Below are 250,952 nucleotides of genomic sequence, written 5' to 3'. Positions count from 1 at the left end.
ACATCTCTCAAATTTCGTGAATTCTTTTCTCACTCAGACACTGCCAACTGCCAAAACTCTTTGTACGTACAGGCCAATTTGCACACGCTTACATAATGTTTTCAAAACTGTTAAACTTGTGTTCAAAACAATAACATAATACAAAACTGAATAAGACAGCAATTTGCTACATTCCTACAGTAATATTTGAATGAAATATATTTTAAATCTTAAAATTAAATGCTATAAAAACAATTGGACAATTGGACCAGCCACAGCTGATTCTCATTGTAGATGGTGGATGGTGTGTATACAAATTCTTGTATTTTGGAATTACAAAAAAAATCAGTGCAAAAAAAATAAAAATAAATAAATGACAAAATATTGACGAATTCTGCATCATGTCTGATTCGTTCCAGTAACATATATTGCAGTGAATTATAAACAGAGATTTTTTTACACAAGAAAACGTTGTATAATGCTACATGTTGTTAGTGTTTTAGGTCATTGTTTTGTGGGTGACAAAGTGTGTTTGTCAGCTGTCAACCTTTGCTAGTGTTCTGGAAGAATGAGTTGATTTGAGACCTGAATTTGAACACCTAAAGTGTTTTGGTAGTTGTAGTGCATTATACACTATCGTTCAAAAGTTTGGGGTGACGATTTTTTAAAAGAAATTGTATTCAGCAAGGATGCATAAAATTGAACAAAAGTGACAGTAAAGACTTTTACATTGTTATAAAAGATTTCTATTTCAATTAAATACAGTTCTTTTGAATTTCGAAAAATTCTAATTTCTACAAAAGATACTTTCAGCACAACTGTTTTCATTGATAATAATAAGAAATGTTTATTGAGCAGCAAATCAGCATATTAGAATGATTTCTGAAGGATCATGTGACACTGAAGCCTGGAGTAATGATGATGAAATTTTATTTTTACGTCACAGTAATAAATTACATTTTAAAATATATTTAAAAAAGAAAACAGTTCTTTTAAATTGCAATACTATTTCGCAATATTGCTGCTTTTAATGTGTTTTTGTACGTATGGAAGCTTGTTTCCGCCACAGAATAAAAAAATGATTGCAACTTTTTATCTCACAAAACAAATTCAGAATTGTGAGATATAGCCTACACTCGCAACTGCGTTTTTATATCGATCTTTAACCAGTAGCCACCTACCACTTCCTTATGCACGCGGAAGCAGTTACCATGATAACACAATGAACAGACTTTCAAAAACAATATAAAACGGAACCATTTTTTTGATATGGATAGTTACAGCCTTTAATTGCTCCATGCACACCCTTATGTATTGTGCAATGAAATCCTATCCATTTATGTGAGGTTGTATTCTTTATTTACCATACAAACCTTGAACTTTTGTTGCTATCATAAAAAACTGTTTACTCTCAGAAAAAAGGTACAAAAGAGAGCAGTGCCTTTTAAAAGGTACATTTTTGTACCTTGTTTACCCCTAAATGGTGCATATTAGTACCTTAAAGAAATATATAAGTAATACATATTCGTACCTTTTGAAAAGGTACAGCCCTGTGATGGCTTTTGTACCTTTTTCTGAGAGTGTTGCAATGGAGGTTAAGCACGGTATGTGGTGTACAGTTTTATCTTTCTCTACAAAAAAAGGAAAAAAATTTTCAGGGTTCTTGACGCAATTTTAAAGGACCCATTTTGCCAAAAAAAGTTCTATACAAGGAGATAAATGCCTTAAACGATTGCATATTTTTCAGGCTTAACTGGTTGTTATTTTTTTCTAGTGATAAAGTAGTTTACAAGCTGTCTTCATAATATTATGTTAAAATTAATTAAAACAAAATCCACAAAATGATCCCATGATGGGAACCCTAAAATGAAATATTAAGGACACATTATTTTCATTAAACCATTATTTTATAAAGCTAATTCATTAAGTGTCGTCCTGCTAAAAACAAAATGCAGTCCATTTTGTATTAAAAAATAATAAATGCAATGCACAAGTATGACTTTATATATAAATAATGATTATTTTGATGATATATATACCGGATTTAATAATCACTCTGTATCTTTATTAAATTATCTTAGTTATTAATCATCTTTAATAATCCTCTATAATAACCTGCTCCTCAACACCACCAAAACGAAGGAGCTCATCGTGGACTTCAGGAAGGAGTCAAGAGGCACACACGACACCATCCGCATCAATGGAATGGCTGTTGAACGTGTCTCCAGTTTCAAGTTCCTGGGGATCCACATCTCGGCGGACATGTCGTGGACGACCAACACCTCCAGCCTGGTCAAGAAGACTCACCAGCGCCTCTTCTTCCTGAGGACACTGAGGAAGAATCAGCTCTCCTCGGCTATCCTGGTGAACTTCTATCGCTGCGCAATAGAAAGCATCCTGACCAACTGTGTGGCAGTGTGGTATGGGAGCTGCTCTGTTGCGGAGCGCAAGGCACTGCAGCGGGTGGTGAAAACTGCCCAGCGCATCACAGGGACTCCACTGCCTGCCATCGAACACATCCAGAGGAAACGCTGCCTGCATCGAGCTCGCAGCATCCTCAAGGACTCCTCTCACCCAGCCCACAGACTGTTTTCTCTCCTGCCCTCCGGCAGGCGTTTCAGGATCCACCGGACCAGGACCAGCAGACTAAAGAACAGTTTTTTCCCCAGAGCTGTCTCTTTATTGAACTCAAACCCCCGTTGATCCACTTCCCTCGTAAACTGATAACTCTCCTACCTCACATCTTCCTTCACTTTGTTATTTGCACTACCGACTGTTTATCACAGTAATAACTGTTTACATATGCATCTTGCACTGCCATATCTTAACTGGATTATGCTCATTTGCACTGCCGACTGTATTTATAGTACCAATGTTTACATTTGCATTTTGCACTGTACTTCTAACTGTAATATGCAACCACTTTCCACTGCACTTTACACTTTTTTTTTCCGGATAGCTCTGTCCATAATTTATTGCACTACCCTAATCCACTGCTATTCCTCATATTAGCCTAGCATATTATTGTATACCTCTATCTGTAAAATTCTGTTTATAGTAATAGCCATCTGTATATTGTATTCATAGTACATATTCACCTGTAAATTCTGTTTATAGTAATAGCCATCTGTATATTTATTCACTGTACATATTCACCTGTAAATTCAGTTCTGTTTATAGTAATAACGTCTCTCTATTTATACATATTTATACATATATTCAGTACATATCCATGTCCTGCACTTACGCATCCATTGTATATCCTGCACTTGCTGCTATTGCACTTCTGGTTAGACCTAAACTGCATTTCGTTGCCTTGTACTTGTACTTGTGTAATGACAATAAAGTTGAATCTAATCTAATCTAATCTAATCTAATCTTTGCGCAATAGAATTTTGAGATGTTAGTTGCATGTTTAGTTATTGCAAGAACGTAATCATGACCAAACATCAAAACATGAAGCTACACCAAATGTATCCTTTCAAAGTTACTTTTGTAAATACTCATCATAACTACACATACGTGTCTTAGTTTACACAAGTCTTATAATGATTAGATTTATTGACTATGATAGCCAGAAGGAATTTTATTGTCATGCCTTTGCAGACACACCTTTTACAGTCAACACTCTTAGATAATGTTTTAGCAGCTGGATTAGGTTTTGTGATGCATATGATGTTATCAACTTCTGTCAGCTGGGAGGGGAAAATTATAATGACACATCAATAACTCCACCCAGGGCTTATCTGTGCGCTTCACTCCTTGCCTCAGAATTTATTTGAGGCCATATTGTTTACAGTAAGTGTTCACTTTATCTGGTCACTTACAGTACACAATAAGAAGGTTAAAGGATTAGTTCACTTCAAAATGAATTTCCTGATAATATACTCACCCCCATCTCATCCAAGATGTTCATGTCTTTCTTTCTTCAGTCGAAAAGAAATTACGTTTTTTGAGGAAAACATTCCAGGATTTTTCTCCATATAATGGACTTCAATGGCAACCAAAATGCTGAAGGTCCAAATCAATGCAGTTTCAAAAGCAAGGAACACCAAACCGACGCCGACCAACTAGTGGCGACGAAAGCAGACTGCGAAGTTGGCTCACGTCGGCAGCGTCTGGATCCAAAGTTGCCCTGACACACCAAGCCGACGCTCGACATCCGACGGCCAAGTAGCACGTCCGTTCTGCGCCTGCATAAGAGTAAATATCTTTCCGTACCAGCTGGTGAGTCTGTTTTCATTATTCAAAGCGGGAAACCGGAAGAGCTACAGGGATATAAACAAAACAGCTCAGAATCTCGCTCACCACAGACGGTCACTTCTGTTTTTTTTCTCTCGTGCACTGGTTCGCTAGCTGAACAGCCAATCAGAATGATCAGATGGCCCGACTGACCGACAAGCGCCGACGCCAATAGCCGACGAGGATCAACGTCAGCCGACGGTGCGGAACACACCGAGAAAACTTAGTTGGCCGACGCACGAAAACTGCCTGATGGCTGACCGTCGGCTTGGTGTGTTCCGGGCTAAAGGGCTTCAAAGGGCTCTGCACGATCCCAGCTGAAGGATAGGGTATTATCTAGCGAAACCATCTGTCATTTTCAACAAAAACAAAAAAATATATATACTTTCTAACCACAAATTGCTCGATTTCGGTGTTGTGCTTCTTCACGATGTATGGTTAAAGGATTAGTTCACTTCAAAATGAGAATTTCCTGATAATTTACTCACCCCCATCTCATCCAAGATGTTCATGACTTTCTTTCTTCAGTCAAAAAAAATTACGTTTTTTGAGGAAAACATTCCAGGATTCCATTCCAGGATTCCAGGAAAACGTCGGAAAGGTCATGTCCGTGACGTAGGTGGAAGTATAGACCCTTTTCACAGACTGATCATCAATATCGTAAATCCTTTTTTATTTTCATTTTTTTTTAAATATATGTAGGCTACATTTATTATACTAATACTTTGTATTTTATTACTTTTGCATCAAATTACAAAAAACAAATTACTGCTGCTGTGAGGGTGTTTCTAATACAGCATCTATGGGAGTGATGGTTAAAATATACATATTTCTCTCTTTTGACTGCCGTTATCAATCTCACTCTACTTTTCCCCTCTTTTTGAAAGTTGTGAAATCACTATTGTAGAGTTTTTCTTGTGCTATTTGAGCAAATGGGCACACACACAAAAAAAAATGTAATGTATACTCTCATTCACCGCTAAAATATTTAAGCCAACTATGACAACTTCCGCTCTCAGAAACCCGGAAATGTGAAAAGGGTCTATTTTGTCAATAGACACTTTTCACAGACTGCTGACGCGTTTTAATGGTCATCGATATCGTAAATCCTGTAAAGTTTTTTGTATTTTCATTTTATATATATATATATATATATATATATATATATATATATATATATATATATATATATATATATATATATATATATATATATATATATATATATATATATATATATATATATTTAGAACACTTTTTTCTTTTTAAAAAATGTACATATTTCTCTCTTTTCACTGCCGTTATCAATCTCACTCTATTTTTTCCCTCTTTTTTAAAGTTGTGAAATCACTACTGTTGCGTTTTTCTTTTGCTATGTGAGCAAATGTGCACACAAACAAATATTTAATGTATTCATATTTAACCCAACTATGACGACTTCCGCTCTGAGAAACCCGGAAATGTGAAAAGGGTCTATTAAGCTTAATTGTGTTTTTTGAGTAAACAAAGCACTCGCGTCGCTTCATAAAATCGAGGTTAAACCACTTGGGTGGTAATATTCTTTAATAGTTTTAACAATAACAATAACAACACTGCTCACGCATGCCTTTGTTTGTCTAATGATAGCACCTAACCGGGATGAGCATACAGTAGAAGCATGGAACTCTTGCAAGTAAGTTATAAACACAGGCAACAGCACCTCCCTATCAGTTCCCGAGTCAGTTAGTGTGAATGAAGCTGGCTGACAGGCCCCCCGTCCCCTTTTACATTTCATATAACACAATATGCATTCTATATTCTACAGAATTATAAAAGTAGTAAGTTAGTATGCTATACTAACAGCCAAAGACGTTCTGGATGTTTCGTCTACCGGTTCTACCGCTAGAGGTCAGTGTTTAACCAATCTTGGGCAGAGGACCTTTTATGTAGCGTGGTGTTTTTTGGTGATTTTTATTGGCTGTATAATGTCAGTTCCTCAAGTGCCCGAGTAACCACATTTATCACATTAACTACTGAATGAACATGATGTTCCGATAACGTTTGACTCCTAGAAAGTGTCCAAATAATTCATTTTGAACAGTATATCTATTGTTTTATGATTTCAACCCTAACACACTTTAAATGTTTGGCATTAAACATGTTCTTGTACTTTTTTCTTTATAATAAATGACAGTTAGTTTGATATATTGTTATCTAATGCAATGGCTTATATATTTGGATAATGACAAAGCCAAGGTCATAGCTTGAACTGAAAATATGTGTGCAATGTAGGATAAAATTGTCTGCCAACGCATAAATGTAAATGTATGCTTAAGTACCAGAGTAAAATACCCGAGGGAGATATTGTCTACACACTCACTAACTTTGCAGTGCCTTTGTGGGAGTTTGTCTAGTTTTCCCCCCTTTCTCAAGCCTCCTGTTCTTGTGCAAATCCCTTAAGGAATGCCAGACATTCATGCAGCAGTCTTATCCTCCGGGCAGTTAAAACACTCTCCATGGGCAGACCAACTGAGAGACTGGAATATAAATATATAAAACTGCAAACCAAGGAGAATACAAGTGCATACCTGGGGGATTTTTATTGAAAGCATGTAGGCCATACTAAATAGACTAGATGAGTGCATGCTGTCTTTCTAATGCTAGGAGGCGCTGGTGCTTGTTTCATTCAGGCATTTGCCACCAGGTTTCCATCCATGACCCACACACACAACCTCATTTGTTTTCTTTGTGATTCAGCAGGCCAGACGGGTTTTTCCTGCTGATAGCTACCGATGACAGGCGTGAGTCATGCGCAGAGTGCCCATTGTTTGCTGTTTGCTGATGTGGATGTAGATCTGGAGGGCATTTTCTGTTGCTGGTCCCAGCACAATGCACAATGGCACAGAGATGCTGACACCCTACAAAAAATGTCTTTATTTAGCAAAATTGAAACGGCTCACTATGACATGCGTGTGCTTCACCACCAATCCTCCCTGTTTTCCCCTAACCTCATCTTCCCTAAAGAGAGAAAGACAGGAAGGGAGAGGATGAGGGTTTTCCATTTGTTGGGCTAAATCAGACTTCAAGCCTCGAAATGATTTTGTCTTGTTTTGACAGGTCTTAATTTGTTTTGTGTCCACAAATCAAGGTAAAAAAAATACTACTGGTTATATTTAATTCCTGTTTCTTAGACGACGCAATGTTTGTCATCAGTACAGACCAATGATGTCCGTGTGCGCTCCGATTTGTACAGCTGCGGCTGTGTCTGAAATCGCCCCATATACCTTTAAATAGGGCACTATTTGAGGGGACAGCCATTTGTAGTGGTGTCCGAAACCATAGTGGACATTATCGAGTGCACTCATTCAATCCCACAATGCACCATAATAACGAGTGTGTAGGTACAACCGTTGTACGCTCAACGGCTAGAAAATACCCATAATGCACTGAGAGAGTCGTGCTGTGCGATGAATGAAGTCCCGCGTCTGACCAGTTTACAAACCGTTGGTCCAATGTGGCTACAGCATAATATCATACAGGTATAAATTCCTTTTTAATTGATTCAATTCTTTAATTGGCATTGTTCAAGGTAAATCTTTTCACTACCAGAGCATTTGCTTCGATTTCAATGATTATTAAACAGCAACTATGCAAAAGCGGCAGCCCTTCCAGCGTGTCCAGTGTCCAAATTCGCTCAATTCATTCACTCCTTCAAGTGTACACTCACCTAAAGGATTATTAGGATCACCATACTAATACTGTGTTTGACCCCCTTTCACCTTCAGAACTGCCTTAATTCCACGTGGCATTGATTCAACAAGGTGCTGAAAGCATTCTTTAGAAATGTTGGCCCATATTGATAGGATAGCATCTTGCAGTTGATGGAGATTTGTGGGATGCACATCCAGGGAAGGAAGCTCCCGTTCCACCACATCCCAAAGATGCTCTATTGGGTTGAGATCTGGTGACTGTGGGGGCCATTTTAGTACAGTGAACTCATTGTCATGTTCAAGAAACCAATTTGAAATGATTCGAGCTTTGTGACATAGTGCATTATCCTGCTGGAAGTAGCCATCAGAGGATGGGTACATGGTGGTCATAAAGGGATGGACATGGTCAGAAACAAATTCTTTTCCAGTCTTCAACTGTCCAATTTTGGTGTGCTAGTGCAAATTGTAGCCTCTTTTTCCTATTTGTAGTGGAGATGAGTAGCACCCGGTGGGGTCTTCTGCTGTTGTAGCCCATCCGCCTCAAGTTTGTGTGTGTTGTGGCTTCACAAATGCTTTGCTGCATTCCTTGGTTGTAACGAGTGGTTATTTCAATCAAAGTTGCTCTTCTATCAGCTTGAATCAGTCGGCCCATTCTCCTCTGACCTCTAGCATCAACAAGGCATTTCCGCCCACAGGACTGCCGCATACTGGATGTTTTTCCCTTCACACCATTCTTTGTAAACCCTAGAAATGGTTGTGCGTGACAATCCCAGTAACGGAGCAGATTGTGAAATACTCCGGCCCGTCTGGCACCAGCAACCATGCCACGCTCAAAATTGCTTAAATCACCTTTCTTTCCCATTCTGACATTCAGTTTGGAGTTCAGGAGATTGTCTTGACCAGGGCCACACCCCTAAATGCATTGAAGCAACTGCCATGTGATTGGTTGATTAGATAATTGCATTAATGAGAAATTGAACAGGTGTTCCTAATCCTTTAGGTGAGTGTATATTAGTGGTGTAATGTAGGGAATAGTGAATAAAGGTATAAGGGCGATTTCGAACATAGCAATGGTCACATTTGCGAAGCGTCAACAAAATTCCGTGGGCATGCAAAGTAGGGACATTGTCCATAGGAATGCATGAAGCACCACTTACTCATAGTCACTTCCAAACTAAACCTAGCTTTATATTGGTATGCCTTGCGAGTTCGCGTGTTGAAAGTTCAGCAAGCTTGAATTGATGTTGAATTTGCGCGAGGAATGTTCCTCAGCGAAATTTGCAATCACTTGGATTACTATCGACAGTTACTATGGCTGCATTTCGCCGGGTAAATGTGACCGCCACATTTTTGGACACTTTTAGGATAAGTTACTTTTAAAAGTAATGCGTTACAGTATGGTGTTACTCCTTTAAAAAAAAGTAACTAACTACATTACTTTCTATAGAAAGTAATGCTTTGTTACTTTTACATTACTTTTTCACATCTGGGCTATATTGCTCGTTAACAAAAAAAAAAGTTCTGTTTTTGGCAAATGTAAAGGCCCTTTTATTACACCAAAAGTGATAGTAATAAGTCTCAGCCTGGCCTCATCAGTAAAATGTATCTGGGTAATGTTTGCCTTCTCTGTGAATCCTTCTTTTGTCACATACTGTTTTTGCCTCTATAGTAGGGAAGTATATGCAATTTTGGATGCAGCCTCTTACTTCGGCAAAAAAAAAGAAAAAGATCATTAGTAAGTTTTGCTTATTGGTATGGTTGAATTGGGTCATTGAAGGTCAGCATCAAAGACATTGGTTAATAATGTGAGATTAAATACATAAAGTATATTTGTGTAATTTAACATATTTAATTATTGCAGGTTTGCGTATTATTCTGAGTTTGTGTTTCACAGTTTTAATTCATTTTGAGGAATTCTGAATCAGTTTTTGTTGAAGTGAGACTAGAACTACAATAAGCATCGGGTTTACACAACACACACACACACCTTACTCATGATTTCTTCCAAAATGGGGACAGGAGAGGTGTCAGTCAATACATGGGAAAGCAAAGTAACTTGCATTACTTTTCTGAAAAAGTAACTCATATTTTGTTGTAAATTTAAAAGTGTTACTTTACTAGTTACGTGAAAACAACAATCTGATTGCGTAGCTTGCATTACTTGTAATGCGTTACGACAAACACTGGTGACCGCACCTCGATAGCCCATATGTAAGTAATGATTGAACGTTAAAACAAAATCGTACATGCATCGAACGTGTCCTACTTTACTGTGCAGTGCGTTGGATGGAACTGCAACTGACTGTGGAAATGAATTAACATGGGCTACAAAAGCTGGAAAATAATGCATCACTTCTAAAATTTCTTCATAATTTGGAACATATAAACAGGCCTCAACCATGAATAAAGTAATATCTTACTGGATAAATTGAAATTATAATTAAATAATAATTTACCATTTGGTTTCAATTTATGAATAAAATTCCATGATTTTTTTAAAGGGTGAATACCTCTCATCTGCTTAGATAGCATACCTGTGATAGTGATGATGAGACAAATATACAATGGCTGTTTCTGTTCGTGTGTGATTCAGAATTGAGTCAGATTGGGGGCCTGCATGAACGGCACAGACAGAAGACATATTAGCAATCATGTGCGAGGCGTTAAATACCGGATTTTCTGCTGAATGAGTGGTGTCAAGGTCAGGGAAGAAAGAAATAAGACAGAAAAGGAGTTTAACTGTGACAAAAAAACTAGCATGAATTATTCATTTCCCCCTTTTTCGTACGCTCCTCTTCACAGCACACAGTCCCGACAGCTTTATTTCAGCTCGGTCTAGAGAAAAGAGTGTGGCTTTCTGCACCTTCTTACTTCCCAAAATGGCCTTTTAATTGGGCTGACAAATTACAGTCGACGCTCGCAGCAGCTATTGGGAAAAGGAACTGTGGGAAATTTGTGTTCCTCAAGCTTTCTTTTGTCTGCTGACTGTAAAGAGAAGTAACAGCCGGTGGGAACCTATTATTGAGGCAAAAATTCAAAGCTCTACCATTAGCATCTTCTAAAAGTATCTCTCTTTTACCCTGAATATTTTATCACACACAGATTTTATATTCACAGCATTTGTAATGTGTTATTTTTCTTTTATAATGTTATTAATTTATTGGTTAACAGGCCTAATCCCACACATAAAAATAATAAAAATTTTGTCTATAACATAACTACTTTCTTTTGCTCTGTGTATCTTTGTCCATGTATGAATATATTAAAAAAAAAAAAAAAAAAATTAAATTTTTTAGCAGCTCTAGGACAGCATTTGTGGACCATGAGACCATGAAGACAAAACACTACATTCCAGGTCAGCAACAGAGGACGTTCGGGGTTTGTAAGAGATTTAGGTAATCTGCCAACCTTCGACCTCTGATGGAGTTGTGAATAATTGCATAGACTTATTTTCTCTTAAAGTGATAGTTCACCCCAAAATTCTGTCAAAATTTACTTAAAGGGATAGTTCACCCAAAAATGAAAATTCTGTCATTATTTACTCACCTTCAAGTTGTTCTAAAACAGCATGAAGTTTTTTTTTCTGCTTTTGAACATAAAGGAAGATATTTGATGAATGTGGGTAATCAAACAGTTTTGAATAGAAAAAATTACTATGGAGGTCAATGGGGTCCATCAACTGTCTTACCCGCATTCTTCAAAATATCTTTTTTTTTATCTTTTGTTCAGCAGAAGAAACAAATTCATACAGGTTTGGAACAACTTGAGGGTGAGTATATGATGACAGAATTTTCATTTTTCTGTGAACTATCCCTTTAACCTGTATGACTTTCTTGTGGAACAGGAACAGGAATGAATATACCGGATTTTGACAAATGCCTCAATGTTTGTTTTTCTTATACAATGAAAGTTGTATATAGTGTTCTTTGGACTCCAATGTTTTTCAATATATACACTCACCTAAAGGATTATTAGGAACACCTGTTCAATTTCTCATTAATGCAATTATCTAATCAACCAATCACATGGCAGTTGCTTCAATGCATTTAGGGGTGTGGTCCTGATCAAGACAATCTCCTGAACTCCAAACTGAATGTCAGAATGGGAAAGAAAGGTGATTTAAGCAATTTTGAGCGTGACATGGTTGTTGGTGGCGCCAGACGGGTCGGTCTGAGTATTTCACAATCTGCTCAGTTACTGGGATTTTCACGCACAACCATTTCTAGGGTTTACAAAGAATGGTGTGAAAAGGGAAAAACATCCAGTATGCGACAGTCCTGTGGGCGAAAATGCCTTGTTGATGCTAGAGGTCAGAGGAGAATGGGCCGACTGATTCAAGCTGATAGAAGAGCAACTTTGATTGAAATAACCACTCGTTACAACCAAGGAATGCAGCAAAGCATTTGTGAAGCCACAACATGCACAACCTTGAGGCGGATGGGCTACAACAGCAGAAGACCCCACCGGGTACCACTCATCTCCACTGCAAATAGGAAAAAGAGGCTACAATTTGCACGAGCTCACCAAAATTGGACAGTTGAAGACTGGAAAAATGTTGCCTGGTCTGATGAGTCTCGATTTCTGTTGAGACATTCAGATGGCAGAGTCAGAATTTGGCGTAAACAGAATGAGAACATGGATCCATCATGCCTTGTTACCACTGTGCAGGCTGGTGGTGGTGGTGTAATGGTGTGGGGGATGTTTTCTTGGCACACTTTAGGCCCCTTAGTGCCAATTGGTCATCGTTTAAATGCCACGGCCTACCTGAGCATTGTTTCTGACCATGTCCATCCCTTTATGACCACCATGTACCCATTCTCTGATGGCTACTTCCAGCAGGATAATGCACCATGTCACAAAGCTCGAATAATTTCAAATTGGTTTCTTGAACATGACAATGAGTTCACTGTACTAAAATGGCCCCCACAGTCACCAGATCTCAACCCAATAGAGCATCTTTGGGATGTGGTGGAACTGGAGCTTCGTGCCCTGGATGTGCATCCCACAAACTCCATCAACTGCAAGATGCTATCCTATCAATATGGGCCAACATTTCTAAAGAATGCTTTCAGCAACTTGTTGAATCAATGCCACGTAGAATTAAGGCAGTTCTGAAGGTGAAAGGGGGTCAAACACAGTATTAGTATGGTGTTCCTAATAATCCTTTAGGTGAGTGTATATATTTATGTTCCAAAGTAGAAGTAAAGTCAAAAAGGTTTGGAATGACATGAAGGTGAGTAAATGATGACAGAATTCTAATTTTCTAGTGACCTGTTCCTTAAGTTTGTTTTATTATTATTGAAAATATTGACATACGCTGTAGCTCTTTTTTAGCCACATTTACACTGCAGGTCTTGATGCCCAATTCCGATTTGTTGACTATCTGATTTTTTTGACCAGCTTACATATTCTTTTAAAATTTAACTATGCACTGTAAAAAAAAATATATATGATCAATATATTATGACAATATATGTTTTTGCATTAACTCATCAAAATAAGCAAAGCAATTTTCAAAAATTTTACTAAAGCTATACAAGATACAACTAATATTTTAAATCAGTTAAATGTAATTTAAGTTGAAATGACTTAAACATCCAAGTTGATTGTACTTAAAAATTTCAGGCTGCAACTTTTATGATAATACAAGCTTTTGCTCTGTCTGTAGGCATGTTCACATTAGCAGTAATGAGAACGACTGACACCTCTCTCTTTTCATACAGATTACTTAAACAGAGAATATTTGTTTAGGTTTTGAATATAGATAATTTAAAAGTAGACGCCTAATGTTTCTATAGATATATTGCTCATGTCTGTGTGACAAGTATTCGCTGAGTTCTGTTTAATTATTGTGACGTGCTCCAGAAAAACGTTCACAGAGAAAGCAGAAAGCACACCCTGTTAGTTTTTAATTTTATTTTAAAAAAGCACAATGTTTTGTGCTTTTTGGTGGACACATTTAAAAGCAGACCGTTTTGAATTATGTATTGCTTTTATCTGTATGAGTGATGGAGAATTTTAAGTCGATTGTGCTACTATGTCAAAAAAAATCCACCAAAACGCGCCAACGCATTTGTCGAGCCCAGGGGTTTACAGGTCAGCAACTTTGCGTTGAGCCTTCATCCTCATTGCGCCATTGTAAAGAGTTGATGTCATTCGCCACCGTCACTTTTTCAATGACTTAAGCTCTGGGACCATTTTTGGGATTTCCGTCTGGATTTGGCCTGACCAAATCGAAAAGCTTCCCTATCCACATACAGTGGTCTAAATACATACCCTGTACAGGGTCCGCAGAGTTTAAGAGGTTAAATGTCCACTTAAATGGCAAATGAAAATGCATGTATCCAATTTATCAGATTTATTTCCACATATGAATGAGGCCTCATACTGATCAGAGAATATATGAATCCATGTGCTTTTTTCCTGCATAAATGGTTGTGGGTCATATCCGATCATGCCACATCATGGGAGGAAAACATCGGAATTGAGTCACTTGAACCATTTAATGTAAGTTGTGGCCTTTGAGAGCTCATGAAAGAAGCAGCAATCTCTGATTTGTGAATGAATTATTTATTTGAATCATATGCATCTGTTTATCCAGCTCAGAAAATCAGTCTGAATGATTGATTTATGAATTGGACTCATTTGATGCTTGAACTGATTCAATAATTCAGTTCTAGTTAATAATAAAATCTGGTGTGTTCACACAAATCAATCACATGACTTAGAATATAGTGCATTAGTCAAGCTGACCACTTTTATGATATGGTGCTTTTGCATCATTTTTGAAGCTTGAAAGCATCAATCCCTGGTTTGGCTGAATAAATGATGACAGAATTTACATTTTAAGCTGAGATCTTTCTTCAATATTAAATCATGCAAGATTCCCCCGTATCTGAACACTGTCTAGACATTATCAGAAACAAATTATTTTGCTATTGACTATTTCCACTTCCACTCCAGACAAATTAGCTCAAAATTTGCTTGTCTCAGATGGAAAAGCCTTAAATAGGAATTAAATTTGCCAAATGAGTGAAACCCTAATGTGTGTGGCTGTTTCATTAAACTAATCAGATGTTAAAATGTAAACCCTTTGCAAGTTAGTGGTTTGTTAGACGAATTTCTTTCAGCTGTGCTTGAGAGTGTGTGTGTGTGTGTGGGTGGTAACTCTCTCTTATACACCACAGATGCAGAAGTTGCGCTGGTTGCTATGGTAAATGCAATTAACAGGTGCAACTTCAAGGCATCTCTTATTCACTTAATGCTCATGAATCGCCCCCATCATGTTTTATGGTTCTGTTTAAACTGGTGGTCCTCTTCAGACCGATTCCACAGACATCAGTTGAATGCAAGAGGGAGAAACCTATTGTTTGTCCCATGTAAACTGAATTATATCAGCGTGGAGCAGCCTCTCCTAGCGCACTAGCAGAGTTCTCTGTTTTTGTGTAGACGGCTAAGCAGATGCGGAGACGTCTGCCACTTGACAAGCACCGAGGCTCAATGAGGTGAAGCTTTCCCCATTGCCAAGCCATCACCACGGAAACGGCATTCCGTGCCATAGCGCATCCTCAGGGACTAGAGGCGACTGCCCACCCCTTCTATCTGCACTAAATAAGTGGGTTGAAAAGGAGCTGTAGAGAGCAGACTCTTCCCCTGAAGATTTCCTCTGGCTCTGTGGGCGCCCAGGCCTCTGCTGTCTCACTGTAAAGCCACACTGATATCAAACACAGCTGTGCCGGCAGAAAGCTATATCACAGGCCAAGAGCTGGCAATTTGTGTCAGTTATTGGACCGTGCTCCAATTTGGCGACCATTTGGTTGTTAGCTTAGGAAGACTTCACAACCTTACCTCAACACTGAAGGTTTTTCCATTCAATCAGCCTAGAAAATTTGATCGGGTACGGAACTGACAAATGAATCCATGGCTTTTAAATCAGCAGCATTTACAGCAAATGGGAAATACTGGGAGTTTTTTTTGACTAAAGGGTTTGAAATGACATGTACATGAGCTTCATTATTCCAACATCAAGATTTCAGGTAAAAACAATTCATGTATGAATAAATATTTATTTCTTGTGGTGGTCACCAAAGTTTTTCATCATTTTTAATCACATTTTAGCTCCTTTGCTTTGCTTTGCTTCTAGATCCATGCAATAAAATAATACTTGTTGATTACAATTTTATTTTTTTAAATCCAGTGAACACAAACAAATGGCTAAGTCTTGGAAAGTCATTGGTTCAAAAGTGTTGGAAAAATGTTATTTAAACATATAAGCTACTAAAAAACAAACATATAAAGTTGTGACCTTACTGTATATGGAAATTTAAAAACCTAGTGTAATAAGAATAATAGTGTAATTGCTTCTTGAGCAATTTGAGCTACAGTAGCTCGTCTGTTTGATCAGACCACACGGGCCAGCCTTCGCTCCATACGTGCATCAATGAGCCTTGGCCGCCCATGACCCTGTCGCCGGTTCACCACTGTTCCTTCCTTGGAGCACTTTTGATAGATCCTGACCACTGCAGACCGGTAACACCCCACAAGAGCTGCGGTTTTGGAGATACTCTGACCCAGTCGTCTAGCCATCACAATTTGGCCCTTGTCAAACTCACTAAAATCCTTACGCTTGCCCATTTTTCCTGCTTCTAACACATCAACTTTAAGGACAAAATGTTCACTCGCTGCCTAATATATCTCACCCACAGTGCTATTCACTTCACCTGTCAGTAGTCATAATGTTATGCTATTTATATATATATATATATATATATATATATATATATATATATATATATATATATATATATATATATATATATATATATATATATATATATATATATATATATAAAACATTAACTGGTTTAATCATAAATATACTGGTTTAAAACATAAATTGGTTTGTAATTTTTATTTTATTAAATTAAATAATTTATTATTTATATATATTATATATATACTGTATTTTTTATGTATTTTAAGGACTTTTGTTTTATCCAGTAGCCTATTACACTATAGGCTTTTTAATTTCCATATACATTATACAGTATGTAGCCTATATATAATAAATTATAAAATAGCTTTACAGTTAATTTTAGTTCTTATCATTGTCTTTGTTTTCATATAGGCTAGTAAAATTAAGAAAATAGAAACAGAGAAAATGATCAGTGAACTGCCACATTCTAGCTGTAATTTTTCCCTAAAGGATGTATTTTGTTTGTGAGTGTGACTCTTATCCATCACTTGTTAAAAACAAACAGTTAAACAGTACAGGAATCGATTCAGACATTAGATATTGCTAAAGCTGGATTTGCCCCTAAACAGCACTAAAGGAACAACTGAACACAGTTTCCAGTGTGATGGAAATATTCATCATCATTAGGATGTGTGGGACAGCTGTGTAAACTGCATGTTTTCCCAACAGGCCTTGTGGGCCACTCCTAAAAATGAATGTGAATTCTGTGTTAGAAACGAAACAGTATTGTGGCGCTGCATGTTACCCAGCGAATTTGCGAGTTTAATTTAATTCCTCGCAATAAGTGTGAAACTGGTTCGGGTATTCAAAGTTGATTAGTTTTATATTTTGCTGTATATTTGCATGTTGTGTATGTATTCAGCTCACAAATATAACAACATTTTGATAACACTCCCATTAGGTTATGAAAAAATTTCTGAAAGTTCTCTGAATGGAACGTTACTTTTGAATGTTCTCTGAACATTCTGTAACATTTCAAAAACATTTCACGACTAAAACATGTCAGAATAAAACATTTCATGAAAGATTTATTTGTCCTAACATTTTGAGAACATTATTAAAGACCAAATAATTATTTTGTTTTGTTTATGTTCTTGTTTTTTTCTCCCCTTATATTCACTCAAAAAATTAACTTTCACTGTTGTTAGTTTCACTCAAACCATCCTTGTTCACATTACTTAAAAACTCATGTAACTACAAAATTTAAGTTGTTTCTATACTCTAAAAAAGTATATCGCCACTCTTCTGCATGGTAACCACAAAATTCAAAAACATTTCGGAAACTCCTCTAAATGTCCAACGTAACTGAACATTAAACATTAACAAACTAACAAGATCTTTCCCTTTACTGAAAAACATAAAATAACACTTAATCTCTAAATTTACTCTAATTACTAATGCAGCCCCTTGCAAAGCATGCTGGGAACTACGGATCCACTGCCCATAGTTATGTCAAGATTAATTTGTGCGTTTCACTCAACAATGTTAAGTTGACTGAACAAACACCTATTAAGTAAAGCTGACAATACTCATTTTTATACTAAAGAAGTATACAAAAGAATTTTTGTCAGCTTTACTTGAATTAATTTTGTTCATACAACTTAATTATTTGTACAATTACTCAATATAGTTGCGTGAAACCCATTTGACACTGCTTTTTTAAGTAAATCCAACTTTCTTTCTTTTTTTGTGCTGTTTGTCTATTGTGTTTTATTTTATATTTGTCGGAATGTGTATTTTGTACAGTTTTTGTATGTATAGTGTATACCATTCGTTCCTGTAATTAAACAAAAAATTAAAGACCAAATAACTCATAATCCATAACTTGAACATTCAATTAACAGGAAGAATTTCCTCATAACTTTGAAAGAACCTTTCCAGAACATTAGCCAAAAGTTCTGAGAACATTCCCTGTTAGCTGGGTTACTAGAGTCATATAGTCCAAAGTGTATTATTATTTTCTTTTGACTTATTGTGTGCTGTTGTTTGCTATCGGCTGTATTTTTTTGGTGCATTTTTGTAACATGATGGCAATCAAATTATCTTGTAAAAATCTGTGGTTGGATATTGTTATGTTAAGGCATATCACATTAAACAGTGTGTTAAATGACAAAATCTAGACAAGTACAAAGCTTAAGTTTCACAATAGCCAAATAATTTGACATAAAACTAGCAGGATGAACCTGTAATACTGTAGAATATGCTGACTGTGTCCAATGCTTCAAGACATTCCTCCACACTGTTAAATACCACGTAAGCTTTGACTCCACTGCAGACACAAAGTATGAATTAAGTTTTATTTCTGATCTGTCATTATTAGGCCTCAAAATAGATGTCTGTCACCTTATGTGAGATTCAGACAGGTTTCTCTCAGTGAAAATGTACGTGCAAGATGGTGAGTAATAAGTCTCACTGGGTTTGAGTTCAGTGACTTACAGATGGGCTGGGTGGATCTGTGAGACAAAGCAAAGATGTTTCTTATTGTGTTGTCCATTTTTGGTTCATGGTAAGTTGTGTAACTTGAAGCACCTGGAGGCAAAATAGAATTATAAAACGATTAGTTCCCGTCCTTGATTCTGATAGGCCAATAGCTGTTTTATTCATGATAAAACATGGCTATACCACTTCACCCAACGGTTCTCTGTATCACTGCACAACACCCTTAGCAACCACTCTTAGCAACGTAAACATATGTTTGTTCTCTATGATATTGTTTGTTCATAGAAGCTTGTATTATTGTGAGAGAGATTGAGTGACCGAGTGCAATTACCTGCATATTCAGATTTAGCATATTCCTTCAGGTCTATATGTTCATAATAAAACATCTGTTGAACGTCCACTGCAATATCCTTTTAACAGTAAAGGGGTTTTCCCGTGTCCTGACAGTGACAGCGCTCATTTGTCTTGTTCCCGTGTTCACAAATCAAGATTTTAGTCCTTTCAATATTAAAATATTCGCTACTGAGTGACTCACTCATTAAGACGGTCTTTGCCGCCATCTAATGGCGTAATAATGTAACTTATGTTGCTGTCACTGATCTATATAGAGAACATTTACTGTAGTCAGTGGTTAGCTATACTGTTCACAGTCAGGGACTATTTTTCTCGGGCAGAAGGAAGGCTTTTAGAGATTTTACTTCATGAAAGTTGCATTTATACATATATTTTGTCTTTTATATTCGTATTGTGTGGTAACCATTTTATAAAAGCAATAAGCCCAGTGAAGCCATGGTTTACAGTGAATTTATAACAGCTAAGGGGGTTTTGGTTACTCCGCGTCCGTGCCTAACAACGCCCCTTAGCTGTTATAAATTGACTGTAAACCACGGCTTAATGCTTAAATCTATGGAGTTATTAAATGAGTCATTATGATTTAAAAATAAAAAATGTTCTCACTGAATATACTGTTTCCCTCATAAATATATGGATGTAATGTAAAAGGGATGGACAACATTTCACAGTGACTACATTAATGGCTATTAGTCCCCAGACTGTTTTGTTCATGTCCTGTGTTCTTTAGGGCTGTTCTGTGCAAATGTCAGGACTTAAATGCAGTTAATCTCCATTGGTAGAAAAAAGTGTCACTCTGACCATAGGCCTACAGTATGACATGTCAGTGGAAACAGACAGTTATATTTCAAGTAGATTTTTGCTGAGCAACACAAGTTGAGGTGGTTCAATGTTTAACTTTTGAATGTTCAGATGCCTAATAAACTTAATAATGACCTGGAAGACTTCTGCAAATTCTCTGTGAACTACTTCTGCTTAACAGTTTTATCCTTAAAAAAAGCAGTTATTGCACAATAAAAGCATAAGGTTTTTTTTTTAGCAGTGACCGCTGATGAATGCATTTATGCTTTAACTCTTTTTACTTTAAATGCACAAAATGTTTTTCCGGACCCATTAAATATTTAATGTGGAAATGTGATGCATTACCATTGTGCGCAAGCTGATATAAAAAGAGATGGTTTATTAAATCATGGATGATTTTCCAGAAAAGCTCAGGGTGTGTCATATTTAGTTACAGCTGTTTTCGTTTCTTTTGTCCCTAAAGAATTACTTTTCTCAAGATGCTGAGTTCCTAACTTCATATTCACCATTTTGTATTTTGCCTGGTTTTACAAGTAAGAAAAGCACTACATATTTAGAGTAATATAAACATGTAACAGCATTCACAACCACTTCCAGTGAAATATTCAGTGTGGGAAAAAATGTAGAGAAATTGTCCATTGAGCAAAACTCTATTACTATGTTTATATATAGCATTTATATTTATAGTTTTTGAATCGTTTTGCTCCATATATACAATTAAATATACACAGCAGTAGCTGAAAGTGATGTTCAGAGGGGATGTATTTTTTATGGCCCTACATGTTCCATTAAACGATCAAAATATTAGGAAAATATTTTATATTTTTTAAATATGAAAACTTTAAACTTGATAAATGTATTTATTTGACAAAATTATTTTGCAAGCTACAGCTACAGGTTGTATTTTACTACGCAAAACAAAATGCATTTCACAAAAGCATACATTATAATCAGTTTTTTTTATTTTAGTTTGTTCTTGTTCATAATTTCTTTGTATGACAGCCTGGCCAAAGATTATGTCCGTACAATTCAGCATGTTTCATTGCATTATCACAAATAAAATAATTGACACAATTGCATGATATGATTAACACATTTTTAATAATATTTAAATAAAGGGTTAAGATATACATTTTCTACAGGGTATTATTGGACACTAGGCCTTACTGTATATTAATATAATAATATATAATATTATATAAATTAATATAATAATATATATTTAAAAATGTTATCCCTTGTGCAATATATCCTTATGAATATGCAAAAAAAAGTCACTGTTTGGATTTAAATAGGCAAATAGCATCACAACATTTATTTCCATCAAGAGTTGCATACATTTTTGGTCAAGATCTTGTATTGACAATGCAAGAGTCAAGCACTCTGTAAAGTCTCCTCCGGCACATCCCAAATACTGTCAATGAATTTAAGATCTGGACTCAGAGGTGCCAATTCATGTGTGAAAATGATTCTTTGTGCTCCCTCCCAACCGTTCTTTAATAATTTGAGCCTGATGAATCTTGACATTGTCCTCCTGGAATATGACCATGATGTGTCTTCCTACATGGTGGTTTAAGAAATGAAAACCTATACACTCCATCAATTAGGGTTAGAAGAACTGTTGTCAAACACATAACATGCTAGAAACATAATAATCACTGCAATAATGATCCAACCATAGACCCTTAGGCATTTTCCAATTTGTGGCCGGGCAGTGTATAACTTCCCATTAGAGACCTGGTATGACAACATACAGTATCGTCTGATGTCAGTGATGCTTAATTGTCTACATGAATGTAATGAGATAATATATGCGATTGCGAGGTAGCAGGAGGGCTCAGGATGCAGGATGTTGCCATGTTGCCCTTGTTGCACCTTCCTTCCCCCTCCACCCTCCAGCATGAACATTCCTCTGCTTTTACTGCAAGAGCACAGATCATGAGCTCTCTCAGAACATGCTTTTCTGAACAGTATAATGCCTATTCTTATCACAGAAGAAGGTTGCAGATATAACGATCCTCTAAGTGCTTTCAGATGTCTGTAGAAGAACATTTCTGAGTTCAAAGTTCAGTGTTAAACTTCAGCTTGAAAAGTAAGTGTGTGGACTGTATGCAGGGAGATGAAATAAAACCGGTGTTAAAAAGAGGCTCCGCAGACCGCAGCAGGAAACCATATTGCTTTGGCTCGCACAAGCTTCCTGTTTCTACCACAGATATTGCAGCTTGAGACACTGTGATTTTGCTTATTGTTACCCTTGACCTTACTACTATTACCGCATATCACTGAAATAGAGGCTGGGAAATTATTTACTGGATGTAAGATCATAAGCAACAGAGGAAATAAAAAAACATACAATTTATTATAAATGCAACTGTTGCTTGGGAGACAATAAATGCACTAACAAATGTTTATTTTTTGTGTCAGGTGCAGGTTTGTTCAATGCAATAAATGGCAATTAACTTATTTTAATTATTTAATTTCCCCTTTCTCGACATATAAATTGCAAATATAACATTATAATTAGTGCTGTCAAATCGATTAATCGCGATTAATTGCATCCAAAATAAAAGTTTGTTTTTACACACACACACACACACACACACACACACACACACACACACACACACACACACACACACACACACACACACACACACACGTGTGTGTGTGTGGGTGTATGTGTGTAAAAAAAAAAAAAAAAAAAAAAAAAAAACTATATATATATATATATATATATATATATATATATATATATATATATGTGTGTGTGTGTGTGTGTGTGTGTGTGTGTGTGTGTGTGTGTGTGTGTGTGTGTGTGTGTGTGTGTGTGTGTGTGTGTAAAAACAAACTTTTATTTTGGATGTGATTAATCGCAATTAATCGATTATATATATATATATATATATATATATATATATATATATATATATATATATATATATATATATATATATATATATATTAGGGTTGTCAAAAGATTAATCGTGATTAATCGCATCCAAAATAAAAGTTTGTGTTTACATAATATATGTGTGTGTACTCTGTTAATTATTATTTATATATAAATACACACACATTCATGTATATATTTAAGAAATATTTGCATGTATATACTGTATATACATTTATATAATCTATAATATATATAAATATAAATGTTTTATATATAAAAATTACATTTTTTTCTTAAATATATACATGCTTGTGTGTGTATTTATATATAAATAATAATTAACAGAGTACACACACATATATTATGTAAACACAAACTTTTCTTTTGGATGCGATAAATCACAACTAATCTTTTGACAGCCCTAATATATATATATATATATATATATATATATATATATATATATATATATATATATATATATATATATATATATATATATATATATAATTTATTTTTTTAGTTTTTATTTTTTACAAATTCTATTGCAATATTAACAAACAGAACAAGTCGATACATACAAGAAATATAAACAATCTTTCAAAACAAAAAGGAAATTATGGTTTAATACTTTTACAGAGGAAATGTAAAAGAAACTTAATTAAATCTATTTAATTTTTGTGTTTACATATGTTTACGTGTACTCACTGTCAAATCCAACAGTGATTCCACCTAACACTTTTTAGTTAACTTTACTTAATGTCTTAACTTAATTGTAAAAATCTAGTAATATGTGCTATTCACTACTATTCCTTGTTTACTCAGAAAACCCAAGTTAAGATTAATTGATTGGTTTGAGTGCCATTTTGTCAAGCAAATGAAAAAAAAAAAACCTCTGTTATTTGATTTCAAATGAAGATAATTAATAAATAGGTTGCTTTTAAAAGTTGACCTATAGCTTCTGACTGAATTTGATTTAGACAGAAATTAAGGTCACCAATCAATCAATCAATGAAATATTTCCCTTTATGTCGTATAACACTTATGTCATAAACACATGTTAATCTTTTAATGTGTGACTCAAGCGGTCAACTGCAAGATATTGTCACAGAGAGGTTATATCAATAAAAACACACACACATGCATGTATATATTTAAGAAAAAATATTCATATTTATATATAATATAGATTATAAATATATATACAGTATATACATGCAAATATTTCTTAAATATATACGTGTGTGTATTCAAATATGCATAATAATACACACACGTATATGATGTAAACACAAACCTTTAGTTTGGATGACTGTGATTAATCGTGATTCATGACAGCTCTAATTATAATGGATAAAAAAAACTAAAATTAAAATAAATAAATAAAAAATCTATAGGGAGAGAGGCTAGTTTTCTGTTTAATTTCTGATTATTTACAGTCTAGCACTGTCACAGAGACAGTTGTGATTTCCCAGGACACATTTTTCAGTGATATTTGTCATAAGGATGACATTCAAAAGAATCACTTACAGCACTTTTAATGAGATCTTTCCATTTGTGCTTTGTCAGTTTCTGCCCCAGGATCTGTGTCAGTATGAAATAAGATTGAGGTGAAACAAAGAACGCTGACTCACAAAGCACATATCAGTTAGATAGCAAATGATGATTTATTTGCCACTCTATCTTCTCTTTAATTTGCCCTTCAAATGGACAATTGATGTCTGGCTCTCCAGACCACCAAAGTGCAGCGCTAGACAGAATCGTCCAGCATTGTAAAACTGAGACCAGGCTAAATGTAAATGAGAGATGCGATTTGTCTGGCCTTTTCCTTTGGGTCATTGTGCTGTGTTAACATACTCACGTTAATGAACCAAAGTATTTCACATTTTCTGAAGAATGTGAGTCTGATCACTCAGATGAGCCACATCATTTTAGGTATCATATAGATCGGGACGAGTTTTAATGCTTAGGGCCAAGGGTTTGGAAAAACTGAAAGCACCACTAATTAAAAAAAGTATTTTCAAACATCAGAATTGTATGAGTACTTTTTGGGTGCACAAAGGAACAGAGCTCTATGATGATGTAACAGGCTCATATTGAATTAGTTTATAGTGGATCATCCTGCTTCATTGAGCTGATTGCTTTGCAGATGTGCACAGCTGGCCATGTCAGGTCTATAATGATGCTGTTTGACTGAGCAGCCTTGTGGCCTCCAAATGCACTATCCACTCTAAAAAATACTGGGTTAGAAACAACCCAAGTTGGGTGAAATATGGAAAAACCAGCGATTGGATTGTTTTGACCCAAAACTGGTTGTAAATTAAAAATCACATGGCAACAGCAGGTTGGGTCGAACATTTATTTGGATATTTCCCCCAAAAATGAAAATTCTGTCATCATTTTGTCACCCTCACACTCAATGCTGATGCAAAATGCTGGGTTAAAAATAACCCAAGTTGGGTTGAAAATGGACTAAGCCAGCAATTGGGTTGTTTTAACCCAGCATTTGGGTTGTTTTAACCCATCGGTTGGGTTAAATGTTTGCTTAAAACAACCCAATTGCTGGGTTAGTCCAATTTCAACCCAACTTGGGTTATTTTTAACCGAGCATTTTTTTAGAGTGCACATTTATTCACATTTTTGTTCAATCGATTAATCGCATCCAAAATAAAAGTTTGTGTTTACATCATATCTTTGTGTGTACGTAATCACTGTAAAACCCAACAGTGATTCTAACTAACACTTTTTTAGTTAACTTTACTTAATGTCTTAATAGTAAAAATCTAGTAATCTGTAGCCTACTATTCGCATAGGCTGCTATGCTTTGTTTACTCAGAAAACCTTGGGTCAAACATTTATATAGTTGGATCTTTCACCCAAGCTATCTATCTATCTATCTATCTATCTATCTATCTATCTATCTATCTATCTATCTATCTATCTATCTATCTATCTATCTATCTATCTATCTATCTATCTATCTATCTATCTATCTATCTATCTATCTATCTATCTATCTATCTATCTATCTATCTATCTATCTATCTATCTATCTATCTATCTATCTATCTAGTTTTATTTTACCACGTCGGAAAACCTTAAATAGGCTATCTATACAATTTAATCAAACGACATCCACCTACACCATAAAGTATTTTGAATGGAGAGAGCAGTGAGTGCCTGGCACGAGATGTTTCTTGTATTATTTGTTTCTATGCGCGTAACCGTCAGCGTCTTTTGTGACTGTTGTGTGGAATATAGGGGGCGCGCGCACATCTCCAGTCAGTCCCATTGCTTTGCCATAGGGAGCGCGCACGGAGCGCGATAAGACAAACGAGAGCTGGGAACGCGGAAACAGTAGAAGCGGTTGACGATAGAGCTGAGGTGCATTAACCGGCGACTGCGGGAAAGAGTGACACTCACCACAGAAACCGCTTTTGAAAGCCCAGACCTGGGTGTAACAGATTTACTTTTATTTCGGGTCGTCGGATTAGAAGCCCGTTTGAGTGGATAAAACCGAAGCAACGAGGAAAAAGGCAGATTGTTTCTCTCTCCGGCTTGACTAGAATTAGTCGGGATTTGAGAATGTCGGGGAGCCGAGAGGAGGAGCGGCGGAAACTCGCCGACATCATCAACCACTGGAACGCCAACCGGCTCGACCTGTTCGAGATCAGCCAACCGACTGAGGTGAGTCCGCGGAGCCGCGAGCGAGCGCAGGCCGCACGACCTCCTGGCTGTCCGTGCCGCGAGATTGTTATAGTGAAGAAACGTGCTCTTGATCTGTCATAGATTATCATTTTTCAATGGCTAAGTGGCTCTGGAACGACTAAATCGCGACAGGAGGTTTATTTTGTCCTATTTAATGTATTTTTGAGTCAGTTAATGACAGGTTATTCATATTATAAATGTGAAGTAAAGCACAAACACTCTGGTATGAATTACAGGCACTTTTAGCTGGGTCCCTGTTGCTGTTTAACATTGCATTGGCCTTTTTGGTGTGCACGAGCCGGTCATTTACGTTACCGGGATAAAATCGGTGCTTGCAGTTTGTAGCAGAGCCTCATGCAAAACTGTCAGATTAGATCAGACCAGCTGCATAATAGTGCTGGATGAGGTTGTAGTAGATGGTACATGAATATAATAAACATGTTTTTTAAGGGTGTTTGTAGATGTGTCGTGGGTCAACATAGCGGTCAGAAACTAGCCATAATGCACCGATGGTTGTGCATTTATTTGTGTTGTTTTCAGATATTTAAAACGCAAGTGAATGTCATGCATGGTGTCACTCTGGTGCATGAGAATGCATGACTGTTTATGCTTAAACATGAGATCGGCTTGTTTTAGATGCAAACAATCGCGCGATCGATGGGGTGTTTAGCACGTATTGGTTTTCTTGCGTGCATGCATGTACTTTGGCACCTGCAGATGCATTGGATTGCAAGCCACTTTTGGTAGGGAATTAGTGTTTTTAGGCGGGCAGTGCATGAATGCAATGAATGTGAATGAAGGGGGTTGGGGGAAAAGCATCAGGTCGGGGGTCTCTCCTGCTGATTTACTGGAAACCCCCATAGGCTTTGAGAATATTCTTTGGCCCTTAATAATTCATGCATAAGTGATATTAAGCCTCCGGAGCACCTGCTGATGTGACATAATAAAAGCCTAGATTAGGTTTGTTTTGGTCAGTAGAGGGTGATTAGGAAGAAGTGGACAATGCATAACAGGACCCATCCGAGCTCAAACTCCTCGAAGATCAGCAGGAGTGTTGAAGAGCAAATGATGACGTAATCGTCTAGTCCTCCAACCAATTGTGACAGCCGATTTGCAAGCTTGCTTCTATTGTCACATTTTATACACTGCCACACTGTATAATAACTACATCGCTTAAAATTATTATTGTATAATTACTGATGTATGGCCAAATGTGCATATTGAGAATTTCTATTGTAGTCATTAGATTGCATATCATAAATATAATGAAAATATTGTTTATAATACACATTTTCTGATAATTATTAGTTCTGCCATGACATGCAATGCAATCTAAATGGTTGCATAGGCTATTTATTTGTTTCTTTTGTGGTTAGGGTTGTTGAGTTTAAAATGCTTTGCATTTCTCACTTGAGAATGAGTTGCGTAAGGAGTAATTTATGTAAACAACCTAGTGCTGGGCGGTATGACCAAAAATGTATATCACGGTATTTTGCTAAATTATATCGGCTTCACGGTATATGACAGTATTTTTTCCCCCTATGCATGACCGGGTGTTAATCACATTTTCTACTGATTGAGAGAGGAAATACTGCAGTAGATTGACTAGAATGCCCTATTTTACTGTCATGACGAGAGAATTGTAGAAGAATTCCACACTAGAGTTAATACAGGTTTGCAAAGCCCCTCAAAATGATGCTGTGGAGAGACAACCAATAAAACACAGACCTGCAACACACTCATTACAGACACATGAATATTAAAATATGACCACGGAGAGAAAATAAACAGAGTTGAGGGCACCTTATGCATTTAAAAAACCTTATCTTGTTGTTATAAAAATCCTATAACAACGAACTGCCAAAACGAGGGAGAAACGCGGATATTTGCAACACATTTAAGCTATCTGAACAAATGACACTTCAGTTTAGCACAGAAAGAATAAAGCAGTTACTTTTTTGCCCATTCTTCTTTGAATTGTCAGTTTATTTATTAACTTACATCATTCATTGTCTTTTGTATAGCAGAATAATCCATCGCGGTCGTGATCAGATGTATATGGTTCAGTGTAGCCAAATCAGTGCACATTTCATTTGAAGAAGACCTGATGAAATATGTGCGCATACACGCTTCAAGTTCACGTTTAGAGCACTATAGTATATGAAATATGTCCATAAAAAACTTAAACGCGCTCGCTCTGGTCTATATCTAATATATGATCCATGTGGTGAGTGTTGTTAAACCCATCGCGGCGCTCCGCGCAGAAACCGCTCTCTCTCGCGCGCGCGCCGCGTGTAGTTTGAATTCTGCACTGTGATCAAGGGCTGAATCCGAAATCGCCCCTTATAACCTCAAATATAGCATTATTTGGAGGGGACAGCGCTTAGTGGTGTCCGAAACCATAGTGGACGTTATTGAGTGCACTCATTCTATCCCATTGCACCGCAATAACGAGTGTACAGCTGATGTACACACAACGGTTGTCCGACTTCACGCTCTCGTTTTCATTCACTCCTTCAAATAAAGTGATAACGTAGGGAATAGTGAATGAGGGTATAGGGGGCGATCTCGGATTCTGTAATGTAGTCTCAGCGGTGCTCTGACTGCTCTCACTAGTACAGTGCAACAGTGAAATGCGTCCCCTCTCAAACAATGACGCGCTGCGCCGCGTTCCGAACGTTGTTTAAGCGACACACCGGTATTGCGGTATCATAAAAATTCATATCATAACAAAAATAAATACCGGTATTCGGTATGAACCGGTATACCGCCCAGCACTACACCAACCCATTAAATAAGTAGGTTACTTTACCTGTGAAATGCTGTTGTTTACTGTAGAATGTGCAGCTGAAGGGTGCTGGTGCTACTGTATATTTTCTGAGACACAAATGAGGTCGTAAATCAGTAGACCAGACATTAAAACAGACCGTAACATCACCTCACTTTAAAGCATATTAGCTCAGCCTCAGAACAATAGTTTTCGTCGTGCTATGTATGCTTGTCCACATTCTAGGGTTTTAAAGAGAAGGAGCTTAATCATGTAAGGATTTGTTTTGTGCCTGTATCCTGTGTAGTAGTGCAAGGATGGACTCTGTTGTTCTTTCATTGTCAGTTTTAATATCAGTCATTTTGGATTCCGCTGTGTTTACAGATCATATTTGGAGATTCTGGACATTAAATAAATAAGCAAGTGTGTTTAACTACCTTAGTCATTTATTGCTTGCATAATTGATCAGCTTGGTTTTCTGGGATTGTAGTAGGGATGGTTTTGCATGGCATCTTCCTGTTATGCACAACTTTTCGTGTGTGGATGGTCTTTTATGAAGTCTGCTCACTTCCTTTAGCTTCCCCCGTTAATTAAAAATAGCTCGTTTGTAATTTGCTTTGGATGAAGCTGCTACTAAGTGATTAAATGGAAATGTAACATCGCTTTTTATATGATAATTAAAAAGTTACAAGATAAGATGTTTAAAAGATGACACTTTTTATAATCTTTCATAAGATTATTTGGCTTTAAGAGAAGATTCATAAGACAATTGAATGTTTTAATGAAACTAATTTGATTCCAAAATACAAAAGTCAAGCCTTTCATATAGCCTGATGGCAGTGCCTTGTTTTTAAGAGAATGGAGGAACAAAATGATGATGCGTGCCATCATTTCCTGTATTTGTATCTTTGTCATGTCCACCAGAAACCGTTGCACGGCCCTCACTGTCCCCACCCTACTGAAGCCTTGTGATTCCATTCCCATGTGTCTCACACTCGCTAAGATTGGCTCTGTGACATCCGCTTTGGCAAGTGTTGGATGCCCATTCCATGGCTGAAAAGGCAAAAGACGATTATGGAAATGATTAGCTAGCAAAGCAAACAAAGTTTGTTGCTAGAAATAATTGGCTTGACTGATTAATATTTTGTAGAATTTTTTTTAGAATTAAAATGTTTTGGGTGAACTATCCCTTTAAGCAGCATTCATTAAATCAAGGGTCTTGTGTAATGGAAGTAGTCCAGTAAGAGCTGTTTGTGTAAACCTCACTGATGCGGTCTTTAGTGTTCTTATTAGCACACCCGTCTTCCACACTGGAGATCCTGGTTCAAATCCCGCTCGGAGCTTGTTAGCACTTCTGCCTTCTATTGGTTAAATTAATTATTTATTGCATATGCACAGTAGGGTCAAATGTACCGGTACTACCGGTACGTAAAAAAAAGTTGCAGGTACTATCGTGTCTGTAGTACCGGGTATATTGGGTACCCAGAGGCATCCTGCCCATTCAAACAGAGGCACGTGCCCCCTCAGATTTTTGAGCCATTTGATAATTAAGCATTTAAATCGTACGATCACACCGGTGTGATTAAAACATTCAGTGAGTCACGTTATCAACTGGTAAATTCCAATCTGCTTTCGTGGTTTGGCTGGCGCTGAGCCAGAGATGGAGCGTGTGTCATATATCACTGCTGTTCAGAGTTTTCAACCATAATGTTTATTTTATGATTCTGCCATTTAAATACAGGTTAGTACAAGCAAAAACGATGTAGTCGGTAAAATATTGGCTACATTGACATCTATTGTCTATGGAAGCCGCAATAATCCTTTCAAATATATTGACGACGTGTTTTTATCCGATAGCCTAGTCTACACATTGTGTAGTTAACTATAAAGTTTACTCTAATCTTATAATATTGTAGGTACAAAATGGTGACTTGGTGAATTTCTTGGTTTTTAAGCTAAAGTTTGTCACACAGTCTACGCGATTTGTGCAGAACCATCAAGTTTTCCTTTGTGGGTGGTTGGGGGAATCCGTCCAAAATTTTACAAAATATAAATTTTTAGCTTTGTGTTAAATTGACTTTTCCGATCGACTGAACTCTGAACTTCAAAGAACATCTTCTGATTCACAAAAAACGCAGAGATAAGGTAAACCGTATTTAAATGCCATATTGAATCGAAAACTGATATGATTAACAGTGATGACCAACAGATGAGACGAAACGGGACTTAAAGTTCTTAATTCAACAGTTTTTGCTCTGGTACTGAAATTGGTACAGAGCACCGTGAAAATCTCTAGTTTTTGTGCATCATAATTGAAAAAGTGTCCTAGAGGCTAAAGAGTGTGATTGTGATGCAGTCAGCATATTTTACTAAGAATGTGTGGCTCAGGGTAAAGGTGACGTGAAACGGTAATCAAATCAGGTTTTCCCATGGTAGTATCTGCGCTTAACCCGATTGGCTGTTCCCAGCAGGTGATAGTTCAGTGTCACTTGTGGACATGGGAAAATATTTGCGTATGCATACTCGCTCCCTCTTACTTCCTCATGGTTGAAGCATTTTAACTGAATGTATTTAATATATAATACCAGTGTTAACGTGGTCACCATTCACACTTGCCTTAGCTCTTATATTATGTTTTTAAGTCTCTCTGCATGTTTGCATAATGTATTTTTATGCACAATTGCTGATAAATAACTCTTAATGGAGGCAGTGACTATGTAGCATTTATAAGCAAAGTCTTGTTCTTGTGAACCTTCATCTTGTGTATTTTTACACTCCGTGATGTTAGAGAACATTAGATGTGACCTTTGCAGAACAAGCTCTGCTGCTTACTGGTGGATTTGCATTATATGATATATTGTACTTTAATTCTGATTTCTCAGGGCATCGAAGACTCAAGTCTCTGTTTAATTGAGGTGCGCAAGCTAAAAGATGCAACTTTTTGATGGTATGAAAATTAGGGTTGGGAACCGAGAACCGGTTCTTATGCAGAACCGAAACTGATTTGTGAAGAATACCAGAACCGCGCGAAATTGCTAAGTTTCGGTTCCGAAAACGGTTCTGGTGCAATGTGTGTGCGAAGCGCTGGAAGCGTATCCTTTCATAGCGAGTGACAGCCAGTGTTGCCAACTCCGTGATTTTCCCGCTTTCCCGTTTTCCACTGTTGCCGCGGGCTGTGTTTCATGTCCGCGGGTTGAAGCGATTGTGCAATTGCGCGGGTTTTGTTGTGAAAACCTGGCAACCCTGGCTCACCTCATCATGAATATTAATTACGTTGCCTGCCGCTTCCAGGAGTGAAACGCAGTTCAGCACTGAAAGCCCTCGCGCTACACATTTACGGTTTTGCGTCACATATTTTCTCGTTGACCACCAGCATGGCGAAGAGAAAGTCACAAGTATGGATTCATTTCCAAAGAATGAATGATAATGAAGCAAAATGTAACACGTGAAAAGTTAATAACATGCAAAGGCTGCACTAGCAATTTGACAAAACATTTGCTACAGCACAGAGTGCCACAGGGCTTATACCAGATTTATAGTGAAAGGACATATATATATATATATATATATATTTGTCAACCGTTGAGTCACCATGGTTTAGGTGAGCGTTTAGGCACAATTAGCTTTGTAATGCTGAATTGCAATTTATTATTTACAAGTTCACTGAATAACTGAATTACTATTAAATTAATATATAACTAATTAATAAATATAACTAATAAATATAATTTATAACTTGGTTTTATTCAGAGACAGAGAGATAAAATGTAATAAGACAATTTCAGAGGTGTTCATTTGAAAAAAAATGTGTTGCAAGAATGGCTTAATTAATACTGTAATATATGTACAGTACAGGACTTTTTTGACATTGCCAACCTGTAAATAAATTTTAGAGCAAGTAATAAACACAAAATGGATTGTTTGGGTTGCGTATTGTGCCTTTTTCCTTTACCACTATTTGTTTAATAATTTTAATGGAACCGGAATCGGAACCGGAATCGTTAGGCGGAACCGGAACCGGAACCGGAACCGGAAAATTTCTCACGATTCCCAACCCTAATGAAAATGCTGTGTTAGGAATTGAGGCATGTCAATCAAGACCGGAAGTTACTTTTCAGATTTTGATTAAAGATTACCGTGGCAAACAATTTTTTTCTGTGTATTAACTTGCACGGATTAGTTGTTCACCCTAAGACCTGTAATGTGGGCTAACAAATTAAATAAGATCGATTTTGATTTCATGAGGACTTTAAAGAGCACCTATCATGGCATTTAAAATGTTCCAAATATTGTTTTAGAAGTCCCCAACAACAGTTTTGCATGCATGCAATGACAAAAAAGACTTTAGTTTTCTTATAAAATGCATTTATTTTTACCTGTTTTGACAGCGATTCTCAAATGATTCCTTTAGTGATTCACTTTTCAAAACCCCGCCTTTACGTGACGCTAATCTGCGGTGATTGGTCCGATGACCCAGTCAGTTGTGATTGGTATAGTCTGTGCAGATATTTTCGGAAACGGAACGCCCATCAAAGTCTTATAGTGACAGTAATTTGTTAATATGTGTCAGGAGTTATGAATATGAAAACCGCGTCTGTACCGTTTGATTGTAATATGAGCCTCAGCTGATCTCATTCATAAAAAAACTCCTCTATTCTCCTCACGAAGACTCGCGACAAATCAACATCCCTCAGGGCTTTTAGTTCAAAAGTGTGCAGATGAGGAGACATATTGATAGATTCTCATATGTCTGTGTCAAATTTCTAAACAGAGGAGTATTTTTTTATTCAATACTTCCTCAAAATGCGCAGATATAGCCTAATCATGAGCGATTGAGTCTCTTATGTGTTGTTTTCAATTCATACTGGCAGCCGGAGGGCGCTCTGTGCACATGTAGTCCATATGGTACAGACAGACGAAGAAGAACCATGTGCCATAATAGAAGTCCATAATAAAAGCTTCCTGAGATCGCGAAACATGCATTTGACGACTAATAAACACTCAATCGCGACGATGTATGGTTTGTCTTCAAGCCTCTTAGTCTTCAAATGCTCATCCTTGGGCAGATGAAAAAAGTTTGCTTTTGAGTCGCACTTCAGAACACAGGGTCTCGTCGCCATGATGTTTTCTAGTTTTCACTGGCGTCTTGGAGCGCAATAAGTGGCCGTATCGTATTCAAATAACTTGACAAGTTGACGTCATCTAGTCAGAGAAAAAGCTTCGGTCTTCTAACGATTCTTAAAAATGACTCCGAGTCGACTCTTACTTTTGAAAGAAAATAACTATATATACGGTGCACTGTCATATTTCAAAACTATGCAGGATGTTTTTGTTCACTTAGATCTGTGTTACACACTACATGAAAGGTAAATTTCAAAATTCCATGATAGGTGCTCTTTAAATGTGCACAATCTGAGCCTGCATTTCCTTTTTTAGAGAGAAATGTACTGCGGTCTGCACTGTAATTGTGTAGGTATAAAACTCACAAGGTTTCCCTCAGCAGTAATTTAAAAATCCTAATCCATGGTTCCCTAATCTGAAAGGGTTATAATGCACTTTTGGGTACATCATCAAGAATATCTGGGCTTTTTCCGTCTTTTATTTTTGTGTCTGAACGGTCTCATCTCAACACAAAAACTCCCATATAATGGTTAGAGACGTTTTTTCCCCCCCCCTGTGTTGGCGTATTTCCTTTAAAACAGGAAAGTAAGGGCGAGAGGTTTTGTTTAAAATTGCCAAAAGCATTCTGTTTAAATCACAACCTGACAAAAATCATATTTGGCAACTGAAGACGCTTTCAAAATGTGTACATTCAATCAACTTCCTTTGCAAGCAAATGATTAATGGGACAGGAAGTAAAGCTTTAAAATGTGTTTTAATATTTTTGGTCCATTTCTATAGAAGAGGATTAATATAGATTTGTCAACTTTTAGGAATTCACTAGTATATCGGCTCAAAGCTAACAGGCATGGGCTAAAAGCTACAAGATTTCATGCGGTTGTTAAAATCTCCATGTTTAGCAGTTTCCTAGATTTACAGGGAGTTCTGATCCGTTCTAAAGTCATTTGGTGCTCATTTATTTTTCAGAATCGTTGTATGAAGAAATAAAGGTTTATAAATCTTATAAACCTTAAAGTTCTGTGACCGGTTCAGGTTTTGTCGGACTTTGCCTGGTGTTTTTCTCTGAACCTGCAGCCGTTGACTGAGCTCCTGTGCAAAGGCTGCGTGTTGAATCATAACAAGTGGCCTCACGTGGTGCAGAGGGTGGGGTTCCTATCGCAATCATTGTATTCCACTCTCATGCTTTTCCTCCTCGTAGAGCGACTGCATTCCTCTCGCACACACATGTGCTTCACCCGCCCTCCTGCAGGAGAGCTTTGAAAACAGCTAATCGGCTCTGTTGTGCAAGAAATTCAGCATGAGAGGTTGTCAACAGAGAATCAGAATTGGTGTCAAATTTACTAGTTTGATAATTGATTAATACATGATTACTCTTTAATTTTTCACTGCCTTTAGGATGTTTCAGCTATGGGTAATTTAATATTTTAATGTGGTGTTCAACAGCAAATTTAGCTTGTAGATCAAAATGATGAATACTGTACATGCGTCCTATGTAGGGCTGGGTATTGTTAAACATTTTTCGATATCGATACCTTGACTTCGTTACCGGTTCCTGGACGATACGTTTTTTTGATACCAAATTTATTTTTCTGTTTTAACAAGATTACATAACATTACCTCAAAAATAACCTCTGGTTATATTTTTTCAGTTTGTTGACTTTTTTTTAATTTTACAGACTCAAAGACTCATATATAGGGTAGTACTGGGGGGCGGAATATATGCCTTGCGCTCAATCGCACACAAAAAGGTTGCCGCACAGCACTGGCAAAAGTAGCCTAATGTTTATAAATTAATTTCTGTCATATAATAAATGTGTCGTATTGTGTTGTGTGTGTGCAGTTATCTTGTTGTGAATATTGCATTGCGTGCTGTTGGCATCGAGCCTGGTGGAATGTAGCCACACTTTTGATCTTTTCCATCTATGTGGGTTGGGATGCTTACCCCCTATTTACACTGCACACGTCTGCAGCGCATCACGGCTCACACAAGGTTTAGTTCCGTCCTTGTGCTGCGGCAGGGTTACACACTACAGCTTCACGTGCGAGCCACGTCCCTGGGCGTAACCGCCATAAACTAATTATTTTTTCCACCATAGCCAATCGTGCTGCATGCTTATTGGCTCACTGACGTTGACGAGATTAACCCCTCAGGTATCGAAAATTGGTATCGAACGACGAGACCTTTTATGATACTCGATAGTACCGAGGCAATTTGGTCGAAATTTAACAGGTTTTTTTCCCTAATGGAAATGTTTACATTATAAGAATATAATGGCAAAAAGGTAATTAGTTTTTAACTATGAAATGCTTTTTAACTACTTTTTTAAGAATGCGTTTTCCACTTACTATTCGATTATATTAGCTGTTTCCATCCATATTTGGAAATTTGGGATACTGCATAAATAAAAGCACTGGTTCCATCCCATGTGTTCAAGAGAACAAAATATCATCTGTGTGTGTATCACTGTGGCTCTTTATTTGCACATCATAAATTACTTGCGCCTCTTGAGCGCGCAGATGAAACGCCATAAATGCTGTCAAGTTATCTTGAGTTCAGAAGCAGATACCTGGTGTTTGGGAACGCAGTGGTGTGAGATGCTTCTGGGAGGCAAATATACCCAACCATTTTGATGACAGACTTTGGCTCAGGCATTTCAGAATGATCAAACCAGCATTTGAGATGCTGTGCAATGAAACGGTCCCTTTTCACAGACTGCGGTGACGCGTTTTAATGGTCATATGCATCATAAATCCTGCAAGTTTTTTTTTTTGTATTTTCATCAAATTACAAAAAGTAGTTGACACTGCTGTGAGGATGTTTCTAATGCAGCAGTTGTGGAGTGATGGTAAAATTGACATCTTTCTCTCTTCTGAGTGACTGCCGTTATCAGTCTCTTTCTATTTTTTTCCCTCCTTTTTGACAGTTGTGAAAACGCAATTGTAGAGTTTTTCTTTTGCTATTTGAGTATATTGGAATTTGGAACACAAAAAAATATATTTAATGTATTCTCCCATTCCCGGCTCTAGAAGTTTACCCAACTATGGCGACTTCTGCTTCTGAGAAACCCGGAGATGTGAAAAGAGTCAATTGGTCCACTGGTTAGCCCAGTAATCCAATCACATCCTTGTGACTTCTCTGTTGAAGTCACGTGAGTCTTCGGTGATCCGCCTCAATTTAGAATTTATCCGCACTCAATTTAAAAGTGCCGGCGAGAGCATCAAAGTAACTGGAAGTCATTCATTCGGAAGTCACTCTGGCGAGCAGCGGCGTGGTGTGTCTTGGACGATTTGGGCGTTGAGGAGAGTGGAAATCAGGAAAACTTTATGGTAATGAGCTATGACGCGGTTCTGCGGCAACTAATCCGATTGTACAAGTTAGGGATGTGAGAGTGAGGAAATTTTCCCACTGTGTGTTACAACACCGATACAACCGGTATCACCGGCAGGAGCTTTTTTAAATCGCTAATTTTAAACCGAAAGTAAAATGCGCACGGCCGCTCTGGCATTCATAACGGAGCGCTGCGGAGCAAAGCGAGTGTTTTCAATGAATTCCTATGAGAGTTAAGCTTCCATAGACATGCACCGTGAATGACTGACGGTGCGGCCGTGCTCATTTTACTTTCGGTTAAGAATTGGCGCCAATTCGGGGACGGGTTGCTTGAATTGTGGGTTCATTAGCCTATTATTCTTATTGAAAAACACAACAACAAAACAGTACAATGACAAACTCGCTTAAATAGGAGCTTTTACATTTCGCTTTGAAACCAAATCTTCCGTGATCATCTTGTCTGTCAGCTCTTCACACTGGTGATGACTCCTGCTGCTAGTTTGTGTTGCGACTCTCGTTCGGTTCTCACTGTATTGAGCAGACACGTTCAGTTTTTAATTGCAGTGTCTGTTCTCTAACTGAACAAAATTATTTTATTACTATAAAATAGTGGCGGTGCCGCGATGGGCAAGTGATGTAACCAGTGTTTCGCCTGAACACCGGTAACACTGGCCACACCGACTATCGCAGCAAGCCTAGTACAAGTCCTCCGATTGAGAGGATTCCAGAGAACGCAGCCCTGTAAACTTTGGTTCCGAGCACATTAGTTCCCAAGCAAAATTGAGGAGAGGTTGATCATTGCTGTGGCGGGTTTGATAAGAAGCCGCGCAACACTAGTTATAGGCAACATTTTCACTCTAGAACGCTTGTTTTTCTACGGGAATGCAATTCATTTGCTCAAAATAACATCGATTTGACCAATTGCATTAATGCTGCACTTCAACCAAGACAGTTGTTGTAATGTAGGCTGCACTCCAAGGCTAGTAAACGTCTCCTATAAACTGCATGTTGAAGTTAGACCAGCACTTAACCTTGAACACAAAAGCCACACCACACAAATGGCTTTTAATTGGTTTATGTCGATAGCAAACGTGTAACTATAAGTCCTTTTTATCGATACATTTTTTTTTTTTACTTTCACATTTAAAAGATTTCATGAGGTTAACTTATACTCTACTTGTGGTCAGCCTGCACAAATCCCGATCAACATGCTTGTTTGCTTTGCGGCTTTTTTAAAATAAAGTTTAAAAGAAGACCAAGCATTCGATCTACGTCAGAGCGTCCACGAATCGCTCTACAGCGTTGTTGGCAGGGAAGCCAGAGCGAATTTTGACGCTCTCGCCGGCGAATTTTGACATCTAACACGAATTAGAGCCGTGCAGATCCTTTTGGATATAAAATGGACTACAAGTAGCAATTCTGAGACAGTATGTTGTTTTTATAGTGTTTGATGCATATAATGCAACACCTATCCACATAGTCCAAGATCAAGGCACCTAGATTTCCTTCATCCACCCAGTGACTTTGATCCTGTTATTTTTGCGAGGTGGTTCTGTGGTTTGTGCACACAAACAGCTTATTGTCACAGTGCTGAATGGCTGTCGTTAGACGCGATGGATGTCCTGTGAATGGGAGGTCTGATCCCAGCCCTGGCCTTGGCCTGTCAGTCTCTATTAATCTCCCGGGAGGCCCCGATGGTCAGTCAGTGGCCGCTCCAGGGCTGACCTGATTGGCCATCGTTCCCTCCAACAAACACCCATTGTGCGCAGTCCCGCTTGCCTGTGTGTGTGTGTGTGTGTGTGTGTGCTTAGTCACACACAGGTGACCTCACAGGATCAGACAGCTTTTCAGAGTTGTTGACTTGTCTGTTTGTACTGTTCTTTCCAACATGCTTTCTCATCAATTTACAACCACAGACAGACTTGTTTATTTCCGTTAATTCTCTTTTTTTATATTCCCCAGACTCACTGAATATCCTAATTTTAGGCTTGAATATACAACTTTTCCTCCCTGAAATGATGAGAGGAAAGTATTGTTTTGAGTGCTTAGAGTTGAGAAATTTGACCCATCACACCCTCCTGAAGTCTGTTTCTTGAGTGCAAAAGTTCCTCAAAGCTTAGCCAAATATTTTGTGGCGTATTGCACATTTTGGAATGCATCTTTTGTTGTTACACTACGCATATGTCCTCCCATGAGCGTGAAACTCTCTTTCAGTTGGCGAGCAGGCTGGAACGCCTTGTCCAAGTTTTCTTGACCGCTCATGAGGCCTGTTCTTGTTTACTGCATTTTTTAGTACCAACAGTTACTGAAAGTAGTTTATATAGATATATATAGATATATAGATATATAGATATATAGATATATAGATATATAGATAGATATATATTTTTTTTAAATAACCATAGAAAAATGACAATAAACAGGTACTGTTACCAATGTAAGCCATATCTCAATATATGATTTCATAATATTGTGTGCTCACTGTGCTGCCATGTCCTTGATGGAGATATTTTTATACAGATTAAAATTTAATCCAAATATAATTAAAGTAAAATTGAATGTTGGTGGGATTAGCTGTAATGTCAAATAAGTAGGTTGATGGGAATAAGCCTTTTTCTCTCATAATTAAGGGGAAATTAAGCAAAATGGAAATGTTTGAGGCACACACTGGCCCATTTTCATTGTTCTGGAACGTTCAACACTTTCAACTCGTTCAGTGACAAACAGGGCCAGTTTTATTTTCTGTGTGGTCAAACTAGGGCTGGAACGACTCTATTACGTTGATTAGTCGATTTCCGTCGAATGCGTCGATTCGCTGCACGTTCAGTAAAACTGAAATGGAATAGCACCGCAGCACAACTTCTATGCAGGAGCATCTGAAAAGAAAACATCCCAGCCTGGGGCTCTCCTATCTCAACATGAGACGGCCAACGTTATCTCACGACCAATTCGGACGTATTTTACGAGGTGGCTAATTCGTACAAATTTGTACGACCTCAATCGTATGAATTTGTACGTTTTGTCTAAACCCCAGGTTTAGGGGTGGGGTCTGTGATTGAGGTTTGAGGTACGAATTCATACGAATTTGGCAACTCGTCAAATACGTAAGATTTAGCAGAGATCGTACAAATTAGTATGAATTAGCCACCTCGTAAAATATGCACAAATTGCTGTGAGATCGGGTTGGAGACCGCAGAGTATTTGGACTTTTACACCGCGCTAATACGGTTGTCAGTCCTATATTAAGGGAATAATATGGCTGTGTTAACACAGCATTCAGTTTAATGTCTCTGCAACCGGTTACAAAGCATATTCATTAAATATTTTAAATAACCAACAACAGCATTATGAACTCACACTTCAATTGGACTCATTTATTTAATAACGCGCTGTCAATCGTTGTAAAACTTCATGGTTATATGTTTGACAGTGTCGTTAAGGTTTGTCAGAATGCAGTTGTGTTTGATCATACAGCTGAATGAACATATTCAAGCAGCTACTTTAATCTTCTGAATGAATATGTGTAAGCAATTGCTGCCCCCAAAAGTGACTGCACACAGCCATAGTTAGGCCTGTCGCGATAAATCAATTAAATCTGTCAATAAATCAGTTAATTGCACGATAATAAAAATGAGCTCGTTTTAATATTTTTGCAGAGCGTTACATTATATGATCACGCTTTTATACATGTAAATGCTTCTTGGAGCACTGATGATGCCTGTCATTAATGTTCATCTAAGAACAACGGGAACAGAGAAAATTGTAGCTTTAATGATGATTAATCTATATTTAATTTATTATTTATATTATTTATGGGAAAGCACAGGTAAAAATAACATTTATTATAATGGGGCTATGTAAAGATTGTTTTAAGTTCACTTAAATTAAAAGTTGTTTTTTTAAAGCCTAATAAATGTTGAAATTGGGAGCTTTCAGTTATACTGTAATGTAACGTCATTAATGTTTCATAGAGACTTTAGTATCAGTGATACTGGCCTTCATTCATAAAAACATGACAATACAACAAATTTAAAATATGCTGTCAATAAATTGTTTCTACATTAATTTGGAGAGTAATTTAAATTATTACAATATCAAAACATTAAAAATGTATTAATCGTGATTAATTACAGAAAAAAATGCGATTTAATTAGTTATTTTTTTTTAATCGATTCCCAGCACTACCTAAAACACAATCATCCGTTGCAGTTTTCCCAGCTGTTTATTCAAGTTAATTTTTTTGTTAACAGACTGAGAGTCCATTGCTTTTTTTGTTTTGGTTGTTTTGTTAATTTATTGTGGATATTTAATCTGCTTTCCGTTTTCAGTGTTAAATAGTCTTTAGAAATAAAAGTTTATTGATCTTTGAAAAGGTGAACCTGCATTATTATGCCATAATTATTTTATATGAAAATGGTCTCAGAACGACAATATTATCGTTTATCGCAATAATTTCTTGGCCCATTTATCGTCCAGCAAAATGTGTTATTGTAACAGGCCTAGCCATAGTAAACACTAGGGCAGGGTATTATTGACACAAATTTCACGATTCAATTCGATTTCGATTCAGAATAAATAATATGGTGCATATTTATCAAAATGCTGATCTCTAGAGTTCATTTTTCTAGCTCGCTAACGAGTTTATGGACTCTGGATATGGTTTTTCTGAGGAAAATGTGACGTTACATGACATTGTTTACAAGCTGTTTTATTGATGTCTTTCCGCGGTTAAAAGGCTGAGCGATTCCAATTTGACATGATACGGATTTCAGTAAGTTGTACTCTATCTTTTAACACTTTTAGATGCTCATTCATGTTTATTTCGCACTGTAACCGGTATTAAGGCAGAAGAGGCATATCAAAAGTAACAAAGCACAAAGATTATTGCGTGCGCTACAATGTTCCGTTCATTAATCAACTGAAAATGGCATAGACTAATCGATTCTTGGGATTTAAAGAATCGATATTGGCTCGTAAAAAAGAGAATCTATCGACAAATCTATATATATATATTTTACCCATGCCTAGTCAACACCTTTTCTAATTAGGCTTGCACTGCATAAACCTTATTTTTGTCATAAATAGTATCATTAAGTAGAAGTTTATAAAATAGATTAGTTACAGGTATTTTTTCATTGCTAAATTAACCAAAGGATTAATATACCATTCAGGAAATGGACAATAGATTAACCAGAAATTGTTTTGATTATTCGATTATACGGAAAAATAATCGTTAGTTTCAGTCCTAGACTAATTCAAACTTAAGTTTAAACATCCAGGCTTGCTCGAAATAGGGTCTGCATTCACTACCCATTGTGTTGGTTCATTTGCGCTCCCCGTACTGTGAGGTATAGTGTTCCTGTCCATAGTTCAGCACAATAGAGCTTTACATTTGGTTGGACTGAGGAATGTTGCATCATGGAATGTGTGGCTGTGACATCATTACAGCTCGTTGAAAGGTTCATGGTACGACGCAGTGGCTGCCTTAGTACTTCAGCGCTTTGGAGTGATTTTCTCAGAACACAATCAGGCCGTATCATACCGGCTGATATCACTGTTGTTGTAATGCGTGTTGCACTGAAAATGGCCATTGTTGTGCAATTTGGATAGCTGATAATATATGACCTCGTTCAGCATCAGATGTGTGTGTTTACTAACACTAAAGCAAAACACTTTTTTTTTTTTTTTTACATCAATATTCTAGTATTTTGTCTAGTTTGCAGATTTTTATTCAATATTCAGTACTAAAATGTATTGCATAATTTAAGGATGCTTTTTCTTTGTAGTATTGCTCTGTTTAATGCATTTATTGTATTTAAATCCATTTAACTGTTTTCTACAGGATTCAGTCTGACAATGCAATGCATATGGGTAAAAAAACCCGTGCTTAGAAATCGTAATCTCTGTTGAATTATGGGGGCCGAACTCGCCTGCTGAGAGGGGTTGAGGGAAAATGACCACAGCATCAGCTCTCTGTTTGTTTTGGACAGAGGAGATAAGCACAGCCATCATGTGAGTGTGTGTGTGTGTGTGTGTGTGTGTGCTGGCCTTAAGATAACACTGGAATGAGAGTTCAACCACAGCAGAAAGGCCTCCTGCTCTCATGGGATGGAGAACGGGGACGGCCCTGTCAGCTACTCGCTGTCTGAAAGTGCTCCGCTAAATCACAGCCCAGGAAATGCCTAATGACTGATGGTCCAGACTAGCGCGGAGGAACCACAGGGCTCTGAGAGGATGTTCTGTTTCCCGAATCTACTCGTTTTGGCTCTTAAATGAATGTAGGATCTCACTGAGGAAAAATGTACAAACTTTTAGTTTTTTGTCTAAGTTTCCAGTGACAACTATACGTATGGCTGCCTGATTAATCAAAATGATGTTTCTTTTACACTCATGAGCTCATGATCCAGTCATGATTTCACTGTCTCAGAGCTGCTCGGTTTGCAGTTAATGCTGCTCCACATGAGCACAATTATTATTATTATTATTTTATTGTCATGTTGATATTTTAGGGTGTGTTCACACTTGTTTGGTTCGATTAAAACTTAAAAAATTTGAATTGAATTGAAAACAAGCTCTGGTGCGATTTCTCTGTTAGTGCAGTTAAGTGTGAACGCTGCCATCCGAACCCTGGTGCGCACCAAAAGATGGCTCTCAGTCAGCTTCCAAACAAACTTGGCTGCGGTTCGAATGAATTATGAATGCAAAAGGAACCTGCAGACTAAAAGACTTGTAAACGAACCAAACACAGGACATGATGTCGCAAGACGTCATAGTCTCGACGTTGCCCATCAGAGTTCGGTCCAGGCATCAGAACCGCGTCTCCTCGCAGCAGATCTGCATTTGTGTGTGTGATGGAAGTTACACATTTGATAAGCTCTTCACAAGTTCTCAGATGGTCAAAATACCGTCATATGTAGGCTACTACGCACACACAACAAGCGCATTTAGCCCAGCACTAGTGTTGTCAAAAGTACCGACTGCGATAAGTCTGTACTGAAATGTAAAAAATGGGATGCTTTGAGCGCTGTTGAGCGGAATCATAAACACCTCTGACTGGCCATTGTGCTCACACGCTCATCAAAAATGTCTGTGATTGGCTACAATGACCAGTGCTTCAAAAACATGTTGTAAATATACATCAATGACGCTTTTCACAGAGCGCTTACACAGATACACACGGGAGCGTTTGAATGCAGGCGCCTATCAGCCTACCGGTCCGCTGGTCGACGCCTGCTTGTGCTTTGATGCTCCCGCTTTCAAAACACTTTCAAACACTTTTGTGTGCTTTCAAACGCTTCTTTGCGTTGATCATTGTAGCCAATCACAGACACATCCAGTGAGTACGCGTGAGCACAATGGCCAGTCAGAGGTGTTTATGATTCCGCTCAACAGCGCTCAAAGCATCAAATTTTTACATTTTCAGTACCGACTTGGTATCGCGGTTGGTACTTTTGACAACACTACCCAGCACACAGCATTGTTTTGGATGTTCAGTAAGTTCCGTTGTGAAATATACGAAATAAAAGCCGGAAAATCAGGTTAACATATCTCTATGCCTTAAGGTTCGGTGTTGAAATGCCAAAATGCCAGCGGACCAGGACTAAATCGTTTTTTTTTTTTTTTGGGTCCGAACCAAGCGAACCAAACTACGAGTGTGAACACACCCATAATCACAAAATTTTAACCTAAATTATGCGCTAAGCTTGGTTTATACTCGCTGCGTGCGTATCAAGTATAAACGCCTCATCAGTTTGGGGAGGCGCGCACGCAGTCAGCGGAGGCTCCCACTGTGGAGCCAGGCGAAAGTATGAACACGGCTTAAGTGTAGTTATTTTAGGGTGTTAGTTAAAGTATAGACTTTTAAAGTACTTCTCCCCAAAAGTACTTACAATACCATCTACAACCGACTTGCAATAGCAAGTAGCACACCGTGCTTTTGGCAGGCTGTGATTGATTATTGGACTGAGGACAATCCTTTTAATCAATTATGCCTTAATTTCCTGCATTTAGTCCATGCAGGCCACCATAAGGCCAATAAACAATCTTAGCTTGTGTTTTTCAAGTGTTAACATCTTTCAAGTGTTAAATCCAGCCCAAATTTGCAGATCTTTTCCTCTGCAGTGTAACAGCCATACCTGAGCGGAGCAAGTGCTTGTTTTGGCAGTCGTCCGGGCCTTTCCGTTGTAGCTCTCCACCCCGCCAGAGCCCCGAGCCGGGGGGGACGTTACCTACCGAGAGCAATAATATTGTAACAAGTAGACAATGCATGTATGGGAGATGACCTCTGCAGGGGAGAGTTTCCAAGTACAACACCGCCCCTCAGATGGTTATTGAACTAGACGGCGATTTTGACCCCAGAGAGTGTCTTTCGACATGAAAAGCAGCTCCTCCCTGCACAGATGTCTTCACTTCATCTGTTTCTGTTTATGAAACCTGCTCTTCCCAATCTGAAATCACACGTATGGATGTTACAAGCATGACGTGAGCAGATGCAGAGACGGATGAGGTTTGCGTTCCGTCTGGGTGGTTTTGCGGTTGTAGGTGTGGGGATGCGGTTGGCTCTCAGATGGCTCTGTATCTGATGGTCCGCTGTCTGGTTCTGGTGGGTGGCGTAGTGCTTGGCGTGAACCTTGGGGGAAATCCTGTTTGAAAAAATCACTTCCATATGGAACGAGCAGTCTGGCTTCCATGGACAAGCAGGGAAGGTGGTGTTGGATTGGTTTTGGTTTTTGAGATGCATTTATGAACAGTGGTGTTTGTTTATAAACCATTTAAAGTGAACGGCAGGCACACCCTTGTTGTGTGGCTTGAATTCCCCTCTTTAGTGATTGCGTTCATTCACTGCAGAAGTAGCTCATCGCCCCAGTGTGTGGCCGTAATGAAAGTTTAAACGAGGCTAGAGTTTCACCTCTTTGCAAAATTTCATTGTTTTGTCACATACCGATTATTAGCGTTGCTAAAGCAAGCCTTCGAAATGAAAATATGGATGCGATCCGAGCAATAATCATTGTTTCCTGATGAATTGTGAATTAATCAGGCATAATTGGATGCGTCAGCAAAAAATGTTTCCCTACCGTACAAGTCCGCTCTAGGCAGATGTAATTGGACTGTGTGCTGTTGCATAATTTAGAGGTCTTGGGGTGTGTGTGTGTGTGTCACTATTTGAACCCGATACTGTTGTGTACACACACACACACACACACACACACACACACACACACACACACACACACACACACACACACACACACACACACACACACAGTTTGCACATGTCCCATAGGTTTTTCAGAATCCCTAATCATAAATGTTAACAGAATAGTCAAGTGGAACGGTTTCTTTTGTGAAACACACAATATTTTTTTTTAAATGTTTTTGAAAGAAGTCTCTTATGCACACCAAGCATCCATTTATTTGATGAAAAATACAGTAAAAAGAGTAATATTATGGAATATTATTACAGTTTAAAATAACTTTTTTTGCTATTTGAATATATTATAAAATGAAATTTATTCCTGTGATGGCAAAGGTGAATTTTCAGCATCATTACTCCAGTCTTCAGTGTCACATGATCCTTAAAGGGTTAGTTCACCCAAAAATTGAAAATAATGTCATTTATTACTCACCCTCATGCCGTTCCTCGTCCGTAAGACCTCTGTTCATCTTCGGAACACAAACCAAGATATTTTTATTGAAATCCGATGGCTCAGTGAGGCCTTCAAAACACTGCTTCTTGAAGCTTCGGAGCGTATCGAATCAACGAGTCAAATCATGATTTGGATCGCGTGTCAAGCCGCCAAACTGATGAAATCACGTGACTTTGGGCGCTCCGAACCAGAGTATCACATGATCCTTAAGGGTTTGTTCAAATCCCAATCTAGTATTAAACCTTTCATCTTTTAAAGTCCCCCTGTAGTCAATAATTGTATCCCTTAACTCCTCTTTGATCACCAAAATGTCATATTTAAACCGATTTTTCTGTGATTTTTTTTTAATTTTTATTCATGCCTTAAAATAGCTTGATTGTAACCCTGCTTAATTTATTATATGCAGAACCATGAATATGCAAATGAGCCCCACCTCCACTCACTCACACCAGCTCAGAGACCCACTCGTTCAATTTTTACTCAAGTTACTGTAGTAAACACTGCACAATGGTATCGCTCTAAATAACGTCAGACACATAACAGTAATTATTATGATTAGCCTTTTGCTTGCGTTTTCAAACAGATAATGTGTTGCTGTTACACAAACCATGTTCCTGTTCGCCATCTCAGTCTGCCTTCTAAAAATCATAGAACATCAGTGGAGAAAGATGAATCCGTCCCTGAAGAAACTCACTGAATCCTTCAGAGTGGTCACTGAATCAGACTCACTAAGTGATGTCCATCTCAAAACAAAGCAAATTTTGATTTTGACTTTAATTAGTGTGATTAATGAGTAGTTGTTCATATGATGACATGTTGTTTTTTTGCAGTAGATAATATTTTTCATAAAAGACATTAAGATAAATAGGATGTGTATGTGACCTTTAAAGGTTAGAACCATCGAGACAGCTACACCTTGTTTTATGACTGCGTTTACATGACGTAACGTCCATGATTTCACGATGGCTGTATTCTGGAGTGTGTCATTTTCTTGTCTGATAATCCCGTCGCACCACAGGTTTGTGTTTTTTCAGCTGTAATGACACGGTGTGTCCACGACTGAAGGGTTTTATGGGAGAGATCCTTGTAACTTCCCATGACTCATGGCTGAATTGCAAGTGTCAAGGGAAAAAAGAATCCCTCCCACTCTGTGATCGGTAGAGCATTTTAAATCTTCTGCCACTTAACCACTGGATTTTATTTAACTGCCCAGAACTATTTCCTCCCCTCAATTTACTGCCAGTCTGAGCTGAAGGGGCAGTTCTCATCAGGCCCAGTGGCCTTGTGGGAAGATTTCAGGACCGAGGTAAATTACTCCAGCTCAGGAGACAGTAAATGGAGCGGCACCCTCGTGATCGCCCCGGTTACAATGCTTCTACTGTAATGCCGTGGCCTAACCTTGGTCCTCCCATTTATTAACGCACCTGTCATCGCAGTTAAGTATTTGCCGTGCTTGATTTGCGACATTGCAGTTGTTGGGGTAATAAATAACGCCTCCCTGCTCTGCTTCGTATCTGGTAACTTCTTCACCAAAGCATACTGAAAATGAAAGAGTAAACAGCATAGACTGTAAAAAAATATGGACGTAGTGTCCGTGACGTCACCCATAGGGTTCTGAAGAGCAGTTTTGAAGCCTCAAAGTCGTCCGTTGCCATCTTGTCAGAGCGTGTCACTCCCGGATAACAGAAATTGGGCAAAGAGGCGTGACGTGGGTGGAGCTGAGGTGACGCGATGACTTACAGACTGCAGACAAACCGCAATCCACCTGTCACTCAAAGTGACTACGCCCTTAATTATGCAGAACTTTAAGGCTTTATATAATGTAAACGAACGAGTTATAAAAAAAATCCACCCCCTCACAGTTGTCATGAAGGGCAAAATTAGCCATATAGACCAAAACCACAATTTGTACCAGGCTGTAAACATGTTTTTTTCTGCTGTAAAGTTGGGCATTTTAACATGGGGCTCAATGAGATTCTGCTCCCTTCTGGAGCCTTTCCCTAGTGGCCAGTCGATGAATTGCAGTTTAAGTCACTTCCATATTGGCTTCAAGAGAAACTGGGGGACGTTGCCGCTTGGTAAACACTCATTTTAACTGTTATAGACCCATTTTGTGTTTGCAAACAGCGGTGATGCTTTTTTGTGTAGGCGGAGCCTACCATTTTGCAGAAAATGGCAGTTCTGCCCACAGAATAAAAGACTAAAAAAAGTGAATTGGAGTTTAAATCGCACAATTCTAACTTTTTAATTTTTAATTTTTCAACAAATCTTAGAAGGATAAACAGAATTGTGAGATATACTCGTTATTCAGTCTTTTTTTCCTCAGAATTGCGAGTTTACATAGATGTCTCATTTTGAAAGTGCATACACATAGGAAAATGTACAATTAAACAAAAGTAACCAGTGCAAATATGAGAGATATGTGCAGTAAAGTGCAGACATTTGATTGCATACATATGTATACATTTAGACCTTGTACTGCTATTGGTTTATAAACTGTTTTTGAGTCGGTTTGTCCTGGTTCTAATGGATCTGTACCGTCTGCCTGATGGTAGCAGATTGAAAAGAGTGACCTGGATGAGATGTGTCCTTTATTATGCTGTAAGCTCTCTTGAGGTAGCAGGAACTGTGTAGGTCCTCCCGCAATTCTGACTCTTTTCCCCTCAGAATTGTGATATAAACTCACAATTGTGAGTTATAAAGGAGATATACTGGGAGATATAAACACGCAAATGCAAGAGAGTCAAGAATTCTGAGATGAAAAATGTTATAGGCTATGTTTCAGGGTGCTTTCACACTAGCAGTTTTGGTGCGCACCCGGGTTCGATTGACGTCAGAGTTCGGTTCGTCTGGATGATGAGAGCGCTGTCTTCCGAACTCTGGTGTGCACCTGCGATCCGTACCAGAGTCCGCTTAAAAAGGGTGGTCTGGGGTACGGTTCATGTGAACTCCGGTACGGTTCGCTGCTGATGTGAACGCAATCGTACTAAATAACGGAAGTGAACCGCTATTAATGACGTGTGATTTGATAAAAATGTGTGTTTGTGTGTGTTTCACTCATTTTCCTGGCGACTGATGTACTGCAAGCAGAGAGCTGTAGATTTCATTTCTGCTCGTCTTCAGTCTTCTTTAGAGCATTTACAGCGTGGCAGATAGACGCAAGTGCCATTACATACTGAAGCTTTGGAACAAATCCAACGGTTCAAAAATAAAAATATAAAAGTGAGGTGAGCAACGCTATGCATTTTGCCGCCTTCACAGCACGCTCGCTGTCGTTACTAAGCAACCGGGTAAACAGCTGCTGCTTTGATGATGCAAACGCACCCCGGTTCGGACCCAAATAATGTAATATGAACACAGTCCAGCGGGGGCAGGGGGAGGGGGGAGCAACCGAACTCTGGTTTGGTCCAGGCAATCGAACCAAGTGTGAAAGCGGCCTAAAAATTATCTATGTAAAATGTTATAGGTGTAAATATTATTTCATGCTTTAAAGGGATAGTTCACCCAAAAATTTCACCCTCACGTTGTTCCAAACCTGTTTGAATTTCTTTCTTCTGCTGAACACAGAAGATATTTTGAAGAATGTTTGTAACTAAGCAGATAGAGCAACCATTTACTACCATAGTAGGGAAAAAATACTATGGTAGTCAATGGTTGCTCTCTCTGCTTGGTTACAAACATTCTTCAAAATATCATCTTTTGTGTTCAGCAGAACAAAGAAACTCATACAGGTTTGGAACAACGTGAGGGTGAGCAAATGATGACAGAATTTTCATTTTTGGGTGAACTATCCCTTTAACTGCTATGTATGTATGCCCTATGAACTGCATATGTGAATATTATGTAGACTTACTGTTTACATCAAATTTATGCTTTAATAGTAGACTAATCATCGCAGGTTTCATCAGTCCAGTCTGTGACTTGCAACATAAACCTCTGCGTTTAGCTTCAAAGGGCATCTTCAATGACAGAGTTCTATAAAAAAAATTAAGACCGTATTTTTTGCATTCCAATTCTGACATGCAAAGGCACAACTACATTTTTTGGACCCACTTTATATTAGGTGGCCTTAACTACTATGTACTAACATTTTAATTAATCATTTGATACAATGCACTTTACATTGTACTTACATTTTTAAAAATACCTGCATGTAATTGCGTCTGTAATTAATTTCTGTAGTTACATTTGTAATTACACAGTTGACACTTTAAACTTCCCCATACCACCACACCTGTCCCTAACTCTACCCTTATCCCACCTCAATATCAGCAAAGGTGTTTTGCTATACAATTTGAACACAGTAAGTACATTGTACTTATTTTTTTATGTAAGTACATAGTACTTAAGGCCACCTAATATAAAGAGGGGCCAATTTTTTTCTCTTGTTCTGTGGGTTTTGCCCATTTTCTTCCACTTTTTCCACTATTTTTCTGCAGCCACTATGCACGCGCAGCTGCAAATGACGTAACTGTGACGTCTGCTCCAAATGGGTCTATTGAACATTGATTCATTCATGAGTAAAATATTGAAATTGTGTTCCTATACTGTTATCTTTTGATTCATGGGTTATTAATAGGTTTGTTTTTTTTGGTTTCTCTTAAGTGTACTTGCAGGAAGTTTCTGACATGGTTTTACACAGTTCTCTGTATGTAGTCATGCATTGATCATCCTCAGCAAATATTTACTCAGAAAGGAGACTCTTTCGCTCAGCTGTTCTTCTCCTACTGAGTGCTCTGCAATGGGAGGGGTGGGTGTGTGACGAAGGACATGAATCCACAAGAGATGACAACTTGCATCTGGCATTCATTACCGATACTGATGTGGAACAGGCCCTTTATCGGGAAAAACTGTCATCGGCTTCACAATTGTTGTTGTTTTTTACTCTAGAGACACCATGCCAGGTCAAGTAGTGTTGGGCCTTCTGCATAACTAGTAGGGGTGTGCGAGACCATTTGACTAGTTGATTAATCGATACTGTTGCTTTTATTCAACTTGGAAATACTAGTCGTTTACATTTTTTTCACATTTCAAGGCTCGAAATTGTGACCATTTTGGGTATAAAGCACTGAATGAAACATTTCCAAAACTCACCTCTATGATTTGGTGATGTTTTTTTTCCCTCTCCCTCTTTGACTTTGTAGTGACTGAGATCAAAGTCTCCTTTGTGCCTTTTGAAATTCTCACTTTGCAACCTTGATTTTAAAAACACTGTGCAAAAAGAGCGAGGTGGAGGTCCGTGTCTGCCTGCTAATGCCGTGACGGGACATAAACACTGAAAATTGTCCACTTTTTTCCTCTGTATTTTGATCACCTCAGTGAACACAAATGGCCGCTGGGGAGCTTAGGCAGGTGTACAGGTCCCCGCCATAGACCGTAAAAAAATATGGACGACGCGACTTCATTGACTTCTGCTGACCAAAGTTGAAGCTTTCATAGGCCCGCTCACGGCGCTGACATCTTGGGACCGAGTCTGCGCAGTAGCGATCTCGGGACCGGAGTTGCGCAGTAGAGAACAGGAAGTAGAGGCGCGATTATCAAAAGCCCGCCCACACTCTCGCAGATGCAGAACAATTCATTATGTTGGTGTGAAATAAACAGTTATGGAAATGTAGAAATTAAAGCTAAAGCTCCAATCTCCTCCCAAAAATCCAGAAAAAAGTCTGTTAGTGCCTCAGTGACAAGTTCATTCAGAGAAGCCGTCAATCTCAGCTGTCAATCATGACGTCACACCCCTCGTTTTTATAGCATCAAATAACTCACTAAAACTAAACTTATTTAAAAAACGAACACTTGAAATGAAATTATTGTAATAAAAACTGCCTAAAATGACAGAAACCATCTTTAGGAAACAATTATTTGAAGTGTAATTAAATTGTTTAGTGTGTCTCGCGCCCATTCAAATACATGGAGAGGCGGGGTTTAGGAGCTATACTGGGACCGGCCACCGGGGGGCGATCGAGGCGCGAAAGCTTCAATTTCTGACTGAAGCACTACAGGCTTGGTCCCCGCAAGCTCTGCTTCGGCTTGAACACGCTTGGCCTTTTTCCATAAGATCTGAGCCACTTTTTACAATGCATAATAAAGAGCAGACCATAATTTCCCCAAAATTACAAGGCAGAACATATATTTGAAACAAGTCGAGATGAGGAAGAATAAAAAGATAAGGAAGAACACATTGCAACTTGATTCTTTTTAAAGGGGTGGTAAAAAACGATTTCACTTTTCTAACTTTAGCTAGTGTGTAATGTTGCTGTTTGAGCATAAACAACATCTGCAAAGTTACAACATTCAAAGTTTAAAGCAAAGGGAGATATTTGCTTTTAAAGAAATCAAACTCTAAGGACCACAGCAAACGGCCAATAGGCGACTACAGACATTCCTCCAGGGTTGCTGACATCACCAGCCCCAATATTTACATAAACCCCTCCTCCGAGAATATTAAATAAGGGTGGGCGAGGCCATTTTGTTTCGCCTTGGGGAAGCTTTGTTGCGGTATAGTTAGTTGGCTGGAGTGTTGTTGCCGCAATGCCGACGAAACGCTGTTATTTTCATCCGGATTGCAGGTCCACTTTGTTCAGCCTTCCAAGGGACGGGGGTGCGTTGCAGTGCGCTTAACATACAACATGTTATATGCATGTGTGTATGAGACAGAGGGGAACACGGTCGCATTTGCAGCAGATATATGCTGCCCATCATAAATCAAAGCATGAGACAGACAGGGGTCGGAGGAGAAGACCGGAAAATGTGACATAATGGACAATATTCGTCTGTATTTGCAATACACGAGCCGCGGTTCAGCTGTGCGAGACAAACACTGCCAGTGTGAATCCACAACGGGCGCACGCGGCTCCCGCTGCACATTTCACGGAGGAAAGCTTCCACAATCTTCGAGTTCAATGCAGGATCCGCACAACGGCTTGTCCTGAAAGATGGATTTAAAAACAGAAGCTGTTTACAGGCCACAACCTGTAAGTATGATTTATATTTCGTCTATGTGTTTTCCTGTAAAAGTTCGTATTGTTAATTGTACGTTGTAGCAAGTAAACAAATGACAACGCTGTTTGGCTCTGCAAACCAGTTTGTTAAATGCTCATTCATACTTAACGTTATCCGACAAACACCTAACGTTACAAACTTTTTTTTAAAATCTCAACAGCAAACTTGGCATTAGTGTAAATTATTCTTTGATTAGAGCTTTTATGTATTGTTTATCTACAGGCATGATAAACATGGTTCTGTGTTTTATTTGGCTACTAGTAAAGCCATGTTCATTTTGGGTTAATAGTTCTTGCGACAGATATTTGGCTATAATCGTTCTAAAAATACAAAAGTAACAGTGCCATTCAGTAGCGATCACTATAGATCCGCAGTCTTTACTCTTGAGGACTGAACAGGTTCTGCTCGATCATCTTCACTAAAATTGTCTGGGTCTGATTCGGGCTCAAATTGGTATGGTTTTATTGACGCCATTGTTTCTAATACTACCAAAGCACAGTCTACTGGTAAAGGTAAGGGGCGTGACGTTTCCGACAAACAAAGGCGGTTAGCGAATCACAACACACTGGGCCAGCTAACCAATCTGAGCCCATTGCGTATTTTTGAGGGACTGGCTTCATACAACCCGGAAACCATCAGACCGTTTTTACAAGGAGGGACAGAGCAGTGTAGAATAAAGGTAAAATATATGAAAAATAATGCAATTTTTTAAAAACGAAGCATGAACACATGTTACAGTGCACCCCACAAACACAATCAAGCCTTCGAAAGAATGTGTTTTACCACCCCTTTAATGTAGATGGACACTACTCCTCTAAAGTCTAGGGGCAGTAAGATTTCTTTTTTGTTGAAAAAAATATTTTATTTGTCATGGATGCATTAAAATTGAGAAAATTCAGCTTCGCCATCACAGGAATAAATTGCTTTTTAATATGTATTTAAAAAATAGAAGTTTATTTTTAACTGTATTAGTTATTTTAAATTGTAACAGTATTTTACAATATTACTGTTTTTACTGTATTTTTAAATGCAGCCTTGGTGTGACTTTTATTTATTTACTTAATTTTTTTGTTTTACTTTTGAACAGATAGTTCTTATTAAACTACAATAGGGCTGTCATTTTTGTGAAAAATCTAATTCGAACGGAAATCAAATATCAAGCAATGTATTCGAATATATTCGAATATCTACGAGCGCCAAAAAAAACCCAACAAAAAAACAACAACACCCGCAATAAAATCCGTTTAGCATATCACATTACTGACACACTTACAAAAATGTTCATTGCCAGCATACAGAAGTTATTACACACCCATTAAAACAAGGACAACTTCAGCCGGGACCTTCTAAAACACTTAACGTGACTTAATATACTAAGACACTGTTGTTAAGAGACCAAACTCAGTAAACATAATACTAATAACGTATACTATGTACAAAAAATCAGATGAGCCCAGAATATGAACGCAACGCGTTTAATTCCACGTTATGCGTTTTTCTCCCATAGAAAACCAATAGGCTATAAGAAAACGCTTAACGTGGCTTAATGTACTAAGACACTGTTGTTAAGAGACCAAACTCAGGAAACATAACAAAAATACTGTTCGATAGAACTGCGTGTGCTTGGTTTGTTACCACAGTTATTTGCGTGCTTCCTCAGCGATAAACTTCCACATTGGCGGCTATCTTTTCTTCAACTCCTCAGGATCCATCTCGACGAGTGCAGGCAGATCGTGCCCGCGCAGCATGCGCACCCTCCCAGGAGAATCACAAATAAACTAATATGGACTAATATGGAAATAATTTGAAATAATTTTATCATCTTGAAATACAGGCAAGGCATATGTATTGTAGATGATTTTGTACATGTACAATATACATGCATATATTTTTATATATATTCGTTTGCACGTGACTGTTTAAAACCCGTGTTTGGACCGTGTTCTCCCTTGTCCGACCCGACCCGCACCCGTATCCGACAAAGTTAGGATGTTTTTCACCCGTTTCAGCAATATTCGTGGGTACCCGCACCCGTGCAGGACTCTGCATGGCACTTTAAAAACCGGATCGTTTATTTATAGTTCGATTACGGATATGTCATGTTCGAATGCATATTCGAATTTCGAATAAAAAGTGACAGCCCTAAACTACAATCTACACTACTGTTTTATAATACTTAATATGTTGTTTTATTAAAATTATTAGTCAAATTTTGTGTTTTTGTTTACAAATATACCCATGTTGGTTTATAGAATAACTCACACCGTGATATTTTGGTTACTCTCTTTAAATTGTAGGACTTGCATTCGTCCAGCAGTGTTGGATGTCTAATGTTATCTGACAATTAGGGGTGCAACAGTGGACCATGCCCCACGGTACGGCATGCATGTGATTCGTGGATTAATTGCTAAGTTTAACCATCAAGCAGTGAAAGTTTATAATTTGAACCAGTTTTTTTTCCTTGACAGTTCACAATTTCAAACCATTTTAAACCATTCAGGTGCAAGAAAAGGGATAAGAACTCTATTGCGTGCTGTTATCTGAGCGTACAGCCGCACACACCCGCACATGCACACAGTGTTTCAGATAGTGTGCAAACAACGAATTGATTCATCGCCTTGCGCTTCAATGGACTTGTACACACACAAAATTATGTTAAAATGCTCATCTCTGCAAGTATTCTCGTAAACACTGTCGGTTATGTCTTAAATGATCGTAAACGGTTCAGAAAGAAATTGCCTGTGTATCATTATATTGGATCTGTTCATTAGGTCTTAAAGTGACAGCACCCTATAAATATCTGCTGCTGTCTGTTAACCAAACAAAACACATCTTTAACAAAGATTAATCTATATTTAATTCATACTGGGAGTGAGCACTAGTGTTATACTGTAATACTGTTAGACCTTACTTTATTTGTGATTTTTTTAAAACTATGCTTGTTATATTACTGACTGTTCACTTGTCTTTTAATAATGTTTAATAATTAAAAGCTAGATTTTTTTTTTCTCTGTGGTATCGAAGTACTTAAAGTTGGCTTTAAGTAATAAGAAATGTTAAATTAACTGTGATTTTTATTTTTTCACAGAACTTTTTTGCTGATTCAAAAAAAGATCAGATCCGTGACTCAAAAACCGTATGTTTACACTACTGTTAATGGTTATGTTGACATCTCAAGTGATAGCCTAAGCTGAAACCTGTTGTCTTTTGCTTTTTTTGCCAAATCATCTCAGGGGCAGCGGTCCAGCACAGCTGTGAATCTGTCTTCTATGACCTGGGCGAGGATGTCTCTTTGTTTAACAAAGCACACCGAGCTAATGGCATTACAAGCTGCTGTGGTTAATGGTCTCTCAGCAAATGGGCTGGCTTTTCCTCTAGTGAATATCTGGCAGAGCTGTGCTTCATTTGTCAGGATGTTGAAGGATGACGGGCAAAGCTCTCCCTTGTAGCAGAACCATGTGTATAGACTTCATATATGTGTTTTTGTTCTTTTAAAAGTCCACTGCGGCCCATCAAATGGACCACACCAGCTGTCTAGGTTTGTTAACCACATCTGCCTCAGATGAACCTCATGAAGTAGGACTAGACATTGTTGTCATGTCCAAGGAGGCGTTTTTTGGTTATGAGGAGTTTGATGTTTTGATTCTGGAGACCTGTAAATCCAGCTCTGTTGAGAGGCGTGGTTGGAAAAGTCTTGTACTCCGACAGATTTATCTCTGCTTTATTAGGCCACAAAAATCTGTTACAGAGAGAACTTCTGGTTAGTGTAGTTCGCAAAATGTCTCAGTTCAGTGATAGTGAGTCATTATAGCGGAGCTCTCTGCGAGAGGTGGCAGATGTTATGCTAATCTCTAAATGACAAGCGAAGATCTTTTGGTTGTGCTGGAATTTCTTCAGAGCTATATGCCCAGTTGGATATCAGCACCACTTGAAGATAAGACCCTTAAATAGATTGAGTGTCTTATCGTGTCTAAATTGGTTTAACCGTCTCATTTAAGATTTCACCTTAAAGGGGGTGGTTGATTGCCCCCTTTTACAAGATGTAAAATAAGTCTCTGATTAGGGCTGCTCGATTATGGAAAAAATCATAATCACGATTATTTTGGTCAATATTGAAATCACGATTATGTAACACGATTATTTCACATGACTTTGGGAATGTGTTGTATTTATTAAAAATACACCTTTCAACAATTCAATTGAAATTGTAACATTTGTTGTACTTTTTGAACTATTAAAATAAATAATATAACATATATTCAAATCAAAGTATAAAAGTATTCACGTAAAAATGATAACCACAAATAAATAAGATCAACAATATGGTTCGGCTATGCTTTTCATGTACGTCTAACATTAGTTTTCAGGTACAGAAATGTATCAAATGTAAAATAACATTGCATATTTGAGTGCATAAATTAAAGATTAATCCTATTAAACTTACAAAAGCTATTCAATCAAGAGCGGTGAGTGATGTCCTTGTCTTTTGTTGTTTGACATTAAACAGACAGCAGTAAAGGCTACTGCCCCTTTAAGACCTCGCGTCTTCTTTATCGACTGTATAAAGTTCACTTAAGGCATATACAGACTATGTCTGCTAAGATACTCATCAAGATGGACATGTTGACATACGTTTTGTGTGAGTTTGTCCGTTTAAGAGCAAGACTTGAAAGAGAACTCAATATTTGCGCGCTGAGAGACGTGTGCGCGCTCTCGGATGACACAGAGACACATTTTCTCACAGCGCGCGCTGCTTCTCATTCTAAACCTAAACCCTAAAGCACTAAACCCGGGTGATGACGGTGAAAACGACTGGTCATATTCGAAAATATGGCAGCACTCGCAATCTCGCATGCATTGAACAAAGTTTACAAAGAGAGAATTATTTGAAAAATATGAAGGAAAAAAAGGACGTTTACACGGCAACCCTGCTCTCGTCAGTTTTTGTTTCTTTATTAGATTGTCATAGGTCACTCTGTTTAATTTTCAAGTGGTTAAACAAATTCGTGGTGTTCCCTTGCGTTGCAGACACTACCATGTAGAAAATCTTAGCATGTTTCTGCTCGTCGTCTGATTCCTCGAAGCCAAACTGTTCCCAGACAACGGAGTTGGTTTTGCCTTTTTTGCTCACCAAACGCTGCTGTAACTGCCCTCCTTCTGCCATCTTTACTCGCGCCGAGTTTTTAAATTCCAGCGGATGATATGCACACGAGACTCACGACCTGAGATAGATTTGTGGGTTCGAGAGGGGCGGATGTGCGCATGCGCGTTTCATTCAGAACGCAAGGCAAAATAATCGTTTTTTCTCGATTGTACTATTTTGGTGATCGTTGGGAGGCAAAATCGAAATCGAAATCGAAATTCGATTAATTGCACAGCCCTATCTCTGATATGTCCCCATAGTTTGTATGTGAAGTTTTAGCTCAAAACACCCCACAGATAATTTTTTATTAGCATGTTAAAATTGTCACTTTTTGAGGGTAAGTAAAAAAACGTGCCATTTTTGTGTCCCTTAAAATGCAAATGAGCTGCTGCTCATGGGGCGGAGAAGTACCAACATGTAGAATGCCACAAGATGTTCCTGAATGGTTAGTTGATGAATTTAATGTCGCTGACGTGGAGTTAACTATCTTCAAGTTGTTGCGTGTTCCCGGGGGCGGGGTTTATGTAAATTTCAGGGTTGGTGTTCCCAGGAGGAAGCTTGTGTAGTCCATACCAGCCGTTTGTTGTAGTCCTTAAAAAGCAATTTCTTTAAACGAAAATATCTCCCTTTGAACTTTGAGCGTCGTAACTTTGCAGATATTGTTTATGCTCAAACGGCAACATTACACACAAACTAAAGTTTAAAAAGTGAAAATATAATCAACCACCCCTTTAACAGTGTCCTAACCAGCCATGACCTTAACAAAACAATTTGTTGGTCATTTTTGTAGGGCCCTATAATTTCCGTGATCACTGAATTGCGGAATTGGCATATTAACGCAGAATTTCCATGAAATTTACATATTTGGATGAAATTTTGTTTTGTGTGGGAGAAGAATGTATGTCTGGGGAAAATGCAGACCGGGGGAAGCAATTCTGGGCGACGCAACCCCTCCCGTCATTTCAACTCCCCCTTCAAAACAATGAAAGTATGGTGAAGCGGCTCTCCCCGGCTCTGCTTTCGTCAGCGAAAAAAAAACAACTGAATTCCCAAAAATTAACTGGAAAAAAGGAATTAGCAAAAATTTAAACGGAAAAAAATTCATTTTGGGAAAAAATAAAACTGATTTTATAGGGCCCTATTTTTGGCCTCTGTTTTGACTGTTGCACTTAGTTGTAATAAAATTTTCGATTCTGATTCACAGATTGTCAATTTGATTCAATGATTCCTAATCAGTTTGATTTTTTTTCCATTTTGTTTCCAATTCATTGGGTCATGTTTGCTGTTACATGAAAGCAATTCCCTTTAAGATAATGCTGTAAATTATACAAAGAACCTTCTAGCATGCTATATTGAAGGAAAAAAAATGTAATGTATGAATAAATGATTCAAACAGTCAGTTTTGAGTTCAAGAGTCTTTATGAATAATATATTAAAAGGATCGACTGGTTTGTTTGTGAATGTGACTACACTGGTTGCACTAAAAAGGGAACCGACTGCACTTGTTATTTGTTTATTGTCAGGAAACAATTGATCTTGGGATTTTATGAATTAATATAGTTCAAATGATTATTAATTCCAATCGGACAATGATATTATGTGAATATTTGCATGGTACCCCCCTTATCCAGTCTTATTCCTATCATTCAAAAGATCTGTCAGTTTTCACAATTATGTAAATGCCCTAATGCTGCGTTCACACCAAACACGAATAGAGCGTCTGGTGCGAGGGATTTTCATGTTAAGTCAATGCAAAGGCGCGTTGACGCGCATCTGGAGATCCTGCGGAGCGATTGGACACGATGCGTTTGGCGTGTCGCGATGGACACTATTCCGCCTCATTTGAATTGAGCGTCTTGCACGATATGCGCGTTCTGCACGAGTGGTGCTTTTTGTGCAGTCACGCGTTTGAAGCAATTTCGCGTCTGCATACAATCTACAAATCAGCCAGAATGCAGAAAAAAAGGACTCAACAGTGAAAGGGGTGAATCTCTAAAACATCAAGAGTGCAAAACAGACAAAAAAACTCTCTCACACTCTCACACACACACACACACACACACACACACACACACACACACACACACACACACACACACACACACACACACACACACACACACACACACACACACACACACACACACACACACACACACACACACACACACACACACAATTAGCTTTTGGAATGGCACGCGTTAATTTGTGTGTGCGCGTGTTTTTGTGTGTATAAGTGTGTGTGCGCGTGTTTTTGTCTGTTTTGCACTCTTGATGTGTTAGAGATTCACTCCTTCACTGTTGAGTCCTTTTTTTTCTGCATCCCGGCTGATTTTTAGATTGTATGCACAAAAAAACTAATTTCCCATTCATTTCCTATGGGGGTCATTTTTGACCCGAAGGTCCTGAGTGTGACTTTTTTTTACGACCACTTAGACTTTTCAAATCCTGTCCCCAATTTTTTTGGGTATAAAACGTAAGATCCACTATATTGGTAAAAATGCGCTATTGTGTGATAAAAATGCTCAATGAGTCCACCGGATAGCACCGATCTCATTTAAAAAATTGCTTTCATGAGGCCTAGGCTTGACTAAAATGAAATACAGCTTTAATAAAAAAATAAAAAAATAAATATATATATATATATATTTTTTAAATTATATTCAATGGGAAAAAATGGGTATTTATTGCATAAATATTAATTATAAATCATAAAATTATCTCAAAACACCAAAAAAAGAAAAGAAAAAATATTATTGAACAAAAATATATTTTCATTGATTTTACTCAAATCTTTTTTATCTTAATCCCGGCCCCCAGGTCATTTTTGACCCGAAGGTCCTGAGTGTGACCCATAAATGAAGAGCCCCAGAGGCTTAAAGCTCAAATCTGTGGTTTATTTATAAAGAGAGCGCCTATTATAAAAAAAAAAATCTTGTTTTTGTGGAGTTGTGAGATCCAGGCGATCACCGGGCGCTCTGCTCATTAACCCCGGCGAGAGCAGCCTTTCCTCGGCCAGTCCTTCTGCCGTCTGCCGCTGGCTCTGATGACCTGTAGTGGTTCGTCTTGTGTGGATCTAATGGGCGATCTTTGCTCTCATGAATCTATAATTTGTTGTCTGCCAAATCGTTTTGACTGAGGGCAAAGACGTTTCATAACTTTATTTTTTAAGGATATTTAAATATACATGCAGTGAAGATAATGTAGGCGTTGCCTGGACCAAATTTGTGTGACTGTTAATGTTTAATATATATTTTTAATGAAAATGAAAAGAGGCAGAGGTGTTTTATGACATATTTCTCCTGGAGCGATTTGAACGCGCGTCTATTTAGCTTCAAACGCTCAATTTATACGTGCGTCCAATTCATTGTGGACGTGCGAATGGATTCAAAATGTTCACACGTCAAACTAGACGCGGTACACGCGATTTTGACGCTCTATTTGCGTTTGGTGCGAACGCAGCATAAGACATCCCCAACCTTATGGGGGTTCATGGTTGTTTGTTGTCAGCAGAAGCGTGCTCATGTCATCCCCAGAGCTGACCCACTACGGTCTGCAGACGCGTCCTTTCCTTTGCATGCTCAGCCCCTTGTGGCCTCCATCTTGCCCTTGACCGACCCAGCCTCAGTCTGACTCAGTTCTGCAGAGCATCTGCCTCAGCTAAACCTCTGATGACGTAGATGTTATTTCAGCAAGTAAGCTGCAATATATCAGCAGAAAAACCTTGTGAAAGTCCATTAATGTCATTTTCATAGTTGAGTCTCGCCGGTGAAGAACAGCCTCTCGTTCCTTCAGTATGTCCTTTCATTATTTTTCCCCCTCTCTTGTCCTGCTGAGCACTTTGGCTTGTCTTGCAGGAAGTGCTTAATTAAGGAGTCATTATTTGACCTGGGTTACAGGCACGACAGAAAGAACACGTCCCTGCGGTCTCATGCGGCCCACCCATGATTGATTCAGGACTTGTGGCCTGGCAGCAGGCGGTCTGCATGGGAAAAGCTCTTTTTCAGAGATATTACAATAAACAGTGTTCAGTGTAGTTAAATATTACTTGTTGTTCGTTTTTTACTTTATTATTCATTTGGCTATTTCCAGGTAACCGAAACCGTGTCATCTAAATAGAGGTGGTGAAAAAAATCAGTGTGTCGTCATATAATAATGACAGATCAATTCATAATAACGAATGAAGATTGGCAACAATCAATATTTTTAGTGTAAATTAGCTTTGATAGCCTTGTACATTAATCAGTGTTGTGTCTGTATGGTTTTGGCACTTTTTGTTTTGTATTTGAAATTTGTAATGTGTTTATATATATATTTTTTTATTTAAATGCATTTTTAGATTTATGCTATTGTAGCCTCAGAGATATTTGCTACTTTTGGTTTTGCATAAGTCATGTACATTGACTTGATACTTTTGTTCTTGTGCAGATATGAAAATGAATGCTGTGCTTCAATGTAATAACCTTCAGGGAAGAGTCCTGGCATCACAATCACAGTGCTTCACACAGACTAATGCAGCTTCAGGCAAAGACCTCACAGAACTGCTCTAGGGAAAGCAAATACTACATGGAGAGCGAGAGAGAGAGACCTTGATGATGTTCCTGTACGCCACACATATCCTGACCCGACCGAGCCGTCTCATTGCTCTGCGCATTTGTGCAGATGATTAACAAATGAACTCAGCCTCACCCCTGTTATGAACCAGGGAGGTGGAGAGCGAGCATAATTCCATGATTCTTCATCTTCTCTGGATTTTGCATATCAGTTTGGATATCAGGGTTTTTCCCCCCCGATCATCTTTTCTATTTAAAGCACTAAAACATATGACTGTTGAGGTAACCGTTCGTCTTTGCTCTGCTTTTTTTTAAACAACCCAATTTCTTTGCTGATATGAATTGCAGGTGACACTTTTTATAAGCTTCTTGGAATGTGCATTACGCTCACTTTTAAGAACCGTAAAAATCAGGACACTAATTTCACGAACAGCAGTTACTGTAGATGTATCGCCATTTTTCTGCTTAGACGTGTAATAGTTGTGTATAGTTATCGAATAATAACTATTGACAGGGTTCGTAAAGTAATAGAAAAACCTAGAGAATTCATGGAATTTTAAAATGGCAATTTCCAGGCCTGGAAAAGTTTTGGATTTTCCCCCCACAAATAACTGTATGAATAGAATATACTGTATATGTTCAATGAGAAAATTGAGTTGGTTCATTAAATTTGTATGACTTTCATGTTCATTATTTTAGTTAATGTCAATCTCTATTACATTTTATTTCTCTATTAATCTATTACACAATCTTCAAAATGATGTATGATTTATTTGAATCAGACAAAAATGACTGAGCTTCACCTGTTTGAAGTCAATAGAGTCAGCAAAGTCAATTTTGAGTAACAGTTTTCGGACAGTTAACTTTTCGGAAGGTTCCAAAACAAAATCACCTGGCAACCATACCTTAAAATCCCTGGTAAGAACACCAAATATCACATATGTTTAATTTATCATTTTGGTTAAATTACTGTACTTAATGTCGGACGATCCATCGCATGACATGTTCTATGCGTGGGGTAATGTCTGTTGCAACTTGTATATAATTATTTTGCATTAAACCACATAATTCCAGTTAAGATATGCTGAAGTAAATTTGAACATGGATTTTTATTCTTATTTTATATGTGTACATACAATTTACATAGATGTTTCATAGAATTTTGGCCTCAAATATCATGGAAATGTATTGGTAAACATTTTTTTTATGAGCTCTGTATTGAGAACCAGCTTGTTCTATAACTTTCCAACAACAAAAACACATTTTGAAAAACCTGAAAGGATGTTTGCTAAAGGTGTCTATATGCAGACTTGCAGAGCAAAATCAGGTTAATGGCCAAAAATCTAGGTTTGCCCTTTGTTGCATAAACTCTGTTCTTGTCCTGTTAATGGCTTAAGCATGCATGAAATTATGAATATTATTGCATACCAGTGACTAAAGAGTTTTAACAGAATTCCGTGGTGGTTTAGGAATGTAGTGATAGTGGTGGTTTGTATAAAACACAGAAATGTGTTGCTTGTGTAAATAACCAATACTTTTTATGCAATGATTTTGTAGTAATATGATAGATTTCATGTTTCAAAGTGGGTTTTAAGGCTGTAGATCACGTAGGTACAATTTTATTAAAGTTACTTTAAAGAAACTTTAGTTTGAAATGTTCCTCTGTGGCTCTAAAGATCATTAACCGAACACTAAAGCTCAGAGAGTCTTTCATAGCTGGTAGTTAAACTACAACTTTATGGGTTGTTGTGATCACCTTGATGCTTTTATTTTTTCTGCTTCATGTAGGTGGATTAATCTTTTAACTGACTTTTAACTGACTATTGCATGGTTTTCCTCCCAGCAGGGTCAAAGTAGCACATTATCTGATTGTTCCTGAATTTCTGGAGCGGCAATTTGCTTTTAGAGAGCCAGTGTGAGATGATTGCCATCATACTCATCTGATGTCATCTGTAAATATATTTCCTCCATCAAGCTGGGAGAACCACATGCAGTGAAACGCTGAGCTTGCAGTAGTTTAGTTTGTAGTTAAATCTGACCAGCAGGTGCTAATGGATTGCCTTTTCAGATATGTTATTCTAAATGCTGTTTAGTTTTATTCCCATTTCTGATGAAACCGGCTTTTGCTGTGACTACGTGCAGATCTTCATCTTATTATCTCCTCCTCCACTCTCATTTTCTCCATATTTCTCCATTTCTGTCTGTGCTGAGTGCCTTTTCCTCACACGTTGGCAGCATTACTTCATCTAATGAGCTGGGTGATACCAAAAAGCTGGAAAAGACAAAGTTAAATTTTAGCAAACCAATAAACGGTCAACTAGATTAGATTCAGGAGTGAAGAAACAAGTGCTGTTTGAAAGGCAAGCGGCCATTTTAGGGTGTTTTCACACTTTCTGTTTGACGTCAGAGTTTGGTTTATTTGAAAGCTGTTTGGAAAACAGGCATCTGTCGTATGGTTCATGTGGTCTGCAAATGACACAACAATCCGGCCTAATTTGCGAAGAGAGAACTGCAATTAATCTGTTAATCTCATTGACGCCCATGTTTGAACTGGACTGTTTTCCCCCCAGATGGGCTTGTCGGCACTGATAAAAGGTGCCAGGTTGGACTCGTGGTGGTCTCAGGTGTCTTGTCTCATGGGCGTCTTCGTCTGCCAGTGTTTCTCCACTAATTAAAGCCACCAGGGCTCAGAGGATGTTCTCACTGACAAGGAAAATTACAGTCACTACAAACTCCTGCTGCGTCCGCATAGCGACTCTGGCATTAATGTCAGCCTGTGAACACGAGCTGCTAGTGAGGAGGAGGATTATTATTTATCATTTATTTATTTAGCCGAGACTTTTAAAAAAAGACCAGCTAGCACTTTACATTTAGAAGGCTGTCAGGGCGCAGCTTCAGAAAATCCTAATTGGTCCCTCTCAACTCAAAGTGAGAATAGACTTTCTTTGTTGTTGAGCTGAAGACGGAGAGGCTGGTTTATTCATTTTATCTGCTTTTTTCAGAGTTGGAATGAGTCATGATGGTCGAGTATTCATCCAACAGCTAAGTTGATCGATAATGTTTTCAAAAGAAATCTCTTATGTTCACCAAGACTGCATTCATTTGATCAAAAATACTGTAAAACAGTAAAAAATGATTACATATTAAAATGTTTTACAAATGTAGTTTATTCCTGTGATGGCAAAGCTGAATTTTCAGCATTACTCCAGTCTTCAGTTAGCCTAGAAATATAGACGCACCCTAGCGACTCTGCAAGACAAAGCTTTTCTTTTGAGAAAAAAAACAAAGAACAGCACTGAAGTCATTTTAAAAAAAGGAAGATGTGTTCTGAGTTTTTCCGACCGGATAAGGCTAAAGTTTAATCTATCAACTAGCTCCGCTTCACCTTCTTCGTTGGTCTGGTTGGTTGTAGCGCTATCCTATTGCATGCAGAGGGAATTTGAAAGACAACTTTTTTTCCTGCTCCTCGGATTGAGCCCTGCCAATGGTGAGGGTCTGGCTTGTCAGGCTAGTCTTCAGTGACACATAATCCTTCTGAAATTGTTCTAATATGCTGATTTGCTGCTCAGTTTTCAATGTTGAAAACAGTTGTGCTGCTTAATATTTTTTGGAAACTGATCCCTCTGATCCATATAATGCATTTTTTTTTTGTGGTGATTTTTATTTGATTCTGTAAGACCCACTTGTAAAAGGTTATTCATCCCCTTAAAGCACAGCTGATAGCCCCGTACACCGTTGGCCGTTGCATCATTTCTCGTGCTGTTTTAGCACAGATCGAACGCAAGTAGTTTGAAGGCTTATTTTAGATGCTTTTTGTAACAGTAGGCGCTCAGCATGGGACTGGATTTAAAGAGTTTGGCTTTGACTTCATGGGTTTGCTTAATGGTTATTCCAGCTGGAGATTTGAAAATACTGAGTTTAACAGTTTCTGCTAGCTTTTAAGTCACCCATCTATGCAAAGCGATCCCTCAATCCCAGGACTTTAAATTGCCCACCTGCCATTGCCAATAACCTCAGTGAGGGGGCTTTTGCTGTAAATTAACTCAGACTTGACACTTCCTTAGTCATGCTTGTTCCTCTTGTTCCCTCTGGCCCACTTTCAGCCCTTTTCTATCAAATTGAGCTGGTGCTGTTGGATCTGTTGAGCTCTTTTTAAAGCGGCCTGTGGTTCTACTGACGTGAGAGTAGAACAACAAACCTGTACCATGATCTTTGTAAAAAATTTCACATTCAACTTTGTACGGTCAGAAATTATATTCATATCAGACAAACACGCACAATAAATGAACAGAAATAGCTTTGCATTTGCAGCACCTTCCCTTTGCAGACAGATTTGTTGATGTGTTCATTTTTTATTTCAGATTTAAAGGTATAATTTGGAAGAGATGGAAACCAGTGACGTTATACTCAGTGGTTCGTGGCTCAAATTTATAAGTTTCAATGGCAACACTATCAATGGTGAAATTAATCTGCAGCAGTCAGGGGGTATACGTCAGTGCTCTTAAGTTGTTGATGGTTATTATCATTGTAATTTTGTGCTTTTAGACATGAGGTAGTTTAACACCGTCTCTCGTGACGCTTTGCAAACTCTGCTGTGTGTGTTCATGTGTTTTGAAGATGGAAGATCTCATGCTTTCAAAGCTTTTCTGAAAAAATTGCCTACTCTACCTTTTAAACTGCCGTATGATATCCTCAACTATACCTTGCTACCGTAGACAAGAAATGTCCTATTATGGTGTTTGGTCTCTGATGTTCTACCTGAATCAGGCATGAGTGGTTTGCTTTTTCTGCCCATATGTGGTCACAAGTCAATTTGGGTCTTTTTTGGGGGGAGTATTATGTTTTTGCAAGTGCTTTGATCTCTTTAGCTTGGAGATTTAGGGTATTTTGAACCGTGAACAAACGCTTTTTTTGAAAGAGTTTTTGTTATATTGCATTTCTCAGCGAAGCCTCACCAGGAAAGGTTAGGAATAAGCCATTTGCTTTAAATGACATGTAATTTTCCACAGTGACACAAGGAAGTGGCCAGTAAGAGAGTGCTCTGAATTCTCAGAAAAAGGCGTAGCTGTTGTTTGTTTCCATTGCTTAAGTGGTGTCAAATTGCATGGATTTGTCCAAAACTAGAGAGTTTGCCAACACAATCTCAGTGTCACACTCCCAGACGTCAACAGAAAGAGCCAAAAAGTGATGCAGTGATGCATTATTTCTGCATGATCAAAGTATTTTCCTTTGTGCAAATTAACCCTCCCAAATTCCAGAGGGTTTGTCTCAGACGATTTCTCTTGGGGATGAAGATTTTGGCTGTGTCTTCTGTGCTCTCTATGCATGTGGTAGTTTTTTGTGAAAAGCAAAAGTTTGGGTTTCGTCATGTCCCAGTCAGCGCATACCTCAGCAGTCCCGTCTCAGCCTGGTACTAGGAAGTGATAAGCTCCTCTACTCATCCTTTGAGGAGATGCAGAAATGACTTGAGAGGTGCAGAAAGAAATCTCTGCTTTTTCTCCTCCATTGTATTACAGCCAGGGATAACAATCACGGCACAAATTATACACTCACGAATCTCATGACAAATCATCAAGGGTTAATATTGATAAGTGCCAGTGCTGGTGTGAAAGAATGCACGCCACTTGTTCCTGAAACCAGTTTTTTTGCTATCAAAAAGTGTTTGAAACTTTAGATGGTTTCTGGAATGACAAATGTGTCAGGTTTTTGAAGTTGTAATCAGATGATCTGTGACACAGTGATTGGGAATTTACTCTGGCTTAAATTTCACAGCAGTCACACTGCAATGGCATGACCAAGAGATGCAATCTGTCCATGCAGAATTCAGAAGAAAGCCCAGCAGATTTCTGTGGAATTGAAAAACGCAACCTGCTAAAAAATTCTGCACATTTCCCACTTCTTCCCACTTGCAGTTTTTTTTCTTCTTAATAGATAGACTGATGTATCAGCGAGGCTATTTGAGGATTTTTTTGATCATTCTGAGATTATTAAATTGGAAAAAGTCATTTTATACACTTTTATGCAATGCGCTCTCAGTTCGGTTTAACACATTTTTACCAAATGTAAGCATCTTTAGATTTTCCCTGTAGTGCATAAAATTTGAAACTGTTGCAGATACAGTGTGTCTGGAAATGAGGTCAAAATAAACTAAAATGGCAGAAGTTTAATACCAACAACTGCAGCAGCAGCAGTGCTCCTATTTGACTCTTCAGATGCTTTGGCACAATGACCACTAATGTTTGATCAGTGGTGAACAGAAGGTCATCCAAACTTGTCAAGTCATGTTGATTCTCCTCAAATACAGTATGACCACAGCTGGTGTCGGGTGCCATTTGTCACAGCCCTGCTTTAACTTGTCCTGAGGTTCTTGTCCTTCTGCACAGCTGAGACTTGCTCCTATTACCCCCCCCCCCCCCCCCCAAAACACCAAATCTAGCATGTTGTTGTTGTTAGTAGGGATGCTCCGATCAGGATTTTTGCTGCCGATACCGAGTACCGATTTCTTGTCATGGTGATCGGCCGATACTGATTTGTAAGCTCTCTGGTCACTGTTAACCTTTTTTTCAGATAAAAAAAAAAAAAAAAAAAACTATAGATGTTGCCTTTATTATATTTTTGTTACATTTTTATGGTAATTATGTAATGTAATGTAACTATTGTTTTAACAGGGTACTAAATAATCACAAAAATTATTCATTATACAGTGAACATTTTAATATGCCTTTTAAATGGGGTTTCTGCATAACACTATGCATATCAGGATACTTAATAGGGCTGTATTTTCTAAATTTTTCTATTTGGATAAAAAAAAAAAATCTGTATTTATTTTAATAATAATTTTATTTCACATCCTGCCCAATGATGTCCTAAAAACAATGTTGATATAGAAGGCTATAAAATCATATTAGCCTATATTTGATTACCCAATTATAATGGTGACTTTCATAAAAATATACATACTTGTAGGTTTAATATTCTACATATGGCACATTTATTGTCCAACAACAAATATTTTAGAAATATGTATATTTTAGTCAGAATTATTGCGTTCCCATCCTATAGCGCTCCGCCTGTTTGGCGCAGCGGCGCTAACGGAAGACTGAATTTTAGCGTAGATTCACATGCAGAGGCTTGTCGTCTCCTGGCAGCAAAATGGACACGTTTGCATGACTTTCTAACATTTACAGATGGAGAATATCCCTGTGAAATGTAAGTTATGCACTGAGGAAAGCACCACATTTCAAACGCATTAAACACCACAGGTATTTATCTGTCTGTCAGCACAAGTATCTCTCAGAGCATCTGACAGGACAAGCTGCTTTAAGCTATACGTGTTAACTATATCTTACCAGTTATTTTAAAGCCCTTAATATAAAGCATGTGTCATGTTTAGGACAAATTGTATCATGCACTTTCCCTGCATCAGCTCATTCTGTGTACCCTGCTATTTTTCAGATGCGTTCGTATCAAACTACAGTATATCGATACTTCTGAACGGCGTTCGCCCATCCCTTAGAACTGACTGACCCGTGTTCAACTGCTGTTCACATGGAACTCTTCTCCACTTCTGCCTTCAAAGCTCTAGTTTGAATATTTGCCACTACCCCACGCGTCATGTACGCCATCACGCGATGACGTCATCAAATTGCGATCGGTTCGTGAGATCGGCCAAGTTAGTGAGTACCGATCAAGTCATAAAATATGATTATCGGCCGATGCCGATCGATCGGAGCATCCCTACTTTGTGGGCATGTTGCTTTTTTGAGGCAACTGAAATAGACTGCGCCATTGACCAACTGAAACCTGGTCTTAAGTCAATAGCACAGTATTTTCCGTTATTTAAAGAGCTTATCCATTTCCTCGCTAGCTAGAGAAGCGTTCAGTTTTTCCACTTGCAAATTCTGCCATCTAAATAGCAAATCCACCATGCCGCAAGCACAACTGACTTTTAAAGGGAATGGGAGATGAGGTTCTGATTGGTTTATTGCATGTTATGCCCAAAACACAACCATGACTCATTAAGAGACTAGGTACAACCCTTTTAGACCATGTGTGCCGACCGTTTTTTCTGTCGTTAAACTAACAAAAGTGGATTCGGATACGCTTTAGACCATGCGCTTGGATCGTTAAAATAGGGCCCAAGGACTCAAAGAAAATAGTGTACTGGGGAGCAGAATATATGCCTATTCCCAAGTCTGGGCTGTGAGCTTGCATGCGGAAGCTTTGATATTTTATCATGGCTGTCTGATTTATCTCCTGATTACTTTGATTGAGGTTAGTGAAGTGATTTTTCTGCTGCTATCACATGACACCGCAAAACATTTGAGAGCTTAGTCTCTCTCACTCAACGTGATTTCCCATTTAATTCCCTTCCTCATCTTTAATCTGGCGGAGAAATAATGGATGCCAATTATCAAGTTAATTATGCAGTTATCCAGATGACTTGATGCTAGTCTTGGGAGCATTTTAGGAAAGGGTCAGGTGTTCGGAGGAAGCAGATAGCAGAATAACTTCGCTAGCTGTTTGAGGCTAAGTGTTTCCAGGTGTTCAAGGTGAAAGAGCCGATCTCTTGACGGGATAAAGGCCAACGTGATGCTCCTTGAATTCTGAAGTGTCTGCAGACAAGACAACGTAAGAGTCAATGCTTCCTCTCTTATTTAAACCGTCCAATATAGTCAGTCAAATCAGAATCAGATTAATTGGGTAGGAAGATGTATTGTGACTCATTACTCAGGATACTCATGTGAGTCAGGAAAACCCAGAGAGAGGTTTTTATATGCAGAGCATAGAAGTGTAGGAGACGTACACGGGGAAGCTTTCTCTTTCATGTCAACACAAAGAAGGAGAGTCCTTTTTTCTTTTTGCTACCTCAGTGAATCATTACTGGCAACGGAGGACACGGTGTTCCCACTGAGTCACTGCTATCTGAAAGTCCTTGTCTTTTTTTTGCAACAACTGCCTGGAAGATGGTTTTGACACACTTTTAATAATGCACAAAGTGATGGGCGAATATTAACTCTCAATTCATGTCTCTGGCTTAGTTCGACCTAGCAGAGAGGAAGCTGCAGGGCCTGTTTGTTGGCGAGATGTAGAACGCTGGAGCTCGATGCATTATTCAGTGACTTGGCTGCTTGTCTCTGCTTATCAGGTGACAGCTGCCAGACGAACAGGTAAATATATCCGATAACAGGGCATGATATAGTGCTGCAGCCTGGAGGAAATGAAAAGCAAAGGAATTCTGTTAAAAAGAATATATTCTCGTTTCTGGACTCTGACTGGATGGGATGCTATTATAGACACTTAACGTTTGATTTAAATATTTATTCGATTAATAGCGTAGCCCAAGACAAGCATTTCAGTTTGGGCTGGTTCCTAAACATTCCCAGTTTCTTTCCTCCCTATTGCAGGACAGCCACTGAGGGCGTATGGATTGGCCTTTTCGACCTTGAGCGTCCTGTCGATACTTTGCACAAATGATCTCGGTTCAGTCGTGCCCTTTTTTGTAAGATGGATGAACCTTTTCAGGATGCTTGACCATCTTTGTTGTTTTTCCAGTAACAGGAAGAGGAAGGCCACACAGTGTTAACTTGTGGCCATTTGTAATGTGAAATCACTGCAGCAGCATTTTTAAGTGAAGATGTCAGTCCAGTTGTACAGTGCACAATTGCTTAAGTTGCTTGGAGTTGGTCCACCAGACAAATCGTTCTTCCCTCTCCAGTAAATCTGCAATTGAAAATGTCTGTCTGTTCTGCAACCTGTGGTACCATCCATTGCAGGTGCAGGGTTCCCACAATCATGGAAAACCAGGGGATTTTTAAAATGCCTGGAAAATCTTAAAACATCAAAAGAAGTGCAAATTCCTATAATAATATAACAATGCTTTTTTTTCCCAGCAAGATATTGCTTTTGGGTAGAGTAAAACCCCAACCTTGGTGATGTCTGATTTGTAGGTGATTCATTCTTTTGAATTGGTTTCAGTGAATCTGTCAGCGAATCATTTGAAATGTGAATGATATTTTTTAATCCTCATCCAGTAATCACAAACTGCTGGAAAGGTCATGGAAAATAATAGAAATTCATTGGACAAAAGTTGTGGGAATGCTGAAGTGTCTTCCCTCCAAGTTAAATAGTCATTTCCCCCGCATTTTTTGTAAACAAGCAAAGGAAACCAATCGTGTGTCCATTTCAGGTTGTAGGGGGCAACAGCTGTATGACATTTGTCTTCATGACACCACTGGCTATTATTCTTCCTGTCTCAAACAGGAAAACGACAACAAGAGGCTGGTAAACCAGCTGAACCACAATCCCGTGTCAGTCTGCCTGTAGGAAACCGCCCCGATCCTCTGGTGGATTCAGAACAAAGCAGTCCACATTTACACTGCATGAAAAAAGGTGTATCCGGACCAGGATACTCCTGTATACACTGCTGAAATTCGGAAGAATCCAGGAGTATACTGGCCGGATAGGTCAAATTCCATGGATCTGTATATGTCCGTATACATCCGAAATGGTACCAAATCGGATGTATGTTGTGGCCGTATACTCCCATGCTACAGCCATTTGTTGCCATGGCAAATAATCCCATCAAGTTTTTCCCAGGAGACATTTTCACACCTCTAAACAGCTTTGCCTTCCACCCCCTATTGGTCCTTCATCTCAAACTGGATTGGTTGTTTTTTTTAAAACCACTCCCAAAACCCAGACTGCTATTGGATGACAGGACGCATTGAAAACCCAGTCAAGTGACTTTATTGGTTACTTCTAAGGCTAAGGGTGGGCTAGGTTTTGTAGCATAGGGACTTGATTGGTTATAGGCCAGCTATGCAGATTTTGCTCATTAATATATATATATATATATATATATATATATATATATATATATATATATATATATATATATATATATATATATATATATATATATATATATATATATATATATATATAAAAATAATCCCCTCTCCCTCCCAAAAGAAAAACACACACAAAACAATTTGAGAAAGTCTGAAATATTTATTAAAAAGGTATAAAAAAAAACACACATTCTTAACAGCATTATAAAAGAACATTAAAACAATGGTGAAACAAAAACAAGTTAACTAAATGTATTTAAAAGGGATGCAAATGTAAAGGAACAAATGTAAAAATATAAACAGTCCAAAGAACATAAATATACGTTAAAATGAATTGGTAAAGAAACAAAAAGGGGAAAAAAATGAACAAAATGCATTTAAAAGACAGAGATGTAAAGGAATAAAATACACAGTGAACATAAAAAGGAAAAGAATAAATATACAAATTAAACAATATAAAATGAGAACAATACATTTATAAGACAAAAAAAGTGTATATAAAATATATTAAAATACATATAAATATTCCAAGTAAACAATATAACCAAATAAAAAGAACAAAGAGCATTATAAACATACATTAAAATGAATGGGGGAAAAGATAAGTGAACAAAATGTTTCTAAATGTTTCTAAAGGAAGGCGACGTAAAAGGAACAACAATACAAAACGTGGAGATCAAAAGCAACATGGACATCTAAAAAGGAACAAACATACAAAGTATACAATATAAAACGAGACAAAGAAATCTATAAATTAAAAAGTGTATATAAAATATATGTAAATGTTCTATATATGGGAACCAATAAAAGTATAAGTATATAAACATAGGAATAAAGAAAATATAAAATGGAACAATTGAATATTAAAATTATAATTATAAAATAATTGTGACCAACTCTAACACAATGTTGTTTGAGTTTTGAACATTTTTTCAAACTGGCATGATGGGCTGGTGATGTGACATGTAGTGTGGGTCAGTCTAGTCTGGTTTGTAGTAGCTAGCCTAACCAAGCCTTCCATCAACAACAGCAGCATCTTCATCTTCATCAGGTCTATAGTTGCGGTCTTCCACAGGTTCTGTGTTGGTTTGTGCAACCCTGGACCTGGTCTCCAGCAACTGCAAAACATGACAGTAAATTAACCACTAAAACTCAGAGAGGAGTATAGTAACATTCTGGAGGGAAAAAGCTTAACCGGTTTCTTAACTTACCCGTCTCTTTCTCTGACGGTTCTGTGTGATGTTCTTCATAGTGTTTCTTTTCTGGGCCTTTTCAGACTGAGCCAAAGAATACTTCCTCAGCAAAGTCTCACAAAATAAAATACATCTTGAGACCTGCCAAATAATACATTAATAATATATAGTTAATGCCAATAAAAGTAAGTAAAACAATTCAATTAAAATGTATTTGTATAGCGCTTTTCACAATACATATTCAGGGTTTTTCCTGGGTCAAAAATGGTCTTCGGTGGTGGCTGACAGACATGGTCATCCATACACACACATACGCACGGTAAAAAAAAAATACCCTACCCACATGATCTGCAAGCGCAATACTGACAATAAATTTGAAATAAATTCAAAGAAAGTTTGTAACTTTTGCTTATCTTATTTTGATACCTTGATGTTTGTTTTTGTTCCTCATTTTTACACTATTTACTGATAATTGTTTTGGTAATCATATCAATATTAAAAAAATAGTATTAAAAAAAAATGAACAAATAGCCTAATTTTCTGCCATATACAATCAGCTAGCTAACAACAAATTTGTTCTGGGTTCACCTCACTCCAGTCTAAACTAAATGATTTTAGGCTATTTATTTTACTACACATTGTCCACATAAATAAGCTGAAAGACTGTTGATAATTAAAAATAATTCTTACCATCCACTCTTGCTAAAGTGGGTAAGCACACTTGTGTTCTCATTTCAGGTGTTGTTCTGAGTAAATGATTAAACTAATTCGTGAGTTCAGTGTTGGACAGATCAGTTCTAACCAGTCGTTAAAATGATTCGGTTCAAAGGAGTCATTAGGTGGCGAATCGGACATTAGCAGACGCGTTGTGTGTGAATCCCGTCTTTAGAAAATCGCGAAAGATTTGTCAAGACACAGAAAACACTTCATAACCGGATAGGATTTGTTTCACGTTTATTGAAAGTATGCTTTATGTCAGCTGGTCAGAGAATCAGTCAATGTTTTTTGAGCGCATTTCACACCCAGCGGTAATTAAAGGAAGACGTCTGATAGCGCCACATGCAACATGGATTCGGTCTTCCGACCTTTTGATTTTGATTAACGTAATATGTGAAACATTAGAAAGTTAAGAATGCTTATTTTGAAGACAGAGAGAGTGCGAGCGAGGGATGAGCTCACTGGTCGTTCTCTCTGTCACTCAGTTAACTCAAGTGCAGCAGTCCTCTACTACATCAATCATAAATCACAATAACTCAACAAATAAGGCTTTGGCGGGACAAAAATTTGTTTTGGCGGCCGGCAAAAAATGTTCAATGTAGGAAAAACCCTGATATTGTTTCAAAGCAACTTCACAGAAAATGCATGCGTCTACATTACAGAAAAAAACAGAGAACATTAAAATAATGACAACATTTTTAAGATTACCTTTTACACATTCAGGGTCAACATCTGTAAAAGTTCTTCAGGATCATGGATCCAAAACTTCTGGATCATGAGGGGGGAAGAAACATGCACACACACAAATGAATATTAATTTGTTTGATAAAACATTAATATTAATTATCAACTTACGGACATGGACTTGCAAAACATACTCACCAGGCCCATACAAAAACTTTACAGTAGATCCAAAATCCTGGTTTGCCTATAATTCTTCAGTCCAAGTATGGTGGTTTCCTGTCCTCTCTGCTGAATGAGTACATGATCTCAGATTATTCATTCCAAAGCTCTGTTACATTTTATGACAAGCTTGATCTTAAAACTAGCTGACAGTAGGGATGGGCATTATGACCATATAATTATACATACATGAGAAATTATATTTTACAATAACGATATCACAATATATTTATTTTGATGGATATTTTATTAAAATGCTACAGAATAATACTGCTTTAAAAGTCTTCACTGTATGATATTCAATTAATTAATATCACATGATTCTTAAAGAAGCAGAAGGTCTTCTCTATTCTTTTGTTTTATTAAAATGATGACAAAGCTGCAGCCCCTTTAAGAACTGATGCACAGAATGACACGCATCCGGGTTTCCCCACGTTAACTTGAACTGTTTAACGTACTTAAGACATAACTGACTGTTTAAATCAAGTGAATACCTCACATGACAAGGTTTCTGAGATAATTGTGTGCATTTTACAGAAAGATAATTGATTTCGGGATCGCCTGCTGTCTGAGAGAGGCTTATTTTAACACATGCATGTCCCGTTCATTATTCTACATTCATGCATGTTTCCTTGTCAAAATGTCAAAAAGTTTTAGTACAGTCAGTGCTGCGTTATATACGCTATATTCGCATTCCGCAATATAAAACGGTAAAGTTAACGTTTACAGCAAAATCACTAACAATAGTCAGTATCATCAGATCGCCATAACACCCAGCCCTATCTTAACAATATTACAACAAAACACAGAAACAGAATATGTAAGTTAATCACGATTAGCATATGACTTTAATGCACTAACGTTATATATCTTGATAAGCAGTAGAAAAAATATAAAGGGGTTTACGTTACCTTCTGCCGTCTGCTGTCCGCCATTGGAAACTTAGTCTGTTCGTATTCATGTTTTTTCGTTCTCAGTCGACATCCCACAATCAAAATTCGTCCAAAATAAGATTTTAACAGGTTTAAAATGATCCATGCAATGCCATTAATGGACAGAAGAAGCCGTCCTGTTGAAGATTAGAAGCCGCGCGATCGCGTCGCGTCCCCGCGAGCCACGAGCAACGAGCAACTCCAACGGCAACGGGTGTATAATTCAAACTGAAGGCGCGCACTGTCATTGGTCAGATTTCTGGATGACGTTCAGATTGACCAATCACGCTCAAAAGAACACGGAAAGACAGCAAGTAGCCTTGCAAATATAGAAAAAAACTTGTTTAAAACAACAGTTAGAAAATGTGTATATTTATTTTTATTTGCTGTTATATTTAATGAATTGGTCAAATGTTGTTTTGTGGTGTGGGCAGAGGCCTGGAAGTTTCAACCTGTGCAGATTTGCAGTGCAGATTTGTACTCTTTAAAAACAATTATTGTTTGATATTTAGTTTGCTATATATTTTGTTATATTTGTATCCAGAATTGAATGTAAAACCAGTTTGAATGTAAAAATACACCTTCACTGTAAAACAGAAAATTAAAGTAAAATATCTTAATTTAAATAAGGAAAAATCTGTAAACTAATATTGTTTTCTCTAAAATGTTTAATGTAAATTTCTGTGAAGTTTTTTAACTTTATTTGACTTAAGATATTTGACTTATTTTACGGTTTTTGTTTTGCAGCTGTAGCTGCGTTTTTTTTTAGGTTTTTATTCTTACAGTGTAAATATAAAACTAATAAGATTTACTTTAAAATGACAAAGAATAATGTTAAATTGTTAGTATGGACATAAACATAAACCTTTAATATAATGAGCTAAATATTGTATTACAGTTGTTAATTTACAGATATTGTTTGTAATTTTGCATGAATTTGTTATTTATGAAAACAGAAAAATAATACAGTGATGTTCCTGTATAAAAAAATGAGAATTACTGTAATTTGTCATTAATGATATAATCCTTAAAATAACAGTCAAGTTGTTTATTTAGATATTGTTTGTAATTTTACATTGTTTTAAACATAATTCAAAATTACAAGAAAATACTGTAAAAAACTGACGTTTTTTTCTGTAAAATTAGGATTATTTTTATTGGTTGCCTTATTTTTATTGGTAACCTTATTGGTTGCACCTACATCTATTGTGAGTGGTGGATTTCAAACCTCAAAACGCCCCTCTTTTGCAGCGTGTTAAAGTTAAGAATCTTGGAGTGACACTTTTTGTTAATAGTTGCAGAGCTGAAAGATCTGCTTGTGTTTCTGTGTTTCTTGAGCAAGTGAATCCCTGCTCTTTTTTATTCCATATTTTTATTTTGAGCATATCAGTTTTTGGTGTTTTTAAAACAAACTTTTTCATTTTCCACATTTCATCTCCTTTTTATTTAATTCTATTATTGCCTACAATTTGTAAAACTTTGCAAAAATTGTTTGGGGATAGTCTAAAATGTTTGGTTAATTATCCTTTGTTAATTCCATTACATTTCTTTGTTTATTTCATTACATATTCAGATTTTTTTGTGAACGTATATGTTCAGACAGGGTTTTTATTTTGTACTGTTTTTATAAAAAATATTTGATTTAGAGACTCTTTTCATGCAGTGGTTTTAAGGCCCTGACACACCATTCTGATGGTTTGGCCCAGACCCAGGCAACGTGAACCAACCCCACAGTCGGCTTTAGTCATTGCTAGTTCAGTTTAGTGTTTCAGGGCCTTAAGAATTATTTTTTCTGTGTAAAAAGCTTGTTTGCTGTAGCCTACAGTAGACCAGAGATAATTCTCAATCCTGAAGTGCTCCCCTGCCCCCCTCCTTCTGAGAACAGCCAGCACAAGTGTCAGTCATTAACATATGAAAGGTCTTCTTCACACCTAACAGTCTTCAGTCCAAGCACACCCAGCAGTGTTTCAGCTGTATATGTCCGTGAAATTTCACGGATTCCTGTATACGTCCGCATACGTAAGGTTTCCGGGTTTTTCTGGAAATATACTGTTCCGTGTTACTCTGATCCGCTTTTTCCCACATACATCCGGTAAACATCAAATTACACAGGAGTATACCATGCCCGGATAGTGCCGGATTTCAGTGTTTTCATGCAGTGTTATATATGAATGAAATGCTCTGGGCTTATGAAGTATTATGCAGCAAGCATGAGTACTAAAAAATAGCATAAGCGTTAGGGAAGAAGTTCTGTTGAAGACAGATTTTTGTGGGTTTGGTTTTAGGTGGATACACGTTCCTGTTATTGATCAGAACAGGGTGGACTTTGTTTTAACCCAAAGTACTTTTGAACTTTGTTGTTTTTAGGGATGCATGATATATTCAGCTTTTTCTCAAGCTGAATAATAGTAAAACAGAAATTCTTCTCATTGGATCAAAACATACAATAGCCAAGTCAAACATTTCATCCGTTACAATGAATAACTGCGCTGTTCCTCTGTCTAATCAGGTTAAAAGTTTGGGTGTCATCCATGACAGTACCCTGTCTTTTGAAGCCCATATTAACAGTGTTACTCGTTCTGCATTCCATCATATTAGTAATATCAATCGGTTGTGTCCTGTTCTTTCACTCAAGAGTACTGCTGCTCTTGTGCATGCTCTTGTAACATCATGAACATTTTATGGGCTTCCTTCCGAATCTCTTCATAAATTACAGTTGGTACAAAATGCAGCTGCTCTAGTTATTACCAAGACTTCTATTTCTGAACATATTACTCCTGTTTTACAAAATTTGCATTGGCTTCCAGTTAAATTTCGCGTAAATTTTCAAAATGTTACTTTTAACTTACAAAGCACTTAATAATTTGACTCCTTTGTATCTTCTTGATCTTCTTCATATGTACACCCCTTCCCACACTCTAAGATCGGTTTCTGCACGTACACTTGTTCTTCCACGCACTAGGACAACTTGCGTTTACAATTTACAATAGCATTTAAACAATTGATTTTAGGCAATTGTTGTTGTTAGAAAGCCATTATTTCCTGAGTAGGGCTGTGAATCGGGTCAAAAAATTTCCGATACCGATACCTTGACATCGATACCGGTTCCTGAACAATACTTTTTCGATACCAATTCCGTCGTAAGATATACTGCCTTTTTTGTTGTTTTGTATCTTTAAGTATGGTACGAACCCGGACTAAATATATGTTTTTTTTGTGTGTTTTTTTTATATATATACATTTAAGCATAGTAGTACCAGTATTCATTGCGAAAGGTGGTTTTCACACAAATCAAACAGCCCAAAATGTATCGTCATTTGAACTGGGTCGTAACCAGAAAGTGAAATGTGTAACCTGAGAAGTTTAGGAAAAAATGCGGCCATATTAAAGATTATTTTGCTAATAATCAGAACCGTTGAAGCACTTGCCAGCAATGAGCATTCATCTCCCCTAAGCAGAGTCTGTATTTTATCTTGATTAACACATGTTTGCGGTCTGCTGCTTCCCATGTGTCTGTTGTGCCTGTTTAAGAAAAGTTTGACTCAATGTGAGTGGAAAAAAAAACCCTGTAGGATCTTCCCTCTCATATCATTAATCCAGTCTCGTTTGTAAGTGCTGGATCGTAATGGCCTGATTTCATATGTCCTTCTTGATTACGGCCCTGTTGTTTGTCTGCGAGCAGACATTGACAGAGGGATTAATGTGCCCGCTGATGTGGCGGTATTTAAACAAGAGGTCAACTGGCCTGGCTTCAAATTGATAGCAATGCTAATGCAAGACTACTGGATTCTTGGCCATAGTGTGTCCTTGAGGAAGAAATGTCTCTGGTTTGGTTTTCTGACAGCTGTGGGACCAAATCGACCCCAAAGCACAATGTCCACCAGAGTGCCTCAAGTAACCAGAAACGGTCTCTCTGTCTACCACCACTTGTGGTCCAATGTGTCACCAATGATGAATGAGCTGCACAAAAACTGACTGTCATGCTGTTTGTTGTTGTTGGAATTTTTAGCAGGAATGCAATGAAGGTTTTCCATCATGGGACGATCATCTGAGCTGTAATGCTTGAGTCGGGGGCTGCTGTGAAGGCCTCAATGCGACCAAGCAGATATTAGCTTTGGCTGCTTCGTCGTGGTATTTGAGCCTCAGTTTTGGGTGTTTCCCGCTTGCCTCAGGACTGCTGAAAACTCTCCACGCAGAGGAAATTGTGGTTTGCTCTTGGTGATTAAAAGGTCAAGAGTGGGCTTCCTCCTAAGTTGTTTTCCTTCTGCACACCTGTCTGTTTGCAATAGTTCTAAGACTTTCTGCGCTGTAACTTTATCCTGGAGGGGTTGGAAACCACAACAGTGAAGGTTTTTTTTACCCCGAGGCTACATTTACATTAATCCGGATAAGTTTAAAAACAGCATTTTTGTTTCAAGACGTTCTCCGTCCAACACTAGCATTTACCAAAAGTTGCTCGTCCACACTGAAATGTCGGAAAACCCTTACATCATCTTACTGTGCATTCATAAAACATAATAAAAGTTCACTGAGATGACAGAGAGAACAGACATCATAAAGTTCTCATGCTATTCTTCTGCCACAATCATTTTATTAGTGAAATATCCCACTACTTACTGATGTGCCCGGGTCACACTGCAAATTGCTATTCCATATATTGTCTAAAATGCAATTGCCCACGTTTTGCTGCAGGACTGCTATAGTCATCTTTGCAGGATGTAATATATGAGTGAATTTTATGTTTGCTGGAATGTAATATGAAGATTTGTACATATTAGCATTTATTTTTAACAACACTTTGAAAAATGAATGACAGGCACAACAATGCTGGTATAACCATATCTATGGGTACAGTATGCGTCACTTGACTAACATACTTACCGTTTTCAAGGTCCATGCCACAATACGCCATTTTGAAATTTAGAGTATTCAAAAAGCTCAGTCTTCGCAGGGCAAATTTGATGTCTCAGTGAGGACGGAAGGCCAAAACGTTGAGAAAGTTCTCCATATTAATCTAAACGTAGCCTGAGACTCATTACTGGATATTTTAATTTAGCTAGATGTCATTCTCTGCAACATCCTTATTACATGTGAGCACTCGCTCTCGGCAGGCCAAGGACGGCCGGAGCCCAATCCCTCTTCGCCGTTGAAGGACGTGTAGACATGAGGGATAGTGGCCAGACCCTTGTGTTCCCCTGGGAGAGTGGAGAGCTGACGATAGCGGACCCTTCTTCCCTTGCCTATTCCTGCCTGTGTGGTGATGGAGAGATCCCGAGAGACCTGCCCTGCCCCCTTCACCCTCCGCCCTGATGGATGGGCCCTGGAGAGTGATGCTCAGCTTTTACACTTATCCTGTCTGAGACCACTTGCCTAGAGCCACACAGATGCAGCTTTATAACTTCAAGAAACCGTGGCAATATTTTGTAAGAGCAGGTTGAGAGATTTCAGTTTGCATACAGAGACTGAGAGCACCAACAGGTCTACCTGAACATGTATCTATCTAGATACCATTTCTAAGCATCTTAAGGTGTGTTCACATTTGGCAGGTTTGGTTTGTTTAAAACAAACTCTGGTGCGATTGTGCGGTTACTGTGAACGCTGGCATCTGAATCCTGGTGCGTACCAAATAAGCGGACCGAGACAAGGCGGGTCTCGATCCGCTTCCAAATTAACTCTGGTGTGGTTCGCCTGAAATATGAACCCTAAAAAGGACAGAATGCTCAAGCATACCTGGCTTTTCTTGTCATAAGAGCTAGGTTGGCCATTACAGTTTGGTACAGGTGTCGGAAACACGGTCTCCTCGCAGGAGGAGTGTGCAACGGAGGAAGTCCGACTGCTGTTTTACTCATTTTATAAGGTCTTTGTGTGTTCTCAGCTGATAAAAATACCATCATATGTACACCTAGTGTTCATTTCGTCAGCTATTTTTTAAATTTAGTCTCGGTCTTAGTCCTGTGTCAAATGTGCTTTTTTAGTTTTTATCATATTTAGTCAACCTTGTCCTGTTTTTGTTTAGTCAAGAGCATTTTAGTCTAGTTTTCGTCAATGAAAACGTAGCCGCATTTTCTTCATGCTGCATTGAAAATCCCTATTGCTCAGAATTATAATCACAACTATACTGTAGGGCTGTGCAATTAATCGAATTTCGATTTCGATTTCGATTTTGCCTCCCAACGATCACCAAAATAGTACAATCGAGAAAAAACGATTATTTTGCCTTGCGTTCTGAATGAAACGCGCACGCGCACATCCGCCCCTCCCGAACCCACAAATCTCTCTCAGGTCGCGAGACTCGTGTGCATATCATCCGCTGGAATGTAAAAACTCGGCGCGAGTAAAGATGGCAGAAGGAGGGCAGTTACAGCAGCGTTTGGTGAGCAAAAAAGGCAAAACCAACTCCGTTGTCTGGGAACAGTTTGGCTTCGAGGAATCAGACGACGAGCAGAAACATGCTACGTGCAAGATTTGCTACATGGTAGTGGCTGCAACGCAAGGGAACATCACGAATTTGTTTAACCACTTGAAAATTAAACAGAGTGACCTATGACAATCTAATAAAGAAACAAAAACTGACGAGAGCAGGGGAGCCGTGTAAACGTCCTTTTTTTCCTTCATATTTTTCAAATAATTCTCTCTTTGTAAACTTTGTTCAATGCATGCGAGATTGCGAGTGCTGCCATATTTTCGAATATGACCAGTCGTTTTCACCGTCATCACCCGGGTTTAGTGCTTTAGGGTTTAGAATGAGAAGCCGCGCGCGCTGTGAGAAAATGTGTCTCTGTGCGCTCATCCGAGAGCGCGCACACGTCTCTCAGCGCGCAAATATTGAGTTCTCTTTCAAGTCTTGCTCTTAAACGGACAAACTCACACAAAACGTATGTCAACATGTCCATCTTGATGAGTATCTTAGCAGACATAGTCTGTATATGCCTTAAGTGAACTTTATACAGTCGATAAAGAAGACGCGAGGTCTTAAAGGGGCAGTAGCCTTTACTGCTGTCTGTTTAATGTCAAACAACAAAAGACAAGGACATCACTCACCGCTCTTGATTGAATAGCTTTTGTAAGTTTAATAGGATTAATCTTTAATTTATGCACTCAAATATGCAATGTTATTTTACATTTGATACATTTCTGTACCTGAAAACTAATGTTAGACGTACCTGAAAAGCATATCTAGCCAAACCATATTGTTGATCTTATTTATTTGTGGTTATCATTTTTACGTGAATACTTTTATACTTTGATTCGAATATATGTTATATTATTTATTTTAATAGTTCAAAAAGTACAACAAATGTTACAATTTCAATTGAATTGTTGAAAGGTGTATTTTTAATAAATACAACACATTCCCAAAGTCATGTGAAATTATCGTGTTACATAATCGTGATTTCAATATTGACCAAAATAATCGTGATTATGATTTTTTCCATAATCGAGCAGCCCTACTATACTGTCATTTGAGAAATGTAGTTTTACATTTCATCAGTATTGTTGCACTTTCACCTATTGCGCAAATCAGTGTGAGAATGTCGACCCATACAATGGTTTATTTTACCTCATCTAGTTTAATGATTTATTATGGGCTATTCATCATATAGGCCTAGTCGAAAAACTTCTCTAAAAATTTCAATTAGTGAAATTCCACATTACTTTAATGTTTTTCTATTAAAACAACAGCACAAAAGACTTTGTATTGTTAGACAGAGGTTGTGAGTAAGTGCAGTTATTCAGCAAACACAATCGCAAATAGTCGAGAGATCCATGCTTGTATTTCTTAAAGTTCATCACAGAGAAGGTTTGATGGCAGATTCAGTCACACAAACAGCACACAGACTGACTGAATGACACTTTAATGCAGAAAATGCTCAAATGGAGATTGCTGAAATCCAGCTTACTTGTTTATTGGTGTTTTCAGATCATCCGCGTGAGAAAGAGAGCTCGTGTGCACATTTTTGCCAGATTGCAGTAAAACACTGGATAGAATACATATTCTTTTAACAGAAAAGCTCTGATTGGGGGATTAAAATGATCGAAATCTGTGATTTTGGTCAAGTTTTTATTTTTTAAAATACATTTTAGTCTTGTGGTTTTTTTCACCTATATTGCATGTTGATATAGTTACAGTTATCGTTTAAGGACGTTTGTGTCATCTCGTCTTTGTCTTGTCTTAGTCATGGAAAAAAGGTCATCAACAAAAAATTGTCATATTTTCGTTCACAAAATTAACACTAATGTACACACATGCAATGAACACATTTAGTCCCACACACGCCATTGTTTAGGAAGTTCCGTCGTAAAATATACTCCTTTTTTGTTGTTTTGTATCTTTAGGTTTGGTACGAACCAGGATTTAAATGTATCCATTTTCTTTTTTGGTTCGGCTCAAAAGAACCAGGAGAACCGAACTACAAGTGTATTTTATTATATTAATAATGATAATATAATACAATTATATCAAATAGTCATAATAATATACAATAATTAAGTAGTGTCTATATTATTAAAAATGTAAAGTTTAAAATCCACTAGACCACTAATCAACTAGTTGTTTAGTCACCCATTGTGATCTGCTTAGCCATCCTTTGCTGTGAGGTAGATGCTTTTGAGAGGTCTGGATTTCTGAAATCATTTTAAGCAACTTTTGTATTTCCAAAATGGGGGCGAATGAGAGGCAAGTTGTAGGAATGTACCATCAATCTGTATGCATCACTGTTGTGCTTGTCTCATGCTTGCAGAATTTCTCCTTGCAAAGCCACTGCCAAATACATGGATTCACGCATCAGACCCATAGGGTGGCGCCTGGCCCGTCAGGATGTGGCCATTCTGTGAACTTTCATCCATGTTTCCTGTGCGCTTTGTGTAGTCACACATGAGAAATGAGCTTGGCTTCGTTCTCATCTCTCAGTCATGACTCTATGCCCCTCATTGAATTCAAGCATTGAGCTTGGGCACAGGATCAGTGCCACTCTCTAGTATCCCAGCATGCACCAGGTCTTTTGTTTTTCTCCCCATGCCATTTATCCTGCATGACTGTGCTAACCAGCACATAGCTGAATGCTGTCTCCAAGGAGGAATAGCTCTGCGGATAGGCTTGACTGACTCACTCGGAGATGTGCAGCCCACATTCCTGTTGGTAAATCAATGTCCCTTAAGTTTCTCATTACCCTGCACTCTTAAAAATAAAGCTTCTTTTTTTGGCATCGATGGTTCCATGAAGAGCCTTCAACCTCCATGGAATATTTCCATTGTACAAAATCTTTTATAGTGGAAAAAGGATCTTTTAGATAATTAAAATGTTCACACTAAGAATTTTTTTTTTCTTTTATGGAAAACCCCATTTTTAGAACCTTTATTTTTAAGAGTGTCTGTCTCGCTTTATTTCCAGTGGTTAAGAGTGACCCTTGACAAACCACTCCCAAACTATTGGGAAAGGAATGCGTAAGAGTTGGATTTACAACTATTCCTCCCTCTCTCTCGATCTCAGCATCGTGTACCCGCCCCCTCTCTTTCTTACCCTCTCTTTTGAGAGAGAGTGGTTTCGGTCTCTATCTCGTTGAGGATTCGGGGAGGGGTTGACTCATGCAGGGGGGGATTTGGCAAGAAAGCAACAAGTGTACAGCTTTGAAAGAACATCATTGTTCCTCTCCGTGGAGAGACTGTTCCTAGGTCAGCAGCCGTCAGCACTCAGCCCATCACACTGGAACGACTGTAAGCCTACCAGACAGGCTCCAAATCACCCCACTGATAACAGCTGCCGGGTCCCTGCTGTAAACGAGAGCCCCGGCTCAACGACTAATGGTGGTCGTGCTCCTCGTGGGTGTATGTTTTTAATGTCATCCGCTATCATTGGTATGTGAGATGTTCAACGTATGACCTGACAAGGCCTGTTTTTATGGTCAAACTTAAGCAAGTTTTGTGCTTGGATTCTTGCTCAGCAGAAAATGCGGTGGAGGTTTCCGGTCATTTGCTCTGAAAGGAGTTGATGGCGATAACAGTGACATAAATGAAATGGTGGATTTTTTTTAACTCTTTCCCCACCATTGACAGAATTTTCCATCATTTATGAGACCACGCTTCCCTACCATGTAACACCACATGGTATTGTGGAAGAAATAGTCAAATGTTGTTGTTTTTTTTGCATTATTCATCTCTGGGTTTGTACAACCTTTTGAGAGTGAAATTCAAGCACTTTTCATAGGCTTTCAAGGGCTTCACACCTTTTCCAGCACTTCAAAGCTCTAAATATTATCCAATTTTAATTTTATTTATTTTTAATGTGATTATTTGTAAAAAAATTAAAGGTGTAGGAAAATTAACACTTTTTGGCAAACAAACACTTTTATTTTGAAAAAATATATGAAATTACCACTATAACCAGTAGGCTTGCTACTTTAGTCGGTGTTGCCGGTGTTACCGGTGTCCAGACTCAACACTGGTTACATCACTTGCTTAATAAAGCAGGATCCGACCGTGAGTCTCGGCAGCGGCAGGAGTCATTCATCAGATTTAAGAGTGAGGAGCTGACTGAGATGATCGCGGAAGATTTGGTTTCAAAGCGAAACGTAAAAGCGCCTATTTAAGGGAGCTTGTCATTTGTTTTGTTGTTGTGTTTTTCATTAAAAATAATAGGCTAATGAACCCACAATTCAAGCAACCCACAGCCGAATTGGCGCTAATTCAAAACCGAAAGTAAAATGTGCACGACCGCACAGAGCGTGCATTGTTTACTTTCGCCTGGCTCCGCAGTGCGAGCCTCCGCGCTACGCTGACTGCGCGCATTTATTTTTGCCGCGCGCACCCTCGCGCTCGTGCGGGCGCGTTGAGTACAAACAAGGGGACGAACTGTTATTCATTCATGGCGTGCATCTCAATCATAGACTGATCAATGCTTGATCAGTGCCCTGACTACTGAACTAGGGAACTGATTGAGACGCACCCATGGCCTCACAGAGCGCGCATTTACAGACGAGCTGTCATTCACGGTGTGTGCGCACTGGCGCGTTTTCAGTTCAGAGCGGTCGTGTGCATGTTACTTTCGGTTAGATAGAATTAGTGATTTAAAAGCCTCCGCCGGTGATACCCTTATTACTGGTGTTGTCACACATCAATTAACCGGAGGGAAAATTTCCTCACCGTCACATCCCTAATAACCAGTAGTTGGCGGCAGATGAGCACTTATTTGTGGAGCACTTATATGACTTGGCACTTTCCACTTCCCTTTCCTAATACATGGTAAAAAAGTTAGGAGTCACAGCTCATTTTATTAACACTGAAGCTGTCGGTCAGTTCAGGGTGATTAATATAGAAGAACAATGGTACATTTATTGAGAGTAGAATATTAAAATTTTGCCTATAAAAATAGGTTTTTGCCCATTTACTGTTGTTAATAAGTTAATTTTATCTGCATATCAATTCAAGCTCAGGGCTTTTCTGTTAAATTTCCAATTAACAAACGTAGTAGTAGTAGTAGTAGTAGTAGTAGTAGTAGTAGTAGTAGTAGTAGTAGTAGTAGTAGTAGTAGTAGTAGTAGTAGTAGTAGTAGTAGTAGTAGTAGTAGTAGTAGTAGTAGTAGTAGTAGTAGTAGTAGTAGTAGTAGCACTAGCACTTAAAGCTGCAGTCCGTAACTTTTTGCGCTCTAGCGGTTAATAAACAGAACTGCATGCGTCTTGCGGAAGAACATTGCAGCTGGAGCTACTTCTCTCTGTTTATGCCTATGGCGAGTCACGCAGGGACTGTGCTCCTCCGCAGCGGTTCCTACCAGACCGGTCTGAAATAGTTCCAATATAAACACTTATTATAAGTGTACCATAATGATTCAGGGTGAGACGACAACACAGTTTGGAAAATGGATTCATGTTGTACATTATCATTATATAATTTTTGTAAATCTTGAACACAAAAAAAGTTATGGACAGCAGCTTTAACAAAACGATAGTAATTTTATAACAAAAAAAAAATTGTTTTAGATTGAAGCTGTTTTTTTTTTTTTTTTAGCTTTTTGTTCCAAATTTGGCTTTTTTTCCCCTTCAGAGTTGCCCACATCCAGGTGTTGATAAAAAGAATGCATGAAGCTAGAATAAAATATTTGTTGTTGTTGTTTAAAAGCAAAGACTCGGTTCTTCCTGTCAATATATTGCATGTTTAGATATTCATACAACAAAATGTTCTGGGGGCCATGAAAGTTTAGTGAAAATGATCAAAAACGCTGGCTGCTGGCAAACCTTTTTTTTTTTAAACGTTGGTGGGGAAAGTTATATTTTAAAATGCTTTTATTCTTGTGATCATTCTAATATGCTGAGTTGGTGCTCAAGAAACATTTCTTATTATTATCAGTTTTGAAAACTGTTCTGCTGCTTAATATTTTGGTGGAAAGCGTAACAATCTTTTTCAGGTTTCATTGAATAGAAAGTTCAGAAGTACAGTGTTTATTTTAAATATAAATCTTTTGTAACACTTGTCTTTCTTTACTGTCACTTTTGATCAAATTTTTCGCATTGTTACTCACTAAATAAATGCAATGCTATTTTGCTACTATTATTTGCATGCACAAATTCAATGCATAGTAATATTTAGTTGCATTCTAAAACATTTCTAAGCACATCAAATTTATTTTGAACTGATTTTCTGAAACTGTTCACAGCTATTCACCTCAATATTGCCGTTTTTCCCTAACAGTAAAACATTTTCAACAGTAGAAAGTAAAAAACCGAGGTATGTATTGAACCGTGGACTAACTCTATTGCATCCCTAGTAGAAATGATTTAAATTGGCACATTGGCATAACAATAGTTGTGATCAACTAACTGTATTAAGATTATACTTAATGTACAATTAAATCACAATCTGGTGGTTATGTAATCATGACAGGCCAATTGTCAACAAAATAATATTAATTAATTTGTTACATTTATATAGCGCTTTTCTAGGCACTCAAAGCGCTTTACATGGAAGGGGGAATCTCCTCAACCACCACCAATTTAATTGACTATATCATTAATATTTTACATGTTGTTCAGCTCTGTTGTGTATATTCATGTTTGTGTGGTAATAACCATATGGGTTGCATTCAGATCCTGCTGAACGGAGTTAATGCTGTGCAAGCACTGTTTTTTTATTGAACACGAGGGCACGAGGCCATTATTGGATTCTTGTCATTGTGAGGAAGGGATGCCCTGTTTCCAAAATTTATATCTGGTAGTGAATGTCCACTGATTAAAGATGCATCTCTCATCAAGCACTTTATCTTAAACATAGCACCTTCCTTCCTTAGTATAGACAGCAAATTTAAGTGGACACAAAGGAAAGCAAGGCTGCGAGGGATAGACGTACAGTTGGATGTCACAAATATGTAATCTTAACATCCTTGATCACAACTCCACAACCCATTGACCTTACTTCTATCCCTCATTTGCATCAAATGTAATATTCCGTCTGAGGTCCGTTCCCAAACTTTTTGCCAGTTTGCCCTTGTATGGGTGGATAAGCATCATCTCTGATTTTAACTAGACTACCATGTGGAAATCATGGAGGAAGGGTGTGGTCATCCGTGCATTATTAATGTGGTTAACTCTTTATTCTCGCACGCGTCCTCAAGCTTTTAAACCGAACCGCGAGGAACGCTTGGGCCGCAAGGGCCAGACCACGAGGAATGCCTAATCCTGCTACACAAACAAGCTGCTAATCAGATTTAACAGGGCTGTGTTTGGCTCAAAGCCACTCCCTTCTCAAACAGCTAGACCTGGATGAGGTGAAGGGAAAAAGTCCTGTTTTTCCAATTGGCTGAGCAGGCCTGCAGCTCTGAGCCGATTGGCCAAGCAGGCCTGGCCTCATCTGCATGTTGTGTTATCGTACAAGTCATGTGGTTGTTCTAAATCCTTTGTTAATAGAAAACCGCACACACATGCACGTTATATTCTACGCAAAAGTCTAGGCAGTGTGTATGTGCTTGTCCATGTGTTTTTGGAGATTGGAGTGACAGATGGAGTCCCAGATGTGTTATTCTGTTGCAAGAAAGTGTGACATTGGTCTTTTTTAGCAGCTGAGTTTTTAGCCCAGGCTAACACTGATGCACACACACACACACACACACGCGCGCGCGCATACAGTGTTTTAATATACGGAGGAACAGGTGGTCTGTGGTGTGCTGTCAGGACATGGGCTGCTATTGAGTCAGGCTGATTTGATAGATTAAGAGATTTGCTTTTTACAGAGATTATCCAAATTAATTGGTTAGTTAGCCTGACGTTTTCATGTCCTGAGAAAACAAAACTAATTACCACTTAGTTGGATTGACCAGTACACAAAACATGCTTTATCTTGCACAAAATTAGATTTTGTCACATGATGCTCTGGGATATCAAGAGTGAGAATCACTTCCTTTAGTAGGATTTTGTTTTCTTTCTCATTATTTTCTTTTATTTCTCATAATAATAATAATAATCATAATAATGTTATTATAGTATATTATATTAATTATATTTATAATAATTAACATTTTTATTGATTATTAATATTAATTAATAACCTGCAAAACCTCCAAGACCACACACAACAGTGGAAAGACCGCCTGGACCAGAATGGCCTACGGCTCATCATCGACAAGACGGAGTACATGGAAAGCCCCTCCCCAGACCCGGGATACCATCAGTATCGACGGCATAGATCTGAAGAAGGCCACCTTATTCAAATACCTTGGCTCCACCCTCTCGGCCCATGGCGACAGCCTCCCAGATGTCAGGTGCCGAGTCAACGCTGCCTGATTGAAATGGCGCCAAGTCACCGGCGTCCTCTGCGATAAACGCAAGCCCAAAACACCTCAAGGCAAAGATCTATAAGACAGTCGTCCGTCCAGTCGCCCTATATGGAGCAGAGTGTTGGCCTGCGACCAACAGGCACGAAGAGGCTCTTCATGTAATGCTCAGGTGGACGCTAGGGCTAACCCGATGGGACCGAGTAATGAATGAGGATGTCAAAAAGTCCATGGGAATAGCACCGATCATGGAGAAGATGAGGGAAGCGCGACTTCGATTGGTATGAACTAGGGCTGAACGATATGGACAAATTTCATATCTCGATTTTCATGCCAGATATCTCGATATCGATACAATACGAAATGACTACGTGTTCGGTGAAAACCAGAATCTGAATTAAAATGTGTTTTGATTTAAGCCTATATTTCAAAAATTTGTGTCAGAAAATGTATTGTTTTTAAGCCTTTCGCACGTACGATCACACGGGTGTAATCTGTCTAGGCTGGTCCCTGGAGCATATGATCAAGAGCATCACATGATCAACAGAGACAGGCGCGCTCAGAGCTGTCATATATCACAACTTTTCAGTGTTTTCAACCACATACTGTTTATTTCAAACATATAAATTCACATAAGTACTAAAAAAACAATACATTTAGAGTTTCTTAAAAATACACACTGATGTCTATGGAAGAGGTAATAATAATCCTTTCCATTATAATTCGACACGTTTTATTCATATCAGATACACATTGTGTAAGTAACTTCAATGTTTACTCTATTCTATTCCCAGTTCACCAGCCACTTACTTTTAAGTATTTCGGGAGAAGTGGATGAATTCACGTGTTGTAAACATAGAGGTTGTAAATCCAACAGATCCGATTCTCTGAACTGCGTCTGCGGCACAAACTAACACGACAGCTCAACTAACGCCATCGTTATAAAGGTGTTTAAACAACAATATACTTCCACTTGCATGCATTTGACAATCGGAATATCAGATATTTCATGCCATAGCTAACACATTTGTGAATATTCTGAATAAAAAAGGAAAAAATGACATAAAAGCAGATCATCATTCATTCAGCGCTGTTGCTGCTGCGGTGTGTCACGTGACAAGCAATGACGCGTCACCATGGAAACGCCGCCCCCCCCCCCTCTCACAATATAGTTCCCACGTCCGTGGTAGTGTGTGCGCGCTAGCTTTAGCGGTGCATTCAAGGGCACTCGTAAAACTGATGTTTATTGTGACTGCCAGAGTTGTATGCAGGGCGAGCGCGGAGAGGGGTAATCTATATCGCCTATATCGTTGCTTTTTTCGATAGTAATATCTTGAAAGTTCATATCTAGATATAGATACGATAACGATGTATCGTTCAGCCCTAGTATGAACACATAGTCAGGAGCAAGGAAGAGTCAATAGCGAAGAGGGCCCTGAGTCTCAACCCTGAAGTAAAGCAACCCCGAGGAAGACCGAAGAAGCGATGGATGGATGGGATAAAGGAAGACATGAAACATGACAATGTTGGCCCCGATTATGCCCTCGATCAGAAGAAATGGAGAGCAAACTGCCAAAAAGCGGACCCCGCATTACGACGGGACAAACTCTGGGAGAGATAAATATTATTATTAATTTATATTTTTATGGATTATTCATTATCAAAATTAATTATCAATATTTATTCTTTTTAATAATAATACTAATTTTAAATGCTCGCTATTTGCTGATTTGGCCAATATTAGATAATCTTGTATATAGTCTTTTTCGATGCCATACTACAGAAGTATTAAACCTAACGAAATATCCCACAAATATGTCCACTTGTCCAACACTACAACAGGTCTTTGTTTTGAATGCACCTGTGTGTTTGTTTGCATGGATAAACGCAAAAGAACATGAGACCCCATGGAAGACTGGTCATGTGACTGGTGTGCGCTGCAGCGTGTCAGGAGGCACATACACAGTGCTAACAGCAGCTCAGACAGCATCAGGATTAGTCTTCCCGCCTGAACGCTGGTCCAATCGGCAGGAGTCTGCTCAGCCGGCCTGTGTGTGAATTCTTTTCCCACTACTGCTGTGAATGAAATTAGGTGCAAAACACTTCTGAAGTATTCTTAAAAACTAGTAATGACATTGATTTGATTCCATATTTCTGTCTTTATACATACACAGGCTGAGATTGCGTGTGGTCCTAAAGTGATAATTCACTAAAGTTTTCTAGAGCTGTTCTGTCCGCTTTCTCTCTCAGGACGGTGATCTATAAGAGGTGTTGTTATCAGCAGCTCACTGTTCTGCGAGCGCCCTGTCCACCGCATGGGGTTAACGGCATCTTCACCACAAACTCACGGCCAGATCTGCCAGCTGCCAGCAGGGCAAACCATGAGGATGCTTAAATATGTTTCTATTCTGGGGTGCAAGTAGGCTGTTTATAGCTGGACATGGTCTATTTCCATCAGAAATTCACAGTCCTCTCTGGACCGAGTGGAGAGTCCCCAGTAGTTCAGCGTTTTACTTTAAGATGCTTGGACGCATAAATAATTGATGGAGCTTGTAAAGTGTGAGGTTTAAAAATCTCAAGAAAGGTTAACTTGATGCTTTTTACTGCGTCTGTAATTTGAGGGTCTGGAGCATTGAACGCAGATTTTTAAACGAGCTGCTTTTAGCATCATGCCTCATTTACACTGCATCTAACATTGCTTTTTTTATTGAATAATCTTGCTTAAGTGTCAATTTGTTGTGTATAGGGGTATTAGTATGGGTTTATGTCTTAATGAATATTCATGTAAGGTAAAATAAGATCTTTATGGTTCAACAACTGCTGTGTCTGCAATAAAGCTTTATTTCTGGCAGATGCTGTCTGGAGAAATGCTTGGTACTATCAAAACTGGGGATGTGCCAATATTAAACTGTTTACCTATTCTGATGTGTTATAATTAGGTTTATTAGGACTGATAACCAATATCATAGCCAATATTTTAAATATGTACAAGGACTGTTTCCTTTTTTTTATGCTTTGAGACATGAGACATGAGACAATATGTTGTTTGAATTATCAGTCAATTCAGACTGATATGATAAGGATAAAGTAATAATATTGGCGGATGCCAATATCACCTTCTGTACACATTACCAGCCAGCAGCCATATCACCCTGTAGCCCAAGACTGGTTTCCCACTGAAGCTAAGCAGGGCCGAGCCTGGTTAGTACCTGGATGGGAGATCAACTGGGAAAACTAGGATGCTGCTGGTAGAGGTGTTAGTGAGGCCAGCTGGGGGTGCTCACCCTGTGTTTTGTGTGGGTCCTAACGCCCCAGTATAGTGATGGGGACACTATACTTTAACAAGCACCATCCTTCAGATGAGACGTTAAACCGAGGTAGACTCTCTGTGGTCATTAAAATATCCCAGGATGTCCTTCGATAAAGAGTAGGGGTGTAACCCCGGCATCTTGGCCAAATTTGCTCATTGGCCCCTGTTCATCATAGCCTCCTAATCATTCCTATACATATATATGATTGGCTTAGCACCCTGTCTCCTCTCCATCAATCAGCTGGTGTGTGGTGGGCGTTCTGGCGCAATATGGCTGCCGTCGCATCATCCAGGTGGATGCTGCACATTGGTGGTGGTTGAGGAGATTCCCCCTTCTATATGTAAAGCGCTTTAAGTGCCTAGAAAAGCACTTTATAAATGTAACTTATTATTATTATTATTATTATTATTATTATTACAAATTCCCATTGCTAACTAGAGTTCACACCCAAAAGCCTTTAGCCCAAAGTATACTTCGGCGTTTTCGGACATCGGTGCACACCGTCCTAGGTTTTTTTGTTGTTTTGTTGGTTGTGGTCCAGTTGAGTATACTTTGAAAGTTGTGCAGACTGTGTGAAGAACATTGAAAATGAAGTATTTCCTTTAGTTTTAAAGGTGAAGTTATCAGTAAAAAGGTAACCCCACTCCATGTGGCAGTTTTTTTTTTTTAAACTAAACTAGACACTCATTATCACTTTGTCTTTGAGTCTTTTGGTGTTTTAGATAGAGCTGTGCGTAAAGAGGGAAGTTCACGCCGAGTTTAGTGTTAATCAGGACAGTCCCACAGGCTCAGGGCTTTGGAGAATGATAACACAAAAGTAGTGTCGGTTAAAAGATGAAAGTAACAGAAGTCCTTCCACTCTCCATGACCCGACTTCACATGCTAACTGTCCCAACCTCTCCACTCTGTTCCCATTCTATGTCCATTTTTAATTTATGGCTGTTCTCAAAACAGCATCTTTCTGTTTCCTGCTCTCAACTCTGTCACATTGGTTTAGGGCTCCTCAGAGAACGGAACAGTGCTGGTTTGATGTCAAATATAACAGATGCTTTCATCGCCTCGCCGGCAGATGTGTCCACCTCGTCGTCCTCATTTTGTGGTGTTAGCCTATGCATTTGCCTTTTGGTTCATGTTTGCCATGATTATTAGTTCACACATTTTACTAACTGACTATACATTTTTCTTGCTGACTGTGTGTGTATTATAAATCTATTATTATTATTTTGGAAGTTGGAAGCAGCTAATATCAGGACTTTTGTTCCAAATCAATCTGTATATTAATTTTTCTATGCCGGGTTACAGGCTGAGCAGTAACCAGTTTTTATTCCCAAAAAAATTCTGTATCTCTAAATCTGTGCTTCCCTAATAGTTTCTTTCATATCAAGATAAATAGTAGCTTTGCTGGGTTATTTTCCTTTAGAAATGTCAAATTTGATTTAAAAAACACTTTTTCAGCCCTCTTGTGCACAGAAGCTAGGTTTTAAAAAAGACACTGGCGATTTACCTACTTTTAAACCTGTGATTATAGATCTGTCGCTTCGGCTGTGGTCCTGTGGCGTTTATCTTCCTATGATGTCACATGTTTTGCATTTCCACATGCTTACCTCATCCATGGCTCATTGTTTATCTAACAATTCTGTCACAGACTTGTGAGTAAACCCTCACCCAGCCTCTGTGAAGCAAACCGGTTACTACATCCACCACACTGAATGAAGCATTATTGGGTGTGTGTGTGTGTGTGAGTCATTTAACACTATACCAGAAACAGTGTTGTAATAGTTTCATAGATAGAAATGACTAATCGGGAGATGAATGTGGGTGGAGATGATGTTACTGATAAACTATATTGAGGATTCTTTGTCAGAATCGCACATTCTGCCTTTGTTTGCCTGGAATAAGAAGTAACTTCTTAAAGGGGCTATATGTAGAATTCAGAAACCCTTGTTATTTGGGACACCTGTGGCCGTTAAGTGAACTGCAACTTATTGCTTGTGCTCACACTCGTGCACATGTAACGTACAAGAGACCGAACATGACTCAAGGCCCCTGGTATACTCACTGCAAAGTTTTTTTTCGTTCTTCACTTAGAAGTAAAAAGAAGTTGGAAATACCTTTGCAGCGATATACTTTTAACAAACATCCCGTTTAATTTTATTTAAACGGTTAGTTCACCCAAAAAAGAAAATTCTGTCATTAATTACTCTCCCTCATGTCGTTCCAAACCCGAAAGACCTTCGCTCCTCCTCGGAACTCACATTACATTTTTTTGGATGAAATCTGCGAGCTTTCTGACCCCTACATAGACGGCAATTTTATGAACACTTTCAAGGCCCAGAAAGGCAGGAAAGACATCGTTAAAATCGTCCATGTGACTCCAGAGGTTCAAACTTAATTTAATGAAGTGACGAGTACTTTTTATGCACAAAAAAACAAACAAAATAACAAATTTCTACTAGCCTGTGTCAGACTCTTATGCTGTTGACACAGTGTAAACAGTGCAGTGCTTTCAGAACGCCGGCTTACCATTGGGCAATCGCTGTTCACGTGAGCACCACGACGCATGCGCACGCGTCATTCCGCCGTAGAACTAGGAAGCGCTGCACTGTTTACACTGCCTCAACAGCTTCATTAAATTAAGGTTGAACCACTGGCATCACATGGATGATTTTAACAATGTTTTTACTACCTTTCTGGGTCAGAAAGCTCTCGGATTTCTTCAAAAATATCTTCTTTGTGTTCCGAAGATGAACGAAGGTCTTGCGGGTTTGGAATGACATGAGGGCGTGTAATTAATGACATCATTGTCATTTTTGGGGTGAACTAACTAGGGATGCACCGAATGTTTGGCAGCCGAAAATAATAAGTGACAACTGAATAAATTTTACAGAACAATGAGGTTTTTGATGACGTGATCAAATATAGCAACCAGCGCGTGTGAGAGAGGCGCCACGTCCGGTTGGCACTCTGCGATGACGTCATTTTTGCCACGCACACCCTCGCGCCCACGCATCAAGTATAAACAAGGCTTAAAGGAGGCTTTAAAATGTCAGAAAAAGACGCAGAAATTGCCGATTGCAGACATTTGTTCTGCTGAATTGTCTAAGCACCCTCAAATGTAAGCAAGAGCACCCTCAGTTGATACTGTAGTAATATATTGGCAAATGCTCCAGTGCATATTTGTGTCAAATGTATCCATTTACAATGTGTTTCTGCAGTGGTGATATAGTTGTGATCTCTTGTACGCAATGGCCAATATGTTTTAAGTTAGTCAGACTCCACTCACTGCTCAAGAGTTATACAGGCTTACAAAACCTCTCATGAACAAACAAACACAATTTGATTGATTTGATTATGATACCTGTAGGCATAATAGGCCAAAGATAAGATGGCCAAATAAAAATATTCTTATTTTATTTTATTTTTATTTTTTTAAAGTTATATTTAGCTTTGTTTGTATAATGTCTGCTGGAATGCTAAAAATGTTCAATGTTAAATAAATAATTTAAAATTGTTGTTTTGTAAAAAATTTAATATATTTTAAAAGCAAGACAAAATAGTAAAAAATCTAATTTATGCAATGGTGAGAAAATTTGCAAAATAAATGGAAAAAAATTGAAAAACCGCGTTCGGTATTCGGCTTCGGCCAAGTGTTTTATTATTATTCGGCTTCAGCCAAGAATTTTTATTTCGGTGCATCCCTAGAACTAACCCTTTAAAATATTAAATTTTTATTGTGTTTTTTTTTTTTTACACTGCTTTGTTGATTGATTCATTGTCCATCCTTGCTCCACCCTTCCTGTGACTTGTGTTGCATAGAACAATTGGCAACACTATAAATGACGTGCAATGCATTGAAACAGCCTTTGCCTGAAATGTCACCTCTCAGTTTTTGAAATGAGATGGGGTGAGATATGACATTTGGTCGGCTCTCTTTCCATTAGAGACAGAACTAAAGGAGTCAGAGAAGGAAGAGGACAAACCTGCTTTCTCTCTGCGGTCCAGTTTTTCCTCTTCCTGTTCACTCGTATTGGGTTGACATTCTTTAGCTTATCTCACTCTCCATCTCTCGCTGTCATTCCCCTCTCTCTAGTTGTACAGTATGTGTATTTATAAGGCCTTAGAGTGTTGTTTACATAGTGTTTTGCTGCTTGTCTTATGTAAACTCCGATGAAATTAGATGTTCAACTTCTGCTTTGGTCTTTCCTCATCTGATTTAGGACAGCAAAAGCAGCTGCTTCCTTTTTATCTCTAATTTATTTTGTTAAAGAGCTCAAGTTTCTTTGGCACTCTGTTACTACATTATTTCACTTGTTTCTTCCTCAGACCCAGACATTTTCAAATGATGGGTCAAATCAGCGAAAGGCTTGTCTGGGTTAATCGTGTGGTGGGAATGTTCACTCTGTCTCTGCGAGCGAGGTGTCCTGCTGACGTGGGGTTAACGCCGCCCCTCTGAACACACCACTGCATTAATCCAGGTCAGAGACCTGTTGAACGCATTGATTTCCCCCGGGATCAGCCTCTGTCAGAGGTGAAAGGTGCATGCGCAGGAATGTGCTTTCGCTTAACTGCATTTTTAAACCAACTTAATATGGCCCCGCTGACCTCTCTAGTACTTTACTAGGTTTTAATTGTCTGAACATTAAAGTGGGCATATTGTATCCGGTTTGTAGCATTTTATATTTTTCTTTGAAGTCTACTTGTAATGTTAGTCGAGGTGTTTTGCAACAAAAACATTGCAAGATTTGGATGACTATTTTTGAGCCTAGTACAGACCATTAGAATTTTTTTTTTTTCTACTGTATTTAATACATCTATATGCCAGCGACCTCTGGTTTGTGTGTTTGCTAAAAATGGGTGGCCATTAGGTAATTCGTTAGTGGTTAAGACTATTTCTAAATTATCTATTTCGTTCTTTGGTTAATTTTTTAAATAATAATGATTTGGTTATTTTTATATTTCTCATTTATTTTCCTATTTCACTTACATTTTTTAATAAAAATGTTAAATGTATTTTTTAAAATTATGACATGACGTGAAGTGACCATTTAAGTGACAATTTTTTATTTTGTTTTAAAATATCAATAAAGTCAATAGTTTTTTTAATCAATAGTCAATTTTGCGATGCTAAATGTATTTATGTATCACATCATTATAATGTACTGTATGAAATATTGATATTGAGAATACTAGGTATTTAAGATGATGTAATGAGAAAGGTTGAATAGTTAAGATGAAGTACTTATAATCGAGGAGGGACTGCTTTTCCAGAAATATTCAATTCAATTCAAATGTATTTGTGTAGCGCTTTTCACAATACACATTGTTTCAAAGCAGAAATAGTGCTCTTAAAGCGGTAAAGGGATAGTGCAAGATTATGGTATAGTTTTAAGTTAGTGCTACATGACTGCTAAAGTAGTCTAAAATCTGAAAATAGGTTGCTTTTAAGCATCAATCAACTTTTAATATAACAACATTGAACATAAAAAGTCAGTAATATGGTCCTGATATATTGTACATCACAATTTTTATTTCAAAAAAGCAAAACAAATAAAATGTCTTTTTAACTCATTGAGATAGTTCTGGCGAAGCAGAAGTTAAAGGGATAGTTCACCCATAAAGGAACATTCTGTCATCATTTACTCACCCTCATATTGTTCCAAACATGCATGAATTTCTTTGTTGTGCTGAACACAAAATATATTTTGAAGAATATGGTTAACCAAACAGTTGATGCACCCCAATGACTTCCATAGTATGGAATACATATACTATAGGGCCCTAGCCTAGAAATCTAGACGCACCCTAGCGGCAGCAAATGTAATTTGCAGCCAGGGTCGTCTAGCAACTCTCCGTTGGCTTGCGAGCTTGAAAAACCAAACTCTAGTCAGGCCAATCGCATTGTGTATAGAGTCGGTGGGCAGTTGTGACAGTTCCGCGTGAATTCCTTGCTAACAAAGAACGTCACTGAAGTGTGTAGATGAAGATGTGCTCGGAGATTTGCCAACCTTATACGGCAAAGGTTTAATCTACCAACTAGCTCCGCTGGTGGGAAAAATGCATGGGACTCAACCACAACCCGCTTGTGATTGTTGTCACCACTGATAGCGCTCTGGTTGGTTGTAGCGCTATCCTGTTGCGTGCAGAGGGAATTTGAAAGACAACCGTTTATCCCGCCCCTCAGATTGAGCCCTGCCAATGGTGTGTTCCCAGACCCAACATCTTGATGTGGGTCTGGCTTGTCAGGCTAACAGGACCTATTAGTTGTTTGGTTTCCGACATTTTTCAAAATATCTTCTTTGGTGTTCAGCAGAAGAAAGAAATTCATACAGGTTTGGCCTGAGGGTGAGTATATTATGACAGATTTTTCATTTGTGGGTGCACTATGGGCTGGAATATCCGGGATATTCGCAAGAAACATGGGACTAAGAAGTCATCCTCCATCACAGGCAAGTCGTCTTTGTATGATTTCCTGTGGTGGTAGGATTGATTTATTGATCCCAAAGAAGGTAGAGATAGCCCTGGTGGTCCAGTCCAAGAATATTTGTCTGGAAGGGTAATGTTTAAATGCACAGTTACCTGACAAATATTTTTTGAGTACTCCCTCAAGTGCGAGGAAGACCCGATCTGCTCTGACGGGTAAAACATTTTGAGATAGCCTTCCAGTTAGGCCAAGAAGATTTGTCTGCAAGGGTACTGTTTTTAAAGTAAACCTGACTCTCCATTTTTTTCCACTCCAGATAGGGGTTATACTATATATATTTTTTATTTTATTCACTTACGAATATTTTACTTCTATTTCTGTGTAAAGCACTTTGAATTGCCACTGTGTATGAAATGTGCTATACAAATAAACTTGCCTTGCCACTATCCCTTTAAACTGATCATTGCAGCAGCCAACCGAGGCCTGCTGGTGTTTTTGTTTCTCTCTCTATGGAGATTAATAGGCAGGAGGCTGTTTGCACATCGGTGAGCTTGACGGTCAAGAACAGAACAGAGCTGGGCTATTAGTATGCTAATTGCGCTCGAGCAGAGATGGACACTGACCCTGGGGTCTTTAGGGCCATTCTTGTATGTAGACGTTGAAGATGGATGCAGGCTGAAGTTGTTGACTCAGTCCCGTCTCAACTGTCAGAACTGTCAGGTTGGTACATGGAAATGTTTAGTCATACGTGGTGTGTGGTGAGCAGATTAGCCTGTTTGCATTCTCCACTATTGATGACAGCCTTTTTTGTAGCCTACTGAAAAAAGGCAAGCATCACTATCACTTTTGCTTATACAGGCTGATTTGAACAAGACATTTTAGGGCAGATAGCAGTATAGAATTGTACTAACAATGCCAAAATCGTGTTTTTGATTCCCAGGGAATGCATCTTTCCATCTTTATTATGGAATATCTTTCCATAATAGCATATGCCACATGTAAATGAGAGTTAGAAACCACCCAGAACAACATAGCAAGCAACCACATTTCAATGCATATCACTCACATTTTTTAATCTTGTCCCAGAGTCACTAAACTCCACTTTCAGTGACGATAAATGCTTTCTGGTGTGTGAATTGGGAGGTGGCTGCAGTCCCATGTGTTTCGAGTTATCCTGGGAGTGATCGTCAGGTCGGGTCGCCGCAAGCTTGACCGAAATTCTCCGCTGACATGTTTTATTATGCTTTTTCTCCACGTTGAGATAGACCTATGAGCTCATAAGCTTGTAGTTGTCAAACTGTCTGGTGATTTGCATGAAGCCTGTAATAACCTGTCGTCGCCCCCTGCTGGTATGATTTCACCATTTCTTACATGCATAGCCTCTTCCCTGCTTTTTTATCTTTGTGCCTGAAAGGATCTTTCCATGCATAGAGCGTACTGTTTATCAAATGTGCACTTTCCACCTCTGGAAAACCATAATGCATGAAAACTGTAGTTTAACCACCACCAAGGGACCCCAGCTTCCCTGAATGGATCAGGTATCATCAAGGTTTTGGGGAATTTTACAAATTCCACATCTGATATTTCTCCAGTTGCTCCACACGTGTTTTTCCATATGCCGAATGCGGTGACAGTTGACATATTTATGGTCCTCAGCAGACGAGCGTGATGATCGTACGCTGGATGGAAGGTTTGACTCGAATTCCTGAAATTCAAATGGATAAGAGATGAAAGGCCGCCACCCGCCCCATAACTGATTTATGAGCTCCACTGCACAGTGCAGGGCTTCAGACTGTGCGTCCCTCTGTATGCATGATGATAAAGCTGGGATGAGTTTTCTCCAGCAGGGTTTAGAGTTCCAAGGTCAAAGGTGGGACGGCGGGGGGCAAACAGTCAGCCGTAGCACTCATATGTCTCCTTTTCATCAGCAAACCCTCTCACCGCGCTTCAAAGACATTCTTGTGTGAAGCTGAAGAGTGTTCTGCTGTCTTTCCGTGTCTGTGCGTGCTAGATAATTGAACTATATGAAGTCTAGTACAATCCAGCATGTTAAACTGAACTGTTCTGGTTCTCAAATCTGATGTTTTTTTGTGATTTTTAAGACATTTAACTGATGCATTATTTTCAGTGTTGTTTTATAAATTGTATTATTATTTTTTGTATTATTGTTTCTAGCAACGGCCCATAACGGTGGTAAATTCACTGTAATGCTAGTTGATTTATTTATTTTTTTTATTAGGCCTTTTGTTACCGATCGAATCAAACCGACTGAAATTGGCGTACACACTAGAGCTGACAGGAAATGGCCCTTTGTGTTTTGAGGAAACACATGGTGACTCTCCTGACACTCATTGTTCTGGTTGCCATGGCGTTTGTTCTCTTGATGTTTGAAGTCACACCTATCGCACACACATTCACGTTTTAGGAATTAGAAAGAATCCCAAAATGTTTTCCCGTATCTGTGTTTCGTGTATTTATTATGCTCCGAAATGAGCCTTTGTTTCCTTTGTTTCCCTCCACTACGTTTTTCCCCTTGCTCATTGGGGGCTTTAAGACATCAAGGCACTTTTTCTAAAGCGGCTATTGAAGCAAGACGGATTGTGAAAAAAAAGTATAGATATTTGTATATATCTTTATCTGTACACAATTGGAAAGATCCGGAAAAAGTCATGGCAGTTCATTGGTCAAAAGGTGCAGTATCCCCAAATCAAATCCTTATGAATACTATAAAGTTCTTGTGAATACTATAAAGAAATAGCAACAGCTATTTCATGTCATTTGTATCTACTTTTCCATTATGGTATAGATGCTTTTGGTTGTATGGCATCATTATAGTTTAATGATTATTATTATTATTTTTAAATATTCTGAAGAAAATTTGACTGGGGCACATCTCATTCATGTCTGTGCTGGACAATTGTAATACACATTTTTTTGCTAAATATAATTTTGAAAGCAGAATGCATTGTTTGATGCTTGCTGCATCATGACCCTGAGGGTCCAGAAATCTCATCTGTAAGACAATGTGGCACACAAGCAGGCGTGTGGTCGGGTGTGTCCGGGAACGACAGCGTGTAGTGTGATTGAGTTGTGTATCCGTGGTGTGGTGTTACAGCTCATCGAGATGAGTGTAAAACACTCTTGATGCTCATATTCCTGTGGTATAATCAGACAATATCAGTGAATGCTAATAGCCTGCTCCTCTATTATAAAGACACAAAGGCTTCTTCAAGCACGTCTTCACTGTTGTCCTAAGGCTGCTGTCCTCTCGTCCCAGATACATCCTGCTTGGCCAGCTCAAATATCAGCCTCCGCTAGAGGTTACGAGTTTAATGTTGCCACACCGAGCTGCTTGTTTGTTCACACAACAGAGATGGTACAGATGTAGCCTACTGCTAGATTCAACCGCAGATTGGCAAGAGATGAACTTTTTCTGCAGGCTGAATGTGAATCTGAATGTTGCAGATGCTCTTTAAAAGTGCATGTACTGTAGAGGGATGAGTGTTGAAACGCCATGAACTGATTGTTGTTGTTTTTTTCTTCTTCCACCAGGACTTGGAGTTCCATGGCGTGATGCGCTTTTACTTCCAGGACCGCGTGGCGGGGAACTTTGCCACAAAGTGTATCCGAGTGTCCAGCACAGCCACCACGCAGGATGTGATCGAGACGCTGGCAGAGAAGTTCAGACCCGACATGAGGATGCTGTCTTCTCCTAAATACTCCCTCTATGAGGTCCACGTCAGTGGCGGTGAGTCATGGGAACACAGAAAATGCCCCATAAAAATGCCATTTTGTGACTTTTTACAATGAATACTTTCAGAAGTTGTAATGAATTTGTCATGAAATATACACTATCATTCAAAAGTTTGGGGTCGGCAAGATTTTCGCTTAAGCCGGGGGCACGCCGTGCAATTTTATAATAGTCTGACAAGGAACAAACGTAAAAGACTGTGCAAACATGATCCCCGCTGTAACCCATGTCACACTGTAAGATCTAAGTTGTCATTAATGTCAGACTGTACAATAGTCAAGGCGTGCTAAAAACGGTTATATATCATCAGTCAATGACGCGTTCGGTGACAGTGAGCTGCATTACACACGGGTAGGGCTGTCAAAATTGCTCAAAAATGACGTTCGAATATTCCCTCTAAATAAAGCACGAATATTCGAACTATTCGAACATCTGGTTGCGCATTTTATCAATGACGCGCATTACGTCAATAACAGGACAAATGAATACAAAAGACACATAACTACTTATATAGGTAGTCTATTTAAGTTTAAACATATTTGACAACGTATTACCTACACAAAAACAAGTAAATCACTAATGGCTAAAGACCGCAGACCTCACTCTCTCTCGCCCTCACCCTCTCTGCGCATAACGGTTTAAATGAACACGCACAAAACTCTTGATCAGTCTCAAAATGTGTGTAAGCAATTTAAGGTCACGACTCTTGTCCCAAATATAGCAGGCTTCATTCAGTGATTGAAACAAATATTAATATAAGTTTTACAGCATATTATTGAACGCTCCGAGCGAGCTGTGCTAAACATGGAACTTTTCCTTGACATGAAACGGTAAATAATCAAACCAGTGGAAGCAGTGCATTTATCCTTCATTCATGCAATATCTATTCAGTCAGTACCTCGGTTCCATTGCTTGACAGAACTCCCTGAAGCCTGCCCTATCCACGACACTGATCGCTCTCATGTCCTTACAAATGAACTAAACTAATTTCTCCGTTATGGCCTCGCGTGTTGCAGACAGAGAGCTTGTGGCGGGCGATGCAAAGTAAGGGTGGTCCAGTTTGCACATACAAATTAGTTGCTTATATTTACAAAACGAGCCTACAAAAGCATAAAAAAGCCCGTTTAATAAAGAAAAGTTCACGAAACTAAGTGAAAACTCCCTAAAGTGTTTAGTGAAATTAGGAAACATTTAGATATCATAAATTGAGTTGTATAAGTTAACGTTACATTTCTACATACATTTTGTTCTCATGTCACAAGTAATATCAAGGTTTATTTTGATCTGTTTTACATGATTCTTTTGTAGTGTGGTTTTCGGTGAAGTGTACTAAAATAAATATCGTCACCTGTGTACATTAGCCCACTTCTTCTCGACGCTTTTCCTGATAGTTTATAGAACAATTACTCCGAGTCGCCATCTGTCGTTTCAAAGAAAAGCACAACGCCGAGCGCGTCAAATATAAACGCCTCGTCCGTTTGGGGAGGAGCGCGCGCAGTCAGCGGAGGCTCGCGCTCTGGAGACGGGCCAAAGTACACAAGGCTTCAGGCCAGGCTAGCGCGCCCACTCGCAAAGCAGACAGCCACGCCTCTACTACCGCGGGCGTTTTTCCCCCCACATTTTTTTGTTTATTCGAATATTAATTTTCACCTTCGAAATTCGTTTTTTAAAAACTATTCGAATATATATTCGAATTTAGAATATTCGTTGACAGCCCTACACGCGGGACTGAAAAGGTCGCTACAAAGAAATCTCTACCGCTCATTTTGGTCATAGTTTGTTTTGAAAAACGATAATTTGACGGTCGTCGTAGGAGAAGTCACACTGCGGGATTGTGCGCCAAATCTTCTGACACTGCCAGAATTTCGTCTGAGGTAAAAATTGATCGCAGCGCTCATTAATCGGCTGCCGGTGAACATGTCAAACTAACGATCAAAGACCTCAGATTTTAGTCTAGGGTCTAAGGAATCTTTTAGGATTTGCAAAATTTGTCTCAGACGGCCAAATCGTGGCCAAAATCGCACAGTGTGCACCCGGCTTTATGCTCGTCACCCGGCTTTATGCTTTATGCTTTATGCTTGTTTATCTTCTGACACTTAGCAATACAAGATGTAGTTCATAATGAAACCAGAGTATGAATTCCAGAGTATGTTTCCGGACTTAATATTTAAATTTGAGTTTATCTGGTTGCATTTGATGGCACATTTCATATTTGCTCTTCCTTTTATCTTTAGAATGTATTTTTAATGTAGTTTTTGTATATATGATATGTCTGTCAGGAAGGTTTATTTTTCTGGAGTTATAGTCCATATAGTCCAAGTTTCCAGAGGACAAAATTATCCGTAATTCACAAAATATCTGCGAATAGCACAACTTTGGGTCTTATTCACAAAACATGAGCAGAGTTTCATGAGCAAGTTTCTGTCAAATCTTTTAAACTCTTCTTATGAGTAATATCATATCATTTAGAAAAGAATGAGACCCATTTGGACTGTAGCCTCATTTTCGTTTCAGTCTACTCTGATTAATGTCTATAGAGAGGTGAATTTCTGACTGGCATAATCTGTCTCTGTGACAGAAGAGAGGAAACTTGACTTGGACGAGAAACCACTGGTCGTGCAGCTGAACTGGAACAAAGACGACAGAGAGGGCCGCTTCGTTCTCAAGAACGAGAATGACATCATGCCCAAGGTGAGGAAACGCGGATGAGAGAGGGACCAGATCAAAAGTTAGTAAACAAACCCACCCCGCCGACTCGCGTTCACAGAGCCTGATTCTGTGGTTTGTCCTGCTTGAATGCAGGAGCTGTAGTTTTGCAATGATTCACTGAGGGTGTCTGTGTTTGTTCTGGTTGAGTTTTCTGCTCTTGATTATGTTGGAACAGCTTTTTTAGTCCCCTGCTGTTCAGACGGGCCCTAAAACCATCTCCTCCGCAAGCCGGCCCATTGCACGTCGGTTAAAAACCCTCTCAGGACATACAAACACACAGGCATCAGCAGACACTTCATTTCCTCGCTTAACTGGAGCAGATCAATTCTCTTTTTTTTCCGTTTTACTCCGTCTGTCTCTCTCTCTCTCTCTCTCTCTCTCTCTCTCTCTTTCTCTTCACTTCAGTGGCTCTTAGCGTTGTGTGCAGCAATACTCCCCAAAGAGACATAAACTCAGAGCTAGGACTGTCTGAGTCTGCAAGAATGTGTGTATTTAGGTGTGTGGGTGGTAGATCCCAACAATTTTCTGCGTTTTAGGCTGTTTTCACACTTGGTTCGATTGCTCAGTCCGATCTAAAGTTGGATTCCACCCTCCGTCATCAACATACAGTGGCAAGAAAAAGTACGTGAACCACTTGCAGAATCTGTGAAAATGTGAATAATTTTAACTATATAAAAGAGACCATAAAAAATGCATGTTATTTTTTATTTAGTACAGTCCTGGATAAGATTTTTTACATACATTTTTTTTTACATATAGTCTGAATTGATTAAAATAACCCTGTTCAAAAGTTTTTGAACCATTAATTCTCAATACTGTGTGTCGTACCCTGGATGATCCACAGCTGTTTTTGTGTGTGTTTGTTTTGTGATGGTTGTTCTTGAGTCCCTTGTTTGTCCTGAGCAGTTAAACTGACCAATGTTCTTCAGAAAAATCCTCCAGGTCCTGCACATTCTTCAGTTTTCCAGCATATTTTGCATATTTGATCCCTCTCCAGCAGTGACTGTATGAGAAGCAACAGAAGATACTTGCATGTTTTCCAGAAGACAAATTGAGTACAATTTACCTTGATCTTCCAATTCAATACGTGTTCACCCCCCGGCTCTTAATGCGTCGTGTTTCCTTCTGGAGCATTAGTGAATGTTTGGACCTTTTTTAATAGTTGTGTTTATGTCCCTCAGTCGTCCTCAGTGTGAAAAGATGGATCTCAAAATCATACAGTCACTGCTGGAGAGGGTTCAAATATGTAAAAAATGCTGGAAAACTGAAGAATGTGCAGGACCTGGAGGATTTTTCTGTAGAACATTGGACAGTTTAACTGATCAATACAAACAAGGGACTCATGAATATATGTATATGACTATATGTATAAAAAAATTAATTAAAAAAAAGTATGTAAAATATCTTATTCAGGACAGTACTACATTAAAAATAACATGCAAAATAACAACTTTATTCTCTCTTAAAATTATGGTGGTTCACATACTTTTTCTTGCCACTGTAAGTACTTGTGGCAACTGTTTGCACTAAAATTTGGGAGCATCTCAGGATGAGAAGATGCCAGTTTAAATGTTTTATTCATGTTTTTATCACCTTAGATTTGCTACAAACCTTTACACACACAGAATAGAACATTGGCATTTGTCTACTAAGATCATTTGCAAGAGATGGATAAAAGCTGACTTTAAATATACAAACAAGCAACTATCAGAATGCATTTTGCTCTCTACCTTATTTTTAACGTAAGAACGGATATGGTTAATTATAACTTGAATGTGCGAGTCTTCTGGTGTCATTTACTTAGTTATTTTAGCTGTACAAAAACGGTCTGTTAAGCTGCTTAATATTGCAGACTGGTATTTGTTATATTATTTTAATGTATCATCTTAATCATAAACACACTGGTTTGTAACACAAATAGCTTTACTGTTTACAGCACTTTGTTATTCTTGTAGTTAATCTATAACAGCTAATGAATCAGAAATCTCACGCATTCACAGAAAATGACTAACTTCCACATTGCGAAATAAGGAGGAGAAGTGTTACCAGGAGCTTGCAAATATTGGATCATGTCAGTAATGTAGGACGGATTGCTTATATCAATCTGCGAACTGAATACTTTCTTAAAATGAGCTATTCAGTTGCTCTCAGCTCAACCATTTGATGATGTGGCGCTGAAGTGGTGTTGTGACATCTGTGTCTGGCCGCTCTTTTGTAGAGTAACTTGTTCAGGATGCTTGAACATGAACTCTGCAATCCTTGCTTTGGCCTTTATTATTCATTCATATTGCAACATTTTGAAATCCCTCTGAAACAAATTCTGGATTGTTTCCTATGATGCATTGCAAAATCACATTCACAGCTGTGTTATGAACTGAAATCAATATATTGTTCCACATAATTCAGCATTAGTCTTTCTCCCATTTAACTAATAAAAGTTAAAAATGAAAAATATTACTTAAAACAATTTAATATTAAATCAAATGTTTAATAATTTTACGTACCATGGGTGCAGCAGGAGCAATGATATTACACAGCGCCTGAAAATAGTCCCCAGCATGCTCTCTGTGCAAGCAGGTTGTCACGTTGGTTATGTTGACGGCAGTTAGCCTATTATCATTGCGCCGCTGCACCCATTGAGTTCCTTGATTGTTACGCAGGAATGAGAGTATAGTTCCTAGCCATACTGGCCTAGAAAATCATAACTTTTCATTTTCTGTCGGTCTTAGTACACGATGTAACTATAGAAGAGTCTGTAGGAAAAATATCAAAACTCTTTTGTCATTTTTGAGCGAGATGCTAACGGTCTAATCAGATTCAATGATCTATGCCAAGCTATGCTAAAAGTGCTACCGCCAGACCCGGAGATCGGCTGAATGGATTCGAAAACGGTAAAACTCAACTGTTTAACTCTAGGGGAGTTGGAAAAGGAGCCTATTTTCAAAATAAAGTGGAGTGTTCCTTTAATATTGAATTTTTACAGGTAAATTTTAGACATTTATTCAGAATATAGTTCCAATAATGGAAAAACAAATAAACATGAAAGAGGTTGCTAAGAATTTTCTGTATTAATTCTACTATTCCGAATAAAATCCATGTGGGTCTAGCCATAACCAGTTTTTCTCAACATCTCTCTTTTTTATTTTTCCTCTCGATCACTCCACCAGAGAGCACTGACAAATGGCCCTGAGAAGGAGAAGGAGGGGGTGATCCAGAACTTCAAAAGAACACTGTCCAAGAAGGAGAAGAAGAAAGAGAAGAAGAGGGAGAAGGAGGCCTTTTCCAGAATTCCAGATGGAGACGATCTTACGCTGAACCGAGAGGATGGGTGAGGACTATGATATGCCTTGTATGATAGATGGGCACATAAAAGGCAATAGTCTTTTAGTAAGAATTAGGTTGTGCGTAAAAGAAAGTATAAGACCATCTTCAAAACTAAATCCACTCACAAAAAAAGAACATTTTTGGTTTCGCTTTCTGTGGTGATTTCTGATTTCTGTGACCGTCTTTAACCTTTTTTGTCTATGGCTCTCTTCCTGATAGAGAGAACTCCAGGTTGGCTGCTGAGGTATATAAAGACATGCCAGAGACCAGTTTCACACGGACCATTTCTAACCCAGAGGTGGTGATGAAGAGGAGACGACAGCAGAAGCTAGAGAAGAGGATGCAGGAATTCCGCAGCGGAGACGGCCGGCCAGACTCAGGTTTGTACGGCACTACTACATAAACATTATCTACATTGACATGCCACCACCTGTATTTACATGGCAGATTATTCAGTAGAATGCATTGTTGCTTATTTTGCATGCGAAGAGGCTAGTCAATCATGACGGAGCTTATTTGCATATGGAAGTCTTAAGACCAATTATTGAAACTCTAAGCTGCACAAGCAGAACGTGTTTGTTTTTCTGAGAACACAAACATGAGCATAATAACATAACCATGCAGGTCTTGACATTAACACCCGCCATCCCACCAAATGCAGGTGGATTTCAGCAGTGGCGTGTAACGCAGTCACTCCTACTAGTCACTTTTGTGTTTTTTTTATTGTACGCTTTTTAAAAGCGCGTCTGAAATAATAAAATAAGTGCAATATAGTGTTGTCAAAAATATAGATTTTTCGATTCATATCGATACTGAAATATCTGAAATGCTAATTTTCCACAGAACAGATACACGATACCGCTTTCTCGCACTCTCATCTCTCCGACAGTGACACACAAACCCGCCTCCCCTCACTCACTCGTTTCATTTGCCCCGGATAAATACTGCTGGTGTTACAGAGTTTGAATTTCGCTGTGGGATTGCGCGTATTGCGAATAATTGTAATCATTCCCGTAGATGTTGTGCTCACACCCAAAGTGCACGCACATAAAGCCACCTCTCTGTACTAAATTGAGTTTGTTTTCGCTGCTTATTGCGCTTAAACAGTCAAATACACACAAAATAATGTCAAAATGCTGGTCTTGGCAAGTATTCATATCAGTTATGTTTTAAGTGAACGTAAACAGTTAAACGCATGTGTAACAGTATAATGGATCTGTGCATCATGTCTAAAAGTGAAAGCCAAATTATGAGATAATATTAAAAATATCTATATGGCAGTTTTTCCCCCATGGTATCAATGTCAAAATTGTGGCCAGTGAAAATGCTGAGTGGTTAGTAACTTTGAAAAACCTCTAGGCACAGTGGCTAGTGAGCAAAAAGTTCATGTTAAGTCCTTTAACCATGCATATTTCGTTTTTGTTGCATTTATAAGTTAAATGTGTTCTTTGCACAGCATTTCTAGACTATAAATATATTATTTTAATGCTATATAGACCGTATGTAGCCCCGCCCCTTTTCAGCACTGCACTCGTTGTGTTCTGTCCTCCGGTGTGTATTTCCACAGCATGAAGGTAGGATCTTACGGATTTATGAATGAACCGCTGGCTTTAAAATCTTCTCGGTCTACTGACATTTATGACATCCGCTTCAAACATTAATGATCATAATAACTTTCGATTAACTCAATAAGTAAATCCTCTTCATCCGCTAATTAGTCTTTGACAGCGATGCCACAGAAATATGCAGAGCTGCCGCAAAGAGCAGACGTTCTAAAGATGGCTGCGCACTCATTTCTCTGGTGCATAAGGTCTGGATCTAGAAATAATTTGGTCCAAAAAAAAAAAGGTCCATCCGTTTGTTTTCCATGCAAAATGGGCTATGATGTCAGCAATATGTCTCCATGGGATACCGTAAACTGTAATTTTAAAATAAAAGCACTAAACCAGAACCCTGGCAGGTCCATTGCACTTGTTGGGACCTTTTGCCAAAGAACCACCTACTTTCAAGTGGGAAACGTTCCAAGCCTCAACATAAAACTTTATATTCTAGCTCTGTTTACACCGACACCAAAATAGCCTTTCTGTTCTGGACAGACACGGATGTTTAGATTTTCCGAGCTTATGTAATCAGGATAATAACGTATGTCTGCTGCTGAGGGTTTAAACCGGAGGCAAATCCTCAATGTGACACACATAGGTTACTCATAATATTCACCCCGTCCGGCGAGAGTTCAGCAGTGTGTGAAATGGTTAAAGAGGCTTAGTCAAGCACGCGGCGGGGTTTAGATGCCAGTGTTGGGGACGTTTGAGTTCTCACGCTGTGTGTGCTGCGATGATAATACAATTCTACAACCTACTTTGGGCACAACCAACATGATTATTACGAATATAGGAGGGTGTTTTAGGAGCAAAATTTCTCTTTGTGTATCTCAGCATTATACAGTGGTTTAAAAGCATTAAAAAGTGTTTGCCCCCTTGTTAAATTTGTTCAAAGATGGTTGTAAAAAATAAATCTGCATTGTTAATCCTTTTGACATTTTAAAAATAAAAATAAAGAAGTAAAAGAATTGGGACGCGTTGGGAACAGTTATTTGCCCCCTTTTATTAAATACTTTTTGCAACCTCCTTTTGCCAAGATAGCAGCTCTGAGTCTTCTCCTATAATTCCTGATGAATGAGTTTCCTTCAGATTCCCAGATCCATGTTGGTGCTTCTTCTCTTCATATAGAGTTCATGTCAGGGACTGGGATGGCAATTGCAGATGCTTGGTTTTGTGCTCAGTGACCCATTTTTTGTTTTGATTTTGATGTTTGTTTTTGGATCGCTGTCCTGTTGGAAGATCCAAACATGGCAGATTATAAGATTTGTAGCACAGGCTCTCAGGTTTTTTATTATTATTTTTTATCTGTTGGTATTTGATCAAATCCATGATGCCATGAATCTGAACAAGATGTCCAGGACCTCTTGCAGAAAATTAGGCCCACAGACAGCATTAAAGATACAGCAGAGTATTTCATTTTACACATGGGTTACTTTATAGCGATGCACCGGTTGACCGGCCAAAAATCGGAACCGGCCTGCTCTGTAGCATCTTAGTTTTTCTCGTTGCACTAAACATTATTTGATTTAACACTTTGGAACAATTATATACTTTGGTTTTATTTAATTTCACTGGTAAAGACTTTTTTTCCTTTACACTGAATTTAAAAACAAATGCTGATTTAAGTAAAATCTTTGTTTGGATTGCAGAATATGCAGTTGTTGCCTTTAATTTCACCTTTCAGCCTTTTAATTTCCAATTCAATTTCCCGTTAATTTCAGATTGCTGACTTATTTTCATTAGCCAAAAGCCAATTTAGCCTGTTACATACCAAATAAACATCTTGTTCATGTATACTTTCATTATTTTATTGTGTAAAAAACAAAAAAAACAAAACAGAAATCGGATAGTTTTCTTGAAAAAAATCGGAATCGGCCATGTAAAATCATGATTGGTGCATCACTAGTATTTTATCCCTGTGTGCACCAAACCTATCTTAAGTGTTTGCTGCCAAAAAAGCTTTTTTGTTTTTGTTTCATCTGTCCATAAAACGTTTGAAAAGTAACTGACAGTACTGGAACTTAAAACGAGACTGGTTCTATGGTCAGATGAAACAAAAAAATGCGCTTTTTTTGGCAGCTTAAAGGTGCACTATGTGACTTTTCCATCCACTAGAGGTCGCCTATTCATAACAAAAACAGGACTTTTTTTATAATGCACAGTGGCAAGCGCCACTTCCGATGCTCCGGTCATGAGTATGAGGTAATGCAGCTCTGTTTATCATATTAGATACATCTGAGTGTGTTAATGATGTTATAATGTTACTCTGTGCGTTCGCTCAGCGGCTGCTATGACACATTTGTTCACACTGCAGTGAGAGTAAAGCGGTTCTGCATAATAAACCGAAACCGAGGGTAACGCAGATATGACGCCATTGACAGGCGACTCACTCATACGTCCCGGTTCCTTGGTTAAAATAGCAGTTTTCTCACTATTTACAAGTAGTTGGACTCAACTGAACAAAATATAAAACACTGGCCTAGTGGTTTTGGAATATTTTACTGAACATTTTTTACATAGTGCACCTTTAAGATGGATTAACAAAGCAGATTAATTTTTTTACAGCCATCTTTGATTCACATTTAACAAGGGGTAAACACTTTTTCACACCACACTTACATTGTCATCAGTTTTTTTTTTTTTTTAGCTGACGCAAGTTATCAAAATGCCAAGTATTGGTCAACAAATTGACCATTCCAATATATCGGTCTGCTTTTGGAGCTGACACAAGATGCAAGTTAATATGCATGATTATCAGCCAATTCTGATAATCTGGAAAAGCCAAGTATCATCTAATTAATTGGCCTCACCGATATATCAGTCTACCGCTAATCTACACTATTAGTTCTTAATTCTCTTTGATACTATCTCTCTCATTTAGGAGGGACTCTGAGGATCTACGCTGATAGTCTGAAGCCCAACATTCCCTACAAGACCATCCTGCTCTCAACTACTGATATGGCTGACTTTGCTGTAGCCGAGGCTCTGGAGAAATACGGTCTGGAGAAGGAAAACCCTAGAGATTACTGCATCGCCCAGGTGAGGTTTAACACAGTTTTAGCTTTCCGAGGAGATGCTTTCAGAGAGTTGTTCTTCCTTATGAAAAATTTGATGGTGTAGCATCGTCTGACAGTGTTTTAAATATCTGCAGGATGGATTTAAAAATAGTATAATCGAGGTATGTTGGTATTATGTTGGTATTTTGTTGCTATTCTGCTGATATTAGAAATGTAATGTTTTAATCATCATCGTTTAGGTTGGATATTAAATTGTGCGTGCTCATTTTTTCCCTATTTGTAAATTTAGATTACCTTTGTTATCATCAAGTGCTAACTTGGTTCATCTTTAAAAACATAATAAAAAAAAAAAAAACCCACTAATAATAATAACTAAAAAACTCTGCTTTGTATATGAAACAATATTGTTGATTTTTTTTGTTCTTTTATAAATCAATTTGGATAAAAGTATCTGTTAAATGTATGCATTGCATGTAAATGTTAATAACACTGCTAAATGTAATCTTTAACAAATCTCAAAATGTATATCCATTTTTCATACTGCACTATTATAATGTGATGCGTAAATTTGCTTGTATTTATGCATTTATTTGTTTATATGGTTTTAGTTGTATCAAATTTAAGGTTATGGGTCTTAAATATCTTAAATGATACAACAAAAGTCTTAATTATCGTTATAAGAGAGCTTAAACTTGATGAGAAAACAAAAATCACAATATGGCCTAATGTGATTATTAAACTTCAAAAGGCTATCAGTCAATTAAATAAATGTGAGCGCTGCATATTTCAAAGTAAAAATATGTTTAGAATGAATAAACATTGGGATATGTTTAAAATTAAAAGTAAAACATTGTGTATAAAAAGCATTCTTCATTTAAGAAAAATGAAGAATGTTTCTAAAATAATCATAGATGCATGATTTATTTTGACTGTATGGGTTTGTTCTGTCTGGACATATGGTATTTATTTTATCTGTGCAGGTCTTAGTCTTTAATTTGATTTAAAAAATTGCGGATACCTTGCATTAATGATGATAATTTTCCTTATTAATAATGTATTATTTTGTGTAGTTTAAATTACATATGTTTAATTTCACACTCAGTATTTTCCACATTTGTAATATCAGTGCGTCCTTAATAAAATGTGTCAAACATAGCTGAGAGTTAAGCCAAAAAAATATGCAGTTAATGAACCTCATATGTGAGGCATATGTAGAATTTTATTAATGATGGACCTAAAATCTTTGGAACTTTCTTCTGTGTTTGCACATACCATGTGTGCCTGCTGTAGAGTTATTAATTAATCTGATTGAACGTCCCTTCTGTGTCCGGCTCTATTGATGTACCCCTTCTCTTCCAGTGATCAAATCCAGCATATTTCATCAGGCCACTGCATGATTTGTCTTCCAGATTAAAGCCAGGAGCTGACATCTGCTTCAACTCTCCAGCTGAGAGTAATTGAATTGTGCAGTTCTAAGATGCCCCGCCTGCACACGTTTAGCGTTGTATGGTGCGAGAGATGGAGATATACGTGGGGATGAGGAGGAAGTGTAGAGGAGGGGAGCAGGAAGGGCTTGAAGTGTCGGTCTAATCTCTGCTGTCAGCGCGTGACAAACATCGCTGATACAAAAGCATCAACCTTGGGCTGTCGGCGCTGTTGCTCACCAGCTCTTTTCAGCCAATCGCATTGAGAAGTGTGCTGTCGTAATATCTTCTCCCATCACTCTGGCCAATTTTAATTACATACACGGCTTGTCCATAAAGCTGCTGTTAAATCGTGGCAGGGAGTGTGTATCTGTCACTAAAACAGGTGTTGACTGCCTGCCTGGAGTGCAAACTGTGAAATATTACTGTGCTTTGCCAAATAAGTCAAACTTTATTAGTTCTCTGGGCAACAAAATTGTATTTTTCAACTCTTAGGGCCAGATTTAATAACAGCTTGAGCCAGTGCAAACCCTCTTTTGCCGTTTAAAACTACTGATAGGTACTGTTTACTAAAGACACGCGGTGAAAAATTAGCGCTGAAAAGGTGTGGACAGGGTTCTTTTTTTTTTTTACATATGCATTTGTAGTAGTTTCCCTTTCAGACACAATTTATGGGAGGAGAGTTTTTAAATGAATCACGCAAGGTGATTTACTAAGGTTTGTGCTCGCCAGACGCTAATTTTTGCTGCTCTTGGTAGATTGCGTTGGTCATTATGGAAATTATCCGTTCTTCATATTGTTCTTAAATTTGCGTTTCGTCAGTAGATCACGTGCAGAAATTTCCACTCCCATCTGTGCATTTATGGGATTGCGCTCTCATGCTAACTTGCCCTGTTTAGTAAATCTGGCACTTAAAATGTATGCATGTTCACTTTGTGCAGGTGTTTCATGCAAATGATAAACCAGTGAAGGAGACCATCCTAGATGACACAGATTGCCCTCTGCAGATCCTCAGAGACTGGACAAGTGATAAAGGTCAGACACATACACACACCATTTCTTTTTCTGCTGTAAATTGCAAAATGACACATTTTGGAGCATTTTTGATCTTGCACTCATTCAAAAGATTGGGGTCGGTAAGATATTTTAAAATGTTTTAAAGGGATAGTTCACCCAAAAATGAAAAATGTGATGTTTATCTGCTTACCTCCAGGGCATCCAAGATATAGGTGACTTTGTTTGTTCAGTAACTCCAACCGTTGCAGTCGTATAATGCATGTGAATGGTAACAAAATCTATGATAGTAAAAAAAAACATGCACAGACAAAACCAAATTAAACCCTGCGGCCCCGTGATGACACATTGATGTCTTAAGACAAAAAACTGATTGGAAACCGAAAAGTATTTATATCATTTTTTCCTCTAATACACCATGTCCAGCAGCCTTGAGCGCTGGATCACTTCCGGTGCATGAGGTCTGTACACGATATGTTGCGTAAACTAGGCCAGATCGTGCACAGACCTCACGCACCAGAAGTGATTACTCTAATAGAATAATTTAATAATCTAATAATTTTGTTACCATTCACATGCATTATACGACTGACAGACTGCAACGGTTGGAGTTAAAAATCTTAATTTGTGTTCTACTGAACAAACAAAGTCACCTATATCTTGAATGCCCTGGGGGTAAGCAGATAAACATCACATTTTCATTTTTAGGCGAACTATCCCTTTAATGCTCACCAAGGCTGCATTTATTTGATAAAAAATGCAGCAAAAACAGTAATATTGTGTAAGAGTATTATAACATAAAAAAAATATAATATTTTAAAATGTAATTTTCAGCATAATTAAGCCAGTCTTTAGTGTCACATGATCCTTCAGAAATCATTCTAATATGCTGGTTTGGTGCTCAAGAAACATTTATTATTATTATTGTCATCAATGATGAAAAAATCTCATTGACCCCAAATTTTGGAATGGTAGTGTAGATGCACTTTATGTTAGTTATGCACTCTTGCTTTTACATGTTTAAATTGCCAAAAAAATTGGTTATGAAAAACCTCTAATTTACACCAGCTTATACCACCCCCTGTAGACTTTAATGTGGTATTACATTAAAATGTATTTTTCAGAGGCTTTAGTATTCCAGCTGAAAAAGCGTCCTCCAGACCACGTGCCAAGGAAAGGACGTAAACCTGACGCCAGGATGGGGCAGCATGGATCCATTCCTCCTGAGAAACTGCCCTACCTGGTTGAACTGAGCCCAGGTGACACACAGAAGCATACACAATGACATCACATCCACTTATGAGGAAAATTAGAGCAGAAACAGAGGCTTTTAGGTGTCATTGAATGGTAGCAGAGCTGTTCGTAGATCAGTCATGCTGATCGAAGCCTGCGCTAGAGTTTCAGTTGCACTGATGTGACAGCTATGAAGAGTGGCCCACCAATTGCCCACTGACATTCACGCATGAGTAAAGCTGTGGCCAACCGTTGAGTTCAGTCTCTGGACCGCTGTAGAGTCCGCTAGTGAGACCCCTTAAAATACACCTTAGTTTCAGTAGAGTTGATGTTTTTTAAGAGTTGGAAATTCACATCATCTAGATCCGACCCTCACTAACGCTGTCTCTCAGTCTAACTGCTGCTTGCATACTGTTCCTCCCCCTGCTGCGGCCCACAACTAACCCACTCACCGAGTTTATAACCAATGCTTTTTAACTGCAAAGAGTTGTGCAAAAACTCTCCTGATGTGTAATGACACCGTGTCTACACTGGATGCGACCGACTTTGCATCGCGACTGCATTACAACATTAAAACAGAAATCCATTGAGATAAAAATGATGTGAAAGATGGCTGGGCGTTCATCGGCCAAATTCTGGTGTAGATACGGTGTAGAAGTGGTCATGAGGGTTCTGGAAACAAATTTTGGGGCTTGGAAATCAATTGACATATTTACTCATCTCTTGAGTTTGTGCCAGCAGACAGACTGACCACTTGCTTATGGCGCTTTTTCTCTTTCTTGCTGCATTTGGTACTCCTTGGCTTCTCCTCCCTCCCTCTGTCTGTCTCTCTCTCTCTCTCTCTCTCTCTCTCTCTCGCTCTCTCTCTCTCTCTCTCTGGCGTGTTGTTGGTGTGTGTCCCGCCGTTCTGTCGCTCCTGGCTCCTGTGCATGCGTCCCGTCCTAGGGCGAGGGAGTCACTATGCCTACTACTACCGCCATCATGAAGGTAACACAAACTTGCCTGCACCTCCACCCCTCCCCAAGCTCTACCTCTCTCTTTCTCACACACTCTGAAAGGGAACTACAAACACTTCCACAAAACGAAAACTGACCTGCTTGTTGGGGTTTTTTTTGTTCCCTGAAAGTAATGTGTGTAGTAATGTATAGGGCTGTGATATACCTCAATTAAATAGCCTACATTTTGAAAAGGAAAAAGTATAAACGAGGGTCAAACATCCATTTAAGCATGCGTGTTTATTTTAGTACTTCCGTCAGTGAAACAACACATTACAGCCTATTAAACATTTACATAAATATCAGTAAATAATGGGTATATAAATAATATAAGAAAGTTAAATATTAGTTTTAAAAAAAAAATTTGTTTTAAATTTTCCCACTGAGGTGTCATTTCCCGCTTTTGCGCTGAAAGGGATGTGGGACACGAGCAGGAAAGAGAGCATCGCTTTTCTAATATCTTCCCGTTTTCTCCTGATGTTCCCAAACTGACACTTGTAGTAAAAGGTGTGAAGAGCGAATTTATCTTCCGCAGGATCAAGATTGTTAGGCTTTGTTTGATTATGCGCTGCGAGAGAAAGCAGAGCTAAAATCGGGTTACCATATCGCAAAACACAGGCAAAGCTTAAATTTGGCTCACCTCGTTCGTTTCCATGGCTGTGATGTAACATTTAATTGCGAACGTATTATTTATTTTGTAAAAAAAGCTTTGTGCTTCACTTGTGTCATAATATTCACAGAAAAAAACGTTTACCGGCACAGCCCTAGTTATGTAGTCTGATTGTTGGCACTAGAGAAGATGGATGTGGTATTTTCTGGTAAAGCATTTAGTTTTATAGCACATTATTCCTTGTATTAGTAGAAAGTTCCCAGTATTGCTCACTCTGACACTTACGTAATTGCTAAATATCTTAGGGTATTATTTACCATGTAGGCTACTCATACTTAAAAGTCAACATGACATTAAAATTGCCCCTGTTTACTTTTTTTAATGCATATTTCTGTTTTATTTTTATTTTTATAAATACTACCTTTTTATTGTGATTATTTTATAAGTGTCAAAATCCAACCCAGTATCACGCCAAAGCGTGAACTATGGATCAGTGCATATTATTAAGAAGAAATAAAAAAAAAACTCTTTAAAATTTTCCAACAAAAATATCTCTCTAAAATTACTCTAAAGACTTTTCACACGCCACCTGTGTCGGGCTATTAAAAAATTCCAAAACATACAAAACACATGATGTATTTAAATCTTATTTCCTTCTTTTACTGTTTGTGCTTTGCATTTTGCTTATAGCTCCTAAATGCCAATCATCTCACTCATCTCAGATTTAAAATATGAACCTAACCATCCCATCATCATTTATAACACTGGATTTCCTGTAAAAGCACATTGTTTCTTAGCGAAAATCCAAAAATTGTGATCAAGTTCCAATTTAATAGTGCCGTCAAATCGATTAATCATGATTCATTGCATCCAAAGGTTGGTGTTTACATAATAAATGTGTGTGCCGTGTATAATTATTATGTGTATATATAAATACACACTCATTCATTCATGTATATATTTAAGAAAAGATTGCATGTATAATCAGTTTGACAGCACTAAAGTAATTGTTTTTGCATGGTATTGGTGGAATGTACTTGACAATTATTAGTTGATTAGTGAGGTCAGCATTTATATACAGTAAAATTCAGATGTTTTGTGTCGGTAAGTTTAGTCTTTAGAAGTCTCTTATGAATTTTCAGCATCATTACTCCAGTCTTCAGTGTCAAATGATCCATTAGAATCATTCTAATATGCTGATTTGCAGCTCTTTGATGAATAGAAAGTTCAAAAGAACATTTATTTTAGGGATTTTTTCGTAACGGTAAATGCATTTATAATTTATAGGCACTTTTTACCCATTTAATGTGTTCTTGCTTAATAAAAGTATAATGTATATATATTTTAATCTTAGTGTCCTCAAACTTTTGAGCAGTAGTGTATTTTTAGAGGCAGTGCTTTATTATTAGCATACTTTACAGCCCTGGAACACCCTCTCTGAGGAGTTGCGTCTTTACATTCAGGGGTGAAAACAGCTTAATTATACAGTAGTTTAGTTAGCTCATTGACTGGACGAATTTGGAAACATGTAGTTTTGCATATCTTTAATTACACGGCCTTAAGCATAGAAGTGACACTATGGATTGTGCCAGCGTGCACATGCTTGTGTTTTGAATCGGTTGAGCAAAATGCAGAAATGCAAATGTGGGTGTCTCACTGCTCTGTGGCTGCTCTGCAGATGGGTCAGACTCCAGGGATAAACCCAAACTCTACCGACTACAGCACAGCCTCACTGAGGTCGGATCTGAGCGGAGTGAAGAGGGAAACATCCAGGTAAGGAAAAACGCTTAAATTCCAACTTTGGAGGTGCAGTGTAGTACAATGAAAAGGGGTGTAAAACGTTTAAAGACGTATCCATAGACCTAAAACGTCCCTGATTTTTCCACACCGCAGCTGTCTGGGCCTGGGATTCTGCCTCACCACTGTGACCTGATGCATGCGGACGGGTTGGTTACCGTGACACCAGTCAGTTTGGACGCGGAGACGTTTGTAGATGGACAGCGAATCTCTGACACTACAGTTCTGCGCAGCGGCGTGACCGTCCAGTTCGGGGCCACTCACGTCTTCAAATTTGTAGACCCCAGCTACGACCACAGCATGTCCAAGAGAGACCCAGGGCCCATGATGAAGGGAAGACACAAATCAGGGTGAGGCCATTTTCATTTTAAGTGCACCACGTAGAGCTTATTACATATTTATTTATATAGTGTTTTTCAGAAAGCAGCTTTGAAACTTGATGTTTATTTCTTAATATCTTCATGACTTATAGTTGCATTTAGCAGATTAGAGCTGGGTGTTAATAGGAGATAATATTCATTTAATAGTAATATAGGACATGCGTGTGTGCGTGCATACATATTATATACTGTATATATATATATATTATATATATATAATATAGCTTTACATGAGTATACTGTATGCATGCAGTATGTATGTACTATATTTCCCACCTTTTAATATATTGCTAGGCGTTAATATATTTTACATTTTTTGACAATAGACGACAGTAGACAACTATGGATCTTTTATTGACCAGCTGTGGCAGTGTTGCACAATGAACCATCTGTTGTTCTGTGTAACTTTAGACACAACACTGGGGAAGCTTCTTTTGTAGCTTGCCAAACTACTTATTTAAAGTAGTTAAACTACAGACAAGCTACTCTTAAAAAAAAAGAGAAGCTAACTACAATCAAGATTTAATTAATATAATGTCTTAAGGTCTTAACTGTCAGATTTTTTTTGTAGGATCTCATTTTGGATGGCATGAGAATTAACAGATAAATTGATACTAATATGCAACTAATAAAACAAGAAAAACACTTTAGTTTGTATATCTGAGCTAAAAACATGTCAAACCGCAGCATTTAACTACAAAATGGTGTTAAACACCTCTTGGACTTCTGCAGAGGGAATCAAATGAGTTGATTCTGTTGAACTGCTCGATTCACATGAACCATTTGTATGATCGATTCTAGAGGATTATAATTTATTGGGCCGCTGCCACATTCCGCCTATAGCGCACCATCCTTTCCTTCACAGCAGTGCGCTTTTGTTCCTCCCTAAGCCAAACTTAATATCCAAATCAGCCAAATAAGTGAGTGTTGTAAAATGCCATCTACTGTTGCTAAACTGTAGTATGTGCTAGATATCGAACTGTGTTATTAAAAGCGAATTAAGCTGTGAAAGAGATGATGTTCCCCAGGCGGCGCTCAAGCAAAGTATACCGAGGGCTTTAGATGCGTGTATAAACGCTCAAATAGCCTACACACAAAAATTGCCCTTTTGACTTTTACGCAAAACGCAAAACTTTTGCGCAATTTTTTAAAATGTCGATAAAAAACTATTGCAAAATGACAGCGTTTCCATTAACTGATGTTATGCGACTAAAACTTTTTTTTTTTCCCTCTCGCAAAATGTTGGTAGGTTATGCCACGTATGTTGTTAGGTTTATGTATATCCCATCCACTGCACTAGCCATTATTTTTAACGGAAGGAGACGTGCGTGTGAGCATTAATGGCAAGGAAAGCCCCTTATAGGCCTACTTGAGGTATGAGGTGTTTCTGGGTGTTTCTCCCTTATATCTGCTTATAAGATCTTCATGATCATTTGTGGCATTTCTTTGTTGTTTAGAATCCAGTATTCCTGTAATTCTTTTGTCTTTTATGAGTTTAATAAAGAACTCGGTCTCGTCTTCTGTCCAAACACACAGCACCATCTGTACTTCTACATACGCCAGGTGACCTGTAAATGTGAAAAAACTGTTTCTATTGCAGTTTTGCGAAAATGCCCTTTTTCGAATGGCCTGAAAAACCACCTCATGCGAGCGTAAAAGCTTTTTTTCGATTATGTGTGAGTTTTTGTGAAATTGACGCGTTTCCATTGGACGTATTTTCAATTTGCGCAATTTGAAGGGTAATGGAAACGCGGCTACAGTCAGTTATGTCTTAATTGAAATGTAAACCCTTGAGAAAGAAAGCGTGTGTGTGTGTGACATTATATTGGATCTGTGCAGCTCTTAAAGTGACAGCAACCTAACAAACCTGCTGCAGCTGTCATTAATGTCAATCAAACAATAGAAGATAAAAGCACTCACTGTCGTTTTAATAAGGATTTGTCTATATTTAATGTACACAGTGAAGAACACTGCAGTTATTTTACATTTGACTACTTTATTCAATTTCTGTTGTTGGGTGTTGCGTATCTGAATACCACTGTTAGTAAATCTTACTGAAAAACCAAAGCACTGTTTGTTTAATTTGTATTTTTGTTCTGTATTTATTTGTTGGTTTTTGTATTGCTGACCGTTTACGTGCCTTCTGTTATTTCGAGGACGAAACGGACGATAACTTTGTTATTTTACTTAGCTACGTTAGTTAACCTAGTATTACTTTTTGGTGAAGTTTCGATAATTGTGAAATTTTATCATATCACCCACCAATAATCGGGATTTCAATATTGACCAAAATAATCATGATTATGATTTTGTGCCATAATCGTGCAGCCCTAATCGATTCACCTAAATGAATCCGACTTCTCTATTCTACATATGACTACAGTTTATGAGAGCCCGTTTATTGGGTCAGCTGGCTTTTGGAAAACATCTAAAATTTGTATTTATCTGTTCCATTTTACATCCTACTTGTTTGCAAAAGTGGCCAAACGAGCCACAAAATGAGAGTGCAGTCAGGAAAAACTGTTTTTTTTTCTTAATATAATGTGCTAGAAAGGTTGATCAACATTTCAAAGTTGACTTTGACATACTAGTAGACTTCTATAGCATTTTACTGTTCTTCGTGAGAAGGTTTGCACTTGTGGAGCCATTAGATGGCGGTATTTAGCTAAGTGTCTTACATGCACATTCTCGTTTTGTTTGTTCTCTGTTTATGACGTTTATATCTGTGACTCTGCCGTCACTCTGAACGACCAGTGCACGTTGTGTTATGGGATGCTCTGCTGCCATGCCAACAGGAGTTTTACGGGTTTTTCACATGGGTGTCCTCTGCAGTGACTGTCCTCTGGGATTTCTAGTCTTAAATGCAGCCTTTACTGTGAGAAATGTTGGAAAAGAGGTTGGAGGAGTGACAGGGAGAGGGTGAGCGGAAGGTTATGTCGGCCACAGGCGGAGAGAGACTCTATAATCTGATCAGCGTGGGTTTGAGAGGGGTGTGTCCCAGTGTCATTTCAGAGAGAAACGCTTGCGGAGTGTGTTTGAGACAGGGCGGAGAGTAGTGACGCTCACACACACAAACACACTTCACTGTTCTTCACTGTAAAACATATCAGACAGGGAAGAGCGGAGTGGAGAGTTGTCCTGGTGAGTACATCCACGTTTTACATGAGTTGTACTGATCAGGAGACCATGAAGATTTGTTGTATTGTTTATTACCCACAAACTTTCATTTAATTCTAAGCATGCTTTGTTTTGATTATTATTATTATAATTTTTTTTGTAATATTTTTTAAACAGTTTTGGTATTTATCTAATAATAAATGCTTGTTTAAATTTTAGGGTTCTTTTAACTCTTAAATTCAAAAGTTTATTTTGAAACTCTCTGTATTTATAGGTCATTTTTAGTGGTTAGTTGATTTTTTTGCGGACTTGTATCTAAAGATTCGCTATATGAAAAAATGCATAGAAAAACTACTGTCAAATTGATTAATTGCATAAAAATATTTGTTTAAATAATATATGTGTATTGTATATATGTATATTTGTGTGTGTGTGTGTGTGTGTGTGTGTGTGTGTGTGTGTGTGTGTGTGTGTGTGTGTGTGTGTGTGTGTGTGTGTGTGTGTGTGTGTGTGTGTGTGTGTGTGTGTGTGTGTGTGTGTGTGTGTGTGTGTGTGTGTGTGTGTGTGTGTGTGTATATATATATATATATATATACACACAGTTTTTTATGTTAGATGCGATTAATCGATTTCACAGCAATAACATGTATATAAATATGTTGCAATGTTGTATCAATTTCATTTTATAAATACATTATTTATTTATATAATACATTTATTACCATAAATTACTTGTGAATTCAAATGTAGCCTCAAGAAACGGGGAAAAGGATGATACATTAATTGCTTAAAACACACATTTTCCCACCCCACCTAATTAGTAATAGTTTATTCTTAGATTGTGACTGTCTGTTCGAACATGTGAGCTATGCCCCGTCCCCCGTGTAGCTGCTGAGTTGTAATTCCTGTTTCTTATGTTGACTTTCTGAGGTTTTTTTCTGCACTTCTACAAAGTAATGTTTTGTTTTGAGCTGTTGGTGTGAGCATGTATTCCATGCAGATCCTGTTGGCATGCAAGCATGCGAACGCGCTGTAATTAAATCTGTGTTCATTTCAGGCCATTGATTCGCAACGTCTAGGTTCAATTAGGTTCATTTCCTACGTTAATTTGATGTGAAAACATGTTGTCTCTTAGCGGACGTGTTTGTGACGGTCAGCAGAAATCTCTAATCTGATGTCCTGATGTTCCGCTGGATTACAGCAGTGCTCATTCCAGGACAGGGAAGCTTGCTGATGGGAAGGGTCAGACAAGGGCTCAGTCCTTGTAATATCGGATTTTAATGATTTTGTGTTGTACATATATGTACAAAACTGTACTCATACTGCAGGTTAATGCAAAGAAATGTTCTAAATACACTATTGTACAAAAGCTCTCAACTATCAGAGATCTGCATGATCTATCTATGAGATCTATGAGCTATCCATTTTAAAATATTACTGGTACTTTTTGGAGTTATATAATGTAAAGCTGTTTTGCAATGGCTTAATATTTTATCAGCATAATCGTATCTTTTGGTTTGCATCCATCAAAGTCCCAAAAAAAAGTACTGTAACTTTAATTCGTAATGTAATGAATTCTTTGGATTATCAAAAACAGACATCGCCACATGGTTATTTAATATGTAAAGCATCTTTTTGAACGCTGCCCACACCCAAGCTGCAGTATAGATGATACCTGGATATACTATGTCTCTATCTGAAAGCAGAGAGCAGGATACAGCTGTTTGACAGCTGTTGAACACGGTAGCAGTTTGCTGCCTTGTAATCTTGTCATTTACGGTACTTTTCGTTTGTATAATTTCGTTCAAACGCTGTGTGGGTGTATCGTTAGTCTGTGGGATTCCTGCTCATTCATTTAGCCTGGTAAAAATGTCGCCATGTTATTCATTGTCTTTAGAGCTCTATCTTTCTCTCTCTCACACACACACACTCACACACACACACACACTCTCATGTATCCGTTTGTTCGTGAGGCTGTGGGCCGCTGCTGTTGTTTGACTTTCCATTCAGCTCAGGTTTAATGTAATTGTGTGTTTTAGAGCGTGTGCTGGTCTGTTTGGTTGGCCACGGACAGTGTTTACTTTCATGACATCTGCTGAAATGATTGCTTTTTCCTTTTAACTCATCTCCCCCTTTTTGTGTCTCTCTCTCTGTCCCAGAAGTGTCCCAGAGACGACCTTTGACCTTCACGGGGACATTCACAGTGGCTCTGCTCTCCCTACAAGCAAGGTGTCACATCTGCCTGCTTCATTTGAATCTCTAGGCATGTATTTGTGTGTGGTGTGATGTATCTCTTATGGGATGTTTGGTGGTTTCAGAGCTCAGGGAAGCTGGAGATGGAACGCTCGGGAAGCAACAGTGAAAGAGGCCTGGTCAAGCCCATGATCAGAGGAGAACAGCAGGACTTTAACAAACTTGACGGAAGGTAAGAACTTGGCCCACTCATAGTCAAGCCCAGTCGAGTTTTTGAGCGAGATGCTAACGGTCTAATTGGATTCAATGATCTATGCTAAGCTATGCTAAAAGTGCTACCGCCAGAACTGAAGATCGGCTGAATGGATTCGGAAACGGTAAAGCTCAACTGTCTAACTCTAGGGCAGTTGCAAAATGAGCCTATTTTCAAAAATAGTGGAGTGTTAGGGTGAAGCGATTAAGAAACATGGATGAATCACCAAATAAAAAGTAGTGAAAAAGTAATAAGTGCTTGATAGTACTAAAAAGGGTATTTGTTTTGTTGTGGGTTTTGGTCCTATTGCCCTCCCTAAGTGATCATGTTATTAAAGCTAGATAGTACACCCCTAGCCTAGCTTAGCTGGTTATCTAATTTTGAAAAATATTATATTATAATTATTATTATTTCAGATTTGTGAAGACTGGGCAAGGCTGTGCACCACACTCAATATCCCCCTTTCTAATGGTGCGTTCACACCGGACGCGATTCGCGCGATTCGCGCGAGTGATTTACATGTTAAGTCAATGCAGAGACGCGAAATGGCATTCTGCGGCGCGATTCGCGCGAATGAGGCGGCGAGATTCGCGCGATTGAGGCGGCGAGAAGGACGCGACTTGAGCGTTTTGAACGCGCGATTCGCGCGAATCGCGTGAATCGCGCGAAACGCTCAAGTTGAAAAATCTGAACTTTGGCGGATATTTCGCGCCGCGTTAACCAATCAGGAGCTTGCTCTAGTAGTGACAACAATGAAGAGAAAATCTGTATATTGATATCTGGTTCAGACAATATGATTATCACTGTGATAACATTAAATTACATGAAACACAACCCAGTCTCTTTTTGTTAAATGCAAGTTTATGTATGATCAATAATACAAAAGTATCAGTAATGTATAACAAGCTATACATGAAACAAAGCAACAATGCAGTCAAACATTCAAAGTCAGTGCTAGTAGGCTAACGTTACAACTGCAACGTACAGTTATAGCCTAAAAATATAAAGTAATGAAACTTATCTTTGCCCTCAGCCTAAACGATTTGCCAGGGAACAAATTATAGATCCATGAGACCAAAGATCGGCCGTTACAAGACGAATTATAGCTCGAGACACACCACAGAGACATCAGAGCCAGCGGGAGACGGCAGAAGGACTGGCCGAGGAAAGGTTGCCCTCGCCGGCTTTCACGTGCGCTGAGCGCGCTGTCCACTGGAGCTCACAGCTCCGACAACGGCAGATAAAATGTTCAAATAGGCACTGTTTATGTAAATAAACCACAGATTTGAGCTTTAAACAACTACATTATCGACTGAAAAAGTCTTAAAACTACGTTTTGTCACACATTAACAGTAGATATGAACAAAAAAAAAGACATGTAAACACAGCCCATGTCAGCCATTTCTCAACGAGACGAGCTGCTGGCGGAAGCCCCGCCCATGACGCGAATTCGCATCTGTTGTGCAGTGAATGTCACACGCGATTCGCGCGAATTTCACGCGCGATTCGCGCGAGTAAACTCAAAATGTACACGCGTCCACCTTCGCGCGATTAGCGCGAATTATTCGCGCGAATCGCGTCCGGTGTGAACGCCACATAAGGCTGAAAAAAAATATATATATCTAGGTTGTTTTAAAAGTTAAAATATATCAGAATTTGGTAGACAAAAATAAACAAGATTTATGCTTTTTTTTTTGTCCTTTGTGTCATGTATATGGCAAATCTGGTATACTAATTATAAAAAAAAAAAAACATTGCAAATTTTTCGTACATTTCTAGAAATTACCACCTCAACCTTTTGATCACACACACATTTTTTTTTTTGCGAAATCCTGGTGGGGACTGATTTTAGTTACAAATAAGAATAGTGCTGTCAGATTAACAAAGAGTTGGGCATTAGCAATATGTTTATTAAGAATTTTTTTCTGAGAATATTTAGATGAAAAAATAGCATCTTGATGTGGAAGTCCATAATGTTTCAAAAGAGAGAGGAAATAATTCCAATAATTTTGCAAATAACTATACATTATGCAAAATAAGGCCAGGGACATTTATTCAGAAAGTAATAATAATAATAATAATAACATTAATTAAATTAATTTATTTATACACATTATTTTGCTATTATAATGACTTTAATAAATGTCACTAGACTTCTTTGCCTAATTCATAATTATTATTCTAATGGTGAATTATGCAAAATAAGGCCATTACCATTTATTTGGTTGATGTGTTGTTGACTTTAAATACATTCAGAATTCGGTGCAATTTCCTCTGCAGAAATGTGATCAAATCAGATTTAGTATATGACACAGAAAACAGTGCCATGTGTGTTGCATTCTCCGTTCAGTAACAGCAGGTTTTGTGCACGTCAGCTATCAGTCAGTGAGGGTCTCTATGGAGTCGTGCCGGGTACAGGGCTCTATATGTAACCTAACCGTGTTCCTCTGTCTGAACCTGAGACACCCGAGCCCGCCGCTCACCTGGCTTCAGTCTCGTCATTAATAATCCAGTGGCGATGAGAACACGCATTCACACACGCACAGCACAGTTTGACATCTGTGACAGGATGTTGTACAGGGCAGGAGCGGGGTCTCTGGAGCGGTGGGCGTCTGTAGACAGTGGGGTCAATCTGTCCTATCTTAACTGGTTCATCGAACAACAGTTCTTTCCCTGCAGGTCCCAGGACGGCCCGGAGCTCACTCTGCCGGCCAGCATTGAGTTCAGGGAAAACTGTGAGTACCACATCTATTGACAAAGCAAAACCGATTGATTTTTGGCTGTTTTCCTTTCTGTTTGTGCCTTCTGACCTTAACTGGGTCATGGATCATGTGTTTTGTCTGGTGTTTGTCCGGCTTTTTGTTCCTGTCCATGTTTTGCCATTAGCTTTTCCCGGGTGTTGCAGACACAATATAGCTGTGCTTTCATTGGCTGTGCTGATTACAAAGCAAATCACTAATGGTCAGCTGCATCATAGATCAATGGATGGAAAGTATTGACTGCTAGAAAATCTGTTCTATCAGTGTTCAGTCAGTTCAAGATAATATATATTTTTATGTATACATTTTTTGTTGTGGAAAAATTATTCTGTCCATAAAAAAATAATAATTTATAACTAGGTGCCACTAGGTGGCAGTGAGTCTTATTCCAGGAGATAAAGATGTTCTTCTATGTGCAAAAAAAACCAGGGTATATGTTGGCACATCACAACCCGGAGTGAATAATCACCAACTATATGTTTTGCTTGCATTTATACATTCCAAATTTACATATTTATTTAGTTGAAAGCATGCTATCGAATGTTTTGGTATGTGTTGCGTTATTTTAAGTTATGTTATGGGCAATGTGTTTTGTTAGATTCAGGAGGGCAAATAAAAGCAAGATCCACATAACATACTTTAAAAAATGAAATATATTCTAAAATATTATATTACAGTTGATGTTTCCACATGCGTTCAACTGCAAGTTATAATATAGAGTGATCAGTAACATGGCATTTACGGCTCAGGTGACTGGCTCAACAAACAAAATGCACCATGCAACTGCCATTAAAATGAATGGGCATGCTGAAATCTAGCTCTCTCCAGGTTAGAGTTAGAGCTTCTTGGTCTATCCCAATTAATACTCTTTTTGTTTCCTTTACCCCGTGATTACATAGCCGAAGATGCCTTCTTGTCCGCCATCATTAACTACACCAACAGCTCAACGGTGCACTTTAAGCTGTCTCCCACTTACGTGCTGTACATGACCTGCCGTTATGTCATGTCCAGCCAATACCGGCCCGACATTAGCCCCTCCGAGCGCACACACAAGGTCATCGCCATTGTCAACAAGATGGTGAGCATGATGGAAGGAGTTATCCAGGTGGGTGTCTGCAATTTTTACTAGAATTATCTTCTGAGACCTTTTTTTTTTTTTTTTTTTTTTTTTACAAGTGTGTAAATGTATTATATTATAACTGTATTGTTTATAATTTGACGTCACTGTAGCTCTGATGTAGAGATTTGTCTGTGGAGTTACATTAAACATGCTTTTGTAGTTGTAGCGTTAAAGCTTGTTTCACTCTGCTTTCATCGATTCAGGTCATTGCCTCAGCAAACAGTGCTTAAACTACTGCACTCAGTGTTTCCCCTGTGTTTGTATGTGAAATGTCTGTGCGTGTGTGTTTGTATCTCTGTGCCTTGTTTTACCCGATTCATGCGCCATATTTTCCCAGCGCTTGGTTCAACGGCTTCCGACAGTCGCCAAACCGAGATATATCGCCAGGAAAAAACTAAATTGTTCAAAATTTTCTTGCTGGTTCTACAGGGGAAAGCGTTTGTATACACTACCGTTTAAAAAAAAAAATTCTCATATCCTCACAAAGGCTGTATTTATTTGATGAAAAATACAGTAAAGTTTGCGAAATATTATTACAAATTTGTTTTGGTATATTTAAAAATTTAATTTTTTATTTCTGTGATGCAAAGCTGATTTTACAGCATCAGTACTCCGGTCTGCAGTGTCACATGATCCTTCAGAAATCATTCTAATATGATTTGCTGATCAAGAAACATTTCTGATTATCAATTTTTCAGGATGTAGTCTTAAAAAGTCTAAAAAAGTCTAGAATTTCAAAATCAAAATTGTAGGCCTTAAAAAGTCTTAAATTCGCAGATGTATTGAGTTCTAGGTCTTATATCATTTTAAACAGGTCTTAATTTTCCTACGTCCATGTAACGCTACCTCTAATGCTCATTGAAATGATCCCACAGCGCTTTAGAATGTTTTTTTTGTTTTGTTTCTTAATTCTGGGAGTTGTAGTTCTTTCTTTCGCTAGTCCAAATATAATTTGCTGTATTACGACTACAAATGAGACCAACATGCGTCTTATTTTGCAGCCAATCAGCTTTCGTGTTATTGGCGGGAGTCTCTTTCGGATTGTACCACTGACACATAAAACTAATTTTATTCTTCAGATAATAGTCCTCCAGTTTTTCGCATTTCCGCGATTACTAAATACAACGAAAAATCAACAATGCATTTTTTGAGATCCTGCATAATTCGTAATTTCACCGCAAAATAATGTCAAGATTCCAAAATAAACAAGATTTATGCATTTTGTTTATTCTATTGTCATGTGTGACTATTGTGAATCTAACATACAGTAAATGTGCTACCCTAATTATGAAAAAAACCTTGCAAATTTCTGGAAATTACCCCCACAAATTCAGTCATTTTGATCTCAAAAATCACCAAAAAAATATCCTGGTGGGATTGAGCTATGGGGAAGTGCAAGTTTATCGATACAAGTTTATCGAATTGTTCAATTTGAATAAATAAATTTACTTTGCAAGTAATTTTGTGACTGCATTTCCTTTATAGGTCTTAAATTTAATTCATAATGGTCTTAAAAATGTCTTAAAAAGTCTTAAATTTGACTTGGTGAAACCTGCAGAAACCCTGAAATAGAAAGTTCAAAAGAACACCATCTATTAGATTTTTTTGCCATTTTTACTGTCACGTTTGATCAATTTAATGCATCCTTGCTAAACTAAAATATTAAATTCATAAAAATAAAAAAAATCTCACAGACTCCAAAATTTTGAACTGTACTGTATCTATCACCAGTGCATATCGTGAGCAAGACTGAATGAGACAAATCCTACATAACCGTGAAATCGTTCACAGTAATATCAATGAGTCGTCGTTGCTCATTTGCATAAAGTTAAACTTTTTCTCAGCAATTTTTTTCTTTCATCATTTTGTCACCACAAATGACTGTGAACGCCTCTTTACAGTTCAGAAATGAGGTCCACATGCTCTCTGTTTATGTGCTTTTTTGGTCAGCGCCTGCTGTCTTTTTTTGAGTGGGCCACCCAGGTGTTCAAATTATATATCTCGCAGGCTAACTGCAATATTAAAATGCATATAGTTGTTTAATAAATATCCCATTTCCCTACTCCTTATACCCAGAGTTTATTTGGGATACAGTGTCTAAAATGAGAGACTGTTATTTATATGAACGGATGTAGTCTGTCTCTTTAAAAACCAGCATAAGTTTAACACAGAAAGAATAAAGCCGTACTTTTTTGCCCATTCTTCTTTGAACTGTCAGTCTATTAACTTACATCATTGTCTTCGGTGTGGGAGTATTATCCATCGTGTCATCGCGGTCGTGATCAGACGTACGGCTGTAGTATTAGTGCCCCTTGTTTGCACATATATTTCATTTAAAGAAGACGTGATGAAATATGTGCGCATACAAAGAGCTGGTTCATGTTTAGGGCACTAGAGTATATGAAATATGTCTATAAAAAGCATAAACATGGTCACTCCGGTCTGTATCTGATCTATATGATCCATGTGGTGTGTGTTGTTAATCTCATCGCGGCGCTCCACGCAGAAACCGCTCTCTTGTGCGCGCCGCGTGTTGTTTGGATTCTCACTTGGATTCACCCCTCTCAAACAGTGTCGCCCTGCGCCGCATTCCGAATGTTGTTTAAGAGACATATACCGGTATTGCGGTATAATCAAAATTCATATCATAACACAAATAAACACTTGTATGAACCGGTATACCGCCCAGCACAACATTATGCATGTATTTAAAGGGTTAGTTCACCCAAAAATGAAAATTCTGTCATTAATTACTTACCCTCATGTCGTTCGACACCCGTCAGACCTCCGTTCATCTTCGGAACAGAAATGAAGATATTTTAGTTGAAATCTGATGGCTCTGAAAGGCCTCCATTGGCACAATGGCACAGTTCACTCTCAAGACCCTTAAAAGGTACTAAAGACGTCGTTACAAAGTCCATCTCACTACAGTGGTTCTAAAGTAACTTTATGAATCGACGAGAATAGTTTTTGTGCGCAAAAAAACCCTAAATAACGACTTACATAGTGATGACGATTTCAAAAAAAGGCATCATGAAGCTTCGAAGTGTTATGAATCAGCGAGTCGATTCAGCAGTTTGAATCGCCAAATTTCAGCAGTTTGCCGGTTTGACACGCGATCCGAATCATGATTCGGCTCACTAATTCATAACACTTCGAAGCTTCATGAGGCCGTGTTTTGAAATCGTCATCACTATATAAGTCGTTATTTAGGGGTTTTTTTGCGCACAAAAACTATTCTCGCCGATTCATAAAGTTATTTTAGAACCACTGTAGTGAGATGGACTTTGTAACGACGTCTTTAGTACCTTTTAAGGGTCTTGAGAGTGTAACGTGCCATTGTGCCAATGGAGGCATTTTCAGAGCCATCAGATTTCAACTAAAATATCTTCATTTCTGTTCCGAAGATGAACGGAGGTCTTACGGGTGTCGAACGACATGAGGGTAAGTAGTTAATGACAGAATTTTCATTTTTGGGTGAACTAACCCTTTAATATAATTTTTGATCAGTTTAATGCATCCTTGCTTGAATAAAAGTATTAATTTCTTTAAAAAATCATTGTACAGTAGTGGGAATGACCTCATGCAACCTTTTTAAAAACACTTTCCCCTTTATCTACATAAACATTTCTGCAACGTCCCTGAAATCATTTATCTAGTGTCGTCCAGCAAGTGTTATCCTTGGCATCAGAGAAAACCAGTCCCGTACGGCAGAGGCAAGATGATGTGACCTGTTCTGTGTGAGCGTGAATGTCTGTGTTTACATGCCTGTGAATTCTGTCCATGCCATGGCTGTTGTTGACAGTCTCTCTTTCTGTCCTGTCGAATGTCTGTCTCCCCCCTCCCCCCCCCAACACCTACTATCTCTACAGGAGATTGCTGAAGGTGATCAGGTAGGAGTTTGCACTGCTAGGGAGGCGTCTCATTCTTCCTCTCTCTCTCTCTCTCTCTCTCTCTCTCTCTCTCTCTCTCTCTCGCTCTCTCTCCGTTCTATCTGTCAGCTTCGCTCCGTCTTCCATGCCTCTTTTATCCCCCCATAACAGAAAGCAAACCCAAGCCAACTAAGTAATCCCTCCTCCTACAGCTGGACGCAATCGTTTATAACCCCTCATATGACTCAACCTGAACCATGTGATACTAAAAAAAAAAACCTCTGATTGCGGCAACATTTTAATTGCGGCATCTTCCATTTTTGACCTCTGCTTACTGCACTTCAGTGTGGATGAGAGACTACCCCATCTTCTTTTGCTTTGTTTGGAAACTTTTAATTTCCTTTTCGTTTGACTTCATGTCTGTGGTTAACGTCATTGTTCTTATGGATGTTTCCTGTGGCCAGTATGACGTATTCGGGAGGGTCGTGGCGGGGTGGGGGGGGGGGGGGTTTCTGTCGTCGTCATTATGTGGGATAGACGTGTGCGGGTATACGCAGGGGTCCGTTGGGATCCGGACCGTGTGTATCCCCTCTCTGTGTTGCAGGGATGTGGGATCCAGAGCAACCAGTCATCGCAGCTTCCCAGTCAGTCCTGCCTAGCTTGAGCTAACTCTAACATATGAATGATTTCTACTCTGTCTGGACGCGGTGACTGGTTGTTGGAGGCCGGGAGGGTTGGACAGAGGCACATGTCTATCCTGGGAGCTCTACTCAGTGCTTCTCATGGCTGTAACTCTTTTCTTTTTTGTTTGTATGTTGGGATTGTTTCATTTTAGCTGTGTGTAACACCCCATCTCTGTGTTCGTGTGTCGTTGCACAGAAGCAGAAGAACATCGCCGGGGCTCTGGCCTTCTGGATGGCTAATGCCTCAGAGCTGCTGAACTTCATCAAGCAGGACAAGGATCTGAGTCGCATCACGCTAGACGCACAGGATGTCCTCGCTCACCTGGTTCAGATGGCTTTCAAGTTAGTGCTTGCACACACATGCACCTCCTCCTATTGAGCTGCTAACATATACAGCATTTTTATATACACACAGGGTATCCGCGGGGCATTAAAAAGCATTAAAAGTCATTAAATGGATTTTGCGAAAATGAAGGCCTTAAATGGCATTAAAAAGCATTAAATTGTATTCTTACAGGCATTATTTTTTTTAGATAGCCAGTTTATATTGAATATAGCCTTCATAAGAAAGCGCAATGTGATGAATATACTTATTAACCTGATCTAGCTTCCGAAACCCCCGCTACTGCCGCACGAGCGCGAGATCTTGCTTTCCTGCCACTGCGCAGGCGCACCTCTCTCTGCGTCTGCTGAGTGGCTGAGAGGAGCAGCGCATTCAGTTGAGGCTGTGCGCTCTGCCAGAGAACAAAAAAACTAGAGCTGCGTCCGAAATCGAATAGTTCTCTACTATATAGTGTGCGAAAAACAGTACGCCAACAGAGTAGTACGTCCGAATTCATAGTAAGATTCTTACGAGATTCGGCGAGATTCTGAAGTGCGCATGCGATGGACACTTTACTCTCCTCCCATGAGGCCATGGAAGACGATTTATGAATGGAGGTGATGGGACGCAACTGACGCTGGTAGGTCACATGATGACAACATGGCGGATGTAGTACGTCCGGATTACATTCATACTACATTAATTCATACTATATAGAACATATTTTTTTAACGGTCGCGAAGTTCGTTCAAATTCAAATGTAGTACCTACTCACCCAGTACGTGATTTCTGACGCAGCCTAGTGGTGTGGGTTGTGCCAGAATCAAGTTCTCTTTCGCTCTTTAACAAACAATAACACACAGAATTATGCCTAAATGTACGTTTTATGAAGTATCCTCATAAGAACAATGAGTTTTAAATGAGTTAAATAACGTCTAAAATTAACTTTGAACAAATATTTAATATATACTGTCTTTATTTTTTCTACATTGGTGATTTACTGTGGAATTATTACATCATACAATATATTAAAAACATGTTTTAGACAGAAAAATGTGTGAATAATCTAGAAAAAAATTTCAATTGACAGAAAGTTTACATTAAAATATATTATGCATACCCACTATCTATCTACCTTTTGTATTTATTGCTTTGCATATTGTATGTTGAGGGATGACTGATAAGCAGACATGCTATTTATGACTGGATGGAACTTTTGATAACTTTGCAGTAAAAGTGGCTATTGATTTTGCCCTATCAGTGTGGCTCTCCTAAAAAAATAGCTGTTTAGGCTTGTGCACCATCTCGAGGGGAAATGGACACATGAGTGACGCACACACATAAGGAAACTCAGTTAAACATACTGCGGTAAAAATTCAAAATGTGGAGTTTTTTTAACTTTTTAGAAAATCACACAACCTAGAATGCTGTTTTCCTAAGCAGGCTAGCATCACGATTAAAAACGTGACACTGATTTCATACAACAGTCCAGTTAACAAATAGTTAATATTAAGTCAATTACATTTTAGAAGGAACATTGTTTGAAATTATTTTCACTGCTAAAATAGAACAAAAACAGTCAAAGATCACAGCAGAACCATAGTGTAGCAACCCTGAATCCCAATGTGCATACTATCCGCCCTATATAGTATTGAATATTACTAATGTCTTTAGGATGGATAGAATGCACATTGAGACGCAGGCTCAGTCTTGATTTCGTTACTGAATGATTCAGCGTTTTGACCAATCGGTTGAGTCAAAGATTCAATGACCCATTTATAAACACCTGCCTCATTCTTGAATGAATCAGCCATTGGAATGAATCGTTTGAATGAATGACTCACTTAAGACAGTTACTTGACGCCATCTACTGGTGGTTTACTTTTAATTTCTTAACATTTCTTACAATCCCATAAAATTATTTAATGCAGTTGTAATTTTTTTATTGTAAATTTGTAAATGATTTAGTTTGATTGGTAACAGACACAAATCTATCACACATGTAGATTCAAGTATGTTAAAGCTCCAATATTCTAAAAGGATATTGCTTCAGAAATTTTACACTACAAAAAATCTCTTTTTTTCGGACAAGCAACTGTTTTACTCGTACAAGTGAATGACAAGGCTTAATGTCGAGCCCTGTATGTAGTCTTAATGGGCCGCGTTTCAGTCACCATTTTATATTGTCTGACAACAAAAACTGAAAAATATATAGATGAAACAATTTTATTGGGGATTTGGCTGTATTAAAATATAAAATGGGAGCATAAAGGGTAGCAGCAGAGAAGCAAACAAATATAAAGGGCTGACACTTGGCAGAATGTGAATGCAAATATTCGAATTGCCGTATGACGTCATCTATCGACATTTAGCGACATATATATGGCATTAAAAATAAAACAAATTGGCATTAAAAAGCATTAAATTAGATTTGATGAAACCTGCAGAAACCCTGACACAGTCAAACCAAAAAAGATTCAGACACCTAATATCATTTTTAACTAGTGGGTGCAGGACACTATAGTTCATTTATGTAAGTGACGATAGCAAAATAAAGTAAACGGACACATTATACCCAAAAATTCTTCGTACAGTGGACGACGAGTAACATTGAGAAAAATTTGGGACCAAAGTTATTCAGACACTTTGACATGACCATGTTTTTTCTTTAATTGCTAATGTGACCTTTTACACCACAGACTGAACAAAATTCAGCTTTGCTTGGTAATTGGTTGACCTAAATTGGTATTATCTGATTGTGTACTTAAATTGAACAGCTGATTGGTTGATTGTAATCCATTACAACTTTTTATCAAAGTTATCTGACATTAGCAAAATGAATTTGTTCTGACACAGTTTAACTCTGAGTTCTTGTCATATTTTATTACCATTTTCTAAACTAAAGCGAATAAACTGTGATAATGTGAGAAAATGTTGAAGGTATCTGAATACATTTTGGTTTAACTGTATATAAAAATGCTGGATAAAATGCTAAATAAAATCTATACATATAATTTATTTATAAATAAATCCGGATGCTATATTAATTTAATGTTCAAAGGTATGATTTGTCAAATTAAAATTGTATTTATATTTAAAAAAATATAATGTTTAATATAAAATTTCCAAAATGTATACATTATAATTAAACAAGAAAAATATATACATATAAAATGTAAAAATATTTATTTAATTGAATATATATATATATATATATATATATATATATATATATATATATATATATATATATATATATATATATATATATATATATATATATATATATATATATATATATATATATATATATATATATATATATATATATTTATATATTTATATATTTATATATATATATATATATATATTTATATTTATATATATATATATTTATATATATATATTCAATGAAATGTAAACTTGAACTTTTTATTTATTTATACATAAATTTCAGCACTATTTCTATGTCAAATGAAAACAATAATTCATAATTTAATTGTTTGTTCAGTAGTCCATTGCAAAGGTGATTTGTAAAACACATTTTACCTTGTTCATACTGTGTTCCTGTAACCATTATCAGGTGGCAGGAAGTGCTGAATGTAAGGAATTTTCTGGGTCTGGCTTGTATTGGCTGAGCTGTAGTTTGGGTGTACGAGAGAGAGAGTTGCGGTCCTGGGGCCGGTTTTCAGCACAAACAATGTGGTCGGAGGGCCTCCGTTTCATTTAAGCACTGGAATGACCAGCTGAAACAACTGTGCTTTTGTGCGGGCCGTGCGGTTTGTGAAGCGGCCAGGTCTCAGATTTACTGTGGGATTCTACAGCATGTTCCTTCAGGCCCTTGCTGGTGGATATATATGGACAATAAATAATGTGTGTTCCTGCAGGTACTTGGTGCACTGCCTGCAGTCAGATCTGAATAACTACATGCCAGCTTTCCTGGAAGATCCCGATGAACAAAACCCACAGAGGCCCAAGATAGGTGAGCAGAGACCTAATCTCACCTTTTCAGATGCACAACAGTTGCTTTTTTTTGACCTGGCATATATGACTATGAGTAGATAAGTAGGTCTTAACCTGTGTTTAAAGGACACAAAATATTTTGTCTTAGTTTGAAGTGAAAATTGATATGGTTGTGGGACCCCCTAGTGGTGATTTTGAAACTCAACAGCAGAAGTGCTCTGCCCAAATCAGTGATATTTCAGTTCCTTTACAGCAGTTTACAGCGTGTTAATATCTTATCTTATCTTATATAAATATACAGTGAGGAAAATAAGTATTTGAACACCCTGCTATTTTGCAAGTTCTCCCACTTAGAAATCATGGAGGGGTCTGAAATTGTCATCGTAGGTGCATATCCACTGTGAGAGACATAATCTAAAAAAAAAAAATCCAGAAATCACAATGTATGATTTTTTAACTATTTATTTGTATGATAAAGCTGCAAATAAGTATTTGAACACCTGAGAAAATCAATGTTAAAATTTGGTACAGTAGCCTTTGTTTGCAATTACAGAGGTCAAACGTTTCCTGTAGTTTTTCACCAGGTTTGCACACACTGCAGGAGGGATTTTGGCCCACTCCTCCACACAGATCTTCTCTAGATCAGTCAGGTTTCTGGCCTGTCGCTGAGAAACACAGAGTTTGAGCTCCCTCCAAAGATTCTCTATTGGGTTTAGGTCTGGAGACTGGCTAGGCCACGCCAGAACCTTGATATGCTTTCTACAGAGCCACTCCTTGGTTATCCTGGCTGTGTGCTTCGGGTCATTGTCATGTTGGAAGACCCAGCCTCGACCCATCTTCAATGCTCTAACTGAGGGAAGGAGGTTGTTCCCCAAAATCTCGCAATACATGGCCCGGTCATCCTCTCCTTAATACAGTGCAGACGCCCTGTCCCATGTGCAGAAAAACACCTCCAAAGCATGATGCATCCATGCTTCACAGTAGGGATGGTGTTCTTGGGATGGTACTCATCATTCTTCTTCCTCCAAACACGTTTAGTGGAATTATGACCAAAAAGTTCTATTTTGGTCTCATCTGACCACCTGACTTCTTCCCATGACTCCTCTGAATCATCCAAATGGTCATTGGCAAACTTAAGACGGGCCTGGACATGTGCTGGTTTAAGCAGGGGAACCTTCCGTGCCATGCATGATTTCAAACCATGACGTCTTAGTGTATTACCAACAGTAACCTTGGAAACGGTGGTCCCAGCTCTTTTCAGGTCATTGACCAGCTCCTCCCGTGTAGTTCTGGGCTGATTTCTCACCTTTCTTAGGATCATTGAGACCCCACGAGGTGAGATCTTGCATGGAGCCCCAGTCCGAGGGAGATTGACCATCATGTTTAGCTTCTTCCATTTTCTAATGATTGCTCCAACAGTGGACCTTTTTTCACCAAGCTGCTTGGCAATTTCCCCGTAGCCCTTTCCAGCCTTGTGGGGGTGTACAATTTTGTCTCTAGTGTCTTTGGACAGTTCTTTGGTCTTGGCCATGTTATTAGTTGGATTCTTACTGATTGTATGCGGTAGACAGGTGTCTTTATGCAGCTAACGACCTCAAACAGGTGCATTTAATTTAGGATAAAGAATGGAGTGGAGGTGGACATTTTAAAGGTAGACTAACAGGTCTTTGAGGGTCAGAATTCTAGATGATAGACAGGTGTTCAAATACTTATTTGCAGCTGTATCATACAAATAAATAGTTAAAAAATCATACATTGTGATTTCTGGATTTTTTTTTTAGATTATGTCTCACAGTGGATGACAATTTCAGACCCCTCCATGATTTCTAAGTGGGAGAACTTGCAAAATAGCAGGGTGTTCAAATACTTATTTTCCTCACTGTGTATATATATACATATACATATATATATATATATTAAAAAACGTATTTAATAAATATTTGTTCCAGCTAATAGCAATAGTTAACATTGCACCATTTTAATTGCAATTAAAATAAATACAAGAATAATAGTACCTTTTTCTGATAATACCACATTAAAAGCCTTGACTTTCCTGTTTTGCCACAGACGATGTTCTGCACACGCTGACAGGCGCCATGTCCCTTCTGCGGCGGTGCCGAGTCAACGCGGCCCTCACCATCCAGCTGTTCTCGCAGCTCTTCCACTTCATCAATATGTGGCTCTTTAACAAGCTGGTGACGGAGGCCGACTCGGGCCTGTGCTCGCACTACTGGGGCGCCATCCTACGACAGCAGCTCAGCCATATCGAGGCATGGGCTGAGAAACAAGGATTGGAGCTGGCTGCAGACTGTCACCTTAGCCGCATAGTCCAGGTACCACACACAAATATACATACTGTTATACTTACACTTATCAAGACCTTCTGTAAAGTTGCCTTTTTATTTATGCATTTTTATTTTTATTTTGAATTTAACTAATATAAGTTAGAGGTTAAACTAGTTATGTTTACTACACCCGATCCCAAACCATTACAGACACGTTTTGTCATTTTTAGACTTATCTGGTCCAACAATTTACTCTTTTTCTGTAGATCAGTTGTTCCCAAACTTATAACATCCTTCTGAGTATCCCCTCTTTTCCACTTAGATTGCAGTCAAACCTTTTCCTTTAAGGGACTATATGCACCCTTAAATAGATTTTCAGGTGCATTTTTACCTTTATAAAGGCAATTTGGGAACACTTTATTTCACAGTGTCATTGTTAAATGTTACATGTAGTTACTATAGTAATTACTATAAATTATGCATAATTATATGCAACTGACCCTAAACCAAACCCTAATCCTAACCCTATAGTAAGTACATGTAGTTGCTTAATATTACTCAGTACTTAAATGTATAATTACAGTGTAATAAAGAGCCCTCAAAATAAAGTGTAACCAGTCATTTTTTTTCTAACATGTATTTGTCATGAGTTGTCAAATTCTGAAAATTCCATTAATTGAATTATTAATATAGTTAATAAATAAAAAATGTATTAATGAATTAAACAAAATTAATAATTTAAATCAAATGAAATCAGTATCATCAGAAGCATATTTGCACTGCAGTGGCACAAGCTATATCAGATGTATTCACACAGTTTAATGCTGCTCAGAGGTGGCATAAATGCAATTACAATGCCATAAATAATGTTATGAGATAATGTTTTAAATAAATAAAAAATTCAGTAGAGATATGAAATGATGGTAAAAATGAAGTGATACTTCTAAAAGTTAAACTAAAACTCCAAAATAAAAGTTTGTGTTTACATAATATATGTGTGTACTCTGTTAATTATTATTTATATATAAATACACACACAAGCATGTATATATTTAAGAAAAAAATATTATTTTTATATATAAAACATTTATATTTATATATATTATAGATTATATAAATGTATATACAGTATATACATGCAAATATTTCTTAAATATATACATGAATGTGTGTGTATTTATCTACAAATAATAATTAACAGAGTACACACACATATATTATGCAAACACAAACTTTTATTTTGGATGCGATTAATCGAGATTAATCTTTTGACAGCCCTACTAAAAATATGTATCAGTCTTAATGAGTGAGTCCTCAAGTCAGTCATTCATTCAGTAACGAAGCAAGTGGCTGACTGTATGTATGAACTGTATTCTGTATTAATTCTGTAGCTGACTGTATTCATCGATCCCAATTCTTTCAAAGCCTCCGATTTGTTCTCTAACGCAACACTGCAGTGTGTTGGAGACGCATAACAGTTCTGCTGTGGCTTGCATTGGAACTATTATTTAGTTGCAAAATAGAGCAAACAATATTGACAATACTGTGTTCGAAATGTACATCACTTAATATTACCGTTTTGTTTGTTGAACTGTTGTTTTAATGCGAATATGGTTACCACGATTGAGCTTAATCGCATTAGTTTGATCAAAGTTTACATGAGGTAAAAAATCCCATTAAATAGGATTACATTATCCCACCGCATTATGAGAGTGCATGTAAATGCTACTCAACCTCGAGAATGGCAGTAATGTAGTGCGATTGACTAAGGCAGCATACTTCGCTGCACGCAACCTATCATATGCACGCTGCTTGTGTGGAGGCACTCAGTTTTGACAGAAAGATGAGGGTAACTGATTGGATGTTATGTATTTGACCTTTTATGGCACTACTATTTGCCCATTTTTACACTAGATGCTGAATTTTGCCTGTTAGAAATACGTGCTAGGTTTTAATATTATTTTAAGGTGAGGTAGAACGAAATAAACAGCAAAACTCAGCATTTTGTTTGTGTACCCGCTTTGTCACCTCTCACACCCCACTGCTGTGTGCTAAATCTATAATCCTAAAACACAATCAAGATATGGTTTGCCCCATTTATGAACCTTTTTTCTTGTGGGTGCATCCACATAAAGAGCTTGTTCTATTCTTTTGCAAACATTTACCCCCACAACATCAGCTAAACATGCATGTACACGCACAACCGGATTATAATCCCTTGAGCTGTTTTGAGTTTCTTTCTTATGGCTTAGTCTGTTTTGTGTATATAATGATTGTTTTATAAGATGGAGGAACATCATGTGTCATTTTTAAAAACGTGACCTTAGGTTATGTTGCCCGTTCATGCTTTCACTAATCGTTTGTGTTCCAGTTTAGGGGTAGTTGATAGTGAACATGGCTAACTTCCCAACATCAAGATTTTACCTTAAGAAGTATATGAATGTATAAGAAAAAGTGTATCTTGTGTTTTATTTTTTTGACCGTTTTTCACCAGATTTTGAAAGTTTCACTTGAATTCTCTTGCAGTGTGACAGTGGTTTTTAAAGTGCAAATATTTATTTAAATCATGATATCATTAAAATGCTGTTTTAAATGTGACATTGCTGTCAAGTCATAGTGATGTAAAAAATATATATATTTTACAGCAATTTAGTGCAGACATATAAATATGGTTGTATTGTCCTCAATGTATTTTAAACTGTAGTGCACGTACCACCAGTGCTTTGCAGAGACCGTTTACAATACTAAAAATACAGATTATTATTATTTTTATTTAAATATCTTTAAATGTATTTATGATTAAATGTATATTTATGTTATTTCTTATTTTCTGATATAAACTATTTTAATTTCGATTTGTCCATCTAACACCCTAATTCATAGACTATGGGTGCTTCTCAATTCTTATTTGTGCATCCTTGTTTCCTTTCCCCGCCTCCTTTCCTTGCGTCTTAGCTCCACCCCTTTAGGATGCGGGGGAAGGATGCAAGGAAAAGACGTGAGGACGGAGGAATTGAATGAAGTGAAATTAAATTGTATATCCCCGCTCCCTTTAGCGTCACTTCAAAGCGTCGTCAATTAATGATGACTCTACACCGCTGGATTTAGTTTGCACATCGGGATTCTTGAACATTAGAGATAACTATTTATATTGTAATAGTTTCAACCCCTACACAATACCATATTTTTCCATGTTTTATTTAATATTACCAGTTATTAATAACTAATTATTCCCAGTTATTAACAGCTTTTTATTTGTTGGATAGTATTACAGTTTGTTTCTTTCATTTTCTTGTTCTTTGATATAATTCTGCAACTGTCAGTTGTTGTTATTTGACATACATTTGTGTCTTGTACATGTAAACATAATAATAATAATGATGAATAAACTGATGTGAAGGGGGAGGAGAATTTATACGTGCGTCACATTTAGTTGATAAAACACTTCCGCAAAGGATACACCCGTGTATCCTCGCTCATGATTCCGAAGGAAGCCTCCTCGATCCTCGCCTCCTCGCGGTGCAATTAGAGAATTGAGATGTCCTACCAGATGGCTGAGCTCGGTCGTTTTCAGGGTCATAGGATGGAGGACGGAGGAGCGAGGAAACGAGAAGGGATATTGAGAAGCACCCTATGTTCTGTCTTTGAGGGTACATTGGTAGTGTCTAGATGATGTTCTGGTTTGATTGAAGGTTGTGCTTGTCCTGAAAGGTTTAGGGAGTGTTCACACTTGGCAGGTTTGGTTAGAATAAACCGAACCCTGGTGCGATTGCTCTGTTAGTGCGTTTCATTTGAATAAGTGTGAATGCTGCCACCCGAACCTAAACAAACGGACCGAGACCGCTGAAAAGATGGGTCTCGTCCGCTTCCAAACAAACTCTGGTGCGGTTCAAATGAAAAATAAACGCTACATGGGCCAAAGACACTTAAACGAACCAAAAACGGGACAAGATGTTAAAAGATGCGACCCTAAAAAGGACATATCCCAATGCCTTTAGGCTCGGTGTTAAAATGCCAGTGTGAACGCTAAGCGGACCAGGACTTTTTTTGGGGGGTCCGGGCCAAATGAACCAAGCGAAATAATCTACAAGTGTGAACACACCCTTAAAAACCACTGTCCTAATTAGATGATGAACTATGAATTGAAACTTTATCATAACTGACCCTCTGTCTCTCAAGGCAACGACCCTCCTCACCATGGACAAGTACTCCATGGAAGACGTGCAGAACATCAACAACACCTGCTTCAAGCTCAACTCTTTGCAGCTCAACGCTCTGCTGAGCAACTACCACTGTGCTCCTGATGAACCCTACATTCCTCCTGTAAGTGAACTGTCTCATTTGGGCAGTTTAGTCCTGCCCTGATGACATGTGTCCTTTTTGAGATAAACCGAACCAGGTGTGCTGCACTTTCACAGTAGCTCTGCTCATTTCCTCCAACCTCATAAAATGACCTTTTTGTTTGTTTGAAATATCACACTCATTACTGTAAAAGGTGCTGTAATTGATGTTAGCCATTCTGGAACCTCTCCCAGACTGAATTAAATGCATTGCATTTTTTCCAAAGCTCACTCTACAAAGATATACAACATTGGATGGAGGAGAGTTTCGCTGCATGTCAAGTTTCGCTAGAGTTCTTATGTAACGTCATGATCATTGTCCCTGTCGTGCCCACAGGAGCTGATCGATCACGTGGTGGCTGTGGCCGAGAACACGGCAGACGAACTGGCCCGAAGCGATGGGCGGGAAGTACAGCTGGAAGAGGACCCTGATCTCCAGCTGCCTTTCCTACTGCCCGAGGACGGCTACTCGTGCGATGTGGTGCGGAACATTCCCAACGGATTCCAAGAGTTCTTAGAGCCACTTTGCCAGAGAGGTACGGAAGATAAACAGACTGCCGCAACTCTAAATGAGTTTCAGAGTGTTTGATGTCAATTGTGGTGTGCACAATGAGTATCAGGTGGATGGTGAATCATCAAAGGTTGTTGCGTTTATTTATTTAAGGCTGACGCAATGTCAATGGAATGTGGTTTGTTAAGGTCCTGTAGAAAAGTCTGTTTGCCTCCATTCCTATCAGTATTTGTGTTTTGCAAGAGAGGGAGAGTGTGAGTGTGTTTTTTACAGGTGTGTGACAAAGACAGTGACATTTCGAGTTTTACGTTTGGTGGATGTGTTCTGATCAGCTTGTTCTTCTCCAGGTTTCTGTAGATTGACTCCTCATCCACGCTCTCCGGGAACTTGGACCATCTATTTTGAAGGGGCCGATTGCGACAGTCATTTCTCAGCTGACACGTCAGAACTGGTAAGTTATAATGCCATTTGGGTAGATAGATGGGTAGGTGAGCAGATAGATAGATAGATAGATAGATAGATAGATAGATAGATAGATAGATAGATAGATAGATAGATAGATAGATAGATAGATAGATAGATAGATAGATAGATAGATAGATAGATAGATAGATAGATAGATAGATAGATAGATAGATAGATAGATAGATAGATAGATAGATAGATAGATAGATAGATAATTTAATTATCTATCTATCTTTTTACAAACAGTGTAACAGTGACACTAAAGAAATACTTTAAAACGGTTGCAAACGGATCCAGGGAATGTCTGATGTCAGTTGCTAGTGTGTGTTCTGTCAGACTAACATTTGTCTTAGATTCCAGCCAACACCAGTTACACCACAGAGGGCAATATCTGACCATAATGCCCAAGGACTGGCTGTAAATAATATCATTCTCCTTACCCTGAACACGCAAAGCCCTTAATTGCTCCTCCTCCCCTGTAATTAGTCGGTTTTTACTGTCTCTCTTATTTTTACGTAAGTGGATGTTTTTTTTTTTACATAATGTCATAATCTCATAATTTTTTTAATTTTAATTTTTTTACATAATGCTGGCCTGCTTAACAGCAGACCGAGCTGGAGCTCGGAGCGCATTTAAATACCACACAGAAATCTTATGAACGCAACTTGGTCGTGTGCCAGACCAACCCACCCACTCCCACATCCCTTTCTTACAGCCGTCCCAGGACCAATGCTTACCGCAAAACTCACACATTGTACATATGAGATTTCCTCAGTCACTATGAAATCAAAATTGACCTTGTTTGCTATTCCTGGTCTTATTGTTCATGATTCAGGACACAATGTTTTAAAGAGAAAAGATGATGTTTATAATCAAGACATTATCTTGGCCCAGAAAAAATGTTCTCTAATAGCAAAATAGGTATTCAGACAATGTTTTAGGCGACTATTGTAGCTGATGGCTTGTAGCTGTCTTTCTAAACTCTTGCCAATAGTTTATTTATGTATTTATCCCTTTCTTGACAAGTCCACATTAATATTAATATTATTAAAAATTAGATGTTGGTTGGATGGATGGATGGATGGATGGATGGATGGATGGATGGATGGATAGATGGATAGATGGATAGATAGATAGATAGATAGATAGATAGATAGATAGATAGATAGATAGATAGATAGATAGATAGATAGATAGATAGATAGATAGATAGATAGATAGATAGATAGATAGATAGATAGATTTATTTTCATTTTTCCACATTGAATATTGTTTGACTCACTTTATACAAGCAAAATTACTTACAAATGCACTTTTTTCGAGACATTTTGAAAACATGCTGTCCCAGAAAATCTTTTTGAAGAGAGCATGCTTGACACTTGCCCTCTTGCTATTTGCATGCAGGTAGTTTATTTCTTTCTTTCTTTTTTAGCCAACCAATTAAACCAATTCTGCCTCCAAGCCACAAGCTCTTCTCAACAATGTGGATGGGTAGCATAGCTGAAGTTCCATATACAATGAATGCTTGCCATGTGCAGCATTTACGCAGTGGGGCTCTTAAGGAGAGGCTGTGGCACTCTTCCTCTGTGGGAATCTGGTCTCTTTCTCCCAGGCCCGGCCTGTGCATAAGCGAGCCCACTGAGGCCTGATGCACTCTGGAGCCGACGCATGTGGCTTTCATTCTTGACTCGTCTCCAGAGCCCGCCGTTTCGCTCTGCGGTCGGCTGTGCTCTGAGAACCAGCAGTGGCAGAACCTCCCTAATTCTCCCTCCTCCTCCTCTTCTTAGCTCAGTTTGCTCTAGTAACAGCCACCAGACACAGCTCCCAGAAGCAGTGTGGACCTAAAGCTGAAGATTCAGTTCTTTTCACAAGTAAACTCACCTGTCTTCTCTCTCCACAGCCAATGCGGAAGGAACCGGAAGTTGTGACCGTGACTTTGAAGAAACACAATGGGATGGGCCTCAGTATTGTGGCGGCCAAGGTAAGAGACTTCTTTTTTGGGGAATATAATATTGCCCCACTTTAAATTTTTATGCGTTTCTTGCAGGGGTCTGAGTGCTGTTGCAGGGATAAAATGATCTAAATTCTTGAGGATGGCATTTGGTTTGGGCATAGATCTAGATCCAATAGCACTTTGATGCAGATAAAGAGAACAGTAAGAGTTTTTGAAGAACCATTTTGGTTCCTGATGTTGGAAGCTGCTAAAATCTGAGTGGGCAGTAAAGTTGTGGCATAATTTGCCAGGCTCAGGTCATAACAGACTGTCCAAACAGGCATGTGCTTTTGAGAGGACACACTTGGTTGGTTTAGTCACAAGCTGGTCTGTGTGATTGTCAAACATTCAAATTCAAAACGAAGTCATAAGCAAATCGATTCTGTTTCCGTGTCAGACAGACTGCTCCTTTCAGCAGAAGGAAATGTCTTTTGGGTCGTCACACGTTTCACAAAAACATTTTTTATGTTCGAGTTTATGACTCAAAGGACTAAAATATTCAATGTTTTTGGCAAGGTTCCACCAGTTACTCTCATCAGCAGAGAAAGATTAGTTTCGATGTCAACATTGCATGTTAGGGTTTTGTTTATACTCTAAACTCTTACTTGTAGTGACTGATATATGCAGTTAGAACACAAGTTACTGCGCAACGTTCTGTTTCAGATTTAGATTTTTCATTGTGGGTTTTATGGAACAGTTTCAGTTCAGTAGCCTGTGTTTCACCACTTTGGTGGACAGAAGAACCTTTTTTTTCCACCAGATGTGCTTCAGGTTCAGAGGAGGTGTAGAGGCTGGAGAAGGGGGCTAACAGGAACTGTTTATTTTCATAGCAAAACCTCCCCTTTACAGCTTCTATTTTCAACTCTTAGTGTCTCTGAGGAAGCATGACGTTTGGTAGAGGTAGAATGGAGGAAAAGAAAGGGAGGGAAGGAGTGAAAAATGGGAGGAGAAGGAAAGGAGGAGTGAAGAAGGGGTGTAAGGCATGCTTAGGGACAAAGGGGAGGATCTAAAGAGGAGAGACAGTTTGTCCCGGTGTGCTGGGACGCAGCTGGAAGGCGAGTTAAAACTTCACCTAACTGTTAGTGAGTTGTGGGAGTTTCTCTTGCATAACAGTCTGGATGTGGTATTTCTTACTCTGGCTTCAGATATTTGCATATGGTGTTTAACATGTAGCCCAGGAGTCGCTCCTCAGTAGACCTGCCTGCTTTGAAAGAGTTGGATACGTTTTCCTGGACCGCTATTAGTTGATTTCTCAGTTCAGTCTCGACTCCAAAGAGGAGCGCAGCACCATGTGGTTCTCTGTGGTCGGGAGGAAGGAGCCGGTAAGAAACCACTTGACATGGAGCGTGTGTCTTTTTTTTATGTGGGAGAGTGAGCAAGTAAACGCTGAGAGATTGATGGTGTGCTAAAAAAGACATCACAGTGATTTTAGTTTGTTTATAGTTTGCCGTCAGGGTGGCACTTTACAATAAGGTTCAATTTGAGAACATTATTAAAATGCATTGGGTATCTTGAACTACAAATGAACAAATGCTCATTAATCGTGGTTCATTTTCATTCATACTAATGGTATTACTAATGGTCTAGTACTAATTCATACAACAGAAAGATATCATATGTAGAAATTAAGGTTAACCCTAAGATTAATAAATGATGTTAAAATACTGTTCGTTTTTATTTTTATAATTTCATGTTAGCTATTGCTAATTGTAAAACGTTAAAGCTATCAGATGATTGTAAAATTGAGATCTTTTTACTAGGAAAGGAATTGAAGTAATTTTTGTACCCTAAACATGGTACTTCAGACTATATAAATGCCAGACAAGGACATGCACACTTGCACACATTAATTCCGGCGAATGTTATCAAGTGTGAGAAAGCAATGTTTTGCCAATGTAAACAGAGTCATGCGACCAGACTGCACAAACGTGCACGTTGTACAGGTGGTACATTTTCTCTATTGGCTCTCGCCACACATTTAAAACCATATCAGTTTATGCACAAAAACACACTTAAGAGCGGTTGTACAGATAAAGCATAGCTAAGCATATCTACATTTCATTTTGTGTTAGTTTGTGATAACTTTGTACTGTACTGTACATTTTCAATCTTAGATGTTGTGCACAGAGCGGTGTTGTGTATTCAGGGTCACAGGGATAATGATTACAAACTCTGGACATTGAGTTCCCCATCATGTATCCCAGTATTAGTGACTCGTCATTACTTGTTGCAAACAATATTTTAGGGTTTGTCCAGCCATATGGCCATGCTACCGTCCCAGGGCTTGATTTTCTTAGGCTGCAGATGTTTGTGCGATAACAGCTCTTTTGGGATGGTGTTACGTTTCAGGGGAAAGAACAAGGGAAATCCTGACCTCCGTACTTCACACTGACGAGGGCCTACCTGACGTTTTCCCATGAATTCTGCTTCGGTGCCGAAATAAGTTATTATAAGCCGCAAGAATCAAAACGGGATTGGTCTTCTGTTTTATTGCAGAACCCAACTTCTCAAAGCAAAACTGTTTGTTTGTGTACTTGATTTGTTGCACAATAGCTCACTGACTTCCTTCTCGTGGGCTTCTTGATCTCATCCATGACAACAATGGAAGGATGTGTGACTCCCGTACGCGAGCCTGGATTTCCTGAGGACTTTGAGAGTGTAGAACAGAATGTGAGCCCAACATGGAGTTTTGTCTCCTGATCTTTTAGTAATCTGAACTGATATAAAGTGAAACCAATGTGACTACCCACCGTGGAAATGTACCAAAATAAAATGTTGAATCACAGATTCAAAAGAAAACAGGACCATGAAAACCCTCTTTGACCATTTCTTCTTTGGATTTAGGACACTGTGCACTTTCTAGTGGGATCTTTTGACAGGTGTGGGTGCATACCCTGCTCAAGAACTTAACTTCAGCCCTTAGGCAAAATGAAACCTACAATTGTCCAAATAGAGATGCTTCAAACTGTCAGAGTGCATTCATCAAGATGATCATGTTTGTGAAATTTCGTACTTTGACAGAGAAAGCAGATGGTAAGAGTAGGGAATTGTGTCCCATCGGAGGACCATCTTCCATTTGAAAGTTTACAGATGTGTTGTCTATGAAGGGACTATTTTAGTGCATGAGAGCACTACAACCAAGTTGTTTGTTAGTAAAACTTCAGGACATTCTTATGTTTGAAGCAAAAGATGTCAAGTTTGCGCGTAAAAAACCGAACCCTCAAATTAAGCTATGATTCATGTCTTGGACATAATTCTGTCCCTTTACAGCAAAATATTCAGCGGAGAGACGTTTCCTTTGTGTCCAGAAACGGAGCTGTCTTCTAAACGCACTACCAGAGGACCATGAAGGAAGACAGACCTCTTTGTTTGGTCTTTCTTAACTGAAGCAAGTAGGCCAAGCGTCTGCAGATCATTAGAGCTGGAATGGAGGCCACTCAGACGTGATGAAGACCGTCGACTGAAAGCAGCTCGTTATTGAAAGTCTCTTGTGATAGTCATGATGTTTGGCACCCACCATTAGCTGACAGCCTCAGCAGTCCATCTGTCTTCCATCCGTCTAGACGGGACCATAAGGACTGGTTACGTTCAGGAGCGAACTACTGTCCCGGCTGCTTTTTTTTTCCAGAGTGTTGTTTGTTGTGGGTGATTAATCGGGGCAGGAAATGATGGTGACGGGTCAAGTTTCAGTGAATAGATGTATTTTCTGTTTTTCTAGTGCACCGTGGACTCCGCCATCTCTGTCAGAGGTCAGGCACTGCCTTGACTCCCTGGGGCTGTTAACAAATTACACTCGGCCATTTATGTCCACACGTGCAGGTCCCTGAGGACTTGATTTGCCAATCATATCCACAACCGTAAACCTTGAGCAGGAAACTGTGCGGTTGGGGTACGGCTCTCCAGAGAGTACGCCACGAGTGTTTTGAAACTGAAGAAGGGGGGGCATGAGTACTGGAGTTCAATTCTACCTCTGTTGCACTCGTCTTGCCTAAGCTGGGCTTCCAATTTTCTGTATTTGCAACGGCAGTTTTGGGAAGCTTTTCCGTAGACAGGAAGCGTCAGGGTGGGACCAAGAAGTTGTAGACTTTGTTTGCTTGCTGCATGAGGTTTTAGGACCATCAAAGCAATCTGGAATTCTGTGGTTTGAGCATCTGCTCCAAGTACTGTTATCAGTGAACACCTTCAGACTTCAACACTTTCCTGTTAATGTCTAATGTCTGCACTGCAGATGCAAACATGCCGACTACGCCAGACAACCGCTTGCGGGGCATATATGAGCTTGAACTGTCTTTTTGTGGTATACCGTTATGTGTGAAGAAGTTAGGGCTGCTCGATTATGGAAAAAATCATAATCACGATTATTTTGGTCAATATTGAAATCACGATTATGTAACACGATTATTTCACATGACTTTGGGAATGTGTTGTATTTATTAAAAATACACCTTTCAACAATTCAATTGAAATTGTAACATTTGTTGTACTTTTTGAACTATTAAAATAAATAATATAACATATATTCGAATCAAAGTATAAAAGTATTCACGTAAAAATGATAACCACAAATAAATAAGATCAACAATATGGTTCGGCTATGCTTTTCATGTACGTCTAACATTAGTTTTCAGGTACAGAAATGTATCAAATGTAAAATAACATTGCATATTTGAGTGCATAAATTAAAGATTAATCCTATTAAACTTACAAAAGCTATTCAATCAAGAGCGGTGAGTGATGTCCTTGTCTTTTGTTGTTTGACATTAAACAGACAGCAGTAAAGGCTACTGCCCCTTTAAGACCTCGCGTCTTCTTTATCGACTGTATAAAGTTCACTTAAGGCATATACAGACTATGTCTGCTAAGATACTCATCAAGATGGACATGTTGACATACGTTTTGTGTGAGTTTGTCCGTTTAAGAGCAAGACTTGAAAGAGAACTCAATATTTGCGCGCTGAGAGACGTGTGCGCGCTCTCGGATGAGCGCACAGAGACACATTTTCTCACAGCGCGCGCGGCTTCTCATTCTAAACCTAAACCCTAAAGCACTAAACCCGGGTGATGACGGTGAAAACGACTGGTCATATTCGAAAATATGGCAGCACTCGCAATCTCGCATGCATTGAACAAAGTTTACAAAGAGAGAATTATTTGAAAAATATGAAGGGGAAAAAGGACGTTTACACGGCACCCCTGCTCTCGTCAGTTTTTGTTTCTTTATTAGATTGTCATAGGTCACTCTGTTTAATTTTCAAGTGGTTAAACAAATTCGTGGCGTTCCCTTGCGTTGCAGCCACTACCATGTAGCAAATCTTAGCATGTTTCTGCTCGTCGTCTGATTCCTCGAAGCCAGACTGTTCCCAGACAACGGAGTTGGTTTTGCCTTTTTTGCTCACCAAACGCTGCTGTAACTGCCCTCCTTCTGCCATCTTTACTCGCGCCGAGTTTTTAAATTCCAGCGGATGATATGCACACGAGACTCACGACCTGAGAGAGATTTGTGGGTTCGGGAGGGGCGGATGTGCGCGTGCGCGTTTCATTCAGAACGCAAGGCAAAATAATCGTTTTTTCTCGATTGTACTATTTTGGTGATCGTTGGGAGGCAAAATCGAAATCGAAATCGAAATTCGATTAATTGCACAGCCCTAGAAGAAGTTCTTATTGCCAATGCTAGGCCCCAAGCAAATCGATTCAGTTCGTCCCCAGGTTTACTGACCTTTACCCTCTGACACACTGAAAGACAAACAACCTGCTGCTGTGTGTAACGGTTTCTGTTTTTGCTTACAAAGGATTTCGCACCTGTAAAATATTATTTACAACATGAGATGTGTTCACATGCTCAAATTTGGATATGCCGAGATGTCTACTAGCTGCACAGACGTTATTATTTTCTTTAAGCTGAAAGATGAGTACAAAAACAACCACACCTAGAATACAATCCCACATCACACGCTCGGCAACATGCACACTTGTGCAAATGTGTTGAACTCACACATGAGGCGTTGTTCTGTGTTGTTGTGCGTAACAGCTGACCTTTTAATTCTGATCGGACGTTGATCAAAAGTTAATTTATTAAATATGATCCATCTGTCTATCTATCATCATTCTCTTGCTTCCGCCCAGTGCACCTTCTTTTCCTTCACAGCGGTGCACTTTCATTCCTCCCTAAAAGCCCAAACTTGACATCCAAATCAGCCAAATAAGTGAGTGTTGTAAAATGCAGTTTATTGTTGCTAAACTGCGGGATGTGCTTGATATTAAACAGTGTTATTAAAAGCGTATTATCAAACAACAAAAGACAACAATAGAATCACTCACTGCTCTTAAATGAATAAACTGTAGTTTTAATAAGGATTAGTCTATATTTAATCAGTGTTATTTTACCTTTGATTTGGCTATTACTTCTCTGAATACCACTTTTAGTACATCTTCCCGAAAAACCTAAAGCACTATTTATTTAATTTGTAAAAAAATTGTTTTGTTCTGTTGTATTTTGTCGGTTTTGTTTATAATTTAATAAATTTTTTCTTATTGTATTGCTAACTGTCTTCTGTCGCTGTTTTGAGAAACTTTGGCTTTCATTAAAGGGATAGTTTACCAAAAAAAATTTAATTACCCCATGATTTACTCAACCTCAAGCCATTCTAGGTGTATCTGATTGTATTTGTCTAAAAGAAGAAAGTCAAAGTTATATTAAAACAATATGCTGGCTCTTCCAAGCATATTATAATAGCAGTGAATGGCAGCCCAAAATTTGAAGCCCAAAAAAGTGCATCCATCCATTATAAAAGTAATCCACACGGCTCTGGGGGTTAATGCCTTCTGAAGTGAATCGATGGGTTTTTGTAAGAAAAATATAAATTTTTAACACTTTATAAAGTAAAATATCTAGCTTCAGGCGGACCGCCTTCCGTATTCAACTTACGAAAAAGCATAACTGGTGCGACTATGACGTTGGATGTAACGTAAGCATTTTGAACTGCAAGAGACGTTACACTTACTTCGTAAGTTGAATACAAAAGGCGGTCTGCCGGAAGCTAGATATTTTACTTTATAAAGTTTTAAATATGGATATTTTTCACAATCCCAGCAATTCACTTCAGAAGGCCTTTATTCACCCCCCAGGAGACGTATGGATTACTTTTATAATGAATGGATGCACTTTTTCTGCTTCAAGTTTTGGGCTGCCATTCACTGCCATTATAAAGCTTGGATTAGTCAGGACATTTTTTTTTAATATAACTCTGATTGTATTCATCTGAAAGAAGAATGTCAAATAAACTTAGGATGGCTCGAGGGTGAGTAAATCATGGGGTCATTTTTATTTTTGGTTGAACTATCCCTTGAATCAACCTGGTATTAGTTTTTGCTGAAGTATTGATAATCGTGAAATTTCACTGACATTTAAAATTACTTTGATCATATCACCCACCTATGATCGTGATTTCAATAATGAGTCAAATAATTGTGATTATGATTTTTGCCATAATCAAGCAGCCCTTAAAAAAAGAGCTTAATAATTTGTTGTCAATATTCTCTATAAAAACATTTCAAGCACGCAAAGCAGTCACTTTTAGAAAGAACAGAGCCGCCAGAGAGTTGAATTGACTTCTTTTAGCCTTCTATCAAACAGCAATGAACTCTGTGCCAGTATCTCCTCACCCCTTGTTTTAAAAACAGTAGCAATTAGTTCTCTTGTTAACATGCATCTGTTTTTTATCAGTGGCTTTTACAGACCGTACTCCATTTCATGTTCTGCGTGCCAGGTTTTCCGGCTTTGATCAAAGCAAGTTTAACTCAAGTTTCCTGAGGAAAGGTCAGCTCAGTTGCTCGCCCGCTGTGCCTGCACGAGACTCCTGCATCAGTCGTGTTCAGACGGCGTAGAAACCGCCCCGCCTCAGAACTCAACCTTAGGGCTTCTCATGTGTCTCTCACCGCAGGTTCACTCTTTAATGTGGAGAGACTGGTTTTTGAGCGGTTGTTTCTCATCACAGCGTAATACTTACTTTCAAAGTCTAATCAGAAAAGCTTTTGGGCTTTGCCAGGCGACATGCATCTCCCTCAGGATGAGTTGAGACCTTACAGCAGAGGAGAAGCTGCTCATCTGCACAATATTGGACTGTATTTCAGCTTTCTTACTTGTTGATAACATGCACTCAGTTTCCAATGTGTTGCATTAGGTATTATGTCAATAGCTGTTTCCATCCACCTATTTTTATGCGCATTTTGGGATATCGCATCAAAAAATGCTGAATGGAAACTCCAAGATTTAAATAAATTCTAATAATGCCCATAAAAAAACGTATGCGCGCGTTTGAGTCGGATACATTTTCTAAAAAAAATCATGCGACTTTCGCGATAAAACCGCATAACTGTACTAACCAGCGGATAAATCTTGTTTGCAATGCATCTGAAAGGCTGTTTTAATCATTCAGAAGTCTGTTGTCAAAGAAAGTTCTAGGAGATTTCCCTCCTAGAACTGTCTTACATGACTGGGTTCCCAAACAGCAGCATCTGCCTGTGAAAGCAAGACAACAAGTTTATTGAGATGCACGAGTTTCTCTGAGATGCAAATAATTTATTAAATTCTATTTAAATTCTTAGCGATTTTTTTTTTTTTTTTTTTACTGGTAGTTTATCACAAAGTGACGATTATGTTCTCTTCGACTCACTGGATGGAAACGGTGCTTTATTCGCAAATGTTTTATACGATATTGCAATTTTGCGCATAAGTTACATTCGCATCTTTGGATGGAAACCAAGCAGATTTTTTTGACTCCAAAAAACCTGGAATCGAACACCCCTAGTTTAAGGATGTCACAGCTTTCAGACGCTCTCAAAGCAATAGCTGCGCGTGCTCGTGATTCTTTAGCTCCGCCCACACGATACGCCTACAGCCGCTCGTTTTATTTCGGAAAGACTTGGTACAGCGTATCTTTCTTTTATAAATATAATAAAACTAAAGACTTGCGCACAAATATTGAGTTCTCTTTCAAGTCTTGCGCTTGAACCAAGCGGCAACCTTCCTCAGTTTCTCTTGAAGCCAATACGGAAGTGACTTAAACTACAATTCATCGACTGGCCACTAGGGACAGGGTCCAATAGGGAGCAGAATTTCATTGAGCCCCATGTTAAAATGCCCAACTTCAAAGCAGAAAAAAAACATGTTTACAGCCTGGTACAAATTGTGGTTTTGGTCTATATATTTAATTTTGCCCTTCATGACAACTGTGAGGGGGGTGATTTTTTTTTTTATAACTCATTCTTTTACATTATATAAAGCCTTAAAATTCTGCATAATTAAGGGCGTGGCCACTTTGAATGACAGGTGGATAGCCATATATCTGGTGTCTGTTAGTCATCGCTTCACCTTAGCTCCACCCACGTCCCGCCTCTTTGCCCATTTTCTGTTATCCGGGAGTGACGCGCTACCAAGATGGCAAGGGCTAGCTCTTCCCTACTTTACGCTTCAAAACTGCTCTTCAGAACCCCTTTGGGTGACGTCACGGACACTACGTCCATATTTTTTTACAGTCTATGATGGAAACATAGCTAATGTGTTGCAGACTTTGATGCCCCTTGTGAAACGGCTTATGCAGAATTTCTGGCTAATCATAGTGGTACCATTTATGAAATTGCCTTTTTAGCATCCTTTGCCTCCTAGCAATGTAATTTGCCAAATTTTTGCACTGGCGATTTCTCTAACTACTGTTTTTAAATGGTAGCTTGACAACTTTAACCATCAGTATGTAGTTGCTTGGGTATACTACAGTTTCAAGTAGTTTTCCAACACTTGGTTTGTATTCCCGCTGATGATTTGGAAAACCCCCATCCTGTTGTTGTGTGTACTCCCTATGAGGAGGAGCCATTGTCCAAGATCATATCACATCACCCCCATAACATACAGGAAAGAAGTTACTTGTGCTATACAAAGGCAGAGCACACAGCGGTAGGTGGTTTTTATTCATCTTCACCATAAGATGATTTATGACATCTGATTGCATATTTCTTCCATTGTTGTTTCCATTATTTCATCACGTTCTCACAGTAGACCGGTTGTGTAGCTATTTGATGGTGTTGTTGGTGTTATTTAGTATCATTGACATACTATTTATTAATATTTTGAATCTTTTTATTTGTATATTAAAGTTTTAGTCATTTTGTTGTGTATTTTTGTTATTTTTAATATTTAAATTAAAAACTAAGTTAAAATGGAAAATTTTCATTTGGAAGTTTTTTTTATATATTATCTTTTTATATATATATTTTTGATGGTTTTAGTTATATTATAATAACCCTGGTCATTGCATGGCTATTTTGTTTTCCTTATTTATATGCAAATTACTTACCAATCTGTATTTGATTACCCCACCCTTGATTTAATTCAGCGTATTTTTCTTTGGAAGTTTGTGGTTTTTCATTTTTTCAGACTGTACAAAAAATATTTTCATTGTTAAAATTCTCTTTGGCTGAGTGCTTTATAACTGGCATGACCTCAATCATTTTTTGGGGCTTGTTAGCGCACAGTGCATGTTGATTCATATTTTTCTTATATTTGTGGTTAAGTCATGAATGTTCTGGGTGATATTTGTGTGGTGTTCATGTTACGGGTGTGTTTGAATTGTAGGGTGTGTTTATGCCAGTGTAATGTGAGTGGGTTATGGGGGTCTGTGGCTAACATTGGCTTTATTTCAGAGGGCAGAATAAAAGACGTTGCTGTTTCCCAGGCAGATTTTGTTACTGGGTTTCCCGATCTATTGCTTCTGGTCAGCTTCGTTTAGGTTTTTACCGCTTATGGCCCTTGTTACACCTAGTATTAAGATATGTTTTAGTCGATCGGATCACAAGTAGATGAGGAGACACATATCCGTTTATACCTGGTGTTTTAATCTGTCTCTTTTGTCCACTTTCAAATACTGGACAAAATAAGCTCATGCAATTTACATATGAACGCGCCCGGAGATGACAGAAAACATACTGAGAGCAGCAGCTTTCATTTCTGTCCTGACAGCCACAAGACCACGCTGAATGTGACAAGTGCATGTTAGAAATCAGGGATGGTGAGAGACATTGCGCTTGGTACGTTTTTCATCTTCAAACCAAACTTTGGTCTCCAGCTAGTTTAAATGCAATGCAATGTTTATGCATTGAATCAGTAAGCGGAGAGTAGACAGTCTAGTCAAATGCGTTTTCGACTACCTGAAGTGGTCGAAAGTGGACAAGCTCAAAAGTTTTAGACCCCGTTTACACCTGTATTTAGCGCCTTCCACTTGTGATCCGATCAACCAAAACGCATCTTAAAGGGATATTTCACCCAAAAAAGAAAATTCTGTCATCATTTACTCACCCTCAAGTTGTTCCAAACCTGTATGAGTTTCTTTGTCCTGCTGAACACAAAAGAAGGTATTTTGAAGAATGTTTGTAACCAAGCAGATAGAGCAACCATTGACTACCATAGTATATTTTTCCCTACTATGGTAGTCAATGGTTGCTCTATCTGCTTGGTTACAAACATTCTTCAAAATATCTTCTTATTCAAACTATCCCTTTAATACCAGGTGTAAATGGGGCCTATGAGCAATGTGGTGCACATAACAATCAAATAAATTCATAGCCAAACCTGCTGAAAATGTTTTGAAGGAAGAAGTATATCATAATTATCTAATGAAACTATTTGTTGATATCTTGTAGTTCTTCAGAATGAGGCACCTAGAAGCTGTAACTTCACCAGTTTGGACCCATTAAGCATCTTATTGCATTTGACAGCCAGAACATATTCAGTTTAAGTGATCTGCACAAGGTAGATTGTGATTTGATGTGACATTTGTGGGGTCTGAATCTTTCCAGAGAGGCTAATAACAACACACAACAGCATGATTGCATGGTAAATGTAGACATTGCTCATAACTCGAGGCAGTCCTGTATTGATCAGCATGGGTTTTTCATATATGGTGCTGAAGTCGGGGGAAAAAAGAGCCAGCATGGAGGGAGTGTTGTAGACTTGGGTGGTATGCCATTTAGAAAATGGTTTATGACCATTTAAAAGCATCTTTCGGAGTATGGAATGGACGTTTGTGAAGGTCTGGAGTTTAGATGTAAATATTGTACTTTTGAAAGAGTTCATATCAGGCTGCTAAAGCAGAGAAGACATATGTTGATTTAAAGCAAATTTTTCTTTTCTTTCATTTTCCCACTTAACAGAAGCAGCACAGTTATTTAGCTCAATGTTTAACCTGCAATTGATTCCTGTGATGTCAAACCTGAATTTTCAGCATCACTACTCTAGTCCTGTGTCACACAATCCTTCAGAAATCATTCTTATATGCTGATTTGCTGCTCGCGAATAATTTAATGTTGAAAACGGTTATGCTGCTTAATATTGTTGTGGACATTTTGCTGTGGTCAGACTTTGCTGTTATTAATTTGTCAGGGGGGTGAGTACGAGCAGTTTGTGTTTCTGTATTAGAAAACAGCTGAGAGAGGGAATTCAATACAGACCTCCTTTTTTTTATAGTTAAATTTTAGCATGATCCCCCTAAAATAGAACCGCTGGCAGCAGCCAGGGGATTTTGGGTACTTACTTGCTCAAATAGCAAATCCAGCCATTGGAAAAAACAAATGTTACTAAGTTGAAACCACAGTCCTTAAGTAAACCGCTTTAAAGCTCATATCACTGGTGCTCTGTCAGCTTAAAGCCTTGAACAGACCATTTAACTCCAGTTATGGAGCATTACGTGTTAGAAATGGTATGAGTGTTAAAGCTTGTGTGGTGTTACCATTTCAAGTGTACAGGAAGTGCTTCAATGAATGCATTGTTTTATCCTGAAGTATTTTTATTTTGAACATCATTTCTGTAGCATGCAATGGCATTTAGGGTCTAGCTGATATCTCAATGGTTGCACAGTCCAGCAGCCAGATGGCCCCAGTCAGAAGATGACCTCTGACCCGGGATATAGGGTGAAGTGCTCCGAGAGGGTTAAACATGGCTAGTGTGAACAAAATCTAGCCCAGATCTGGTCTGAATTTATGAATGAGTTTATTTATGTGAATGTCTTCACTGCTGGCTCCAGATTTATAATCTTTCGTGAATGAACGCCTGGTTTCTTCGTCCAGCGGTTTCCACTGCGGAACTAGTGGAGCCTGTTAATGACATTTTAGATTTTTCTCTGAGTGCTAATAGACTGTTTTTCTCTTTGTTTTGTGTTTTTTAGGGTGCCGGGCAGGACAAACTTGGTATTTACATCAAGTCTGTTGTCAAAGGAGGTGCGGCAGACATGGTGAGTTCAGTTTGGTTTATATTTTAATGTTCTTTATAGGCAAATGCAAATGCTGTGATCTCATTTCTTCTGAAACCACTGGGAGCTTGCATCGCTGGTATTATTTTTCATAGTTAGTGTCATTAATATTACACCACTATTATAATTAATAGCACTTTTAAATTATTAAACTGTAACCTCTTTAAAAAATGTAACTCTTTTTTTTCTTTATCAAAAGTAAAAATCTACTTCAACCTTGCTGTTTCATGATTGCTTTTGAATGTTTTCCTTCAGGATGGGCGTTTGGCTGCCGGAGATCAGTTGCTCAGCGTGGATGGGCGAAGTCTGGTCGGTCTCTCTCAGGAGAGGTAATTCTGGAGCATTCAGACCGTTAATAATGATGTCTGTAGAGTGGGATTTTAAAAAATTTGAAATGGACTTACAGGTAAAGCATGTAATATCCGGAAGAAGACGACAAGCTTCTCAGTTAAATAAACAGAAGGATTGCATGCTAAAACCATTTTATTACACCACATAAGCAAGGACTCTGTCTTAATACACACAATTAAGTGGCGTAAGAATAATATATGATGTCTCTCGGTTTTTAGAGCATGGTCAGAAATGTATGGGGTGCTCAGGCAAAAGTTCTACCAAAAATGCCCCTGAAATTTAACATTTCAATAAGTTTTAGGAACTTATTTTTATTTTATACTTCTCTGAAAGAGGATAGTCTCATTATTAGGATTATTTAATGATTTTGCATGAAGAATTAAAAAACATTGTGTTTACACAAGTATGCACCCATTAAAAAGGAGAATGTTGGCCCTAAATAGAGAAGTTCATTTCTGACACTGAGGTTTGTCATGTAAATATCTTGGATTTACCTTGAACTTAGTTCAACATTTACAGCCATTTAGTTGTGCAGTACGAAGCACCTTTGTGTTTGCAAAGTCAAAATGGCTTCGAAATGCTTGCTTTTGTCCGAGAAATTGAGTTTGTGTCTTGCATGTAGTTTTGAGATGCAGCGGAATTGATGAAACTCTTAAATCTGCGGATTTGAGTTAAATGAGAAGCATATGGCTCAAAACAGTTGTGAATGGACACAACTTGAGTTGCCTTTGGGATCCGTTCCAGCGTCCATCTCTTTGAGGCATTTTTTTTAGAGTTAGCCAACGGCAAATCCAAACAGACATTCTATGAAATTAGTCTCTTCAAATAATCTCCCTTGGGATTGTGGGGATTGCACATGAATGCTTTGAACATGAAATTCATTCATCATAGTCTGCTGTTTTATGTGTTTTACTCATAAGATGTCTCTGTCTTGTAGGGCGGCGGAATTGATGACACGAACCGGCTCGGTTGTAACGCTTGAGGTGGCCAAACAGGGAGCCATTTACCATGGGCTGGCCACGCTCCTCAACCAGCCGTCCCCATTGATGCCTCGTGGTAAGCCCGCACCGCATGACTACGGCGTGAATATTTATTTAAAGAAGATTGATTATGCTTTTAATTACATTTTCAAACTTTCTTTAGTATGTAATGTTGCTGTTTGATCATGAAAAAGGTCTGCAAAGCACAAAGTCACTCCATAGGGAGTTATTCTCTATATCCGTAAGCACGGTTTCTGAACTCCCTGAAACATCTCGATTGTGCTGAGTTTTCTTTTGGGAACTTACATGTCACATCTTCCTCTTATTCCAAAGGGAGTGACAATTCTGAAACACGCTCAAAACAGTTGACCAATCACAACACACTGGTCCAGCCAGAGTGCATTGCGCTTTTTGTAAGGAAGGGCTTCATAGGGACCTGAATTGACTATTTCCCCGCCAGTTACCTGCCACCACCAGCGTTTTTGTTCATTTTCATACAATCCAAAACACTGTGGGTAAGTTTAATAAAAAAGTAACATTTTGAGCAAAAAAGATGGAGTAGATCGAGTCCATCAACACCCCCAAAAGCTTCACAGTCATATAGCTCGTCCTGGGTCGACATTTTTAGGCAGTTTAGATTTAATATGCTGTTTAATGTTGATGATTGTGTTATTTTACATATGCATCTGCTTGCATATGATATCACTTGTTTCTGCTGCTTCTTCGCATGCGTTTTTTATCAGGAGATTCAGTATTCTTTCAGGAGATGCGTAATAGCGTCCCCTAACGTATAACAGTGAAAACAAGGATAGCCAGAAATTTCCGTCAGTGGGAAAGAGTTAGAGACAGACTGAGAAGAGAGGTGCTGCAACAGTGTAAAATATGTATAAAATGTGTTTTTTGAACATGCAAGCATGAAAACCTTTTCTAGTAGACTCCAAAAACGAGCATAAAATGGCCTCTTTAAAGCTGTAACGGACTCGCGTGTGGAAGCTGCCGTATCCTGCTTAAAAATATAATCGGCTGCCGCCCAGCGTGCTAGTGTGCCTAATTCCTTAAAGAGGTGGAAATGTGGTGGATCTGGCACCCGCAGCGTTCTCAGTCACACAAGAAATGGTTCAAGAGTTCCGTTAAATCTAAATGCTTTCGACACATGTCTGGTAGTGTTTCTGATTTGGTGTGTTGTGGGTGACTTCCCCCATTACAGCGAGATGGGGACATTCTCAGTGCTGAGTTTTGTCTCATTCAAGCCTCTCTTTCATCTCTGCAGCGTCTGACCGTGGACGTGGAGACAAGGGAAAGTTAAGACCAAAGAGTGAGGGCTTTGAGCTCTACAACAACTCTGTGCAGAATGGCTCTCCTGAGAGCCCCCAGGGCACGTGGGACACCTATCCTGAACCAAAGAAGGAAGACAGGTTGTTAAAGAATCGTGCAGACCACCGCTCCAGCCCAAATGTGGCTAGTAAGTGTGCCACTTCAAAGTCGTGTGCTTATTTTAAGTGGTGACATTATATTCATGTCTAATTTTTTTTCCCCTCCTAAAGACCAGGCTCAGAGTCCAGGCGGGAAGCCTGTTTACCCAGGAGCCCCAGGAAAGATTACGTCAGTCTCAACGGGAAACCTCTGCCCTGATGTGAGTAGATGCAATCATCGGCACCTCGAAGATGAATGTTGCACGTGTGTGCCAAAGCTCTTTTTCCCCAGTGAATCGAGAGTGTTTGAAACACTGCTGTTGGCAGTGTGACCTGTGTTGTCCAACTGACTCTTTTTAGCTAATCAAAAACCGATCCCCTAACAAATGAGGGGGATTTTCATACAATCCAAAACACTGTGGGTAAGTTTAATAAAAAAGTAACATTTTGAGCAAAGAGTCATAACAAATGACTCTTATGAACTGGTTATTTTTTGAGCAAATCAAAAACATACCAAAAAAAAAATATTCTCAAACAAATAAGTATTATGATCAGTTTTTTTTATTTATTAAGGAACATACAGCATGACCGGTGTAGTTTAACTGATTCACAAACAAATTACTGTTATTAGCTAGTTCTTTTTAGTGAATCAAACACATGCGCATTAAGGAATCAATAAGAGTCCATATTATATTCCAAACAGTTCCCATCACTAGGAAGTTATTTACGAACTTACTAAGTAAAAGTGGCTACTTCAACTACATTGAAGCTGTTTAATGGGACAATAACATCCACTTACTTGTATATCTGAATCGAAAACCATTATAAATAGCAGTGTTTTTAAAAACATCTGGGATAGTTGTTGAGTGACTAACTGCAGTGAACGTTTTGGACCACCCTAAAAGTGATTCCGTTTTGTCATGCTACACCGTTAATTGGAAAAATGACTCATTACTAAAGAAGCTAAACTAATACGCAAACAGCTGAACTAGTGAAATGCCGCTGAAATGTGTAGTAAAGTTGGTAGTGCCACCTCTTTTAGGTAGTTACTCCCTTATATCTAGAAGTACAAAATATTAGTTCAAGCTGAAGTGTGTTGTAATGCGGTTGTGTTCTCTGGTTTTAATTGAATCTCCAGAAACTCAAATCCAAACACACACCAGAACATATTTTTTTGTCTCTGAAACCACAGGCTAATAGAAACCTGATTTGTGGCTGTTTGTTGTGTTATTCTTGTAATTAATCCTAATCACATCTGTAACCACCAGCTGATTGATCACTATTTGATTCACATTCCTCTGATTTATAGACATACACGCTAACACTCACACTAGTTTCCATTTTAGATGAACTATAACTATAACTAAAAAGATATGGAAAGGGAGTTTAAATTCACAGCTCAGTCTTATCTGTCTTTCCCCTGTTTGTCCAACAGGAGGAGCCCTCTCCACCCCATCCAGAGGCGTATCCGATCCCCACTCAGACATACCCAAGGGAGTACTTCACCTTCCCAGCCTCCAAATCTCAGGACAGGATGGGCCCTGGCCAGCCCTGGCAAAACAACGAACCGGAGCCTCTTCCCCCAATGGATAATCACTCTAACAACAGCATGGCTATGCAGGTTAGCCTTTTTAGGAAGAGAATGCAGTGATGGACGGTGTCCTGGTGACGCAGTTATATCACGACACCCACATCTCAAAACACTGGCAGTGCCACAGTATTTTTCAAACAGCACTGTACAGTAAATACCACTATTCTGTATGGTAGCTACTATTATTTCGGTAAAATGTTGTTTATGTATATTTTGTGTCCATTTGTGTTTTTATTTTGGTAGGATAATGCATATTTTCTTGTTATAATGCACACTACCATTCAAAAGTTTGGCTTCAGTAAGATTGTTTTTGAAAGAAATTAATATTTTTATTCAGCAGGAATGCAATAATTGCTACAAAGTGACAGTAAAGACATTTATAATATTATTTTTAAAAAATTGTTCAAATTTTTTTAATGCTATTCAACAAAAAAATCTTATCACAGCAAATTGTCCACAAAAATATAAAGCATAAACACTGTTTTAACATGGATAATAAGACATGTAATATCCTTTATGTATCCTGAAATGTAATGATCCTGAAATTCTGCTTCTTTCAAAAGCATTTAAAAATCAAATCACAAGCTTTTGAATGGTAGTGTGTAGTATCTCTCATAATTTATCTCTTACATTATCAGGTATTTCTGAAAATGTAATTTTAATGTTCAGATATTTTATTTAATTTTCATGTGGGCAAAATTCAATTTAATATGCATTATCTTACAAAATAAATAAATACAATTAGACATTATCAAGGACATATCAAAGACGAGTTAAATGTGTGGTTCAAAACCAAATTTGCCTGTATTTTTTTTTCCGAGATTCAAAAATCTTTTAAAAGCATATTATTTATCATACTTATTTATTTTGGTTTGGTCGAACTTCTCAATTAAATAAAAGTTTGTATTGTATATTCCTGTGTAGTCACAATTTAGCCTGCAAAAAGCGTTTTAATACTATGAGCAACATCTGTATTCGTCCTGTACCTGTACATATTGTTGCACAAAAATGATAAATTAATCTCACCGCTATGTCATTGTGTCCTTCTAGCGGGTGGCGCGCTCTCAGGAGGAGCTGTGCGACATGCCGGGCGGGTACCCAGGTGAACGTCTGCGGCAGGAAGACCTGATGCTTCTGCAGCAGCAGCAGCGTGAGGCTGAGTACCAGCGAGGTGGTGGCGAGCACTGGAACCACCAGGTGTCCTCCTCTGTGGAGTCCAGCACCTCCAGCCAAGAACACCTCAACTTTTCGTCGTCCTCTGGCTCTAGGACCCAGGGCATCCACAAGAGCGGCCCTGGCCGCTGGAAAACCCCGATAGCACCCAACTCTGGCCCAGTTCCAGTCTCCCAACCCTCCCGTTCTGACCTTCCCCCTCCTCCTCCTCCTCCACCCGCACACTACGACTATGAGCCGCAAACAGATATGCCACTTCCTCCACCACCATCTGTTTCGCAGCAACAGGCAGTGGCCGCGGCCGATCGCAAGAAACGAGAAGAGCAACAGCGCTGGTATGAGAAGGAAAAGGCCCGGCTCGAAGAGGAGCGAGAGAGGAAGAGAAGAGACCAGGAGAGGAAGTTGGTGCAGATTCGCAACCCTGCCGTTCCCGGCCCGGTCATGCACAACAATCAGCACGGCCCGCTGCCACCCGCCCCTCAGCACCAACAGATGCCCCATCCACAGCCCCCCATGCCAGTGCAGGTTCCCCAACCGTACCTACCCCCGGTCCAGCCTCCCCAACCGCTGCTGCCACAACCAACTCGGCCAGATAAACTATCCAGCCTTCCTCGCCAACCATCGCAGGACACCGTAATCCGTGACCTCTTGCCTCAGCAGCAGCCGCGCACCATCGAGAGACGCGACCTGCAATACATCACCATCAGCAAAGAGGAACTGTCCGCCAGTGACAGCCTGTCGCCCGACCCCTGGAAGAGGGACGCCCGCGAGAAACTAGAGAAACAGCAGCAGCTTCACATCGTGGACCTCCTGGACAAAGAGATCCAGGACCTTCAGGCCAAGCCCGAGCGCACGGCCGAGGAGAACGACCGTCTGCGCAAACTCATGCTGGAGTGGCAGTTCCAGAAGAGACTGCAGGAGTCCAAGCAGAACGAGGAGGATGAGGAGGAGGAGGATGACGAAGATGTAGACACCACGCTGATTATGCAGAGACTGGAGGCGGAGAAGAGAGCACGGGTGAGTAGACACAGGAAAAGTGATAGCTATAGTTTGCTAGGTGGATATAAACTGTCAACATGAAATCAAAACTGGTCTTGTTGTGAACGATTTATCAGGGCATTTTAATCCAAAGAAGTCTTTTTAATCTTTCGTCAAAATGTAATAACTTATTCCACATCTAAAAGGAGTGGATTTGTACGGAGCCCCTAAAGGGACGTGGTGGTGGAAAAAAATTAGGATGGGAGGATATTTTTTTTCCAAATCGTTTGCGTTCCCTCGCAAAACTTTTGCGTTCCCCCGAGAAACTTTGCGTTCCCTCGCAAAGATATTTGCGTTCCCCCGAGAAACTTTGCGTTCCCACGCAAAAGTTTTGCGTTCCCTCGCAAAGATATTTGCGTTCCCTCGCAAAAGTTTTGCGTTCCCTCGCAAAGATATTTGCGTTCCCACGCAAAACTTTGCGTTCCCTCGCAAAGATATTTGCGTTCCCTCGCAAAGATAGATGTCCCACGGGCCGTTTCAAACAGCTCAGTAGGCTACGTTAACAATATTGTATCCATTAATGGAGCGGTTAGAGTTATTTTGAACTTGGGCTTAAGTATAAATAATACAGTCAGTGCGGAGTTCAGTAGTTGGCAATGTATACACAGATTTTAACTTCCCGGATCAATAACTCGTGAGCTAAAAACGTTCAAAACACAAATGACACCTTTAACGTAGACAACGAGCTGCAACATAATTTTTCTCAAAACGAGCCTTAATATAGCCTATGAGAGACAAGTAAAAAGGGACCGTCTGCAAAGTGCAAAACCCGAAAGGCGTTACTAAAAAATAGGCAATAACAATCAATGCTCTCCTACTACAATATACTAATACAGTAGGCTATACAGTGTAATGCCATCAGAATTAGTAAGCAATTATCATACAAAAGCTATGGAACTTGCAACTACTGTATTTTAGCTGGGTACCAACGTAAAGAATAGGCCTATGGCTATGTGCTATTACTTTTATTATTTTTATGTGCTATTGCCAAACTAAGCGTTGTAGTATAACCAGCAGGAGAGCGTGATGTGTGAACTGAATTTGGTGACAGTAGGCTACAGTAGGCTACAGTGCATTTCAGTGAAGTTTGCTGAACATTTTTCCTAATAAAATAATTCTAACAATTATATGCAAAAGCAAATTTTATCAAACTAAGTGTTTTTATCAAACTAAGTGACCATTGATGTGTAAACTGAATTTGGAGACACAGTGTGTAACATTGAAGTTATGACTTGTAGTAGGCTATACGCTTTTCGGGTTTTGCACTTTGCAGACAGTCCCTTCGGACTTGTCTCTCAGCCGCCTGCTCATATAGACCCAATTAATTTATATTATAAGGCTCGTTTTGAGGAAAAATAGGTTGCAGCTTGTTGTCTACGTTAAAGAGACATTGTGTTTTAACAACGTTTAGCTCACCGAACTCATTGAGCACTCGCCTAGGCTATAGCCTAAGTCCAAGTTCAAAATAACTCTAACCGCTCATTTAATGGATACAATATTGTTAACGTAGCCTACTGAGCTGTTTGAAACAGCCCGTGGGACATCTATCTTTGCGAGGGAACGCAAATATCTTTGCGAGGGAACGCAAAGTTTTGCGTGGGAACGCAAATATCTTTGCGAGGGAACGCAAAACTTTTGCGAGGGAACGCAAATATCTTTGCGAGGGAACGCAAAACTTTTGCGTGGGAACGCAAAGTTTCTCGGGGGAACGCAAATATCTTTGCGAGGGAACGCAAAGTTTCTCGGGGGAACGCAAAAGTTTTGCGAGGGAACGCAAACGATTTGGAAAAAAAATATCCTCCCATCCTAATTTTTTTCCACCACCACGTCCCTTTAGGGGCTCCGTAGATTTGAGCCATGTGGGCAGGGAAAATAATATTAGCCAATAGGCAACCTAAAAATGGTGTACTAGTTGTCACTGCATATTAAGCTATAGGAAAACGTATTTTAATGTTTTTAAAAAATGCTGATTTCGGCTCTAATGCGAGTTTTAATGGTAATGTAATTTTACAGCACTCTGATGGTCAAGGAAAAACATTTAAAATTGTGCTTTCCAGGCCTGGAAAAAAACAAGAAAATTAGTAAGATCTTAAATGTCTATGTTGAATATAAATGGTTCTAGTTATACTCCGCTCTAAAGCATGTTGTCAAGAAGAAACTACTTTTTGTGCGCATTTACTATTATTTAAGAAATAACAGAACAAAATCATATAGTAATTAGTAATTAGAAGCAACTGGAAAAAGGTGAGAATCCTCAATAAAGGTTATGTCAAAAACGTGAAATAGTAAAAACATTTAAAAGGCACTACTGTTCAAACGATTGGGGTTGGTTGGAATTTTTTTTTTTAATGTTTTTGAAGTTTTTTATGCTCACCAAAGCTGCGTTTATTTGATCAAAAATATAATTAAAACAGTAATATGGTGAAATGATTTCAATTTAAAATAACTCCTCTCTATTTTAATATATTTTAAAATATATTCCTGTGGTGACACAGGTGAATTTTCAGCATAATTGCTGTGCAGATTTGCTGCTCAAGAACCATTTATTATTATTATCAATGTTGATTTTTAAAGAAAATATTTTTATATGATGATTCTTTGATGAATAGAAAACGTAAAAGAACATCATATATTTGAAATGTATATATTTGAAACATATTAACTGTCTTTACTGCTAAATAAAAGTATTCATTTCTTTTTTTTTTATCTCAGTGACCCTGAACTTTTGAACGGTAGTGTACATCCAGATTCATTCATTTTTTCAATGTAATATGTCGTATCCCTATGGATACAATTTTGTATTTATTTTTTACTTCAATAACGTGGCTCATTCTGAAATGCATCACATTGCTAAAGTAAAATGTGTTGACTAAGTACTTAAAATGTTTCTGTAGCTTGATGAACGTTTTTGTGATAAACCTTTTCCCCACGCTTGTACAGAGCACTAATGTTGTTTTTCAGCTGCATTGGAACGACTCAAGAACTAGTTTTACTTGAGGAGACTTGCACATGTGGTTTTCCCAGTTAGTTGCAAACCTCTGTCGTGTTTGAAGTTGAGTTCAGGTCTCTTTGTATACTTTTGCGTTACATTTGAAACCGCAGTCATCAGTTGGACAGGCTGGTGATGGATTCGCTAACCACTGAACTGGGAATCGTTGCGTGATGCTTTAGTCTCCGCTGTTATAATGAATGTTTTGCCATGTGCTCCTGCAACATGCCTATGTCATTGCTTTTCCATGCTGCACTGCTGATATATGCTGCGCTGTCGGAGGGGAGAAGCAGGGCTTTACGATGCCAAGCACTGGACACGTTTCCACTGCTTGCACCAGCATCAACCTGCCCCGTCCAGATCAGTACATCTCTCCTGATCTCATCTGTCATTTAATATGTGATATTCATTTAACTTCTAAAAACAGATCAGTGGCAGGACCATTTCTGACCTGTAGCTACTGGCTAACCAACCATATAGGATCAGAATCAGTATGATTTGAAATGTGCTAACAACAATTTCTAACAAGACATTTATTATTTACATGCAAGGACTTTTCAGGCGCATATTAAGCCTCGTCTCTGACCAGGGTGATGAATCAACACCATTGATTCTGTTAGTAACTAGGGCTGGGCTATATATGCACCGATAGATTTAATACTTAATTCTTTTTATGTACCCATATAATTATACAAAATAATCATATACACTACCAGTCAAAAGTTCGGAAGCTGTACTATTTTGTTTTTGAAAGAAGTCTCTTCTGCTCACCAAAGCTGCATTAATTTGATCCAAAATACAGCAAAAAGTCATATTGTGAAATATTTTAACCATTTAAAATAACTTTTTTTCTATTTGAATATATTTTAAATGTAATTTATTTCTGTGATCAAAGCTGAATTTTCAGCATCATTTCTCCAGTCTTTAGAGTCACATGATCCTTCAGAAATCATTCTAATATGCTGATTTGCTGCTCAAGAAACATTTATTATTATTATCAATGTTGAAAACAGTTGTGTACATTTTTTTTTTAGGATTCTTTGATGAATAGAAAGTTCAAAAGAACAGCATTTATATGAAATATAAAGCTTTTGCAACCTTATAAATGTATATATTGTCACTTGATCAATTTAATGCATCCTTGCTGAATAAATGTAATTTCTTTAAGTTCTTTCCCAAAAAAAAAGAAAATTCCTACCGACCCAAAACTTTTGAACAGTAGTACAATGTTACAAAAGCTTTCGATTTCAGATATATGCTGTTCTTTTGAACTTTCTATTCATCAAAGAATCCAAAAAAAAAAAAAAGGTTTTCAACATTGATAATAATAATAAATGTTTGTTGAGAATCAAATCATCATATTAGAATGATTTCTGAAGGATCATGTGACACTGAAGACTGGAGTAATGATGCTGAAAATTCAGTTTTGAATCACAGGAACAAATTACATTTTAACATGCATTAAAATAGTTATTTTACATTTTAATAATATTTCATAATATTAGTTTTTTTTTATATATTTTTTAAATACTTTTTTCCCCCCTGAGAATTACCCATTAATATTCATATATTTATTTATATTATATTTACTTATGTTTACTTATATTTTGTTTTAAATTAATCTTTTTTTAAAATGTGTTTTTTTCTTCTTCTATTTTTAGAGATGACTAACAAATTGTGTATGCAAATGATTTCAAAAGAACTGATTTTCCATTGTCATATCGTAACCTTTAGGGTACATAATGGCTAAATTGTTTTTTTATATATTGAAATTGGCTTTGATTTGATATATCCAACAAATGTATGAATGTATAGTAAATTATTGATTACCGCCCAGCCCTATTATTAACTAAACGGCTTAATCTGTGCTCAGGAAACATCCTGTGATAAGTATAGCCTTTAATATCAAAACATATAGCTTCAGTGCGATTCCGATTCAGGCTCTTGACTTCTTGGTGGGCTGGTATGTGTGCGGCATTTCCAAATGGCTCTGAGACGTTCAGTGCTAGCACACACTTGAAGTCCACTAATGTTTTCTCCTCCAACACCTGTCGGAGCAGCTGTCATTTGAAACACAGCGTCCACCTGAGATCCTGCTGTGTGTAGCACAGTGCTCGGAGCTAACTTTGATATCTCGCCATCTCTGAGGAGTTGGCAGGTCGAGCCGTCTAAGGGAAGGTCAACACAATCCTGTGCGTGTTTGAAGGAAAAATATTGCCAATGCTTCAGTGGGGGGGGACGTGGAATGATGGGGAAATTCCTCACCAGCTCAAGTGTTTGTGGAGAGAAGTGGACCGCTGGCATTAATCAGACCCATACTGCCCTGGAATGTTCCTGGCAGCACATCACTGCGTCCCGGCCCACTGCATCAATGGATTTTTTTCTTTTACTTTTATCTAAAACCCCTCCTTTTCTTTATTTCTTACTTCTTTATTTATTCTCTCTCCCACCCCTTTGGTTGCTCTGTATGTTTTTGTTTCTCCTGCAGCAGACTGCTGTTCCAGCAATCTCTGTACTAGACTTGGTATGTTCTTTACGCTCTTTACCTGTCTTCCTGTTTCGGCTCCACCTGTGTCTCCTCTTGTTCACTACCTCCCCCCATCATTCGACCGTGGTGGCTCCTTTACCCATGGGTGTTAATTTGAGAGAGATGTACCACTTTTTCAAGCAGGGGACACCATCATGGGGACTCCATCTTGGGATGTTCATTGTGCTCCACTGGAAAACTGCTGCTTTGGAACAATATCTAAAAACGAGCCGAATGGATCCGTAAGGAAAGACATCATAGAAAATACATTTTTAAAGCTACAGTGAGTCATTTCTAAGCCAGTGTCACCAAATAGACTAGACATATTCAAAACTAGTTTTCATCTTCCATTGGTTGGGCAAACAATGGCGTGAGTTTTGCCTCCAAACTCACGCCATTGGTTATGGTTGAAAATATGTTTTACTTTTCATTGAAATCAACCTAGGAATGCTTAATTTTGAAAAATAAAATAATTGTTTTTAAATGATTAATATAATTAGGATAATTAAATATTAAGATAATTAAAATAATTTTAACCCATCATTAGTTTTCTTAAAAACAATAAATAATTTTTAATTAAAATAGTCATCCCTCGTTTTCGTAAAAAAAAAAAGACTAAAAAAAAAGCAAGCCACTTACAATGGAAATTGATGAGGCCACTTTTTGAAGGATTTAAAATGAGAAATGTTAAGCTTATAATTTTATAAAAAGCACAATTAAAAAAAACTTGTGGATAATTTGAGCTGTAAAAGTAGTTCATTTTCTCATCATTTTAAGGTTTATGGTGTTGGCTAGGGCTGCGCATTATATCAAAATTATCGAAAAATCGCAAATGTACATATCGCAATATGCATATCGCAAGGGCACACAATATCTGAATGATTTTAATAGGCTACTTCAACATTGTGAAAAGTGTACGTTTTAGGTTGACGCATATAGCAGAGAATAGACCGGGCACGTGACTGTTAGTTATGTGACTTGCTTGACGTTAAAAAGAGTTATTAAATGCAATAACTTGCGGAAAACAACTCCTTGCAGTCTCGTACTGTCTGCTGTCTGACACACACAGAAACAAGCCGTTCTTTTTTTCATGTCTTGTTACACACTCGAACTGTCAAATACACACACAGTTATGTCAAAATGGCTGTCTTGACGAGTATTCATGTAAACACAGTCGGTTATGCTTTAAGTGAAAGATATCAGTTGGGGAAAGAAAAAGATTTTACACACTTAAAGCAATATCGTATCGCATATCGAACATCGCATTATTTAATTATATATTGCTTTATATCGCATTATATAAATATATATTCAACATCGCACAGCCCTAGTGTTGGCATGTTAACAAAATTGTAAAATTGGATATAACTTAATATAAAAGGGTTTTTTCCTCTCTAAAATAATGTTACCACCCATATTGTTTACTGTTGAAACCGTGGGTATTTTTATGACACCCCATTCACTTCCATTGTAAGTGCTTCACTGTAACCCAGGGTGGGTTTTTTGAGAAAAAGAGGGAGAAGTTGAAATCTTTTGTGGTAATCAACAATATGCCACAAATGCTGTCAATGGAGTCCTGTATAAAATATTCCTTTCACTTTTTTTTTATACACACTTCAGCTCTAAATGTGTGCGGGGATGGCTTAGACATGAACGTTTGTACCTAGAAAACCACCACATTCATTCCAAAGAAAGCTTTGGAAGTTTTTTTTTTCCTTCTTGGAGAACATGAAGCTCTGCTGGTTTCGGCAGCCGTTGTTTCAGTGCAGTGTCATCATGAGGGGTGGGTTGGTGCATGTTTTCTTCCAGCCCGGTCTCTCCGGCCCTGAGCTTGCTTGCATGTGGGCCTCATTACCATGCCGTGATCTCCATTCCTGTTTCTTCCTCCACTCCACTCATCACTGCTCTTCTGTGTCTGTGTTGACCCTGGCGCTTTGCCGCTCCTTTATTCTGCGTTTCTCCATGGTTTTTGGTGCTGGGTTTCCTCTTTCCCCTATCCTGACTACTGGACATGTCTCTCTGTTTACGTCCACTTCCTTCTGATTTCGGATGGAAACGTTGTATGGCCATGATTTGTTTTTCCTTACCTGTGGAGCATTGTATATGTATTGTGTATAAAGTTTGATCGGGGTGTTTAGATTACCTTTCGAATGGTTTTCCGTAAACGTGAAGAAGCGTTTCTGTCAGTAAGTTGTTTTGCATGCAACTGTGTATGTGCATGTCGTTCTCTTTAATGTGTGATTTGTGTTCGATGCACGATACCTCTCATCACAGTGATCACAAAATTACTGGTGATAATTTAACAGAATGCTTTATACAAATCTAAATAAATTAGCTATTAATAAATTAAACAAATAAACGCATCTAATCTAGATGACAGTTTTAAATAATCAATATTTAAATATATATTTTTTAAATTTGGTTTAATGTTGGGTAAATAGGTTTATAAGTTTAAATACAAGTTCGAATGTTTGGGCTCAGTAAGATTTTTTCTTTTTCTTAGAATCTTATATTCAAGGCTGCATTTATTTGATAAATACTGTAAAATCAGTGATACTGTAAAAAATACTATTACCATTTTAAATGCATATTTTTGTATATTTTACTATTTATTCCTGTGACGTAAAGCTGAATTTTCAGCATAATTCCTCCAGTCGTCAGTGTCACATGATCCCTCAGAAATCATTCTAATATGCCGATTTGTTGTTCAAGAATTTTTTTTTAAATTATTATTATCAAAGTTAAACACAGTTGTACAGCATAATAATTTTGTGACAACCACAATAATTTTTTTCAGGAGTTCAAAAGAAAAGTATTTATATTAAATAGAAAACGTATGTAGCATTATAAATGTCTTTAAAATATTACTATTTATTACTATTACGATTTTAAAAAATTCTCATAGAGCCCAAACTTTTGAACGGTAGTGGATCAACCAACAAAATAAGTTTTCCTAGATTAGTTTAAATATATCATTAGTTTTAGGATTAAATTGACATGAAATTTAGTTAACCAATAAAAGGTGAAAGCACCAATGCTTTCTAGATTTCTAGGTTGTCATCAGTTTCATTTAGGATCAGTTGAGGTTTTGGTTTAGCACCAGGATTTAAAATGGCAAATTCAGTCAGTCCGATCCATCTTCTCTGTGGTCCAGTGTTTTTCTCTAAACCTGATTATGTATTGTGCACCTCAGCTACAGGACGAGGAGCGACGACGGAAACAGCAGCTGGAGGAAATCCGTAAACGTGAGGCAGAAGAACGAGTCAAACAGGAGGAGGAGAGGCGCTGGAGAGAGGAGGAGAGAGCCAGACGAGAGACCGAGGAGAAGGTATTGAGATCGAAACGGACCAGCGACAACTAGGAACTTTCTATATGTAGTTAAATGCATTTATTTAAGATGTTTCTGATGATTAAAAGACTCGTAGTCAGGAAATGCAGCATGCATATGTTAAGTTTTTTTTGGTTTAATGTCCAATTGCAGGCATGTTTTAGCACACTTCATATGGGATGCGGATTATCTTTGTCTTTTTCCCCCTTAAACACAAGTCACAACAATAGAAGATTTTAATGTCCCAGATCTGGAATTATTAGTCAGGCTGATTTATAGTGATTTTTTTTCCCAATACACTCTCTGCACCTCATTCTTTTGACATATTTACCTGAAGGAGACATATATGATCAGCCATGTTTATTTATGCTAATGCAAAGCTTTTTCAAGGTTTCGACTGATTTCCATGTGGATGGTTCCTCACGATCTTGTAAGTGGGTGCGATTTAAAGACAGCAGCTGATGTTTAATACGTCAGGCTGTACAATATCACAACCCCTTGGGCTTAATTTAAAATAACGTGTATCTATAAATATATACCATACGTGCTGATAATAATAATAATAAGGTTTACAGCAGTCCTGGAGTTAGTAATGATCCGTTAACTGATTGAGGCTAAATTGAGTTTGTTTAACTCCCATGTGTTACACTTCTGGAATGCCTCAGCAGGTCATCGACTTACCAGTGGTCTGAATTTACATTCTCCATCTAAAATGTGAGCAAAACATCATCCCACTATGTGACCATCCAGTTTTATTTGTGCCTGTGTGCGTCATTTTCAGACCACTGGTAATTTTAGAGGCCAGTTGTGATGTCCAACTGCATGTCTTCACAACATCTCCACTCCTGTGTTTGTGATGTATCCCCATCCCCTTCAAAGAAACGCATGAGAATCACATGTGCGATCTTTACACAACAATCCAGCATATTGTTGGGCGGCCATTGCCTTTCCATACAACATTGCTTGGAAGTGCTGTTGGAAATGGGCCCACCTTGGTTTTCATGGAGGCCGTTCCCAGATTGAACTAGCTCATGTGTGTTTTGCCTCCACATGCTCTCATAAGAGACATTCCCACCGCATACTAACCCAGGGGATCCATGAACAGAGACCAGAGCAGCCAGCCACTGGGTGTTTTTCTTTAGAGTTAAACCACCAAATGCCAGCCAGACCTTCAAGGGGAGCTTGTAACAGTATCATATGCTCCAGTCTTTCCATTCCAGTTAGAACCAGACGCATCTGTCAGCTGTAGTGACTTGTTCCTCTTTGGTGCCATCTGGTGTGCTTACAATCAAATGCAAGTCTTATACAATGTCTTCAATGCAAGCAAGCAACACAATGTAACTAAGCTAGATTGTGTTCATACAATTAGCATTTTTCAGCAAGATTTAATCACTGAAATGAAATGAAACGCTTACGCACAAGTAAACTAGCCACAAGCCAACTAGATCCACGAGCAGAATCGCTTTGTTTTCGTTTTATGTCCATGAAATAATCTATTGCCACAATTATTTTTCTATACAAGTGGATGTGGACTATTTAATATTTCAAAATTGAAATATTAAAATATAACATTATAACATATAACATAACGTGTGTGTGTGTGTGTGTGTGTGTGTGTGTGTGTGTGTGTGTGTGTGTGAATAAATACAAAATTTCATATTTAAGTAATTTTAATTGTTCTATAAATATTTAAATGTTTGATAATGTTTATTTAATTTTGTTATAATGTCACATTTTAATGTTTCGATTTCGGATGGAAATATTTAAAATCTTCACACCAGATGATCTGTTTGGTTGCTATCAGCCATTTCAGATGAACTCACCCCTGAATGGAATTTGAAAAAAAGAGTGATTGGTCGCTTTCCATGTAATTCTAATTTCCTGTTCAAATTGGTGGTTCTTGACCAGATAAAGCTGCAACGTTCACTGAACTTGTTTGTGCCTTTGCTTGCTTGCAGTGTAGACAGTGTGTTTGTTAACCACCGGCCCACTTTCCCCAAACATGCGGGAGTAAGGTTTAGCTATTTGATTCACTCAGAAACGCATTACATCACATTTCTTCTACTACAATGTAGCTTTACTACATTGGTGCATCCATTAGTCAGAGTACCGCTAGCTTTGACCCAGGCCTCGCCGCTGCCCCTGGTGGTCAGTGTGAGCGGCGCAGGCTAGCAAAGGCAGCTCTAACCAGCTCTTCCCATGTTCCCCCTTCAGAGGAGACAGGAGGAAGTGTACTACAACCGCCTGGAGGCAGAGCGGCGCCGGCAGCACGAGGAAGCCGAGCGTAAGCTGCTAACACCAGACGAGCCTGGTCTGTACAGACCCCCCCTTCCCTGGGACTACCAGCCCCCTTCACCCGCAAGCACGCCCACCACTAACAACAACAACAGCGCCCCTCCGCCCCCACCTCAGAGAAACACCTCCTACCTCAAAACCCAGGTCGCCTCCCCCGACACCATATACACTGCCAAGTTTATCTCGTACAATGACGAGGAGGAGGAGGAGGATGAGGAGGACGCGGGCCTAACAGGTCAGGTTAAGCTCTCGGCCACCCGGAAGTCCTACGGTGACCTTCCGCCCGCCCAAAAGCCCCAGCCGCCGCCAACCGCGCGCAAGCCCCGTCCTGTCTCAGATGGCATCTTTCTGTCCAACTCATTCCAGCTGCCCGCAGCGGCCAATGCCAACAGTACTGCTCTCAAGCCAGGGCAGCCCCCTCTCCTTCCCAACAAACCCAGCTTCATACCATCAGCCAACTCGAAAGGTAGAGACGCCGAGGAGAGAGATGGGCCCGACCTCAGCCCGCTCGTCCTCCCATTTGTTATTGGGTTATTCGTTTTCATGTTTTGGTTTTTTCGGTGTTCGTTTGTTCCTTTTCCTGTTTTCCAACGGAGACTCAGCGCTCTACATTTTTCCATATTCCCTCTACCTTTCTATCTGTAAATTTACGTAGTATCGTAGCCAATCAGTCGAATCATATGTCCTGTTTTTTTTTTTGTTTCTCATTTTTTTCCTTTCTTCTGCAGGAAGCTTCTGGGTTCAGTACAAGTTGAGCTCAGTTGACAGCATTTGTTCATTATCATGGACGGTGATATTGACTCGTTTCTTCTTCTTTTTTTAAACTTTAGCCGTGTTTCCACCGCAGGAACTTTCCTCAGGAACTAGGGACTTTGGGGTGGGTTTCGACAGCAGGAACCGGGGTCTAAATGAAATTCCGGGTAAAGATTTCTCCCTCAAAATGGCCTTGCTCGCGAGGTAGAACTTTTTCAAAGGTCAGGAACTTTCGGGGGTTTTACTTTGGCGCTGAAAATGCTGATTGGTTGAGCTCACCCAGCATTTTATTTCAACATAAAAGTCTGTTGCGGTGTGTGCGGTAAGAGTTGTTTGCTATTCAAATCAACAAAGAGGTTTAAAAAAATACAACAGATGGACCGACGATGAGGTTCAGGCTTTATTACGTTTATTTGAGGAAGACTAAATCCAGTGGGCTCTGGAAAGTCGCGCTCAGTCCTACGTCACCGCCGGACTAATCTTCACGGTACTTTAGACGGCGATGGAAATGCAGACAGCAACAGGTCTGGGGGAAAAAAGTTCCTGGGACAAATCGTTCCGGGTAATTTTGGTGGAAATGGGGCTTAAAAGTTTGGGGTCAGTAAGATTTGTATTTATTTTCAAAGAAATCAATTCTAAATCATTTGCATTCGTGATCAAAAGGATGCAAAAGTGACAGTAAAGTTATTCATAATGCTTTTCTTTTGATCTTTTTTATTCATTAAAGATCCAGAATGGATAATGTATGTATGTATGAATAATAATCATGCATGTATAATAATCAGAAAGGGGGCAATATAACTTTACACCTTGTCTATGTAAAGTTATATCCAAACTTTCTTGTCATGATGACTTAACAGCTGAAAAAAGCCTGCAAACTAAAGTAACTTTTGTGAACTTTTCACACTTTTGGTGTAACTGTCCAGACTGTTGCCTTGAATCAGCTGAACAACATTTTAACCATAACTTTGAATGTAATTTATTGGTATTATTACTGTTATTCTTATTTATTTTTTAAAAAGGTAGCAAGCTTATTTTATGCAACACATGCTATCGATTGAGCTCAACTTGTATTGAACCCATAATATTCCTTTTAAATAGTAATTAGATTTTTGTTTGTTTGTTTTCCGATCACCTATTCTGCCCGATTCCTCTTCCTCGAATCATCCTAGCGCCGTACAAGCAGTCAGTAGACCTCGTGATTCGCTGTGCGGTCCTAAAATCAGTCCAAGTACTGTTGGTGTTGCCAGCCGTTTCATGTGTGTGTGATTTTGCTTTGGGGTAGGCCCAGCCTCAGCGGCCAGACGCCTGCTCGAACATTATCAGCTCAGGGAACGACACACTGGCTTCTTGTCACTTGCAGTGGTGGGCTCAGCGCTGCACCTCTCCTCAGTCCTGTTTACACTTGGCAACGGGGAAAAGATCTGTTGGATGAGGTGCTTTTCTTGTGCTTGACTGTTTAAAATCTTCCATCTGAATTTGTTGTACTGGTATCTTAGCATCTTGGTGCGTACAGTCCTGCTAGAATTTAAAAGGTATTTTGTATTTGGCTCCCTCAAGTGTTTAAATCAGTGCATGTAGTTCAGCCAAGACAAACCTGTTTGAAAAAAAATTATAAACTGATAAATTTTTTTGCATCCCTAAGGAAATTAATTGTAAAGTTGAAAATTATGCAAAAATATTTATTACAATTTAATTCAAATAATTTTATAAAATACTAATTTAAAATACATTTTAGTGCTGTCAAATCAATTAATTGCATCCAAAATATTTTTGGATATTTAAATACACACTCAATCATGCATATATTTAAGAAATATTTTTCTATATATCTTAAATATATATAATCTTAAATAAATAAATAAATAAATATATATATATATATATATATATATATATATATATATATATATATATATATATATATATATATATATATATATATATATACATATATACATACATACATACATACATACATACATACATACATACATACATACATACATACATACATACATACATACATACATACATACATACACACATACACACATACACACATACACACATACACACATACACACACACACACACACATACACACATACACACACACACACACACACACACATACACACATACACACACACACACATACACACATACACACACACACACACACACGGTACATACACACATATATATATATATATATATATATATATATATATATATATATATATATATATATATATATATATATATATATATATATATATATATATATATATATATATATATATATATATATATATATATATATATATATACATATATATATATACATGCATGTGTATTTATATATACATAATAATTATACACAGTACACACACATATATTATGTAAACACAAACTTTATAACTGATATTGGATGTGATTAATCGATTTTACAACACTAATTTGATTATATTCATATTTGTATTTATATTTATCACCAAGTACTTGTTTGAGGAAATCTTTTCCAAAGTCCTTGTTTACCTTTTTTTAACTTGCTTGTATATGTATTTATTTTTGGTTTAATCTCCTACATGTTTTATTTATTTTATTTTTTACATTTTGCAATTGTCTGTACGTACTTATTTTTAGTAACTTGATGCAACAGATGTGAAACTTTTAAACAGTCACATGCAAAAAAAGCTGTTCAACCCTATTGCACAAAGATGCCCAGTGTATCTGACCTTGCATGTAATCTGCACAAAGCTTCCCTCCACTTAATGTCATCGGGGCCTGTTGTGATCAGAATTACATTAATGCTTTCCAAGGAACTAACTTTGCATTAATCAGCCAATAAAAAGCACGGCACTCCTCCCTGCTCAGACTGAAGCTTTTTTTTTAAGCCATGAATCAATCGCTGCTGCTTTGCTTAATGCGTCTCTTACCAAATCAACCTCATTATTTCTGTCTACAACACTGCTGAAGCCTCATGAACCAAAACCAGTTCACACATATTATCTAGTGATATGTTGCCACCGCTGTAGTGCACTTCAAATATTTCATACGCACCCTTTGGTTTTTATCTTTACATTTATACTATTAAAGGATTTGTTCACTTCAAAATGAAAATTTCCTGATGATTTACTCACCCGCATGCCATCCAAGATGTTCATGTCTTTCTTTCTTCAGTGGACAGGAAATTACATTTTTTGAGGAAAACATTTCAGTATTTTTCTCCATATAATGGACTTCAATGGCATCCAAAATGTTGAAGGTCCAAATCAATGCAGTTTCAAAGGGCTCTGCATGATCCCAGCTAAGAAAAGGGGTCTTATCTATCGAAACCATCATTAATTTTCAAAAAAAATAAAATAAAAATGTAAATACTTTAACCTAAATTGCTCATCTTGCGCTTTGAAACTGCATTGATCTGGACCTTCAAACCGTTGGTTGCCATTGAAGTCCATTATATGGAGAAAAATCCTGAAATGTTTTCCTCAAAAAACATAATTTCTTGTCCACTTAAGAAAGACATGAACATCTTAAATATAATAATAATAATAATAATAATAATAATAATAATAAACATGCATGTATAATAACAAATATTTTTTATTTAGTAAAATAAATCTTACATTTTAAGTGTTAATTATAAATATTTCATTCATTACTGAAAAATATTGTATGAAAATAGCATGTAGATAATGATAGTAATTATATTATGATATATGCATAAACATAATGCATGTTGTTATTATAAAAAATAATAATGTGCATGGATTGATTTTATTTAACATTTATTTTAAATGTTAATTATAATATGAAATATTATATTTCTTTCATTGCTGAAAAAAACAAATATATAATTTATATAATAATAATAATAACTATGTATGTGTATAATAATACATTTAATTTTAAAAGTGTTATTTGATAAATATAAATATTTTCTTGATTACTGAAAAATATAATTTCGATTAGTTTAATTTACTTAATCCGTTTTAACCAATATTTATGTGTAATATAAATGATGTGTATTAGATTAATACATTAAGATGCTATCTTTTTGAGTCGCTGTCTATGTAGAGTGTCTCAAATCAGTAACTTTTGAGGTTCTGTCTCAGTATTTCGTCTTAGAAGGCAGCTCACTAGGTTTTGGACCAGATTTAGCGTTGATGCGATATTGATTTTGCTTGGTTTCAGCGGTGTTGTAGTTCTCACTCTTATCTTCTGTCTGTCTGCTGTCCAGTTTGTCTATATGTGTCTTTGCCATCATCATTTGCTTGGCTCCACCCACCCTCCCCTGCTTCCTCTCACATTGGGCCGCATGGAATCGTGGGATTCCACAGCCCATCCCATCACCTTCTCTGAGAAGGTGCGCCGACCTGCTGGAACAACCAAGTCTCTGAGCAAAAAGGATCACTAGCTGTGGACTTTTGGCCTTTAATGTTTATTTTCTGCTTTATTCTTAAAGAATTAAGCAGAACATTTAGTAACGCCATATGCTACTGTAGAGTTGGTCAGTCATAATGTCAGTTTGTTGAATAATTCACCTTGAGTTTTGAGAATGGGTTTTAAGAAAGCATTTTTCGATTTTAGTAAAAAGGTGTTTGGTCAACATTACTTAGTTTTTCACTTCTACAACATCCTTTACACAGCCGTACATACACATACACTTAGTACAGCAGCTTGTCAATGGGGCAGTTATTTACTTCAGTTTATAATAATACCTTAAGTGTACACTAACCTAAGGTATTAATATGCACCTGTTATTAAAAAAGTCATTATTTTGAATTATGAAAATTAAAATGTAATATCTTATAAAACATCTTTTTTAAAGATACAATCAGTTCTTATAATTAACATCTTTATGAACTTGATATACTATAAATATTACTTGCTAAAATGTTAAAACTAGAACTTTTACATGTTAAAACTAGTGTTGTATAATATCTAACATTGTTTCAAACAAGCTGTTGTACTTCTAAAGGTACAGTTTTTGCAAAAAAAAATCTGACAGTGTACAGACTTCATAATACAAGCACATAAGGACTAGGACTATACAAACATGTGTTTCCATCCTTGATGAATCGTTGTAGTCCTTATGTCACAAACTTGCGTTTCTAAAGCACACAATGGTTTCAAAATGGCTTTTTGAGGTCTGACTCCGTAATTCATGCTGTACAACAAAACAAAAAAGCCTCAAAGTAATGTGAACCACAGATCTAAGCTTGCTCATAAATCAAAAACCCTTAAATGTTCTTGAAGGGAATCAGTGCTCATTCTCTTCCAGGTTTTATGAATACAAACTGAATAGCTCTGTGCAAACATACAAACAAATACAGACTTTTGCTGCATTTTTTTTTTTTTTTTATTGCATTCAAAACCACAATTTAAAACACATTTGGCCTCAGAAACAAAACCTTTCACCTATAATTGGGCCTTTTCTTCTGGCTATGTGCTTTTTAAGCCACTTGTTTTAGGCTAAACCACCAGCTGCCCTGTTTTGCTCTTGAAGTACTTGGTTGTCACCAGTGGAGGTTTTTTTTTTTTTTTTTGGTTCACAAGTCAATGTGTTTGTGTCTTTCTCCCTCCGACCCAAACTCATTCCATTATCAGTCAATCAGTGAAACCGTCAACATGCATTTGGATTGCGAGGTGCTCTTGCACTTCATTGCTTAGAACGGTTTGATCCGAACCGTCCCCTCGCCATGACAGACACAAGGACACGTGAGCCTCCTAGATGACGCCTACGATAGGTCAGTGGTGGGGGTCGGCGCAAAGGCCAGTCATGCGGAGCTGGGGAGCGTCTCGCTTACAGACGTTCCTCAACACGAGACCAGTTTAGAAGCAGCTGGTGCTTGACCTCCACCTTTGACCTGTGATCCACAGACCTTGTGTCAGGTGTGCTTTGGAATGCTTTAACACTAACTAAACAAGCTTTCCTCTCGCTGTTCAGCTTCTGGTCTGTGGAGTCGTTTTGAGAGCAGAAGTTGCTGGGCCAGTGTATGGTTGAACTGAACAATCTTCGTATTAAACAGATTTAAGGGTCTATGATGGGGATGTACAGTTTTAATTATATATATATATATATTTATAACATGTATATATTAGTGCTGTCAAATCGATTAATCGCATCTCACATAAAAGTTTGTAAATACACACACGCATATAAACAAACAATTTTATGTAAGATACTGTATATATGTATATATATATTTGTATATATGTTAGATGCGATAAATTTTTTTTATATATATATATATATATATAGATATACATTTATATATATATATGTGCATATATAGACACACACACAGTATATTATATAAACACAAACTTTTATGTTACATTCGATTAATCGCATTTAATCATTTTGTCAGTATAATTTTATATATATAATATAATATAATATAATTCACACACAGTTCACCACCATTATGAGCCCAGCAGCTTTTGCAAATATGCTAATCGCTCTTGAAATGATATTCTTGATATTTCATGTGAATTTCATATTGTTTTTACCATTTGACAAAATTGAAACAGGATTTAATTCGTACACTGGAAACACAACAGGACTAGGATCAGGAGAAGTTTACAATGACCCGCGAGAGAAATGGACAAAAGGGTGAGTAACAAAATCATGCACTTGGAATGCTTTTTAAAACCTGGACCATTTGTATGATGCATATAAAGCAAAGATGTCATGCTTGGGTTGGACCATAAGCTGTGGTATTTATTTCTGTAAGCCTCCACAAACATCATTAACCCTTCAAACTCTGAGCTCACAGCATTGGGTGTGGTGGAAACGCCACCCAAACACACAGAAGAACCCGTCTACTTGGGACATTTATCCCCAAATTTTGATTGCAAAACAGTCTTGGACATAATTGTAGACAAAGTTAAAGGATTAGTTTACCCAAAATGAAAAGTCAATCACCGTTTACTCACCCTCATGCCAACCTTTATAACTTAATCTTTCTGAGGAAAGTGACACAAAAACACCTTTAAAGTGCCATAGAAAGTTCATTTGACTCGTACACTGTATTTCAAGACTTCTGAAGCCTTACGATAACTTTGTGTGAGGAAAAGTCCGAAATTTAAGTCGTTATTGACTCAAATTCGCATTCAGTTCAAAACTGTGCTATAATTACATCACACCTGGCACAGTGGTACTACGAAACCTTGTTTCAGCCACTTGATAAAGAATAAAAAGGTAATTGTAACTTTTTATCTCACAATTCTTTCTTTTTTTGTTGCAAGATATACTCATAACTGCAAGTAAAAAGTCTGAACTGTGAGAAGTTATAAACTTGGAATTGTGAGAAAATTATTATAACTATTAATATTATAAATTTGCAATTTCCTTTGTTATTTGCAAGTTTATATCTCACAATTCTGAGAGAGAAAAAATCGGAATTGCATTTGCGCCAAAAAAGTGAGAATTGCGACTTTATATCTTCCAATTCTGCCTTTTTTTTCCTCAGAATTGTGGGATAAATTCGCAGCTTCGAGTTATGATGCGTTCACACCGGACACGAATAAATCGTACTTTTCGCGCGAAGTTGGACGCTTGAACATTTTGAGTTTATTTGCTTCATTCGCGTGTGACGTTCACTTCACAACAGATGTGAATTTGCGTCATGGGAGGAGCTTCTGCCAGGCGTTTCGTCTTGTTGAGAAATGGCTGACATGGGCTGTGTTTACACGTCTTTTTTTGTTAAAATATTACTGTTAATGTGTGACAAAACATAGTTTTAAGACTTTTTCAGGTGATAATGTAGTTTTTTAAAGCTCAAATCTGTGGTTTATTCATAAAAAAGTGCCTATTTGAACATTTTATCGGGCGTTTTCGGAGTTGTGAGATCCAGGTGATCAGCGGCGCTCAGCGCTCGTTAACCCCGGCGAGAACAGCCTTTCCTCGGCTAGTCCTTCAGACATTTGCCGCTGGCTCTGATGTCTCTGTGGTGTCTCGAGCTATCATTTGTCTTGTGTATATGTAACGGGCGATCTTTGATCTCATGGATCTATAATTTGTTCCCTGGCAAATCGTTTAGGCTGAGGGCAGAGTGAAGTTTCATTACTTTTTTATTTTTAGGCTTTTTAATTTTACGTTACCATTGTAGCCTACTAGCACTGACTTTGAATGTTTGACTGAATTGTTTGCTTTTTCATGTATAGCTTATTATACCTTTTACTTATACTTTTGTATTATTGATCATACATTGATCATACATTGATCATACTTGCATTTAACAAAAAGAGACTGGGTTTTTTCATGTCATTTAACGTTATCACAGTGATAATCATATGCACACATCTGAACCAGATATTAATAGGCTATATATCATTGTTGTCACTACTAGAGCAAGCTCCTTATTGGTTAACGCGGCGCGAATATCCGCCAAAGTTCTGATTTTTCAACTCGCGCCATTCGCGCGAATCACGTGTCAAACGCTCAATTCGCGCCGCCTCATTCGTGCGAATCGCGCTGCACAATGTCTATTAGCGTCTTTGCATTGACTTTACATGTAAATCACTCGCGCGAAACGCTTCATTTGCGTCCGGTGTGAACGCACCATTATAAAGTCAGAATTGCGAGAAATTAATGTGCAGTTTTGAGAAAAGTCAGAATTGTGAGATAAAAAGTCAGTTTTTTTTTTTTTATTCCATGGCTGAAACAAGTTTCCATACAGTTATGTATGCAATATGCCATATTTAAATCCGAAAATGGATGAATGTTGTATTGTATCCTTTTGTGTTCCGCATGAGGGCGAGTAAAAATAGCATCTTTTATATTCCAGGTGTTTGTTTAATCCTGCATTGCTTACATATGAGTGTTTTTGATTTGCAGCGGCCCCGATCAGGAGAACACAATAGGCGGAGCTCCAGAAAATCTGACATTTAAGGAGCGCCAGAGACTCTTCTCACAGGGAAAGGAAGTGTCGAATAAAGTGAAAGCGTCCCGGAAGCTAATGGAACTGGAGAACGAACTCAACATAAAGCAGTAGCGAAGAGCCCTAGCCGGACTAATTGCCAATACGTGATCCATCCCTGGAGAAAAAAAAAACACTCACACAAAACACATCCAGCTACGGCTTCCCAGTCATTTCCAAAACATTCTTTTTGGGTTTTATTGAAAAAAATGGACGATTAAGTATCATTTAGCTGCAATAAGAGATAAATTCCCTCGAAAGATATATTATAATAAAGCACTGTAAATTGTTTTAATTATATTAATAAGAAAATTGAAATGACATGAAGGGGGTATATTTTTGTTTGTGAAATGTTATTGAAAAATGACGCATTCTTTGCTCATTTTATTTTTTTTAATAGGCAGTAATGTGGGATATTTTATGGTGTTATTTTATTCTCTTTCTACATCTTTCCGCTATTTTTATTTGATTTCTTCTTATGAAAGTAAGTGCCGATATAATAGACCAATGTTAACAGCTCTCAGTGCAGAACAGGGTCCGTGTCGGCCCCTGCTCAACAGTAGCGTGTGAACGAAACTTATATAGGAGGCTCACTTTTTTTCTTGTCGTTTTATTTTTTTCCGGCTGGTTCTTCCACGTTCATGGATACACAGGCACCTTTCCGCCATGTCTCGTGTCTGCATTCAAATGATTTTGCTCAGAAATGAGCTCTCGTAACCTTGTTAGCACCATTTGTGAAATGTTTTCCTTTTGAGAATGTAGTCGTTTTTTTTCCCCTTGAATATTTTTACTGCACCATCTGTCATTCCGTAAGAGCGCTGAGGTTTACCACTTTTATAAAAATGTTTAGAATTTTCTAATTCCCAGATTTTCCTTTTGTGTGTTTAACCGAACAGTTCTGACGTCGGCTAAACAAGGTTTGATGGTAGCGTAATGTTAAGAAGAGCTGATTTAAATAAAGAGGTTTGTGGAAATGAGATGCAGGAGCCTTTTGATTAGCAGGTATTTATTTGAACCTTATTGATATAGTGACAGATTTGTTTGTATTTATAGGTCTGGATAGACTGCAGGTTAAATTTGATGGATGGAGCGACAAACGTGAGAGTTAAACGCGTCTTTTGACAGAGTAAATGAGCCACTGTCGCTGTTTGATGGTGCATTAAACGGCCTCCCTCAGCTCAGTATTGCAGACGTTTATTTAAATCAAGGATCAGGTCGTGTCTCTTCAGTTTGAAGCACCTGAGTCTCTTCATTCATAGTCTAGACCTGTTGGCGCCTGTGTAAATAATTTTCCTGAGAACACAAACTTTGTAAATTCAACTGATGCATAAGGGTAATGTCAATATCCTTTCTTTTTTGCCACTTTGAGAAACATAAACTGACACATATACACACACACATTTTAGGTTAAAGATGAATTCATTTGATTCATTTTAATGGTTGTTACATAGGCTTTTGTAAATCATAAATAAATACGGATTTTACAAAAAAAAGCTGAAAAATTGTCTCTTTTGTAAGTATTATTCATCATGTCATATATCATATGGAGTGCATATACATATTAGTGCTGTCAAATCGATTAGTGGTGATCAATAGCAGCTAACAAAAGTTTGTTTACATTATTTATTTATTTATTTATATATATATATATATATAGATATATAGATGTATAGATATATATAGATAGACGTGTGTGTGTGTCTGTATTTATATACGTGTGTGTGTGTGTGTGTGTGTGTCTGTGTTTATATACATATACGTGTGTGTGTGTTTATATACATATATTTGTGTGTGTGTGTCTGTGTTTATATACATATACATATGTGTGTGTATATACATGTGTGTCTGTGTATATATACATATACGTGTGTGTCTGTGTGTATATATATATATATACACTGTAAAAAAAAAAATCTGGTCTCCAATTGAAAATTTTCTAGCAAGCGATCACATCTAACATTTTCAGTTGGCCAAATTGAATTTCTGTGAATTGATGCAATTTAATTCAATTAAAATTCAAGAAATTCAATTTGGCCAACTGAAAATGTTAGATGTGATCGCTTGCTAGAAAATTTTCAATTGGAGACCAGATTTTTTTTTTTACAGTGTACATATACTTGTGTGTGTGTGTGTCTGTGTTTATATACATATACTTGTGTGTGTTTATATACATTTTGTGTGTATATATATATATGTGTGTGTGTATATATACACACAAATATATATGTATAAATGTGTATGTATATATACAGTATACACACAAACACTGTATATATAAATATAATATACACATATTAAAACAAAAACTTGTTAGATGCAATTAATCGATTTATCTATATATTCACTCATTTTATTTAATTAGATTATGCTTTCACAATATTTGAGTTATTTATTTTAATTAAATTTTTATGTAATTTCAGCCAATATTTTATAAAGTTGTTTTTTTCAGTATTTGATTATTTTTAAATATTTCAGTATATTTTATTTTGCAAAAAGTTGAATTATTTTGTTTGTTCTATCTATTTGTAATATTGTTTATCATATTTTATATATTAAGAAAAATAAAATAAAAAATAAGATTATGCTGACATATAATTTTATATTTAATTTATAATGTTACATAATTTCAGCCTTTTATTTAGCCTTTTCATTTTAATATCAGGAAATGTATACCTATTTTTTCTACTTTACCCCATAAGCATCGCTATAGATTTTAAATTCAGAAAATGAAATTAGAAAAGGTGAAATCAAGCGACCCTGAATGAACTTTAATGCATTTTCTAATCAATCAATAAATCTGAATACAAACATAAGCATCAATGACCCAATTAACATCTTCCATTCAATATTAACTGGACTGTTAAAAAAAACAGGTAACATGATGTAACTGTAATGGTGGCATCCTAATTTGTGTTGCGTATTAATATGAGTGTTGTATTATAAAACATTCGGAGAACAGGTGAACAGGTTCATGTTTTGTGTCAAACACCCATATCATCGGATACTTAGAGTAGGTTAGGTTACACAAAGCAGTTGTTGTCTTAATTCTCTAAGGGTGTATACACACACGCTGTCTGTTCAGAAGACTGCAGTCTTACATAATTGTGTGTGTGTGTGAGACTAACACCAGGTGAAGAACATGGATCACAGACACCTGTCGATGTACACACATAGATCTGGGCTGGATTTAATGTTGTTGAAAACAGTTTTGAATGTATTTCTGAAACTCTATCACTGCTTTCTCCTGGTCTTTTGTCTCAATGGACCCTTTTCGAAGTCGACGGATTTCTTTGATGGCTTCCAGACCTGAGAGGTTCCTTGTTTTCACCAGGTAACAGGCTAGCATGGTCCCTGTCCTGCCATGACCATGCATACAGTGAACCGCAACGGCCTGACGATCAGAAACACACAAAATCAGGTTTCATCTGGCTGACAGTTTATGAAAACACATTTTGTTGACCCTTATAACAATATGATATTTTAACACTGCATTTTTTTAAACACTACATAAAAATTAATGGTTAAGTAGTTCTTGTTACAATATAAAGGTTTTATAACATTTCTGTTTAATTTACCTACTTAATTATTATAATTAGGCCTATATAAAATTGTTTGACGATGTTAGTAACACATTTTTTACATTAGGGTTTTTTTTGCAGAAAAAAAAAATACACATATATAAATTAAAATATAATCTCGTTTTCTTAAAGGCAAATGAGTTTTTTCCGTATTAAAATAACCTAATTTAATTAATTTATTCTATGTATTTTGAATTCAATTCCAGATTATTTATTACAAACTTACAGAATGCGAAACAACAAAATCAGGTTTCATCTGGCTGACATAAACACTTGATAATTTGTTGACCCACATAATATGATATTTTAACATATGGCATTAAAACACGACATAAAGCTTGGCGGATAAGTAGTTCTTATTACAATATAAATCTGTTTTATAACATTTCTATTTAATGTACCTAGTACTTGTAGGTATTATAATTGTATAAAACTGACGATGTTAGTTGCACACATTTTTACATTTGTTTTTATTGTACAAAAACACACACGGTGACGACTGGCATATTATCATGGGCGTCGGAAGCAAAAAAAATGTGGGTGGGTCCTCAGAAATTTTTTACTGGAGTAGATGCCAATTACATTAAGTACAAATATACCGCTTTACTTGGTAAACGTATAGGTCGGAAAGACAAAATTACGTAAATCAATCGCAATTTCATTGAGAGCGACAGTAGTGTAGGGGTAAGACGCACGGCATCTAGTTTTGACACAAATCGACCCGCGGTTCGAGTCCGGCTTTCGCCGAAATCAATCTTCTCCGTTTTCCCATCACATATCAAATCGGAAAGGCATTTATTTTCAATACAAATTAAGAAAATATTAGAAAAGTGGAAATAAAGCGTCTAATATGTGTTTAATAATAAGTGTTTATCGATTAGGGTTAGGTAAACAGACATGTGCTGAATGTTAAGAGACGATAAAAGTGAGTGGGTCCAATATCATTGATCGTAAAAAGTGGGTGGGTCTTGTCCCACCTACATACAATGGTTCCGACGCCCATGCATATTATATACATTTAAAATAATATAACGATATTTTTTTCGTATTAAAAGAAACTAATTTAATTTAAATTGTTTAATTCCATTTTACATTATAGCAAACTTACAAAATATGAAAGGTAGTGAACCCCTAGACTTAAAAAAAACAAGTTAGCTCGTGTCACGTGTTATCCGTTTTTTTTCTCAGCGCTGTTTAGGATCGACGAGTTGTATTCATTTATAGTTATCAAACCAGGATTTTGTTTAAAATAATGTTAGAAATTCCTGGCGCTGACTCCAATTGGTATGAAAAATACAAATTTTCAAAATAAATAGATTTAGAACGATTGAACGATTTAGTGTAGTGATGTAAAATAAAAAAAAACGTCCTGAGATAGTAATTCTGCGCCTCGAAGCGCCCCTTGCGGATAAAAACTGTTTTAACAGGAAACGGTCACCTTCCAACTGTTAGTACAAAACACATCTCATATATAGATATTGGGTGAAAATTAAGCTCTGGACTTTTAATTCGATGATGTACCCATTCTATAAAAACCCTTTAAAGTATTCCAGTCCATCCTCACCTCCCCTTTAGCGTTGGCTTCCTCCACGATGCTCAGGAATCGCAGTATTTGAGCCGGACTCGGTGGCGTGAAGTCCACTATGCTGATGTGATGCAGGGTGAGCTCTGGACAGCTGTCATATTTCGGTGGTTTTGTTTCTAACAAGCACACCAGGTGTTTGATGCCGTTCTCCACCAGGAACTTATAATGCTGAGTTTCTGAAGGACATGCCAGTCCGGCGAGTTTCTGCGGTTCGACCCACGAGAAGTTCGGTGGAGCGACGGAAGCGCGCGACATGTCTAGATGAAGATATGTCGCTTCTGCAATGCCCTTTGATTCTTCACATCAGCTTTATAAAGCCGCTAACCTGGAGAATGAATCGGGCTGTAAGGGCGTATCCGGTGTGACTGTCAGACAAGCATTGCATAACAAATCCCATGTAAGTACACTAACAAAATGAACATGATTTACCGAGACCGGGGCTAGTTGTCACACGTTTTGCTCCAGTGAATGTTTCTCGGTTTCAAAAAGCAACTGTTCATTATATTGACATTGAACAACATTTACATAATATCCTTTATTTTGTATATATATAAATTTAGGCTTTTAATTCTTTTGTTATTAAAATATCAGAACAGTTACAACTTACACCCAATTTTCTACTTTGCCCCCACAGAAATCACAATGAATTTCAATATCGAAATTGAAAACATGTTAGGAAAGTAAAACCAAGCCATTGACTTTTCTTTTTAAATCATTTTTAGATTAATCAATGCAAAACAAATCAACAAATTTAAAAAACTTTTTTTAATACATTACAACTTTTATGAAAAAAATATTCTCATATATCTATGTCAGCATGAATGCATGTTAATATTTTTTGAATGTCAGTGTAGTTTTATTATGTTGGCTTATTAAACATGCACGGAAAAGGATATATTAGGAAAAAATAATATTAAATATAGATTTTTCAATGACCCTTGTAAGATTTGAGTAATTATTATGATTTTTCCAGGCCTGAAAATCACACTTTTGACCTGATATGAAACATACATTCTGTAGGATTTTCCTTTGGTTGTTATTTAGGGTGGAGCTGCCTGGAGCTCTTGATCTAGATTGATTGACTTTTAATCACAGACAATGAAAGAACAACAGGTTACATCAGCTTTAGTATTTAGCATGAACGTTTCATAAAGAAGCCCAATGCACTGCCAAACAGAGGAGCAGCGATATCAGAGCAAGACTTTTGATGTCACAACCGCTCATGCAGGGCGCAGGCGGGATGATTTTGAGATCAGGAATCGCCCCTGTGTTGCGTGTTATGTTTTTCTGGAAATGTACATTCACAACACAGTTAGGCAACTTCGAGAAATGACAGATTAATGCGTGTTGTGGAGGTGTGGACACTTACAAATGAATCAGCAATTATGACGAGCTGATCGACTGTCTTCAGTGTTTGTTGGTACTGATTGATAGACGTGTCATTCCAAGTCATGTTGTTCATCATGTTGCGCCAAGCACTGCAAATATCAAATAAAAGCCATGGTCATTATTAGAGCTAAATGCATGCATTGATCACATTCGGATGACACTAGTGTTTATAAGGGAATTACATTTGACTTGGCGTTCCCATTGCAGACATTACAGCGGTCACATTAGGGAAGCTCATACAGCCGCTCAGATTCATAGCTGGATAGTAGAAGAGGAAGGCCAAACACATCTCTTCTGAAGTCGAGAGCCCCCCCTGTGGGCAGACATACACGAAAAAAACATTTCAATGTAAAGAAGCAGTTGAAATGTGCAGCTGCATGAAGAAAAGTTAGATATTTGTACCAACCCATGTGAGTGTGGTGCGGTTTTCAGTATTATAAGTGCACTCCACCAGCAATTTGTCACCCTGAAAGAGAAAAAAACGACAAAACCATCATTTTTTGGCTCGACAAACATAAACGTGATGAATGGTGCATTGCATATTATTTGATGCAGTAATGAAATCCTTATAAATTGAGTAGCATGTTAAGTTGTTCTACGAATTCAAATAATTTCACACTCACCAACTGCACTGTCTTAGTTTTGCCCAAGTTTGTCACATCCTGATATTCAAAATTATAGTTTTCATCCGCGGCTAAGAGATCGATCTGTTTTCCCCCTCTGAAATAGACAACAACATACTTAACATGTTTAGTTTTTTTTCCTAGACATTTTGAGCAGCGAAAAATAAGACGTTTATTTTATATAGCGCCTTTCTGCAAACAAACTCAAGGTCACTTTACAATATTTTAACAAGTAAATACGACAGCAGGCAAAGAGACAATACAGATACACCGAGCGCAGGTAACATAACATGCACTATATTGCCAAAAGTATTGGGACACCCTCCAAATCATTGAATTCATGCGTTCCAATCACTTCCATGGCCACAGGTGTATAAAAGCAAACATTAGTGAAAGAATGGGTCGCTCTCAGGAGCTCAGTGAATTCAAGCGTGGTACCGTGATAGGTTGCCACCTGTGCAATAAGTCAATTCGTGAAATTTCCTCAGCGCTAAATATTCCACGGTCAACTGTTAGTGTTATTATAACAAAGTGGAAGCAATTGGGAACAACAGCAACTCAGCCACGAAGTGGTAGGCCATGTAAAATCACAGAGCGGGGTCAGCGCATGCTGAGGGGCACAGTGCACAGAAGTCGCCAACTTTCTGCAGAGTCAATAGCTACAGACTGGGGCTGCATGATTTGGGGAAAATATCTAATTGCGATTATTCTGTTTAAAATTGCGATTGCGATATAAAATGTGATTATTATTATTTATTTATTTTTACAAAGGAAAAGTGTGTATATAACATTTTGTGTTTATATTAATATGACTAATAATAATTATTATTATTATGATTATAATTATTGCTAAATAAAAATAAGAAATATTACTATTACAATAACATTCATTATTAAAACAATTAAAATAGAGCATTTAAGAATAAATATAACAGTATAATAATAATAATATTTATATTTTACAGAAAACTTAAAATGATGGGTTACCTGTTAATATGTAGACAACCTATATCTAAAAATCATTAGAAAGGTCTAAGGATTTATTGTAAAAAACAATTGTTATTATACAAATCTGTGCTTTTTATCCGTGATATCAATTTCTTAAAGTCTATGTCTCTTAAAGTCTTTAATATGAAATATGAGCCTCTTATGCATCCACTGTGGGGATTAAAACTCCTGTACATTGAAGAAAATCATATGGATTGTCATATAAATTTATTTAGAGAGAAGTATTATTTTTCCTATTTTCTACCCAAAAGTTTAAAGGTGAACTATGTAAGATTTTTGCAGTAAAATATCCAAAAACAACTAGGCCAGTGTTATATATTTTGTTCAGTTGAGTACTTAGAATATCCCAAATGTTTCCAACTATTTGTAAATCGTGAGAAATTGCTATTTTAACCAAGGAACCGGGACGTGTGAGCTATGCGTTTGAGGGAGTCGCCTGTCGATTGCGTCATATCTGCGTTACCCTCGGTTTCCGGTTTTATTTAGCAGAAACGCTTTACTCTCACTGCAGTGTGAACAAGTGTCATAGCAGCCGCTGAGCGAACGTCATAACTTCCTTTTCAACACACTCAGATATATCTAATACGATAAACAGAGTTGCGTTACCTCATACTCATGAATGGAAAAGAGGAAGTGGCGCCGGCGACCGTGTCATAATAAAAGTCCCGCCGCCGACTATGCCATAATAACAGTCCCGCTCTTCAATCGCTCCTGCGGCCTTGTTCAGCTCCACAACACTCGGTCCTGCTCTGCTTCAGACTACAGTAACGTTAATAATCGCATCTATGAACATGTTTTCTGCCCGAGTCCTATCCCGATTCTTTCCCACCAGCTGTGAGGTGAAGACCACATGTCCCAAGATTCTGCGCTCAAACGTGCCGTCATCAAACTACGCCTTTGTTTTGAATAGGCGACCTCTAGTGGACGGAAAAGTTACATAGTGTAGCTTTAATTCATACTGGAGGCCAGATGGCGCCCTCATTTGCCTCAGGAAATCCCTATGGGAAATCCCTAATGTGAAGCTCACTCTGCAGGCTGAATAAAACGAAGATAGAAATGCTTTGACTGATTAAACATGAAGATAATTACGGAAGCCCTGAACCGCAAAGTAAAAAAAAAAAATCGGTCAATACATTTTTTTAAAAAAATGTAGAATTTTGAGAATAAAGTCGAAAAATTTTGAGAATAAAGTCGAAAAATTTTGAGAATAAAGTCGAAATATTTCGAGATTTAAGTCAAAATTACAAACGCAGCCTCATTGACGTAACACACACACTACAGCACTGCAGCCGCTATTTGAACAGGGGGCTGAAAACTTTCATCATCCATCAGGTAGCCTAAATATCACTAAAGAGATAAAAATTTAAATATAAAACGTAGTGTTCAGGGGCCTCATTTATAAATGTTGCGTATGCACAAAAGAAGGCGTACGCCGCTCTCTACGCAATAATTGGTATTTATAAAAAGCAAACTTGACGGGAAAATGTGCGGTCCTTCACGCAAGCTCTGACCCAGGCGTACGCACAAAAACGGGTGAAATGAGAAATGGCGACACCGTCGGCAGATGGAAGAAACACGTGAAAGTGTGTGAAACTGTAGATCGTTGTGTTAAAGAAATGGCTATGCCTCATAAATAACATTAAGACTTCACAAAGCAAGTCTTACAATGAACAGCCTATACGAACACCTGTTTGATTGATCTGCAGTGTTAAACAAACAAAATCAAACGAAAATTACAACATAAATGCAAATTAACACATATTTGCAAAAAGAAAAGTGAAATATGTTCTGCAATAATATTGGCATGTTATGCAATAATATTGGCATGTTATGCAATGCAATTCATCCTCATAAATATGGTAAACAACGAAATAGCTAATGTACAAAACTGATATTCTCGTCAAGTGTCCGTCTGGCGGAGCAGATAGATGCAATTAGACTGATAGATAGATAATTAGGGAGATATATAGATAAATAGATATATGTATTAATTGTCCACTGGGGAAAGTTGTTTTCATAGTAAAATTTCTTCATCAGCTACGTTTATGGTATTCATGCATATGCCTTTAGTTTTATTTTTGATAAAATGACGTCTGTCTCAACCATTCAGAAAGCTGCAAGACATTACATTTGCACGGAACTATTTCCCATTTCCACGTAGATTATAACCGACATCTGTGGCTTGTCAGATTCAATTAAATGGATGGAAATAAAATGCCCATCTCAATGCGTAATGACGCACAATGGCTGATCTTGTGCTCTAGAAGATGTGGCGAATGGAAGGATTCGGAGTGAACGCATCTTCAGACAGCAAGAGGACACACTCTGGCGATGGAGCACTAGACGCTTTTTTGCCTCGACTTTGATGTCCGACCATTTCTTTTTTATTTCAGCGATAGTCCGAGGTTGTGAGGCTACAGCATTTACGGCGTCTGCAACCTTTTGCCACTCAAGTGTCTTTTTGGCATTAGTAATGCCCACACTGTGCCCTCCAAACAACACTTTTCTTCTCTTTTCAACCTCGCCAACGATAACTTCTACCTCACATTGAGTGAAGTTACGTTTTTTTTTTTATTTCCTCTCTGTGTTTGCCATGATTTCGCAACCTATGAATATTAACTTGTGGGCGTTTCACGGACTATTTATGGGCAACTATGGGCATGACATGAAGCCGCAAAAGCTGCGCTACATTTAGAATTGATTGTGATTTATTAAGGGAAAACTGCGTAGGATGTGCGTGCGCACGGTTTTATAAATCCGAATATTTCTGTGCGTACGCACGTCCTGTTTCATCCGTACGCCACTTCTGACGCAAATCCTACGCAAAGTTTTATAAATGAGGCCCCAGGACAGGTTATCTTAACGTTCATGAAACAGACAGGCCTACAGGAGTTTTCAAACTGCGAGCGCCTGCTCAAGAAGAATGATTGGTTTAGGCCAAAACTGCTGTGATTGTGAATATAATTAAATAAACCCTTTTATCCCTATTATATGATACATTAATATCTGCTTTATGATTATGAATATGATTTATGACGTTCCAGTAAATTGAAAAAAATCATCCAGCTAAGTTCAATAAAAAGCAGTACAAATTATATTATTAATTATAATAAATTAAGACATCCAAATTTCATCATGGATTTTATACAATTAAAACAATTATCATAGAATAATGTAGCCTGACGTCGTCATACTCAATTCTAGTCAGAATATGAGTCTGATACTGCTCCGTTGGGCTGTGATTATGGGGCGTGTTTCAACCGAACCAGGAAAGACCTCAATTGGATAAACCTACAACCAATCAGAGCAACGGAGCGACGCATAACGTAAGTTATCAAATGTCAACAGAACTCAACTGCACTGTGTTGCCATGTCCGCGGGTTGAAGCGACCCCAATTATGTGATATACAGACCCAGGAATGCGATTTTTAGCTGCCAGCCCTGCCAAAATAACACATATTTTACCCCACAAATGCCTTTTTTCCCGGAGAACCCCCCCCCTGGAAAGCTATCGGGCTTGTTTTTGGCTAGTTTTGAGGAACGTTAGCAATTGGGCGGGTTTTGTTGTAAAAACTTGGCAACCCTGTAACCTGCACGCACGCTGGAATAATGCTGCCTTCACGTGCTCTCGGAATTATCGTAAATACGAGTTTCCTGGGTAAACATTGCACATGAACGCCCTCACATTTTGAAACTTGAATGCAATGCGCTCGTAATCACGACTTCAGAAGTCAGAATCATCACATTTCCGATAGCACGTGAAGGCAGCATAAGTAGCCTAACGTTAGAATAAAAATATGAGCGTAAACGATCTTTGCTGGTTTTGTAAAAAAAAAGGATACACAGAGTTTACTTACCAACACGATCATCATTTCTGAGAGAAATAGTAAAGGTGAATGCATATACGAACAAGTTCTCCGTTTAGGATTAGAACAAACTCAACCCAAGCGCCTTTGATGACGTAGATGATTACGTTACTGTTGATCATCTGTCCATCATCGTCTAAAGCCCGCCCTGACAATTTCATTGGTCCGAACAGTTTCTGTTCGGGCATAATTACTTCTCTACCGATCAAGTCCAGACCGAACTGCCCGAGTAAAAATGTTGTGGGCGGGGCTAAGTTCGGCTGGCATCCAGGCTAAGAATAATGGTTTCTATACTGTAATAAAGGAGATTGCAATTAGCATTGCTTTATTCATATTAATATGACACACATAAAACATATATGATCACATCATATGTTAATTGTCCTCATGTTTCATCAGTCAAAAGGTTTCTGCTTTTTATTGAATTTAGCTGGATGATTTTTCCCATTTTGCCTACTGGAACATAATAAATCATTACTTCTACGAGACCGTTTTTGGCGTTCTGTGTGAGAGCGCCCTGCAGCTTCAACCCTCGAAGTTACACTATAGCCTATATAAGGCGCACAAGATCATCTCATTTTGGATAGGAATCCAAATCTGTCAGGTCACGCGCTGGTCACTCTCTGAATTTAAATCTAGATTTATCCACATTGACCCATAGAAATCTTTACGTGAACACGCATCCGAAAAAAGTGCGGGGATTTTTAATTAGATTTTGCTCTCAGAGCAGATATTAATGTATAAGATAATAGTCATAAAAGGGTTTATTTAATTATATTCACAATCACAGCAGTTTTGGCCTAAACCAATCATTCTTCTTGAGCAGGCGCTCGCAGTTTGAAAACTCCTGTAGGCCTGTCTGTTTCATGAATGTTAAGATAACCTGAACACTACGTTTTATAATTCAATTTTATCTCTTGTTTAGTGATATTTACTGTACGTTAAGGGCAATTAGGCTACCTGATGGATGAGTTTTCAGCCCCCTGTTCAAATACACTAGCGGCTGCAGCGCTGTAGTGTGTGTGTGTGTGTGTTACGTCAATGAGGCTGCATTTGTAATTTTGACTTTAATCTTTATTGCATACTTTTATTTTTATGAAAATACCCAAGAAGGCTTGAAGAACTCAAATACACCATATCTTGTCGCAGAAGTATTATCTACGGAAGCCCTGAACCGCATATTTTTGAATAAAGTCGAAATATTTAGTGAATAAAGTCGAAATATTTCATGAATGAAGTCGAAATATTTCAACTTTAATCTCAAAATTCTAGATTTTAATTTTATTTTATTTTTTTACAGAGTATTTTCTTTTTTAACTTTGCGGTTCAGGGCTTCCGTAGATAATACTTCTGCGACAAGATATTGTGTATTTGAGTTCTTCAAGCCTTCTCGGGTATTTTCATAATAATAAAAGTATGCAGTGCTGATTAATATTCTGTGATAAGAAGCCACATCAGCTCGACTGACTATATGAAGTGAGTTAAAACCTGTTATTGAACGTTGTATTTGGTTGGACAACAGGTTTATGAATGCTTCGCATTACTAGTTTGTGAAGATGTTTGACACATGTTCCTCAAACTCGCAGTGCTTTCAGACGGAGCAGTGTTTACTCCTGATCACAGAGCCGCTCTTCACTAACACATTGGGCATTTATTTATTTCATTCAAATTGCAGCCTTTGTGCTTTCATAATCGTACATAAGCCAAATCGCAATCGCGGTTCAATTTCGATTAATCGTGCAGCCCTACTACAGACCTCCAAACTTAATCTGGCCTTCAGATTAGCTCAAGATCAGTGCATAGAGAGTGCAAGTGCAATGCAAAGCGTCGGATGCAGTGGGGTAACTCTTGGACTCTTGAGCAGTGGAGACGTGTTCTCTGGAGTGGCCAATCAAGCTTCTCTGTCTGCCAATCTGATGGACGAGTCTGGGTTTGGCAGTTGCCAGGAGAACGGTACTTGCCTGACTGCATTGTGCCACGTGTAAAGTTTGGTGGAGGGGGGATTATGGGGTGGGGTTGTATTTCAGGGGTTGGGCTTGGCCCCTTAGTTCCAGTGAAAGGAACTCTTAATGCTTCAGCATACCAAGACATTTTCATGCTCTCAACTTTGTGGGAGCAGTTTAGGGACGGCCCCTTCCTGTCCCAACATGACTGCGCACCAGTGCACAAAGCAAGGTCCATAAACACAGATGAGCAAGTTTGGTGTGGAGGAACTTGACTGGACTGCACAGAGTCCTGACCTCAACCCGATAGAACACCTTTGGGATGAATTAGAGCGGAGACTGCAAGCCAGGCCTTCTCGCCCAACATCAGTGCCTGACCTCACAAATGCTCTTCTAGAACAATGATAAAAAATTCCCATAAACACACTCCTAAACCTTCCCAGAAGACTTGAAGCTGTTATTGCTGCAAAGGGTAGGCCAACTCCATTTTAAACCCAACGGATTAAGAATGGGATGTCATTAAATTTCATGTGCATGTAAAGGCGGGCGTCCCAACTTTTGCCAATATAGTGGACATACCATAAAACATCATAAAGTTAGGGATCAGACAAACAAGAAAGTTTTAAAGGAAAAATGTCTGACGTTTAACCTAACCATGAACTCCCGTACGGCCGTTGCCACAAGCAAGTGATTTATAGTTTATAAAGTTTTAAATATGGATATTTTTCTTTCAAAAACCCATCGCTTCACTTGAGAAGGCATTTATTAACCCACTGGAGCCGTATGGATTACTTTTATGATGGATGGATGCGCTTTTGGGAGCTTCATGTGCTTCAATGCCATTATAATGCTTGGAAGTGCCAGGATATTATTTAATATAACTCTGATTGTGTTTGGCTGAAAGAAGAAAGTCATATACACCTACAATGGCTTGAAGGTGAGTAAATTATGGGAACTGTTCATTTTTTGGGTGAACTATTCCCTTAATGTGTTTTTTGTTATTAGAAAAATGAAGAAAAACTTATTTTTGTCAGGTCAAACGAAGTACCTTTTACTATTTTATCTTGCATTTCTTTTTAGCCATTATCTAAAAAAATTTAAGTTACTATTATTATTATATGGAACAAAGCAGCATGAACATTCTGCTTAACATCTCCTGTCTTCCACAGAAGAAAGAAAAGCACACAGGTTTGGAATGACATGAGTTTGAGTAAATGGTTTTTCATTTTGATATTCTGGTGATCTTTAATTCAGTTATTGATCAAAAACGTTTACCTGAAGTGTCCGACTCGAACCTTCCGTCCAGCCAAGTGTGTGTGCAACATCACAGAGAAGACCTGAAGATCATGTGACGTCTCCAGAACCTGAAGATCACAGAACACAACAGATCATCCAGTCATCTGCTGAGTCTGCCTTTGATTGTGAGAATGTGAGTAGCTAATACATATATACCTTTGGAATATGAGCGGTGTCACACAGGCCGTATGTGAGGAAGGATTTGGCTTTGGGTGGGATGGCGTACCCAGTGGCCACTACAAGCCCTGTCCCTAAAACAGCTGCATCATGCTGACGTAGTTCAGATGTGTAATAGAAACGCAGACCCGAGTTATCAACACGACCTGTGATGAGAAGAAAGTATTGTTTAATCATGTCAAAAGACTTTAAATATTCATCAAAGTGTAATATTTTACATTGTAAACCTACTGACTGACCTGCGCTTTTATTTGGGTTGTTGTAATGCACTTCAAGCCTGTAGAAAAAATCACCAACATTTCCTCCAATTGGAAGCCCTGCCATCTCAGGGAATTCAAAAGCCTGAAAGAAAGGTACATTAAACCAAAATAGTTTGAATGAGAAATTCAAATGAAAATGAGAAAATATAACCAAGAGATGAAAATGATGTTTGATTTCTGAACAGATACTAACCCCTCCGCCAACTCCCCACACGGCAACGGTCTCCATACACTCGTTGGTCTTCACATTTATGTAACATTGCGCTTCCAATGGCGTGGTCACACTCTGCGGGCAGCGGTACAGCAGCAGATGATGCACGAGGTCCAAGTTTGTGACGAATGGCTCAATCTGGAGAAAATGAAAGTAAGTCAGAGATGAAGATGATCGACAGTTCGCTGATAGATCATGTGTGTGAATTTCATAGACTCACTTACACGATAAATGTGCTGTTTGCGATCAAAAGTCGGGGCTTTCATGATCTTGCAGTGATAGTAGGTCTGGTTGGCTGGAACAGTGAACTGAAATGATCAAATTTAATCATGTAAAGTGAAAGTTCCCACATAAGACATTTTATGTCAGAGAGCATCATGGGGGAATTCACAAAAAAAAAATGTTTAAATGCTTTCTCTGTCGTTTCAGCATCCAGTTCAATTAAGATATTATGCAAATCAGGTAACTGCCGTACAACGTGGGTCAGCGTACAGTGTGCATGACGCTAATTTCGTCTTCAGGAGAGTACGTGCGGGTTGCACATGCACATTTAATGTTTTTGCAGTATTCACATGGGTTGTAAATAACTTGTGGTGAGAAATTGCTCATAACTGCGTATGCGTGAACCCCTGTGTGCGCGTATGAGTCAAAAGAACTATGCAAGGCTGTGTGTTTGACTGTGCGCATACGCTCGCGTTTAGTCGCTTAAAGCAAATGCCAAATGCATAAATGTAAATGTATACATATTTTCTAGTGAATTAACCCCACATTGTTCTTAAAATCACTCTAGTCTGTAAACATTTTAGTTCAGTCTGAACTCACTTCAGCTGAACAATTACATTTTTTTTGTTTGTAGAAATTTACTTTACAGTTGCTTTGAAATAATCGGTATTGTTGCGCCATAAAAAATAAAGGTGACTTGACTACAGTCTAGTCTGAATGTTATGGCATAATTTTTTCTCAATAACAGGCATGATGTGATAAGTACATTTTCTATTTTCACAAAAAAAAAAATCAGCAAGACATTCACAGCCAATGTATTTGTGTTAAATGAACTGTATAATGTACAAGTTTAAAGCTGCCGTCCGTAATTTTTGCCTCTTTGTTGCCATCTCTGTTTGAAACCTGCAATTGCAGTTATTTGTGGAATTATCATCTTTATGTGGAGCGTGCATCGCCACGGCTCATAACGATTGCTTTAGCTCATATCACATCAAACCATGCAAATTATTATTACTATACTTTGTTCTCAAATTGTTACCATTAACATCATCAGCATTGCGTGACTGTGTATTTAGTGTGTATCAGCGTTACCTGTACATTTCCATTTCTGTACTGTCTAAACTTTTGCTTTTGACTACGGGTGAATCTCCAGTCGTCACTGATGATCGTTTCTGGATTACAATCCGCCATTCAAATTATATGTTTAATTATTCTGTGAGAAAAGGCTATAAATGATCGGCCACCTGCAGCATCCTCACATGCGATAGCCTATACCCGGACTCCTTCTTTATGTATACTGACGTGATGTAATGACACAAAGCTAACGGCGGCAGCCTCATATTTCCCGTGGAAAGTTACCAATACCACTCAAATTATAACACATTATTATGAGTTTATCATTGTGATTCGGGCTACAGTTAAGAGATAACACTGGCTGGTTATGTACTTGCTCAAAAATTGATTTTGGATTTTTTTTAAACAGAAAAAGGGACTGCAGCTTTAAAGTGCACCTGGATTTTGGACCAATTACCAATTAGTCTTCAATGTAAAATAAATTGTAACCAAACAACTGATTAAACCAGGGTTCCTCAAACTCGGTCCAGGAGGGCCATTGTCCTGCAGAGTTTAGCTCCAACCCTGATCAAACACACCTGAGAAAGCTAATCCAGGTCTTCAGGATCACTAGAAAATCACAGGAAGGTGTGTTTGATTAGGGTTGGAGCTAAACTTTGCAGGACAGTGGCCCTCCAGGGCCGAGTTTGAGGAACCCTGGATTAAACGTTCTGTCTGGTCACAGCATGAAATAGCAAATAGTTTTGCAAAAATTCTACTTAATGAAACTGAGTAAAATAAAGAAAATAAAAAGTAAACATTTCTTACATTGACCATAGTCATGTCGAAATACTTGCTGTTTGGAGGGTTGACACGAGGCATGTACTTCAACAGGTTCACCTCTTTTGTTCCCCTTCGGTTATTATGGTACACGATGTCATCGCTCTGTCCGTACGCATAGATCAACTTCATTGGAAGATTCTGATCATGCAATAAAACAAAACAGACATCTGATCCACAGATACCAGCTGGAAAATGACAAAGTCTTTATCTAGTAGTTCGGATCTAGACGTTCAGGGTGTCTGAGTTCAGTCAGACAGTCCATCACATCAGCAGCTTTAGATTAAGTACAATTGAGACAAACAGTATCGGTATAAATTTCCTGGTCCCAGTGTGGATTTCCAGTTTGAGAGTGAAAGGTCCTACATTCACATTGTGTTCTGAGTACTACATAATAAAAGGGGAGAGTGAAAACAATGGTAAGTGCTTGTTTTGTAGTCACATCATAGTTCATAGATTACACACATGCCTCTGGTGTAATTTAGCAGAAAATGGGATATCAAATTCAGTAAGTAGGTGTTCTGTTTATAATTACACCAGTTCCGAGAACAAACAGTATATTTATACTACCTGCTCAATGTACAGGACATGTTCCTGCATCATTTGTTGCTGGAACTACCCAAACCTTAACAATTTTAATCTCTAAAATGGTCCATTATAGGTTGATTCTATTGTTAAATTCCCTAATCCTAAAAAGTCTTTTAAAGGAACACGCCACTTAAAAAAAAAAAAAAAAAATAGGCTCATTTTCCAACTCCCCTAGAGTTAAACAGTTGCGTTTTACCGTTTTTCGAATCCATTCAGCCGGTCTAACGGTAGAACTTTTAGCATAGATCATTGAATCTGATTAGACCGTTAGCATCTTGCTCAAAAATTACCAAAGCGTTTTGATATTTTTATCAACTATATTTAACTTGACTCTTCTGTAGTTACATCGTGTACTAAGACCGACGGAAAATGAAAAGTTGTGATTTTCTAGACCGATATGGCAAGGAACTAAACTCTCATTCCTGCGTAATAATCAAGGAACTTTCTGCTGTACCATGGGTGCAGCGGCGCAGTGATATTATGCATTGCCTGAAAGTAGTCCCCAGCACGCTCCCTGTGCAGGTTGTCACGTTGGTTATGTTTACGGAAGTTAGCCTATTTTCAGGCACTGGATAATATCATTGCGCCGCTGCACCCATGGTACGGCTCAAAGTTCCTTGATTATTACGCAGGAATAAGAGTATAACATTTTTTTTTTTTTTTTTGAGTACTCCCTCCGGTGCGAGGAAGACCCGTTTAGATCTGCTCTGGTGGGTAAAACATCTAGAGAACGCCCTCAAGTTAGGCCAAGAAGATTTGTCTGTAAGGGTACTGTCTAAACGCACAGTTACCTGACAAATATTTTTAAAGAAAACCTGACTCTCCATTTTCTTCCACCCCAGATAGGGGATTTCATCTTTATTTTTATTTCCTTTTAATTCCTATTATAATTATTATACTATATATATTTTTATTTTATTCACTTATGACTATTTTAACTTCATTTCTGTGTAAAGCACTTTGAATTGCCACTGTGTATGAAATGTGCTATACAAATAAACTTGCCTTGCCTTGCCTTGCCTATAGTTCCTAGCCATATCGGTCTAGAAAATCACAACTTTTCATTTTCCGTCGGTCTTAGTACACAATGTAACTACAAAAGAGTCAAGTTTTAATTAGGAAAAATATCCAAAATCTTTGGTCATTTTTGATCGAGATGCTAACGGTCTAATCAGATTCAAGGATCTATGCTAAGCTATGCTAAAAGTGCTATACCGCCAGATCTGGAGATCGGCTGAATGGATTCGAAAAAAAGTGGAGAGTTCCTTTAAGAAGTCTTTTCTACTCACCAAGGCTGCATTTGTTTGATCACAAATACAATATAAACAGTAATATTGTGAAATATTATTACAATGTAAATATTATTACTATTTTTATGTATAATTTATTTGTGTTTTCAGCTTCATTCCTCCGGTCTTCAGTGTCACATGATCATTTGATCACGCTGATTTGCTGCTCAAGAAACTTTTATGATTATTGTTGAAAACCGTTGCACTGCTTAATATTTTTGTGTAAAGCGTGATACATTTTTTTAATGAATAGGTGGATATATAAATGTCTTTACTGTCACTTTTGATCAATTGCATCCTTGCTGAATAAAAGTATTAATGCCAAAACATGGTAGTGTGGGAATGTTGTTCCAGGACTCACGGTGATGGGTAAATCATTTTCATCACAAGACTCAATGGACCTCTGAAACTTCATAACTGTTTTCCCGTCAGACTCTTGTAGAGACAGGAGCTTGTAGTTCTGTTGCTGGTCAACCACAGGTATTGAATTGCCCACGGCATGACGGTCCTGAACAACAAAAATCGTGCATATTTTCACTCATAACAACATTTGTGAGATATTTGCTTCATAATTAATTTACATATGACAAATGACTAACTGGAAATATCCAGCTAAAGGGCCAAAACACACACTTATATAATATTAGGACCCACTTTATATTAGGTGGCCTTAACTACTATGTACTAACATTTTAATTAATCATTTGATACAATGCACTTATTGTGTACATGCATGTTTTTACATTGTACTTACATTTTAAAAAATACCTGCATGTAATTACTTATCTGTAATTAATTTCTGTAGTTACATTTGTAATTACACAGTTGACACTTCCCTTACACCTAACCCTACCCTTAAACTTCCCCATACCACCACACCTGTCCATAACCCTACCCGTATCCCACCTCAAAAATAGTATTTTATTGTAAGAGGTACTCCGATAATTCTTGTTTTATTTTCAACTTCGACAATATATATTTTAAAATAATTCCTTGAAACACTCAGACGTTGTCAAACTTATTAATGATATCACAATGAAAGCCAATTTTCATATTAACTAGAAATGCGTACCAGAAAAAAGAATATACAATTAGTTGTGATTTATTGACAGTTATCAGTCTCATCTTTTATGTGAAAGACTAAGAAACCCAAATATAAGAATTGATATTACATATATGAATCAGAATCAAAAATATAAAAGTATCCACTGTAAGTGACTTTAACAGTTATCAATGTCAGTCTTTGACTTTACCGTGAAGTAATTGCCTTTCGGTCCAACTCCTCCAATGACGATATCGGCTCCAGTCATTCCTCCTTTAGGGCTGAAGCCAAAACCGACCCATCCGCTGGTGTTGACAGTGAGCTCGAACAAGATGTTGCCCTGGATCTCATCAAAGCCCCACTTCAGCCGCACATTGTGCTCGGGGTCCAGGTGTTCAGAGAAAGGCAGAAGAGGGTCTTCCTGAGCGCAGGACCACTGGGCTGAAAGCAAGAGCAGGACAAGAGATAATATGGCCATGTTACCTTTACAAATTCTGACAAACAGTGTCTCTGTAAGATGTTTGAGAAGGAAGTGCACATGAAACTGCTCTGTAGTGCACTTTAACAGCCCCCTCCCATCCCCCCCTCACCTGAGTCACAGTTCTCCTCTCTCACTTGGTCTGGCGAATCAGGTTTCACATCACCTGATGTTATTCTGTTATTGTAAAACACTGAGCATGAATATTATTAGAAAGGAATGTTGATATGAACTCCACAAAATAGGCTCAGGAAGTTTTCACTAGTTCACAAGAGCATGACTGTCAATTTTGATGGAGCAACATAATTTATCTGAACAAATCTACTGTAGGCCTATTATTATAATTTATTTACAAGTCAAATCAATGCAGAACCACTTAGACCACGACATTCAAGGGAAGTCCGTGGTGACGGCCATCATCAGTACATTAAAGGTAGGGTAGGTAGGATTTGGTTAAAAAACTTTTTTTCCAAATTTGTTTAAACTTTCTTTATATATCAATACATAATTAAAATGTAAGTACTCTGAAAAAGAAAGTATGAAAATTGAGTGTCTGTAGACCTCTCACGTCTGTTTTAAAGACAGCTCATTATTTCCATTCACTCCACCTTCTCCCTTCTGGACTCTTTCCAAAGCCACGCCCCCAAAACACATGAACGCGCCACGCCGACCGCGATCAGCTCAGCTGAAAGATGCATTATTTACCTGAGACGAGCAGAGAAGAAGGAGCGGAATGCATGTAGTGACATCATGTCAGAATCACATGTAATAAAAAATCTAACTTTATCATTATGAATATAAACAAATAAGATGTCTTTTAGTACTCACTATCAAGCTAGAATACCAATACTGGTAAAGTTTAAAATACACACACAACACAGTGTCTACGACACACACAGATACAAGATAAAAGCATCAGTAAACATATAGAGTATATAAAAACAAACCGCGGAAATAAACGTGTAGGTAAAGTTCCCGGTGAACATGGTAAAAGAGTTTAGACAGAGGGTAGTAGCTAAAGCTAACTTAGTTCTAAAAAAAAGTTGCTGGATGCGGTGTACTAGCTTTTACACATGCATTTTGTTATCTAAAGTTACATTTTGCGAAATTCAACACGACAGCGATCAACTTGAGCTAAGCATATTGAGTATTTATTATCTCTACTAATGGCTCGCTTAGTGTATAACATTGTATCTTTATGCTAAGTAATGTTATGTTAGCTATATTAGGCAGCTACGTGTGCTAGTGATACATGCTTCATGAAAACATAAACCAAAAAAATTTATAATCAAAATGAAAGATTACCTGTCCAGCAGAAATACAGCCTCGTGAACTCCTCAAAATCAAACGGGTGCGCCAGGGTTGGCAGGTTTTCACAACAAAATCCGCCCAATTGCTACTCAAAACTAGCCCAAAACAAGCCCAATCGTGTTTCTCCGGTAAAAATCGCATTTGGGGGGTAAAATATGTGCCTTTTTGGTAGGGCTGCCTGCTAAAATTTGCAAATCCCGGGGCAAAATATCACATAATTGTGGTCGCTTCAACCCACGGACATGAAAAACAGCCCGCGGCAACAGTGTTTGAAGTAGCCCGACTTGGCAACACTGGGGTGCGCGCATGTGGGCAGATCCTGGAGCAAAAGCGGTGGTAGCCATGGTAGCGAGAGAGAGTGACGGTCGCCCAAGCCAATCACTTGTTTCGGCCCGAACGAAAATAATGAGCAGTGTTTATTGCAGATTAAAAAGTCTAGAGTCACTCGATTTTTATACTCTCTTTTTCAGAGTACTTACATTTTAATTATGTATTGACATATAAAGAAAGTTTAAACAAATTTGGACAAAAGTGTTTTAGATCATTCTTACCTACCCTACCTTTAAGCCACTTTAAGTGTTTTTCACGTTAAGCGTTTAGAATGTCCCGGCTGAAGTTGTCCTTGTGTCAATGGTCTTGTAATAACTTCTGTATGCTGGCAATAAACATTTTTGTAAGTGTGTCTATAATGTGATATGCTAAACTGATTTTATTGCGGGTGCGGGGGTGTCGGTTCTATTTTAAGGGGGTCGGGTGCGGATTTACAAAATCGGACCCATGCAGGACTCTATTGCAAGCACTGTAAAAAGTTTTGCCACAAACTCAACTCAGTCAGCTGATATCGAGAGAAAGCTTTCACCTCGACGAGAAATATCATCACATTTAAAATTATTTCTCGCGACACCCCTAATAACTGCAGGATCCATCCTTCTCGACGAGTGCGCGCGGTTGTGATTCTCCTGGGAGCGCGCGGCCACAAATAAACTGATATGGATTTGAAATTATTTTATCAACTTGAAATACAGGCAAGGCATATTTTTGTAGATGTGTTCCTAAAAATATGCATATCTTTTTATATATAAATATTCGTTTGCACGTGACTGTTTTAAACCCGTGTTTAGACCCGTGTTCTCCCTTGTCTGACCCGCGCCCGTATCCGACACAGTTAAGATGTTTTTCGGGTACCCGCACCCGTGCAGGACTTTGGCTTGCATTATGCATTAGTCTCATACTCAGAAAGTAGATCTGAAGTGACATTCGTTACAAGATAGGGCTGTCACAATTCCTCGATTAAAGGTAACTTGGCATGACATTTTCATTTTATGAGGTTTTTTTAACATAAGTTCCCCTAGCCTGTGGTCCCCAAGTGGCTAGAAATTTTGATAGGTGTAAACCGAGTTCTGGGCTCTGCCTTTGAGAAAATGAGAGCTCAGAGCCGATCTGGAATCTTCCCTGCTTCCTCTGCTTTTCCCGCCCAGAGAATTTGGAGAAAAGGGATTCAGTTTATCAGTCTCAGCACAGGCTTTACAAACAGGCTTTTACCATATGGATTCGACAGCACCGCCACAAACACTGAGTAACAGTGTTCATTAATGCCTGATCTGTGATCAGTGATTTCTGATGTGTAGCTAATCATTCAAGTTCACAGACTTTCTTTCTTTATCGTTTAATACTGTCAGTCCCGCCGCTGGCCGTCTTGATGCCCTGAGCGTAATTGTCAAACTAGTGACTAAAACGATCAACTTCACATGGTTTCTGTTAGTAGGATGAAACAAATCCGTTATTTAAAGGATTACAGAGAGCAATCAAAGAACACTCTCTTTATAATGTTCGGAGCTGTCAATCACACGTCGCGAGTGTATCTGCACACTTGTCCAAATTATGTTTTATAAACATAGATTAGTTCGGGAGGAGCACGTTCAGATAATTGACACAGGTGGAGAGCACTCAGCTAATCAACAGTAAGAGGTATATATACACGCAGCAGTCTTACCTCCATTCATTGACAGTTTTCTAGCATCCCTCCACCACCCCTTCTCCACACTTTTATTTTATCAGCCACTTACATATACGGGGGTACTCTGGGTTCGGGCCAAATTCCGAGCTCGAAGCCCTCCCCCCGGACAGCATGCCAAATACGCAGTTAAATTACTCTCCATAAATTCTATTTAAGTGTGAACTCGTGAAATTGACGTTATTATGAATGATGCTGTTATGCTGAACAACGATGCTCTAACTGTATTCATGTCGATGTCGTGTTTGCTGTTAGTTGTGGTGAAAGCATTTTGTGAGAGAAATAGCGTTGCAATGACGAGATCACTGCATTCACGCGATCAACAGACTGCATGTGTACTCAATGCTCAAGCCTTTCATGTGATGGGAAAAGATCGAAAAATAATGCTTTAATCAACACTTTGACAATTCGTTCATCTCGACGGCTGTGATGGTAAAAAAAATTTGTAAAAGTATTCGAGAGGGGTTCCACATGTTGCAAAGTTTGAGGAATAAGGAGGAAGAAGACAGGTCGCGTGACTGGGACTTGTGTTTATTCAGAACTCTCAAACTAAATAAACTTGCACTCTCAACAACTCGGTACAATAAAACATTCTCAGCTGTCTTGTGTGCCAAGTCCGTCTCTCTCTGGACTGGCAGTGCTTGCAGTAGTCAGACGGTGCCTCGCTAAACCACGCCCCCTCCGCCACATAATCTAATACTCATTTCAAATGCAAAGATGTTAGCCAATCACAACAGTGGCAGTTTTCACTGAAGTCTCACATCAGACACAACCTTTGAAACAGAGCATTCAAGCCAAAGGGCTAATATCAGTATAGAAAAAATGCTTTTTATTTCTAAATTATGACATTTTATGATGTGAAAACCATACTAACAATATAAGTACACCTCAGGAAACATTATAAAATAATTTTAAAAAATCCATGCCATGGGACCTTTAAATTCGACTTCTCAATTAAAAAAAACTGCAGACATGCACAGATGCACATGCAGCAGTCTCAGCTTCACACATGCGCACTGCAGATATGCAATCACACGTTTATGCATATGCACCTGCAGACAGGTATCAGATGGCTCAAACGTAATCATTTGACCTCTATGACCGTGCAAAAATGCTGTGAGTGTGATTTCTGTCTTGTTGCTCACTGATTCTTGAGATAAGGTACAAAACATGTCCTAAACACAAAAGCCCTATTAGTAAGCCCTAATTCACTCATAAGAATATCAACAGAAATAAAAATACTTAAAAAGGTACATCTTAAGGAAAGTTGTATACTCAGGACATTCATTGCTTAAATAATTTCTTTAGTATCAGTCACTCACTGGTCATGGTAACCAGTCGCCCATGCTCGCACCCGTGCTGTATCCATCATTTTCATACATGAGGTCGCGATGGGTTCAAAGCTCTTCACTACGACAACGTCAAGCACTGTTAGTTGGCATGTGGTATCCGAATTGTGTTTCACAATAGTGTAACTCTGTCTGTTTCTCTTGTTGAATAATTAGCCAGTTTTGCTGGAAAATATTCGCTACTAGGCAAAACAGTCAAACTATTTGAAGTGTCATGTGCATTTGACTTGTTTATGAAGGACTCTTAATGCTCTAAGACTCTTAAATACCAGTAATTGATATCTACCATAGAGAACCTTGGGAACAAATGCCGTCTTATTGTGCTAGTGTTTGGTAGTCTAGGACTAGGTCGTGTACACAGGCTGGCGATCCGTGGACTTTGTTGCATTGTGGGGGGGGGGGGGGGGGTAGGGGGGGGGGGTACTGCTCAATCTCAGCAACTATAGGAAGCTTGTTTATTTGTAAGGGGCGATGTTTCCTGTACCCTTAGAACTGCATGATCCATAACAATGTGCTGATGTGTTTTAATCTGTTGGATCATTAAAATTTTTTTGATTCCTAATGAAATTGACTTGTAATGTGGAATCGAATAAAGTATATAAATGTGTGTGTGCTGATATAGGCTACGGAATATCCATGGAAGTGTTTCTAGGATCTCAGTTCACACTGTATTGATTGTATATAAAATATTGATACAATGTAAAGTGTTTGCTCTGGCTCTTGTTGATTGAATATATAAAAACAGAGTTTTTAAATATAAAAATGTTGTGAAATTTTATGTGAATATATAGTAAAGTGTAATTTATTTCTATGATCAAAGCTGAATTTATCATCATTACTCCAGTCTTCAGGGTCACAAGATCCTTCACAAATCATTCTCATATGAGGATTTGATGATCAAGAAACATTTATGATTATTATAAATATATTTAATACTTAATATTGTAAATATATAAATAATTTTTTTAATATATTCAAATAGAAAAAAGTTATGTTAAATTGTAAAAATGCCATTTATATTTCAGCAAACATCATTTGGGGTCAAAAATACTAGCATATTAAGCCAATTAAGAAAAAGGTATATGCGTCAATTAGACAAAGATCAGAAAAAAACTGGCATAACACTTGACGTTCTGTCTCCCTCACTTCTGAAATGATGGTTACGCCCCTGCCTGTAGCTGAGTGAAAACGTATCACACAAACATGAGACATATGTCTAAAGAAACGTTGAAATGTCAGGGTTTTAAATAATGTAAACCAAATCGAAAACAAATATTCTGTGTTTATGTAATCTGTTTGAAAACAGAGAGATGTCAGTCATTCGCGAGCCACTTCATTATCCGCTAATGCGAACACACCCACGAAGCGCGCGTTCTATTGAGATTCAAATACTGAGGCGATCCAGAGTCGACGCCCACACATCAACTCAAATACGCACTGAAGCTTTCTTTGTTTAAATTAGCTCAAAATTACTGTCAGATGTAAGTAATTACCTTGACAAACTGTACATCATTAAAACGATCTAAAGGCCTGTACACACCGGGACGAATATCGCGCGCGCTTGTTGGGGTAACAGCTTAGGACCCAGGACCAGTAGTGAAAAATGGGAGTTAATCAGGAGTCAGATTAATTAAAGAAAATTTTACTGAAGAATAGTTTGCAGTTTCGTCAGCAGAAGCCAGCTCAAGAGGAGTTCGTAGGCCGCACTCCCTCCAACAGTCTCCCCACCTCCGTCTAACGTACATACAATTTTCTGAACAGTTATACTGTTTTCAAGGTCTAGACACGTCATTACTGCCATGTGGAATGATTCTGATTGGTTCTAACAACATGCAATGTAAGCAACTTTCCACACGTAGACAGATAGGAGCATATATCACTAAAAATGCGTAGACTTGATGTCGCCCAGGCCCAGATTAGTCCCTAGTGACCTCGGAGGTCATAGAAAAGACGCCTCCAAGTCTAGAATCTAGAAACGGCACTTTCCCTACCACATTCAAGCAGGCTCGGGTAACTCCACTGCTTAAGAAACCCACATTAAACGCATCACTCATAGATAACTACAGACCTGTCTCATTCATAGCAAAAACTCTTGAACAAGTTGTTTTCAACCAGGTTTCATCCTTCCTCTCACAGAATAATCAGCTGGACGTTAACCAATCCGGTTTCAAAAGGGGCCACTCCACAGAGACTGCACTACTGTCGGTCACTGAAGCCCTGCGGATAGCTAAATTTGAGTCTAAATCATCAGTCCTCGTCCTCCTTGATCTATCTGCCGCCTTGGACACGGTCAATCATCAGATTCTTCAGTCCACCCTCTCATCACTGGGCATCACAAGGACTCCGCTCCATTGGTTTGAGTCTTATCTCACAGGTAGGTCTTTCAAGGTTGCCTGGAGAGGAGAGGAATCTGAAGCACATCAACTGACCACGGGGGTTCCTCAGGACTCAGTGCTTGGGCCTCTCCTCTTCTCCATTTACACTACTTCATTCGGTCCCATCATACAGGCACATGGCTTCTCATATCACTGCTATGCTGATGACACTCAGCTCTACCTTTCATTCCAACCAGACGACCCCACAGTAGCTGCAAGAATCTCCAGCTGTCTGGCTGAGATCTGCATGGATGAGTAAAAATCACCTACAGCTCAACCTGGCAAAGACTGAGTTCCTCATCTTCCCTGCCTGTCCCACTATGCAACATGACTTCACCATTCAGTTAGGTACATCCCTGATTTCCCCTTCAAAGTCAGTCAGAAATCTTGGAGTTACATTTGATGACCAGTTGTCCTTCAGAGAACACATTTCTAAGACAGCTCGCTCGTGCAGGTTCGTGCTCTACAACATCAGGAAGATCAGACCGTTCCTAACAGAGCACGCAACACAACTTCTTGTCCAGGCCCTGGTTATTTCTAGACTTGACTACTGCAATGTGCTTCTGGCTGGACTCACCTCTTGTGCGATCCAAACACTTCGAATGATCCAGAATGCAACAGCACGTCTTGTCTTCAATGAGCCCAAAAGGACCCACGTCACACCACTCTTCATCTCTCTGCACTGGCTACCACTCGCTGCTCGCATCAAGTTTAAGGCGCTGACGCTTGCCTACAGAGCCACCACGCTCTCAGCTCCTGCATACTTTGACTCGATTCTACGACTCCACACCCCCACCAGAAGCCTTCGTTCAGCTAAGGAGCGAAGGCTTGTGGTACCATCACAGAGAGGCAAAAAAATCAATTTCCAGAACATTTTCATTCAACGTTCCGAGCTGGTGGAACGATCTTCCCACCGCCATCCATAACGCTGATTCGTTGACAACATTCAAAAGTCAACTAAAAACTCATCTCTTCCGTGAGCACTTAACCTCTTAAAAAAAAAAAACGTTTCCCTCCCTACTCTAGCCTGTGCTACACTGAGAAATGTACACGGACTCAGTATTTCAGGCACTTGTTGCGCTCACTCGACTCTTCTTGACCAATCGCTTTTTGTACCCCCAAGTTGTAAGTCGCTTTGGATAAAAGCGTCTGCTAAATGCATAAATGTAAAATGTAAATGTAGTTAAAGCGTTTCAAAATGCATCTATTTGTTTCGCATTTTGTGACAGTCGCATATTTTATCTTTGAAAATTTCTTTAAAATAATGTTAAAATAATCTTGTTCTCACTAACCGAATATTGTGTATTGTCTCGTGAGATAAGTGTATTTTCACATCCCTAAATTATAGAATTTACAATATTTTCACCACCTACTGATTTAATGGTATAACCTGTTATTAAAGCCACCACACAAATAATGTTTTAGTAATGTAAAAGAAGCCTTCGTTCAGACTGTCAGTCCAAATCCGGTTTTTGTGCATATCCGATTGAAATCTGATCAGATTTAGCAAGTGTGAACATGCCACATATAATGCGATTTTTACAAATCCGTTTCGAGATATTCATACACTATATTGCCAAAAGTTTTGGGACGCCTGCCTACATGCACATGAACTTTAATGACATCCCATTCTTAATCTGTAGGGTTTATTATGGAGTTGGCCCATCGTTTGCAGCTATAACAGCTTCAACTCTTCTGGGAAGGTTTAGTAGTGTGTTTATGGGAATTTTTTATTATTGTTCTAGAAGAGCATTTGTGAGGTCAGGCACTGATGTTGGGCGAGAAGGCCTGGCTCGTAGTCTCCGCTCTAATTCATCCCAAAGGTGTTCTATCGGGTTGAGGTCAGGGCTCTGTGCAGGCCAGTCAAGTTCCTCCACACCAAACTCGCTCATCTGTGTTTATGGACCTCGCTTTGTGCACTGGTGTGCAGTCATGTTGGAACAGGAGGGGGCCGTCACCAAACTGTTCCCACAAAGTTGGGAGCATGTCATGAAATTGTCCAAAACATCTTGGTATGCTGAAGCATTAAGAGTTCCTTTCACTGGAACTAAGGGGCCAAGCCCAATCCCTGAAAAACAACCCCACACCATAATCCCCCCTCAACCAAACTACCGTTCTCCTGGCAACTGCCAAACCCAGACTCGTCCATCAGATTGGCAGACAGAGAAGCGTTATTGGTCACTCCAGAGAACACGTCTCCACTGCTCTAGAGTCCAGTGGCGGCGTGCTTTACACCACTGCATCCGACGCTTTGCATTGCACTTGGTGATGTAAGGCATGGAAACCCATTCCATGAAGCTCTGTATGCACTGATCTTGAGCTAATCTGAAGGCCACACAAAGTTTGGAGGTCTGTAGCTAATGACTCAGCAGAAAGTTGGCGACTTCTGCACACTGTGCGCCTCAGCATTCGCTGACCCCGCTCTGTGATTTTACGTGGCTGAGCTGCTGTTGTTCCCAATTGCTTCCACTTTGTTATAATACCACAAACAGTTGACCGTGGAATATTTAGTAGTGATGAAATTTCATGAATGGACTTGTTGCCCAGGTGGCAACCTATCACAGTACCACGCTTGAATTCATTGAGTTCCTGAGAGACACCCATTCTTTCAAAAAATTTGTAGAAGCGTCTGCATGCCTAGGTGCTTGATTTTATACACCTGTGGCCATGGGTCACAACATGGCCACCATTCCAGAGTCTCGTCCTGTCATGGCTGACGTCCAGGGTTCAGCGACATCTCCTGTCCATGTCAAGGGTTCAGCGACATCTCCAGGCAAAAGTCCAGGGCCCAGTGACTTCTCCTGTCTCCGTCCAGAGACGGCTCCAGCCACTGACCAGCATCCAGAGATGGCTCCAGCCACTTAGGACTCCGCCTCCTGTCACGAGTCCAGAGAGGATTTTGGATTACCTGCCTGTTCTTGGATTACTCTATTGCCCATGTTCCCTGCCTTGTTGTGTTTGTTTGTTTGGACTGCCTGCTTGTGTTTTGACCTTGCCTGAACTCTTGACTACGATTGTGGTTTACCCTTTCAATAAAGCTGCGTTTGGATTCTCAATCTTCTGTCTCAGAGCAGCACTTCCACGACAGAAGAAATCAATAAAGATTTGTAACGACCCATAATAAATGATGACTTAATTTAAATTTTTTGCGTGAAATGATAATAATTATCCTTGCCAATTTTATTGTTTTTAATTACAATTCAAGGATGAAAATATTCTATTTATTCAGACTTTATTTATTTATAATACACATTATATGTATACCAATGGAAGTAAAGTGTAAAGTCAATTTCTATCTTGATATGATCTGTTAAAAAAAATGTATATAAAAAAAGTTATATATCATATATTTTGCTAAATGTTCTGTTATTCCAGTTCTTAGGTTGCTTAGGTCAAGTCTGTCCCTGCTGTGAGCCAGGAGTAAATTGATTGACTTTTAATCACAGACAATGAAAGAACAACAGGTTACATCAGCTTTAGTATTTAGCATGAACGTTTCATAAAGAAGCCCAATGCACTGCCAAACAGAGGAGCAGCGATATCAGAGCAAGACTTTTGATGTCACAACCGCTCATGCAGGGCGCAGGCGGGATGATTTTGAGATCAGGAATCGCCCCTGTGTTGTATGACACGTTGTTCTGGAAATATACATGGAGAAGTGTGTCAGGTAACAGCTGAGATCAGAACAGAAGCACGATTAAAGCCTTCCTTCATATTGTAGAGGTGAGGACACTTACAAACGAGTCAGTGACTATGACGAACTGATCGACTGTCTTCAGTGTTTGTTGGTACTGATCGATAGACGCGTCATTCCAAGTCTTCGTGTACATCATATTGAGCCAAGTACTGCAAAGTTATAAAATAAAAGCCACATTATAATTAGGGTATATATTAAGAGCTAAATTCGTTAAAATAATGTTTTAAATTAGATTACTCTTTATCTGTTGCTCCCATTGCAGATCCTAAAGAATTTACATCAGGGAAGCTCACACAACTGCTCAGATTCATAGCTGGATAGTAGACGAGGAAGGCCAAACACATCTCTTCTGAAGTTGAGAGCCCCCCCTGTGGGCAGAAAAAGTGAGTTACACATCCATATAAAATTTTAATAGACAAATAATTTGAGCACCAATTACAGCCATGGTGGTTCTGTCTTTATTGGATAGCCAACATAAATGCAGGAGAGGAGCGGGAATGGGATTAAAAACTCAACACATAAGAAGAAATTTCCAACAATGTCCACCATGTTCTGACCAATTAGACATTTATATCATTAATGAAAATTAAATATAATGAAATTGGAAACTACGTGGTGTTGGCCATAATGCATTACATGTAACACATTACATAACTATATGAGTTACTTTTTCAAATAAGTAAAGCAAGTAGCTTTTATTCCCCATGTATTGACTTGCACCGCTCCTGTGCATGTTGAGAGAAATCGTGAGTAAGAGGCAGAGGTGTGTGCGCTGTGTAAACCTGATACTTATTGTAGTTCTAGACTAAATGTGAACATGCATTTTATTTTTTACTTTTACTCACTTGCACAAAAACAGATTCAGTATTTCTCAAAATGAATATGCAGAATATTCTTTCCCCGGTTTCATAGACAAGACTAAAATGCATGTTTGAGCTATATCTTAAAATATGTCAATGCCATTGTTTTGTCTCAAGATGCACACCAGTAATGTTTTTTTTTTCTTTCTAAGACACATTTATAAAATCTACTTAAAAGCCCTAATTGGACTAAGGCCTAATCCTGGTTTAGTCTAAACCCTGTCTGTGAAACCGGGCCTTTATGTATTTAATCTCACTTTATGAACCAATTTCTTTGCTGCTGACCTTCGATGATCCAATTCAACCATACTAAGCAAAATTACTTTAGATAAATATCACATCTGAGCACTATCAGTGGTGAGACAACAATCACAAGCGGGTTAAGACCCATGCATTTTCCCACCAGCGGAGCTAGTTGATAGAATACACTTTTTGCATATCCGGTCGGCAAATCTCTGAACACATCTTCCTTTTTTAAGAATGACTTCAGTGCCGTTCTTTGTTAGCAGGGAAGTAGCAGGAAATTCATGAGGAACCGTCGCAACTCTGCCGTCGTTATGTAAAGCCCGCCCACCAACTCTATACACGATGCGATTGGCCTGACTAGAGTTTGGTTTTTCAAGCTCGCAAGCCAACGGAGAGTTGCTAGACGACCCTGGCTGCAAATTACATTTGCTGCCCCTAGATTTCTAGGCTACGTAAAAGAGCCTTTACATTTGCCAAAAATAGAACTTTTGTTTTTGTTATTAAAATACAAACAAGGAAGCCCAGCCCAGGTGAGACAGAGTAATGTAAAAGTAATGTAATGCATTACTTTCCATAATAAGTAATGCAGTTAGTAGTTTTTTAGGGAGTAACACAATATTGTAATGCATTACTTTTAATAGTAATTTTCCCCAACACCAAAACTACATGCTGTTGAATAAAAGACACCTCTATGTAAATGTACTAACCCACGTGAGTGTGTTGCGGTTTTCAGTGTTATATGTGCACTCCACCAGCAATTTGTCACCCTGCAAGACAAATAAGTTGCTTTATTTCACTTAATGCCAATAATATATATATATATGTATTAGTTTAAACCTTTTAGCACTTACCAACTGCACTGTCTTAGTTTTGCCCAGGTTTGTCGCTTCCTGATATTCAAAATTGTAGTTTTCATCCACAGCTAGAAGATCGATCTGTTTTCCCCCTCTGAAGAGAATAAGAATTTACAAAAAGACTCATTCATTACAGTAACTTTAGGTTGTGCCCCACAGAAGAAAGAAAATAACGTCATATTTTCAGGTGACCTTTAAGTCAGTTATTGGTCAAAAACGTTTACCTGAAGTGTCCGACTCGCACCTTCCGTCCAGCCAAGTGTGTGTGCATCATCACAGAGAAGACCTGAAGATCATGTGACGTCTCCAGAACCTGTAGATCACAGAACACAACAGATCATCCAGTCATCTGCTGAGTCTGCCTTTGATTGTGAGAATGTGAGTAGCTAATACATATATACCTTTGGAATATAAGCGGTGTCACACATGCCGTATGTGAGGAAGGATTTGGCTTTGGGTGGGATGGCGTACCCAGAGGCCACGGCAAGCCCTGTCATCAGAATTGCTGCATCATGCTGACGTAGTTCAGATGTGTAATAGAATCGCAGACCCGAGTTATCTACACGACCTGTGTAGGGATAAATATTGTTTTTTTTATGTCATCATGAAATCAAAAGAGGGCGGGACAACCTATCACTCACATGAGATCACAACAATAGAGTGGAACAGTTTCTCCCAGTTCTTCAATTTCTCCCATAGGGATTTCAAAAGAAGTCTATTTCAGCCATGAACCAAGCCAACCAGCTACGAGGTGAATCATAACCTTCCAAACTTTGAGATGTTAGCAGCAGATCCTTTAAGTCCTGTAAGTTGCAAGGTGGGGCCTCCATGGATCAGACTTGTTTGTTCAGCACATCCCACAGATGCTCCATTGGATTGAGATCTGGGGAATTTGGAGGCCAAGTCAACACCTCAAACTTGTTGTTGTGCTCCTCAAACCATTCCTGAAACATTTTTGCTTTGTGGCAGGGCACATTATCCTGCTGAAAGAGCCACAGCCACCAGGGAATACCGTTCCCAAGAAAGGGTGTACATGGTCTGCAACAATGTTTAGGTTGCATGGACGGCAGGACCCAAGATTACCCAGCAGAACATTGCCCAAACACCTTTCTATGGTGCCGTGATGAAGAGATAATCAGTGTTATTCACTTCACCTGTCATAATGTTATGCCTGAGCTATGTATATATTAGTGCTGTCAAAATTAACGCGTTACCTGAGCCTGTGCAACAATTTTTTTCAGTTTATAATATTCAATTAATTATTATTTAACGCAATTAGCGCAGCATCAGTTTTCCCCGTCATCCTTTGGTTAGAGTTACATTGTATGATCACACTTTTATTCATGCAAATGCTTTTAAACCATTCAAACGTGGTAAGACACAAAAGAGAACATAGTTACACACACACACGACTTCTGACAGCACTTGACAAAAACACACACAATTAGGCAAAATGCCTGTTTTGTTGAGTATCCTCGCTACAGTCCCGAGCTCAGTTAAATGTCTTAAATGACCGTAAAGATGGGATGCGTGTCAGATTTGCATTAATAAACTTGCTGCTGTCTGTCATCAAGGATTATCAAAGAACAAAATAAAAAGATAAAAATCACTCACTATTGACTTAATATCTTTTGTAGCTTTAATAATGATTCATCTATATTTCATTTAGAATTTATGCAGTGAAGACTGTGAAGTGTTTGATAACTGCCAGTCTGACTGGACCAATAGAAAATTTGAGCCCTGATATATTGAAAGGCACAGGTAAAAGTAACATTTATTATAATGGGTTTATGTGAAGATTGTTTTAAGTTCACCTAATTAAGATACTTTATTACATTGCTGAATGCCTATAATTAATGGTTAAAATTGAGAAAAAATCTATTTCATAGAGACATCATATACATGCATATATATCCTCTGATTTGTGGACTTTTCTGTACAGCATCATGGTTAATGTACTTTTTCACCACGAATTCCGTTAGTAAACACGATTATTTTAAAACTAAGTTGAAATAATGCAGGCTAACGGCTTATTAAAAACTATCAATTAACAACCTCATAGCTCACAGTAATGCTGTTTAAAGGTTATCATTCTTAAAGTTTTCGTTCAAAATCAATTTCCCATTGGAGAAAAGCTTTTACTTCCGGAAACTGACTGTTGCACTCTATTGCAAACCTGATAAATCAATCAAGCCCCCCCCCCCCCCCCTCCCCCCACACGAGAAGCCGTTTCACTCAGATACATGTGTCACAATAGGGAAGAAAAGACTACCTAAACTTTCATGCCGACTTTAAAAGTGTGACATTTTACATTGTAAACCTACTGACTGACCTGCACTTTTATTTGGGTTGTTGTAATGCACTTCAAGCCTGTAGAAAAAATCACCAACATTTCCTCCGATTGGAAGTCCTGCCATCTCAGGAAGTTCAAAAGCCTTGAAAAACATCATGATAAAAAAAATCTTATAGTTAAAAAGTTACAGAGGTTCAATCAGTAATTTTACCTCTCAGTGGTTTTGCATATAAATACATGAATAGCAGAATTAAATAGTAGAATCTAAGCAGATCTTTTCAGCGAACCAGCTGAATCAGTTCAGAAAACCGGTCTGAAACTGATCCGATTCTCGATTTTCTGGTCAAAGTGGTTACGGTTCGTTGAAGTGAATAATGGCTTAAATTTGGTTGTTTCTCACATGAAAATGCTTTAAAAACATGAGAGACTAACCCCTCCGCCAACTCCCCACACAGCAACGGTCTCCATACACTCTTCTCCACCACCGCCTGTGTAACATTCCTCTTCAAATGGCGTGGTCACACTCGGCGGGCAGCGGTACAGCAGCAGATGATGCACGAGGTCAAAGTTTGTGATGAACGGCTCAATCTGGAGAAAATGAAAGTAAGTCAGAGATGAAGATGATCGACAGTTCGCTGATAGATCATGTGTGTGAAGTTCATAGACTCACTTACACGATAAATGTGCTTTTTGCGATCAAAAGTGGGGGCTTTCATGATCTTGCAGTGATAGTAGGTCTGGTTGGCTGGTACAGTGAACTGAAATTAAATGTACAATTTGAACAGTAGTGAATAACAGGCATTTGCAACAATATGATTGAATCTAGAACGTCGTGGACTGCTTTCTTAATAATCTAAATTAATGTTACTCATAGAATTTGAGGCAAAAACAAAAGTTAAAAATCTCTTACATTGACCATAGTCATGTCGAAATACTTGCTGTTTGGAGGGTTGACACGAGGCATGTACTTCAACAGGTTCACCTCTTTTGTTCCCCTTCGGTTTTTATGGTACACGATGTCATCGCTCTGTCCGTACGCATAGATCAACTTCATGGGAAGATTCTGATCATGCAATAAAACCAAAATAAACACTTTTACTTGATCTCTAAATGGAAAATTAGAGGCTTTTTGGCCACCCACACAATGCAGTTAAATGCGGTTGTCACTCATAAAAGTTTGCAGTGTACAAATGGCCACTGATAACAGCTATTAGATTGATCTATAAAATGTAGTTTTCTAAGTTAAGGAGGGTTTTAGAATTACAGTTGAGAGCATCTTGACAAACAGGATACACATTTTTTTCAAGGAGAGGAGTTCTCAGAAAAACCCTGATCCCTGAGGACCGACATTGTGTGTATTCCTTTACATTGCTGGTTTTGTTTTGTAATTCCATATACCAGCATCATTGTTTCCTGAATAAAACTGCAGAATACATCTCATACAATGAAAGGGAAGGGTTACATTTCTGGTGTTGTTGAACTATTTTTCCTTTGTAATGGATAGGGGCGAAACAATGGTTGAATATGCTTACAGTGATGGGTAAATCGTTTTCATCACAAGACTTAATGGACCTCTGAAACTTCATAACTGTTTTCCCGTCAGACTCGTTTAGAGACAGGAGCTTGTAGTTCTGTTTCTGGTCAACCACGGGTATTGAATTTCCTTCAGCATGACGGTCCTGAACACAGAAATCAAAGATGCATTTACACATATAGCAACAGGTGTTTTTATGATCTATATGTTGTAGTTATGTTTATGTTTATTGTATTGTAGTTACCAATCCAGTTCAAATCACTTTAACAGTTTAACTTTCAATATAGGCCAAAACACCTACAAAATCTGGTTAGTTCACCAACAGTCTGCATCTATTTTAGAACATCTTTAGAAACAAATATAATCCAACTCATTACTCTAATACAAATGTAGACTTTGTCTTGTCTTTGACTTTGTCACACTTATAATATAACTGAGAAAACGAAATAAGTAGTTAATAATATCAATATCTTAATATAAGTATCATTATATAAAAATAATCTTATATTTAATGAACTACATACATATTCAATACATATAAGTATGAATCAGAATTAAAAAAAAGAGGAGCCTGTAACTCCAATTGATGTGACTTATTGACGGTTATCAGTCTTGAATCTTGATAATGTGGAAGATTTAAAGAATTTATATTAGAGATACTCAATTTACTAATATCAAATACATACATGAATCAGAATCAATAATATAAATCCACTTTAAGTGACTTTGACAGTTATCAATGTCAGTCTTTGACTTTACCGTGAAGTAATTGCCTTTCGGTCCAACTCCTCCAATGACGATATCGGCTCCAGTCATTCCTCCTTTAGGGCTGAAGCCAAAACCGACCCATCCGCTGGTGTTGACAGTGAGCTCGAACAAGATGTTGCCCTGGATCTCATCAAAGCCCCACTTCAGCCGCACATTGTGCTCGGGGTCCAGGAGTTCAGAGAAAGGCAGAAGAGGGTCTTCCTGAGCGCAGGACCACTGGGCTGAAAGCAAGAGCAGGACCAGAGATAATGTGTCCATGTTACCTTTACAAATTCTGACAAACAGTGTCTCTGTAAGATGTTTGAGAACTAGTGCAAATGAAACTGCTCTGTAGTGCACTTTAACAGCCCCCTCCCATCCCCCCCGTACCTGAGTCACAGTTATCCTATCTCGTCTGGTGAATCAGGTTCCACATCACCTGATGTAACAAAACCATGAGCATGAATATTATTAGAAATAAATGTTGAGATGAACTCAACAAAAAAACTCAGGAAGTTTTCACTTTCATATATTAATGTTTATAATGGAGTTAAAGCCTCTCTTTACAGAAAATGTGACCCCTCCCCTTATATATCATTACTATATTATTATAATTTATTTACTATTTAAATGTTGCTTGCAATATATATGTATATACACTATATTGCCAAAAGTATTGGGACACCCCTCCAAATCATTGAATTCAGGCGACCCAATCACTTCCATGGCCACAGGTGTATTAAATCAAGCACTAGGCATACAGACGCTTCTACAAACATTTGTGAAAGAATGGGTCGTTCTCAGGAGCTCAGTGAATAAGTTGCCACCAGTGCAATAAGTCCATTTATGAAATTTCCTCACTACTAAATATTCCACGGTGGAAGCAATTGGGAACAACAGCAACTCAGCCACGAAGAATCACAGAGTGGGGTCAGCGCATGCTGAGGTGCACAGTGTGCAGAAGTCGCCAACTTTCTGCAGAGCCAATAGCTACAGACCTCCAAACTTTGTGTGGCCTTCAGATTAGCTCAAGATCAGTGCATACAGAGCTTCATGGAATGGGTTTCCATGGCTGAGCAGCTCATCCAAGCCTTACATCACCAAGTGCAATGCAAAGACAATGGACGAGTCTGGGTTTGGCAGTTGCCTGGAGAATGGTACTTGCCTGACTGCATTGTGCCACGTGTAAAGTTTAGTGGAGGGGGGAGTATGATGTGGGGTTGTTTTTCAGGGGTTGGGCTTGGCCCCTTAGTTCCAGTGAAAGGAACTTTTAATCCTTCAGCATACCAAGACATTTTGGACAATTTCATGCTCCCAACTTTGTGGGAACAATTTGGGGATGGCCCCTTCCTGTTCCAACAGGACTGCAAACCAGTGCACAAAGCAATGTCCATAAAGACATGGAACACGATGGAACACCTTTGGGATGAATTAGAGCGGAGACTGCGAGCCAGGCCAAACATCAGTGCCGGACCTCACAAATGCACTTCTAGAAGAATGGTCAAAAATTCCCATAAACACACTCCTAAACATTGTGGAAAGCCTTCCCAGAAGAGTTGAAGCTGTTTTTTTATAGCTGCAAAGGGTGGGCCAACTCCATATTAAATCCAACAGATTAAGAATGGGATGTCATTAATGTTCATTGGCATGTAAAGGCAGGCGTCCCAAAACTTTTGGCAATATATATATATTGAGGGCTGCGAGAGCCCTCCAGGTTGAATGACCTGTCCGATGCCTTGAGTATTAAACTCCCGTTGGATGCTGCGAGAGCTCAGCCGGTCGAACAACCATGCCTTTCTTTACTCACACCAAGAGCTAGAGCGGATGTAACAATTAGAGCTGTTCTTCACACAAACATAGTACTTGATTTAGAACTACTTCAGCTAATGATAATGTTTATAGTGTTTTATTATTATCATTGTGAAGTATTACAGAACCAGTCAGATATCCACCCAGATACATAACATACATCAAGGAGATGTCTGTGAAAGAGCGATCATCTGGTAAACATTGCATTCTTTTTTATAGATTGACCGTTTTTAAGAGCCGTCTTCCCAAACAACGTCTGCGATGAATCTTCTACATTCAAAATCCAATGTTTGTACGTGCAGATATCTTTTTTTTTTTTTAAATGCACTTCCAGCACAGAAGAAAGAAAGCAATACAGATTTGTAACACAAGGATGAATAAATGATGGATTAATTTTTATTTTTTGAGTGATCTATCTCTTTAAGCAAACAGTTGACAGTGTCTATTATGTCAGTTACATAAACACAAATCTATTGGCTAAATATTTTGAATAATAATGATGATAATTATTGCCATTTTTTGTTTTTAATTATAATTCAATGTTAGAAATATTCTATTTATTCACATTTTACTTATTTATAATATATATGATCTGAACGTAAACCAATGGAAGTCAATTTAGATCTTGATATGATTTGTTAAAACAAGTTACATATATTTTCTGTTATTCCGGTTCTTAGTGAGCCGGGAGTATTTGCTCTGTTAAATTTGATTGACTTTTAATCACAGACAATGAAAGAACAACAGGTTACATCAGCTTTAGTATTTAGCATGAACGTTTCATAAAGAAGCCCAATGCACTGCCAAACAGAGGAGCAGCGATATCAGAGCAAGACTTTTGATGTCACAACCGCTCATGCAGGGCGCAGGCGGGATGATTTTGAGATCAGGAATCGCCCCTGTGTTGTATGACACGTTGTTCTGGAAATATACATGGAGAAGTGTGTCAGGTAACAGCTGAGATCAGAACAGAAGCACGATTAAAGCCTTCCTTCATATTGTAGAGGTGAGGACACTTACAAACGAGTCAGTGACTATGACGAACTGATCGACTGTCTTCAGTGTTTTTTGGTACTGATTGATAGAAGTGTCATTCCAAGTCTTCGTGTACATCATATATAACCAGGTACTGCAAAGTTATCAAATAAAAGTCGCATTATCATTAGGGCAAATATTGAGAACTAAATGCATTAAAACATTGGCAACAATGTTTCAAATTAGATTACTTTATATCTGTTGCTCCCATTGCAGATCCTAAAGAATTTACATCAGGGAAGCTCACACAACTGCTCAGATTCATAGCTGGATAGTAGACGAGGAAGGCCAAACACATCTCTTCTGAAGTTGAGAACCCCCCCTGTGGGCAGAAAAATGGAGTTACACATCAGACAAATTATTTATGTCTGTTCTGTGTCTCTATTGGATATCCAACAGAAAAATGCAGGAGTAGAGCTGGAAATGGCAGGATTAAAACATATCAACACATCAGAAGAAATTTCCAACAATGTCCACCATGCTCTAACTAACCAATTAGACATTTATATAATGAATGATAATTAAAGGGTTAGTTCACCCAAAAATTTTAATTCTGTCATTAATTACTTACCCTCATGTCGTTCGACACCCGTAAGACCTCCGTTCATCTTCGGAACAGAAATGAAGATATTTTAGTTGAAATCTGATGGCTCTGAAAAGGCCTCCATTGGCACAATGGCACTTTACACTCTCAAGACCCTTAAAAGGTACTAAAGACGTCGTTACAAAGTCCATCTCACTACAGTGGTTCTACAATAACTTTATGAATTCGGCGAGAATAGTTTTTGTGCGCAAAAAAACCCTAAATAACGACTAACAGTGATGACGATTTCAAAACAAGGCATCATGAAGCTTCGAAGCGTTATGAATCAGCGAGTCGAATCAGCAGTTTGGATCGCCAAATTTCAGCAGTTTGGCGGTTTGACACGCGATCCGAATCATGATTCGACTCACTGATTCATAACGCTTCGAAGCTTCATGATGCCTTGTTTTGAAATCGTCATCACTATATAAGTCGTTATTTAGGGTTTTTTTGCGCACAAAAACTATTCTCGCAGATTCATAAAGTTATTTTCGAACCACTGTAGTGAGATGGACTTTGTAACGACGTCTTTAGTACCTTTTAAGGGTCTTGAGAGTGTAAAGTGCCATTGTGCCAATGGAGGCCTTTCAGAGCCATCAGATTTCAACTAAAATATCTTCATTTCTGTTCCGAAGATGAACGGAGGTCTTACGGGTGTCGAACGACATGAGGGTAAGTAGTTAATGACAGAATTTTCATTTTTGGGTGAACTAACCCTTTAATATATTCAGAAGCAGTGAAATATGAAACTACGCAGTGTCTGGGGTAACGCATTACAAGTAACGTATAAGTTATGTAATCAGATTACTTTTGTCAAGTAACTAGTAAAGTAATGGATTACTTTTAAATTTACAACAAAATATGAGTTACTTTTTCAAATTCAAGTAATGCAGGTTACATTGTTTTCCCATGTTTTGACTCAAACCTCTCCTGTCCCCATGTTGAGAGAAATCGTGAGTATAAGAGGCAGAGGTGTGTGTGCACTCGCTGTGTGAACCTGATACTTATTGTAGTTCTAGACTAAATGTGAATATGCATTTCCTCATCTCACTTGCACAAGATTCAGTATTCCTCAAAATGACTATTACGCAAACCTGCAATAATTAAATACGCTAAATAACACAAATATACTTTATGTATTTAATCTAACTTTATGAACCAATGTCTTTGCTGTTGACCTTCGATGATCCAATTCAACCATACTAAGCAAAAATTACTATTAAAGAAATATCACATTTGTTTGTTTTTTTGTTCTTATTGCTGAAGTAAGAGTGCCTTATAGTGATGTGTCGTTCATTTTGAACGAATCTTTAATATGACTCGGGACTACCGAGTTGTCTCAGAGAGTGATTGATTTGTTCATTTTGTGTTGACCGCGCATGCGCATTACGCTGAATCTGTACTGGAAACAACAAAAATGATTAGTTCATCTTTCGAGTCTCGAGTTCGGGTTTGAGTCTTTCGTTCTTCCTGTCAGTCCCATAGAGTGTATGCTGTCAGTAGCGGAAACAGAAAAGATTAGTTCTTTCGAGTCTCGGGTTTGAGTCTTTCGTTCTTCCTGTCAGTCCCATAGAGTCTATGCTGTCAGTAACGGAAACAGAAAGATTAGTTCTTACGAGTCTTTCAGGTTTGACGTTTGAGTCATTCGTTCTTTTGCCACGTGACTTGTCACCGTATTGAACACTAGTTCACAACCTTTTTACCAACAAGCACGTAGTTATTTTTTTATTTTATTTTTATTTTTTTATATATAATTCTCAGTTAATATCAGACATATACAAATATGGGAAATATATTGACTATTAAAGTCTAACATCACAAATTCAAATCAATTAGACTATTACTCGTTTTGAATCAACTGTATTTTATTTTTCTCTATTGAGTTGTTATATAATTTTTTTTGTCCTTGTGTTATTAATGAATAAAAATCTGTTTAAAAATGTTACCTAAACCTTTGTAACATAGCTTATAGGCCTATAGCACCTATACAAAAACATATTACACACACACGTATATATATATATATATATATATATATATATATATATATATATATATATATATATATATATATATATATATATATATATATAATGTATGTATGTGTGTGTGTGTGTTTGTGCTATATGATTCAAAATGAGTAATAGTCTAATTGACTTGAATTTGTGATGTTAGACTTGAATAGTCAATATATTTACCATATTTGTTTATGTCTGATATTAACTGAGAATTATATATATAAAAAATAAAAAAATAAAATAAAAAAATAACTACGTGCTTGTTAGTAAAAAGGTTGTGAACTAGAGTTCAATACGGTGACAAGTCACGTGGCAAAAGAACGAATGACTCAAACGTCAAACCCGAAAGACTCGTAAGAACTAATCTTTTCTGTTTCCGTTACTGACAGCATAGACTCTATGGGACTGACAGGAAGAACGAAAGACTCAAACCCGAAAGACTCGTAAGAACTAACGTTAATCTTTTCTGTTTCCGTTACTGACAGCATAGACTCTATGGGACTGACAGGAAGAACGAAAGACTCAAACCCGAGACTCGAAAGAACTAATCTTTTCTGTTTCCGCTACTGACGGCATACACTCTATGGGACTGACAGGAAGAACGAAAGACTCAAACCCGAACTCGAGACTCGAAAGATGAACTAATCATTCTGTTCCCGGACCTGTGTCACATGGCCCGGCCCAGCCCCATCAGAGTCAGACACAGACGAGTCGACAACTAACGTCTCGAGGAGTTCGAAGACACGAGAGGCGGAGAACAAACGTGATAAATATGAAGTTGCAAAAGAAAGAATGTCTCGGATCAGGAGGTGAGGTGAACTAACAGAGTTAGACTACAATAGCCTGACCCAACAACTAATCAATTAATTAAACGTTTCAGTTTCTTATCATTTGGCTTTGGTTGCAGTACCCTATAGTTTATTTTTATATAGTTTTACAAATGTAATCAACATTTTCATAAGTACTAGATGGGTTGGGCTATTTAACATGTCATTTTAATTATATTTTGCTGAAATGAAAGAAATGACTCGAAAAAAGATTAGTTCATTTTGCTGAACGAGACTCAAAGATCCGAGTCAGTAAAATGATCCGAACTTCCCACTACTAGTGCCTTATTCTTCTGCAATCCAGAATGGTTTGTTTCAGTGGCGCCCTCTACTGTACAGGCTGAGGCTTATTCCTTTCACTTTTAACTGAAAGGGCCTTTACATTTGCCAAAAATAGAAGTTTTTTGGTATTAAAATATAAACAAGAAAGCCCAGCCTAGTTGAGAAAGATTAATGCAAAAGTAACGTAACGTTACTTTCCGTAAAAAGTAATTAGTTACTATTAATTAGTAATTAGTTACGCAATTAGTTAACTTTCCCCAACACCGAAACTACATGCTGTTGAATAAAAGACACTATGAGCATCTATGTAAATGTACTAACCCACGTGAGTGTGTTGCGGTTTTCAGTGTTATATGTGCACTCGACCAGCAATTTGTCACCCTGCAAGACAAATAAGTTGCTTTATTTCACTTAATGCAATAATATATATATATGTATAAGTTTAAACTTTTTAGAACTTACCAACTGCACTGTCTTAGTTTTGCCCAGGTTTGTCACTTCCTGATATTCAAAATTGTAGTTTTCATCCACAGCTAGAAGATCGATCTGTTTTCCCCCTCTGAAGTGAATAAGAATTTACAAAAAGACTCATTCATTACAGTAACTTTAGGTTGTGCCCCACAGAAGAAAGAAAATAACATAATATTTTCAGGTGAACTTTAAGTCAGTTATTATTGGTCAAAAACATTTACCTGAAGTGTCCGACTCGCACCTTCCGTCCAGCCAAGTGTGTGTGCATCATCACAGAGAAGACCTGAAGATCATGTGACGTCTCCAGAACCTGTAGATCACAGAACACAACAGATCATCCAGTCATCTGCTGAGTCTGCCTTTGATTGTGAGAATGTGAGTAGCTAATACATATATACCTTTGGAATACGATCAGTGTCACACATGCCGTATGTGAGGAAGGATTTGGCTTTGGGTGGGATGGCGTACCCACGGGCCACGGCAAGCCCTGTCATCAGAATTGCTGCATCATGCTGACGGAGTTCAGATGTGTAATAGAATCGCAGACCTGAGTTATCAACTCGACCTGTGTAGAGATAAATATGGTCTTTTTATGTCAATCATAAGGGGGCAGGACAATCTATCACTCACATGCAGTAGACATTGGTTCCAGAAGTATTTTTCCATACATTTCTCCCATAGGGATTTCAAAAGGCTAACAGCTTCAACAGAAGCAAATACTACCAACTACCTCATAGCTCACAGTAAGGCTGTTTAAAGGTTTAAAGTTATCGTTAATCGTTAAAGATTAATAAAAATTTCCCTATATGGACAAAATAAATTGAGTTTTTACTCCCGGAAACTGACTGTTGCACTCTATAGCAAACCACAACGATCCAATCAATTCCTGATAAATCAATCAAGTCACCGCCTACATGTTTTTCTCATTCGAGAAGCCGTTTCACTCAGATACATGTGTCCGACTTTAAAAGTGTGACATTTTACATTGTAAACCTACTGACTGACCTGTACTTTTATTTGGGTTGTTGTAATGCACTTCAAGCCTGTAGAAAAAATCACCAACATTTCCTCCAATTGGAAGTCCTGCCATCTCAGGAAGCTCAAAAGCCTTGAAAAACATCATGATAAAAAAATCTTACAGTTAAAAGGTTACAGAGGTTCAATCAGTAATTTTACCTCTCAGTGGTTTTGCATATAAATACATGAATAGTAGAATTAAATAGTAGAATCTAAGCAGATCTTTTCGGCGAACCAGCTGAATCAGTTCAGAAAACCGGTCTGAAACTGATCCGATTCTCGATTTTCTGGTCGAAGTGGTTAACGGTTCATTGAATTAGCCCATGATTTACTCACCCTCAAGTCATCCTAGTTGTATATGACATTCTTCTTTCAGATGAATACAATTAGAGTCATATTAAAAAAGTCCAGGCTAATCCAAGCATTATAATAGCAATAATAGTTGCTCTGTTTTTGAAGTCCATAAAAAAATGCACCTGTCCATCGAATAACGTGCTCCATGCGGCTCCGGGGTGTTGATAAAGGCCTTCTGAAGCAAATCGATGCGTTTGTGTAAGAAAAATATCCATATTTAAAACTTTATCAAGTAAAGCTCCAGCCAATCGCCTTCCGTGGAAAAGTGTTGAAAGTTGAAAGTGAAACTCAAGATGTGTACGTGACGTCATGACGAGCGGCAGAGGACCTTTCAACACTTTTAATAAAAAATTGAACACGGAAGGTGGTCGGCCGAAACTTCATAAAGTTTTAAATATGGATATTTTTCTTACACAAACGCATCGATTCGCTTCAGAAGGCCTTAATTAACACCCCGGAGCCGTGTGGAGCACGTTATTCGACGGACAGATGCATTTTTTATGGACTTCAAAAACAGAGCAACTATTACTGCTATTATAATGCTTGAATTAGCCTGGACTTTTGTAATAGAACTCAGATTTTATTCATCTGAAAGAAGAATGTCATATACACCTAGGATATGATTTGAGGGTGAGTAAATCATGGGCTAATTTTATTTTTAGGGTGAACTATCCCTTTAAATTTGGTTGTTTCTCACATGAAAATGCTTTAAAAACATGAGAGACTAACCCCTCCGCCAACTCCCCACACAGCAACGGTCTCCATACACTCTTCTCCACCACCGCCTGTGTAACATTGCACTTCAAATGGCTTGGTCACACTCGGCGGGCAGCGGTACAGCAGCAGATGATGCACGAGGTCAAAGTTTGTGATGAACGGCTCAATCTGGAGAAAATGAAAGTAAGTCAGAGATGAAGATGATCGACAGTTCGCTGATAGATCATGTGTGTGAAGTTCATAGACTCACTTACACGATAAATGTGCTGTTTGCGATTAAAAGTCGGGGCTTTCATGATCTTGCAGTGATAGTAGGTCTGGTTGGCTGGTACAGTGAACTGAAATGATTTTAAATGCAAGTAGCCTTTCTCAAGTAACATGTAAAGTGAGAGTTTACACACACCTTTTTTCCATTGCATACAGTAGACAATGTAGCCTATACTACACTACCATTCGAATGTTTGCTTTGTGGTCAGTAAGAATGATTTTGATGAAGAGTCATGTGACACTAAAGACTGGAGTAATGCCTGCTGAAAACAACACAGCTTTGCTATTAAAGAAATATTTCACGTTTTAAAATGTAATAAAATAAAAACAGTTATTTTATTGTAATAATATTTCACAATATTATATTTCAAATACATACAGCCTTGGTGAGCACAAGAGACTTCTTTCAAAAGCATTTAAAATTTTTTTACCAACCTCAAAATTTTGAACAGTAGTGAATAAATACGCATTACAAATTATGCTCTAATCTACATGAACATTATGGACTACTTTCTTCTTAATAATATAAATTATTGGCATCATTTTGCATTATTAAATGGCAGGAAGTGTTAAACGTTAAGTTTGAGGCAAAAACAAAAGTTAAAAATCTCTTACGTTGACCATAGTCATGTCGAAATACTTGCTGTTTGGAGGGTTGACACGAGGCATGTACTTCAACAGGTTCACCTCTTTTGTTCCCCTTCGGTTTTTATGGTACGCGATGTCATCGCTCTGTCCGTACGCATAGATCAACTTCATGGGAAGATTCTGATCATGCAATAAAACAAAATAAACACTTTAACTTGATCTCTAAATGGAAAATGAGAAGCTTTGACAACACAATATATAGTTAAATGTCACTAACAAAAGTTTGCAGTGTGCATATGGCCACCGATCACTTATATTTAGCTATTTGTTTGATCTAGAAATGAAGGGTTTCAGAGTTCTATCACACAGTCCATCTTCTCAGTTTAAGGAGGGTTTTTGAAGTAGGCCTACAGTTGAGGGCCACTTGAAAAACAGGAGAGGCATTTTGTTCTCAGAAACACCCTGATCCCGGAGCACCAACATTGTGCGCATTCCCTTAAATTGCTGGTTTTGTTTTGTAATGCCATAGTTCAACCCACCCTCATTGTTTTCTGAATAAAACTGCAGAATACATCTCACATTTCTGCTAGGGATGCATAAATACCTATAGCTGCGCTGCACGAGCTGATAAGCAAAACAAGCAGAGTGGGTTGAGCATGCAACAACACAGAACGTAAAGCACAAGATGGCGCAAAAAAATAAAAGAAAAAAACCTCAAGAAATCTGCACCACTGCGCTTGAACAAACAAATGATGTCAAAATGCATGTATTGGTAGGTATCCTAATGAAAGATAGTCGGTTGTGTAAGTGAACGTAAACAGTTGAGAAAGAAAACACGCGTGTAACAGTTTATTGGGTCCATGCAGCTCATAAAGTGACAGCAGACTTATACACCTGCTTCTCTCTGTGTCCCTATAATGTTAATCTAACAACAAAAGGCAAAGAGAAAATCAATTTTTGTTAATTTAATAAGGATTCATCTGTATTTAATTTGCACAGTGAAGACTCAGTGTTATTTTACATTTGATTACTTTATTCAGTTTCTGTACCTGAAAAATACTGTTGAGACCTACCTGAAAAGCAGTGTTTTAAAAATGACAAATGCAATGAATATACAGGTGTTGGTACTCGGTATCGGCAAGTACCAAAAAATAAAGTATTGGTATTTGACTCGTTCGGTAAAAAGTGGTAACTATCTGTTCATCCCTAATTTCTGGTGTTGTTGAACTACTATATATATATAATTCATATTTTCTCATTTTATTTGTCTTATCGTATCATTTTAGTGCAGAATGAGTAAAGCTTTTTGTTTTTAGGTTTTAAAAGTTACTTAGGCTGATTAATTTTGTAGGCTGCCCTACCTCAGTGGTCTAACAGCGCTCATCAATGTCAAAATGATCGAGACGAGATGGCCAATCAAATCAAAGAAGGCGGATCTTACTGTCATTCTGTCACTGTCACAAGTTCGTGGAAATGTAGATGCAACAAGTATTAGACAACTGTTTTATGATAGAAATGTTTAGCTACTGACGGTAATAGACTATAGTGATGCAAACTTTTTATAGATTGAAAAATGCAATGATTCATGTAGCTAATTCATAAATGAAAGTTCCGACGAGGCAAAAAAAGTTCGCATTTTCTACATCTTAGACATACGAGTTTGAGTGAATTTGCACTTTTTAAAATAAAATATTATTTGCAAACAGTTTAAATTGATCACTACTGCAATTAGACCTACTTATTCTTATTTATTCATTCCCTTAAATCCATTTTAATCCGTTAATTATTATACAATTCCTTTATTGTTATTTATAATAATAATAATTTATAATTTTATAAATTATTTATAATTATTTTATTTAAAGCACAAAATAGGGGGAAATAAATACATTCAATGGTTGAATATGCTTACAGTGATGGGTAAATCGTTTTCATCACAAGACTTAATGGACCTCTGAAACTTCATAACTGTTTTCCCGTCAGACTCGTTTAGAGACAGGAGCTTGTAGTTCTGTTTCTGGTCAACCACGGGTATTGAATTTCCTTCAGCATGACGGTCCTGAACAGAAAACAAAGATGTATATACACATATAGCAACAGGTGTTTTTATGATCTATATGTTGTAGTTATGTTTATGTTTATTGTATCGTAGTTACCAATCCAGTTCAAATCACTTTAACAGTTTGACTTTCAATATAGGCCAAAACACCTACAAAATCTGGTTAATTTACCAACAGTCTGCATCTATTTTAGAACATCTTTAGAAACAAATATAATCCAACTTGTTACTCTAATACAAATGTAGACGTTGTCTTGTCTTTGACTTTGTCACTCTTACACCGCAAAAAAAAAAATTGCAACTTTTTATCTTTTGTCACATTAACTTAGATAATTAATGAGATTCAGATAGCATACTTTTTGATTTTCTATGTATTAAACCAATCTCCTTTGTTGTATTAACTCAAATTTTTAATTTCAATGAACTGAACATTTTTAGGCAACCAGGAAACTTACGTTTTTAAATGAAACCAACAATAATTTTTTACAGTGTATAAAATAACTTCCAAAATATCCCAGCTTAGAGCCGCCGAGAAAACGGTAACACTTTACAATAAGGTCTCATTTGTTAACATCAGTTAATGTATTAACTTATATGAACTAACCATGAGCAATACTTTTTTTACTTGTTCATCTTTGTTAATGTTATATAATAGAAATGCAGCCGTTCATTGTTTGTTCATGTTAGTTCACAGTGCATTAACTAATGTTAACAAATACAACTTTTGATTTGAATAATGTATCAGTAAATGTTGAAATTAACACTAACAAAGATTAATTAATAAATTAATAAATGCTGTAGAAGTGCAATTCATTATTAGTTCATGTTAACTAATGAACCTTATATTGTAAAGTATTACCGAAGTAGTTCATAATATAAAATCTTATATTTAATTAATTACATATTAAATACATATCAGTATGAATCAGAATCAAGAATATAAAGAGCTTATAACTCCACTTGAAGTGACTTATTGACGGTTATCAGTCTTGAATCTTGTTGATAATGTGAAAAACTAAAATAATTTATATTAGAGATACTCAATTAACTAAATATGAAATACATATATAAATCAGAATCAAAAATATAAAAGTATATATAGACTGTAAGTGACTATGACAGTTATCAGAGTCAGTCTTTGACTTTACCGTGAAGTAATTGCCTTTCGGACCAACTCCTCCAATGACGATATCGGCTCCAGTCATTCCTCCTTTAGGGCTGAAGCCAAAACTGACCCATCCGCTGGTGTTGACAGTGAGCTCGAACAAGATGTTGCCCTGGATCTCATCAAAGCCCCACTTCAGCCGCACATTGTGCTCGGGGTCCAGGAGTTCAGAGAAAGGCAGAAGAGGGTCTTCCTGAGCGCAGGACCACTGGGCTGAAAGCAAGAGCAGGACAAGAGATAATATGGCCATGTTACCTTTACAAATTCTGACAAACAGTGTCTCTGTAAGATGTTTGAGAAGAAAGTGCACATGAAACTGCTCTGACCACACCACCCCCCACCCCCCCCCCCCCTCACCTGAGTCACAGTTCTCTCTCACTCTGGTCTGTTGAATCAGGTTTCACATCACCTATTGAAGAAACACAAAAGCTACAAGTAGTACATAGGTTGCAATTAGCTATAAAAAGCTCCTTTCATGTTCTTTAGAAGTGAACAAGCATTACAAACTGACTATGGTAGAGATGAATTAATAATGTTAAGCTAAAGTAAATATTTTTGGTTTTGCTCTTTTTGTGTCCTCTCATCAAAGCAAAAGAGCAGAGGTCAGAACCGTGAAAAAAGGGCTATCATAAAAAAAGAAAAGAAAAGAAAGGATGCTTTAGGGAATAATTCAGGGTATCTCGGGGGACGTTTGAATTTTACAATTATAATATTTATTCTATATAATATAAGTATACAAACAACAGTGGATCATAGCCTATTTGCATAAAATAAAACGTTGACTTTCAGCCCCTATTGACATTCTTTCATATGGGGATTCAATAGAGAACATACTCTTTTCCTTTACTGAGTTTAATGTATGATAGAACTGTTGCAATTATTTATTTTGACAAATAGGGCCTAATATAGAAAGTAAACATAGGACTACTTTTTCTTTTGCGAGGTTTAGAAACAGTCCTTACAGTTCATTGATTATATAAAATTAAAAAGAAGACTGAATAATTTAGACTATGTCGTTATTTGCATGTCTCATCCATGAAGATGCAACAATGGAGAACCAAGTTATTATTGGGTTTATGAGAAGAGAACCAGAACCAAGCTGAGCAAGATGAACTTTAGCTATAATGTAAGCCTCTTGCCTGGAGGTGAGGAATAACACAAAATGGTCAAATTCACTCAGTATTCCTTGATCTAATTCACTAATATATCTCAATACAATTACGTACAAATTAACTGTATTCAGTTGGGATGTAGGCACTAAAACAATCCAGCATGTTATAGTCAAACTCATTTTATATTGAAATAATGAAGATTTCTGTGCCACCTCAGACTGGTTGCTTACCCCCGGCCACGCCTATGAAAAACTGCTAATACTTGCATACATTTAGGCTACTTACATCTTTCCACGAGTTGTTATGGAGTCAAAATAACAGAATGACAGTACGACCCGCCTTCTTTGATTTGATTGCCATCTCTGTTATTTTGACATTGACGAGCGCTGTTAGACCACCGAGGTAGGCTAGAGCAGTGGTTCTCAACCTTTTTTCAGTGATGTACCCCCTATGAAATATTTTTTCAGCCAAGTACCCCCTAACCAGCTCAAAGCATTTTTGGTTGAAAAAAAAAAGACTTAAAACAGAGCACTGTGCCATCAGTGTCTGATTTATTCAACTTTGGAACAGATAAACACATACAAAATTCAAACATTTGAAGAAAAAAATAACTATTTTGAACATTTTAAATGATAATAATCCATGACTAAATGTATTGCAAATATTTCTCATTACTAAAATGTAGTGATTCAAACTAATGTAGTGAAAACAGTGACCATATTTCTGAAATGGAAAACGGGGAAATGTCCTATTTGAGTGGTCAAAATATCACTCAAATCTCATTTGTTATTATATTTTAATTAAAAAAACAGGGACAATACATTTTTGAATGTTTTTGTTGTTGTTGTGGAGTCCTATTATATAAGTATATTATTATTAACATTAATAAGTATTATGATTTAGTTTGATTATTAGGATTTTTGGTCTGGATTTAATACAATAAAAAAAAAACACAAAAACCAAACAAACAATGAAAACAGTTAATGGTAAGCTAACCATTGTAAATAAGCAGTTCAAAACAATATTGTAACACAAATTAACAAAAACACATTACAAAAATAAAATAAATATGATAAATAAAACTATTCAACAAATATTGTAACATTTTTTTTATAACGTACATTTGATTACTTATTTAAGTTTATACTATATTAATTACTTTTTTTTACTTCAAAAGTTATGTTTATGCTTGAAAATTATTATTCTTACTATCCTTAATTGGTCTTGTTATTTAGCATTTTAGGATTATTTTCAGCAGAAAGTATATGTAGGCCTATTCTGCACATGTATTGGTTGAAAGTGTAACGTTAATTGTTTGGGGTTAGGGTTAGGGTTTTTATATTTAAGTTATAGTTCAGATGTGTGGTAATCACTGCGTTGTGACTGCGGAACTTTTGGGGACAAAATCCCCCACCTTGTTGAGGCTCTGTTATAAAGCACATAAAAACAATATTACTTTAAATTAAAAACGAATAGTAAGTATGTTACTACCTTGAAAGCGACAACGAGGTTTCTTTTGATATTTGACGATCTCGACTCGTTCTTCATGAAGTAGTAGTGGCGTAGAGTCAGCGTAGCAGCTGTATGTTGGTTGGGCGCTTTTTTCCAATATATCTGCGGGTTGTTTGGAACGAGCTGTAAAACGGGGACATTTCCGGGGACAACTCCAGTCGGGGACAGAACATTAAAAACCGGGACTGGTCACCCTATCGTTGATCCAAGTGACTGACAGGTGATATGAGAGGTTGGGTCAAACCATCCTGGTATGGGGGAGACTCTGGGTTTTTAGGATAATGAAATTGAATAGCCTACTGTATATAAAATTCATTTTATGAACTTATACTTATATTTTCCTGAAATATTTATTAAATAATTATTTTTAAAGGATTTTTGCATGGATGCTACTTTTTAAATATATGTAGGCTATATTTTAAAATCTCACGTACCCCCTGGAGTGCCTTCACGTACCCCCATTTGAGAACCACTGGGCTAGAGCAGCCTAACAAATTATTAATCAGCCTAAAAATTTAACTTTTAAAATTTGTTTGTCATCCTAAAAACAATCATTTACTAATTCTACACTAAAAGGATGAAATAAGACAAATAAAATGAGAACAATTTTAAATTATGAATTATATTATTTGTGTTTTATTTTTATTCATAGCGCAGACAAAATAATTTGCAAAATCATGTGTGTGTGTGTTGGGGGGGGGGGGCTTTGAGTATCTATCTATCTATCTATCTATCTATCTATCTATCTATCTATCTATCTATCTATCTATCTATCTATCTATCTATCTATCTATCTATCTATCTATCTATCTATCTATCTATCTATCTATCGTCTGTCTCTGTCTATCTGTCGGTCTGTCTGTCTGTCTGTCTGTCTGTCTGTCTGAAAAACCCTTTATTAACCTCTTCAAATAACAAATAAATTCAAGCAGCATATAACAAATACTGAAATATAAACTACGCCCATTTTAAGAAAATCCATCCAGCTCTTTCTACCGCTGTCATGAACCGGTATTTTTGAAATACAACTCATGTCCACTAGAGGCCGCTCTACACTCACACTTCTGTCATTTCAGCCCCACTCTTAGTTTGAATTTAACAAAAGCTGACATAATCATTATTTAAAACTTTTATGAAATTAAAATAACAACAGACTTTGTTTTTGTATTTATGTTTATTTTCTTAAAAGACTACAGCCACATATGAAGCATGCGATATGAATAGGGAATATATTTTATATACTGTATGATAACCACAACAATACATATTTGCTATGTTTTATGCATTATATACGTACATATCATTTGTACTATTATTTTTAATAATACACTTTTTTGCTCCTTCACACTCGCATACAGCAGCTGTGTGGCTTTTTTTTTACAGGGCGCTCGATCAGTTTCCGGTTGTGTCTCCTATGTGTAAAACACACTCAGCTGCAGTGAAGTTGAACAGTTTAAGACTGCTGGACAAACGACGAGTTTGGATTTACACACATTTCTGACCCGCTTGATTTCAGTCTGCTAGGTTCGAACAAGAGGATAAAGTGTATTTGGCGTTGAAACGTAAATAAACTAGTTTGAGAAGGATCGTTTCTGGCAGAACAGAAATGTCTGGATGAAGAAGAAGAAGACAGAGAGTTTATCGCCATTAAACTACAGGTTTCTGTAATGACTGGTTAATGTTTATATAATGGAGACAAAGGTAAGGACTTGTTTGACGTGTTTTTGGTTAAATTCTGTGACTGATCTGCTTGTAATGTCTTTGCACTGAGATCACACTGGGCTTGGACTGGCAAAGTAATTTATTTCCAAACACACGCCGATAAATTTACTCTTAAGTGGTTAGAACTGTCGCAAACAGCATAACCGAGTTTTTAACACTCCGATATGGTTCTGAAATGCTCTCTTTTTGTTATTTTAACGGCGTTTATGGGCTTTCTGGTGAACGTTGGAAAATATGGATCATTAAGAGTCTTGTGACATTTTTAGTGGGGTCATTACGTCATTTGTGATGCATGCTGGGATATGTAGTTAAAATGTAAATCATTCACCAAGATTAGTTAATCATAGAACCAACACACTAACTAATTACCCATATAAGTGAGAGCTTACAGCTTCCTGAATATAAATTCTCCATAGAATATAGGCTATATATTTATTCTCCTGGGATTTAGGAATAGACTTTTGTCCACTGTTGTGGACATTATATTTTAGTCAATTGCTCTGACACAATACATCACAGTTTTAAGTCTGTCCTGGAAAGATCACATTCAGGGCTTTTCAGATATATGAGAAATCAGACATTCAGAGAAATGTTTGGAGGTTTCACCATTACAACAACTTCTCCAAATGATGGGGTTTCTAATCAAAACACGACTTTCTGTGATAAAACAGGGCATTAATTTCATACATGGTCATTGTAGTGGACACCAGGACTTAAATCATGTTTATCAGGCATTTTGGGAGACACAGCAAGTGAATAGGGAAAGAAATAATGTATAAATATTCATATGA

At 38.0% G+C, this 250,952-nt stretch overlaps 6 protein-coding genes across 16 annotated transcripts in view; 2 read left to right on the top strand and 4 right to left on the bottom strand.

Moving 5' to 3' along the window:
* The first annotated feature begins 26,459 nt into the window (after window positions 1-26,459).
* afdna (afadin, adherens junction formation factor a) lies at window positions 26,460-195,392 on the top strand. 7 transcript variants are annotated; one of them, XM_079832080.1, is made up of 33 exons: window positions 26,460-26,836; window positions 107,053-107,248; window positions 109,830-109,942; window positions 113,128-113,288; window positions 113,504-113,664; window positions 117,767-117,924; window positions 120,268-120,361; window positions 121,465-121,599; window positions 124,857-124,951; window positions 125,072-125,325; window positions 130,632-130,701; window positions 130,791-130,897; window positions 133,598-133,653; window positions 134,577-134,782; window positions 138,670-138,690; window positions 139,549-139,694; window positions 143,562-143,656; window positions 145,705-145,970; window positions 150,102-150,245; window positions 150,600-150,798; window positions 151,121-151,224; window positions 153,139-153,219; window positions 166,442-166,507; window positions 166,781-166,854; window positions 167,814-167,932; window positions 169,127-169,318; window positions 169,401-169,489; window positions 170,704-170,889; window positions 171,910-173,049; window positions 181,780-181,914; window positions 184,129-184,198; window positions 191,506-191,587; window positions 193,814-195,392. In XM_079832080.1, exons 1-33 carry the CDS (start codon window positions 26,735-26,737, stop codon window positions 193,968-193,970), a joined length of 5,274 nt encoding a protein of 1,757 aa, XP_079688206.1. In that variant the 5' UTR covers window positions 26,460-26,734; the 3' UTR covers window positions 193,971-195,392. The 7 variants fall into 7 exon arrangements, 6 of the variants coding, with proteins under 6 accessions (XP_079688206.1, XP_079688203.1, XP_079688205.1 ...); XR_013817697.1 differs by lacking the exon at window positions 184,129-184,198 and adding an exon at window positions 182,305-182,344 and having other exon boundaries at window positions 26,471-26,836; window positions 193,814-195,380; XM_079832077.1 differs by having other exon boundaries at window positions 26,471-26,836; window positions 184,129-184,444.
* Window positions 195,393-196,648: 1,256 nt separating this feature from the next.
* Window positions 196,649-199,457, bottom strand: dusp23a (dual specificity phosphatase 23a). Its single transcript, XM_079831010.1, has 2 exons — window positions 199,038-199,457; window positions 196,649-197,286 (listed from the first exon to the last, which is right to left on the bottom strand). Exons 1-2 carry the CDS (start codon window positions 199,311-199,313, stop codon window positions 197,083-197,085), a joined length of 480 nt encoding a protein of 159 aa, XP_079687136.1. The 5' UTR covers window positions 199,314-199,457; the 3' UTR covers window positions 196,649-197,082.
* A 124-nt stretch (window positions 199,458-199,581) lies between these two features.
* Window positions 199,582-215,395, bottom strand: LOC307134919 (DBH-like monooxygenase protein 2 homolog). The gene is made up of 13 exons (XM_079831009.1): window positions 215,077-215,395; window positions 214,185-214,331; window positions 211,935-212,087; window positions 210,056-210,139; window positions 209,814-209,969; window positions 209,600-209,702; window positions 209,340-209,506; window positions 209,163-209,251; window positions 201,071-201,167; window positions 200,854-200,913; window positions 200,630-200,760; window positions 200,428-200,536; window positions 199,582-200,345 (listed from the first exon to the last, which is right to left on the bottom strand). The coding sequence occupies exons 1-13, from the start codon at window positions 215,341-215,343 to the stop codon at window positions 200,205-200,207; spliced, it is 1,704 nt and encodes a 567-aa protein (XP_079687135.1). The 5' UTR covers window positions 215,344-215,395; the 3' UTR covers window positions 199,582-200,204.
* Window positions 215,396-225,064: 9,669 nt separating this feature from the next.
* LOC307135610 (DBH-like monooxygenase protein 2 homolog) lies at window positions 225,065-232,902 on the bottom strand (the record flags this gene model as incomplete). Its single annotated transcript, XM_079832185.1, has 14 exons — window positions 225,065-225,222; window positions 225,946-226,030; window positions 226,130-226,238; window positions 226,327-226,457; window positions 227,903-227,962; window positions 228,047-228,143; window positions 228,274-228,362; window positions 228,451-228,617; window positions 230,382-230,484; window positions 230,775-230,930; window positions 231,017-231,100; window positions 231,253-231,405; window positions 231,875-232,021; window positions 232,636-232,902. 14 exons carry the CDS (start codon window positions 232,900-232,902, stop codon window positions 225,065-225,067), a joined length of 1,806 nt encoding a protein of 601 aa, XP_079688311.1.
* Window positions 232,903-234,514: 1,612 nt separating this feature from the next.
* Window positions 234,515-248,605, bottom strand: moxd1l (monooxygenase, DBH-like 1, like; the record flags this gene model as incomplete). Of its 2 annotated transcripts, XM_079830873.1 has the most annotated exons (15): window positions 234,515-235,353; window positions 235,453-235,561; window positions 235,659-235,789; window positions 239,499-239,558; window positions 239,640-239,736; window positions 239,870-239,958; window positions 240,047-240,213; window positions 240,654-240,756; window positions 241,749-241,904; window positions 241,991-242,074; window positions 242,619-242,771; window positions 244,504-244,650; window positions 245,799-246,028; window positions 246,173-246,224; window positions 248,419-248,605. In XM_079830873.1, 13 exons carry the CDS (start codon window positions 245,853-245,855, stop codon window positions 235,213-235,215), a joined length of 1,494 nt encoding a protein of 497 aa, XP_079686999.1. In that variant the 3' UTR covers window positions 234,515-235,212. The 2 variants fall into 2 exon arrangements, with proteins under 2 accessions (XP_079686999.1, XP_079686998.1); XM_079830872.1 differs by lacking the exons at window positions 246,173-246,224; window positions 248,419-248,605 and having other exon boundaries at window positions 234,805-235,353; window positions 245,799-246,065.
* Window positions 248,606-249,820: 1,215 nt separating this feature from the next.
* Window positions 249,821-250,952, top strand: part of snx9b (sorting nexin 9b) — a 36,478-nt gene continuing 35,346 nt past the window's right edge. For 3 of the 4 annotated variants that reach the window (XM_079830968.1, XM_079830967.1, XM_079830966.1), the window contains exon 1: window positions 249,830-250,140. In XM_079830968.1, the coding sequence (XP_079687094.1) occupies window positions 250,129-250,140 (12 nt within the window). In that variant the 5' untranslated portion in view covers window positions 249,830-250,128. Of the gene's footprint in view, window positions 250,141-250,952 lie in introns of all 4 variants that reach the window. The other variant, XM_079830969.1, reaches the window with a different exon arrangement.

This window comes from Gobio gobio, assembly GCF_949357685.1.
Source record: "Gobio gobio genome assembly, chromosome: 12".
In the NCBI taxonomy this organism is placed as follows: Eukaryota; Metazoa; Chordata; class Actinopteri; order Cypriniformes; family Gobionidae; genus Gobio; species Gobio gobio.
The sequence above is the reverse complement of the archived record's forward strand: the minus strand, read 5'-3'. Positions and strand labels throughout refer to the sequence as shown.

What these genes read in the sequence shown, in the direction of transcription:
- afdna (XM_079832076.1), top strand. Translation starts at nt 26,735, where the DNA reads ATGTCGGGGAGCCGAGAGGAGGAGCGGCGGAAACTCGCCGACATCATC. An exon ending in ACAACAGCATGGCTATGCAG is followed by an intron (nt 170,890 to 171,909) that starts GTTAGCCTTTTT and finishes GTGTCCTTCTAG; the next exon opens with CGGGTGGCGCGCTCTCAGGA. An exon ending in CGAGAGAAATGGACAAAAGG is followed by an intron (nt 191,588 to 193,813) that starts GTGAGTAACAAA and finishes TTTGATTTGCAG; the next exon opens with CGGCCCCGATCAGGAGAACA.
- dusp23a (XM_079831010.1), bottom strand. Translation starts at nt 199,313, where the DNA reads ATGTCGCGCGCTTCCGTCGCTCCACCGAACTTCTCGTGGGTCGAACCG. An exon ending in AAGCCAACGCTAAAGGGGAG is followed by an intron (nt 197,287 to 199,037) that starts GTGAGGATGGAC and finishes TCTGATCGTCAG; the next exon opens with GCCGTTGCGGTTCACTGTAT.
- LOC307134919 (XM_079831009.1), bottom strand. Translation starts at nt 215,343, where the DNA reads ATGGCCATATTATCTCTTGTCCTGCTCTTGCTTTCAGCCCAGTGGTCC. An exon ending in TCGACATGACTATGGTCAAT is followed by an intron (nt 210,140 to 211,934) that starts GTAAGAAATGTT and finishes TGATCATTTCAG; the next exon opens with TTCACTGTTCCAGCCAACCA. An exon ending in CAACCCAAATAAAAGCGCAG is followed by an intron (nt 209,507 to 209,599) that starts GTCAGTCAGTAG and finishes TTCTCATCACAG; the next exon opens with GTCGTGTTGATAACTCGGGT.